Source organism: Apteryx mantelli, chromosome 1, assembly GCF_036417845.1.
Source record: "Apteryx mantelli isolate bAptMan1 chromosome 1, bAptMan1.hap1, whole genome shotgun sequence".
NCBI classification, from domain to species: domain Eukaryota; kingdom Metazoa; phylum Chordata; class Aves; order Apterygiformes; family Apterygidae; genus Apteryx; species Apteryx mantelli.
This window is the reverse complement of record NC_089978.1, coordinates 74,948,409-75,174,838: the sequence shown is the minus strand read 5'-3', so window position 1 is coordinate 75,174,838 and position 226,430 is coordinate 74,948,409. Positions and strand designations below refer to the sequence as shown.

Genomic DNA, 226,430 nt, shown 5'->3' with positions numbered 1-226,430 from the left:
CAGATTATGTTTTAAAAAATTCTGGTAGGTTTGGTGCAAATGGTCATAAACCACCTCAGGAGGCTTAGACCACCCCTGCGTCAAGTAGCCTAGTCACCTTACAGTCTAGCATGTCTGAAAAGCACAATAAAATGCTGTTTCTCAAGGCTGCAGGGAAGAAGAGCAAAAGCTTTCCCAATCTACCTATGGATTTCAGAAGCAAGAGAAAAGCAAACAGACTAAGGCCAACCTATATATTCATATGTTGAGAAGCTAGTATGTGGAGGCAGGCAATTAAAGGTCAGCAAGAATCGGAAGGCAAATCCCTGAGCATGGAAGTCGCATGAGGCATGAAGTCCATAGGAGAGAAGTTGTCCAGGCGAGCTAAATGAACGTAGTTCTGCAGTCCATCATTGCCTCAATTACTGATGGTACAACGCACAACAGATTTCCTTATTTAAAAAAAGGGGAGATACTGAAATATATAACAGCAAATGAAAACTCAGGAAGGAGCTATAAGGGCAGCAGAAGTCAGCTCAGAGGAAAAGTTGAGGTATTCGGTTTTCCTGCACAGGTAGGGGCCTAGCTCTCAAAGGAAATTGCCAAGCTCAGAACCAAAAAAGGAAGCAGTGAGTTATCCTAAGGAACTGCCTGATTTACTGTGTTCTCACTGTCTGCGCAGCCAAGTGACATCTATCATTTGATAAAAATATTTGTATAGCACAGGACTCTGAATTGATTTTATAAAGCAATCACAGGCTTCCATTTACCAGCATCCACAACATAAATCCCTCCTCCTCACTGCAATAAGTCCAATGTCCTGTTACCCTCTATTACATTATCCCAGCTCTCCCTGCCATCTATAGTCTCCATAATGCTTCCAGCTCACTGCAATACTTCAGCTCCTCCACCCACAGGTCCTTTGCATCCTCCATGATGCCTTCAGTTCTCCCTCTACTAATAACCTTTAACATTCTCCCACCATATCCCCATTTCATTTATCACAATACTTCTAACTCTCCTATTTTTGTCTTGTCTTTCAGCTGGAGAAGAGGCAACATATGCAAGAGCCTAGACAAGAGCTACAAGAACGTTGATCAGACAGCTCACAGTTAAAGAAGTCCATTGTCTCAGACTGACTAGCCTGTCGTTGCCTCTCAGATGCTGGATGGGACAAACAAAGTTTTGGAGAACACCTGTTTTACAGGCCTGTTTTAACACTCTGTACATTTTCACAGATAAAGAGGAATATACAACAGCTGTTGCTTTTGCTCCTTCACCACACACACACACACCTTGAACATATTTGCACAAAATAAACACAGGCCCAGAGTCACCCCTTTGAAGAGGAATGGCAAACAACTGTTATGCAGGATGCTGTACACAGGCAGAAACAGGCTTTTGGCTATAAGTGGACAAACTTTTCCTGTTGTCAGGATTCCTGTAAGTTGACCCCAAACAAGTTCACAAGTTGAGCTAACAGATCTGTTAAATATATATCTATATCTATATATCTTTGTACCTGTTGCGATTCAGTAACCAGAGAAATAACTTCTACATGCTGATAATGGGAACTCTGGGAAGTTCCCCACCAAGATCGAGGGAGGAACCTGTTTCCTTGCTGTGAATGTTTACAGACATCTCACATAAAATGTTTTACCTCTCACTTTGTCTTCCGTATTTGCCATTGGTACATAAACACTTCAGTTGGCTTCATTTCCTAGTCTGAAGCTTCTCACCTGCACGGTGTTCACCCCAAAACAGAGTCATTTAAAAAAATAAACATCAATTCTCTTCCCAGCCTTTGCTGCTGAAAGGGTTACTCTCAGCAGATACTCAGCAGACTACCCTTCCCAATTTGCAGCTCTTTTCAGACAGTAAGGCACTCCCATCTCCTTTACATCCAGTAAGGAAAAAGAAAAAGCTACCTACCTATACCCAGCTCATAAAAAAGACTATATATAAATGTCCCACCCCTTTTTTTTTGCACCCAAATTTGGAGTCAGATCCCACCACTCTTAATAAAATCCAGCATAAATCCACCCTGTTACCTAAGGTTGCCCTCCCACCACTGTCCTCAGACATTCCTTGCCACCTCTGTCTGTGTTAGCACTAATGCTCATGAGGATGTGTGCTGTACCACATTCGCTGGTAAAAACTGTCATGAATGCCATTTGTATATTATGAAATACAAGAGACCCATAAGCCATGGCACTCTGAAATGATTTGTCCATGATCATAAGCAACCTGACGACAGAGCATCCCAATCAAAAGGTGTGACTGGGGCACCGTGGCTTGCTGGGCATCTTTAGGAGAGTGTGCTTACCCAAAGCTACACTTCCAAGCTCGCAGCGAGGATACTACCCGTTTTCAGAATGGCCGAACTTTACTAAGAGCATGGACATGTCCAGGAAGGCTGTGGCAAAATTAGAAAACAAACAAACAAACAGACTTTCCTTTAAATCTTAGTCAAGCACCACCAACTTCCAAACCTAAGCATAAAAGAAACTAACAGGATGCCTACAGAATCAATTAGCAACACTGAGACCAGCCCAACGATAAAAACAAAATGCCAAAAAAACCCTAGTTATTAAAAATAAACTTGGAGCAAGTAAAAACAGGCTGGCACCTTCACTATGGAATAAATCAAGCTTCTTCACATCAGAATCCACAAATTGTTGTCACTTGTGGCTTGCTGTGCTGGCCAGCTACTCTTCTGGTTTCCTACCAGCCCTTTTCTGCTGAAACCCTTTGACAATGCTTCTGTGTATCAATGTGAAAGTCTCTTTTCTGTTATCTTTCTCTCTTTTCTTGACATAAGGCTAAAAGCTCTTTGCTTTTCCAGTAACAAACATCTGTTTCCAAACCTGCATGCCAAATAGCCCAACAATGTAAATGAGAGCTATGTCAAAACTCATATGAATATATATGTTTAAAGATGTTAAATGCATTATAAGAAACAGTCAAAGAATGCGCATTGCTTTTTCTATATCCCCACTGCTGAAATGAAAGCTCACCAGCAGCATCACATGCATGTGTGCATATTACGGATAACATGTGCATGCAACATGAGGTTTGCAGCTGCTAGCAGTCTGATCAAAAAATCTAGGCAAAGCAAAATGCTGTTTTTTAAAGATGTGGATGAGTCTGTTAATGACAATATCTTTTCCAACTTCTCTTCATCCAAGCCATATGTGTTTATATTATCAGCTCTTCAGAGGATTCTTGGGTCTAAATTAGACTACAAAGAAGGTCATTTTCTGTGACTCATTTGTGCCAGGCAAGGAAATCATTTCCTCTCTTGATCTACATGATAGCTTTCTCTTGGGAGGAAACAGAATATATGAAGCTTTCTAATCTCCTTTTCTATTATGCAAGAAACTAACAAAATATGAATCTACTATTCCCAGGGTACCACAAACTTGCTACCTCTATTTATGCGGTATTACTGCTTCTTTACATTCTTGTAGGTTCCTCTCATTATGATCACCAGAAAACAAGAGGCTCTTACCAAATCAGTCCATAGCACAGGCATTATCAAACTTCTGTTCAGAACAAGACAAGACAAAATAAAACAAAAAAGGAATGCGGGGGGGGGGGGGGGGGGACAGGAACATTTTGATTCTTTTAAGGGAAAAGAATAAAGTGTTCTGGAAATAGAAAATAAAGTGCACAGTTAATAGACTGATGGAAACATCATGAATCTACTCTAAATTATGCCACTGATTTGCTAAACAATCTTAGGGAAATGTATGTGTAATTCATTCTCACCATAAATGAAATGGCAACAGTAGCAACTCCCTTGCTTTTGTGAGGTGTTTTATGTTGTACATCTGCATTGTGCAATAGAACTACTAATCATTTTAATTTAAGAAATAAGTGTCTTTTAAACACTTAAATATTGCCAACATGACAACCATCTTTTAACTGGGGAAACCATGGAAATTCTGAGCTGTACTGACCAGAGTGCTCCACTTTGTCAGATGGCTGACAACAGACGATCAACTTGTTGGGGCAAGGACCACTTCATAAGAGCAGCAGTACCAGGGGATCTTTGCCTAGTCCAGTATCCACACTCTTTAAGTGTGCATTAGCAGATACTTCGAAACACAGTGTAAGAACTGGAGAAGTAATGTTTTTCAACATACTTTCCCAGCTTTCAGTAATCTACAGTTTAGCTGCTGCTTGATCTAAAGGCCGTTTTTGTACAGATCTTAGCAAGATCCTTGGCAGTTCTTGAGAGACATTTTCTCCTGAACGTATGTAATCATTTTTCAAATCCATTTATATTTTAGCCATGCCAATATGAGTTCCACAATTTAATTATAAACTGCAAGACAACATACTTCTTCTGTGTGTTTAAGTCTGTTGCCCAATAACCAAAAACCACTTACATTTGCCTCCTCCAATCACGATCTAATAGACCATTTTCATATGTCCCTTTCTCAACTCCCAAACTCCTCTTCTCTGAGCTGAAAGTATAGGTGTTTTTTTTCTTGTACAAAGGCCTCTGATCATTTTCTGTACTTCTTTCACTTTAGTTACTTTTAAGGTGCAGCAAACAAAAAGTGCAAGCAGTATTCAGATATGGGAACACCTGCAACGGATGTGGTGGCATGATGGGGTTTTTTGATTTGCTCTTTTTCCCATTCTTAATAATTCCTAACATGCTGCTAGCAATTTAGCTGACACTGAACATTCAGCTGATTTTTCCATAGAACATGCTTTTGCTGACATACTACTGCACTAATTCCAGCATCTTCTGAATGTTACCAAAAAAGAAAAAACACCAAAAATAACCAAAGTCTAAACAGCGGATCACCTGGAAGCATTTATAAATTGGCAGTGGCAAAAAGGGTGTCTTCTATCGCAGATATTCATTGTTTATGGTTTTAAACCTGATTATGTTGGACTTTCACTATATCAATGTAATCTGGTAGCAATGCATTAGAACTGATTTTTTAATTTTTTTGCTAAGACCTCTCAATAATAAGATACTACTAAGATAAATGTTACTGTGATACTATGTCTTCAGAAAAGTATAATCAAGCAGTCTAAAAACAACACAGACCATCGGGAATTCCCAATTTTCACTCCTCGTCTTCCACAAATGTTTTTTTCAGTAAATTGCTAAAATTCTCCACCTCATATCCTTATCTGCTAGGGAGAAATAAAAACAGTACATATATACTTTATAGTTTGACTGTAGTGATTAATTAGATGGCTATAAAAAAAAATCAAAAAAAAAAAAAAGGATTTAAGAACCCAACTTTAGTACCTACATTTGCAAAATCTGGCAAAAGCAGCATTAACAGTGAAACGCTCCCTTTTAGTCTTCATCAACCTGCAGTTACTAGGTCATGACAACCAAATATCCTCTTCCAGAACTGCCTCTGAACGCCACTTCATAGATCTCTGCAGTTCAATCTGCTAATGCAGGGGCTCTTCAGCTCTTGAATGCTGAGCATCACTTCAGAAGAGTAGAAACTATTATGGCAGATATTGTGGAACACACTGCCAAGAATAGCCTACATTTTTCATATATGCTGTTGGGGATCTGATGTAAGTAAAATACATAAAGGGCTTGATTTTGGTAACATTATGCAACTGCTTAATTTTACACATGCCTCGCTGACTTCACTACAACTAATCAAATGTGTACTGAGAAGGTAGCACGTAAATACTTAGCATCATACTGCTCAGCACAGCAAAAAACCCTCATTAGTGAAAAGATCTCTACAAATTACAGGAAACTAACAGTGGCTGCTTTCATTAAAACAGATATAAAACTGCAGCCCATATGATAATTTTGTAGCAAACAGGAGCATATTTTCTCTGGGAGTGCATGACTTGGCCTACAGCTGCCTGGCTTCAAAAGAAAAGGAGAAAACCCAGAAAGGTCTTGTGCAGGACAAGATAAATCGATAACTATATGAGGCAAATGTTGTATGTAATGAGAATTCACACTGATTTGCTTGGAAAGAGATAACCTGATTGAAGTGGTTGAAATGATGAAGAGTGATGGGAAAACCAATCACCCCCCAATGGTGCCATACCCCAATAACGTGGTAGCAGAGGAGACAGGGATTTCAAAGGAACAATATATCTAAAAGAAATCTAAAGAAATATGACTTTAATGAGAATTAAGACTATGATCTGATAACTGAGCAAGATATTGTGACTGGATTTTGGGAATAGTTTTAAGAGCAGTAACAATATCTAAACCAGGGCTAAGGGCAGCTATTATCCATATTGAGGGGCTGCATGACTACTCCAACTTGTGTGATCCAAGAAACATTTACCCCTGACAGACTGCGTGGGGCAGTGAAGATGTCTCTGGTAGTGCCTTTGACTCATACTGACTGACTGGCTAGTAAATCCACCCCTGAAGTAATACCTTTCACAGTTAGATAGTGAGAGTAGTCACAGCTTTTGCTCCAGAAGTCCTAGAACTAACCAGTCCTGTGAATCAGGAAAGTGCTCCAGTCCTTTCTCTGTCTTCATACAGAGTGAAGTACAGCAGAAACATAATGAACCTATATAAGTAGGAAATTAAGAATCAGCCTGTGATTATCTGTCTCCAAAGGTTAGAAGTTTGCATCTGACATAGTTACAGAGGAATGAAGAAATAGCAAAGAAATAGCTTGTATGATTACAATCTGACAAAGAGAAATGCTTTGGACCATTATGCTAAATGGAAGAAGAAAAGGAAGAGGATGATGATGAGAAGGTTATAATTAACAAAATGTGGACAAGAGAGTCAGCCACAGTGACAATGAGAAAAAACAGGTTTCATGAAAATACAGAAGTGAAGAAGCTTAACTGAAGAAAAAATATGGGAAAGACTGGAGGCTAGTGAGGTGGCTGTTACTGAACTCTATATATGTATTTTTTTTAAATATATCTATTTTTACATACATACACACACACAGGATAAAAGTAGATCTATGCATTAGAAGCAGGAAAACTGGGGACTGCACTGCAGTCACTATTCTTGGGGAAAAAGATCTCTACTAGGGCCTCTGAGTACAGAAAGAAAAGCCTGTCTACCTGTTGATCTTACTGCTTGCTTTTTAAAAAATTCTCACATTTTTGCTGGATGTCACTGGAACACTGGGCCAGGAAGAGGCCAGAAGGGGGAAAGAAAATGGCTTTAATTACAGGAAAAAGGGGCCACTGAGAACTGGTTGTTACAATAGCCGAGACAATACAACTCATTTTCATGTTATATGGTTTTTTACATCTATGTTTTTTAAAAAAAGAAAGCTTTGCTCTTTTAATCCTTATTCACCACTTCTAAAAATTTGTCAACCTCATGTCATTCTAAAAATGTAACCATGATAAAATCCCAGGCGTTACAGTTGGCTAGCACAGAACGTTCAGGATTCCAAATGACGTTTAACAACATGAAATACCTTCTAGTTAAACTTGTAAAATTGCTGTGTTCTGGGTCATATCTGCTTTATTTGAGTCTATAAACTTTGCTTTCCTATTAAGGAAAAAATCTCTCTATCTTACATAAAAGATTGTGATGTAATAAAATCACATTATGATCTTACAGGAAAAAAACAGTGATTAGGTGCAAGAATGAAATGTGGTGAATTTTACTGCAGTTTAGTAAGGATACATCCATTCTCATCTCGCCCACATTAGCCTTTTGTGTAACTGCTGTAATTAAGTGAAAACAGCAAATGATCGTGAGAAAAAAAAAAACTGAGCAGCAATGGGAGTTTTTACTTTTTTAAAAAAAAAATACATGATACTGCTGTTTATAATAAACATGTGATTGTGCAGACAGTTATATAACTGCTGTATTTCACAATTAATTGCATATTGGCAGCCACCGTCATCACTTTCATATCTTCTTTGCTTATATGTCACCAGCTAATCTGCAGTCCCCCCTGTTCTTTATTAGAACTAATTTGACAACAGATCCATCCTTATTCTCCCTCTCCAAGGCAAAACTTCAAATCCTCTTAATTTAGCAGCAACAATAGTATCTCTTTTGGGGGTACTGTTAGGAGAGCTCCTTCTGCAGCATCATGCCAGCCCCAGGGTGTTGTACGGTCCCCAGAGTGAAGCCAGCTGGATTTTACTACCAGCATCTTCCTGAAAACACCCATAAAACAAATACTTCTCTGCCTCCCTGATATGTTCCAGTTTTGTGGCATAAGCAAGATATATGACAGATGCTATAAAGTTTACACTGACTTTCATTGAGAAGCTTTGCATAACTCATCCACAGCCAGCACTGTGAGTAACACAGCTTTCCCACGTGCAGTCTAAACCTTTTATAGAATTTTCCATGTAGTCACACACTTACTATGGGTCAGATCCTGTTGTCTTCAATGGGATTTTTGACCAAATGGAAGTCAAGGCTGGTGGGTCAGCTTGCGAATGCCATGCTCTCCTCCGTGAATAGCTCCCATTGAACTCACTGCGATTACTCATGGGAGTGAGTAACTTCTCACTAACAAGAGTAAAAGGAGCAAAATCTGGTCCTCATTAGGGACTGCTAATCTGAAAAATACTTCACTTGGTGAGTAGTACCACTGAGGCATAACAACTCCCTTGGTGAGGTGCCACCTAAGAAAATAAATGTGGCACAATTTGATACTGTATTTTTAGCATGTAATTCCTTAAAGCAGTGGCTAATTATCTAGGCATGACTGCATGGAGAAGCTCTCTCCCATCACAGTACATGAGCAAGGATAATCTTATACCAAGAAACACAATTAGCCAGATGGTTATTTGGAGTTTTTTGGAATAGAAGCAATTTCTCTGATCTGAGAGATTAAAAATCAAAGCTGGGGAAAAAAAAAGTCACACCACACTTGATTTCCAAGTAGTTAATTACATATTATCATGGCTAACTACTAATCCACTCCAATTATGCAATCTTATTTTATCACTGTTGGAAACACATTTATAGCTACTATATAATGTGTATATTTAAGTCAATATCTGAGTAAACAGTCTGGAAAACACATCATTTGTACCCAGATTTGGTTACTAGCGTGATTATCATCTGCCACCTGCTGGAAATAGCTATGATATCTCAACTTAGTTTCAATGCGGAACGTCTGGTCACTCACCAAATAAGCACAAATGCCAAGGAGCAAAATACGCTCCTTGTACCCAGGAGCATACTCATCTTGCACCCAGGGAGAAAGTTTCATTTGCACGTGAGGGGATTTATGTGCATTCACATAGAACCCATGACACACCATTGCTTAAACTAACAGAAAAGTAATTGGCAGGGAATAACACTATTTGCCTTTATCTGACCAGAAAGCAGGATGTATAATCTGAAACTAATGTATCCAGCTAATATCTCAGCACTAGCATAGCACTATAATAGATCTAAGAAACAGATCAGAAGCTCTTGCCGCCATGTTATCAACAGCATAATTACACGTCCACCTGCACCATTCTTATAAAGGATTTCTTCCCCTACTCCAGTTCAAATCTTGAGGTTAAAGAATGAGAGAACCTTGAAGAGTATTGAAATTTGGAGGCCCAGCAATGATAACAAAATTCAGCGGTCCACATGTTTTGGAGTGTTTCGTTTCACACTCAGTCCAGGTGCTACAATTAGCATTGGCTTTCAGCTTGATTTGCAGAGGTTGGCCATTCTGCCCCATAAAACCCTTAAGGAGAACAAAACCTGCCTGCCCGACACATCTTCTCTCACTTAAGAAAAGGACAGTCGGAGAAAGAGGGTTTGGATGAGATATTTTCTAAGGGCCAGAACTGTGTAACTTGCTGCCTCTGTGCCAGTAAGCCAAAGTAATCCAAGTAAGCCGGAGGGTAAATCCAAAGGAAGCATTGCAAGACTCGCTTTCCTCACTCGTTTGGGTGGAATAGGCTGAATAGCAGCAGGACACACAGGTAAGACAAGCAGTTCTTGTCAGTGTGCGGGCTTATTGCATCTAACTGTGGCCAAGGATGGGACTAATTGTACTGGCGTAATTCTACAGTCGTCAGGTCTCCCCAAACCAGTGGGGAGAGACAGACTATAGCAGGTACAACTATATTTGTTTCAGGGTTTTTTTTTTGTTGTTTTCCAAAAAATCATACCCAGGCCCTTAAGCAGATGACTTTTATGTGCCTAACAGGTTTGGAAGAGCAGTCTAGAGTTCACATTTAGCTAATGGTTGCATTCAGGGAAACACAGTGTCCTTCTGGGTATTTTTCATTTATTTCTGAGGTGAAACAAGGAGAATCAAAAATGAAGACTGGGAAACAAATGACTTTTGAAGACTATCCAGGTCTGCAGGATGGAGTGGAGAAAGAGAAAAAGCAAAGACAGTTCCAGGGACCTGATAAAATTCTAATTAATTCCTAGCTTTCTCCACTAAATTGTTTTAATCTTTATAAAGCTGTCACATGTTTAGAGCAGGAAGAAGCAGCGTTGAGCCCTGCAAGCAATATCACAGATCTAAAATACAGAGCAATACATTAGCAACAATTAGGAGCAGTCTGCGCTTTCGCACACCTCCTGTGGAGCAGAAGGGCCAGGCCGGCCCGAGGCGCGCGCCACCAGGCTGTACACCCCATTGCAGCATGTCGCCTCACAGCTGTAGCATTCACACCGTGAGTATTAACCACAACCCACTTCTGTAACACGTGCGTACCACTGTACACCCACCTACAAACACACAGAACAATGCTTCTGTTGGGATTTGGTTTTAGCCACAAGCCTTTGCAGCGTCAGAGTGCTTCTCTGTTCTTGCACGAGGTCCGGGCTAGCTACGCTTCAGGCCCCTGCAAGTTTCCTCTCTCCTCTGTGCTCCTCAGGAGACAATCACCTCTCTTCCAGCAACGTGGGCCTTGCCTGTGCTGGCAATTTGCCCTCATTCCAGCCACAAATTTAGCTGTGCCTCAGGCTGATGAGTGGGCTGAGGTTTGCTCTGGTAAAGCCTGGCAAGGTTTTGATGCAAACAAACAAACAAAAAAACCCCCCACAATTTAGAAAATTGACAGACAAAGCAATCAGCAACACCCCCATGCGGCACACGCAGAAATCTTCCTAACTTTGCTGCAGTGACATCGACATCCAGAAAAACGATAAATTCCCAGTGCGGACAGGGCACTTGGCTGAATACAGGTGCTCAGCTTAGAGCAGCTGGCCCTGCCCAGCCGAGTCGTCTAACCCACAGGAGCCCTCCCTGCGGACCGTAGGCCAGCTTTGTGGCTCTGCAGCAGTAACAGCCGCCCCCAGGTACCTTCCCCAGCAGCTGCCACTGCTGGGGCAGAGGCAGCTCAGCCCCCAGTACCTCTTTCCCAGGAGAGGCTGCAGAGACAGTGTGGTGGCAATGGCCTGCTTCCAGCCATGCTCCCTCCAGGTAAGGATGGAGGACAGAGCCAGGGCCCTACCTCTGTGCAAGTACTCAGTAGCACCCACCCAGTAAGATCAGTCTTCCCGAGAACGCTAAGGACTCCTGCACAAGCAAATTAACCTTAATGCACAAGCTCAGTCAACTGTCAGACAGTCCTCTCCGCCCCCTTTCTGTGCCCCCCCCGCCATGAAAACCACTAAGAAAAGTTAGTTATAACAACTCTTCTACTTGGCATTTTTGCCGTAGATCAAGGAAATCCTGGATCTTACCAAACATTGTCTAAAAGATTTAAAATTGTGTGTGTGTGTGTGTGTGTGTGTGTGTGTAAACATATATATAACTCCATATAATTACAGCAGTGTTTTTCCCTTCCTCTTCCTCTCTTCCCACCCCTTTTCCCCTCTCTCAATTTCTCAAACAATAAGTGGGAGACAAACTTTTTTTTCCCAGCCAAAAATTAATTCCTGCTCAAACCTTCCAAAAAGGGTCAAGTATAAAGGAAGCATCTGGTAAATCTGCTTTTGTATTGCAACGGGAGCCATAGCCCTCCCATCCCCCTCCCTTTGCGCCACTCAGTACGGCGTGCACTCGTGCCACGCTGGAAAGGGTTTACTCTGCTGCACACATGCTCACGGACACACATGCTGCGTGACTGCAGTCAGCCCTTAGATGGAAGTCACTAGGTGTGCTGCCTGCACAGGCAGAGAGGGTCTCACTCACACCAGTAGTTTTTCAAGTTGCTTTTTTTATCCCCCAACTACAGATGGACTCTTCAGCTACTCTGTCGGGTGGTTTGCTTATGAGTTATATGATAAGTGTGTGTGTTTGCAGGGTCAAAGTCACAACTTTGGATCCTATCATATAACATACTGAACTGACCAAAAAAAAAAAGAAAAAAAAAGGCTTCTTTCAACATCTCTAAAAGCCCTCATCCAGGGAAATGCAATGAATGAAAGGAGACTGGGCCTCATCCTGAAGCACACCCACAAGTGACTTCAGTTGTGCAGTTCGGTCTGTGCACGTGTTCAAAATCAGGAGGCTTAGACACTTTGCAGAATAAAGGCAGGAATTATCATGACTTTAAAATAACTGGTAAAGCTGTCAACAAAAAACAGGACTTACTTTCCTCTTCACATCTATAGAAAACTTTTAAAGCTTTAAAAATTGTGTACTCAGCCTCTTGTTTTTTCTATATATATGTATACATTACACAGCAAAAACAAACTGGAGAAAATGCACTTCTGGTCAAGGTAAACAACAGTATCTCCAAAGACATGATCTATATTGGGGGTGCAGTGGGGGAAGGAGCATCTTTTTCTTTAACTCATTCCATAATGACTGGGCCATTAGCACTAGCAGCTGCTGTAGTTAGCAGCTCCTGAGCCAGCATCATCTCTTCTGGCAAAAACACCAGGAGAGGAAGGAGCAGCAATCCACTAACCTCACCACAGAATTCAAGGGGGAAGTAACTCAAGATTCAAATTCCTAGCATCTAATTCATCTCACAGAGCTTAGGGCCCTATATGCTATAGGAACAGGTTTGCCCCAAAATCAGACCAAAACAGAAGGAAGACTAAAAACCAGGCAAAACCAGAAATCTATGAGAACTGTAAGGTGCTGAGATCTCACAAAAGGAGCTCAGCATGTTGCAAGATTGCCCCGTTAAAGAAGTAGACTAGTATTGTCTACCTTGCTTTTACGCTGCAGAAAATACAACTTTGCTTTGTATGGAAGCTCTAAGTATACAGGTCTTGATATATACCGAAAAATGCTTTTTGGGCAAAAATCTTCTTACCTTCATTATCTACTTATTTATCCACCCTTTATTCTTCTTCAGCAAGTATCTTTTGCTATCAAGAGATCACATACAAGTCCTTCTGCACATAACATGGAAATTCTCATGACTGTTATTTAATAAAATTGTATAATCTACAGAATAAATGTTTCAAAAATATCTGCATTATTCTGTAGAGAGGGTAGGTCCAGTCCTCTGGTTTGTAAAGGATACTTCATGACTTAGCTTTGACTAACCAGTGGAATATCACTCTAAAGAATCCCCCCTTGCTTGGTTGTAGCTCTTAGTTTGAAGCATGAAATCAGAAACAGAAATAGGCACCTGCTGTGCCTGCCTTCCAGCACCACCTTCCGATAGAAAGGACTTGCTGGACCTTAGGTAGCTCAACATTAAGATAGCCAATTTCAAAACCGTTTTCCTCGAGTTTTGCTTTCCTTACCCAAAACCAAACCAAAACAACAACAAAAAACAAGTCAGAGCAAATGCATATATGGTGCACAGTTTTTGAGGGTAGAGAGAGAAGAGGCGACCACAAAGGAAGTTTAAAGCCACTTCCCTTCTCTCACAAACTTTTTAATTCAGAAGCAGCAAGGAAACTGTTCCAGAGATTTCACATTCTTGATGGGCCATGTTTCCATCAGCATGAGAGGCTGTTTTCCTCACATTTCAAGGGCTTCATCAAAATCAATGAAAAGATTCCTTTGATAATGGTGCCCTTTGGATCTGTCCCTAATGGATCATTACACATGCAGCATTTAAAGACAGAGGCCATGACCCTGCTGAACAAATGAGGGCCTAAGCATTTCTACTTGTTCAAGAGCAAAATACAGTATTATATTACTGTGCACAGTTAGATGTTCCATATATTTGAAGAGAAAGATGTATTTCAACTCTGTACTCTCTATTAATTCTACTGACATTCTCCATATCTTCCTATTACATTATCAGGAAAATACATGATCCCCAGCAACTGAAAAAAAACCCACCCCACTTTTCAATTCCTTCCATCACTTTTCTAAAAATGAAAGTGTTTGCTCTATAAACTAAAATTAGTATGTACCAAGGTTTTAACTTTATGTCTGCTTCAATTGTTTAAGCATTTCACACCAGCTGCCACTAAAAAATCACAAAACCCAATATCCAACCTAACTTTGCTAAAGAAATGCAAAAGTTAATCAAGATAGAGAGTAAAGAGAGCACTGGCCCTAATTCTGCAATGATAGTTGTGTTGGACAGTGGTGCAATACATGTGTTGCTATTCCCCTGTACACAGATGAAACACTATGTGCATGAATAATTGACACTAAGAGCCTTGTGCTGTACTGGAACATCCCCTGGGTCATTCTGGTACAGACCAATTGTGGCTAGTAAACTCTGGTATTGTCTGCCTTAATAAGTTCCCTCCTTATTTGCCAGTGCTTTTGTATAATGTGTGTTATCCTACCTGTTTTAACATCACAGCTATACGGTTTAATTCAGGTCTTCTCTTTAGCAGGTATGGGCCTCACCAAGAGACTGCACGAGCCAAAAGCAATGTCCCTGGGCAGCCTGCTGGACCGAGCCTCAAGGTGCTCCACACCTTGCGGATGGAAACCTCAGGTAAACAACGTTGGCTCAGGCCCACCTTTGGAGGGGGCCAAGCAGAGCTTGAACAAGCAGAGGCAGCTTTGGCATTTTTGGGTGGGCCTGAGAAAACTTGTCTTTTCCCTTTCACCTCCCTGCCAAATGTAACCAAGAAGGAATGAAAGTGAAGATGGCCCTGCGTGAGAAACGGTGGCCAACTTTGTAGACAACTGGCTTTTGCAAGCCTGTGTGAGCTTTCCGTACCTCATTAGCAATCAGATGGCAATGAAGATAAAGGAAGGTGAAAAGGCTATTAAAAAACAGAAATATTTTGCTATAAACACATTTGCTGTGGCTTTTGAAAAGTGCACACTTATCAATGAAGAAATGTTTTAAACAAGTTATTGCAGTGCAAAACACCACACCTCACGCTGTGGGCTTGCTCTGTGCTGTACTGAGGCATGCCTTTCAATTAAGAGCTCAGCAAATTTAGCCTATTATAAAGTCTTTTGCATATTTATAGGACTGTATGAAGCATTATTAATAGCTTACACCACTGTCTTTCCTTAATCAGTGGGAGGTAGGTCTGACCAGTGAAGTATAACTGGTAATCTATTTTATATATGAATACAATATCCTCTGGAATGTTATAACGTTCAGTTCTTGTTTGCTATTCGTTAAATGTATTGTTCGAAACGCTACCACCAGCTATTCATTCTTTTTCTTAGCAGCGATACCATGACAACCACCATGTGACCTGCTACAAACATACCACAAGTCTCTAGGGCTTTGCTTAAAAAGGCTCAGACTGATATTACTCATACTTCAAAAGCCCAAATTCAGAGATGCTTTATTTTGTGTAAGATGCATCGAGCCTACCAGCCAGTTTTACCATGTGGCAACAAATATCTTCAGCTAAAATGGGACAAAGCAAAGTATGAAGAGCACAAGAAAAAGGTAGGTACCACTGTTTGATAAAGAGCAGAGGCCTTCACGAATGGCTAAGCTTACCCACAAGGTTAAAGCAATTCTCTATTCATTCTTAATACTGTTATGAGAGTTAACAATCAGGAATAAGTTACGAGAGATGCATTTTAAGAATAGCCTGCAAATATAGGTACTATCTTTTGCGACCATTTAAAATTATCATAACAATGTTCACAGATTTAGAAGTGAAAAAGATTCAGTCAGTCATCTGCTCCAAATCAGTAATAACGCAGGACTGCTCCCTTATGAAAATCCGTAAGTAGCGAATACCATCAGTGATGATTCAACTGTATTGCTATCTTAGGAAGACTGTGTCACAATATAATTAGCTTTAATACGAAGAAATAGTTCTTCATTATTTCCAGACTGGCTCTGTTTCATTAACCATATAAAAATATCTTCCTTCCTTCCTTCCATTGTTCCCATAATTTGACTTGCAGGTGGAAAAAAAGTTAAACATGAAGTAGAGAATTGAATTTGACATATTTTTCTAATCAAATTGACAATGTTTAAATAAATAAATTTCCTTCTAAGTGAATTAACCTCTTGAGAGGCTTGCTATTGTATATGAGCATGGCTATTTAAACAGTGGCTCTTTTAAAGCAGGGAACTGATGTTAGAGTAGTTGAAATACTCTACATACCCGTTGTGCATACAGAACTCCACTTTATTCAGTGTGCAGAGCATTTCATATATATGTGTGTGTGTGTGTGCATGCATGTGTGTGTGTATATACACAGACACACACTCTAAGGCATTCAGAGACCAAGAATAAAGACTAGTTAGATATCATAATGATATATAGTGAAGAAATTTATAGAGAATAAAACATTTACCAAGACTACTGCCCTATGATTAAACATGAGTGATAATTTCTGAGCTCAAGAAAAAAAAAAATAACTGTAATGTTGGGCAACAGATGGCTCAGAAGGGAGAGAACTTTGTTCCTTATCACAGGATTCCCACACAGATCAAGTGGTGACTGACAAGGTCTCCAGTGGCCAAAGAGTGGACTTTTCAGGAAAGTGTCTGTATTGTCATGCTGGCACACTCCTCACTTCCCACACTGGTTGCCCTGGTACCCTGCCTACTGCTGACATGAATTCAGGCTTGCTCTGGTGAAGGGCAGCTACCAGAGCAGTGGTACCTGTGTGGTGGGGTAGCTGAAGTCAGCAGGACTACTAAGCAAGTTGTCCTGAACCATACAACTCCCTGCGGCACCGGCTCTCGCTCTCCAAGAGTGATAGGGGCTTCCTGTAAGAAAATGTAAGGGCCTCTGCTTGGTGATGTCCAGACTTTGCATTAAAGGAGCTCACAAGTAAACCAGAGCAAGAGAGAAAGGTGAAAAATAAGGAGTGAGGAAGAAAAAAAGTAACATGTAGGTATACTTCATTGGAGATGGCAAAATCTAGGGATAAGTTATAATTCTCTCCATGATGCAGAAGTGCAAAAATGTGCCAGCATGTTTCTACGTACACAAGGGTGAATATCTGCAGTCTGAATAACTGTGTTGCTTTCTTAATGGAAGAAAAGAGTGGAAAAATACAGAGTTATGTCTCTTCTCTGCAATACTCTGCACAAAATTAAATATAAAACGGTTGTCCAAAAACACCATGGCTCCAAAAAGTGCCTCAATAGAGATCAGGATGGGCTTAAAAATATCAAGATTTACTTTTTACAGTTGTGCATATAAGAACAGGAGAGAAATTAGTCATATTACTTTCCAGAAAAATGAAGTTACTTTGATACAAATTTCACTCAAAAAAATTTGTTTCTAAAACTGCCTTTTGCTGTTCAAGTTTGAAACAATTCTATAAATTTGATATCTATAAATTAAAATCACAGCTTGCATAATTATCAAATTTGATTCTTCTTACTGGTTATTTCCACTGACTGATACAATAACAACCCTCTTTTAAAAATTGTATGTCTTCTTAAAGTTACTTTTATTTTAAAATAGTTTAATAGTATAGTAACCTAGAACACCTGAAGTGGAAGAGATAGCAGCAGAAGAAGCAAAAAACAATAAAATCCTCAGACATTTAGCACATTTAGTTCTGCTATCCAATAAAATCAACTGCTTAATGCTTTACAGACCCAATCCTGTTAAGATGAGCACTCTCCTATTGAAATCAGTGGGAGCTGAGAACAGTCAGCACCTTCCAGGATCACACCTTTTTAGAGAGACTGCCCCAAAAAAGCAGCTGCATGTTTTCACAAAAACTTGAGCAGTTAAAATGAATTTTAGAAAAATTTAGGAACTGCTAAACGTTGTCCCAATCAATTCTATAAATAATTTGCTGTGTTAGAAAAGTAATGAGATTGTCTTGGTAGAACATATAACAAATCTGCCATCAGGGATTCAGGCTTGGTCCTTGACTCAAAACAAAGCTGCTACAGAAAGAGATGTGAAAAGCTTCAGCTGGACTCAGGCTCTGCTTTGTTTGTGTCCTGCTCCATGGGTCTGTGTTATTGCTGTACATACTGCTCTTAATTGACCAACTCTTTTCTCATAGCAAGTGTTTCTCTTCTTGTTCTACATCACAGGGCAAATGATTCTAAAAGTCTGAGTCAGCCTGAGATGGAATAGTTCAAATATTAGGTATGACAGAGGGGGAATGTTTACCACATGCATTTCATGATAGAAATCATGGTATTGTTGTTTTAACCAACAGTCTCACTCCCTGCAGGACCCCAGTCAGAAAGAGTGGTCTCTGCTGTGTCTCCCCTCCACACCCCATTACCAGCTTCTCTCTGACAGGGTTTCTTCAGTCCAAGGCAACTCATAGATCATTCTTCTTCCTCATGTATTGCATGACTATTTAGGTCAGGCTGGAGATAAAGATTATTGTGCCACTGAACTACCAATTCTACTAAAATAATTAGATCCATTATTTGCTTTTCATGATCATTTAAAAAGTATTGCTAATATGAAGATGTCTGGGAATACTTTCAACACAAGAAGTCCTTTCCCAGTACTGCTTACCTCTTTCTGGCAACATCCCAAATTTGCATCCCCCTGGAAGACCTAATACAGTTTAGGAATACCTAGGGCTTTCTTGCATTAGCCACCTTTTTCTGCTGGGTCTAATAAGACCTGGCTGCCTTCTCTTAAGACCATACTTCTTTTATCATAGCATCAACACTGTGATAATTGGCTTTATGTATTTCTACATTTCTCCAGCATAAAGAGCATTTTGCATCGCCAGCAGGCTTCAGAACATTTGCCTTTAACATTTTCATTTCCCGCTACTCTTCTTTGGGCAAGCCTGGCTTTGCTGATATAATGAATCATATGATTAATAGTGTTACTGCTGGCTAACAGAGCAGAACATGGAAATTAAGAGATTTCCCATAATGATATGCAAGGGTATTTCCAACAAAAATGGATAAACGTTTCTCTTCTGTTGCAGATCCAGGCAGCCAAACCATTAGTGGACACAAGTACCCCTGCAACATATGGCCATCTTCATCTGAAGTTAGGGAAGCTTAAGGTATTACACTGGTTTCTTTCCTTAGCACTAGCATGCTTTCCTTCATATCTCCTCTCAAAGAAGATAAAGAGAAAATCCTCAGCGTATACTACCAGATGGTCAAAATTTCAAGCCCATTTTTATCTTGCTGCAGTGATTTTTGCAACAGGACTATCAGAATCCCTGGATAGCACACTCCCAGCCCTATTAAACAAGTTACTTTTTTCTTTATGATTATTGATACAATCAGACTGCTTCAGATTACCAAATACCAAGTGTTCATGTATCCTCCTAAAAGATAATTCTGCACACCATGTAAAAAACATCCCAAGTAACAGAAATAACACAGTCATCAAGATACAGAGCAATGAACTGAATAAAAGGATGTTAACATATCTGAAGCACAAGAAACAATGGGTAGCCTTGACTGACAGTTATCCTTCAAAATCTTATTGCTCTCAAGAGGCAAATTTTTATAAAAGATGACAGTGGAAAATAAATTGTTAACTAATTAACTCTGCTTACTAAAAGGAAACAACAACACCCCCCCCCCAAACCTGAGACAATAAAAAATTACATGCAGCTAAACTTTATCAATGACTTAATTTACAACAGAGTGCCCTTTAGGCAATGGGATCAGAGCCCATGTAAGGACCTCAGATTCATTCACTTAAAAATGTTTATCATCTCACTGCATGACATAATAATCCCCAGGCAACTTAAAATTATTTCACTATCAAAACAATTAATTTCTCCCCCATGCATAAAATCATATGCTATATTAGGACTTGGATTCTGTTGTTAATTTTTTCGTATTACTGTAAAAATAACACAGAAACAGTTCCTCTGAAAATGGAAGTTGAATATATACACAGCAACCCCACAGGTTAACAACAACAACCACCAAAACTCACTAATCTCAGGCATGTCCATCTGAAATACAGGTCCTGATACCTGGAAGTGAGACTGTGGTCCTAATCTCTTTCTCATCCTGCTTCTTTCCAATACGTTACAGAAAGAAAGAAAGAACAAAAAACAAACTGTAACATTGCAAGTAAGCTTATCTTCCAGAACCAGTTCTCTTCTTCATAGTCATTCTCATCAGGGTTGTTTAGAGCCTGATGGGATTACTTAATGCACTGTTTTTAGGTACATTTATACTAAAATGTGACCAGTATCTGACCTGCTTTAGTTATACAGCCTAGCAAACAAGGCAGATGCACTAGATTCCCTACAGCAACCTGCTACTATAATATGAGCCATTCAAAACAATCAGAGCAGGATGAGCAGGATTTCCTGCTCATTTTATATAGGACATGCAATATCTTTAGATTGCTTAGAATCAAATACATTAAAAAAAAAAAAAGAAAGAAAGAAAAGAAAGGAGAAGAATAAGAAGTAAGTATGCTCAGAACAGTACTATCCCTTCAGTAATTCTCTTTTGGGAGGCTTGTGAGAGCATGATGTTGAAGTCCAGCTATGAAAAGAGTAATTTCCCTGCCTTCCCCCATCCACCTTTTCTCTGGTTACCTCCAACTCAGCCATGCTGGAGATGGCATTCTTGGGACACAGATAACTGAAGTTTCTTCCCTGCACCTCTCTCCTGTTCCTCTTCAATCCTCACAAACACACTTTTAGCATGGATTTGTGTTCTTCAAACACCAGTATGGTGGGGTTTTTTGTTTTTTGTTTTGTTTTGTTTTACAAATTAGGCAATGCCCCAGGATATACAACAGGATTCTCCCTCTCCTCTGGATTCCTTCAATTCTTGTCCCACTTTTGACACTAAGGTATTTTGCCCATTACACAGTTTAATTTCAGACACACTGAGATTATTGAGATCATTAATACCTTCCATCTTAAAATTGAAATTAAAAAGGCTTAAAATCATGCTAACAATGCATAGAACTAGCATACACTGCCTCACACATCTTTCCCCATTTGTTCATTACACCCAGTTGTTGCTTCTCCTCTTACATGAGCCTGAAACTCCTCCAGGACAAGAATGGCCTGCAACTGGACCTAATCCAAATCCCACTGAAGTCAATGGAAAAATTTCCATTTGATCCAAAGCCCACTGAAGTCAATGGAAAGGCTCCCATTGACTTCAGAGGAGTTTGGACGAGTCCCATCATGTATCTGAACAGTGTCCATTACAATCCTTGATTTTGACTTTAGTCTATGAATGCTGCTATAAACACAAATGATAATGATGATTCTGGAAAATACTTTGACAAATATTTATAGAAATTTTGCTTGCACTAAGGAAATACATTTGCTAATCATGCAGGTTGCTTCTGTGGTTACAGGAGAGTGTTTGAAGGTCAAATTCACAGCATTTCAAAGGGACTTTTGCCATCAGGCCTCCACTAAAATGAGTCTGAAGTGATACAAAGGGCTCTCTCAACACCAGAGTGAAACTTTACCTGAACAGTGTTTGTCACACTCTGTGTAGAGGAAGAAACAGCAACTGTGAACACCCAGTTAGGTAATCATAACATCACTGCTGTTTGCTATAGCCTTGTAAAAACAGAAGCATTTCTTTATCCCTTCTGTACACAAAGTTGGAGGAAGATCGACTTTCAGGCATCGAAAGAGACAACCGTTTGCTGCTGAAGAAGATGTCCTGCATCATGAGGACAAAAGGACAAATTGACAATAAAAATGACTATAAGGCCAAAAGGTAACATCATCAGCACTATTTGCATTTAGTTATCAAGTTACTTTCTCAGTGACAAACATAGCTAAGGATAAACTGCTCTGCAAGGACATGTATCTAAAGGCAGCCTAAGGTACAATCAGCATTTCAGGAAGCCATTTGCTTGCCCTATCACAGGAAATCCAACACCAAGTCTTTTTCCTCCTACCCTCTGTTGAAGAGAAGATGGCTTTAAATTAGTTTTTCTGCTTAATAACTGAGGGAATGCAAAAAGAGAACATTGCCCTACTTTAAGGGAAATAAATGAAGCAAACCTATTATGTCTCAGCAAAGCTGTTGTTGCTGCTGAGTGAGTCATTGCTGCTGACTTTGCCAGTTGTTTCTTCAGACACCACTGGAAAGAGGGAGATCCAAAGCTTAGTGATGAAATAAAAACAGAGCAAATATAGAATTAAGAAGAAAAAAAATGGAGCAGGAAGGAGGCAGAAATCAAGATATAATTTGTTGCTCAAGGGAGATGAAGCAAAGTATGCCTTGAAGATTTATCAGTAGAGGGAACAACCTTATATTCTTTTGATTCACGAGGAAATACGCACCCCCAGTACAGCAAACCAGTCAACAGCAGAGACAGCCTTTGGAAGCAAAGGAAAAATTCCATGTTGTACAGCAGAGAATGGTTTGTGTAACTCAGGTGGCAGTTGTTATCTCTTGTGACTCATTTACAGACAGACTAGTTCATGAGAAACTGATTGCTCATTAGACTCTAACATGTCTCCAGAGAGCAAACTGCTGCTCAGGTTCAAGTGACCTAGGTAGAACTTGCTACATTTCATGGTCAGAAATATCCAGACACTTGCACAATCCCTTGGGAAGACAGAAATTATTTGAAATACAGTTTTTCATGTCCACATCATGCAAATCCACATTATAGCACTTATGTGTTGTCACTGATAAATAATACCCAAATCTGCGCAGGTATCAGTGAGCATCAGTTAACTACATTGCTGAAGATATGACCCCACAAGTGTAAGAGGAGAAGAGTAACCTCCCTCCTTCTATTCCCTCTCTCCCTTCTTGATCCAAGCAGCAACCTCCTGTTGCTTCCCTTGGATCAACTCTGGTTTTCATCTCCATTAGGTACTTAAACTCAAGAAAACAGCAGAAAACTAACCCAACAAAAACAAACAAACCTGGATAGTTTTTCTGCCATTTTTTGCAAGGCCCTGACAAATTCCAGGGCTGGTGCAAGGGATGAAGGAGACCACACAGCTGGAAGCAGGGGGGAGAGAAGCAGGAAAAGAAAGGAAAAGAGCAAGGCCTTCCTTTTTTGGTGGCAGCAAACTGCTATGAGATCAACTTAGCTGCCTGTGAAACTGTAGTCTAAGAAATCACGAAAAATTTGCAAAGAGCTTGAGGTCATATGCTTATCTCAGTTGTCTTCATATTTCTCAACTCAGTTCATGAGGTTTCTACAAAAAACAGAGGTCAAAACCCAAGTGACTAAAAATATTAAGTACCACAGACACCGGTCATGCCCTCACCTTCAGTATAGCACTAAAGCAATTTCAAGACTGGAGGACTGGCTTAATACAAGATGAAAGATTAAATATAGCATTTTTCCTCTTGTCAAATGTACCAAGCTTCCATATAGTCAGGAATCAATTTAGAAGACACTTCTTATCATCTTTAGAAGGACAAACAGATTGAATTGTGAAGGCTGGTTAACGCAGATTCAAGGAGGAGGAAGTCCTTGTAGAAGAGGTATAAAGCCTTAAGAGAATTTTCCTCTAACACAAGATTGACAGCTGTTTCATATTCTGGGTTCCCAGGCTTGGGAACAGTAATAACTGTGAAGAAGTTTGATTCTGTTTGTATGTTTTCCCCTTTAGTTTAAATAGGGAAAAACGAAAGAAGGAGCTGCTGAGAGTGAGCCAAGAAAACCGTGCCATTCTGGATAGAATTACAAAGTCCGAGCCTCAGTATCAAGTTCAGAGATGGTATGAGGATTGGCAACAAGCTGAAAAATACATGGCCAACATTGCGAGATATCCTCGTGGGCAGTGTAAAGCACAAAGCCAAAAGGTAGCCCTGAACTTCTGTTCTTTCCTTCCCAGTTCTTTCTAGATGGGAACTGTCTCTATAGTGCATTTTGCTGTGCTTTTGTGCTAGAGATTAACTGCAATTGGCAGCCAGTTGCACAGTTAACAACTTTCCATTTATACAGCCACTTTCACCAAATGAATCCCAGAGCGCTTTTCAGACTTTATTAGGCTATTCATAAGTGCTTTAGTTTCTACAATCAGATTGTCCACCACAGAAACACAGCACTCTCAAAAATAAAAAATAAATTAAAAAAAAAGGAGCAGTGGCTTAACAGTTCCCTGAGAGACAGAGCCAAACACTGTAGCAATATTTAAAGTGACCAAATGGCAATATGCATCGAGGACTCCAAAATCTATCCTGACCACTCTGTGAAAAGTAATGAGCTTCTTATTTTCATTAGTAATACAGGTGAGTTATAAAATCAGCTAGGTGAGGTATTAGCAAGCTTTCCCAGAGAAAGAAAACAGAGGGACTTTAACCTTTCCATGTCCAAAATCCCTGGCTCAGAGCCAGGGACTCAGCAACTCAGCAACTCCCAGCTTTCATTCAAAGTCGCAGGGAAGCTGCAGCACTGCCCAGCAGGCGGGAATGAGCCGGTATCAGCTCTACCCTCACCCGTCCCTCACCATCACCTCGGGCTGCTGGGCCTCCGTGGTCGTAGGTCTTGATTTGGGAGGTTTGTCCTCTGTCATGTGAGTATGATTCAATGTCTATGGGTGTGGCACAGCCCCTGCATTCACTACCCCACCCACTACGTCTAGCCTGAGGTCACCGAATTAAATGTTTTTGAAGCCTGTAGTTTCTCAACATATGTAAAAAGGAGATTTTTCAAAGGCGCAGCTCATCCAAATTTGGCTGAGTCTTCCAGAGGACAGTAAGTGGTATTTCTTTTATCCCAGGACTATCCCTTTGCCAGGTCTTTGGTTCTCATTTTAATTCCAGAGGATTTGCTCAGGAGAAGCAAAGCACTTGAAAGACAGAGCAAGAAAAATCGCTTAGCATTGCAAGCAAGAAACAGACCCCCCCCTTACCAACTTCTTCCTGTCCTAAGACCATTCCTGAATACAGCTGTATCACTTTTGCTAAAGCTTCCCAAAACTATTCAGTCTGATGCAGCAAGCAAGTATAGAAAGCTTCAACCTAAACAGTTAAGACTTGACAAAGAAATAAGCAACTAAAAGAGAAGCTTCTATAATGGAAAAATAGGCAGCTTTAATTACTGTGGGTGCATCTTACAAACCAAAGAATTATATTAAAAATAAAGGTTGTAAAGTTAGGTACTCCATAGTTAGGAAATACCAAAATTATGGTTGTAAGATATTTTTCAGAGATTTCTCTCTTGGCCAAATATTGACTTTGGCAGATTTTAGTAAATGCATAAGCAAATTGTCATACAGAAGTAAACACATCATACAACCCTCCCCACATCATCTGTAAGTCTCTGCTCCATAATTAATAGGTACTAAAACATCTCTAAGAAGTAGCCACTAGAAAGTATTTTCTCCAGTCTCCAGTTCAGAAATGGTTGAGCCATTTTGAAGGACACCTGAAAGGTAAATAAGGAAGCATGATGCAGACAGCTGCAGCAGACTTCTTCAACCAAACAGAGGAAATCCAGCAAAGGTACAGCTGAAAATGGGATTATGGGGAATAGTTGGCAAGATTTGCAATAAATGGTGCTACAGGTTGATCTCTCTATGCTTATACAGTTAACTTGAAACCAGTTCAGGCTTAATTTTTAATAAATGACAAGTCATGCTTCTTCCCATCAACCATTCCTCTTCTCTCTGTTGCAATTTAAAGCTTTTTATTGGCCATAGGTATGCCATTATAGCAGGAGCAAGTGGGAGTATTTATATAAGACCATTCTTTATCAATCCCAACTGAAAACTGAGGAAATATGTTACCTGAATCAAGCTACCCACTGGGCTGCCTAATGGAATTTGCTCCATCTCTAATGGCCCAGGCAGTTCTAATGAACAAAAGGAAGAATTCCCTTCCTTCGCCCTGGAAGAGGACAACAGCAATATCACCAACAAGCACACTTGTCACCTTTCTTTGCTAACTGAGCTTTGGTGCCAAGAGAACATCCCTGAAAATATCACAGAGTGTTAGCAAATCAAGGCATTGCCAGGGTCTTTATTTTACATGCATTTATATTGATTTCTCTCTTTTCTGACAGGAAGAACCATTTAAAAAGCAAGTATCTAAACAAGACAGAAAAAGAGAGAAGCAACTGAAGGAAAAAAGCATGAGAAGGAAGATGAAGGGTGTCCACCATGGAAAGGGAAGAGATCAACTAGAACAAGACAGCACTCCAGAAATGGCACACTTCCCCCAGTCCCCTGTGAAGGTAATTTGGAAAGTAGCAAAGGTCTTTTAATTCATACTCTCTCTTGGATTACTTAGATTAACAAATGCTGTAGCATTTGGAAATTTTACTGCCCTCAGCCTTCTGCCTTGCCCTTCTGCTGAAAGTCACTCCTTCCCTGGCAGAGCAGACCAGCAGAACAGGGAGCTGTGAGTCCACTCTGTGATTGCAACCCTGTGCATCAGCATACTTGGATTTCAGTGGTTTTAAGTTAAATACTCCTGTTCTTATGCATGTGATAACTTCCAGCAACAGAGAAGAGTGGACTTATGAGAGCAGTAACCTCTTCAATTGCACAGCTAAACTCAGCAGGAATTGTAAACAGAGCTCCTGTATGAGATGGGGTGCCTGGGAGAAACACATGGAAGAGCTCACAGAATAGTTTAGGATACTGTGATTTTAAGCATTCTGCAGGAGTGTAGATTTTAGACACACCATACCTTCAGTATAGGTTAAGAAAAGCATAAAGCAGAATGGCATAAAAACCATTTCCTTCATAATTACCAGTGAAACTACTTAGAACATACAAAAACTAATGAAGAAGGAGCTTAACCAGGAAAAGGACTGTAACTGAGCAACTGCAGCATAATTGATTAATTCATCTCATTAAGATTAGGGAGGGTTTCATGTGACAATTTTCAGCTCAGTATCCAAAGATTTCCCAGTGAAAACCAAGTTGGTGGACAGTAAATAGCTTAGTGTGAGGGTTTTAGAGTGTACTCAGAGGCTAATCACTTTCTAGCAGGGAGAGCGCTTGGTGGACAAACCCCCTCCCACCACAGCTACAGAGACCACTTCCTTCTTTATTCATCATTAAATGCAATCTGTGTGTCAATCACAGTAATTGCATTCACAGAGAGAAAATACTAAAACTACATGAAATATGTTTCTAACTTCCGTTTTAATGGGATTTAGCAGCTTGAAGCAAGGGGAAAGAGCACCCCGTGACCCATCAGCTCTCTGCATGTTACCATCTAGCACTTTTTAGACCATAGACCTAGATTTATAGTCCAGGGCACAGATATTTATGTTCTGAAACAAATATTCAGTATTACTTATTTTTAATTGCAGTTCTTTAAGAGAAAATATGTATTAAAAATCACAGATTGATCTCAGCAGAGCCAAGCAAGGTAGCACCAGTTCTCTGAGAAGACAAAGCAACAAGTAGGAAGGCATAAATACTAGGTTTTGTTTCATTTGAAGTAGAGTTGCATCTGTAATCATTTCGGAGGCTGCCAACTTTTTAAACAGACACCCCAGCAACAACTGTTTACTTCCTGGAACTTGGAAATGCTTTCTAAGGCATTTTCTCTTTTTTCATTAGCAATACAGTTCAGTGAATAGTTTGAAGTGCTAATAGATGAAAACTTATTTTCTGAAGCATATAAACTCTAAAATGCAAGACTATCTTTATTGTACTGAACTGAGACATAGCAGATACCATGGCCACCAGCTCTCCAGTACTAAGGGAATCTGCCATGTAACTTGAAACTCGTGACTGCACCAAAGCCCCAGGTTCCCACAGTGGGATCCAAAACCCACCAGGCTACAAGCAAAAGCTTCATTGCACCCAAGTGCCTGAGCCAAGAAGGAAAGATGATTCTTGTTTGCCCTAAGCAACAGTGGGACTTGCCCTATGTGCTGTGGCAATACCTCTCCTAGACTGTAGTGAGTATGCCCAGACCCAGCGCAGATGGGATGATGCCCACACACCAGTCAACTGCAGGGCTCCACAGCTGGATAGAGTTCATCTCAGGCCACCAGCCATCATGGGAGAGGGCCAGGCCAGAAGAACTCATTATTTGTTGTGCACATCTGTTACAACCATCACATCCAACAAGGACAAGTTAACTGTTCCATCCAACAGTATTTTCTTTCTAAAAGAAAGGGTAATGCCCCTTTGAACAAGTGCCAAAAGACTGTAATTTAGTGAATCCAAATTCCCCTCGATATCAGAAGGAATATACTAGTTTGCATTAAGAGAAATTCTATTTTTTTTTAATAAAAATGTCTTATATCCTTGTGGCTGAAGTCAAACACTCATAAGGCCCCTGCTTTGCACGGTCCCAGGTTGGCTCACCAGGGCATTCTATAGGAGGCTGGCTATCCTTCGCAAGTTGTGTTATTGAACCAAACAAAATTGTTTCCTTTTGTTTTTTAAAAGCTTCAAATTAGGATGATGATAGCCTAAAATATTTGGCTGAGTTCCACTGCGTTATAATTGAGTAGCAAAGTTTTTGTCTTCAAACCCCTGGCCCCAAAGGTAGAACACTTTGCTATTGAAACAGTGGTACAATTATAAGCCAATGAAAACAAGAGTTCACTCTCCTCATCATCCTTGTACCACTCTTCCACTATGGTTATCTTGCTTGAGCTAATTCAACTCATTAATCCAGCATAAAGGTAACTAAGGAAAGCTTTTTTTTTTTTTTTTCCCCCTGAAAGGGGAATAGTTTTCCACTAGGTTAGCGTGTTCAATCAGCTCACTGAAGATGAATGTAAAATTAAGGCCACAGCTGATGCAAGGATGAATTAAAGCCACATATTCCTTCGGTAAAGTGGAAAAATGGTTACTCACTGCCTGGCAGTATTTAACACCAAAATAGCTCTACTAAGGTTCAGTAGAAACACATGGAGCAGAGCAAAAACTGTCTCAACTCCATAATCCATCTTGGTTACCATGGAAAAGTTATGAATATAGACAAAGTCAGGGTCTGTCCAAGTTAGAAATGAGTAATCTGGTATCCACTACTCCCTACGTATCCACTACGAACACCAAATATGGGCCTATTCTTTTTATTATTTCTTTAAATTTATAACAATATAGGAACAGAATATTATTTGAATATTCTCAAATTATTAGTTTTTTAGACACAAGCTTTTTATTATTTCAGCATAGAAAATTCCAGGCCCTGGATTTCCTGGCCCTGAATTTGAGCAAGAATAATGAGTTGAATCCACATTGCTTGTAGTTTAAAAATAAAGTAATTAAAAAAAAAAAAAGTAATCAGGCCTTCCAAAAAGTGTTGAGCTTCTATTATTGTATTAGAATTTCTGATATTGAAAACAGTATGTCTGAACTATTTTTTTTGCCGTGTAGTTACAGAACACATAGGTTTCAAACTTTCAAGTTTTCCTTTGCCCTTATAAACTTAAGAAATTTTCTTTTGAAGGGTTTTCACTTGATGCCACCAGCAGAAACTTAAAGAAAAAAAAATGAAATACCACAGAAGTCAAAATAAAACCATAATAATGAAGAGCTTTGTTCCTTCCCAACACTCACGTTTGAATCTCATTGCTAACCTCACTGAAGTCAGCTTAATTTCCCTATGTTTTAAATGTGTTTCTAAAATAAACCGTGGGGTTTAGTTAGAAGAGGCACAGCATCTATTAATATACTTTAACTTATATGCATTTAAAAAACAAAGCAGCACAAAGGAAGTATAAAATAAAAAAACAGTAGTCATGCAGCAACAACTAGGGGTTTCCAAGGCAGAGTACAACATGGTAGTTTGTTTAAATCTGCAGTTTAAACTCTTAATATGTCCCCCCACTATTAAAATGTGTTTATCCTTCCATACTATGAAGGAGGGAAATGCTGCCATCTCCACTGTAGATATGAGCAACTCTGGCATAGGGATTACTGTCACATTAGTCTGAGGGGTCACATTTGCACCTGACCAAACTCACCATTCATACATGCTTCTCAGGGATCGGTTTACATTTCGGAACAAGCCAGCTAGTTTGCCAAGCAAAGAAGTTCAGGTATAGAGGAATTCCAACTCTACTCTTACAGACAACACAGATTCAGCTGGCTCCAGCCACTTGATTCTGCAAATTCAAGCGCATTTACGTGAGGCTGTATACAGATGACCACAGAGCTCAAGGTCCAGATTCACAAGTCAGTGAGAGTTCAGTGCTCAAATACTATTTTTGGATGTCACTTCCTTGTCAACAAGAAGTCTAATTATTCTTTTGTTTTTCTATAGGTGAACAATCAGTATCTGAACAAACATGTGAACCATGTGTTAGAGTTTGTTAGGCTGCAGGAAGATACTACATAACTTGTCATCCTAAAGTACAAAAGTAAAACCTACAGCTCTCCAATTTACAAGCTAACTTTTGCTGGGACTTATCAAACAGTATCTATAAAACCATACTGATTTTATTCCCCTGTGACCTGTAGCATTTTCTTTCCCACGAGCAGAGAGTGGACTTGGTAGAGCAACAACGGGCCTACGTTAATGGAACGATACATAGCTGTGCACACAGCACAGCAGGCAGGACCAGGGGTGTATTAGGTGCAGATGACGCAATACATGGGGACAGTGGCACACTTGAGATTGAGTCCCTAAGGAAAGGCAGGAGTAGAAGATTGGCTAGGTAGGGGAAGGTACCAGACATCAGGAGAAAAAATATCCCTGGAATGGGAAAGAAGGACCTGACAGGAAGGAAAAGCAAGTATCTGACTGCCGTGTTACCATGTCAGAGGAGCAGGTAATGAGAAAACTCCATGCCTGCTGTTGTTCCAGCCCACACACATTATTTCTAGCTAAAAAAGCCAAAGAAAAGTTAAATGAGGAAGGAAAACTGGAATGGAAAGTCCTAGTCACTTCTATATCCTGCATCATCCTTTGTTTCCTTACTAGCTGAATATAACCCAGACTTGTTTCTCTGTGGTATTTTCTTTTGAATCAGCTTTTTTTTTTTTTTTAATTAAAGCAAATCTTGCCAAATTTGTAGGTAACTGTACAAGCTCAAACACAAGGGTTATTCTCCCACTCCCTGCATATGGTTACTGCCATTATAGGATATTACGTATATTTATATATATACATACATTCCCACCTCCAAGCAGTTTACCTGTCTGAAGAAAGGGGGAATACTACAGAAACTGTAGGGAAGTATTTAAATAAAAAAAATACTGAAATCTTTCCTCCACTTAGACATCTGACATATACATAATTGTTAAAGGAACAGAACCACAACATTCTTCAGTAAAAATAGAGATGCAGCTTGTGAATTACAGCTATATTTCTGCAGTGCTTTGCTATAACATTTTTTGAAGCCCTTTAAGAATCTGTTGAAAGAGGTATCCCAAGAACTGGCAAGAAGGATTTTTTTTCTTTCTTATCTATTTCTTTGATGCCTACAACCAACACAAAATTAATATTACATTCTCCATCAACCAGCAAATTTTGAGAGATTCATTTCAATTTTAAAATTCATAGTTTTCTTCATGAATTAAGTATAGCACCTAGTAATACAATCACCACAGTAAGGCTGGATTTTAGTTTCAATAATACATTGATTAAACTCTGCCCTCAAGAGTTTCAGTTTTCAATATGACAAAGATTGCTTTGATTATTGCACGACTGCATTATCTGTGTATTAGGGTTTAAGTACAATGGCATAATTTGGAAGGCTTCTGGAATTGTGCCTGTCATACAAAATCTATACACATACGCACAAATTAAAGCCCATTGAGCTGAATTCCCTGGTGCCTTACTGGAGCTCAGCTGGCATAGCTGCCCTGAAAATTGGCCAGACGATCACGTCTTCCCACTGCCCTTCCCTCCCCCTACCATTGTCCTTTTCAGGTCTGCTTGCTAAACCTTTTGCGGACTGCCAGTGCTTTGTTGCAGGGAGTGCATCCTTTGAATTGATCCTGGCGATTTGCTAACGCTGTCAGAAACAGAAGTTGGGATTTGCTGAACAGGACATCATTGACAATTAGTTTAATTTGGTTCCCCATCTCTGCTGGGCCTCCATGCAACAGAAGTGTGCACAGCAAACCTGGCTGCACTCTTCTAACGGTCCATGTAACACAAGCTTCGCCTCATGTCTACACTCCTTCCTATGTTTTAACATTAAGCTTAGTGCAAGTTAGAATATACACTAACAGGCTACAGTGCAAAAGAGCATTCTCTTAACTGAGCATAGGTCAGATGTCCCTGAGAACACCGGATTTTGGGCCAGCAGGTAGGGATATCTACATAGCAAACTGGGTGCAGCTGTAGCTTGGATACATTAACATAAACACCTGCAAAAACCCACTAGGAAAGACAAGCAAACAGGGTATAAGCCCTCAGGAAATGCTGGTTACCCGCTAGTCAGAGTCCCTGCAGCTTTGCTAGTTTATGTCTTTTGCAACTGCTCCACCTCCTTTTTGCTAAGCGTATTCTTACAGTCTTGAAAGCAAGCTTCCATGTCAAGTTAAAGTTCAAATTACTTCATCTGTGCTGTTACTTTGAGTTAGTTAGTTTTGGTTAACTGATTTGAGTTAAAGCTCAGCCTCCTTAAGAGTACACAAGTTGGCGGACTTCTTAACTGGTTCAACTTCCTTGTCAGTGCAGGTACACATGGAGTCATCTGTCTGTCCATCTGATTGTTTGTGTTAGTCAGGAAACATCCACTGAAGTGAGCCTTACCACAGCTGTGAAAAATCAACGTGATTTTTGCAAACCCTTGAAGGCATCAGGTAAAATAGAATAAAACACAGATCAAATTATAATGCTGGTCACGAAAATCTGTGAAAGTCTGTACATCCTTGGATATGGCTAAGAAAACCTCTTCTGGAAAAAAATCTTTGCTGGAAAACATCAGACAAACAAAATTCCAGCAAATGAGTCCAAGTGCACGGAGCCAGTCTGGACTTGAACCAAGACTGTTTTCAAGTACATTAGAGATCTTAATTGAATATTTTGCACAACTCATTTCAGGCTTGGATTTTGTGAGCTGAAGGCAAGAGCCTATTTCTTTTATGCTGAGTACAACTAATAACAGCTGTAAAATGGTGCTGGCTGCCTGACAGGGCATAATACTTTTATCCTCTGACCTTTCTGAGAAAAGGAGCAAGGTTGGCATAGATGCACACTTGCACATTTTTTCCATAGTATAAGATATTAATCCTGATGCAGCTAATTATTACACTGTAAACACAATCTTATTTTGATGACCATCCTTTCTCAGAATGATAAACACCTTCTGCTACTGATTTTGTAAACATATACACTTAAAAAAAAAAAACCTTGCTCGTAATTGGGTCTTTTTATAAGAATTTTACTTTGTATCCTAAGTTACCTCCAATATTGGAGGTAGACATTACAGTTAGAAATGTTTGGTCTGTAAATCCTGTGCAGTGAATGTTCTCACTACAATACACAGGGCCCACATGCCAAACCCGCATGGGAGTCAGGAAAAGAAATCTCAAATTTGAGAGATTAAAATACAATAAAATACCTCACAATAAAATACCCTGTTTTCAAAAGCCCCCAGCACTTTTTGAGGGAAAGCAAAACAAACAAACAAACAAAAAATCAAGCCTTCTTTTCTTGGCTGTCTAAATATGGCTCTGTATGTTAATTAGATAATCAAATTTGAATTAAGACGTTTGCCTCCATTTTAAGAACATTCTTTTCCATTGTTCACCTGACCACACAGTAATGGCAAGAAGTTCAAGCCACTGAAATCAAAGGGTAGGCTAATTGCATTAGGTTAAAGCACATAAAAGGCTCGACTTTACAAGCCCTTCATATAGAAAACCCCCCTTGACTGCAGGATCAGGGCCTTCGGGGGAAGAGGCAGTCACGTGGAGGCCCAAGACCCTCCTGGTTCTTTCAGTTCTTTTCTTTATGTTCCAAGAGCGAGGTTGCCATCTGGCATCAGCTTGCTTGCAGCAGCTGCACAAAATAAACTCCAGCAAACATATGGGGACAGGTGCGATTAACAGTTAGGTTGGGGGGGGGGGGAGTACTGCATTTTAATTTATCTAACAAAAGCTCATGGGGATTGTACACCTCAGAGCGCATGTCATGTCCCACCTTTTCAGCCTTAGAATCGACTCTTCAACCTTAGTGGTCTGCAGAAATTCTCATCCAAATCACTGCTTCCAAGCATATTTTGGGTTAAACTTTAAAGCTAAAATGAAACTACTTCCCTTAAAGTAAGAGTATTCTGGTCAACAGAAGGAAAAGAAAAACACACACACACACAGTGTGTGTGTATATATATATATAAAAATGAACTAAAAAATCTCCTTTGATAACTTCAGTGAAGTGTTTTGGATTTTTCCAATTTACTTCAACTTATTAGTACTTTAAAAGTCATTCCCTACTCCCCCTCCCCAACTACACACACAAATAAGCACTTTGTTTGACTGGAAATACAATTTGGCTCAATCATGAAACTGAAAAAATAAATTTGCACAGAGGAAAGCAACAAGCAGTTCACAAATTGGAATAGGTATTTTAATGGTCTTAGAAAGACTGGGAAATCACTAAATACAGTCATATTGTCCACAGAAGTGACTGGGATCTTTGTAGAACTCCATGTTTCTTAGAATAGGTATGGAGCCAGTCTCATGAACAGTAGAGGAAAAAGTACTTTTCTCTTTATACCACAGAAATATGCTCTTTCTAGTTTTCAGATGAGGAATTTCTACCCCACAGAAGTGAAATGCAAGTCTTTTAAAGCCCTGCTACTGTGACTCACTTGCACAGTCTGACCCTGTTAATTTGACTGTGGCAAAATGTGTGAAGTTCTAGGAAGTGGTTTTCAAATCCTCCACTCCTGCAAAGCTAAACAATTGCACTTAGTTGAGTCTGTTAAGGCTGAGAGCCCAGAAACCAGAATGAGTTCATTCAGAAGAGAGTACAGGGCTGTTTAGATTCTAGAGATCAGGATAAGAAGATAAAAAACCTGCCCTATGTGCATGGTTTTGTGTTTAAATAAGCCTACCAACTCTATCCCTTTGGACTGAAGAGCACCATTTTTAGTTGTAATCTATCACCCTACTGCTTTTAGGGTTAGACCACCACAACAGCACAGACACAGAAATCAGATAATGGTCACTGCATGTGCAGAACAACCTCGCTCCATGTGCGCAATGAAACCACAGTCCCTGGCACATCAGACCGTCTTCACATGTGGTAGGTCTGACACATTTTGGACACTCAAGAGTTACTGTGCTTACTCAAAACAAATGTACATCCTTGAGCAGTAAGTGTGGAGAAGCCCGAACACATCAGACCTAAGGCCCATCTACAATCAACATCACAAGTGCAGTAAGTCTCCCTGCCAGACTCCTACCAAGACTGTTGAACAGAACATAAGCAGGTATGTTAGCTGGGTCTGTGTCCTGGGTGAGTAATTTAAGCTGCCCAAACAAAATGCAGCCAAGGGTGCTGTAGGTCAGGTTTTCCCTCATGGCAATGAATACAAGAAAATCAGGCATCTCTGATCAAGTCCTGCTTCCCAGATCTTTGGGCCAGGTTGTGATGATCCCAATGCAGGAAAGAGTAACTTACAGTTTGGTTTTATGAGCCACTTAAAGCTCAGCAAGATCTCCTTTTCCCACCCCCAGTCCTATCCTATCACCTGCTGCCAGGCCAGAGGAGTGAAAAGGCAAGAACAGCATGCAGAAACTGGCTCAATGGCAGCAGGGAGTTTTCCTCCTCCAGGGGAATTCCTCACCGGCCATTTACAGGCACAGTCCAATCCCCTGCATCAACTAAATAATGAAATCTGATAAACTAGAGAAAGTTGGTGATGAAAAACAGAACACACATGCTTCACCTGGGACCTCTCTGCAAGTCTCTCCTCAACTGCACAGGCCCTCCCCTCCAGCCATAGCCTCCTGGTTAACATCTCCAAGTAGGTTTTGAACAAGGTCCAGAGAGAAATGAACATTTGTACATGCCATGAGATCTGTTGAATGAAATCCAGTCAAGAAGTTAACAGGTGTTGGCTTTGTCAGAACCAGCGGGAGGTAGAAGGCATGCTAAAAGTAGATCAGTTAACAAAGATCACAAACTGTATAACAGTAACACACGACAAGGCTGGTTTGCTGTGCTACCAAAAGAATGCTTTAATCTAGAGGATAGAACAATCCATCCAGCAGTTATAAAAAACGGACCTCTCAAGACCCATGCCAAGCCAACAGAAATGCCACCTATATTCCTACTATTAGCACCCAGATAACTGATCACATTTCATCACAAAGAAACATGTTGCTATAGCTTGAAGCAGACAGACTCTACTAAGGAACCAAATAGGAACAAATGAGATATTAAATCTGAACTTGATGAATGACATTCCAGTTCCTGCCATATTTTTTGGAGAGGCGTGCATTAGGAAGATGGATTATTCTATGAAATTTGTTTTCCTGTGAATTTTACTGTAGCACAGTGCAACCTAATAATATATCACAAATACATCAGGAAGGGAAGTTCACTGAGTATTTACAGTGTGTCACAAAATGTGTAACCCCTGGCACTTTCTTTTGGAAGCTGGTCTCCCAGTGACAGAAGAGATTCACAAGACCAGAAAGAGGATTTATATCTCTGGCCTTTCAAGAACAGCTAAGGTGGTCTAGGTTAATCTACTGGGGAAAACATCTCAGAGTCTCTCTGACTCATATTTATTTATTTTGGGAGAAAGGGACAAGCAGAGATGTATATTCACGCACATATCTCCTTGCAAGTACTGGGAACAAGAATAAGTTGAGAAATACCACAGACAGAAGTGAAATGAACATTACTGAAAGTGTACTAGTATAAGGCTTATGAGACTTACTTTGAGAGAAAAAGTTGTATAAGTACATGTTACGTAGTCTCAGCCCAGGTAAAATTTCATCTGTAGTACAAATTGTTTTGTTATCAATACAAACAGTGAAGTGTGCTGATATTTTCTTCACCAGCTCACAGCTAGATCTGAATAAAACAACCTAAGTCATTCCTACAATAAAGGCAGCCAGTCATCATAGCTACAATACCATCATCACTTTGCTGTTTTCTAAAAAGCAGTGAAAAAATATCCTCACCCTCTCCGAATGCAGTAAATTAAATTGCTAAGGGATTACACACCAGTAGCATTTCTAGGGCCAAACTCATTACACATACCTTCATTTGCTTTACAAGGGCCCTGAGAAACACTCTTCCACCTCTTCCCTATCCATGTAGAAAGCTGAGTATATTTCTCCCTCCTCCTTCTAATATTTATTTCTCTCACCAATACTACTTTTTTCCTGTCTGAAGATAAATTACTCATAATGTCACCAGGCAAAATTTTGAGTACAGATGAGTTAGGGTCCTATAAACTGTTGATCAACCAGATTTTTCCTCTACAGACATTTGTGAATGTGCTTGAAGCTGTGACTGTCTCTCACTTCCGGTATCTAATGCCCAATGATTACAGTTCTGCCCACTGATGCTAAAAACATTCTCCAAGATTATTTGCATTAATTGGACATAGCGTATAAAAAAATAATACATCCAAGCTGATAGACAAATACTATTAACTGTGTGGCCGCACAACCTTGACCAGCAAACAAAATAAAGGCATCACAGCAAAGTCTTGCTACAACTGGCTTGCAACAGTTCCAGCTTTCCTCACAACAGTCATAGACCACAAACACTTTGGGACAGGGCTCCATTTTTTCCTGTTTATTTCCTTTTCAGTATCAGTTTAAAAACCTCTAAAAAAAAAAAAAAAGTCAGTTCTTCAGTACTCAGGGTTGCAAGACACCAGGATTACTTGAAGCTTCCCATACCAGCAAGAACCCACTGCTGTTCTGTCATCCTCCTCAATGCTGAACAGGAACAGAGCAGAAAGGACAAAAAACATCACTTAGCAGCCACTTGTCTGACATGTGCAGCAAGCATGTATTCTTGTACTTTGTATGCAGACCTGTCAAGTCTCATGCTTCATGCATGAAAATCAAGTCATTTGACCTCTGCCTCAGTCTCTCACAGCAGTACCAGCAGCTCACCTACTCCAGACCAGCGGTCCTGGCTCAGAAGAGAGGTGCTCATACTGCAAAGCAGCAAAGGCTGTGCCTCCCAAGAGCTCTCTTCCCTCCCATCCCCCCGATACACAAACAAAAAGGACCCATGCTGGAACAGACACTTTCTAGGGTTGCAGCCTTCCCCTGCAGAACATCTTGATCACATAATTTGATATTGCTGAAGAAAGACATATGACCCAAAGAGGTGTGCCCTCACAGTACAAGTCAGTGCCTGCAGCTTCACACACTGAACAAGATGAAAATATTAAAGGTCGTAGAAAGCTTTTATTTCCCATGCAGCTCGAGACAAAGACTTGAGGCTGATGCAACTCTCATTTCTCATTTATGTAAAAACCAGCAGAGACTAATGAATTCTTCACAGATATTTTCAGTTTGAAAATAATCTCTGGTAAAAAGCAAAATACCCAAGGAACGGGGCTCTGTCTACTTGGCCATGCTGAACAGGAGCTAAGGGTACCAGTTTTGTGAGAGGCTGAACCTTCTCAGACCCTGCTTACTAATGTGATTTTGTGGCACTCCACATATGGTGGGGTGGGTCTGGTTTGGTTCCATGAACCTAGACCGAGACAGGGTATTTATCTAGTTTGTTCATAATAAAAAGACCAAAACCATGTGTAAGATCATTGAACGTTGTGACAAATGAGCATGAAAGACTGCAAACAGAAGTTATGCCTCCGTAAAGATGGCTCACAAATCAGAAGATATATTTTTTCCTTGTTAAATCTTTGTATCTATTTTTTTAATCTTCCTTCCAGATAAAATAAAATAGCCAGAAAAATAAAATACAGCCAGGTCTCAGAATAGTCAATATATCAATACAAGGAATGTAGGTTTAGTGTGCAAATATGCTCTGTTCCAAGATTCATTTTAATCATGCTTTACAGTGACCCCTAGTGTCGTTTAGCAGCTTCTTTGCTTTCTGTTAGAAGGGAGTTAAGTGTGAATATCAGCTAAGCCAGACTGAAATGAATCTTCTTCTATATTGAAAAGTAGCTGTAGGGATCCAGAGGAAGGCCACAAAAGCCCAGCTGAGAGAGCCCCACTGTTCTGGTCCACCTCGGTTAGCCACTTTGGTCTTGGGTCTATTGTAAAGGTCCAGTTTCCATCGTCTGGCTGAGGACTGAAGCTATAGCTATCATTATCTCACAGCTCAACAAAAACCCAAGCCAAAAAAATCCCATCCACAACAACTTCCATTGGCATATATTATGAAAATCTAGACAACAAATTTGTTGATGGCCTTTCATTTTATCAACGTCTTGGTATAGAATCTGTTTTTGCAGATGGACCTACTGTTATAAATGTGATTCATATTTGATCTTATTATTCATGTGTTTATATGCAAAATGTTATGGCATAATACCTATTTCAGGAATAGTCTGAGTCTACATTTGGGGATTTCAAAGAGTATTAAATTCTGGCTAGCTATTTCTGATGAGAACCATTAAGGGCTATCAAAAAGGAAGAGCCTGAGCCATATCTAAAGAGTGGAGCAGGTGAGTGAAAGGCAAGGAGAGGGGAATGTGGGAATCAAGTACAGAGTGAAGGAGAAACTTCTAGATCCTAGGCAGGCTCACTGTTTTTAAAATATGCTTTTAATATAGTAAGTCGTGTCCCAATTCTGAAATTCTAACCTAGCCTTTATTGCAACAAAATCTTACTAGAAAAATCTTACTAGATTTCATGTGTACAGTAATTTTAATCAGCATTTGTAGACAATACTTACTTAACATTTCTAACAACCCTCATTTCTGGCTTCTGCCATTCAATCCTCATTGGGGGAAATGCACTGAATGTATCAAAACATAGCAGATGTACACAATAGGTTACTGTAGGAAGTCTGAAGTACTTCCCCATTGCTTCACCCTCCTCTTTCACTTTTGCCTGTTTCAACAGTTACTTTAAAGGTATTTGGTCAACATGGCATCTCACAATCATCAACTTGACACAGTTGTTACAGAACATATAAACTGGCTGTGTAAGTAAATGTACATAGAGAGAAAAATGAAGTTAGAAAAGACCATGAACTTTACAACAACATTTTTTTGGGGGGGTAGAAACGTTAATGAGGGAATGGGTACAGCTCTCCAATCTACAATAACCTTTGCAAAGCCAGATTAAACCTGATGTAGCCATGACCTAATGTAAAGTGACTGGTTTGACTTGTACATAACCAGGTGCTTCCATCTCCCACAAAAATGAATGAAAACAGCAAAACAAGTGAAACAAGTGGCTAATTAAGAGCCTGAACCTGTAAAGGGTGGAGCATAGCAGTGACTAATGACTCCAGGGCAAGCAGATAAGGCCATATTTTACAGACACCAATGGTTATATTTGCCTCGTCTTTGTCAGCCCAGTTTGAGTTCACTTGAGCTGAACTCTTAAAAACTGAGCACACATTTGAGTATTTAATGCATTAAAAATAAGTAGCTCTCATTTTTATGGATTCTTCATTTGAAGAAAAGGACACAAGATCATGAATACTTTAAAAGTTAAGTCACTCCCTAAAAACAGAAGGTAAAACTTCTAGAAGTAGTGTTAAAAGAACTGCAAGAAAATGGACAAACAAAACAACCAAGCTGAACCTGATTTGCCAGGGAAAAGAAAAGCATTTTCATCATTAGAGCACTGCTGTGAAATCTTGGCCCATTAACTTCAGTAGGATCCGAATTTCATTATTGGTTCTTGCTTTTTCAGAAGATATTCTGTGCACATAGCTAAAATAGAAGGCTTCTTCCAGTTAGTGGTCTTTGCTCAGAAATCCTCTACAAATGGTTTTATTACTGATGCTGCCATCAGTCAAGTTCCCAAGTTTCTCTCTATGCTACAATGGCAAGTTTAGTCAATGTGGATAAATAACACATTAACTTTTTTTTTTTTTTTGCAACAGAGCACTAAAATTCATTCTTTTATTTCTATATAGAAGTTTTAAAAATAGACCAATTTTACTGTGTATTTTACTTATGTTCTTATATATCAATTTGGATCAATAGAAATGTTAATGATATGAAGCATGTGAAAAAAATGACTACCCAACACATATCCTTTAATAATACAGGTATTAGACAGTGGAAAATATACTACAAATGTCATCCTGCTTAAAGGAAAAACAAAAAACAAAAAACCTACATACGAAAAATAGTATGCAGTAATGGTTGTGAAATAAAAAAGCATTCTAACTCTGCAGGTCACTACTGAAAGCTCAAATCACATACTAACTTTCCAGGGTCATTTTCCAATTACACTAAGGATCAATTTGCAAGTTTTCAGTGTTCCGAAAGACAGCAGATATTGGCAAAATATCAATTAGCTGACCTAATCAGCTGAGACACAAATACTGTACAGTAACCAGAACATACTTTAACACTAGAGGGCAGGAGAACATCTTTTAAATCAAAGTTTTGCAATTTCAACAGTTAATCTTCATCTGGCTAAAGGTGTTCTACAAAACGCCTCTTTGATCAGATAATGAAATAGAGGCAAGATCTTTCTATTCTTATGGACTACTTACATTTGGTAAAAGTATCATTATTTTTATTCCCAAGAACTAGCACAAACAAAACAGCACAGATTGGAGCTGAAGATATTAACTTGCAATGAAACTTCCTTTCACTAACCTCCTTATTTTCAGTCATAAACCACCACCCCTCAAGCCACCTATTTAACCTACGTAATCTTGACTGGGAGATTTAGTTGATGTTTGGCTAGGCTTCTGCTCCTCCTGATCAGGGATTTTATATATTGTTCAGTATCAAAATAAATTGTAAAGAGTTATTCAGATTCACTGGACTTTCTCATATATCAGCTGAAGATCATCAGGTTCCGCTCTCAAGATTAATTTCCTTGTTACTTATAGTCAGGACTACTTGCCTCTCGTTAATCAAAAGCTTCCCTGACTGGACTGCAATGAAGATGTGATCTTACTTAGCCTCAGTGAGAATTAGCATCTTTGACAGAACCTGGTAGTATTTATCTATTCATAAGAAGCAGAGATGTGCCTAAGTATTTGTCGCATCACAGCATTTTTAAATTGGCAGGTTTGCACTAAAACAAAGAAACCAAATAGAGTCTGGAGCTTCATTTTAACTACTGCAGTAGTCTGCACTGTCTTGAAGAGGGAGTCCACAGGGCCCCAGCTGAATGAACCAGAGAGTCGATAGTCAGTCACAAGAAAATGCACATTCAGTTCTCACTCCCTCACAAAACACGCATCTAGGGATGCAAAATGAAGAGGGGATTCACACTATGAGCACAAATATGTCAAAATGCAAATGTGATTATGCAAAATGCCAAATGCACCTGCAAGAACAGCCATCGCAATGTATCTGATGCCTAGACAACACGTGAGTTTTTGTCTACTTATCGTGGGAACTCACTGGGTTTCTTACTAAAAAAATTTCCACAAAGCAGTGAAGTGCTTCTCTGACATGCATGCTGATTGATGCAAGGTTCTGTAAAAGGACTGCAAAGTGATTAAAGCAGCTCTTTATTTTGTAGGGCAGGGAGGGAAAATCAAGCCCAAGGCAAGCGACTCAAGGGATGAAGTTTATCATTTCAGTAAAAGAGTTGATGATTAGTCAAAAATACTGTTTTCATCCTCTGAAATGAGACTGTCATCCATTTCAGCAGAATAACAAAACTTTACAAGAAAAAGTAACCTACATATGTTGTTTTCATCATGTATTTGAAAACTTATAAGCTTCATGGCAACTGCAAGAAAATTAGTTAAAAGACAACCTTCAGAGGGTAATGATAGTGACAACAATAAACATGTGCAAAACAAAAAAGTAACTCACTCCAGAGATGTTACAAAACTGCTTTACAAGGAAACCAGAAGTTGAAGCATACGTACTTACATTCATTTTAGATGTTTTCTTTTTTTGCATGCATGGAGTCTCACTTAGCCATTGATTCAATTTCTTCATGAAAATAAAGTATACAAGTGCCAAAGAATAATATTGTGGTGTAAGAAGGCTGCATCCATCTGGCACAGTGACCTGAAAAAAAGTAGTTGTTTCTGCATAGGATTGTTTTAAACATTACGTCTCAATAACAGAATAATCAAAATCCATATTTCTTTAAAATAAAATGCCATGTGATAAAGTCATGAGATAAAGTTTCCAGATTACTCACTACTTCACTGTCCCAAAATCTAGGGAGCAAACTTCCTAAATTAGACAAACCAACACAGTGCTGTAAAACAGAGCATGCACATTTCAGATAAATGTCAGTGATTTGACTTAAAATGAAGCATTAGACTGAAAACAACCAGAGAAACATCTCCAATCAAAACTATGCCCCAAGATTCCAAAGTTCTTAAAATACCACAGCACATATATGTTACCTTATATATGGTTTGCAGGTGTATTCTGGTTTGCTTTCTCCATTCTCTCTGCATCCTATAACCTGACTGTTTTCTATTCTGGTACCTGTGCTGTATGGAATAGTAGCAGCTACCATTATGGTATGGGGAATAACATTTTGTTCTACAAATTGATCTGCTGCAGCCCTGAGTGTAAGAAACATATATACATGATCTGTCCTTCTATATGTTTCAGTTCTTGGTAATGGAGGGGTAGAGGGGAATATATTTTAAAAAGGCCAGGCAGCTAAGTCCCATTGTAGATCTCCACAGACTATAATGGCAATTAGATACCTAGCCAACATGTAGATACCTACTTTGTAGACATGCAGGGCAGGATTCAACCCCTTAACATAAGCATCCAGTGTCAATTTAGGCATTACTGTGAATCTACCTGGCCTCCCATCCCCAGTCCAGAAGGGCAAAACTAGTCCCAAGCGGTGTCACAGATATTCTACAGCAACTCAGAGACTACTCAGATGAGGTACACTCCTCCATTTAGAGAACTGAATCAAGCCCCCAGGGTAGAATCTGCTAGCTATTAAGACACACACATTTGGGTATCTTCGACATAGGTGTTTAGACTTTCATTCTAGGGAGTTGAAATCTAATTAACCCAACTAATGGAGTCCAGAGAGACAGTCTGCTCCCCGAACACAGACACCTATATTTGGTCAGCTGAATTATTTTTAGTGCTCCACTGACAGCTGAATACCTCCAGGAAAAAGGCACAAACCTAGACTGATGGCAAAGCAAGCCAAGACCATCTCATCTGCCTTCCCAGTACATCTAGTTTGGCTCATCACCTTTACTATTTTTGGACTAAGCCTCCTCTCCTGTAGCCTCTTCCATGTTACTTTGCATAGTGGCCAACATAACCCATTCAGGTACTTCTCAGAAGAAATCTAAGGGATACAAGTTTTAAAAGAAAATCTTAATGAATCAGAAACTAGGGCTAAGTCTTACTACCACACATACCTGTATGATCTTTTTAAACCTAAATAAAGAGAAGGCTAATTGTAGCCAGTAGTGCAGCTTTATATTAAAAGTTGCCTTTTGCAGTGCAAATATTTAGTTTCCAGTGTTAAAATTTATTCTCAAGACTTTATAATTTTCTTTCATTTCTTCATGCCTCTCACAATAAAATGTATCTTCTTCATTTCCTTAGAACAGGTTCCTTTCTGGTGGCTTCTGGGCAAGAAAGATTAAACACCTTTAAATTCATTCTTGACACGCGATAACCATGCTGGACTAATACTACATGCATGAAAGAGAGAACTCAGCTTGAGAGAGGACCCTCTTATAAAATTAAAGTCTTGGAAAAGCTGAAACAAAATCTGATTCTGGTTATTCTGATACAATCAACAGGAATCACCAGAATCACTTTGCACTCATATCACTGCAAAAAATCAAAACCTGCCTCTGAGAACAAGTATAAATCCCAATTCTTCAATTTAGAAAAAAAAAAGAGCAATAGGTTTGTATCATCTAGATAATAATAGGAAGCAAAGTGTTCTACAAGCAGCAGACCCAGCAAAGCCTGATTTCCTAAGGACTGCATGCAACTGCACAGACTAATTGCCAAGCCCCAACTTCCCTTCCTCCACAATACCTTCAGTCCCTGTCCTCCCACATCCTTCAACCCCCTGTCACATCCTCTGATCATGTTCCCAACCCATACACGTGCTCACTGGACTGCTAGCAAGCCAAACAGAGCAGACAGATATTTAGCTCAGGCTGCAGCCTCCCGTGGAAGAAAGGAACATTCATCTAGGTCTCTCTAATCATGCCACTGACTTTCAGGAAACTTGTAAGAACCGATTTTGCTATTGGAGACCCCTGTCAAATTTGCTTGACAACGACCAACAGGATCAAAAGATGTCATGGAAGAAGAGGCAGGACTGACAGACAATGCAGTCTGTATAAACTCAAATAAAAAGAGAGAAAAAAATTAAATACACTCAGTAGACTGCTCTCTTGACAGCTTATGTAGTTCATGGTGGGCAATCAAATAATAGTTACAAGATCCAGATATAGAAAGTAATATCATGCTATTCAGACTAGAAGTAAAACAGATTATATCATTTCTACGTGAAAAGACATGAGTTTTGTAAGATAGTTGAAGAATGCTGTTAGGATACATGACAAAAGGCAATTGCTTCACTTCTCATCCCTTTTCCATCTATGTGTATGCCATGGATGCTCCCAACCTGATCAAGACTATAGTATATTATATGGTGTCAAACAGCTGAGCAAGGAGCAGTCTCTGAAACCTTTCCCAGAAGAAACAACACCTGCTGTTGGAGCATTTCAGGCAACCTCTACAATATATTTCTCTATTCTGAAGGCCTAACATATCGTCTTGCTCCAAATACAATACTTCAAGACAGAAACAAGGAAACCTTTCCAAGTAAAAGGAAAACCTTTTGGCATACAAACCCCAAATGAATATAAACACTTAAACTGGATCAAGTTCACATGCACAAACACCAAACTGATTCAGAAACAAAAAATCTAAAAGCAGCAACAGGAAGCTATGTACTACTACCAGAATACTGTACGTAGAGATATATTTAGAACAAAAGAGAGAGAGAGAAAAAAAAAAAGGTTTTCAATGCAGTTAAAATGCAATACAAAATTCCACAAAGTAGGAAAGTTTTAATATGTGGAGTCCTACCCTTCCTTGCAAGATTTAAGATGTTAGTGTGCAGTATCTTGTAAAGCAGTTTGTTCTAAGTGACTCTGCGTACCTTCACATCTATTAGAAGTACTATTAGCAAAACACTAGGTGTATCAACACCTCTTAACCATTAAAAGAGTTTAGCACTTTACTGCTACTGAATTTGAAAGAGAAACCTATGTATCATTAGGAACTACTTAAAATACAATTTTCTCCATGTTTACACCTAAAATAATTTTTTAAGGTTCAACCAGTTCACAGCCACGCATGTGAGTCCTATTTGCCCACACACCTACAGCATTCCCAGTGGAGGAGCAAAGCTTTGGAGTCGTTCTCTAAGGTCACTCTCTTTGAATGGCAAACTCCTTAATGAGCAGCAAGGTAAGAGCAGCTTCCCTTTGCAGAAATGGGACTGGCAGCCCACCGGAGCAGGGCCCTCCGGAGCAGCACTGACATAGCCTCCCAGCCCAGCTTTAGCAACCATTTCTCAGAGCTCCAAGCCCACAAGCAACTCACTCGGACAAGCTAACTTTTCAGGGGAACGTGAGAGAACAGCATATAGCACACACATGTTACAGAGTATCATGAGATCATTTACCCTTTACTTTGACAGCATTTGAACTGTACAGATGTTAACAAAATAATATGTTCTACATGCATGTCTGTACCTTGGTTTCCTCACCTTCATAGAGCATTCCTTGGGCCTGGCCAAGATCCTGCAGATCACAGATCCTCTGTGTGTTTCAGACCAGCTCCCTTTGACTATGGCTGCTCTTACTGTTAACCATCCTCAATAAAAGCATGTTCTTCTCTTCCTACCCCCACACTTCCTGTGTATCTTTTTTTTCTTACCCAACCCAGACTTTTACGTTAAAGGTTAGCATAAACTCCTGGGTCTTTTTGTTCTGCATTTGATAAATTTCTATCCTCCAAACTCATCCTCTATCAAGATATTTAAATGTATCTTGTTCTTTTATAGGATTCTGCAATCCACTGCCACAGTATCTCACATTTAATAGAAAACACTGAATTTCGATAAGTTACCATTGCACCTGGTTTAAGAGGGAAATATACCACTTATTAGCAAATTGTGGGCTCCATCACTCAGTAGTTTCTAAATAGTATCAAACTTCTTTTATTGTACATAAAGTGATCTGCAAACTGACAAACACATATACCATTAGCTACTGTACTATTTTCAAAGAGATTTTAAACCAACAAATACAACCAGCAGAACGGTAGTACTCGTAACAAACTACAAGTTTCACTGAACAAAAGGTACAAAAAAGTTTGATTGCATCATCTCTTATGCTGAAGTATTCACAGAATGATAGAAAGGTCATAGAAGATATTTAGATAGCTAAAGATTTCTTCAGGCAAGCTAAATATGATGTTAAATCTCTTCAGAGCTGTTGGATCTACAGAAACAACTAATAAAAGGATTAGTCTCTTCATTACATGAGCTAATGGAAAGACAAACAAGGATTTTGCTTTCCCGAAGACCTCTGTTACTGAAACATAAAAAAAGCAGACTTATAAAAGCAGCTGAGTAAAAAAGCAAAATTATTCCTACACTGCACAGTCATCAAAATCACTATCTACCCTCTACAATAAAGCCACACTTAGTGAAAAATACCAACCCCCAAAGAGTGACATACTGTGAGGTGAAAATCTGACCTAATTCATAAAAAGAGTAAATCACTGAAGTCAAACAGTTTTACATCAAAGTGGAACTAGTGCAAATAGATCACGAGAGGGCAGATGGCTCCCATTTTTCTCAGATGAATATTTTTTGTTTGTGACTATGTGCCTGCCATCTTTGCAGCCTCCTGTACACTGAAACTTTAAGACAATTGTTCCTCACCAAAAAATATAATTGACTGCTCTTCTTGAGCAAGCCATACACTTCACATTTTCAAAGATGTATTTGTCAGGATCTTAATTAGTTCAAACCTGTAAGACTGACAGTAAGGTATTTTAACAGTTCACTTATCTGTTCTTCAGCAGTAAAAGCCAACATCTTTCTGCAATATCCTAGTGGATAATGATTCTCTAATCTATGTAATACCAAAAATAGTTAAACCATGGAGGACTTCTAGAAAACCTCCTGATACGCAGTCTATGATCTCTGCAAGCATCCATAACATTTACATCACATACTGAATTGTACATTTAAAAACTTCTAGATATATTACATTTGGTCGACCTGCATATATTATGTAAAAATGAACTAATAACATCCAAAAGCAAACAAATAAACATGGTGTTATTCGATTCCATTGGCATTTTACGTCCTGGACATAAAATGAGCTTTGTTTTATGGTTCTGTGCCTTTTTGGTTGGCATGGTACAACACACCAATAAACAGTGCTCTGCTTCAGCACCCCATTTGAAAGATGCTCTTCCCTTACCTCTAAACCACACCTGCAATCATACAAACACTCTTGGTACATAAGCTTATGGCAAGCCCTTCAGAAATTGTTTTTCCAGCCACCCTGAGGTCCTGGTCACCAAAGGGGAGTCTCTTCCATGTGTGTGGCCTCAACTACGTTTCCATAGCTGATCGCTCGAGAGCTCCGCTCCGTGTCTCCAGAACCATTAAAACCTGCAGTCCCCAGGTTAGATGATTAAGCCCTAGCTGATTCAAGCTGGGGCCTTTTCGGGTCACTGCAGGTCTCCCTCTCCGGGGGAAGCAGCGTCAGCCCTGCTCCAGGCACAGCCGCCTGCCCTGAAGCCAGGCCTGCGCGAACGCCTGGGGGACGGGCCTCTGCACAGACCCAGGCCCCGGCCCCGGCCCCGGCCCCGGCCTCAGCCTCGCAACCGGGGAGAAAAGGCCTCGGAATGAATTCAAGGGAAAAACAGGCGTCGTGCCGCGCTGGGGCGCCCCCTGCCGGGGGCGGGCCGCGGCGCTCCCGGAACCAGGCGGGCGGGGTGCTGCTTCCAGCCGGGCGGGAGGGGGGAGGGACGGGACAGGAAGGGGAGGGGGGCGGCTTTGAGCGTGGCACCGGCCGGCGGGGCGCGTTAGCGGGAAGGCGGCGGAGAGGCGAGCGGTGGCAGCGCGGCGGCTTGGCGCCTGGGCCGCTACCCGGGGCCGGGCGCCGCGTCCCTCCCTCCGCCTTCCCGTAGCCTCCAGCCCCCCTCTCCCCGCGCAGGAGGATGAATCTGGAGCGGCTGAGGAAGCGGGTGCGGCAGTACATCGACCAGGTGAGGGGCGGCGGGGGGGGAGGGAGGGCGACCGTTGGTGCGCCGCTACCCGCTATCTTCCCCTCCCCGCCCCAGCCCGCCGCCTGCCTCGCTGCCCCGGGAGGGAAACGACTGCAGGGGACCGGGAGGGCTCCGCCGGAGCCCTGCAGGAAAGGGCCCGCTGTCCCGCTGCCCGTCCCTGCGGCAAAGCCGCTCTCGGCCCCGCTGCCGGGGGCGGCGGGGGGCAGGTGCCGGTCTCTGCAGTCCGGCAGCCCCTGTGGGGTTTAAGTTTTAAATAATGCCCTGTTTCCTCCCGGGAAGGAAGGAGCGTTGGGGGGAGAGAGAGGAGTGCGGTGGGCCGGAAATGCTGCCTGTGCAGTCTGTGTTTGAGGCAGTTGCGTGGGGTGGCATGTGGCCTTTTAGCGAGGGAACTGGGGCACTGCTGCAGGTTTTTCTCCCCCTTTGGAGCACGGGGTGTGTGGGGAAGGAGGGCACTGTCTACAGGATCCCTCCCGCACTTATGGGCTGTACCAGTTGGACTATGCTTACCTAAGGATTATCAATGCCCGTCATACTAACCTAATTCACTGCGAGCTATTAGAAGAAAGGCAGGCGTGTTTTCTTTTGTTAATGAATTCTGCAGTTACAGTGCTGTGGTGCAAACTTACTACCAAAAAGAAAAAGAGGAAAAATGTGTTAATCAACTAGATTAACTATAATATGAAACAGCACTGCTATGTTCTAGTTCAAAGACTTTGTACTGGCTTCACCACTGCAAGAAACCTGTCTCTTCTGTTAGCACAAATACTGGTATGCATGGCCAGCAAATCTGCCTAGGAGGTTGATTGGGGAGCTAAATTAATTTGGCTGATTTTATTGTTCTGTTTTGCTGAGCTTGTTTTGGTTAACCTGATTCACCAAGCTACTTTGCCTTATAGCTGTATAGACAATTGTGCAGTTCTGAGGAAGGGGATTCCTTCTTTGAGCAATATAGGCAGTTTATAGTATTGTAGAACTGCTGCCAAAAGTTGTATAATTGTCTGTAGGCCTGAATTACACCCTTCTTTCATGATGCTGAGAGAGTTATTTAAACCTTAGTTCTCATAGACAGCTGTTTATATATCTGGGTTTTTTGGAAAAAAAAATTTGGGGGGGGGGTATACAATTTGAAACCCAACTGTCATCTTGGCAGGGTTGCTGAGCATTCATAATCCCCCCCAAGAGGGGAGTGTGGAACAGGATACACAGGATAAAAAGGACCACTTAGTTCATGAAGCATAGTGCTTCGTGATGACTAGAAAACATACCATCAATGTCTGTTTCAGAAGAGTCTGCAAAACCTCTTCTCCAAAGTCATAATACAGTTTTCATTTAAGATTCATTTAACATAAACCCCAACTGTAACGTTATGGAAAAGAGCAAGAGTGATCAGGGCTTTTCTAGTGTTGCAAGTCCTTGCAACAATAAGCAGCTATCTGTTAAATAAAATGCTAAGCAGAACCTGGGAAGCATACTGTGTGTGGTAGCATAGAGAAGGACAAAAAGAAAAAGTAGTAGCCCCTGCTGATCTTCTCAGAGAATAATCCCAGCCAACTTTATGAGGTTTTCCCTGGCTCCCAAATCTGATAGTAAGCTTAGCTGCCCAAATTAGTGGGACATATCTGCAAACCCTGTTTCCATCCATTCTCCAGTTGCCCCCAGTCATCCCTGCTTCACCCTGTCCTCCTGAACAATGGACCTGACAGTCAGAGTGTGTATCAAGAGTAAGGAGAAATTCCTTCTTGGTCCCCATGAGGACTATGGATTATGTGAAATTAGAGCATCTTGACTGTGAAAATTTCTTAATCATAGATAGTGCTGTTAGACTTTCCTGAAGCAACTTATGTCCTTTTTTACGCAGTACTCTATTTCTTCTAAAATGCAATGTTTATGTTAACTGGAGGGGGAAATTCATGCTACTTTGCGGTGGTAGCAAACCAACGAATGACATTGTCATAATTATGTAGCACATACCTTTTGGTCAGTGATATCTACTTTTTATTGAAAATAAACAACCTCACCTCAAATTACTTGACCTTTTGCTGGTCTTGCAGGGGTTATGGGACTGGGCCTTTTAAACTATTTGGTTTTTTGAACTTATGAAGAACTCAAATGTGAATTGCCATTCATCAGAGAAGACATATATAATAAAACATTCAATGAGAATAGTGTGAACTATATTTCAAAATAAGCTGGGAAAACTAACCCCAAATTGATACTAATTCTTTATAGCGTTCTTTTACAGCAACAGTATCAAAGTGCCCTATTTTGGGCAGACAAAGTAGCTTCACTATCTCACGGTAAGTAATTGCTTTTTCCATTGTATTTTGTTAATGGAGCTGAAATGTCTTTCTGTTACTCTCATTATGTTTTTTAAAGCTTCTTGACTATTGTTGAAGTTTTGGGTGTTTTTGTGTAAATCCTTTTCTGTGATCTCTGGAATGCCACCCGTCCAATTAGCACAGGGCCAACCTTCCTTCCCTTTTGAACTTTGTATTAAAATTACTGGATGGCCCAGCCCATAAAGTGCATGCCTTGAGAGGCAAGGGATGAAAGAGTTGCAGGAGACAAGGGTAGCTCCTTACCAGATTTGCTGTTGCTCTGTGTGATGGATATAACCCAGGTTTGCAGAGTGACTTGATGTTGTTAGCCTGTTTCTGCCTACAGCCATGGTCCATTCCCATCTCTTAAAATGATTTCAATGGCTTGATCCCACAAAAACTGTGGTTACTAATAATGTAAGGCAGTACTAAGCTCTGCTCCTGCAACACTTATAACTTCAAGCTGCAAAAGTCTAATGCTTTCACTTTCACTATTAGGTTTTCATAGATTTTTTTTTTTTTCTAGAGACAGTTATGGGTTGTTGGGGTTTTTTTTCCTGCCCTGAGTATGTCCAAGGGCTGGATACCTACAACTGTTCTACACTGTTTTCATCTATGTTGCTCCTGTCTCCGTCTGTCTCATGACACACCTGCTAGTATGAGATTCTTTGTATTCACTGTCCATTGTGTTATCTGATATATTTATAGTTCAAATCTGACTCTTTTTCTTTTTAATCTCTGACAGATATATATATATATATTTTTTAAAACTTTGTAACTTAATAGGAGACTAGAGCAGGGAAGATCAGTACTTACTTTCCAGTGAAACAAAAGTAAATATTCTGCATAAAAGTGTTTAAAGATATAGTATAAATTAATGGTTTATAATTTGCTGTTAATTTTTTTAAGAGGAACCTCAAGATATCTATTGGTTGGCCCAGTGTCTTTACCTAACAGCTCAGTATCATAGGGCAGCACATGCCCTTCGATCGCGGAAATTGGATAAGGTAAGTCATTTTGGACAAAGACTTACTGCTGTTGATCCATTTCTTAAACTCTATTACTAACCACAGTGACTTCTTCAACATCAAAGAATCTTCTTAGGGAAGATTGATTATAAAACCTGCATAATGCAGTTTATTTAAACCAAATATAGCTACATGTTCACTCAGCCAGAATGAAACTACTGATCCCGGGCAGAGTCACAGAGAAGAGAAGGGGTCCAAGTATGGAACTACAGCAGGCCAACAGGTATGGGATGGTGGGGGCATCACTTAAGGTGTAGTTGTTTTAGTTGTCCTTCAACTCTGCTAATGAGAGGTGAAGGCAAGAGTGAAGAAAGTGTCCTTTGAATAAAGAGTTTAACGGTTAAGAGTGTTACAGGCTGAATTATACGATCCTTAGTTATTTTGTCAAGGAAAGCTGTTTTCACATGAAAGGGATGAAGAAAAAGCTACAACCGATAAAGGAAAGAACAGATGGGAGAATAGCAGTGTGAGTGAACAACATGCTGTCTCTTAATAACTAACATATATATATGAAACTTCTCTTTTAGTTGTATGAAGCATGTCGATACCTTGCAGCTAGATGTCATGTGAGTATGTGGTTTAGTCTCTACTGGAAACAAACCAAACTAAATAAAAGATACGCATCTGAGAAGACTAGGTAGCTGAGAGGCAGTGTAGATGTCTGAGGATCTATGTTCATTGGAATAACAGGTTTAAATTTTGTCATGGTTGACTTCATCCTTTAGCCTTCAGTATGGTTGCTGGAGTATTCACCATGGTACTATTCTGAAGAAGTTCAATTGTCATTTTGCCAGGAAACAAAATACTCCTGTAATATTTTGTGGGACAAGAATATGAATGATTTTTTTTTCTCTCATATCTACATATTTACATTTTTAATTGGTTGGTTGTGGTCCATCCAGAGGTCATGTGCTTTACATGTAAATATAGTTAGTAGCTTTATCCTTCAGTATAAGATGTCATATATAAATACAAAAATGCAGTGCTTCCACAGACAAATAGAATCAACTGATAGATTGAGTCAGGTAGTGTGTAAAATAGAAAAATGTGTTTATTCTATAATAATTTTAAGAATTTTATTAAAACCTGTATTAATTATTTTAGAAGCATATGTATTTCCATGTTTGCATAACGCCAAATAATAGATTTTTCTGTTGGTGTTAATTTAGTAAGTTTTAGTTATGTATTACAGATAACTAATGAAATAGCTGATTGTGATGGTAAATAGATATATACCCGAATAAGAACCTGCATGAATGAAAATACTGCTGTTAGGCACTAGTTGCTATAATCCTTGCCTTTGATTTATGACACTATATTTATTGGTGCTTTATGTACAGATGTTTCAACCCCCAACCTTGTTTTTTACATGCACGTGTTTGTGGCTAGTATGCTGCAAAAGAACATCAACAGGCCCTGGATATTCTTGACATGGAAGAACCAATCAATAAAAGACTTTTCGAAAAGTACTTGAAAGATGAAAGTGGATTGAAAGACTCTGCCACAGACTGGGAGATGTCACAATCCTCTGTAAGTGACAATTTCTAACCAGATGTTTTTATAACTGAGAAAAAATATTTGTGATGTCAGAAAGTGATTTTTGGAGTTATTTGAATTTGAAACTCTGTACATGTTTAAGCTTTCTTCTTTAGATAACGTAAATTTCAAAAATGCAGTCAGAAGTTAGATGTTAGCCTGCCTGAACAAAAATAACTTGGTTTGGAAATATGAAGAGCACTTTGCAACAACTTCCCATAAATTACTTACAGATGCTTTGCCTGAAGTTTTTGATCTAGCATTGTTTTTTAGAATGCTAGGTCTGCTGTAATTGAGTCTTGATAATGTAAACTCTCATCTCTTTCAATTGGGCTGCAGGTCCTGAGATCATAAAGTAACCTTTCCTCCCCATCAAACATTTTAATAAGAGATTTCCTTAATCGCTCAAGGGGTGTTTTCAGTGGGACATTGCTTGATCACACTTGAAAATTATGTAGGGCTAAGGTGAAATTTTTGAAGCTCAGTGGAAAAATTCTCTGTATGGGCATGTGGTTGTGAGTGATCATTGCCATGTTTAAGCTGAGCCATATGAACTGATTCTATGAAGAGTCTTTGCTTGCCAAGTTGTGAAATGAAGTTCACTAGCTGAAATTGCAGTGAAGGTGATTGACAAACAGAATTTTCCTGTAAAAGTGGGATAGCAAAATGGGCTAGATCATCAACGTGAACTTATTTTCTAATGCTGGTATTAATGGGCTTAAGGCAGAAGTTGATTAGACTGAGTTATTGCAGTGCACCTTAATAGCTGTCAATAATATATTTAAGGTGGCACTTCTAGCAAATAAAATAGTACTCAGCTTTTGTCTGTTCATTCTTGCTCCTTCACTGTCTTCTCCCTATTCCATGGTGTGCTGGTCCAAGTGTTTGTGTGGCTGGTCATTGAGCTAACTGGGAAACTGTTTTGACTGAAAAATAACCCAGCCAAAAAATTCAACTTCATCAGTTCTGATCTTCAGAAATGCTTGTGATAACGTAGTTTGCTAATGCAAGGAGGATGGGTTTGGTTTGCCAAAGCGGGGAACTGCTGAAGGTGGCACTGCTACAAGAAATTGTTAATCAAAATGCTGTCTTCGAGTGTAGCTTCAAAAGCCAATAAATTACTAAGACTCTTTGTGTGGATACTTCTTTCAGAGTAAGAGTGACTGGTAATAGCATTACTGCTTTACCAGCCTGTAGGATATATTAGTTGTTAATGCAGCTATGCTGTTTCTAGTATGTGCACTCTTGAGTGAGAGTTAGCCTGTTTAAAATATGTTGTTCTGCTTGAATTAGTTGAGTCCATTGGTTTGATCTTTTTCATCTCTGTTGTGGTATTTCTTGTCTTGCATGAAATGTGTTTTAATTAAAATCTAGAGGGTAAAACCACAATTCTATTATTTGTGGATTTTTATTGTGAAATGGTATTTATATTTAGTAGTAGTCTTACTATTTAACAGCTTGTTTGAAATGCTGACTGTTAGGATGGCGCTCATCTGATTTAATTTAAGATTTTTGAAAATTAGATTCCAATGCCGCGCTGTCTTTAACAGTCAACAGAGAAGTGCATTGCCCTCTGGAAGTGCCCATTTCCCTCTGCTTATGAAGGGAACCTAGTTTAAATAGCTTAGAACTCTGTATCAGAAAGTTGGATACATGAATTAGGAAAGATAAATTCTGTTCTTTCCTCTAATTATTTCTGGCATGTTTGGCAGTAAATAACCTGAGACAGTATTCACTTGATTTTTAAGTTATTAGGAAAAGATATTTTATTTCAAGACAGCACTAGAAAATCAGGTTTCATCATACATGAAATGCTTTTTACTTTTCAGGGAGCCCTTTTGATTTGTGCTCAAAACCAAATTACAAACATTGATTCAGTCTTTGACCTCCAGCCCTGCTTTTCCACCAGATCAAGAGCTCTATATGCCTTTTGCGAGGGAAGATCTATGATGCTTTGGATAATAGAACCCTAGCAACATACAGCTACAAAGAGGCCTTGAAGCTTGACGTTTACTGCTTTGAAGCATTTGATCTTTTAACATCGCACCATATGCTGACAGCGCAAGAAGGTCTGGCAAGCAGTGTTTGCTTCTCTAATACAAGTAACATTTAGCTGCTTTCTCCTTTTCTACCTTTTTCTGGGTAAAAATTAAAGCAATACCACAAGTAACAGACTTCAAAGTGTTATGAAAGAATAGGTTGCACCCAGGTATCAGTGAAGTACTAGGTGATGGGTGTATTAAAAGGGTAAATATAAAGTTATGAAATGAGTGAAAATTATATTCCACTCAAATCTACATTGAAACTTTCGATTTTAATCTTGCAATGCTAAGAATTAAAAGAATTCAATCATTAATTTCTGAAATTAGTAGTATTATCTGTTTTAGTGTATTTGTACTGTTATCTTCCTTGTAGTTTTGGGATGAGCATATCTAAGTTCTATAAATGTTTGATCTTACCATTTCTTCTCTAATATGACTATTTCAAATTATTTTTTTATTCACACAGAAAAAGAACTTCTTGAATCTCTACCTCTTAGTAAACAATGTACAGAAGAAGAACAAGAATTGCTGCACTTCTTATTTGAGAATAAGTTGAAAAAGGTAAAAACAAACTGACTAAAAAGCTGAAGAGCTGCATGGAAGTCTTGACTTTAGATGTAAATTTTCTGTGCTTCCCTTACTTTGAAAAAACAGAAGGACGTTACAGTTTTGGTTATTTTAAAATTTATGATGTAGTAGATGTCACTTTATAGGTGGTAGAAAAATAGCTTCATGTAAATTCATTTTCTGGAGTTTTATAGTTTTGGCTGGTGGCAACTTGAAATTGATTTTTTTTTTTTTCAGCTTTATTTCACGAGAAACTTATAGGTGGGAAAAGAGAACAGAGAACAGTATTATTAATGCAAATAAAATGTCAGTTTTCTGGCACTAATGGTCTATAACAAGATTATTCCAAAATTCTTTTTCTGAAGATAATGTGATGGCATTGAAAGCCAACTGTGTCACTCAAGCGTTCATTTCTAGAGCCTGCACTTCAATTATTAACAGTCAAGTATTTTTCACACTGTAAAATGAGTTTTTAAAGTATATTATAAAGAACCTTTTTACCAAATACAGGGTTTATGGGCTTCCCGTTTAAAACTAAGGATTTTAAGAAGCTTAATGCAGTTAGTCTTTTAGAACTGAAAATAAATACTAATATTTGTATCTTCTCATTTTAAGTAGGATTCACTTGTTTTGAGTGTAATTTTTTTTTTGTCTTTCAGTATAATAAACCCAGTGAAACAGTAATTCCTGAATCTGTAGATGGTCTCCAGGAAAATCTGGATGTAGTAGTATCCTTAGCTGAAAGGCATTATTATAACTGTGACTTCAAAATGTGCTACAAGCTTACTTCGGTGTAAGTATGCAAAGCAACTTTGAGGTTGGTTGGTTGGCTTTTTTTGTTCTTGTACCATGTAGAATAAGAATTATGTCTGGACTTATGAATTTCATTGCTCAGCGCATTGACGTGCATAATAACTTGACAACCAAAGCAAAACTCCATTTAATCAACACTGTGCTGCACATCTGTCCATCCTCTTCCTTCCTCTGCTACCTTCAGTTTCTCATGTTCTCTACCTACTTCTGATCTGGCCTGCAGAATGAACAGGTTTGGATCTGTTGGCTGTTTGGGAAGTATGATTGCCCTGACTTGCTAAGTATGATTCCCATGGCTGTGGAGCTGTTTTGTGCTGCCCTGATATACTTATATCTTTTTAGGAAAACTATATTTTTGTGTGTGTACTGCATAGTCTCAAAATACTATAGTGCAAAATAAACATTTCAGTTTTATTGTTTGTAATACAACTTTTTCTTAGCTCAAGGAAGCCATCACCATGTAGAATATTCTTTGGAGCCCAATACAGGCAAGAGTTTGGGAATGCTGTAGAGAATACTTGCTGCTGGTGAAAATGTAAATATCTGAGTAAAATCATGATCCCATTGGAGTAAATGACTCCACTGAAGTCAATAAAATTATATTATCACATCTTTTATCTGAAGTTTCTTAATTGCCACACCTTCTGCAGCAGAAAGTGGGAGAAGTGTATATATCTTCTGAGAAGCAGAATGCCGCAGATTCCAGAGCTTGGAAATGGGGGTCTTAGAAGTCCAGATAACTTCAAATTTTTAGATTTCCTTCAAGAGAGCATTTTGTATACTTTATTTTCTTTTGGCATTTCAAATACTTAGTTTACACTTTCAAATTGTTCAAAGCTTTAACTGTCTCAAAGTGTATCTCTTCTCAGAGAATGATGTTGTAACATTGTACTTCTGATTTAAGAGTTTGCAAACATATTTCAAAAAATCTTTTTTCCCCCCTCTGTTTATCAAATGCCAATCCTTATGGAATGGGCGATTGCCTGTAAGCCATGTCCTGTATGCAGCTTGTTGTCTGTGAGACTTTCTTCCATTTTTAGCAGCCACAGGAAATATAAAAGTTTAAAATTCAACTAAGTATGTTTCCTGTGGCATACTGCTTAGTGTTGTAGCTCTTGTTCCCTTAAGCTCAGGAAGTTGAGGACTAATACTTTAAAGTTGCTGTTAAGCCTATGGAGCTTATGAGTCATATGAATAGAAATGTTGCTTGCTGTCTGCTGGTTCATATTCTGTTTTTCTAATTGTATATTCAGCCTGCCAGAATTTTGTTATCCTTGTCTGTTAAGCTAAATTTAATATTTATGTTAATATTTAATTTAATATTTAATGTCAGTATTTTTCTGTTCTTAAAATTAGCTTTTATGCTGTGAATAGTTCTCTTTTAGTCACAAATGCTTGTCTTAAAGTGGTAATTAACCTGAACATTACATACTATAAAAGCAGCTTGTTCCTAATACATTGAAGGTTTTGAAATGTGTATTGCACATTATTCTTCTTATTTTTAGAGTGATGGAAAAAGATCCCTTCCATGCAAACTGTTTACCTGTGCATATAGGGACACTTGTGGAGCTAAATAAAGCAAATGGTAAGAAACATAACGTTTGATTAGAATCACAAGATAGTTTTTTTTAAATGATGTGTATATAGGGGGGTTGCTCAGTGTTTTTAATTCTTATTTCAGTTAAAAAATGGACAATCACTCCAAAAATTTGATCCAAAAATCTACAGATATTTTTTCTTCTACCTGTTGTTGCAAGAGGACAATGGGAAAGAAGGGAGTCTTTGAAAGGGAGCTTCAGAACTGGAAAAAAAAATAGTTGTGCAAATGATCTTTACTATTATGAATGTGAGAGCCGCTGTCTTTTAACCAGCGACTATGTAGTCGGAAAGGTAGTGACCTACATTGTTTCATTTCTGTTGTTTGAGCTCTGTTTTAAGGTGATCTTCCTAGAGAATCTAGATGTACTTCTTCCCCTTAACAACATAAGAAAATATATTCATTTATATTAGAAGGAAGTCTTCAGCAGTGTGTATGCTCAGGTGGACAGTCTTTTTCCATAATGGACAATTTTCTGGGCTCTCTCTCCTTTCATTTGCTATTGTGAGGATCTCCTCCTAGTTCAAATCTGTTTATAATCACGCAGTATCTTTGCTGAAATTACAAGAATAGCTGACTTTGATCTGGGATGGCTTTTTCTCATTTCAGACTGTATATATAAACATCCAAATCAAGTGAATAGCATAGATGTCTTTAAAACCAATTGGAAAATAGAATCAAGGAGCTAATAAGATTTGCAGTCTGTCAAAGGATGGTGTATTATCTGTAAAAAAAAAAAATAGGTCATTAAATGAACTGGTACTAGTACTTTCTTATAAATCTGCCTTGAGAATCATTTTGTAAATCATTATTTTATAAACAGATTTGTATATCTGATTTTCCTGAAACCAAGAACTGATGCAAAGGACTCCAGGACAAAATTCATCAATCTAAGAACACTGTACCCCAGGGAAATAGAAATCTTATGTACTGTAAAAGTGTTTCTTTTGAAAATGCATAGGCATTAGAATAATTAACCTGTATCTAATCACTTCCATTTCTTATTAGAATCTAGTATAGATTTTTCTTAAAAATAAAATAAAATAATTATTATTCTAAATAATTAGAATTATTAGAATAATGAGTTTTTATTTTGTTCAATTTTCAGCATATTGAAGCACCAGACTTTTCTTTTGAAATTAATCTAGCCAATATGTTATATTTTTTAGAGGTAGGAAGCTGAACTTTGGCCTTTTAAAACCTTTACAAGATGCATTCAAGTGTAATACTACAGACATTTATTTTAATGGCTGTTAATGACCTTCTAAGTTGTTGCATAATTATTAGTGGGGTGTGTAGCTGCTTGTTTGCATGCTCTCAATATTTAACTTTTTTAGTTAACTGAAAAATTGAATCTCTTTCCAGGCAGTTAGAAACATCATAGCTAAACAGAAAATGTCTTTGCTAGTTTGTGCGTTTGTACCCCTAGATGTTCTGCATATTTCACGTGGAAAGTTAAAGGGCTTGAAACATCTTAATGTGTTAGCATGTTTTAATTTTCTTTTGTTTCTTCTCCTATCCAGAGCTCTTCTATCTCTCTCATAAACTGGTGGACTTGTACCCAAATAATCCTGTAAGTTTTTCCAAGTCTTTATTAGCAGGTAGTTTTTTCTAGGTGACCTCAAATAGAAGTTGTAATTTAATAGTTTGAGCAACCAGAATTCAAAATCTGTTTCTGGATGGAGCTAATGAAAATAGTTTGCATCTTTTATTTTCCCTACATTGTAACTTTCTTATATTAAGGTTCTTTTAAAATAAAGTACCTGTAAAATTTATTCAACATAAGGAATTCATTGTCAATAAAAACTTAAAAGATACCAGTGATTGCCTCTCTGGGCAATCTGTTTCAATTTTGATCACCTTCATGGTGAAAATTGTTTTGTTCTTATTCAATCTGAATTTCCCATGTTGCAACTTGTGCCCATTGCTTCCCATCCTGTTACTGGGCACCTCTGAAGTGTCTAGCTCTGTCTTCTCTATTCCCCACCATTGGGTAGTTGAAGACGGCAATAAGATTTGTTCTTAGCCTTCTGTTCTTGAGATTGAACAAACCCAGTTAATGGCATGCATATTTCTAGTACATGCCAGCAGGTCTAGCTTATCTGTAAGATGCCAATAAAATTATTTTAAAAACTGAAAGTGATTTTAATGAAAATGTTCATAACTTCTCTATCACCTGTTCCTCTGTCACATATCACTTGTTTGTGTTTTACTAAAATTAGTGTAATATGGCTAATACTATTCTATTTTGAACTTAATATGTAGGTGTCATGGTTTGCAGTAGGATGCTACTATCTCATGGTTGGCCACAAAAATGAACATGCCAGAAGATACCTCAGGTAAAACTTTTGTCCGGTTTCAGTTAGTGAATCTGTTGCACTTGCTAAATAAATATTTAATGTTCACTGTTTTTCTTAGGCTCATATAGCATACAGAAGCCTAGGTCAACTAGTTGCTTCTAAAATATTCTTTTAATATACACCTTCCTCTGGTATGGCAATTAGACCTCAACGTTCTCAATGCCTTAAAAATATTTTACAGACTTAATCTGGAACCTCTTTATGCAGTCACCTTCCTGTTATGGGTGGATATAGTGACTGCATTCACTCATGGTGCCAAGCTAATTACAGTTAGGTAATCAAGCCTCAGACCTTAGCTTAAGGGCACATAGGTATTCTGCCAGGTTCAGGTTTCATATCTCTAAGGGAAGAGTTAGATAGAAAATCCTGCCATTTGACTGCTTAAAACTTTCTTTGCCCAGGCAGCCTTGGACTTCTAGGCTGTTTGTTCTGAAGTAGGGCATTTGTTTTGGTGCTGTAAGCCTAAACTGAGAAGCTTTAAACCAACTTGTAAGGCTCACATTTTTTCCTTTGGAACCCATTGTAGATTGACAATACATGAAAAGATGAATTAATAATTTAGACTATTTAAATTTCTGGCACAGTAAAATTCTTCAAGGAGTTGTCTTGAGAGACTTAGGTGGTTTGGGGGGTGAAATAAATATCTTTAATAAATCTGCAAGCTACCTGGAAGGGTCTATAAACATGTTGGAAAACTCGACTAGAATTTAGAGTGGTCTTGGCAAAGAGGAAAATGGGTCTGAAAAAAATAGAATGATTAAAAAGATGCCTGAATTACTTGGGGAAGATGATATAGTATACAACTGCAAGGCTAGGGGTAGCTGTGGGCTAGGCAGCAGTTTGTTAGAAAAGGATCTGGAGACACTGTGGATAAAAACGTAAGTCCCCTATATCACCCATCTTGTGTAAGAATAAGAAAGCTCTGTTATAATGTGTAACTATTGTCAAGTCAAAGTGAGTAGAGAACTCAAGAAAGATGTGAGACATTTGAATTGAATTCAAGAGAAGGCAGTAAACAAGCATTCTGGGAAACTTGACCTATGAGGGAAGTTTTTGAAGTAATTGAAACTGTCTAGGATGTAGGGCGGGAAGATGCAAATGTTCAAATGTGTAAAGTTCTGTGCCAGGAGACAGAGATCAAACTGCTTTCCATGATCTTGACAAGAAGTAATGAGTTTCACTGTGACAAGTTATAGATTAAATGTTAGGAAAAACTGAAGTGGTAGTAAAGATAGTTAAGCAATGGAGTAGGTTACTTATGGAAGATGCGGGATCTCCATGTAAGAAGCTTTTAAGAAGAGGTTGGACGCATCTGTCATAAAGCTTTTAGTTAGGAGTGCTTCTGTCTCAAGACTTGGAAAAGAATCTATATAACTTCATGATGTTCCTGTCAACTCCATTTTTCTGTGGAAACTCCAGGTTGCAGCCTTGATGTCTTTTCAGACTTCAGTGATGTTTTGTATACTTCTGTGATGCAAGGCAAATGTCTGAAATGCAACAAATAAATACTCTTGCCTTCACTAAAACTAGTACAGTCACATGGCAAAATTTCTACATGCAGTTCAACATGAGTTCATAATTTGGTATTTTTGTATCCTGCTTGTGATGCTTACATTTGCTTGAATTATATTTATTTTTAAATGTATGGCTAGAACTTTGTAATGTGTTAAAAGTCACTACTACTTTTTCTATACCTTGCTCAATTCACCTATTATATCATTGCTTATATTCAGTAATATCAAATAATTTCTGACCTCCATGAACAGCAACAGGAATAACACAGTAAATTCTTGAAAATGTCAAATATTAAGTGTTAAATAGTTTGGCGGTGAACTTTTAAAATGGACTTAGCTTACACTGATCATTACAAAAGATATGTTAATAGATGCTTAACTACATGGCATAGCATTGCTGTGTAAATAGATGAAATGGATGAAATTTATTTTCAGATATTTACTGTGTTGATCTGCTCTTGCTTTTAGCAAAGCTACTACACTTGAGAGAACTTATGGACCTGCATGGATAGCATACGGACATTCATTTGCAGTTGAGAGTGAGCATGACCAAGCAATGGCTGCATACTTCACAGCTGCACAGCTCATGAAAGGGTATGTCAAAAACCTCCAACTTTGAAAAGTTAAAATAATTCCTATAGTTTATAATATGACATATATCCCTTTAAAGAGTAGGAATACATTTGCAACAATTATCTGATAGAGAACAAGAGAGGAGAGAACAAAGTATAGCTTCATGATCTGTTGACTTTATTATTTTGATACTTGATTATTGTTACAATTTCAGAACGTTAGAATTTTTGAAGTGTTAACCAGTGTTAAGAAACACATAGTGTCACTGCTGGCTTATTTGAGTAAGGCGCGATTAAGTGGTACGCAGCACTTAAAACATTTTCTTTAAACTGTTAGTACTCATTTTAGTTGCTCGTAGGATTAGAGGCAAGATTTGCCTTTGTTTAATCTACCTTTTTCTTAAACTATGTTCCCACAGATTACTTGGGATGGGGAAGGAGATAAGCATTAGTAATGTTTCTATACGCAACTATTTAATAAACCTACATTGAGGATTAAAGTTATTAGATGTTGCTAACTAATGCCTGTGTATTTTTCTATACTTGGACTACATAATATTTTCTAGTAAACGGAAAAAGTCATTACAGATCATTTTGTAGAATGTACTTGATGGGCATCCTTGCAACATTGACTGTGCCCACTTTTATATTGCCTTTGATGCTGTCTTTCCCTAGAGGACCCCTTGCTTCATTCAGCATCAATGTATGGGGGAGGGACCAAAGGATTATGTCTGCTTGAGCAATTTATTGTTTTCTGATCAAGTTTCTATTTAGGTAATTTATTTTCTGTCTGAAAGTTCTCTGAAACTTGTGTTAGCCACTTCATGTCATAAACTGCTGTGTAGTAATATCTTGAACAGCTGCTTCATACTGTGGAGAGAGCTGTAAAACAAGTAGTGGACTAATCATGTCATATTGCATATAATAGTATCGTATTTGGGTGTAATTATTGATACAATCCTACTATGTCATCCGTATTCCATTTGTATATGGAATGTAGGAAAGAAACTGGAAAAAAACCTCAGAACTAGCTTAGACACTGAGAAAATATATACAAACCTATACATGTAGTTCCAGATTAAATTACTGTTTCATGTCAGAGTTCAAATTCTTGTCAATAACAAATATAAAATCTTTTAAATTGACCCTTAGGTTGGTACTCTATTTAAAATCAACTTCTTACTTGTGTGTACATAAACACATGCAAACACGCTTGGTATTTCTTTATTGTTTGTGACATGAATAATAAGTACATGCTCTTTTTTTGTAGGTGCCATTTGCCGATGCTCTATATTGGGCTGGAATATGGTTTGACCAACAACTCAAAGTTAGCTGAAAGGTTTTTCAGCCAAGCTTTAAGCATTGCACCTGAGGATCCTTTTGTCATGCATGAAGTTGGAGTGGTTGCATTTCAAAATGGAGAGTAAGCAAAATGAGATTAAATTAAATTTTTATCATGGATTTTTTTTCCCAAATGTAATGTACTGAAATATCTACTAAAATACTTATTTTGAGCTGTAGAATGCAAAGTTTCTTTTGGTTCTAGTTTAGATAGTGTTCACCCTGAACCCTTGCTTTTTAAATCATTCTTGGTTGTTAAAGATTAAATGAGAAAAGAATTAATGTTTGGGGAACATGCAGAGATAAATTATTATCTTGCGTGTGCCCATCATTGGGTAGTTGCATGCCTTGAAAAGGGGTCAGTCAGCACACCTGTTTTAAAACTTTGTACAGCAATGTATTTTGTCAAGTTAGGAAATTCCAAATTTATTCTTAAAGGACATAAATATAAGAACTGTTCAGTGAATGTTCTTGAGCTGCTTCTGTTTTCTTAACTTTGTCTTGTCAGCTCTTGGGATCACATGGCCAAGTGTGCAAAATATAGTAAATTTGAATTACTATTTTTACAGATAACTTCATTTATGACCAAATAATGTCAAAGAATTGTTCCCTGTAATACAGTTTTTCTCATATTGCTAATGAAAGCTTGCTAATTTACTTTTCCCCCCCCCCCAATATTTAGCTGGAAAACTGCAGAAAAATGGTTTCTTGATGCACTGGAAAAAATCAAAGCTATTGGAAATGAGGTATTTTTCCTATTAACGTCCATGATCATCAATTTGTAGAACTCTAGCAAATTCTGTAATGTTTTGTGAGAAGACACATTTACTTTAAGATACAAACAATATAATATAAATTTGACTTTAAAACTTTGCTGATCTACTTGCAATTGAGTGTGTTGGTGTTTTAGATGAGACTCATCACTGCTTTTTGCCTTTCCATGGCACTGAAGAGACATTTCTATATGAAATTAAAAAAAATAATAATTGTAAGTGTTGAGTGGGCAGTGTAATCCAGGTCTGATATTCAGTCTTGGGTCTTAGTAGACCAATGGCTTTTGGCCTGGCGGTGGAACTGGGCATGTGTGAGGATGGTTCCTGCCACCTTAAGTGTTAGCCCTTTTCTTGAATGACTTCCATTTTGTTTTGAACATAATCCTGCAGGTGTGGATTGCAGTCCATCTACCAGATAGAGCCACTGTGTGGGAATGGGCTCGGGGATAATTAATTGTGAATTTGAATGGATTTAGATATGGGGGGCTTTGAAGCGTGTTGTCAATTTGGTGACTCTTCTGGGTTTGCTCAGTAGCAAAAACTAACTTCCTGAAAATAATCACTGACAAGTTTGACAACAGATGTGCTTGTGGTTTGGGTTCTTCTGTGAATCAAAATTCAACCATTATGACCCTGATTCTCCAAACACTTGAACGTACAAAGTTTTTTTTGTGTGTTCACACAAACTGCAAATTCGTAATGCATCAAATTCAAATGATTTTTCTAATTTCAGTAAAAGTATTTAAGGATTTTGGTGGCTTACATATAATCTTCTGCATGCTTTGTAAATGAGCTAATATATTTAGAACAGATAAAGTTAGACTATGGAGGCGAGATGCAGCATAAAAAGACCCTCAGTAGTTGTGAATATTCCATAAAGATCTAATTTTGAGGGTCTTCAGTACTCCTAAGTTGAGAGGCTTTAAATGTGACTTTTAGTTAAGTAGAAAACAAGTTTTGTTTGTTTTGTATCCATGTTTAATATCATTGACCCTTTAAAGAAATTTAGTTGGTTTGGGGGGAATGGAAGAATTGGAAAACTTAATTAGTTATTGCAAAATTTTACCGAGTTAATGTTTTGAGCTTAAGTATGTATTTAGAAAGGAATTGAAAATGCTTGTGAAGTTTTTCTTGGTTATGAATGAATTGTCTTGCTCATTTGTATGGCTTTTGAAAAGTAATTGAACAAGTAATTCCTACAATCTAGGAGATTGTATTTGAATTATTTGAATTATTATTGTGCTATTTTGTAGGTAACAGTTTGAATTATTGTGCTATTTTGCAGGTAACAGTTGATAAATGGGAACCTTTACTGAACAACTTGGGACATGTCTGCAGAAAACTCAAGTAAGCAGAGAGCGATAGAGCTACATCTATCTAGAATACTGCACAAATGTGTTTTCTCTAGGCCTACTTGTTTACATTAAGGTATACTTATTTACATTAAGTACCTCATAAGAGCAATGTAGAAGCACCTGATAAGAACAAAATCCCCTAAATCAGCTTGTGAATATTAACAAATGAATCATTCCTTATATCCTGTTTTTTCACACGCAAGTTAAAGTACTTATTGCAAAAGCCTTTTCTTAACTATTGATTCTTATTTGATAGAAACTTTGTCATAAGCTGTTAGATCCTTAGAAGGATCTGACTCCTAACTGGCTACTGTCCAAATCCTGACATCCTTGCCCATGTCCAGTGATTTAAGCATAAAGGTAGTTTTGTGCTGGTTAGTTGCTTGGATTAATGCTTCTGTTTTTACTTGAGTAAAATTGTCAGTGACCTTAACAGAGCAATAAAACATTACTTTATTGTTTTTGCAGACAGAATTATTTCGCATCTCATTCATATTTCCATTTCAGGAAAAGAAAAAGATGCACTGCAAAATACATATGCAAGTTCTAACATTGAGAAATATTTTCTTGTTATTTACTTTAATCTGTTTTTAACCAGTATTGTCTTTAGTTTAATCAGTACCATATCTTTTTTTTTTTTAATGTTTTTTTTTTAATGGTTTTAATTGGCCAAATGATGTGTGCTGTAATTTCTGTTTCAAAGCTGCTAATGAGAAAGTGATTATGGTAGATATAAGATGTACTTCTGCTCTGGCTTTGGGAGTAATTGCTTTGTGCTAGATTGCCAATTAGCCTTCATTTTCAGTAGGAAATAGGATGTGTAATAGTTGCCCCTTCTGCCAAGGTCAAACGAAAGCCACTGCTTCTGGAATCTATTCATTAGAATAATTGCAGGGGTTTTTTTCAAATCCTTTTTTCAGTTATAATTCCTTTTGTCTTTTTTTAATTTCTTGCAATAAGTTAGTAACTGCTTGCCTCACATTTAGGACAGCTTGCACTATGTTATTTGTTCAAGTTGAAATGCATTAGGTTGGCTTTCCAAACAACATTGTAAACTATCTTTCATGCTAAAGACATACAACTGCCTAAATTCTTAACTTGATTTTATGTTTTGGACAACTTTAAATGTCTATAATATCTGAATTTACTCATATTAATAATATACATTATTGCTGTTATGAAAACTTATTGAATGGATGTCCACTCACTAACTTTTATGTGGGCTGACGTTTGAAAGAAGCATGTTAAAATACAATGGTAGCTAATTCAAAAGTAAAATACTATGACTGGAAATAAATGTCAAACCATGTGAAAGTTTTGTGCAGTAAGCAAACAGTAGCAGAAATTTTTTGCCTTAATTGTTACCTCATGCCTTCTAACAGCTTTATATTTTGTTATTTGATGCATAAATTTGTTAAAAATGTTAGCAGTAAAATTTCTTCTGAACGGACAAGTAATATTACCTTCATTTAACACTATCGTACCATGTTGTTAAAAATGTGACAATTTAATTTCTCAGAGTAATGCCAAATTCTTAGTTTGTAAAATAACAAATGCAATAAACAGTCTAATTAATGAATAATTCTCAATTCAAAGAATGGGTGCGAAATGCACATAACAAAAATACCAATGCATGCAGCACTTAAGCATTGTGAAATTTCTGCCCAGAGTGCTTTTCTCATTTTAAACAATGAGCGATTTAGTTCTTACATTTCTCCTTTCCTCCCCTGAGGAGACAAATGAAAGCTACAGAAAGCAAGCTACTGTTACAATGAGGATCATTAAACATCTAAAGCCATTTACCATATCAAATTGTTAAGATCCCCTCCAAATGGGGTCTAGCTGTAGACAGCCGTTGGGCTACATAAAGGGAACAATGATTTCTCAATTATGTTGAAGAAGAAAATTGTCAATATCCATGATTCTTTTGTGCATTTTTTTTTTGTCAAAAATAAGAAGCAATAATTTGGAAGTTCTTGGCTGGATTGTATGTCACTGTGCTAAGGAAAATATCAACATAGTAGAATAAAAGCACCTTTCACCCTAAAGCATACTAACAGATATTCTGTATTTAATCCTAACAGGAAATATGAAGAGGCACTCGAATACCATCGCCAGGCTCTAGTACTAATTCCTCAAAATGCTTCTACTTACTCTGCCATTGGCTACATACATAGTCTAATGGGCAATTTTGAAAGTGCAATTGACTATTTTCATACGGTATGTAACTTGCTTAAATTAAAACAGTGCTGGCCACAGATTCTATATTTACTGTTGCATGCTGTTTTGCTTTTAGAAAAAAGAACCAACAGTTTATCCAGTCCAAATTAGTGTTTACTTTATCATGCAAATTTTTTGAAAGTTTTCCAAGTTTTCTGTTGATTTAAAAATGGCCACTTTGTAAAACTTAGTAGTTGGGTTATTCTTTGTTATTAAATAATTGGATTTCATAATTGTTGCATAAGTTTCATATACATAAACTTCACATGGAGCTGAAATGATCTGAAATACTTCCCACCTATGTCTTGAAATAGAAATTCTACAGTAAGTGTAACTTTTTAAAATAGATTGACTTTTGTTGTGTCAGATTGATCTCCAGTATGTGATACTGGTATACTATAATTTTAGGACAGCTTTGGTGATTTCATGTTTTCATAATGTAACACTGAATTTTGAAGCATGCTGAACCTCCAGCGTTTGGGTTGATTGACTTGAGAATTTTTGTGCAGTTCTGCTTACCTCAAAGCTTGTGTTACATACACTTAGTTGTAACTATGTTTGCATGTCTCAATCTATTTTATTGTAAACTGTAGCTTAGCTATACAAAATTGATTTCCTTACAGTTTTTATAATCATTATTTTAGTAGTGTATTTTATTTCATGCCTTGTGAATGAGTCTCTGCCTGGATACATGTCCTTTTTTGTTTTTGTTCTTGTGCTTTGTTTTCTTTCTTCAGCCAGTTCAAATGACAATATTATATTGGCTGCACAAGAATTCACTTTTACAGTGAAGGCTATGCTCTGATAGTGTTTTCAAGTAAAAAAAAAAAAAAAAAAAACTCAGAACCATACTGGATTTATTCATATATAAATGTTTTATCTGCTGCTGACTATTTTACTACTTTTTTGACAGGCCCTTGGTCTTAGGAGAGATGACACATTTTCAGTCACAATGCTTGGACATTGCATAGAAATGTATATTGGCGATTCTGAAGCTTACATTGGTAAGTCTGTCACTTCTGCTGCCTCATAAAGTCATCAAATCCTTTGAGAGGAGTCTTATTCTGGCATCAGGAAAAAATATTGGCTGCCATTACCTAGTCTACTTACAAAGCAGAGTGGGGTTTCTATTGTTTGTTTTTGAGACAAGATAAATGAGTTGGAATTGATCAGTGTGGGGAAAAAAGTGACTGCTGATTTTGGAAGCCTCTTGGCAGTGAATAATTTACCAGTGTAAAGAAAGGAAATATTCTGTCTTTGGAAGGAGGTGATCATTTCTTTTATATAAAAGATTGTGGCAGCTTAGAAAGCAAAGGGGATGGGGGAAAAACTGAAGTTGAAGTACAAAGTAAAAAAAAAAAATCGGAGGACTTGATTTCGGCTAGTGTATCTGTAGAGAGGTATAGGCAAGGTATTTTCATAATAACAAAACTGCTCTATGGAAATAGTTGGGATAAATCCTTCTGCCTTCAAAAATAGAGCTTTACAAATGGTAAAATCAGTGCTCCATTACCATAATACATTATTTTACCACAGTTTGAAATATTTATATTCTATGAAATAGGTTTTTCACAGAAAACTTCATTGCAACATATTTCCGCTTCATTGGACTTACTAACTTACCTGTAATGAGTGTTACACAGTTGGTGCCCTTTCAAGCATGTTAATGAGGCTGAAGCCATTAAGTCCTCTATGTACTCTCTTGCTTTTCCAGCAGACTTTTCTGCACAATTGAAGCAGGTGTTTCTTCTCAATATTGTCTTGCTCCTTATGTAGTCAGCTAACACATCTGGAAGAACCATGCAACTGTGTGATACACGCTGATGCACATTATACTATATATAACTTAAAACAACAACAAAAGCCTGTTTAGGAATTGGAAAGAGAATTGGAAATTACTAATTTCTTAACCAAGGTCTTTCAATAACAGACTTTGAATCTGAATTGTACTTAGTAATTTTATTTTTTAAGAAACATAGGCTGCTGGATTGTGCTGGACCAACTCTATTAAACTTAGGTCATTAAGCAGTGACAGCTTCATGTTGGTCTGAAAACACAGAACCATAAAATTTACTGGATGATAGTGGTTTGAGATGCACATTCTGGAGTGTTCACTTGGAATAAACTAATGGTTTGTCTGTTTCCTTAGGAACAGAAATCAAAGACAAATTAAGATGTTACGATTTTGATGTACACACAATGAAGACATTAAAGAACATTATTTCACCTCCCTGGGATTTCAGAGAATTTGATATAGAAAGGCAAACTCTAGATGAAAGTGGCATAGTAACATTAGAAACATCACATCAAAGGAAAAGTACAGATACTAGTCGTCAACTGGAAGAAACCTTTGAGATTGAAATGAATGAAAGTGATATGATGCTAGAAACATCAATGTCAGACCATAGTACATGACTGTAAATGCTGGTAGAGGGCTAATTTTGTCTAGGTATGTTATCTTTGTTTTAGCATTTTTGTTACAGTGTTATACTTTCTGGAATTTGCTATTTTTATATGAATTCAAACTACTTCTCTGTACTTAACATCGGAGAAATAATGCTTGCCTTAAGGATGATAAAAATATACATAAGACTATTTCCAATCTTATTATTTCTACAAAATTAACCATACAAAATGGAATAAAAAATAAATTCACATAATGTTTTTTAAATTGTTTACTTATCCCTGTGACTGCCATCAGTAAGACTGTGGAGGTTTAAAAGTAATACTTAAAATGGAATTGTTTACAATGTTGTTAAATTGAGTAGCTGGGGCCTAATATATTGTGGCTTCTGAGTTTTCATCCTGTCTGTGAGGAATGCTTTGTAGTAAATAGGCCAAAAACTTCTTGAAGTTCAATGCTTATTACTCCTTAAAGGAATATATATTTATAAAGTAATTCCGATGATTTTCATCAGTTGACTCTAATTGGGCATATGTTAAATTCATGACAAAGCATGTTAGTTTGTTATACTTTGTCCTAATTATTAACTCCAGTTCTTCACCATTATTCTGTGTTGTATTACTGAAAGATAACTTAAGAACTGTTTTTGGTAAGTTGACTAGACAACAAATGTGAATGGCCTAAGTATTAAGATAAATCAATGTTTCCTGGAATTAGTGACATCTGAGCTACTTTTTCAGAAGTTAGTGTAATAATAAACTTGCAAGCCAGTCTACTGCTTCCGTAGGGGCTGCAGTCATTCTCTTTGCACATAGTTGTTTTGTCAAGGCAAAGGATTAACTGAATAATATCCATATACAGTTTTTACGAGTCTCTAAACTGTGTTATTTTAAAGTGTTATTTGTTCTCTGAAAATTATGAAGCAAAGCTTGTGTCTCTTAAGCAGAAGCAGTGATTTGTTCATCCACTAAACAGAACAAGGCTGTTCTGTTCTCCTGCTTAGCATGAATGTTGACCATATTTTGCATAAACTTCTCCCTTCCCTTCTTGGCTGTTCCACATGTCTTACTGTGAGGGGCTAAAATTAAAAACTTAATGCTACAAGCTGTCATAATGTTTCCTTCTGTGGCTTCCAGCTAAGTTCTGACATTTAATGTTTAGAATAGATTTCCTGAAGTTCTCAGCTTTTGAGAACCAGCAATTTTTCTGTGCACAGAGATTTTCATCAAAAATGAAAGTGGCTAATTACTTGATTTTGATGACTAAAACATGAGTAGGTCTAAAATATAACTTCTACACTGTATGCCTGTACACTTGTGTTAACAAGATTTAAAGATGTATTTTTGATACTTTTAAAACAAGATTTACATATTCTGTTATCTTGTAGTAATTTTCATCCACTTTATGGGAGCAAGGTATAAAAGAAACTGACACATACTAGTGGTGCAATTATTAAGTATTTGCTATACACTTTTTTTTTTTTGGTGCTTTGCATAAATAAGTGCAGATGGGGGATGAATGATGAATCCAAGTACCTATATTGAATTCTTGCTGTCATCCTCTCCCTCCAGCAGCAGATCTTTCTTTGCTAACAATCCTCTTAGGGCGGACTTTAAGACAGGCAATGCTGAGCTTACTTCTAATTTTGTTAATGATTGAATATTGAATCACTGATTGTTACTGTGATCTCTTCTGGATTTCATTTTTTATGCATATGGCTCTGCATGAACTGGAGTATAAGCTGCCTCTTATCATCCAATTACTTCTGTCTCCTGGCTCATTGAGTTCTCAGTGATCAGGTTCTGTATCCTAAGGACTATGCAGTTGCTGGAGACCCTTTCATTCCTTCATTTATCCTAGCACCCCCATTAGTTGATATGATACTAATTTTCTTTACCTTACTTGCTAGCTCCTGCTGCTCTTCTCAGCCAGACTGTTGGCTGTGCCTGGTTACATCTTTGTTCTTCAGCTCTTTTCCTGGTGTGTGTCTCATGAATCCTCATCTGAGTCAGGGAGACCTTGTTGCATCAATGCAGGCTGCACACATGGTTTGAATCCAGGATGGTGGCTGCTTCCCTCATGTCCCTGCATTACTGAACATGATTATAAGTTCTATATACACTTGCATTTTAAAATTCAAGGGTATGGGGTGAGAAAGAATTAAGGAAAGAGTTTGTTTTGGCCAAAATTCCACAAACTCTCACAAATGATACTCAAATGAAATCTAGCTGGGACCACGAGATCCCCTTGCTTTCCTATGAATGCCACCATAGGATCTCCTGAAAAAGAAGAGATATGGCCTATGCTCCCTAGGAGTCTAAGTGAAAAGGTGCTTTGCCCCCACAAGGTATGGGGGAAGAGAATCATTCAGGAAGTGTCTGCGTCTTCTGGCCAGCGTCCAGTCTGTTTCCTTCAATGTGGCTGGATAAAAAGCTCATAAAGAGCTGCTTTTGTTTTGGTATCTGATAGTTTATGTGTAGTTCAGATGGCTTCTGATGTGCGAGGTAAACTGGAAGTTTTTCCTGGGCACATCAGAATATTCTGGCCTATTAAGACTCTGTAAGTGTGCCTCAACAGCCGTTGTATCAAGCAAGTTTCGTCCTTTACAGGATCTCTCAGTAGGGATTTTTTTTTGGCTTCCGTGCTTATGTATGCTGAATGATTGTAACCAAGATCATGTTGTGAATAAAGAGATAGCAAAGGTTTATTGCTGCATGCAGAGCAGCCTGAAGACTATCACCAGCAGATCCTCAGACAAAGAACTGAACTGCTTTTTTTCCTCTAGAAGATTCTCTATTTTTTTAATGCTAATTTGGGTAAGTCTAGTTTACTACTAAGGCACTGTGACAAGCAATTTCTATATGCCAGTTGCCTAAAAAGCCTTCTAGCAAATTCGGCCTTTTGTCTTATGTCAGGCATGGATGCAAGTCCTATGTTGTTTACTTGTTCCCATAATGCTACTATTATCATTGATAAAATAAATTAAAACACTGATAAGATTTTGTATTTCTTGTACTCTCCTGTCACGATTCGATGATATATTGGCTCTGATGGCAACACTGCTTTAGAGTATTTCCACCCTGCCCGTAAGAATCTACTTTTCCCTGTGCCACTACCTCAGCTATGGTAATTCAAGTGTTTGTGTGGTTATGTTATGAATCAAATCAGAGAACTTGATCTAGCATTTAAAAATCTTTTCTTCTCAGTTTTCAGGTTCAAAGATAGTAAGCCACTGTTTTAGTGTCATCAGTGGGGAAGAGTGGTAGGAGTGGGAAGGAATAGTTGGAATACCTTAAATGGGGATTGCTGAAAAGGCAATGTATCATTACACTATGTCTTCGCAGATATCTGCTGAAGTATTTTGGCTGGCTGTTGCTGGCCTTCATTTATTGGCATTAAAAGTTACCTAGAAAGAGATGTATGCAAAGTGTCCTAGATTGCCAATGATTTTTCCTGGACAGCATCAGAGGAATTCTTGGTATGACTTGTCCTGCCTTCCTACCCTTTAAACAGCTGCAATTAGGTTAGAGCTTGCAAGATGGTGGTTGAGGTGTGTCTTTCAGGCAGGCTTTAGGGCATTCCCTCATTTCTCTTCTGTTCAGGATGTTGATCTGCACTTGTTCTATCCAAATCCTCATTTCTATATCTGCAGCTCCTGCTGTGCTCTACTCTTCTACACTTCCCAGCACCTGTCCTGCCCTTGCTTTTACACTGTGTAATGGATAGTGCTTATTGTCTTTCCAGATTATTCTGGTATTCTGATTTTTCAGCCTGGCTCTAGTTAAATTGGGTATTTTCCTTGTCCTTATGCGGTCTTTGGTTATTAATTTTGGCCTCACTTGACCTCAGGTTCTTGACTCTTGCTCTTGGTCATTTCCTTGGTTAGCTTGGGCAAGTGGGTACAAGGATCCAGGTCTTGATCAGGTTGAGTAGCCTATCAGTGTGTCCCTAAAAGAGGCATCTGTCTCCTGCAAGGATCAATCTTTTCCCAGTTTTGGGGGGACCTGGCTGTTGCCTGCAAGGTTTTCAGAATAGGTCTGAAAACCCACAAGAGATTTCTGCAAATGGTCCCAGCTGTTCCTCATGCTCTTCTCAAGCACTATTGCCTAAAAGATTTGAAGGCTAATGACATGTTAGAGTTTCCTTGGCCAATGCCACCTGCTTTTATTTTTAGAGCTGCAACTGGCCTTTTAGGATCAAAGGTGAGACCAATGGGATGATTGGAATATCCTGTCTTAGGGATAGTGTGGTCAGGTTTCTTATTCATGAAGCCTGACAGGCAAGTGGTAGGTTGGTATTTGACAAATCGAACTTCACCAAACATCAGAAAATGTCCTCCAGGCACAGGTATCACCTGGTTTCCAATTATGATGATGAATTGTAGCCACTGGTAGTGGACACAGAAGGAGGTTAAGATGGAGTGGGAATTCTGTTTTCAGCGGCTTCAGCACTGAGTTATTCCACATCAAATCATCTACTATTTGTTGTCATGCTGTGGACATCTGTTTGAGGACTGACAATGCAGCATCAGCATCTGAAGATCAGTATTGACCCTGTGTATTCTGCATAAATTGCAGGCATTTTTGCTCATTCTGTCTATTTTCAGTAACTTCAGAGGAGTCCAGTGGTACATCTATAACCTATGTGTGACCCACAGCCATTCTTCACTTTGCTGTACCTCTGTCACCAAGCCTAGGAGAAGTAGTTCAAGACATCCCAAATAATCCAGTACTTTCAAGAAACTTTTTAGAACTAGACATCACAAAATTGCACTATGCTGATCCAGGACTGAGTAATCCTTGGTCTGATGGATGGGTCACTACTTCTAGACCAGCCACATGGAAGACCAGCTTTGTGCTCTCAATTCAGGGACACCTTGCAGGTGAGAGATTAATCTGAAGGTAAATTACTATATACTTTCCCTGTTCTTCTCCTCATTCTGCTCATTATGGGTGACCTCCCCAGTAACTTGCCACTGTCAGAGACAGGATAGGGGCATTGTCTGAATCAGTGTGTCCTCATGTCAGGGAGGAGGAGGAGCATGGGCATGAGGGTGAGGATGATGAAGGTGCAGATGAAGACAGGGATGGAGGTGATGGGGATGAAGATGATGAGGTTGGGGGGAATGGGAATGGGGATAGCGCTGCCCCCACGGCGGCGACCGTTGAGAACCCTGCGTCCCCCGCCCGCGAAGTCTCGCGAGATTGCGCTCGGCGAGCGGCCAGTTCTCGCGAGGTTTGCGCCTGCTGCGGCGGCAGCGGTTCCATGAGGTCGGAGCGGGAGGCCGCGCCGGGGCCGGCGCGGGGCGGCGGCGGCGGGGAGAAGTGGCCCATGGAGGTGCCGCCGAGGCGGGAGTCGCCGCGCCGCGAACCGGAGGCTCCGCTAACCCCCCCTCCCCCGCTGGGGCCGCCGCCGCCGCCTCCCCCGCCTCTTCACCCGGCGCCGGGTAAACAGCGAGAGGAGAAAAAAACGGCGCTGAGCAAAGTGAGGGGCCGTGCGGGGCCGGGGGGCCGCGGGGCGAGCCCGGGGGCTGGGCCGTGCCCGGGGCTGAGCGGGGGAGCTGGGCTGAGCCTGGGGGTGTGTCTAGGGGCTGGGGTGAGCCTGGGGAGTGTGCTGTGGGTCTGGGGGTGCGCCTGGGGTCTGGGGGTGTCCCTGGGGGTGCGCCTGGGGAGTGTGCTGTGGGTCTGGGGGTGCGCCTGGGGTCTGGGGGTGTCCCTGGGGGTGCGCCTGGGGAGTGTGCTGTGGGTCTGGGGGTGAGCCTGGGGTCTGGGGGTGTCCCTGGGGGTGCGCCTGGGGAGTGTGCTGTGGGTCTGGGGGTGTGCCTGGGGTCTGGGGAGTGTGCTGTGGGTCTGGGGGTGTGCCTGGGGTTGCACCTGGGGAGTGTGCTGTGGGTCTGGGGGTGTGCCTGAGGGTGCGCCTGGGGAGTGTGCTGTGGGTCTGGGGGTGTGCCTGGGGTTTGGGGCTGTCCCTGAGGGTGAGCCTGGGGAGTGTGCTTAGGGGCTAGGGGTGTGCCCGAGGGTTGTGCTGTGGGGCTGGGGGTGTGCTCCGGGGCTGGGAGTGTGTCTGGGAGGCCAACCTGGGGCCTGGGGGCAAGCTGAGGGGCAGGCCTGGGGGCTGAGGGTGGGGCTGGAGGTGTGCCTGGGGGCTGGGGATGTGACTAGGGATGTGCATGGGGGTGTGTCTGGGGGCAAGCCTGGGGGCAGGGTGTGAGCCTGGCGGCAAAGGCATGCTGGGGGTAAGCCTGGGGGTGCGCCTGGGGGCTGGGGATATGCCTGGTGGCGAGCCTGTTGTCTGGGGGGGTGAGCCTGGGGGACAGATGTGCAGGGAGTTGTGTGCCTGGGGGTTGAGTGCTGAGTGGGGGGGGCAGCAGAAGAGACACAGAAGAGGTATGTAGGGGAGTTGAGGAATATGTGTGGAGGTGGAGGTTGTTTGGGAAGGAGCCTGGGAACAGGAATAGGGGGGCAAAAGGGGATGTGTGTGTGATTGAGAGAATGGGGCCAACCCCTGGGAAAGGTGAGCAGGTGGGGATATTTGCAGGGAAGGTGACATGAAGATGGAGAAGGGCAGAGGAAGGCAAGGGCAGGGGTGCATGGAAGGGTTTAGTAAGAAGTGTTGGGTGATGTCGAAGGATCAGAGGAAGTTTATAATGAGGAGCATGGCCCTGAGGCTAGTTTCAAGAGAATATAGCATTTAAACATGGTCTTTGTTTCATCATTAGCAAAATGAGGGTGTTCACTTTCTTAAGTATTTTGAGGACCTCAGCAACAGTGCTGCAAATTTGCTTGTCATTTCATCTTTTGTTCTTTAAAAATTAAGATTGACTAATGCTGTGACAAAGCAGTTCTTGCAAGAACAAGAGCAATTCTCACTCCATGTTTTTTTTTGAGTATTTTTCAAAGAATACTCATATAGAGTACTGTGAGATTTGTTTTATTCCCATTTTCTAAACATGGAAATGAAAGCACTGAAGGTCACCGTGACTTAAAGTTAAGTCAAGTTCAGATATTGTCGAGAAATGGAAATACATTATCTGAATCTTTATGACCATTTTGCTGTTTTCTATACTGGCACCATTCTGTCGTAATGGTTTTCATGCAGTCTCAGAGACTTTATTGTGAAGTGAAGACATTGGACAATGTACATAAAATGCTTTTGTAGTAAAGCACTTCAAAGTTAGTTGAAACAAAATAATTTTGTAAAGAGAGAATGAAAACATTTTGTGTAATCGATATCTGTTTTTTTTGCCATTTGTTAGTATTTTGTGTTCTCAGCCAGATTACAGTGTCTTTTACGCTCTTCATCAGACTATTTCAGTTATGCTACAATTTTACAATGTTAGCTGTTGTTCTCTATATTTTATGTAGCAGAAACTGAGATAGGTCAACTGTTCCTTGTGCCAGCAAATGCGAGAAAGTAAGTCACTAGGAGGCTAGTGTTCCAATTGAAACTTCCAATTCAAGGAAGAGCTTTTAAAGAGTAATAATATATGATTTGCTTAGTCCTTTTCCACAGTATTTAGATCAAAGATATTTGTCCATTTTATTTTATATGTGCAGGTAGTTATTCGCCGGCTTCCTCCTTGTCTAACTAAGGAGCAACTGGAGGAACAGCTACATCCTTTACCTGCCCATGATTATTTTGAGTTTTGCACTGCTGATCCCAGGTGAGGATGAGCTGTTGGTCAGTACTAAATAGAAAATGTTTTTACAGGTTTTCAGGTGCTTAAAACCTAATTAAAGTATTTTGGATATAGTCATGTACCAGATTACATATTTTGTCCCTGGAGCCTTTATTTTTTGTTGTGTTTCTTAGTTATGTAAAATGCTTTTGAAAGCATAGATGCACATGCAGAGACAGTACATTCCTGCCTTTTTCTTTTACACTGGTGATTTTAAAACAGAAAATTGTTCTGTTAATAGGGCATAATTTTGTTCAAATTCCTCATGTTTCTTTTAACCTTTATTGGTGAAATGGAACACATTTCCTCTGAGCAACTTATATTCCTTCTATGACTGTTTATCACCTGTGAGGAAGAGACAACCTAGGGCAAATATTAAAAAAAACAAAAAACAAAAAAACATGAGTGCCATTTGAGCTTAGCTTCTTGGTTTGCTTACATGTTTTTGTGTTTATTTTATACAAATTCTCAAGGAATCCAATTTTATTCATTTTTGTCTCGTTCAAAACTAAAAAAAAAGAAACAAAGAGTGGTTGATTTAAAATAAATCAGAATTGCTAATACATTTATTTAATATGCTCAGTATCACAGTGTTAAAATACCATTCCCTTCTAACAAAGCAATTTCCAGAGGAGAAGGAACTTAACAGTTAAAACAACCAAAACATCCTTTTTGAGAATGTAGTACATCTACATGTGTTCTGAAAAAATGAAGGATGAGATTTATCTTACTAGACTGCAGCCTGTCTTAACCTGTCTTAGTGTGTGATGAGTCACCCTCCGCAGGCACCAGATTCTTTCCATTGACTCCAGAGAGATCCTGGATGATTACTGTAGACTAACTATCAAAGGTAAACTAAAATTCTTATAAAAGCATGTCTCTGTCCTCAATGTATGTGGCTGCCTAAATGCCAGGAAACAGTTCAAAAGTTATCATTTGAATAGTCCAGAACTATTGTTGGCACAGGACTCTAATACGTTTAAAGTTTAATCTTTCTCTCTGTCTTTATATGATGAAATTTGGAGTATTCACAAGTCTTACTGCTTACTCATTTAACTGCATCCGTGTTAGGTCTCTGATGAAAGATTTTGCAGGCTCTTTCTCCTACTATATTATATATATATTATATATAGAGAGAGAGTATATAGGGGGTGTGTGTGTGTATATACTATATATATACTCTATAGTATATACTCTGGTATATACTATATATATAGTATGAGTACTTTCTCATACTGTATTAATCATTATCTACTTTCGTATAGTCAGTGACAGAACATATGTATATATAAAAAGTCTGTTAAATGGCAAATATGACCCAGTAGCTCATTTGGGTAGAGAGATGAGGAGATGCTTAAAATAATTCAGAAATTCCTTTGCCTTGAAGAGTAGCTCTTGGTGATCAGAAGTAACAAAAAGCTTGAAGAAAATAAAGCTGCATTTCTGATACTGTTTTGCTACTATACTTCAAGATGTAGCAAGCAAAGAATATATATATATTTTTTAACAGTAAAATCTCTGATATCTGTTATTTGGATTTTCAGATTCCTTGAGTCCTTTGAGCCTTGTAATAAAATAGTGATCTTGGGGGGAAATGTTATCTTACTCTTGAATTTTGATTCCTGTTCTCTTCTGTCTCCAGAAATTTAGGATCTCTCTAGAGGAAAAGTATTTTTATATAATTTTGGATTTTTCATCGTGAAGTGTTTCATATTCCTTATTTTTTTGCTTCATCTTGCTTCCTAAAAAATTATGCTTTCATACAAAAGCTGTATTTTTTCTAAAGGGATTTGTCACTGTAAGGTTTGTATGGCTACACTCCTTTCATCAAACTACACTATTTAAGTGGTCTTTCAGCTGCAGTCCTGCAAACTATTGGCTTGTCTATTTATTTGTTCTTTCACTGCCCCAGAATCATCCTGATTGGTTTCCCCCTTTTGTTTCAATGCTGACACATACCTATGCATGTCTGTTTAACTTATGACAAGTTCACACACTCTATAAATTACTTATAATACTCATGCTTTCTTGTGATTGTGACAAGGAATTGAGAACTTGGCCTTTTCGGGGGGAGGGGGGAAGAGTTAAGTATCTTCCCCCCCCCCCCCCTTTTTTTTCTGGTCTTTGGAAAGCAAGGGTCTACAAGCCACTGGTAATATAAATGGAGGGAAAGGAACAGCCCTCACTGTGTTGTCCCAAGGATTTATAGCAGAATTACAAAAAACACAGATGACAAAATTAACATTTTTGGTATTGGTCTCCATGCAAGTGCAAATTAGAATACTGTGAACTAGCTTTCTACTTAAGAGTTTAACACCTCTCAAGTATCCCAGTGTAGACTGAAAAGTTTGGCCAGAATATACGGTAAAGTTTCAGAAATTTCATGGTGGAAACAAGATCAGCTAAGAGCCTTAGTGACACTGACCCAGAGAAGAATTCTTTTGTAAGTATTAAGCATTATATTGCAATAATCTGTCGTGTTACAGACAGCTTACAAGATTTTGGAAAACTCTTTGTGGAAATGTCTTCATGCTATTCTAGCTAGCAGGTATTGCTACAGAACAAGGTGGACATGTTTTCTCTGTGGTGCCATTTGTCTTTTACTGGTTAGCTTTTTTTTTTCTGGCTCCTGTGCTGTGCTCATAATGGAAACCAATCCAGAAAATTCAGTGATTAAGCACATGGGAAGAGATTATAAACAATTTCATACTACCTAACAAGAGAATAATTCTGAGAAGCTGTTCAGCAGGGAGGAACTGTTTGTTGGAAAGAGAAAGGGGCATACAAGTGTGCAAGTTCTGATGCAGAACCAGACAGATATGCCCTGAGAGCTGTAACATCTCAGTTTAACCCTGTTCTGTAATCTCTAGAAGACATAAGTTTCTGAAAGCTCATTCAGATTTCTCCAACTGCAGAATGCAGGCATAATTCTTTTTCACATAACACTGTTAAACTGTGGAACTGTTTTTCAAGAAATGATGTCAGAAATGATGTAGGCCAAAAGATAAAATGGTTTAAAAAGCAGTTAGACAAATATTTATAACAAATTCATGAAAACCCATTAAACACAAGGTTGCAAGTTCTGTATTATGAAATCCTCAGGCAGCAATTAGCTGAAAGGCTATACTAGGGAAAGTATCGGTGTATAGTTGCCCTTTTAAAATATACTTTTTATAAGCATCCTCTACTAGTTGCTTTCAGAAAGAGAACTAGAGAAATCTAACTATAACCATTCCTACATTTTTATTTCTAAGGTCATCTCACCCTGGGGGGCAAAACAAATAATTGCAGTCCCACCTGTATGCTTTTGCAAGATCTGCACACATGTATCAACTCCACAGTTTCACTGCTTTTACACTCTAAAGGTTATTTCCACATTTACAATGTCTTGTTGTATATGAAAACTATAAAACTTTTTAAAATTTCACTTGATTGAAAAATTTCATTGATGTACAGCACTTTTTCAGTTACATCCATTTCAATAAAATCATTTCACAAAATATGACTGTTGCATTGTATTTCATTCATTCTTTCAGATTCATTTAATTCACTACATTACATTTATTTTTCTCTCTTGTACCTTGATATCAAAATACAAGCAGAACACACAGTTTCTGTGGCTGATTCTGTGGCATTTAGGGATGTTTGGTAGATGCACTATCTATAACTGATAACATTGACTCTGCCTACTCAACAGTCTGTCTTGTTCTCAGACTCCAAATGCTATCTTAACTGCTTCTTCCAGGTGCTCTTTTATGTCTTCATGTAAATATTTCTGAGTCTTCTAAAACTTGAGTACAGTGATTGAGATCTGGCCCTCCGGGATTTGACTCATTCCTCAGGACTGGCACCAAATGCAGTGTGCTAGAACTCCTTAATAGTATTGTGAGGTTATAAAAGTCAAGAGATCTGAAAAGAAGCTTTGGTTACATGAAAGTCAGTCAAATAGCCGATGCCGTACCATTTGTCATAAACAGTGATTAAGCATCTTGCAAAAAGCCCTCCTCCTTTGCCCTTCATAACTGCTTCCCAGCCATGTTGCTCAGGATTATCATAGGTAAATGGCTTTAATGCTGGAGGATGGCACAATGCACCCAGGAACTGCAGCTTTGAAGGAGCAACACCTTGTCGAGCCTGCAGAGAACCACAGCTACAGTGTTCTGGATGGAATGAGCATCAGTTAGTCATCACAACTGCATGGTGCTTCTGCTTCTCCACGTCCAGGCAAATTGTGTTCATTTATATCTGTAAAAAGGGAAGGCTGGTGTAATTTAAAATGAAGCCAGTTTCATCTACTGTTGCACTATATAAATGACCGCAGAAAGTGAGAGATCAGATGAAGAAGGCCGGTGGATTTTAGCTTGACCTGACAATGTAGATGATGAGTTAGCAATTTGATCAGAAATTATTTAGCATTTCAAAATTCAGATGTTGAGCTATGTGTATAATTTGAATGTATATACACAGGTATATATATATTTATATTTTTTATGTGTGTTTGTATATATATACACACGCACTATGTTTGATAAGTTGGTAAGTATTTTTACTAAAGTGAGATGCCTGTTTTTATACTTTACCTGTTATTATTTTTATTTATATTTTAGATAATTCTAACAACTTAAAATTGCTTTCCTGAATAACACTCTTTTTATGCAATTGTGTCAAAAAATACTTAGTGGAATAAGCAAACTATTAGAATGTACTCATGTTATTAAAGTTGTCATAAAAGTAAGGGCTTAACAAGGAGATAATAGATTAAGTATTATAGAAATAAATGTTGCCTGAAAGATTGAATAACCTTGAATACTCATCAGAAAACAAGGAAACTCTATAGAAATACAGAAATGTATATAGTCAGGCTTGTCTGGTTACTTCCGTAGCGATTGCTCTAATTGATATCTGAGAAAAGCCAGCATCACGTGCAGTGCATCTGTCCAAAACAATACGGATGGAAAGCAATATTATAGACAGAAACATAGAGCAAAATAGAACCAGCTGTCTGACTCTAAAACTAACAATACAACCTCAAAACTGAATCTCAAATCCTGATTGAAATCTGTGCAGCTAGACACTTGAAAAAAGGAGGAGGCATAGAGTGCAGTGGCCCTTTTGTGGAGCAGTGGTTGGGGGACTCAGCTGGAGGGCAAAGTCCTGAAGAGCAAAAGCTGTGTTGTATCCAATGATTGCTGAACGTAAAGTACAAAACTGGAGTAAGACTGCTGCTTCTTTGGAGAGGATGCTAGCCACAAAGTCCCTTCTGGCCTTGTGAAGTGTGCATGCTTTGCTGCACAGTAACACTGATTAGTTCTTTGTGGATAGGTTAAAAGAGAATCCAAAGTGGTTAGAGATGTGGGGAGCTGCAATCAAAGTCAGGTATCTGGAACCCAGAGTAAGAGACAGTATTTCATACTTAGGCCATTGCTAAGCGTTTTCTATTTCCTAGTTTTAGTTGGCTTCTTGTTCAGAATGTGAATTTTACACAGTGTTTTTAGACACCTTGCCTACTCTTTTGTAGGTAAGAAGCATAGGACAAGGGTCTGAATTCCCTTCTGGGTTCAGGTATCAATATGTTAAATCCTCTGACATCTAACTTGCAGGCATCTAAGAACCAGCTCTTTGTAGTAGTGACTGCATTAAAGAAAGAATTTGTAATCACTAAGCATTGTCATAGCCATATCACTATAATCTTCTACCATGATATATATGAATAGTAATACACAGTCCTACTTCATTGTGATACCATGAACATCAGTATCCTACTGTGCACAGGCATGCTTTTATGTTTTTGTATGCTTCTGCTAATGTGAATGAAGTTCTTAAAGATGTTAATAATGTATAGTAACTATACTGGAACTCTAATATTTTCAAGATGAATTTTAAGTCCATACTTTCCAGACTTCTATTTACACATTCCAGACTCTCATTTTTCTCTTACTAATATCAGTAATAAATGCTTAGTAACCATATCAAATGTTCCTCTGTTTTGTAAGGTAGTCATTCTGATAAATCTAAGCTGAAAATGGTAGAAAAATACCATGTCGTGTACCAGGAAAAGATTATGCTGCCAAAGCAGAAAGGAAACAGATGGCGTTGCTATAAAAACTAAAGGAAACAAGGAAAGAATAAGTCTTTATTTTCAATTCTGTTTTATGATGTTTATGTGCCCAACCACAAGGTTTTAAGTTACTGCAGGAAAAAAAAATTCCAGTTATCTGATGAAGCTGTTCTACTGCGCACTGAGACAGAGTGCTACAATAGTGCAGCGGTTAGGACACTTGTCTGAGTCCCAGTCTTTGATCTGAAGAGAGTTTTAGCATTTTACAAAAACCAAAGATGAATAAGACACTGAAATAGTTGTCAGATTGGGAAGTGAAACTCAGGACTTCTCCATCTCAGATAATTATCTTGATGACTGGGCTAAAAAATAATGTTCCTTCAAGATTTCTCTTTATGCCCTGTGGATCTTAAGCACTTCAAGTATGCAATCATATTAATCTCTAATAAGTACCTGGCCTCATTTCATTTAAACATCAAAGAATGTATAAAACATATAACGACTATAAGAATAGTCCTGCTAAAGTGATAGAGAAGGAAGTTCCCTTGTTTCTGAGAACTGCCAGTTATCAAGGGGACTTATTCATTCTGCCAACCAATTGGCAGCACGGAGACATTTCTTTCAGCAAACCTATAGTTTGCCACAATAAAGTTTATGTACACTTGTAAGCCTTTTTGTTTTTTTAAAGAAAAAGAATTAACTCTATATGGTATTGAAAAGTGTCAAATACCATCTTTTTTTTGCTTTGAAATCAGTGGGAAGGAAGCTGGCTTGTTTTGTCTGCATTGCATCTTGATGGTCACTCCACGGCCACCTCAAGACCCACTGCGTTGCTTGCTCAGACAGGAGGTTTGCAAACTGAACCCTGCAGAGCCCCATGGTCAAGCACATCCATATGCCAAAGTGCTCATTTGGTTAGGCTGTCTGGAGACTGCTTGCAAAGAGCTCATATACTGCCATAAGGAATCTGTGTAGTTTGTGACAGATGTGGGAGCACACCATGCCTGTAGCCTCTTTCAACACTGCTTCCTATCGGCAGCGTGGTCCTAGCTATGTCTAAGCAGGCATTTCTGTGGTTACATGCTTACAGTTCACTCAATGCTATTCATTTCCTAGAATATCAAAATTGTGTATGTGAATGAAATAACTCTTCCTTAAACTATAAGCTGCATCCTCTGTATACTTTATGAACATCCCCTAGCTGGCGCAGGATCTAAATGAGCAAATCTCAGTAGTTTTTTTGTTAAACTTTTCTGCTGGCTACAGATTTGGTGGTGTTGCAATCATTGGTTAGTTATCAACGGTCTTCTTGCACCCAAAGTGAAATCTGTCTGGATGCATACTTGAAGAAGAAAAAATGATTGCTCGGTTTGCGGTAACTATGGTTACACATGTGAATCCTGTGCTCCCACCCATATCTTTGCTCTTTCTGAATCCTTGGCAAATGTGATTCTCAATTAGCTATGACATTTAAATATAGTTGCAACTATTTGTGTTGTTTCCTGCAGCTGCTGGTGAGTTTGAGAAAATGTCAGGTGTGGGGATATTATTATGAACGTAGGTATTTAAGAGTTACGGGCTTACGTTCAAATATGTTCAAAAAAGTGGTTTAATACATAAACATCCATTGACTGAGCCACTTCATCTTAGTCTCATTGAAGGAGGTTTAAGCTAAACTTTTACATCATAACTGTGGGGAGGATTAAGGTACATGCATGACATGGCTCACAGTAACTTAGCTAATGGGTGGTAGTTCATTAAATTGCCACAACTTCGCTGTGGTTGGTGGTGTGCCATCCTGGGGTTCTGATCAGGCACATTTAAGACAAATTACACACCCAGAGTGGGATCTATGCCGACAAATTCTTGAAGAATCAGAATTATTTTAGGTAAGTACCTGTTCTTTCCTTTGCTAGAAATGTTTTGTTTTTTCACAGTAATTATTATCCAGAACTAGATATTGCATATATATTCATACACATATATGTCAAGCGGAGATTATTTTATACAATTAACTGTATTATCTTGCCAATTATTAAGTTATTTAATCTTTCTTAAAGGTGGAAATCTCTTTAAATACAGTGACAGCTTAGCAACTGCCTGTTCACTGGGAGCTTTTACTTTCCTTCTACTGTTTCAGCAACAGAAGACTTCCTTAGCATGCTCAAGAAGTTACCCAAAAGCACTGCAGTTAGTCATATCTCTTAAATCATGAAAAATTAGACTTAAAGCTCTGATCTGGCAGAATGGAAACATATGCTCTGCAGTTTGGGAAGACAAAAACTAGAAATATTTGTCTCAGTTCAGAATAAATTTCACAATTAGATCCAGGAATGTAGTAGTTCAGTTGTTTTTTGTCATCTATATAATTTTTATATGTGTATGTAAAGACTTTGATATGTGTATTTAAGGTAGCCATTTCCCAAAGATGACAATTATGGTGCAATCCTAGTTTTACTTTTTTTGGTTCTGAACAGAATAGTAAGTAACAGAAAAAAAAATGTTTCTTGTTGCAGCCTTTATCCTCATCTCTACTCAAGAGCATACATTAACTTTAGAAATCCTGAGGACATCCTTCTTTTTAGAGATCGCTTTGATGGCTATGTCTTCATTGATAATAAAGGTTGGACTATTTTAAAGATTTTAAATGTATATATATTTATCACTTCAGAACATGGATTTGTTTCATTTTTGCTCATATACGTAGGTTTTTTGCTCAACATACAGTTAATTACATAAAAATGTACTACTAGAAAACCTAACACTTAAAGATAATGAAGTACAAAATATATTTGTCCATGCAGTCTTACTCAGGTCTGTGTGGTATGCACACTTTCTGTTACTTTTGACTGCATGATAATATAGTAGTTCTGCCATAAGGCCTGTGCCTCACTCAAAGCACAGAGGCAGTAGTCACAGGATGGGCAGTTCAGTGCTTTCTTTTATCAGCATTCTTGTACCTTAAGCAATACACTATCAAGATCCTATTAATTACCTTATGTACGCTTCTGTGGCATTTATCACAACAGCAACTGAATACATTACCGGCATGAATGGCTTTATCTTCAGTGTGTTTCTGTGAGCTTAAGTGGTACTGCTTATTCACATTTTATACGTGAGAAAACAAGGCCCAAACTGTTGTCCTTGTCAGTTTGTTTGCCCAATTTGAGATACGCATGGCTTGACTTCTTCGAGCATTTATGTATTATAGAACTTCACATGTTCAGAGTTTGATTTCCATAGCTGTGAGTGCTCACCTGCATTTGTAGGCAGGACTGCAAACTTCTTGAGTTGCATTCCAGGAAAAGGAGTGACAAAATGGATTGCCATCTTGAAAAAGTTTTGTCTGCAAAAGATAGCCCGGCAGTGAAGAAAAGCTCTGTAATGTTTGTGTACAATAGCATTAAACTGCTATAGCAGAGAAGTCGTGCTTTCTCTTTCAGCAGTTCTTTGCCTTGCTCACTCCTGGCTTCTGTAAAAAACTGAATGAGTCATATAAACAGATTTAGATTTTTGTTTTTAAAGCTGTCTGTTCTGTATACTAAATGTTGTATTGGTTCTGTAAAAAGTAGTCCTGTCCACTCTTACTGGAGAGTAAGAGATCTTTAAAGAAACTAGCTGCCAAAGTAAAAAATTTCTACTCAATATTTCTTACCTAAGATATCTTTAGAGGCTTCTAATTTTGTTAGATTTGGATGAATTTTACTGAAGATGGAGAAGAACATACTCCTCACAGTGTGTGATTTCCAGGTTTCAAACTCTGTTCTAAAGTAGGAGGCAGGATAGCTCCTCATTAACAGATCCCCCCTTTTTTTTTTAACGTACATATTTTTTCTTGCCTTATTCTCAAAAAGAGCTGGGTTGTTTTAGCTGAAATTCAGTTTGAGGTGGATATCCCTTATATAGAATCTCAACCCTGGATGGTAAAAAGAGTAGTAAAATTAGAATAAACTGAAAACAGGATCTTACGAGAAGTGTTGGGCAGTATTAGTGTCTGCTTTGCCTAAACATGAGGTTGTCACAACAGAAGAACTAGGATTAAACTATTTTTATGATTCAGCAAGGACTTCACTTTGTCTATATTAAGCTTTTTCTTCAGTGTTATGCTGGACTGAAGCCAGAATATTCTGTACTTTACAAAACTGAGCTTGGACACAGCTATAGTCACTGTGGCATGATGCTTGTTCAAATAACGAGCACAAGTTTTGATCCAGGATGCCCTCTGGTGAGTCTGGTGTTAGCATTGCATTTACCAGGCTAAAATTAAAACAAGGATTGCCGGGGGAAACTTTGCAAGCATTTTAGCAGATATAAGCCAAGTATTCAGTGGACTTGCACAAACTTTGAGCGATCGTGAACCTGCTTCATAGCTGTAAGTGGAAACCAGGCAAGATTCAAAAGCTACACATAGCTCTGACTCCAGTCCAAAGAAGAATCCTGCATTTAAGGCAGAATTCAGAAACAAAGAATCCGTGCCAATAAACACGGGCAAGAAGTTGTACCATCCATCATAAATAGGAAAGAGGAGCTTCACACAGTTCTACATGCTGAGTTTTAGAACTTTGGTTCTAAAAGAAGGTGGCATTTCTTTTGATTGCATATTATCCAGCATTGCTTTTTTAGCTTTTTGGCAGCACAACTTTATAGAAGCAACTCAGTTGTTTCAGGTTCGTTTCCCAGGAGTAGTTATTCATTTGTCAGGCTGAGATTTTATGTCAATTTGTCTACTCAATGACAATCTTTGAAGAATGAAAAGAGAATTATAAATGATAATGTAAGAATGTTATTGTGCAACAGCACTCATCTTCATTTTGACAGTCTTTGTTGGCATGTCAAAATAATGTTTAAGTATGTAATTCAAATATAAAAGTATTTTATTTTGAATCTAAAATACTGATGTGTTTTATTTGCCACTAGGAGCAGACTCATTAGAAATTTAGGATGGAATTTAAAAAAAAATTACCTTTGATTTCAACTAAGGCTGCCTGACACCAATCTGAAGAGTTTTGAAAATCTTACTTGAATATTAGAAATGTTTCCCAAAATGAAAATTAAGCATTTGATCTTTTTTAAGGTTTGGAGTATCCTGCAGTAGTTGAATTTGCTCCATTTCAGAAGATTTCAAAAAAGAAATTAAAGAAAAAAGATGCAAAAGCCGGGAGCATTGAAGATGGTAAACATGTTTTCCTGATGTCGCAGTGAAAATCAGATTCCATTTCTGTCATGCATTACAAACTATTAACACATTTCAAAAATTTTTCTTCACAGATCCAGAATATAGGAAATTTTTAGAGAGTTACTGTGCTGATGAAGAGAAAATCTGTGCCAATCCTGAGACACTTTTGGGAGAGATTGAGGCCAAAACAAGGGAACTCATTGGTCTGTTTTCTTGAATTTTCTTATTATAGAGAATATTAAATATATATATTTTTAATATCTTTATGATATTACCTGCAAGGTCTGACCCATTCAGTCTGACAGAGATTAAGAAAATTGCAGTTTTGATTTTTGTTCTCCTGCTAAGTAGTGACTGGAAACACTTCACCTCACCTATTCTTGAGTTTCTATGCATGGAACTCACTTGACTTCACTGCCAGTTTTGTATGCACAGTGACTTCAGAAATGGGTCCTTAGTGCTTCCAAATACTTACACATTTATTATAAAAAGATGGAAGATTTATTATTAAAAGATAGAACAGCTGAATACTTAACAATTCATCCCTGATATTAGCTGCTTGCATTTTGAAGGATGAAATACTCTGTTCTCATGGTCAAGAGGCTACAAAAGCTTTGAAAGTTAGGCAACACGTTCTTTTCTATATGCATGCAGCATGACTTTCACAGTCTCTAGGGAAATCTGTAATAAGATTAAGATTGAAATCTTCTTGATTAAATTATATCAGCTTTCAGTTATAGGTTTCATCAGTATGGATATTACTAGTTACAAGTACATTTATATAAATCATAAGTGTATTACCAAAAAAAAAAGCAAATTGTGTTTAAGCTGTGTTATCCATATTGTACTATATAAAAAGCAGCATAATATTTTTTCTTCTTTTCAATTCAGTCTTTCAAAGAATACCATTGTTGGACTGACTGTAGTGACTATAACACTCCACAGTAATGCCGTGTTGTAGACAATTATTTGACTGTCAGCAAATGTGTAACAGAAGACTGTTATTAAGAAATGCACAAGACAGACCTTGAAATTATAAGATAGAAGAAAAAAGAGTGGGAATCAAATTTAGTGTTCAGCACAGCCATGCAGACTGCTACCGTCTCATTTCTGAGGTTAGCTTAATAGTTTTAATTTTTAAAAGATGGAACTTTAAAACATAAAGCTGTTCATAAAGTTTAAAGGAGCAGAAAAAAGCATAAACATGACTGTCCAGTAGCGGTAAATGCTGCAGATGGTGGCCACGTGATTAGGCCTTTGTATTGACAAACTGAAATGGAAGCAGTCCATATCAGTTCTTGTTTAGAGGAGTCCTTTACTCAGTAAAATGTGAAAGCTCCTTTCAGGATTCTTTCAGTATTGAAGGAAGAATTTTCCTGGGACAAGAAAGATCTGGTTTTCATTTAAAATTTACAGATGTGATGTGATTTATATTCTCAAAACCTCTAAATAATATTGTCATTTTTCACTGGGAAACATATATAACTCTATCCAGAATACTTTTACTTTGCAGCTGCCAGAATGCAGCTTTCACGATGACGTGAAATACTGGTGTGCTGTATCTACAAGTGACAACATGCAGAACACTTATTCTTTCCCTTGGTGTGACAATTGACTTGGAAAAAAGAATGATCTTTGTTATTATTTCCTTATACTAGAAAAGTAGCCATCTGTTTTGACTAATGCTATTTCCTAGTCTGTCCCTGCCTGTAATAAGCATTTATACAGGGTGGCATTAATTATTCTTCATATGCATAAATTAATAGTTGACTAGAGCGATTTAGAGCTTAAACAATTTAGAGGAAATGGACATTATAGAATCATGGACATTTAGATAATTCTATTATCATTAAAACTTTTTCGTCACTTTTCTAGATATACAGGTTTCCCAATAATTTTTATTTGCCCGAAATCTTCCCTAGCAGAGTGAAAGCAGTCAAAATTTTCTAAGAAGTTATAATCTCAGGAAACATTTATTAACTTAAATGTATTCTAGTTATCAGTGAAAAGGTTTAGTCTGGGAGTTGCAGGTTTCAGATAAACAGTGTTGGCTGAAGAGAGCTTTTCATTAGGAGTTTTGCTTCTGTTAAATCACAGAAAGTCAAATTATTTGCTTTATTTTTTCTCCTATTCAAAACTTCAACCATTGCTATCAATATCAAAACAAAGGTCACTTCAGTGGATAGGATGCCTATAGTAACATTATGTAAGGATTTAGTTGCATGTCCAGTTTCAAAGGTGTTATTTCTATTGAGGTCAATGTAAGATGTGCCCAGGACTTTGTTGGCAGAATCGGGTTTCACATTCTCAGCATTTCTCCAGATGGTGTTACCTCAAACCAACATGTTTTGTGTATCATGTCAGATGCTTTAGCTCATCTGTTTCAGTGTGACAGAGATATATAAAACAGAATTTCTCTGTAACGAGATTAAGGTAAGCTCATTCTTCTGGCTTGTTTTTAGAAAGCAAGATAAAATATAAAAGCTGTTGCTGACATAGTTCTTCATTTTGTAGTTTATTTCCTTTTAAAATTTCCTAAATGCTTTCAGATAGTTCTCCTAGATTTTCGTTTACAGCAAAACCCATAAATAAGATGGATAGATTCAATTTTAATTGATAACCGTTCTTTTTTTGGCCTCCCCCTTTCATAGTAATCATCATGCTGCCTCTCTTCTTTGAACTTCAAATTATAATTTCCGATCAAACCTCTTGCACCACAGCTTGGTTGTAACTAGGCTCCAGTCATGGAGTCCTGGTGTGGCTTATCCTTTCCCTGGACCCTCCAATTACACTTCATGGTCGCTTTCAGCTTGTAAAAGCTGACACTGCTCACATGGGGGAACTGGTGAGTGCAGGAGGGAAAAGCAGAGCTGCAGGTGTGAGAGTGTGAAAGGGAAGGTGATGAGGACCTAAAATTGATCAAAAATTATGGGCAGGAGAGAAAAAGAGAGGGACAGCATGGGAAATCTGGGGATAGAGGGAGGAGAATCTCAAATCAACAACCTTTTTTGGTTGTTGCTTTTGACTGTCAATATTTGCTAAAAATAAATACTGAATCCTATCAAACCATTCCATTCATAACTGCATAACAAGATTTTATCAATAATGACTAGGTTACTAGGAGGAAATTTAGGCCTTCAAAACAAAACATTCAAATGTTTTGGGGATATGAATTGTATCTAGGCTATGACATTCTAAATTTGATTAAGACTTCTTTTCTTATCTTTTATTTCTCTGATTTTTTAATTTCCCTTTTTTAATTCTTTCTTCCAAATCCTATCATGGATTCCAGTAGTGACATTTTCTCCTTGTTTTTGTCCATCTGCCTTCCACTGGGTTCAGAAAGGGTCCTATAAATAACTGTAGAACAATTTCTAGTAGTAAATGTTTTTTATAACTCTGTTCTGGGACATCTAAGACGGACAAAATTTTATATGACTAACTCGCAGCTATGGGTGCATAATTTCAAATGTGCACTCAGTATTGACAGTGAAGTGAATCCTGATATTTAAAATCATAGATGCCGTACATGATATAGAATGTGATGATGTCTCCAAGTTTCTGTAGAATTTGGGTTGGTTCAGGCAGGAGGCTTAGGCTAGATTTCTGAGTGTGGAAGTATCTCTGTATCATAAGAATGACTGAGTGATCCAGTAGACGAGGCATTTTATTTGCTACTTGGGAAACCAAAGTTGTATTGAATCTGCTGATACCATGCAGTGTAACCTGGGACAAACCACTTATCTTCTGTTTATCCCATTTTCCTATGGAATGGTGAATGCTAAATAAGGAGTTAAATGGAAATGTTAAATGAGAATAAAAGTGTTTCCTACATGGAATATTTTGAAATCTGGGACTGAAAAGTGCTAAGTGAGACTATAGTAATGCTGGCAGTATATGAACAGCAGTATAGCTAAGTTTTGATGTACAGAAGTTAAAATGTAGGAATAGATACTGAATTTCTTTCCTTTTTGGATAATAACCATTTGATGAGCAAGAGAAAGATGTCATTCTCTGCGCTGAAAATATATGATTTTGAATTAAGCATTAGATAATCATGCAGAATATCTCTCTTTCTTCTAACCCTAACAGCAAAACCAGAGAGGTGTTTCTAAAATGAAGCAATGGGAATGGTGTCAAAACATACAAAGTAAATAGGATCATTAATTATTTAGCTCCCATGCAGATAAAGCTGGAAAAAAAAAGAAGTTAGTACTGAAGTAAAGAAATGAGTACATATTTTAGGAGATGAACACTATATCACAAATTTTTTGTGTTTTAGCTAGAAGAACAACACCCCTTTTGGAATATATTAAAAATAGAAAATTAGAAAAGCAGGTACGTTCAGACTTTTGCCTGAAGTTCAACTTTTATGTTTCATATATGGTTTTCCTTTGAACAATTTACAATTAATCATTTTGAACTCTTCAGAGAATACGAGAAGAGAAAAGAGAAGAACGAAGGCGGAGAGAATTGGAAAAGAAACGTCTGCGAGAAGAGGAGAAAAGGAAGCGCAGAGAAGAAGAAAGACGTAAAAGAAAAGAAGCGGAGAAGCAAAAGAAAATTTCTGAAAAAGAAATAAGAATTAAGGTACCTAACTGAAAAACTTCAGTCGAAGTTACTCAGAAGTTCTTCTGTTTTCTCACTAATATTGTTTACAGAGTGTACTACAATGCAGCAAGGAGATATGAAGCCAGTTTTTACTGGAAGCAAAAATAAAGTAAGGGTTAGGCTAATTAGCTTTGCTGAGAAGTGTGGCTACTTAGCTTAGGTACAAGGATGTGCTAATGACAAGTAACTCAGGTATCTTTATACAGCACTGCCACGTTCTGTGCAGACATAACCTGGCAGAACCGAATTGTTCTGTTCTAACACATGTCAAAAGATTATTGCAAATAAGACTTTAGCATTTTCTTCCATGTTGATCTTCATCTAGCCATATGTGCTGATATTTTCCATGTTTATGCTCAGAACTGATCGATTTTAATAGTATGCTTTAACCAAGTTATAACAAAGTCTTGCTAATTTCAGGCTGTGCTGCAATTCAGATTGCAAAACCATCTGAATGGGTGTGTTTACAATGACTTTACTTAATCATGAAGTATTTTGTGCTAATAAGACTTGACATTTAAAACCTTATTTATATAAGGCAACATAGATAAATACTATTCAGATAAACTAGATTTTGTGGGTTTAGAAAGGTTTTGTAGGCTGATTTGAAGATGTATATTGATATAAAAGTCTATGGCTTATTGGGAGGACACACAGACTCACTCCAGATTTTTGGTGGGGAGAAGCCACAGAGTTATGTAGCTCCTTTCCCTTTCTTTTCTTCCTGGACAGCAGTTGCCTTCGCCTGGATGTATAAAAATAGTAAGTTCTGAAGCAGAATTACAATTTTTTCATATTCGGGCATAAAGAAAAACATTCTAGAACTTCAGAAGAAAAAGATGATGTTTTTTGAAATGTGTTGTCCCAAAAAGCCAGTATTTATGACATATATGTGACAATGAGACCTTGAAAGCTAGTTCTCTCTGAAAGAAAAGTAAAATATTATAGAAGTTAAATGCTGGAGAAGAACAACCTGTGCTCATTTCAGAAAAACTGATGGAATGAAAAGAGAGGTGAAATGTTCTACTTGTACATGAGATGTTAGAAAAATAGTTTGAGACTGATTGGTCCTTTGGTGAAGATTATTCCTGTAATGCTACACACAGCTCAAGCTGTGTGTGAATTATTTGTTGTGAAAATAATGGACTTCTTGGAAATCTTAGTTTCCAAAAGTGAAAAATTATGGGATGTTTTCTGCTAACATTATCATTTTTCCCTCAGTCTATATTTCTGTTAGGGTGTATTTATGCCAAGCACCTACTTTTATATGCAAGCCTATCCCAAGCAGTTTGTGTGTCACAATTTTTCATATAATATTTCAAGACATGAAGGATTAATCCTGCTCCTTCTGTAGTATTGCAGAGGTGCCGCTTTTTATTTTATTGGCAGTAAACCTGGGCTCTCTTGTTACATAATTTCTAAAATATCATAGACCGTAATAATGCCTTTATATATAAAACCCAGGAGAGAAGAGTAGGTGAGTGCACTCTCCAGTTTTCTTAGTGTATTTAAAGTGTGCTGCTGAATGCCTGTTACTGACTCCATCTCTCCTTAGCAAAAGTAAACTGCACTTCTAAAATAACCTTTTAATTCTTATACATTGCAAAATATATTCATAGCATTTAAATAAGATATAACCATGGTCTTCAGTCTTAATATGACATTAATATATTTAAGACGTTGTTAAAATGTCTATTACAACAGAGGAGAATCATTTTACATGACAATATGAACAAATATTTCTTAGCTTCTTAAGAAGCCTGAAAAAGGAGATGAGCAGGCCAGTGAAAAGCACAAAGAAAAGGGTGAAGAAGCTGACATTGAAGAAAACAAATGGGAAAAATCATCTGGATCTGGGAGTATAAAATCCAAGTCATTGGAGGGTTCACTAAAAGAACTTAAGGAAAAGTAAGTAGTATTTATCTTTCAGGCGCCAAGTTACATCCTAAATGTTTTGATTTGAAGGCTTAAACATGATGTAACTGGTGCATTGGCCTGCTGTTTGTCAGCACAGAACTGATTTCATTCCACGTTTGAACAAATCTCTCACTGTCCTTTTTTGTAAAAGGTGTTTGGTAACAACTTACTGACCTGATGGCAGTATTAGTGGATGCAATTTGTTATTTGTGAAATGCTTTGAAATCCCAGATTGGAAAGATTTCTGTGTGAAAAGTCATTCAGAGTTTCATTGTTATTTTACCTGTTCCCCATCAAGAACTCAGGTAAGGCTGTCCTTCCATTACTGATGTCAAAGTCTAACTAAATTGCCTAGGATGTCTTACTCTGCCATCACATTTTCTTCATTTTTCCAGAAATAAACAGATAAATGGGTTTGATAAATGGGAATGGCAGAATAATAAAGGTGTGACTCCTAGCCTTATAGTAGATGTGTAGAAGGCTCTCTCTGTCTCCCACTGCCTTCCGTGTTGCATATGTAATAGCAGGAACAGATGAATAGCTCAGTTCTATAGCATACCATAGCCTGGAAATGTCTTACAAATGTTTTCCGCAGCTGGTTCTCTCTGTTGTCCTTTGGCATGTATGTCTCATCACAAGCAGGACACTGGGCAGGATTCAGCCATATGATATGTAAGATATATGACTAAGAATTATATGGTGCTGAGGTAAATAATATTTTGTAATTCAGTAGAGGTTTTCAGTCAAGCTCTCAAAGTATTTTGCAGAGTGAAAGAGCTGAATCTGATATGTCATCTATATGCGTAACTTGTACATATTGACAAACTGAGTGTTTAAATAATTTACCTAAGGTATTATAATGTATTAGAGAAATTTGGGGATTGTTTTCTAGGAGACTTGCAGGCTACCTGCCTGCTCTGAGTAGTTTAAACATTACCCTTTTCCACATAGGGTCATGATTCTTACAAAGAGTATGCAGGAGCTGCAAATGTAACTCTACCATTTGGGTTTTTAGGCTATGTATTCTTTGGAGATGCAGAGCAAGATTTGTTCTCATAATGGCAAATAGAAAAGTAAAGAAAATTTGAACTCTGACTGGAATATAAAAACACTGAATATACTAATGGAGAAAGGGTTCACCAATAATATACCACATTTCTTATTCATCTTTTCTTTCTTTGACTAAAGATTTCAAACATGGGCTCAATGTTCCAGTGTGCTGAGTATGTCCTGAAAGGTGCTGAAAACTTCCATTTCCTATTCTCTGATGGAAATTGAAAATATTCAGCAACTCTTTTGTTGATGTTCTTCAACAAAAGAAACCCAGAACATTTTGCAGGGACAAGTTAGTTGTTTGCTAATAAGGCTTTTTATGTATTAATCCTTTGGTGGTGCCGTGTGACGTTTTCAGTATTGATCCTGTAAGTTTCATAAGGCATTAATGTAGATTTTCCAGGTGTAAAAGAGAATCCTTTTGGCTGTACAGGTACAGTAAATGTTACCTTGTCTTTCCAAGTGCTCATTTCATCATAATTGTTGGGGGGGGTTGTGATTAGATAGCAAGCTATGAGCTATTTCAGCTTAACTGAGAATCAGAGTTATAACTATTTTGTCACTGACTCAAAAATCAGTAATAAATTGTAACTTCCAGCTCTACATGTAGGGGCCTGGGTTGCCTGTTTGAAAACGTGTTTTAAAGCTCAGTAGCCATAGCTTTCTACCACGAATGAAAACCTCAGTACATGCATGAGTGTACATGGCCACATATGGATTTGAAATGATACCAAACACAAGTATGCTTCCATTTCCTTTCACTCCATTCATTTTCTGCTTTCTCTTTTCCTGTGTAACTTCCTTCTCTACTACTGATTTGTAACTATGTTTCTGCTTATCCCACCATTTTCATCTTTGCCTGCTTGTTCCCTAACACTGAATTTTAGAAAGCTGCTTCAACCACTCTTGAACTGGAGTTCATATCCCTCTGGCCTGCCTAACTCCAGGCACGTTCATTCCTGCATTCCTCACAGTAACAGGCAGAGCAGGAGATAGGCACCAGGCAGTGCTACAGCAGCAAATCTGGTTGTGTCTTTCTGGCTTTTTGAAAGGTCCTGCACATCTTGTGTGCTCCAGAGCCTTGCTAGGACTGGGAGTCTGTGTCTAGAATAGCATTTTAAATTTGACACAAAAAAACTTAAAGCCACTAACCCTTTAGGGGCTAACATAATTTTTTTTTATATATGTATATGTATATAAATATATGTGTGTGTGCATATGTATATATATGCCACAGGTATAATTGTGAGTGGTTCAGGTGCTGACTGCGGGGACTTTGCTTCCACTTGGGGAGTGTGTTATGCTGACACAGGCCCAGTCTTCCAAAATGCTGGACAATGTTATCTGCCATGCTGGTTTTTTTGCAGACCCCCAGCTTCTCCTGAGATGCAGCCCTTGTTTTGGCAGCCCTGCCAATCCCCAAGTTCACAGCAGAGGCTGGCAATTTTCATAATTTTATTATTTACAAGAAAAAAAGTGGTGTAGAAAGATATTTAAGTATTCATATTAAACCAGTGTAAATAACAAGCACATATTACTACTTGATTACTACACCATTAGAAAATCTCCAGCCTCTCCGATTTTGTCTGCTGATTCCCAAAATGTGAGCAGACTGTCAAAACCAACTTTCCTGTTTCAATTTTAACTAAGCCTATATACGCAATAAATAAAAAGAAACACACTGTATTTGCTCCTTTTAAAATTTAATCTGTTCTGTTATCTTTTTTCATTTGCAGTTTTTCTTTATGAGAGAAGCACCTGTTTCTTGAACAGGAACAATGAAGTGAATAGGAGAGCTGAGAATTTTATCAGCCTAGCAGCAAAGTGTTGCAAACTAATAGCCTAATTTATAATATAAACCCATTGCAGCATAACATAAATTAAGTACTGTGTTGTGATAAGGTAATGGTCTTTTAACTAAGTAAAATATGCAAAGATAGGCTACATTATATCGAGACATAATAATAAATAAAAGCCTGGAACAGAAATACTCATTTTCACAAATGCCTTCCACAGGTTGCAATGGCTGTGAATAATTTTTGTTAAATCAAGACCTAAGGCTTTACAAATTGAAACATGACACCTGCACAATTATTTTGAGCTCTGAATGTTCCCGTTCCCGGACTCATATACATGAGTCTGCTCAAGAACAGGTCATAAAGGTCTGGTCTTACAGCACGTGTTTAAGTGAGGAGCGTTCAGGAACTATTTATACGATTGCAGATAGGGATGAAAGTTGAAGAACAGGCCTTCCACAATAGTTGCCCAAAAAGCAAGTGCAAGATTTTGCTTGCACAGCTTTATTTGTTACTTTTTGAGCTGAATGCATAATCAAGAGCTGGATGTATATGGATGAGACATTCAACAAAATTGCACATAACCCCCTTTTAATGAAAAAAATAGCCTTATCATAGAATTGGTCTAAAGACTGTTGAAGTCAAAGGAAGGCTTTGTATTGTGTCCTTCAGGGTTTTGTTTTATGTTAATTGCTTGGATTTTCTTTCTTTTTATACATACTCATAGGTCACAGAATGATAGTGACAAGGAGCAAAGAGATTTGGAGAGAAGATTTCGAGAAAAAGAACCTGAAAGACAAAGGTATCGATTGGATGATGGCAGAAAGCATAGAGCTCACTATGAGTTTGACAAGTTTATGAGAAGGAATGAAGAAGAGCTGAAATGGGGGAAAGGATACAACCAAGACAGAGGAAAGAAAGGGAACCACAACTACAGCTTCACTGTGGAGACAGTAGACAAACTGGGTAAAGAGGACAAGTGTGATGACATGGCATCCAAAAAGGAGCGCATAAGAAATAAGGTTCTTTTATTCATTTAGGATAATCTTTCATTAGTAAAATATGCTTCAAGATCACAGGTTTTACTTTTGCAATCTCAGCGTAAAGATGCTTTTTCAAAGAAAGCTTTCTTTATTTGATTTTCAGTAAAACCCAGGCTTCTATTTATTGTTGTCAGAGGACAACAGCAGTTAAAATAAGGTCACAGGTCCCTGTTCGTTTATATTTACAAAATAGCATAATTTCTGCATAGCTTTCAATCCTAGCATTATTAGAACACTATTCTTGGAAGCCTTGTATTTTTTGAGTGTATTAAAATTGTTACACCTTGATCTGTAATGAAATTTAAAAACTGTGGCATGCTAGTCTTTTAAAAATGAATTTCCACTACCCAGCACATAAAGTAATTAGATTAAGAATTGGCCAGGCTTGCTCAACAGAGGAACTATAAAGACTTAAATAAATAGCTAATTCAGAAACCATTGTATTCAGAGGGTGTGAATGTGCAAGTTCTTCAGTATTGTACACTGTACCAGTTAGAAAAGGCTGTCATCTGTTTAGAACAAATTATCCTCAGAGTCAGTGTCAGGGAGAGTCAGGTGCAAAAACAGTGCAAGTGGGATAGCCTGTAGCAGGGTATGTAGACAGAGCCATCACTTATTGTCTCCCAGAAACATGGGCATCATTTTTCTCAGACTCTCTGTTTTCGTGGATGCACCAGTCTTTTCAGGAGATGGCTATTCTTGTCACCCTCATTCTCTCCATTCTCTTCCTAGATTTCCCACAAAAGATGACTGAAACACTGTTTTGTGTAGAAATTTATTCTGCATGTGAAACTTTTCTTTCAAACCAAGTTCCTGATCTGTGATGGGGGCTGAAGCTGACAATGAGTGAACTGGTCATGTGCGAAGTGACTCTATATGGAGTGTACACTGAGCAAGTCCAGGTGGACTCGCAGTGCATGTCATGTAAGTCACCTTGCACAAACACAGAAAGCCTGGCATGCCCAGCTTGCTGTTTATGCATAGATCAGCAGGGCTGTATGGGTGAGATTTATCTGCATATACACAATAGCTGCTCTCCACATACGCCAGCAGCTCAAGCTGTCAAACAATCAGAAAAATGGCTAGTTCAAAAACAGGAATATGGGAAAAGGAGTTTTTCTCATGCTTGTCATGCTGCACATGAGATCTGATAAAACATCTGCAACGTTGGAACTGGATGGTGTCTCTTAGGGCCTTTTTAAACTTAAGGTCATGCCTTAAGAAGCCTCCTCCTTTTATTTCCTCCCACCTCACTTCCAGTAGCTGGCTGAGCCTCTGCATTAGTCCACACTTTAAGTTCTAGATCTGTTCCCTAAACAAAATAAGCAATAGCAGTAAAGATTTTTGCAGTTTTGTGACTGTTTTTCTTAAAATATTTATCACATAGCTATGAGTTAGGGACTTAGTTTTCCAACTTGCCTATAGAATTAACAGTGTCAGCAGAAGTTTCTGGATGAAACAAGCTTCTTTCTGAACTATGCATGAATTAATTAGAAAATGGGAAATTTCCAGTGGAAGTAACAGTTATGCTGCCTTTCATGTGAGGTACAGTCTGTGATATAAAAAAAAATGATGGACTCTTTATCGTAGTGTTTCCAGTGGGCACTATTCATTAGAGGATCTAGGTTTATGTGGCTAGCATTCACTGGCTGTTTGTGATGAAGAAAGATGTATGTTATGCTGATGCATCTCCTACAACACTACAAAGCACTAACTAGAATGATTTAGTTGTATGGCCTGTTAGTGAATCTTGATATCTGGTCTAAAGAAATGGAGAATCAAGTGGGGCAAAAAAGACAAACTAAGATGAAGCAAGAAAGAAAGAGAGAAAAGGCCTGTTGGGGATAAAAAAAAAATGAAAGAATAAAAGATCAGATTAACTTCAAATTATGAAGACAGCCAGAAATTTTGTAGTTTGATATAGAACAATTTCAGTGCTGTGCCATTGACTTAAAATAGGCCATTAATTTTGTTTTCTAAACTTAACCTTTGATCAAAAAGCTTTGATTTTGGTGAATGAGTTGCTTCATGCTTTAAAAACTGATATTCATGAGAGTAAAAATAAATAGTCTGACTAGGAAAAGACTTCTTAGGCAGAATTTCTAAATAATATTTTTCATTCTCAAAATTTCAAGAATAAAAAGTGCACTCTAGAGATCATCTAGAGATCTAGAGATCATGAAACATCTCCATTTGCAAGTTCTAGGTGTCTTTTCCTTGTAAACTGGCTCTTTCTTCCATTATCTAATGATGAGATCAGCAAGTGTATGACTGGATCGCTCACAAGGCCTGTGTATGTTAAAATCGTACCTTGTTTATTATCAGTGTGTGAATCTCCTGCATTCATACACGATAGGAATATGGAAGACATGATGAAGCTGAGCTATAACTGCAATTTTATTTTGATATGTATAATTAAAATGTGTCTTCCATGTTTAAATTGTGTGAATCATTCATCACTTGAAGTAGCACATACTTGAAGTAGCACACATATCAATAAACAAAGTTCAGTTGAGGATAATTTTCTAGCTATTATCTGCTAAACTGTTCTCTGGCTTGTGTTTTCTTTTTATGCTTGTATTTATTGTTTGTCATTCATCTGCAGAGTTGCAAGTGCACAGGATGTTGTTCTTCCCAGTTGATGTTAGTGAAGGTAGCAACACTGTTCAGGGTTTTACCTGGGCGTGCACATAATATTGTGTTTGATAATTGTCTCTAATATTTCTCCTTCTTCGGATTAAATGTATCATGAAATCTTTAATGTTTACAGCTTTCTTAATTTATTTAAAATGCCTGGCTCCCAAGAATAGAGTTACAAACAAGACAAATATTAAGTACTCGGTCAATTTTCATTACACTTCATTTTTTCCCAGGTCTTATGAAAAGTAAAGCAATGTAACACAAAATCTACTTTCTTCAGAAACTCACATTAATGGCTTTAAAATCCCATGTATGTATCCCACACAGGTTTCTTAGAGGGTTAACCATATCTGCTTCCTTGTAGGATCGTCCAGCCATGCAGTTATACCAGCCAGGAGCTCGCATTCGAACGCATACGGGATCTACAAGTAAAACTTATGACTGCAGTGGGAAGTCCTTTGAAGATGCTCTTGATAAGAAGTATGAGGCAGATAATTCAGCTGGAGGTGGTTCTGAGAAGAGTGAAGATGCAGAATAAAACAAACTGGAGGAAAGACTTATGAATAGGGATGAACTTAAGATTTAACTTTGCCACAAAAATCCATAAACTGTTTCAGAACTCCACAGATTGCACCAATGAAATTATAATAACTGTCTCTTACTTTCTGTAAAATAAAGGAAACAGAGACTGGAGACATAAAGTATCTTACAGCAAAGGAACACAGTTGCTTTTTTACAAAAAGCAGAACAAACACTATTTACCTAATTTAAAAGCAGTCCAATATTTTGTTAGACTTACCTTGAAATAGAAAACTTAACAGTTTTAAAGGAGTACTTATAGAAGACTTTTCAGAAGCTATTTCACCTTTTCAAGTCTATTAAACTGAGAAGAGAAACGAAATGTAGATTTGTGTCAGTTTGAAATCTGAGGCACTTTACCTGTGTTCTGTGCATGACACGAACAACGCAGGACCCCTCCTGCAAACAGCAGCAGGCAGAGCCACCACAGGGAGTCGCAGCTGGACTTGGGGCGACTGGCCCTGGAGGAAGCTGCGGAGCCAGCGGTGTTTGCAGGATCAGGCCCACAGTTTGCACATTTGTGAGAAATGTCTGTTGGTATCTGTACTTCATTGTGTTTACGTTGTTTTTCAATTAACTATAGCATCAGATAAATGTGATTAAAGCTACAAGTATGTTTTTACAGTTTGTCATTTTCGGAGCCACTTTTGCCTTTTATGTTATAATAGATTCTTGTGCGTAAAACAGAAGAAAGCTAACGCAAACGTCAGCATTTAAACACTATATCCGGTTTTATTAAATTAGCTGATTTTTATGTTTTTGACACTGACTTTTAAAAAAAGCGGTTGTACAGTAATGACTTTTTGTATGTTAATGTTTCATATAAGTTGCAGTTGCAGGATTTGGAAAATGTATGATATGTGAAAGTTCTGGAATATAATTTGTTAAAAAAAATAAACATGCACCAATGGCAACTCCAACCTACCATTTTGTAGATCTAGGCCAAATTCTGCCCTCTGATGCAGAGATATATGTATATAGTTACCACTGGTTTCAAGGATAGCTGCGTATTTACTGAAGGGCAAAACATATTCATTTGTCTTTGATAGCTGAGAATTTCTCAGTTGCCTGAAACAGATCTGCTTTGTCAATGAAACTAAATAGTAAGATATTAATTTATTTTTTACATCCTCTTTGAACATTTTATTATTAAACATAACATCTACTTGTTCTAGACTGAAAAAATATTTATTGTATTTTCCCAGATATTAAACATTAAATGGAATAAAAGTAAAAAGATTTTGACTATGATTTTGAGATGTGATCTTCAGCAATTTTTTTATCTAGTACTCTAGAAAAATTAAGTAAGATGCTATGCTACTTGGTATTTTGCAGAGGCAGATAAAAATACAATTGACCGAAGATTTTAATGTCAAGCTATTTAAGAGAGAAGCCAACTAAAATTACTTCAAAGCAGAAAGATCCTTAGCTTAAATAAAACAGAATCATTTGGGTTTAGCTCCATCTATGTCAAGTTTATCCTGACTGCAAATAATGGATTTTGGGTTGGCTTATCTTTTGAGTCAGGGGACAGAGGTTGTGTAGTGGTAGTATGGGGTGGGTTTCTTGTAAATGAAAGGGACCTGCTTGGTTTGAGAGGAAGAAGACTTACCAGGAAAGTTCTCCTGCAGTACAGTCAGGCTGGGCAGAAATCTTTGCCAGATCAGGGTCTGCATAAGAGCAAATATTTCCAACCTATTCTATTGCCCAGGGAAAATTGGCAAAGCCTGGCAGACTGGAGGAGGCTTCTTGCTCATGAGAAAGACATGGAAAGCAAGTGATTCTGCACATGTTCACAGACTTTGTACCCTTGAGAGACAGTGAGGCAGGGCTTTGATTTACATATTCCCATTCAATGAGTACGCAGGACATATTCGTATTCAAACATGGGCCTCTACGTGAAGTGCTCTAATCAATGTCTGCACCATGGCCTCTGGCACTGAACCAAAACCCAAGGAGCAGGACGCAGTTACTCCTGCACTAAAGTCCTCCTGTGAGCTGTGAGGACAACGCTGCCATTCTAAGGAGCTAAAGACAAGGCCAGAGCTGTGGTAGCTGTTAAAGAGAGGCGGCCCGGATCTCCTCGTACATCCTTTCACACAGGAAGTGCAAAGCTTGGCCTCGGTCCATTTGATCCGTAACAATTCTGTGTTGCACATTCCCTGCACTTAGGGGGTTACAGGACATGCAAGGTGTCTCCCAGGATAGCAGGGGTTTTGAAGATTCCAACTGAACCTACGCAGAAACCTTCTTCTATCCTACTGGACATTTTGACCATGTCTCTGCCTAATGGCTTGGCTATGCCACTGAATGAGGAACTCTTAGAACAATCATCTTTGTTATTCAGCAGGTGTTGGCATCTATTCCGCCCTCATCCGAAAGAGCTGTCTGAAGGTCTCTAGACACCACCAGCAGGACTGGGGCATTTCTGTAGGCATGAAACAACTGTAACTACAGCAAGGCAGCAGCTGGAGCACTAGCATCCAGCCTTTTCTGGAAAACAGCTGCTATCACATCTGCATCTGCATTTGAGAAAGTTAAGCACCCCCTGAAAAAACACATCTCCGCAGCTTGCCATACAAATTACACCCACAGGCATATTGCCATGAAAATCAGTGAGGAGCCAAGATCTCAGGGTCTGTTCAGCAAGCAGACCAGAGGCAACAGCAGTGACCCAAGAGGAGAGTGCCATGCCTAGAAAAAAAGCAGGTTCAACAATTCCCTCCAAGGCAATGGCTTTCTACAAGCTGAAGAACTGATTACTGCAAGTTAACATCTAACAAAACTTGTAACAAAAGCGTTTCCATGGCCAGGGGAGTGCAGGATAAATGTTTAATAGCATGTACAGGCTGAAGACGCTGTGCTGAGAGCAGCAGGCTCCCTGCTGCGCCAGCCAGGAGCCTGGAAAGTGGTGACTGCTGCCCACAGCCTCGTTGCTAAACGCATCAACCCAAGAAGACATGAAATGCCTCCTGCTTTCGGAGAAAACACCCCTTGCACAGTTCAACATCAAAATCAGCACCCCTCCCTGAGTAACTGAGGAAGGTGTTGCCAGCTCTGTTACCAGCCGGGAGCAAGTAATGTAATGCAAGGGGAAGGAGCAGCTGCCTTCCTGGTGCCCCCGGTCTCAAACGAGAATGAAACTGCCTCAGAAAGTTCAGAAGAGGTTTCTTCAGCTCACTGTCCGCCTCTTTCAAATAATGCAGATTCAGTATGATCTGACACCAAGAATATACTCCATTTTATGTGTGTGTGTGTGTGTGTTGTTTGCAAGTTGCTGATAAATGTAACTTTTTGATTAAAGATCCAAGAAACAACTTTTTACAGCAAAAGAGGCAGAATACATTTCCAAGGCCATGTCCATATTTCTTCTGTGCATGGGCTCCCTTGAGGGCCTCCTTTCCTACAAGCGCTTCATGTGCTAGCCCCTTACTAGAACCATGAGAGCGCTGCCTTGCACACTGCTGTGGGGATGCAGAAGGGCCTGAGCCTGCCCCCTTCGCCAGGGGGGGCCAGGTGCAGGAGCCCCCATGCACTTCCACCAGATGACTTGAAGAGCGCAAGTATTTTTCCACACTTCTCTTTCTGATGACACAAACTCAATCAGACATGCAGCCCGTCCTTGTGCAAATTTGGCATGGCGTGAGAGCTTCATTTCCACAATAGTAACTTTGTTTTGCAAATTCAGCTTGGCTGTAAGTTGACACAGCTTCCCTGAGAAATGGGAATTGTGTCTAGTCACATCACAGCTGACTTTGTTGCCATCTGTTTTCTTGCTTTTAAAATATAATGCTCTAAATTTAATAAAAATCTTCACCAGCTTGAAAGCTTCATGCCACTTCTGCTGGCATGTTTCTTGACTTACTGAGACCTGAGGTCATCACCATTTTGGGGTATGGATGTCATCTTGTCTGTCAAACTGGGAGCAGGATCTAGTCTGCCATGAACTGTTGTTTTAGGGGAAACTGAAGTGGAACTTAAATATTCAGTAAATAATCTGCATTTGTGTGTGCAGCAGTTTTAATGAGAAGCTTACTCAGTTCCAAAACATCATTTCGATAAATTCAAATTCAGTTTTTAAATACATCCTGCTGCTTATTTCCATTTAAAAACAAATGTCTGTAAGTGTTTTCAGAGCCTCTTTGTGGGTCTATGAATTATGTCACTAAATCACAGAATGGTAGGTATAAATATGGTAGGGCAACATTCCTCTTCATTCTACATGTAATTTCTCTGTGAGCCTTTTCATCTGCAGTTAGACCTGACGGACCCACACAAAGATGTGACTTGTCAACAGGACAGAAAACACTGACTATGCACAAAATTATATTCATCACCAAAATCAAACATGCTTAAAAAAGGATAAAAATCTAAACCCACCTACATTTTCTTTTTCCATTAACCTGATATAACACAGACTGCTAAAAACCAGCTGGGTATATGACTTGCAAGTTGGTGGTGCTGTTTGAGTTGTAAATGATGAGAGGAAAAACTTCAGATTCTCGAGTAGTTGTTATTTATTTATAATTCTGGTTCCTTTTAAAAAAAAGAAAGTATGAAAAAAATGGGAAACCTACTGAGCTTTATCTAATAATTCCAAGCAACTTAAAAAAATGTGCTCTGTCTTCTCTGCATCTGCTAGGGTTTTTGATTGAAGTTCATTAAATTCTTGAAAACTGAGAATGTCATCATCGTCTTATCAAGAGCTTATTTATCTTTGAACAGTTTAACTCTCTCCCAAACATCTTCACTGCTGCATAACTAAAAAGTAAATATTTTCAAGACATACTTCATGATTTACAATTCATTAGGCCCTGTTCTGATCTCACTGAACACGTTCCATTTACATAACTCATTTACAACTATGTAAATACCATCAGAGATTCATTACTGTTACATAAACAAATATTGTAATATTCTGGTTAAAATTGACAAAAGCATAGGAGATATCTGACTGTAATTGTCAGGGCAGTGCTCTTTCTCTGTCGAATTCCAACATGCTTCCAGCTAGCAGACTCGATTAGGAAAATGAAATGCTCTTTGAAAGGGCAAGGACTAACTTCAGAGATAATAAATGCTGGTTCAAAGATGACCTTTTGTCTCATGCTCAAGTCAGGATCTGCAACTGCCCCCCAGCACGTGAGGGGAGCAGGGGATATAAAAAGATGCAATCCTGGGAAACTCTTTTTGCCTTTTAAAAATGTTTAGATATTTTAATTTCAAATATGAATGTTCTGAAAAACTTCTGTAGGAATTTTCTTCTTGGTTATTAGGACCTCACTTGTCAGCTCTTGTGAACAGAGAAATAAATGTAACACTAGAAAGATTCAACTGGACAAGCAGAGGGCTTGGATTACCCAAAGCATGAATGACCTGATCTGTTACTGCTGATCTGTAATCCAGGTCTCTGTTTTGTACTAGTTTCTATCTCTGGTTACTACTGAAGTATTGGTGGCTCTACTAAATAAGATGGAAAAGTTCCACCTCACATTGTTTCTTACAGTGAACTTGAAGGAAGATAGGTATTGATACCTGAGCAGTATTTATGACATTACCTGCTGGAACTTCTTGCATGTTTTTGACAGCTGTCGAAAGTCATCAGCATCTAGAAATGACAGTATGTGTATAATCACATTCTCAGGCATTCGGACTAGGAAATCATAACGCCCCTGACATAAGTTAACTGTGTACTCCAGCATGTTGTTGCCAAAGATATTCTGCACTTGCTCTGTGGAATAAGAAAAGAAAAAGGGAGAGAAAAATAAATACAAAAAAATCCACACATAATCTGATTATTTTAAAGCATGATTATGAAAGTAATAACATTGGGCTAGGAATATGCGAATACTTTGATGTCAGGAGGAAAAAGGGTGGGAGACAAAATTAAGATGAGATAATAGATTGGGCAATTTCTACATACATTGATGAGGAAGAAGCAGCATGATTTGGTGTTAGTCTAGATGCTGGCTGTAACTAGAATTGCAGAGAGTTTGGGAATGACTGTGATACAAACTGCATATGTAGCTTTGACACACAGGCTGGAAGGAGAGCAACTGTCTGGACTGGTTATGCTGGGGACCCTACAGTTCCCACACACATCCTTCAAGTAGCCCTAAGACAGCCTTGCAAAAAGGACCTGCAACCACAAAAGCCTTTGAATATAGGAGACATATAATTTCATTTCTTTTTATAACTTGCACATTGTTTGAGAAAGAACATGGGTTAATGAATAACCTGACTATTGTGGAATTCTGAAATAAATGCAATATTGGGGGGCTGGTGGGAGGAAAGAGCTCAAAGTCCCCGTTCTGCCACATTCCCAGCTGATGATGGGGCAATTTTCAGAGGGCAATGCAGGAGCAAACATAAAGCTGAAGGCTCAAAGAGAGAGTTCAAAAGAACCATGAGCAGCAGCCCAGCAGCAAGCGCCAGGGCTGGTTTCAGTGATGCTGGGAAGGCTCTCCTGAGTCCTGGGTGAAATCCTGCTGTGAATTAGGGAGAGATGGTATTAGGGATTAAATGTCTTAACAGCATCTAACTGCCTCCTGTATGAATTGAAGGAGGACAATAAAGTTTACAGCAATAAAATGCAGCCAGCATGCTCAATATTGATGATTTATAGACACAAATGACAATGTTAAAATCAGCCTTGACACTGAGCCTATTTTGATGTGGAAGATCTTATAGTTTCTCACTTGCTGTTATTTGGAATAGCTTGGCCATCTTCTGGCTACACTTTTTGTAGGTAACATATCCAAACATGTGCTACAGAGGATAGGGCAGGAACTGGCTTATCAAACTGATCTTCCAAACCAATTCAAGATGTCCAGTTTGAAACCTGAGTGAAGACAGGAACTTAGTCATCGGGAACAGATGTGGGAGCCAAAACTGCCTTAACCAAACCAACACTTCCCAAGTGGCTTTGTCTAGACTTATTTTTCTAGAAATGACTGCATTATGGGATAAACTAGGGAACTGAATAAGTATCACCTTGAGCTGAAACTTAGGACTCTCACCGCCATAAAGCAAAATCTCTGACATCTCTTATTCACTGTTAAACAGACACAGGCACTGCTAACAGGTAATCTGTTATACTGATAGGTAATCTGATAGATGTGGTGCACCAGACTCTTTAATTCTGTAAACTTTGTTTGCTAATGTAAATACAGCTTTGTATGCTTTGTGTGCTGCTCCAGCCTCTGGTAAGTTGTTGACAATGGAGCGGCACTCACAGAGCACAAGCCCTCCATCCCATTTCGCTTTTGCAGGGACTTCCAAAGGCCCTGAGGGGTATGTGGGCAGCTATCATTTTCTGTGGTGTAAGGGGAGAGAAGGGAATTGCAATGCAAATACTTCCCCCCCCCCAACTTGTCACAGCATCCTGGGAGGGATAAGTGTACTTGAGGGATCTGTTGTCTCAAGACTGCACTTTCCTAAGGTACAACCTGTTCTCAGCTGTGCTCATGGTCACCCTCCTGGCAGTATCACATAAATTCTTGCTGTGATATTGCCCAGGAGATCCAGGCAAGATTTCGCTTTTGATTTGAAGCTCATTGTTCAAAGCAGAACAGAACAGAACAGAAAATCTAAGGTGCACTCAGTGCTGCATTGCCTTGTGTCGCAGACGTGCGGAGTACCACAGTGTGGGCTCGCTTGCTCTCATCCACGTGGGTGATCAGGGAGATCTCAACTCCCAGTTCTGGCTCTGGACCCAGTGCACAGGTTCCTTGACCCTCTGCAGTGTAAAGATATGAATGTGTTGTCCTTGGTCAATCCATTTGCACAGCCCAAATTGTATTTTTCTTGCCCTTTTACTGCATAATAACTACATGATAAACATTCCACTGTTGTTAGGAGAAGAGCGAGGTCGTAAGAAAGAGCTGGAGGACAGGGAGACGTGAGAAGCTCATCGGGGGCCTTTGCCCTTTGGTTTGGGAGCTGCTCTCAAGAGCAGGCCCGTGCCAGGGTCCTTGCCCAAGCTGTGCCTTGCGCAGGCTGTGCACCTCCCCGAGCCAGACCCGCTGGCTTGACCTCCTCGCCTGACCTGGGACCTGCTCGTCACGACAGACCTGCTGGCACCCACGGCTCCTGGCTCCCCTTCCCTCGAGAAGCAGCCAGCTCCTGCTGCTCCTGCAATTGCTAATAAAGATAGAGAACTCACTTTCCTGACAGTAATTTTAGTTTAATTAAGAGTTGGGCATTCTACCTCCCCTCCACTGAAAAGTTACAATTCAAGATGATCTATCAAAATGAAATTAAATACTAAAGAGAGATAATGTAGTCCTCAATGGAGGGCAAACTTCCAAAATAATTAAAAAAGGAATATAAAATGTGACTGGCTTAGGAATGTCAGATGAAAAATACAAATACTTCTCTAGCTAAATAAACTCAGTGTTGGTTCCTTAATTTATAACACTATCCCACAATGCAAACATTAAAGATGACAGTGTATTGAAAACTTTTAAGGTCCTTATTCAAATGTCAAACACCTAAGAAGAAAACACTTTGAAATGTATTACATAGGGTACAAACGCTTTCAATGGGTATTTAAGACATACTTTAAACGACTCATGATTTATCCATAGCTACAGTATTGTATTGGGTAACAGGTTTACTGCTCTATTCATTACCACCACTACCGTATAAAAAGAACAAAAAAGCAATTCTACAAAGTAACTTAGACGCCTAAAAGAAGGAATGAAATGAAATAAAATAGCTTCCTTGTATTATACTCCATGTCTTCTAATTGATCTCTGTTGTCGAGATTTTCACCAAAAGAGAAAATTCACAGGCGAATATGCATAATTTTAATATTTTTCTTAGACAAGAAGAATAATCTGGAACTGCAAACTATATGCAAGCATCTCTCACACTAATATTAACTGATGAGGGAGACTCACAAAAGTTTAGCATGATTTCAGAAATGAGCTATGGATTTAGGGAACAAACTTCCTTAACAAGTTAGAAAAAAAAGCTTGACTGTTCAATACAAAAGTAAGAGGGTTCATAGGACTTATTTAATAGGGCTGACACAACTTCTCTCACATTATTTATCTTCTGTTTGCTAATGCAATACTTGCTCTGTAACTGCTCATCCAGGAAAAATTTCTTATGGGATTTCTTCACCTCATTTGGGGAAACCTTTTCTTGATCACGTCAAAAGGAAATCTTTCAAGTCCTCCAGATCACCTGCAGAAATCAACAGCAAGCAGAAAGAATATGAAATAAGTTAACTTAGTTTGGCCAAGAACAAATGTGGTAAATGGGGTACACCTAATTTACTGGGAGTTTTAAAACATTTGATTCAGTGCTAAATGGAAATTATTAGATAAACTATAGATGCTGAAGATTAAAACAAGAACTGTGATGCAGTAAAAGAACTGGCAAATGGGAGAAAGACAAAAAACTTAGGATGAAAGGAGAAACACCATGGAGACAGGTTATTAGCTGATTTTGGATTGATAGAATGACTGAGGCAGGAGTCAGCTAACGACACTTGGAGTAATAAACCCAGCATAAAATGGAAGTACCATGCTTAGAGACAACTAGCAAGAGGGCTCTTAACCGAAGTCTTAGATGGAAAAGGCAGACTGGTTTTTACGTTAGCCAGGGGAAAATTACAAGACTCAACATGATGTGGTTCTGGAGAAGCTGGACACCATTCTGGAGTGTGTCAGGCATGGCAGGTCCTGGAGACCCAAGGGAAGCCTTCCCTTGTAAGAAGGAGAGAGAGAGAGGTTTTTTGTGGGGGTATTGTTCAATGATGCACTGTTGTTCAAACTAGAAAAGCAAAGGTGCAAAAAGGACCTTTAAACAACAGCAGAACAGAGGTATCATAAAACTTCATTCTCAAAAAAGAAACGTAAATTTATGCTTTCTCTGAAGAATTGTTTCACCTTCAGAATCTTGCTCAGCATGCAGTAAAAAGCAATCAATATAAATTACAGGATTTAAATTATTCTACTTTTCAAAATATCTTTTGGCATTCCTATGAAGTCAAAGCTGTTTGACAGCTTTCCAGGCTGTTGTGCAGAGTTTCAACACCAACAGAGATTTTAATTTCCAGAAGCATAGCAATGCAATATAGTATTTTAGCTTGCTGATGCCAGCATCAGTGAATGCTAGAGAATACATCCATGTCTGGGCTTATCCTGCGTCCTTACCTCTGAGCTGCTGACAGTGAAGTGGTGGAAGTCCTTGCTGGGGGCAGGAGACTGGCAGTGGAGTTCGTGAAGGGTCTCATGCAGAAGGGACACCATGATGCTTGTTCCTCCTAACCTGTGAACAGCAAAACTAGCCCCCATTTACCAAGACTGTTTGTATGGACTCCGTGCTCCAACTCAGCTTATTCCCCATGGTCTTATAACAATGACAATGTCTATGTACCTGTGCCAACCTGCTTAACGGGAAGGATTAAGTGTCAAAACCTTCTTGCAGGTGCACAATGCTTTCAGAAGAGTTGTGGCTAGGCTACAGTCACAGCTATAACCTCAGTGTAGCACAGTTATACCCAAGGTAAATTTTGTGGTTATCCTACAGTGACTTCTGGGCTAATATGGCTAGATGGCTCCCTGTGCCAGCCTGCCGGTTAACACCATAGTGACTGCTGCAAAGACCTGCTCCAAAGTGCTCTGCTGAAGATAAAGATGGAAATTGTCCACAAAGTTACTTTATTTTGTATAGCATGGTTGGCTTGTGTTTTTGTCAGATTTCTCTAGTTGTTGAGGGTCGTCAGAAATAAAATCCTCTAGACTAATATCAAGATTTTGAAAGCGGGGGAAGGGAGAAAAATGAAAACCAGGAATGCTTCTTAATATGACAAAATGATCTGATTTTTATGCAGATGAATAAGGCCTTGATCCTCCAGCCAGGTGAACTTAAGTACCAGTGTCTGCTCATCCCAGGCCTCTAGTTTACAGAGCTTAGTCAGGGCCTGCTTATTCAAGCAGAGGTTTCTGCCTACAGAATGCTTTTAGAGAAAGGGAATGTCATTCAGTTAATTCAATTTCTAATAGCTAACAAAAAAAGAAGGTACAGTGTGTCTAGTACTGGGAGCTCAAGGGTCTGAACTGAGAGGCGCAGCCAGACAAGGCCTGTGGAGTCTCCTTCATTCAAAGTTCACTGCCCAGGTGGGAAATCCTGATGCTTGAAGGTGACTGAGCTCCCTACTCTGGTGCTGCTTCCCCTTTGACCTTCCAGTCCTGGCACGACGTGCTTTCTTGTATAGCAAGTAGGTGTATACTATTTTATATTGGTTGTATGCCAAAAGATCCCTTTTTTAGAGATGGATTGCTGCTGGGAATATACAAAGGAGATTTATGAGAGGAAAAAAGCTTGCTCCAAAATGCCACGTGGGGGAAAGATACACATAAGAAGTTTTAAACAGGTATTTCCAAATTCACAGGAGTTTTTGCGTGCTAGCTTATTTTATTTTTATAGCTCATTTTCTAAATTTTCTGTAATGTAGTCTAAAGAGTGACAAAAATATCGTTACTCAAATTAAGAATTATGTTTGTTTATTATGGAAACTTATTCTGATCCAGGTATTTAAGGAGATGGCTGTAAGTTGCAGTATTTTCTTGACTGAAGGCATTGTACGAAGCTCCATGTGACAAATGACTTCTCTGAATTTTACTGACGGAAAACATGATGGTTTAAATATGTTTCTAAGAGATCAATATGAAACTGAGTTCTACTGAACTCCTTTCCAAGGCTAAGGCAGCTCTGCGTAGCGCTCTGCATGGTTTATGGTATCCAGGGGTGAATCAAAACTCCCTTAGAAACCTTTCATAAAAGACAAATTTCTGAATGTTTGTATTAAATATGCTTTCCAAAGCTGATTGAGAATTCACCAGAACAATCATTCTTAGAAGAATTATTTTTACACTCAGCTATAGTGCAATGAGGTTAATTTAATGGGCAAAAAGTCTTTTACTTCTCTTATACATTAATTTTGATCTCAGAGGTTTCAGCTATTATAAAATGGCATAACTCGAATGAAATGCAATTTGTCACTGTACTAACAGAACCAGTCATTTGCAAAAATGACTTAACAGTTGGGAACATGGCCAGCAGGCAAACATATTTGCATAGCAACATAAAATAGCCAGACAACTATATAAAGCAGGAAGCATGGTCAAAATTATTCTAAATAGTCCTAGAAAGGTTAGGTTTGTGCACGTGTCAGTGAAGGAGAAATGAATAAAGTGAGATACCTTTACTTCCTTGACTATTGGTTTGGGGTTTGGGCAAAACTAATAAGAATAAAAAAGGAATAAGCATTATTTTGAGAGTCCTTTGCTTACCGAATTAATCCAGGTCAGATACTGAATTGAATTTTTAATATGCTCTCTCTAAAATATATTGGTCTTGAAGATTTTCACCATTTCCATGCTGTGAATTTGGATGTCAGATATGATTTTGCTTTCTTTATTGTCTATTATTAATGAGACCTATTAGTCAGGTAAACACTTTGCAAAGACACAGCAGCCTAGTTTAAAGTATTCATAACTTTCTTTCAAGATAACCTGAACCACAAAAATAGCTTAACTCTGCTGTCTATAGCCTGTCTAGAGAATGTAACACCAGTAGTTTCTGTAAAAAGCAGCAAAAGAGAAATGAATGAACTAAACATGGATCTCGGCTCCACCAGGCACGCACTAACCTGCTGTTCTATTCCTATGACAGAAAAGGACTCAGCAAACCCTGCACAGCCTGAATTTAAGGAACAGGGGGCATCCAGCACCTGGCGTTGGTGGTATGAGTTCAACAGGCATCGTGCTGAGAATAATGCTGAGGATCTTTAAAACACAGAAATCAGCTTGTGCCAGGGCTGTAGAAGTACTGATGACAGCTGACATACAGCATTTCTGACAATCTTCCTTCCTCACCATGCGAAGAGTTAGCCACTGAGGTTTTGTGCCAGGCTGGTGTGAATTTCCAAAGCTGTTTTTGACAGTCAAGCACTAGAGGGCGGCGATTACTAGCATTTTAGCAACTAAGGACAGAAAATGGCAATAGGAGATCAGACCAGGGTGCATCTAATCTCCTCTCTGACAAGCGACATCAGATGGCTAAGGCTGAGCAGGACAAGCATAAGGCAAAATTTCCCATTCTTTTAGATTACAGCAATTTCCGGTTCAGAGACTTCCTGAAACAAGGTAGTATATTTGTATTTAATAGCACCTTGATTCATTATTTTGCATGAATTAACATAATCACTTTTAGTATTTGAAGAAAATTCTAGCAATTGTAACATCCTGTTGCAAAGGGTCTTCTTAAATGGTGTGTGAAAATAGCCACCCTCTTTTGTTTTGACCAGTTAGCCTCCTGCTCATTCACTTGATGTCCCCTTGTTCTTACACTGGAAGAAAGAGTAGTCACTGTGTCTTCTTCCCTGTTACCAGTTACCAGTGTGCCAGTTACTCCATGTCTCAGTCAACTGTTTTCCAAACTGAAGAGTTCAGGCCTGCCAATTTATTCCTTGTATGGAAACTGTATCTGTATCTCTGACCACCCTTGCTGCCCTTCTCTGCGCAACTTTCTCACTACTACTGCTATTAAATCCTGTCTCAGATGGGGGAGCTGGAGTCACATATGATATTACATGGCTTACCACACATTTACAAGAAACATAATGACAGTCTCTATTTTGTTCCCTACTCCTTCCCTAAAATGTACACACATCCAATTTGCTTTTTGACTAATTCTGAGCACTCAGCTGACATTTTCATAGAAGCATCCACTAAAATTCTAAGTTATTATTCCTGAAGAGGATCACTGTATCAAAACCCAATGTTAAAGCTAGGACTAATTTTTCCTATCTACACTGGACTTCATCTGTGATTTTATCATTCGCTCAGTATCATGATGCCATCCTACAACTCTTCAAACTGGCTTTCATTTGTACTGCCCTGAATAATTTAATGCTGTCAACAAACTTTGTCATCTCACTATCCATCCCCTGTTCCAAATCATTTAGGAACATAGTGCATTCAGAAATAGTCCATTGAATAGTCCATTGAATAGTCCATTTCAGAAAACTGGCCATTTATTCCTCATTAAACTCTTTTTTTTAGGTATCTTTGTGAGGACTTTCCCTATTATCTTATACCAACTTAGCTTCTTTAATAAGCCTTTGATGAGAGACCTTATTCAATATAATTTGTAAACCTAAGTGGACTATCTAACTGAATCTCTCTTTTTCATCTGCTTTCTGATTCCTTCACAGATATCTATCTTCCTTTTACAAAAGATATATTGACTCTTTCCTGTTATCCCACTCATGCCTGTACTTTTATTCTCCATTATAGTTTTTTATTAATCTGCTTGGTAGATGTCCACATCAGATTATTGTTCTGAAATCTCCTAGACCCCAGTGGAATTCTTTCTCAAAATTGGTGTCAGACAATCTAGCTGGCATTTTCCTGATTCCAGATTAACTTTTAACTTACAGATCACACCACCCAGTTAATATTTCAGCTATTTCAGTCTTTTTTTAAAGTTCTTGAGTGAGTATGATCTGGTTCTGGCAATTTGTTGCTTTTTGTTGATACATTCCACAGCCTTTTCTATTGACACTTGAACTGGAAACCGATCTTTCAAAGACGGTCCTTCAAAAGTGCTTCCTTAAGCTCCTCATGGGAATAAAGATGCAAAAAATATATATATATTTTTGACTATGACCTTACTTTTTCTAGTTGCTTCCAAACTATTTATTGGCCATACTCTGTGACAGGCTTCCTACTACTGATGATATTAGAAAAGGATTTTCTTTCTTTTTTTTTTTATGTTGTTTCTCAGAAACCTTTTTTGGCTTAATCTTTCTATCCAAAATAAATTTGTGCCATATTACATTAGCATGTACACACTTAGTAGTTGATATGCTGAATATTGTTTATATTATCTGTATACATTGCCCATATGGAAGCCTATAAACAGATGTGTCATCAGAATGTTACATTTGTATTTATGAAAGCTATGACAAAATTAGTTCAAAACTGCTCAAAACAAGTTATAGTAAGAACCAGAAAACAGTTGAAATTTCTTGAAAAGACAATATCTTTGATGCTGAACCACAAATCAGTGGAGGCTAGGGGAGTATTTTGGATAAGTATCACAATATTCTTACTCTGTTCATTTACTTCCCTGTAACCATTCACTATTTGCCACTGTTGCAGAGTTCTTATGATAGGTTTTTGTAAAATGAAATCTATCTAAGAAGAATGGAGAAAAGGAATCATCAAAAAATTATGAAAGAAAAAGGACATGAGTTGTGACAGTAACAACTACTGTTCTGTGGAGATTCTTTTGAAATGGTAATATTTTTGTAGCATATGAGAGTATTGAATGAATCAATGAAAGGCAGCTACAGCCTGCCCTTGATTTTATTACGTTTCAGAAGGACTTCAACAGTATTAACAGAAATACTACAAATTTACAGAACCCTTCTGAAAACACCCAGAACCTTTAGATATGCTAAACGTACTGCAATCTCCAGTCAGGAGTTAACTGACCAGCCTGATGTTCCTCTGTCATGCTGTTTACCCCACTACTGATTTTGTTATGCAATGAACCTTCATTCAGTTCCTCAAATTACAGTTTAAGCCCAGAGATCTGACCTTGCTGATGATATCTGCCCCCAAGATACATTGGCCAAAATATACAGCAAAAGACTGATTATTTATTTAGAAGTGCCAAACAAAGGTCTCATAGTCAGGAGATAAAAAACAAAGGCAGTAAAAATGAATACAGCCTTAGATAATCCTACTGTTTTAGGACCACTGAGACCTGCAGATAAGTTTAATTTCTGGCAGGATCTTTCTTGCCTCATCTGGTACCTACCTGCACCTATGATATAATAACTTGAGCAGGCTGGGGAAGTGATTTTTTTAGAATATGTAAGCCTAACGATAACAGCATCAATGCCAAATTGAATCTATAGTAACAATGCACTAAATTATTCCTGATGGGAGTCATGGGAGTATAAGATTATCTAACAGGAGTTTTAGCTGTGGCTACCTGAACTAAGGATTTACGTTAAAATGTCAGCCAAAATAAATAACACTGAGGTCTTGGAAAAGGCAGACCTGAACACAGCTACACAACTAATACAAAGGAGAAAGCTGACTTGTCTTGGCCAGGTTTTGAGAGGGCCAACCATCTACCTCTGCTTTAGTAACGTCGTAACGAATGAAAGTTCGACACAAAAGGACCCTTCCTATCATTATAATGACTGCAGTAAAAACCATAGACACTGAACACGCACAGCGAACAGGTCCAGCATAGTCCACCATGGTCCAGTACTGGTGGTAAACATTTACCTGATGGTCTGAAAAGTGTATTGTATTGCATTGTACAAATTGTATTTGTATTGACAAAGGATTCATGACCTTTCTGGATAAAACACAAGTAATTTTTCAAGTGACCCTGAAAATGGTTAATAGGGATTGACAACTAGAAGCAACCATTTATAATCTAGGAAGAAATCTCTTGGGAGATGTTGGATCAGAGAAAGCCCATAAAGACATGTTAGTATATTAAAAGAAGTCATATCAAACACACATTAAGCAAGTTAATTTAGAAAAAGCCTCTTCTGTTGTAAGCTGTAAATTAGTTTACCTGATTTTACATCTTTAGCCTATATAAAGGAAAGGACTGGGGTTGCACTGGGGTTTCTGCCTGACCTCCAGTGACCAACCCAGAAGGAGCAGGTCTCCCGTGCCATATTCACGTGCCCTGTGGAGAGGTCTCAGATACCCACGGGCACTTCAAACAGCACTCAGTGTCTATGTTTAGGCAACTGAACTGAGCCCGTCATCCATATGGTCAGTAAAGCCTAGAAGCTATGCAGATCACCCTGAAGTAGGTACCTGCACTCAATCAGCTGAATAGCTTGCTAGATCTCCACTGATGATCATGGGACTTTAGACAATGTAAACACCTAGATAAGGTATCTTAATCTAAAGCTGAACCCTATCCCAGGACGCGGTTCAGAGGAACAGCCGCGTTAGTTATGCTTGGAGAAAGGGCGATTCTTGTGTTTTGTCTCTTCTCCTTTCACACAGTGTTTCCCACTCTGGGTGTCTCCCCGCCTCCCCCTCCTTGAGTGCGACAAAGACACCAAGTTTTTGACGTTGGTCTGTGGTGCCCAGCGGGGCTTTCTCGCACAGACTGCCTTGATGGCAAAGCTGGTACCTTCCCGAGCCGCTCTCTCGTGAAGCAATGAACTGTGCGGAGAGCGCACGGATCTGCATGCCCGAAGGGAAACCGCTTAAAACACGCCTAAAATAGAGCGGTGCTTTCCACAGAGCTGGGGACTCGCGGCTTCGCCTCTCGCAAGAAAGCAGCCTGTTACGTCCCAGGCGCCAGGGGCCCGGTCCCGACGCAGAAACCCCTTCGCTGAGCGTTAACGGACGACTCCGCTCTTCCGCGGGCATCCGCCGGTGCCCGTGGAGATGAAGGGGGCAAAGCCAGCCTCGGAGGCACCCCTGGACTGCCAGCCCGGCGCAACCACCGGGATTTACCCCGAAAACGGGAGCCAGGCGTGCCGCCGCGCCCCGAGGGGGTGCTTACTTCCCTCCCTCCCTCACCCCTAGGGACAGCCCGTCCCCAAATCCGCCGCCCCGCTCCCGGGCGCCGCGGGGCCTAACGATGCGCCGCCGCAGGAAGCCGCCGCCGCCTCCTCCCTCCCCAGCCGCCTCCCAACGGCCGAGGCGGCGGCGCTCCCCACCCCCGCAGCGCCCCCTGCCAGCGGGGCGGCGCCGTGGGGGGCGGGGGGGAGGGGGAGCTGCCGCCGCGCCCCTCCTCCACCTCCTCCTCCTCCCCGTCGCGCGTAGCGGCAGCCACACGTGACCAGCCCCGCGCGCCGCGCTCTCAACGGGCTTGGCGGGGGCGCGCGCCGCCGCGCGCGCACCCCCGATCCCCTCCCGCAGCGCGCGTGCTCCCGGCAGGGAGAGGGAGGGGCGGGGCGGGGCCGCGCCGAGCGGCGGCGCTTCCGGTTGGGCAGCGGGAGAGCGGGCGGGCCTGAGGGAGCGATAAAGCGGCCGCTATTTGGTGGCGCGCCTCCCCTCGGAGCCCCCCCTTTCCCTTTCCCCTCCCCCTCCCCTCCCTTCCCCCTTCTCCCTTCTCCTCGCCTCCCCCCCTCCCCCCCCTCCTCCTCCCCGCCCCGCCGCGCGGCCCGAGTCCGCCAGCGCTCCCAGCCCGGCCTGCCGCCGTCACCGCCATTGGAGGGGGAGCGCCGAGGGGGTGCGCCGAGCCCCTCCCCCGGCCCGGCGCCCGGCGGCCATCGAGGAGGTGCCTCAACGGTGAGTGCGGGCCGGGGCGGAGGGGGGGGGGTCCCCTCTCCCCACCGCCCCCGCCACAAGCGTACGCATACACCGGCCGGCCGGGGCCTGGCGAACCCTGCTCCCCTCCCCCTGGGCACCGGGCCTGGGCCTTCCCCTCGTCCGGCCCCCGCCGGGGCGGGCGCGGGGGCGTCGCGGGGGGTGGGCTGGGGGAGCGGGCGGCCGGGGCGGCCGTTGCGCGGGGGGCGCGCGAGGGGGCTGCGCTTGCGGGCGGCGGTTGGTGCCGGCGCTGGGTGTGTGGCGCGGGGGAACAAAACAGGCGAGGCGTAAGTGGCGGCTCCGTGCGTGGGGAGGGAGGGAAGGAGGGAGCGGAGGTGGCTGGGGAAAATACCTGGAGCTCGGCGGTACGGGAATGAATGGGCGAGTTGCGTGACTCCCTGCCGGTAAGAGCTGCCCGGGCGAGGGAATCGGTAGCCTCTGAAGCCGCAAGCGGCAGCGCCGGGAGGGCCGGGGAGGAGGGAGAAGCTGACTTCTCCGGGAAATGCTCTCCCCAAGCCCCCCGAGAGGAAAGTTAAAGAAGCGGAAAGAGCGGAAAGAAAGGTGAAGCACGTTGTGAACTCTGCTTTCCTCACGGTGAAATGTTGCAAGAAGCCTTGGGGGGAAAAAAAATAGTTTTTTACGGGACATTGCTGTTACCGGACTGTCCATTTCATTCGTGACAGAAGTAACTGCGGGAGATTGTATCATCCCGTGAGATCAGTGAGAGGGATGCAAACTAAACGGTCAAAAAATGTCACTCGATTGCATCCTTACATTATTAGGGAGGGCTGAAGCAAGTCTAACGGTGGTGGCGTTTTAGAGCTGATTTCTGAAATAAAGGAGGCTCATTTGCATTATGTGCACTTTTTGTAGCCCAGGGAAGGGCTGGCAGCAGTAGCCTGTAGTAGCTGGTGCAGGTGTTATGAGGATTTGATACTTGAGACTGTGCAGAGTGGAGTTGCATTAGTTGATGAGATAAGATAACAATTCAGCACTCTTAAAGTAAGAGGGGTAGCTGGAAGCTTGACTTATAGTGAGGTTTTTTTTAAGTTGAGAATATCTAAACTTTGGATTCCATTTTTCTTTTCAATAAGCTATCTTTGAACCTAATTTGCTTGAAGCTGGTTTGCTTTCAGAATAATTTAAATAGAGTTCTTAGCCTGATGTCACCAATAAAATTAATTGATATAGTATTAACTCATAGTTCATGACTAGATTGTGTACTATGGTTGGTCCAGTAGCTTTTTATTAGCTCAAGTTCAACACTGCAGAAATATGGTTTCCAGAGCCATTTTGGGAAGCTGTCTATGTACTATTGTGAAGTTAGAAAGCCCCATCAGAAGTACATAGACATAATTTTTCTACCCTGAACCTGACATAGATATGTTGACATTACTTCGTAGTGTAAACCATTGTTATATCTTGTATTAAAAACTGATCTTGCTGTGTGGATTTGTCATTCTCTTAGCGAAGATGGAAATCTTGCAGGATAGCTGAACTGCTGTGTCCTTCATGTTTCTAAGTCATCTACATCTGGGCCAAGTATTGTCACTGTTCAACTTTCCTCTGACTTGAATCTTTCCTGGAAACATGGAAATGCATAAAACAGCTGTCTCATGCCTGAATCTAGTGCCCAACATTTCCTCATAGTACATCTTGCAGTCTCAGTTACTGGTTAGGTCAAAGGTTTTGTAGCTTTTTTAGGCATGTAATTTTAAAGACATGGTTCAACAGTCCCTGCTGATGGAAGTTTGCACATATAGGCTGGCTGGCAGTTGTCAGTTCAGCTGTGAGTACACAGTCAGATTCCTGTGGACACTGCTGGATTAGCAAGAGCAGAGTAATGTCATTCTTGTCTGCAGTGGGTTCACAATGCATTGCAACTCACCCTCTCTCTGCTGTTTGCACTGTGAAGTGCCAGCTCTACTGCATTGTGGGGATGTTTATGTGCAGCTTCTTTTGGGAGCTAAACTTCTGTTTCTTTTGTCAGCCACAACACAAGGATGTAGCTTCAAGAGAAGCATCATGTTGCCACCAGGCTGCCATTTACTTTTTGGCACTGCAAGAACAACATGTCATTTTCCCTTTTGCTTAAATACAGCAATAGTCTGGATCTATTCCTGCTAGTAGTCATAAAAGCAACGGTGCAGCTGTATCCAGCTTTCTTGTGCTAAGAACAAACTTTACTGTTTACCATGGACCATGTTCAGTGACAAGGGGTATGGCTGAATTGTTTGCCTACAAGAAACTTTCAGGGCTAATGAAAATGAACAGCCATCTGTCCTGTGCAGTGACTGTACTTGTGAGAGAAGAGTTGTGATGCATGGCACTCTGTACAGGTGGAAGGATTATTGTTGGAAGGAGAACATTCCTAGAAGTACATGCTGACATCATCCCTCACTTGATGAAGATAATGGCCAATAGAGTGATGTCATGAACACAGTAGGAGGTTGCTGGAAACCTCTGCTTCCTATTGGTATGTTGCCTGTCATTGCAAGGTTGGACAGATGGCAGCACAGCTTAGGAGAGCCATCACTTTTAAGCCTCAGCTCACATTACCTGTGGACATAGGGAATCACAGGAAATAAAGGAGTTCCTACTTGAGGGCTTTACCAGCTGTGCTGGCATCACTGATGTGTTACATATCCTCATTCTCTGCTTATGTCTCACCAGACTTGATTCTGTATCAAGAGGAAAAGGGAGATTATAGGTCCTTCTGCCAGGGAGAACCAGGACAGTCAGATTTCGAAAGATGATATGACAGACTACTTGTTGCTGAATTCTGAAATTGTACATGTCATATTAAAAACAACCTGTATTTTCCTGTGGTCACAGGCAATCTAGATCTGTAACTTAGAGTCCTTTGCTTCCCTCTGGCACTGCCTCAGAGGTCCCAGAAATGACAACCACACCTTATCCTCTGTAGAGGGAAACTGCAAAAATTTATTAAACATTGCAAAACTGAGTATAGAATGTGTGTATTAAAAATAATCTGAAATGATTAATAGATGTGTAGCTAAGAAATTGGAATGGGATTGAAAAGTGGAGGTATCATGTTATGTGCCAGAGTCATTTTGTTGTGCCATCCGATACCTGGATTCTTGCTGATATACAATACCTCCTGCATTTTTTTTTATGCCACTGGGAGGTGTTTTCGAGGGGCTGTAGAAAGTGTGGCTAGTTCTTCAAGGGGACCCTCATGGATGATGGGATGCAGAAGCTAGGAACTGTCTCTGAAAAGAGACATAATTACTGATTGGGTAGATATCAGAAGGTCTGTCTGCTGTGTGCATTAGCTCAGGCAACTTCTATTGCTCAATCTAACTTGAGCTCAACAGAGATTGCTGATACTGTTTTACTGCACTCTGTGGTTGCTCTGTGATATATGTAGCCAACTTCAGAACTGCATATGTTCCATTTGAACTCTCTCATTGCTTCTGACTTGTTGGGTACTTTTCTTTCCCCCAAGTCATGGCCTCAGCCTCACGGATGCTGAACCCAAGCAAGAAAAGTAGTGATTATTGTTCTTTCCTCAGATAGATATGGGTCCTCATTACCAATCCTTTTCATTGCCATTTTTCTGTTCTTCCTTTGGTGGAGAAGGTTATGGTCAAAACTACAGCATAGGAGATAGGATCTGGTAAGGATCTTTGACGTGCCTGTGGAGAGAGATGAAGGTGGTAGGAATCGTTGCAAGCTCTAGAAGTGTGAAAGAAGGGGAATGGGGAGAGGTGAGTGATGGAGCACCAGCTGAGACTGGTGGTACTGCTGCTGAGATCTCTCCAAGCAGTTCTTACATTGAGGGATGGACACTGATCCATATCACTTGAAGTCAGCAAAAATCTTTAGTCAAGCTAAGAGATGAGTTTGTGCTGAGGCTGTTACTGTACTTGATACTTGTGGGTACAGTGAGCTTATAGACAAAAGCACTTAACTGTTCAGGTTCAATAGAAATCCTCATGTCTCAGGAAAAGCTTGAATGAGTCTTGGCTGCTGTACTTGAAAGTTTAATATTGCAAACTCCAGAATCTTAGTGGAGGTTTCCTATGTGATAAGTACTTAGTCTGGAAGAGGAGACAGGATACAGACATTAATGCTGGGCTTCAAGCTGCTGCTTCAATTATGCTGTATTCTCAGAATAGGTGGTTGGTTCTGTTTGGGTGTATCTGTGTTTGTTTTCTCAGTATTGCAGCCATGAAGAGCTAGGAAAGTTGGAGGGGATGCAGAAATACTGATTAAGGAATCAAGTACACGTATGTAGTCTAAATGTGGCCTGAAACAGCTACAGTCACTGGGACAGGACAAGTCCTGTAACTAAGGGTTTTGATGGGGACAATACTAAATCGCCCTGTTACAAAACAGGTAGGCCCTGGCAGAATGTCCGAAACAAGCAAAGCGGCCTGGGGCTTATGAAACAGTTGTCTGTATCTAGACTGCTGGCAGCATGTTTGTCAATTCTAGGAGTCTTCAGCAGGTTTAAAAGATGTTCTAGTTTGTCTGCCTTCCCCTGTGTTTCACAGGGGACCTGTCTCCCATGATAACTTGATCTTCATCCTGAAAATCCTATTTTTCCTTGGAAAAGGTTAATTGCCCTCAGAAAGGGTGCCCATAAAATCAGAACTATGTTTGGGTTTAGTATTCAGTCAAGTTCTTAGTTTGCAAAGGGACACCCTTACCCATTTTATAGCACCGGTTATTGTCCTTATCCTTTATATGGGTCTGACTTGGACCAGTACAGGGATAAGTCCCTTTGGTGTCTACAAGGAAGAAGGAACATGGTTGATCCTGTTGAGCTTTTCCAAAAAGGAGCTGCTTAGCACAGATTACATCACAATTCGTGGAGGTCCGAAGTCATGGGAACCCAGTTAGCATAATTTTCTAGCCTAGCTGGCTGTGCTGGCTTGGGCATGTCTAGAAAACAATAACATGCTGTTCTTCAAACTTCCGCTCAACTAGGCAAGGCAGGAGCTGAGAAAGGATACAGTGCAAGGCAAGTTCTGATGCAAGAGTTCAAGGTAAAGAGAAATATGAATCAAGCAGTTACCTGTGCGATAAGCCTGAGTAGAGAGGAGGAGAGTAATGAGAAGTATGTAGAGACAATGGCATTTGAATACAAAGTGAGAAGGTAACATGAGGGATTGACAAGAAAATCTTACAGACTAGCTGTTCAGATACCTGTCAAGTGAATAAGCAAAATTTAAAGTTTATTCCTTCAAAAGTGTTTCAAAAAAATTTAAATCAGCAGCATGAATTAAGAGTGGTTCAGCACTGTGTGGCTTCATTATTGTTCTTGCAATGAATACGCTAGAATAGATTTACTGTTCCAGAGAGTCATGGCCTAAAGTGCTACAGTACTTAAAAGATGTCATGATTTGTGGTATGCTTAAATTTAGTAGTGATTTCAGCAGAAGGGGCAGTTTCTTCAGTGACAGCCAGCTTCAGTGTGCTGAAGTTACAAAATCAAAAGTGGTGAGTGATGGCAGTATAAGGGAAAGTACCCAAAACTCTTGAATGTTATTTCTTATGCCAAAGGTTTGAATGTCAGCCTTTGAACATCTTCTGGAGATGAAAATGCAGAAGTGTCTAACTTTTGCATTTCCAGAAACACCTTCTGGTGACAAAGCCTAGCAGCAATTTTGACAATTTGTAGAAGGGAGTTAAGGACCTGATTTTCTCCCTTTTCCATTTGGAAAGAAAATGGAAATTTCCATTGTAAAATAGGATAGGACTAAACAAAAGGAGAGAATGGGAGATTGGGTCAAGTGTAGGGAGAGGAGTGAATAACAGAAAACTGAAAGAGTAAGAGCTAGGTGTTGTGTAAAGAAGAGGAAAACAATAAAAAGAGTGGGAGAGATTTTTGTCTAGTGAATTTTGTAGTAAGCTGTGATAAATTCAGTTTGTAAAAGCCTTTTTTTGGTTCTCTAGGGGAAAGAAAGACTAGAGTAGAGAATTCAGGATTGCAACCAATTTTGAAAGTGACAAAATCCCTTCTGGTTCTGAAAAGGTGATTAGTGCAGTCTGCCCTTATCATCCTAATTGTGTTGTGCTGTGATTTGGTTAAAATGGATTCTTTATCTCTTATCATCAGTTCAAGTTCTTGGTTTTCAAATTCAAATCTGTCCCCTGCCTGCCTCCAAATACCCAACCAAAACCCAAATTTTAATTCTAAGGGCTTTTATGTCTTCTGGAGTGTAGGGCATCTACAAAGGCTTGCTTTGGGTTTTCAGTTGAATTTCTTTGCTCTTGCAGAAATGTAGGCCACTGAGGTCTCCTGTTGCCTTGTTTTGATCCTTTCCTGTGATATAAAGTTTGTTATAAGATGTTGAGAAGCGTTTTGTGGTCCGCGCTGAGCATGGTATGGACTACATTTGGTGAATCTTTTGCAAGTAAATGTCTTTTGTACAGTTGCTGATAGAGCTGGGAGACTGATGTAGGACCAAAAGATCCCTCCAGTTGTGTATTTGTAGAACAGTACAATTTCTTCTCAAATATCAATACATGTATAGATAGTATGCAGTTGGATATTGTTCTTTTTTTACCTATATGTAAAGGAGGATTTTTCAAGCTCTGTCCGTGGTTCCATCATGCTTCCTGATTGGAGCTGCACCCATTTCTTTGAAAATCTACCTATTCCTGTGGCTTAATGTAAAATGCCTATGTATGGTGTGTGCAAAGAAGTTGTTCCATGAGCAACTGAACTAATGAACCTTAATTTCTTATGGATTTGTGCTCTGTACTGCTCAGCCCATTTCCCTTTCCTGTTTCTTCTTGTATCCACATCACCCTTTAGCAGCATTGCTAGTCTACTTTCATTCTCTTGCTGCTCTGATCCAAAAGCAACTTGCTTCTGTTCCTGATTTTCATGAAACTTGCAGAAATTCAACTTGAGACTGTATGCTTAGTCCAATTTGATTGGCATTCATGGTAGGGCAATGTGTTTGTGTAAGCCTCAATTTCATAAGAAACCAGGGAAAAATACTTTTGGAATAGATTCAGAAAACTTGTTTTGGATGCATATTTTTAGATTAGCTATTAGTCTAATATATTTTTAGACAGGAAAAATAACATTACATTGACACAAAAACATTGACTGTAAGTTTGTTTTGAAAGTGTCCTAAGAGAACCCCAAAATTAGGTTGGTATCTTAAGAGTGACAGTCATATAACAACTGTTTAATTTGAATCTACAAGGGAAAAAAAGTCAGCATTTTACATAAATATTGAGAAATGTCCAAATATTCCTTTTTAGCATAGAGATACCTCCCACATGTAGATGAAAATGACTTACAGAATATGGTTAGACTTGGTGTTCTGTTTATTGTATCAGTTAATGTGAGTAACTCATATTGGAATTAATGGAATCTAGCCAGAGTATTAAAAATTGTTTGCATTTCAGATGCAATGCCTTTTTGAGGTTTTATTATAAAAATTTTATTTTGAAAAAGCTTTCATCCCTCTGGGGTGAGACAAAAGAAAATTTGCTTTGTATGCAGAGGGCTGTCAACTACACAAAAACTGGATAAAGTCACTGCTGTTTTTTGAAATAGTATTTTTGGTGTTCTTAGAGCAGCAGATAAAATGATGTAAGGGAAAATGTTTTCATAATGGATAGTCTTCATGAGCAGCAGCTTTTGTTTTCATGTACAGTAATTAGTGCAAGGAAAATAGTGTTTAACAGAGGAAAACAGAGCCTAGCTTTCAGGATGCTGTATTCTCCTTAGAAAAATTTTACGTGGCTTTGTCAAAAATAGCTAATTTGTTTTGAAATTTTATGATGAAGTTTTATTTCAGTGGCAGTGTTTCTAAGTACTTTTTGATTTCAGTTTAAATGCATAATGTAAGTAAAAACTTCAAATTTGGGAAGAAAGAACAACTGAGAAAGCAAGTCATGTTTATCAAATGGAGCGTAAATTTAGCTCTTCATTGCCTAAGTTCTTTTCTTATGGTTTGTTTGCAGATTTTTGCATTGCTATAAAGGCCTACTGTTACATACAAGCTTTGTTTTTCAGGCTGTACTGATGTAAAATAACTTGGAAAATTTGGAGGCGCCTATATTTGGATTTCTTTATGAATGAGTTAGTACCCATACAAAAGTTATGTTTTCTAAAATGGAGGGGAAAAAAAAAAGCACATGAAGTTGTTTAAGAATGATGGAAGAGTTAAAATTAACATTGAGAGCTAACTATACAGATTTTTTTTGTCCTTTATTGCAGGAACTCTGAGGCTTGCTCTTTAAAAGGTGCAGTGCTGTGAAAACTGTTATACACCATAGAAAAATGGACATGTTGCAGATACTGCGTAAAACCACAGAGCGCTTAGAATGTGATCACTGCAGTTTCAGAGGAACAGACTATGAAAACATACAGATTCATATGGGTACCATACACCCAGAGTATTGTGATGAAATGGATGCTGCTGGTTTAGGTAAACTCATATTTTATCAAAAAAGTGCAAAATTGTTTCACTGCCACAAATGTTTCTTTACCAGCAAGATGTATTGCAATGTGTATTATCACATCACAGCACAACATGCAGCACCTGAGAAATGGAATGAGGAGCAGAAGGAACAGGTAGAGAGAGGGTCAGATTCCTCCAAAAAAAGTGTCAATTTGGAGCCACAGAAACCTACCCTTTCCCCTGAGTTAGTCAAACCTGCCCTTTCTCCTGAGCTCCCCAAATCTGAACCTGTTGTTTCCCCCAAGCTTCAGAAATCATCCATGTCCCCAGAGCCACAGAAGTCAGCCCAGGCCGTGTCCTCAGACCCAGAGAAGTCAGCCCAGGCCATGTCCCCAGACCCAGAAAAGTCAGCCCAGGCCATGTCTGCAGATCCAGAGAAGTTAGTATCTGCTGTGTCCCCAGACTCAGAGAAATCTGCCCAGGTTGTGTCCCCGGACTCACAGAAGTCATCCCCTTCTGTGTCCCCAGACCCACAGAAGTCATCCCCTTCTGTGTCCCCAGACCCTCAGAAACCGGCCCCTGCTGTATCACCAGAGCCCCGTCGGCATTCCCCTGCTGTATCCCCAGAGCCTTGTTGGCATTCCCCTGCTGTGTCTCCGGAGCCCCGCAGATATTCCCCAGCTGTGTCTCCAGAGCCAAAGAAACCTACTCCAGCTGTATCTCCTGAACCACGAAGGTATGCCCCACCTGTGTCTCCTGAGCCCCGGAGGCATCCTCCTCAGATGCGTAGGCCTGCTCCTGCTTCTTCTCCTGAAACCCGGAGGCCTGCTCCTGCAGTTTCACCAGAATCGTGGAGACCAGGTCCTACAGTTTCCCCTGAGCCTTGGAGATCTACACCTCATGAGATCCAGAAATCTTCCACTGCTTCTCCCTGGGCTTCAAAATCTGGCATGTCGGTGTCCATAGAACCCCGGAGGTCTGCCCCTGAGCCCCGAAGGCCTGGCCCGGTTGTGTCGCCAGAGTCTAGGAGGCTTGTTGCTGACTCATGGAAATCTACTTCCTTTTCTGAATCCCAGAAGTCTACTCTTGTTTCTTCTGAGCCATGGAAACCCATCTCATCTGTTTACCCTGAAGGCTGGAAACCTGTTCTTTCCCCTGATACATGGAAGCATTCTCCCCCTGTTTCTCCTGAGCTTCGAAAGTCTAGTCACACTGTTTCCTCTGACACTTGGAAGCCTTCTTTCTTTCCTGAGGTCCGTAAACCTGCTGCTTCAATATCTCCTGAATCGTGGAAACTCTCTGAGTCCCGGAAATCTATGTTTTTTTCTGAAACTCAGAAAGCCACCCCTGCTGCTTCCTCTGAGGTTCAGAAACGGGCCCACTTCCCTGAACCTCGGAAAAGAGCTCTGTTTCCAGAGTCACGTAAATCTAATCCTACTGTTTCTGCTGATGTCCAAAAACGTGCTGTCTTTTCTGAGCCCCAGAATCAGGTGTCTACTTCTGCTGTTTCTACTGAAGTCCAAAAACATGCCCAATTTTCTGAAGCCCAGAAGTCAGCTCCTGTTTCTCCTGAAGTCCAGAAGCATGCCCTATTTTCTGAAGCCCAAAAACTTGGTCCTGTTTCCCCTGAAGTTCAGGAACATAGTTCCTTTCCAGAATCCCAGAAATCTGCTTCTCCTGAGATCCAGAAACATGCCCTCTTCACCGAGTCCCAGAAACCTACTCCTATTTCTCCTGAGTCCCCAAAACAAGCTCTTTTTACTGACTCCCAGAAATCTGCTGTTTCTCCTGATGTTCAAAAACATGCTGTATTTTCTGAGATGCAGAAATCTGCTGCTTCGTTATCTGCTGATGTCCAGAGACATACTGAACCTACTGTACCTGCTGAAATCCAGAAAAGCATCCTATTTTCTGAGTCTCACAAATCTGTTCCAGGTTTTTCCTCTGAGCCCCAGACACCTAGTGAGTCTGGTGAGAGTGACTTTCTTTCTCACAGTTTAGATGATCAAAAACCACTGGATGATTTATTTTCACAGGAGGAACAATCAATATTAGCCAAAGATTCACCAGAAGACATGTTATATTCATGCCCCAAAAAGAAGCCCAAGAAGGAAAACCAGGAGAACTCAGATTCTGAACTAAATAGCAGTGAGTATGGAAAAAGAGAGATGGACTCAATGGAGATAAAGGAGCAAGAATCCAACAGTGACCAAGAGCAATATGATATGGAGTCATCTGATTACAGCAAAGAGAGTAAAATGGATGCCACTACTCCCATTCAGCCACAGTGTGTGTTGCAGTTTACTGAAGAGAAAGAGGCTTTTATCTCGGAGGAAGAAATAGCAAAATATATGAAGCGCGGCAAGGGAAAGTATTATTGCAAAATTTGTTGCTGTCGTGCAATGAAAAAAGGTGCTGTCTTGCATCATTTGGTTAACAAGCATAATGTTCAAAGCCCATACAAATGTAAAATATGCGGCAAAGCTTTTCTCTTGGAATCTCTTCTTAAAAACCATGTTGCTGCTCATGGTCAAAGTTTGTTGAAGTGTCCACGTTGTAATTTTGAATCAAATTTTCCCCGAGGCTTTAAGAAACATTTAACCCATTGCCAAAGCCGTCATAGTGATGATACAACTAAAAAACATTTGGACAGTCTTGAACCACTTGAAGAACAAATTTAATCTGTTTTTCCCTTATGCTAGAAAATCTTAATTTACGGAAGTGTTCAAAAGTGTTGCTGTATGTTAACCAAGTAGTTTAGCTGATCTGACAAGTCAGAAGATGCATGGTTTATTGTACTATGTTTAACTTGTCTTATAGCTGTATTAATGAAATGATTTACTTTTCAAAAGTAATTTTAAATACATGTTCATGTCTCTGTATTACCCATCAGTAAAGTCATATTTTATTTTTCAGATATACTATGTTTCTGAAACCAAAATGGATAAAAATTAGTTTTGTAAAGATTTGTAAAACATACAGGCAATTAAGGACCAGAGTGGCAAGCAATCCATATATTCCTGTGAAGACTGAACTTGATTTGTTAAATATCTTATTTTTCAAAATGTTTTTATCAAACTCTCAAAATTGAAATTCTCATCAAATTGGATGTGAATGAGCCAGGCTTGAGAAACTGCCAATCTTTCTGAAATAATTCTGCCCTAAGGTTGTAACTGAGTGTATAGCCATTTATTGGAAATTTATTGCACTCAATTCTTTGGCTTACTTGTCTCAGATTTAGGAGCATCAAGGTACTTATTTTGTGATTCTGTATTTTGGCCATGTTTTAAGCATGTACTAATATACATTAAATTGATGGATTAACATCAGACTATGTATAGCTTAACATTTTCTCTCGATAATTCGGATGTTTGTTATGTCAGAAAAAAACCTAAATTTATTGTATCTGGTGAAATGTTATGCTTTAGTCTTTTAACAATAAAACACCAAACCTGGGCATCGGCCATTGTTCTTTTCTTCCAAATTGAGAACAAAACCTTTAATGTTCCATTAAGTCATAGTCTTTCAAATATTGCTGGATAGCAAAATGCAATGCAAAATAACTGTGGAGTTCTGCTGTAAATACTACAACTTAGTCATCAGCATATGAAAGCAAGGTTAGTCTAAATTCTGTCTATTTCAGAAAAGCATATTAGACATAAATAGGGGGAAACATGGAAAACTGGAATGTGTACATTGTTATTTAGCTTTTTTGTTATTTAAGTATTAGCTGTTCAAAAAAATTGTTTCATAATTCAACAAGAGCATGGATTATATGTGGAGGTAGTACAAGGGAAGTTTCATTCTCCTCAGGGCTAAATTAAGTGTAGACTTAAGCTGTTGTAAATATTGGCTTTGAGTATGAATGTGATAATGTACAAAAGCTCCTTCAAACTGGGAAATTTTCAGACTTAAAATCCTACCTAAGAGCCTCAGATTGATTTGATTGAAGCCTGGATCTAATATCTTTTGTGGTTTTAAGAGGAATTCTGGAATGAAGGGAGAAAACTTTTAAAGCACTTGCCTGCCTTCTCAATGTTGCCTACTAAGACCAAGCTTTCTTGCATGGTCCTCTTAGACAGGACCAAAACCACTCTGTGCTGTTCTAACTCCAGTGCCATTTCCTTTTGTGTACTCAAGACTAGAATTTGCTTGTGTGCATTTTTTTTAAACTAGGACTGACTAGATAAATCTAAAGTGAGAGTTTTTTGGTCTGGTGCTTGACTATTAAGCCCCGCCAGTGTCATCTTGCTTAGTATAAAAGCTGCTTTTTTCCTCTACTGTTATTTTATCAGTCTTGGTGCAGCCGTTTGATTACAAGGATGCCTGATACTATTTGAAAAAAAGGAAGAAATCAAGGAAGAACTTTTTTGTCTTGGAAGTAGTGTCACCTTTACAGTCTGATTTCTCATTATTGACAGATTCTGGTTTCTCACTTCTTTGCACCTGCTAATGCCTTTGATTTCTGGGAGTTCATTGTCAAGGCTTCATGCTGCTCCTCTACATTTTTTTTGCCAGCTGACTCCACTTGTACCTGATTTAATCCACTGGTACCTTTAATCTTAATTAACAGCTGTCAAAGTGTACTTTATAACTCTCAGAGATAAACTTTGCAAGTCCCCTTGATGTTGGGACATTGAATCTCTTTAAATACAGGTATGATGGGCTCTCTTCAGTTTCTCCTAGTACAGAACTTTGCAAAAGCCTTATGGAAATTGAAGGGCACTTCTGGCATATATTTTGTTGTCCAAACTAAGTATTCTTTCACCATGCCTTATGCAATAATAATACTAGTTTGAGATCCTTAAGAGGTGTAGGAAGGATCTGCTGGAATTTCAACTTAACTCATTTCTCTAAGCAGCTGTAGGGCATCACTAGACAGATCAGATTGGGGGCTTTATTGTTTCCCTTTCAGACAACCTCTAGTTATAGATGCAGAAGAGATGATGAATGCTCTGAGTACAAACAATAATCATTCTTTTCTGTGACAGGAAAGAAATGCAAGTGAATTACTTCAAGATTTACCAGTGAAAGAATTTGTTTAAAATATGCCTATTGCTATATTTCAGTCCTTCAGGATATACTCTGTGAAATAATGGCAGCTGAAATTGTTATAGTAAACAGATACAATTTCTGTAAACTGCAGGCCTCTGTATTAAGTTGCTGGGGCATTTTATCAAAGCTCTCAGTGTAGAGTGCTGCTATCTTTACTCATGCCTGTTCTTTAGCATAAGGACCCTTTGTGGTCAATGCTGCTTTCATAGTTCTGAGTTCAGTTTTGTTTTGGAGGTGGAGGTTGGTTGACAAACAACATCAGCAGCATGGGAGATAGTAACTGGGACAAACACAAAGAAAGATTATGTATGGTAAAAATACTACAGATGCAGTTCCTTCCCTTTTTTTCTGAACCCTGGGGGCTGCTCCTGCCTAAGAGAAATACAATTACATACCTTAGATATAAAGAAAATAACTTTTTTCCAAAAGGCTATTTATAATCTATGTTGAGAAATGTGGTAGACAAAATTTTAAATACACTGCTACATATGCACTGTATACAGTCATTCATAGGTGACATACAGCTGCAAAGCCATTACCTTAGTAGAAATAAGATGAGAAGCCTCTTTGGAACCAGTGGGTTAGGGCTAGGGTTTAGAGACAGAAAAGTGTGCAGCTCCAGTTGAAGTGGGGTTGATAGGGATCTGGTTTAAGCTTTCTGTAAGAGAGAAGAGTAAAATTAAACTTGATTTTTTTATGAATTTTCATAAATATCACTCATTGGGTTTTGTATGATGCTTAATGTTAATTTTGGGATTGGATATAGCAGTTCATATGTTTTTAAAATTCATTTCCTTCTCTTTGTATATCAGTATAATACTTCATCTCAATTTTAGAAACAAAATCTTGTAGAAAAAGTAATTGTCAAAGGTCTGCCACTGGATTCGTAGTTTTGTACCTTGGAGTTCTGTATCACATCAGGACTGTTCTGTGAGGTTGAATAGCTTACCGTAACATCTTACTGACATGAGTACACTGAGGTCACCACAACCATTGCTGTGCTCATATTTATGTAGTTTTAAAAGAGAAAGGGGAGGGGAAGGAGTTGAATTGTTTCCTACCATACAGAACCTGCTGTTATGACCTGTCCTGTTCCCATTAGGTAAACTGTGATCAAATAATTGCCTTTTTGAAGTATAAGCATATAAAAACATTTTTATTGTTCACTGTCCATGGGGAATGAGAAAGGTCTTTCAAGAAAAAACTGTCAGAGCTAAATAAATCCATTTAAATCTTTGAGAATGCAAAATTTAAGAAACTGAGTATCTGAACAGCATGTACGTGAAGGTGCAGGATGTCACCTGAATTCTAACCTTTCTGTATAAGCTTTGTAATAGACTTTAAAAACATGATTATAGACTTCTTAAAAATAGATTTTATATATATATAAACCTTTTGCAGTGCATGTATAATACCTTGCATTTTCCTTTCCATGTAGGTTTATGTGAAGTAGGGTGTTTTTTTTTAATGCCAGTTTCTAAGGTCAAGAGAGAAGTAAAAAATTTCTTTAATAGCACAAATTGCTTTAGCTGCCACTTGGAGGTTGTATCAGTCATCTCTAAAGGTCACAAATATACGATATATAAATAACACCGAAAAATTATATATAAAATAGATATCTGTAATTCCTCAATGTTATTTTGTAAAACTTCTAGAATTTTAGAATGAGTTGCTACATACTGTTTGTATAAACTTCAATGCATTCTGTGGCTTACTACTCTATATATGTATTGAGAAAGAGTCAAGTTAGTTAAAAGCCAACGGGAGTAATCTATCCATGACAGCACAGAAATTTGTGAAAATTAGTTTTCTCTGCTACCTAAGTATTAGTAAACATTTTTTCTTGTAATGACAAATAATATATGTTAATGAAAGACAGCATTGTGAAATTATTTCCTGACTTTGAAGTATATAGTCAGTATATACTTGGATAAAAGACTACTAATAATCAACTTTAAGATTCTTTGTATTTTTAATAGTGTTATTTTTTATAGATTATATGTATGAGTGAGAAAATTCTCTTGTAAGTAACTTTTTGGCAAAATGTCAGTGAAAACAGTGGTTCTTTTTATACCATCTCAGTCTTTGGGGAGGAATCTGTTTTGTGTATGCTTGGAAGAACACAGAATGGAATCCTTTTCATGCAAAATGCTTTATGGAAAGTACAAAATGGAAAGTAAGAATAAAGAAACTTCAGAGAATGGCATTATTCTTTCTTTGTTGTTTTTCAGCTAAATTAGCTGTGAGCATATGTGCAATATAACCTTATCTTCATTTTTTGTATTGCAAAAAGGGTTAAATAACTGTATTGAATGTCCGGTCGTGTTTTTAAAGTGCATTTTCGCAAGCTTTTAATAAAAAACAGTATTCTATAGAGAACTCAGGTATTTTTTAGCAAAGGACATTTCTGTTGCAGATTACAACTTTTCCTTTGATATCTGTGAAGAAATTTTTGCAAGAATTGTTACTTCAGTAATAAACATTCCTTCTCTAATCATGCTCCAGAGTATCTAAATGGATGTCTAGATATATCTCTACATTGTTGAAGCTCTAAAACAAAGAAATCATCTGGAATGTAACCACTTGAGTGTGAACATTTATGAAATGTTAATGGTACTGGATGAGCAAATTAAACTGTGGAAAAAATAGCTGTTTATCAAAAACTGGAGACCCTTTAAGAGTCGATAGTAATGTTTTAAGGCAAGAATTGCGTGTAGTTCACAATATTCTGTTCTGAGAAAGAGCCTCTAAAAGAATTAAAGAATCTAATTTTAGTTCATTTAGGAGAAGCCAGATCAAAGTAACTCTGCCTTATTTTTATTGTCTGATACACTTAACAAGATCTTTTTTTTTTTTGAGCTGTACAATCAAAAAACATTAGGTCTTGTTTCTAGTCTTTCTACACCAGAGAAGTATTGCTATCCCCACTTCATAACAGACTGATCTTTCCATTTCATGATCAGATCAGGGCAATGTACCTGCAGGCTTTCTCTGAAAAGGATACTCCTGGACTGTCCTTCGCCCTGGCTATACGTTCTCACCACTTCTCCTGTGTCCACTTAGCTGTCATGCAGCCTTTTGGTGACTCAGATCAGCTTGCTGATTCTGCTGGAAATTTACTGTTTTTTTCCTTGCATTGCAGAGTTAGTTTCACAGCAATCAGTTGATCTGATTTGTCTGGCAGCTGCAAGTGCTGATGTGAAAGAAATGAGGGTTGGGGGGGGGGACGACGACGACATTTCCTCTGAAGGTATAGGGCCAAGGCCACAAGGGAGGGTGAGCTGATGGGCTTGAGGTAAGTTTTAAAGTGCACCCCGAGTCACAGACATATTGGCAAACTTGCTCAGCAGGTATGTCCCAGTGTCCTAACTCAGTCACAATGTTTTCTCATGTCTGCTTCTTACCTGTCAGTTGTCATACTCAGTGTCTGTTGACTTGGTCTTTTTTTTCAGTGCCTCTCACCTTTTTTAGTCTATATCTCACTGAATGCTCCAGGCAAGATTCTTTTTATCCCTCGTGAAAGAGTAATGAAACCATAAATGGTTCCCTAAGAAAAATGGATCAAATGTGTATTGTGTGCTTAGTGTCTCATTAGTTGAGCCTGAAGCCTTGCTTCAGTGGCTGGGACTTGCTGTTTTGTTTAACCTGCAGAGTAAATCTAACTGTACCTAGACAATCCTTGACAGCAATTGAGATTTGTATAGGTATTAGAAACTGATTTTTTGATGCCCTGTCTCAGATACGTGTACCAGTATTGACTCTTCACAGTGCACAACCTTCTGAAACCCAAAACCTCGAAGTTCAGAGTTTAAGCGAAACTCAGTGGAAAAGCAGGCATGATTCCCAATGGCTTCCTCCAGTGCTGCAAGAGAAAACTTAGGAATAGTTGTTCTTTTCTTTGTATGATGAGAGGAATGAACATTCAGCATTTAAATTTATTCCTTATTTTCCCTCCATGCACAGTGGTAGAATTTGATGCATACTGAAAAAAAGCAACCATTCTGAGTCATCTCCAAACCTAAATGAAGCCTCCTGTCTTTTGAAAGTAAAAAGAAAAATAAATACTTAAAACCTAATGGAGAAAATGAAATCCAAGCATTTAGAACAAAAATACCTGTCATAGGTACCTGTCGTTGTGACTTTGTAGCAGGCTAGGAGTTTATCAGTTACAGTGTGTATGGTATGTACTTCTAGTTAGTAGCCATCAGTGCTCACAGTAACAAAAGCATTCTGATAACAAATGAAAACTCCTTAAACCTAGATCTTATATATCATTTCTTATTGTCTGTAAAACAGTAAAGATTGGAAATCTTATTTTTTATTATCACTTAACTTCTGTTCCTAAGATAATTACAGATAATGGAAAACAGGGGGTCCAGGTGGTGGTCTTCTCAATCCTGCCACTGAAGTGGAAAGGCTTGCAGAGAAATGCATGGATCATGTTGGTTGACACCTGGTTGCAAATTTGGTGGTGTGGACAAGGATTTGGCTTTTACAACCCTAGGATCCTGTTTGAGGATCAAGGACTGCTAGGGAGATGGAATGGGTATTTGGCTTTTCTGAGTCTGTGACCCTGCGTGAAGAATGAGAGCTACTGGGGAGAGGTGGAATCCACCTGACAAAGTAGGGCAAGAGCATCTTTGCCCAGTAGGCTGGCTGACCTGGTGAGGAGAGCTTTGAACTAGAAACAACATGGGAGGGAGATTACAACCTGCAGTTAAATGAGGAAAACACTGGACAGGAGTGGAAAGTGAAGGTGCAGGGTTGTGGGATCAAGAGACCCCTCAGGAAGAATAAAATGGTGAAAGGAGGCCCACTTCAAGTGTTTGTGCACAAATGCATGCAGTTTGGCAAATAAGCAGGAGGAACTAGAGCTGTGTGCGTGGAATAATTGAGTTGTGGTGGGACAGCTCATACAACTGGAGTGCTGCAATGAATGTCTACAGGCTATCCAGGAAAGATAGGCAAGGGAAGATGAAGGAAGAGGAGGTTGCCCTCTATGTGAAAAAGCAGCTCAGATGTATGGTACTTCTATAGGATGGATGACAGGCTGGTTGAGAGCCTGCAGGTCAGTGTGAGAGGACATGCCAGTTAGGGTGACATGGTGAGAGTTTGTTACAGACCACGTGATCAGGGTGAGAAAGTGTATGAAGCCTTCTCTAAGCCACTTGAGAAAGTCTCTGTATCACAGACCTTGATTCTTCCGGGGGACTTCAATCTCCCTGACAACTGCTAGAAGGGCAACACAGCAGGTTTAAGGTAATCCGGGAGGTTTCTGATGGGTGTCAGGGATAGCTTCCTGATGCAGGTAGTGGATGGGCCAGCCAGGGGTGACCCACAGCTGGGTCCACTGATTGGAGATTTGATAATCAATGGTAGCCTTAGCTGTAGTAATCATGAAATAATGAGGTTCAAGATCCTGAGGGGAGTGAGGAAGGCAAATATCAGAGTACAGGCCTTAGATTCCAAGAGACCAGACTTTGGCTTATTCAGGGAACTTGTAGGTGGGATCCCATGGGGCAGTTCTGAAAGATAAAGAAGCTGAGGAAAGCTGGCAAGTCTTTAAGGACAACCTGCCAAGAATGGTCTAACCTGATAGGAAGACAAGCAGATGTATCAGGAGACTGGCTTGGCTCAATGGAGCATCCATGACAGAGCTCCAGTGCCAAAAGGCAGTATGCAAGAGATGAAAGAAGGGACAAGCTACATAGGAGGGATTTAGAAACATTGCCCAGACACGTAGGGATGGGGTCAGGAAAGCCAAAGCTCACCTAGAGCTGACACTTGCAAGGGACATCAGCGCAATAGGAAGAACTTCTACTGTCACATTAGTAGAAAAAAGGCTGAACAAGGAAAATATGGGACTTGATGAACAGAATCGGTGAAAGGGTTCAAGGAGTAGAAGGACTACCAGGAGTGGGTGAGGGTCAGGTCAGGAATTACTTGAGAGAACTCAACTCATACAAGCCCATGGGATGCTATGGGTGGCATCCAAGGGTGCTGCATGAATTGGCTGATATTCTCGCAAGGCTATTCTCTATAATCTTTAAAAGGTCATGGAGACCGGAGAGGTCCTCAATGACTGGAGAAAGGAAAATGTTGCACCAGTCTTCAAGAAAGGCCAGAAGCATGATCTGGGGAACTACAGGCTTCTCAGCCTCACTTTAATCTCTGAGAGAAAATCATGGAGTGAGTCCTCTTGGAGAACCTTTCTGGGCACGTGAAGGAAAAGCAAGTGGAACAGTCAGCATGGATTTACCAAGGGTAAATGGTGCCTGACCGACCTGGTTGATTGCCTTCTTTGATAAAATGACTGGATTTGTGAATGAGGTGCAGAGTAGTGGATGTCATTCACTTTGACATTAGAAATGCTTTTGACACTGTTTCCCACAAAATTCTTGTACCAAAGTTAGGATATTATTGTTTGGATGGGTGGACAACTAGATGTGTAAAAAAAATGGTTGGAAGACTGAGCTCAGAGGGTTGGTTAATTGGTTGTACTCTACCTGGAGGCTGATAACAAGTGGGATAACACAGGGGTCCATCCCTGGACCTGTCCCATTTAACATCTTCATAATAACCTGGAGGAGGTGATGGAGTGCATGCTCATCAAGTTCACAGATTATACAAAACCGGGGGAACCAGTCAATATGCTCCAGGGCAGGACTGCCATTCACACAGACGTGGACAGCTGGGAAGAATGGGCCGACAGGAACCTCATGAAATTCAACAAGGACAAATGGAAAGCCCTGCAAGAGGGAAGGAAGATCTCCTTGCAGTGATACTGGCTGGAGACCGACTGGCTAGGGAGCAACTCTGCGGAAAAGGGCCTGGGGGTTCTGGTGGGCAGCGAGTTGAGGATGAGCCAGCAGTGTGCCCTGGCAGCAAAGACAGCCAACAGCATCCTGGGCTGTAAGAACAGAAGCATCACCAGTAGATGGAGGGAAGTGATCATCCCCCTCTGCTCAGCACTTATTAGACCACATCTAGATACTGTGTCCAGTTTTGGGCCCCTCAATCCAAGAAAGATGTCAATAAGCAGGCGTGAGTTCAGTGGAGGGCCCCTGAGAAGGTCAGGGGGCTGGATCACTTGCCCTGTGAGGAGAGCCTGAGGGAATGGGCCTTATTCAGTCAGGGTAAGAGATGGCCTTGGAGGACCTCACAGCTGCCTGCCAGCAGTTACGAGAAGGTTATCAGAAGACAAAGCCAGGCTCTTCACAGTGGTGCATGGCAGGAAAACAAGAAACAGCAGGCATAAATTGAAACAAAAGAGGTTCAGACTGGATTTAAGGCCAAACTTTCTCAGCAGTCAGGCAGTGGGACAGGCTGCCAGTGAGGTTGTGCAGGCCCCGACTTTGGAGGTTTTCGAGACCTGACTGGACAAAGCCCTGAGCAGCCTGGTCTGGCCTTGCTGGTGGCCCCGCTTTGAGCAGGAGGTTGAACCTGAGACCTCCAGAAGCCACTTCCAGTCTGATTTATTCTGTGATTCTGTGAAAACTTTTCTCCCATTCCAGCTCTCTAAACATGGTAAAGGGCTCAACAACCTCACAGGCATTGCTGCAACTTCACTGGCTGCAACAAGCACATTTTATAATAGCTGCCTAGAGAAGATGATGTAACATCACCCTAAAAGGTGTAGAGATCTGTCTATCACCAGCTGACATCACAGGTTTAGTTTAGATGTGAAACTGAATCAGTACAAGAGAGTTGCTTGTGAAGGATTTTCCAGATGGGCAATGGTAAAATAATTAATATCTTCATTGTCTACTGCTGTCATCATGTCTTTACTAGTAAGAATAATAAGTTAAAATGTGAAATCAGAATTTCTCTGGTCCTGATAAACAAACTTAATTGTTATGGCTCTGGTAAGAATGATAAAAACAGATGTTAGTTGAAGATAGGTACTTAATTTGTCCCTGGCATTCTATAAACATTGATACTTTTGGAAAACTAAAATGTGGGGGAATGTACATAAAAGAAAGTGTAAAGCTTATTTACTTCTTTTTCCTTCCACAGAGTTGTCAAATATGTAACATGAAATGCTCAGCAATGCAGCTCTGAGTTAGCCCAGTGACATCCTGTGCTATTTTGTTAAGGAGAGCAAGCAAATTGATAATCACCAAACGGAGTTTAGATGAATCAGCTCTGTAGTGGAAGCGGTGTCTCAACATGTCAATAACACACATATTGATACTATAGCCTCACAGATGCAACAGAAAGTTATACCTAAAAAGCATATGCACACCGAAGAGACCAATGAAATGACCTCTCTGCTGTAGGTTTGGCTTACGGGGTTACTGCTCTTAGCTGCCTGACTCCCCTCTTGCCTGTGTGGTTCCCTAAATTCTTCTTGTTGCGTAGTCCACTTGTTTGATTTCTAAGGCAGAAACTGCTCTGTAAAAAAGCCTTTACTGTAAATCATTTCTCTTAAACTAAAATCATTTTCAGGTGTCTGGGTTTATGGTTAAATAAAGCATCCCATTATGGTGCAGAGGGGGTGTTAACATCCAGAGGAGGCAGAAGTCAAGTAGAACTCAATGAAAGGTGTTAATTATACACTTCTTAACTAAAGACTATGCACACCCCTATGTGTAGCTGATATGGACCAAAATATTCCTGCCTGAGTTCCCAAGTTCCTTTTAAGCCTGTGCCATGGAACAGTCTGGGGCTTGTATCAATTGAGCTACTGGCCTGCATCTTAAACAATGCTTTTAATATCGCTATAAGGCGGATCAACACACATTAGGATGTTAAATGTTAATACTTAAAGTTCAAATATTTCACTGCATAAATTCACTGCTACAAAATTATTGTGATGAAATACAGTATTAAAAGGGGAGGGTATAAAACCCCCTTGTTTTCAGACTTTGTTCTGCTCTGTACCCTGGTACACTGTCCGTTCTTCTTCTTTCTCCATGTCTAGAGCAGCATCTTGATTTTGAAGTCAGCATTAGAAATAATTGACAATATGCAGCATTACATTCTTAAAAAAAAATCATTGCAGCTAACTGCAGTTTGGGGTGGACACAAATAAGCCCTTAAACAAACTTTCTGGTGTGCATTAGAACATGAGATAGATATGTGTGGGATAGAAATAGTTATGTGTTTGTAAATAAAATGTGGCATTTACTATTATCATTTATTCAGAGGTAAGAGATTGTTTTGTTATAGCTTTCTTTCATGTTTGACTTCCTGAAGATCTCAGCGCTAAAACAATTTTCAGAAGTGGAATTCAAATAGACTTTACTGTGTAATTTTGTTTGTGCTAATCTCTGTGGTGTTAGCTGCAACTGTAGGTGTGCAAAGTCTTAGAAAAGAATAGTGTGAAAATGCAAACTCATATATTACTAGCTTTGGTGTACATTTTAATGCACACAAGGAATTTTGACTCCCAGTTGAATTGTACTGAACAGATTTTTATAATTAATTGTTTAATTCAAATTCAGTGTGGATGCAGCCACATTTAAAATGAACCTACTGTCCGACATTGCTCTTTGTGTGTTGCTGTATGGTGTGATTCATTTTTTAATTCCTTTATTATAAGCTCCTTTTTGTTTGCTTTGCATCCAGCAACACATTTCTTGGGTAGCTTCACTTTAGTTGCACAGAAGTTTGGCTGAAGGTTAAGTTCATCATCCTGCTCACACAAACGCCAAGTGCGTGACCTGATATTGGGAAGCATGGCAGGGAGTAGGAAGGGGGCAAGCTACCTTCTGGACCGCAAGTGCAATGAAGGAACCTTGCTAGAGCTCATGCTTTAGCCTTATCATGAAGAAAGGCTTATAAACCGTGAATATGCTCCCTGGATCGCCAGGAAGCTGTGTAGTTGTGGTTCTAATGGCTATACACTGGGCCTTGCGTCTTTGCTTCGATGGCCTGGTGAGTGGTGTGCCCTAAGGAGAGCACCCGTGGGTGAGCACTGCCCAGCCCTGGCCAGGCAGCCTCCGCCGGAGGGGCTGGATGCAGCATGACCGCTGCCATGGGGCCTTCTTTTAATTCAGTTCAGTATTCTTTTTAGTTGAGTTTGGTGACCTCTTTCAAGAAGCGCCGCAGTATTTACTGAGATACAAGTAGAAAGACAGATGGATGGGGAATGATGGCTGCTTTGTCTTTTTGCACACATGGCGACTATTCTGCCACACAAATCTTGATTTTCTGCTAAACTAAGTGCAGTTTTGTCTCATTCTCGCTCACTGCTATCCTGAACCCTTATCGGTAAAATTATCCATTAGAGGGAGCTACAGAGCAATTTATTACTGGTAGATCAGCTTTAGTGTATGGCTTTTAAACATACTAAATGCACAATTGGAATAATAATACATCAATCATAGATGCAAAAATGGGCTCTGAGCTTTTTTCCTCATTATGGTGAATTTGTAGGGCTTGTAGGGCTTTGGCCCTACTAAGACTGATTTCCTCACCACTGTATTGAAACTGCTCAGTTTAAAGGACTTATTTTCTTTGACACTCCTCCCTGTTGTATGGCTAACCCTCTTCCATAACAAGTGTGTTATTTAAAAGGATATTTCAAATATTTATGTAATCTCCAGAAAATAATCACTCTCCTGTTTCCTAGGTCACAACTTGCCTCATCTTCATAAGACAAAAAGCTAAGGAATTATGGAGAAAGCCTGCCCTTCCCAAGCTAGTATTGAAGAGCCAGACTGCAGTGGAAACCAGCTAACACCAGTCTGCTGTGCAGGGGAGCAGTGGCGGGGATAAGCTCTGTAAGTGCAAAGAGGATTTAGGTACTGTGCACAGTAGTTAGGGAGCACAGCAGAGGGGAGGGTATAAAATCTCAGAGCTGTCGCCCACCAGGAACTGAGAGGATAAAGCAGGGCAACCATCACTCCGTACCCATCCTGCAGCGCATTTCTCAAGCGTTTGCAATTGGCCCCTGCTGAGGCAGGACAGCAGCTTCACAGGACCTTTGGTCTCACTCAACCCCTTGGTATCAGTCCCCACTCCATCACCAGGAGGTGCAGTTTCCCCCCTCCACATCCCCCTCCCTGCTGCTTTTGTGAAAGACCCCAGAACTGCTGATAGTCCAAAGTGTACAGCCCATCACGAGGCAGCTCGTGTCCAGCGAAAGGTAGTGAGCCGTCCACGCTCACGCAGAAATGCACTGGAGGAAATTAGTGGGATGGAAGAGAGGAGCACAAAAGCTAAATTTTCACCCAAACTGCCCCAAACATGAGCAGAGAGGGGGAGCCTCCAAGGACAGGTTCTAATTTGAAAACACAAATCAAGGCCTGGCTGGTGCTGCCCGAGGCACTCTGTGTGCGAGGCAGTGGTAACATAGCCCTTGCTTGCTCCAGTTTAGGATGTTTCCACTTTCAGCGCTTAGCAGTGTTTTCTTGGCTCTTGATCAACAGCAAAATAGTGACTGTGCTCTAAGACGCTGCTGGTGCTGTCAGTGTCTTTAGATGAAACACGCTCATCTACAGTCAGATTTTCCATTGAGATCCTCAGGAATTTTGCCTGAATAAGGCCATGCACAATTTGACTTACCAAACAAAAGCTATTTACAGATCTAAAATACAAATAAACACTGAAACTTCTGTCTTTCATTATTTTATATCGACTAGCTGTCGTTTGGGCCTGCTCCAGCATTTTTTCTCTTTGCACTCATTACTTGAGGCAATGATGAATCTGGATAAGCCAGATGACCCACTTGGCCTTGACGTGGTTATAATGCAGTTGAAAGTGGGAGGAAACACAAATGTACTGCCTTGGCCATGGGACTATGAAACCTTCCTTCTTTGTTTACGGTAAAAAACCAAACAGCAGTCCATAACTTCCTTGCTTCCAGGTTTCTCCAGTATATATTCCAGTATATATTATGCAGAACATCAGAAGAAAGAAATCAGAAGATTTTCATATTTTGATCTTTTAAAGATGTTCATGAGAAATCCTTTGAAATTTAGCTTTCCATTGAGGAAGCCCAGGTGAAGCTGTAGGGATGTTTTAATGAGATTAAAGACAATAAAGTACAAAAAAAGTCACATTATTTGGAAGCAAATACTACCTTTGGTAACGATCCCCTTCTGCAAGGTAAACTGACAAAATATTTGTGACAAATGATCTTAAGAGGGAGCACTGAAATGGCCTTCATTGTATTGTTGAAGAAGAAAGAAAAAAAATTGAATATATATGCATTCACAACAGAATTGGGATAATTTATCCACTGTGTTTTACGTCAGTACCTTTATGTCCAAATAGCTAAAGTAAAGATTCCAGTTTTGCTGATAAGTAACACAGAAAATTAGATCACTGCCTTTGGCTTGGAGAGCATAGTTTACATTGCTGCGCAGCAGCTGCATGATGCATTCTTTAAACTGAATATAAACAAACAGATATAATGCCGGCATAAGGGAATGCTTGGTTAGTGCCAAGGGAAGCCAGTTCCTTCAGCACAATTCCTTGGACTCTCCAAAACCCTCCTCTTCCCTTCAGAGCATCACAGGGCAAAGCAATAGAAGTGGCCCTGGGATGCTGCGGGCATTACTCAGCTCTGAGCAGCTCCTTAATCCCATACTGGTACAGGGGCTCAAGGATTGAGAAATCTGGAAAGACAACACGCACCTTACACTCAAGGAAAAATTTCTGGCCTCTCTACTCATAGCCAGAACTAGGCTGCAGTGCTAGCCCCAAGGGGGACTCTGGGGGCGTAAGATCAGCTCAGCACCCACAGACCCACAGCCCTGCTGAGGGGCTGTGTGTACAGGTGTCCCATGCGCTCAGTCGACCGGCCGACTGCCAAACAGAAAGCAAGTACCAGAGCTTTTGGTCACTTTTGGCTTGGATTGTATCCTAGTCAGATTTCTTGAAACTGGCTATTTTATTGTTTGGATGTAAACTGGTTGCTGATTAGGGGCAAGCAGGTTTATTTAGTTTTTATAAAAAAGATTTTTTTTTGCCAGCTAATTGAACTAAAACTATGTGGTTATGGGATAAAATGCCAAAGTTAGAGTTACCATCTGTCTCATCAAACCACTCTGTTTCTCTTTAAATACCTTTATTGCCAGTGCTGTTTTTAATATCTTTCTGAAATTTATTCCAGTGAGGAGGTACTCTAAAATTAAATGACTTTGTTTCCTATAATCTATAGCAGACAACAATGTGGTGGTGTCTGCAGTGACCTTACGCTGCTATTTCTTTTAAAGCAAATATTGCTGTGGCTTTAATCACTGCAAGCTTAGCTCTGTGCAGAACGGTTGGATGATTTTTCCAGGGATTTACTCAAGGAGGTCTTTGTGTATGTGTTTCTGTAAGAAGAAAATTACAAACATGAATGGCATTCTTTTTCCAGTATCTCCTTTCTGCTACCTGACCACGATTTAATTCCTGCAATATTAATTCTCAGAAAACCTACAAAGAATTCATCTCTCCCCACTACACTTATACACACATACACATGTATGTGCATGCCTTGCTTTTAAGAGCTGTGCCAGGAAATATAAGATAGATACCTGGAGAGTCTCACAGTGCACTGGTAGATGCAACCAGGAGAAACTGCGTGTCTGGACATAGCACAAGCTTTTACCCCATTAATTTGCAACACGGGGCCATTTATCTAAGGCTCCTTCTATGCTTTCAGACATCCTACATGCATTAGGGGATGCTAGCATGAATACTAATTCTTGACTAGTTTGCAGGAGGGTGGTGAGTTAATAGAAATTAATGTTATGTATTGCTATTGGCAAATAGATGAGGTCAGGCAAGCAGTAGGATGAGAAAGGCAAGATGGCTGTGAAACTGGCAACAGGAAAACAAAAAAACAGAATAACCTCTCTTAAAAGCCTGTAGTTTTATTATATATACATTTTCTATATACATTATATACATTATTATACACACTATATACATTATTATAGACATATTATTATATACATTGTATACATTATTATATACATATTATATACATTATTATATATACATTTGTTTGGCTACACATGAGAAGGTACCACTGATTGAATGTTTGCAGTTTTCAAGGCTCAAAGGAACAAAGGAATTCATGTGTATTCAATCATATGAATTCCAGGAAAATTCAAAGGAGATTTAATCTGCTTCTGGAAGAAAAAGTACTTCTTAGCTCTGCATGCTTCAGCTTGGAACAAAACCATCCTTTATTATTCTTAATAAAGAGAACTGCACTGGTACTACTCAACATAGTGAAATGACAACTCCTGGAAAATCTTGCTGCTCTTAGAGCTCAGATAAATACTAGCCTAATGGGAGCGATAAAGAATTAGGCAATAAGATTAGAAAGAGAGATTGTTCCTGAATCAGTCCATTAGGATTAACCAGGCTTTGTTCCATGGCAACTTAGCTAAGAATAATCATGACTGCAAATAGTGCTGTTCCAGTTTCTTGGGAGGAGCCCAGAGTTAAATCTCCGGTCTCCAAACACAATTGTTAATGTATTTGGTTGTTCTTAAATGTCGCTGTTGCTGTACTGTGGGAATTCATTTAGAGTTGTTATTTTTGCAGTTATATATGATGCACAAGGAGTTCAAAACCCATCAGGCAAGCTGAATTTGTAAGGTCATTACATTTTCAGATTATCCTACCATTTTTGGTGGCACGTGATTTCTGACATGAACAATTCAGGCCTGAGTTACTTGTGGCGTATGAGGCAGGTTTGGAACTCGTGAGAGATATGGTAGGTCCTCACGAAAAAATGTTCTCAGGAATGTGGATCTCTACTGGAAGAGACATTCAAAACACCTTCTCTTTTCATTCATGCTGCAGTACGCATATATACAGGTCCATTTCTGAGTGCACCTGAGCTGAACCTGAGGGAAGAAAGAATTGTGACTGAGCAGTTTGATTACACTGGTTGTGTCAAGAAAGAATCTTAAGAATCTTTTAAGAATCTCAATCATACATCTTTTTATATTACTTTTTTCCTACTGTACATTCCCCCTACCTTGCATTGCAATATATTTTTATTTAAAATACATCCACCTATTTAATCTGTGCTTGGAAACTACTGTGCTTTCAAAATACACCAATCTAAGTTATTTTACGCATTTAATTACAGTGGCATAGTCATTTAAACAATGATGACAAGCATGAATTTAGCAACTTCACTGCAGGCAACATCAAACTTACCCAGGTTCAGGTAGCATTTCTGTCTGTACGCAAAACAACAGGAAAAAAATCTGGTAGGAGAAAAAAGCATATTTACTGGCTTGTGATTTAATTATTTCCAAACTGTCACTTATTTCTCCTAGTACGAGCCAAGGCCCTTGAAGGTAGGTGCTTGTCAGGATGTCATACTTCTTCACAGGTGCCTCTCTTTGTGGGTAGGGTTCTCAACCATCCTCCCTGGAGGACAGAGCAGTGTATTTGGGCCACATTTCTGCCTCTCCTCCCCAGGCACTTGCCGGGGGGAAGGGTGGGGGGTGTCAGTCTCACAAGCCCAGCTGTTCTGAACAGGGAGCCTCAGTCCTTGGGGAGCCTGAAAGTAGGCTACATCTCATTTATCTTTAGCTGCCTGGTCTCAGCTAGCTGCCCAGGTTCCTTCATCTGTTGGCGGAGAATGGCTGGTCCCACCAGGGCCCATTTGGCCCCTCTTGGGGCAGTGTCAGAGGTGGGCGGGCTGCCTCCTCCCTCAAAATTCGGCCCTCCCTCCCTGGCTGTGAAGGGGACGCAGGCATTTAGCCAAGACTGGAACCGAACATGTAAGTGACTAAAAGCTGGGAAATGAATCCCAACCAAAGCGATCTAAAAGCAGTTTTGTCAAAACGAGGCACTGTTTATTCATCCAAAGGGTTGTGGAGTGCCCAACGGGGTGAATGAAGTGAAGCCTGTGCACGTATTTCCCACTAACTTTAGCCTTTTCTATTAAGTTTTGACAAGATACTTCTGATTCAGTGGCTCTCGTTCTTGACTTCAGAGTCACCCTATTTGTTCTGCTTTAGGGGTATTATTTCTCCCAGGGAGGCAGCACCTGGTGTTGTTGATAATTCCCCTTTCACATACACACAAACCTTCTACCTTGCTTCTTTTGCAGGCCAGCATTGTTCAGGTTTTAGTATCCTCTTTTGTCTTAGCTCCAGATTTGAGTTCTCACTAGCTGGAGCCAGGCACGGGGCATTCACCAGCTCATCGCTTCCCTGCTGTTTCCCAAAGGACTCATGGTATTAGCCAAACTCCACCTTTCCTTGCCTTCATTTCCTTTCCCATTTTATTTCCTTCCAGTAACTGTCCTCTGATTTTACTCCATACAGCCAGACCGGATAATGGCACACTTATAAATAAATACAGGATCTTCACAAAATAATATACATACCATCCACATTTACCACATGGTACTCAAACTCTCCAAACATATTTTCATTGGAGGTAATTCTGGAGAGTCTCTTTACTTCTAAAATAGCTGAAGAAAATAGCATGATTTGTGCTTATGGCTGACCATAAGCACAAGACCTTGACACAGTATACATTCAGGAATGCAGGAGTCTACCTTTGAAGACTATGGCTTGGTAGCAAACAACTGTAAATCTTGTGGAGACATGACAGATAGTCTTTCTGGGGTGTGTCTTTTTGAAACTCAAATGCAAGGGTGCTGACACTCACTGATTGCAGTCTTCAGGCTATAGTGGATTATTCATGCAAATTATACCTGCTGCACACGCATACAGTGCATTGGGCACAGGTGTAGCCTATGACAAAGGGCCGATCCCATCTGAGAATTTCCACAGGCAGTTTAGTTAGCTAAAAGGGTGATACATGTACAGTCATGATATTGTAATTTCCACTTGCCATTGAATCTTCTTGTTCTGGTAGAATCGTAATTATATGGCATATTTTTTTCTGTGAGGGCTAGTATACATTGCCTGCCATCTGTGTTTTGATTCTATCCCTTGCCCTGACAATGTGTCCTCATGCATCCACATCCCTCAGGATGCCTGCACAATGAAGTAGTTGAGGCTGAAATGATCCATTTCAAAAGCCCGCTTTAGGAAATATTCATACAGGTAAAGGAGAAAAATGCAGCCTCTCTAGTGTCCTTTGGCTGCAAGCTAAAATGGAGTTCTTTAGAGGGAGAGAAGAACGCATGTTCTGCAGGCCAGTGCTGGTGCATGAAGCAGTGCACTGGGACCGACTGCATGCCCCAAGGGACAGTGTCGCATGCTTCAAACACACAAACCCTAGGTATCTCATGCTCACAGCACCATGCTAAAACAGCGGCATCTGTAACTAAGTACTCTCTGTACCTACCGACTGCTGACTGTGCTTATTCTACTTACCAAGAGCATTTGTTGTTCTTCAGCTTCAAATTTCTTTTATTTTTAAACAAAAATAATCCGCACATCTCCCCAAGTTACAAGAATTTATTCGGTGTTTAATGCTCTTGCCACACTCATAAAAAAACCCTCCTCTTTATGCTTTGCAGGAGAGTGCTGATATTTTTTTCCAGGACTGATTTAATCTGTATACATCGAAGTTTGATATCCTGCAGATGTTTGACTAGTTTCTAATAAAGCAGCCATAGTGAGCACCATGGGAATTTAATCATAATCCTCCTGAGGAAAAAATGTTCATCCCAGAGGATATGTCATAGGTCAAATGAAAACTGTCATATCTCCTCCTTGTTTTGAAAACACCTATCATCTCTACTTTTATTTACAGCAAATATATAAAGGCTTTTGTCAGCAATTTGTCCTTTTATTTATATGCTGGTATGGTAACTAATTATTACAAGTTCCACACGCTGCTAATCTTGCCATAATGGAATTTCCAGTATGACAGCTTTCGTCTGTGGACAGAGCAAGCAGAGTCTTGCCTTTTCTCAGCATGGCCTTGAGACAAAATCAAATTACTGGAATTTGAGAGTCTTAGGGTTCATCTGCACACAGTTTTTGCATCAGTGAAATTAGACAAGTTTAAGTAGAAGCAGTGAGGCCCCCAGCATGGAGGAAACTGCACTCATATGAAAGTGTTTATATCAGCACAGCTTATTTGAATAAATTCAGTGTGCTAAGCCATCCATGTTAGAATAGCTGCACTGGAGTATACTGACCAGCTGCCCTGGACCGACCAGGGCAGTCCCACAGTTTAAACCCCTGTACCAATGTTCCCAGGACAGTTTTTCTGACAATCTTTGTCCCACATTTTAGAAACAGCTTGTGGGGACAAAAATTGGACAGTATGCCTTTCATTGAGGACTTGAGAGTTTCCCTCTACCTCCTTTCAAACCTGGGAATCACAGGCCTGAATTCTGATCCTACAGCTGATTCATAGGGAACAATACAACAGCAAATGTCCCCCTTTCATGTAACCTCATGCCAAACAGCCGGATGCAGAAAACCTGCTCTTTGCCACATATCCCAGAGCAGCAAATATGTGTCTGTGACAGAACCTCATGCGGGAGCTCATCTAGCAGAAACCCCACCACAGGACCAGGCTTAGGGTAGTTGTCCTCTATCACATGTTCTAGTGCATATGACGCGTCTCCTGTATCATGGGATTTTTTTGTTTGTTTGTTCTTTTGTTGTTTTTTTACAGAGCCTGGTCACCACGCACGGATGGTGTAGGTACACAACATGTTAGCATTGGCAATGAAAACAGTTGAAGAACTTCCCACTTCATCCCCCAGGCCAGCTGCTTACCCTTTCCCTCTCGGTAGTGCTGATGCAACTGTTTGCATAGCGGTAGTATAAGCAAGGTCAGAGAAATAATTTGTGTTAAAAAAATAACTTGCAGTCCCCCCACCCCCCAACACACACATACATAATTGCAAAGTGGACACTGACCTGTGATTTTGGGGCAGGGATGCACTGCAGAGGGCAAGACATTTTTTAATATATCATTGCAAAAACAGTTCATAGAGGACTCTGGAAAAAAAAAAGAAGTATGAAAGAGCTTCTGTTCAAAAGGGGCAAGGGGGTTAAAACCACAAAAATGTGAAAAACAAGTGTTGAAATAAATAGAGCAAACAACTAAGATGACATTTGAAATTACACAAACCTGTTGTCTTCCACTGCGAGTATAAAGTGTACTTCTTCAATCTGTCCAATCTAATATAAACAGAGAGCAGCATGTACATCTAAAACAAACCCTTCCAAAACATTACAGATACCTATCTCTCCCCCAGGGAGGCGATAAGGAAGAGAGCAAACCAGATATGACAGCTCTTAGAGGCATCATTAAACACATGGTTAGAGGCATTCACATTCCACTCTAATGAGTGTGGTAAAAGCATATGAAGGAGAGGGGAGGAGAGGAGAAGAGAGTATGGAGGAGGAGAGTATAGGTGAGGAGAGTATAGGGGAGGAGAGGAGAGGTTGCAGTTAACATGTAATGCACATTTACAGTGAAAGTTAGCTTCTAAAAGTACTTTCTCCATTTTCTTCATTCAAAAGAGAGAACTTGTGCATTTAACATGAAAAAAAACCACAGAGGCAGATTAAAGCTTCATTCTGGATGCTAAATTTAGTGGAACAAATGTGAATTCTTTTATTGTCACTAATATATTTAAAATCAAGTCTTCCTTCAACCTGTTTTTTCTTTCATAACAAGATGTTATGGTTAAAAACCCCACCTCTTTCCAAACATATACAGCAATAAGCCAAAAGACTCCCTGCATGAATTCTTGTTTGAACAAGTCACTTTGGCTTGAACTGAAACTCTTTCAGGGAAATTCTAGAGCCTGTGTTTTGCAGAAGTTTAGACTAACTGATCACATACATTTTCTTCTTGACTGATAATTGGTGAATCCACATGCTCTTTTTCTTTCTACCCTAAAGTGCTTTATTTGTATCCTATTGGCAAGAAAACTGAGGGATCAAGGTTTGATCCGACTGCTAGTGAAGACAGGAACCAAACTGCTTTCTGATTTTAATGGTATACGTTTAGGCCCTGGTTTGCCCACAGATAACCCCCACTCCAAAAGAGGAGCAAGAACTTCAGGTTCCTGAAAATGAGCAAGCTTCTCTCTGTGACTGGAAACAACATGGACTGTTCTGTGATGCTTGAGTATCTTTTCATTTTGATGTTAAATTAAGCTAACAGATACATAATAGAGCTTCTGCATATTTTAAATACCATTTGGATATGGTCTATGCAATAACAGCTTCTAAAATTACTTTGTTCTAAACAGGAGACGATTTAACATGCATTTGTATTTCATAGCAAGAAAAGATTTCTGAGTAGGATTAGCTAACTAGACAGTGTTTGCATTTGAATTCATTTTCTGCCTTGAGTTTAAATCCTGTTTTAAAAGTGCTGGCTTTTCAAACAACCTTTTTTTGCGTCATTTTCCCTGTAAATGTTGGGAATCTCATGAAATCACCAGTGATTGTGATATTTCCTATGTTTGAGGGTGAAATCTTGAAGGAACAGCTCTTCCTGAGAGATTTTGACTGTGCATAGAAAGACACTGGGAAGCTGTCCCTTCTTTCTTTGGCTTTGCCATGGAGAGCCTCTTCCCTCAATTTCCCTCAAATTCCCTCAAATACATGCTTTGCCCCTGCCTGTCCTCCTCGGGCAGGGACACCTGCGCCAAGGCCAGCGTTTCCTTCCCTGCCTGCTTTTATTTTTCACTCGCTAGCACATGCGCACGGAGTGCCTCTCCCGCCGGCTGAGCTGGGCTGGTAATACCTTACATTCAGCATGCCGTTTTCTTAATATGTGCTTCAGTCTATCTTGGCAACTTTCGTCTGCGGCCTGGAGGGAGATAATTAAAAACACAACAAACAACAGACCTCAGCATTGACCACAGCAGTTCTTAGGAGCTACATCATTTCCCCGATACTTGTAGCCCGGTAACCAGAGAGGCACAAGTCAGCTGGCTTTCAGCCAGTGAGCTGGTTCTTCTGCACCTCACTGTAATCATTTCAGGCCATTGCCACAAGTGCCGCTGGTAGATTAAAAAAACAAAGACATGATGAAAATGCTTCGGTCTCTAACTGTATACAGAAGAAAAGCAAACAGCCTATTGCCACTTCGGGGAGTTAAGAAGTTACAGTTCTTGGAGGTGAATGAGACCATTTTCTGGTATTCGTTTCTGCACAGGCACTGCTGAAAACACTGGTGAAGTGCTGTTGATTTCCTTGGGCTCCAGATCAAACCAATATCCCCAAGAGGGCTTCATGCTTGTCTCGGCCAGGCATGCTGGCACTTACTCATGTGAGCTAATGGCCATAAAGTGAGTGGATGAAAATTCTGATAGAATGAAATACCAGATTACCCTGGGGACTAGACACATGCTCCAGTGGGAAGGTGAATGGATGGGTGGATGTACTTGTGTAGATCCTGTCCTCTTCTTCTTCTTGTGTGTTTACTCACACAACAAGCTTGGTGGAATTCAAGTGCATTAATAAAACAGAAAGCTTTCTTGTCAACTTGATATTTAAAAAAATCAGGCACAATTATGTCATTACAAAAATGTATTACATGTCATCAGAATAGCAGTGGGCTGACATTCGTAATGGAGGTGAAGAAAACAATGTATTTATTCTTATTTCAACCACATATAGTGTTGACAACTTTATTTTAAAAGGCACTGCCTGGTAGATTTCAGAAAGTATCTTTATGTTACATTCCAGCCATCACGTACTGTGTATGCAGCACTGTTATTACTGAATAGCTAGTGCTGTTACTTTGATAGTTTTCATGTTTTGGACAAGTGCTTGTATCTCTTCACTCAAAAATTTAGGCTCCTTAACTGCTGCACTGGTAGGCAGTGGAGTCAGTGGAGGTTCACTATTAGACACGAATATGTCAGAGGATGAGTTTCATCTGTGTAAGGCACCTGGTTCTCTTTTAACCAGCAGTCCCACGGGTCTCCAACAGGACAGTCATGGCAACTCCAGTTGCAGAGATGGCTCCAGAGAGAAACAGTTCAGGGATCACACTGGAACACCTTTGCAAATGAAGCTGACTCTCTCTAAGGCTTTAACCTAAAGCTACCAAAGCCAATGGGACTTCTGTCCTTTAGGAAATTTTATCATGAATTCCCAGTACAATATTTCAGATATTAGGCCAAAATCCAGCTGAGTTCATTCCTTTGGGAAATTTGGATTTCTTTCTTTCTGAAAGGCAAAGCATTCCAGTCTTTAGCTGTGCAGAGTAGCAGGCCAAGGATCAAACTTGTCTGTTTCTGACCAGGGTAGTTTGGTGGAGAAGGAAAATGTGATCAGGACTTAACGTTTTGCACATAACACTCTTTTCTGCAGGACTCCTTCTCCCTTCAGTGCAGGTGGATAGAGGGCAGTCCCTGCATGGATACCACTCAAGATCAACTATGCAATAGTTTCTTTTTCCCTTATAGGGCCTCAGGCCCTATTTGTTGCACATCCATCAAGCCTTGTTTTGAGGAGAGAATTATTTTCTCAGACTTTCTACATGACATATATCAACAACTATCCAAAGGCTCCACAAACTTTCACAAAGGTTTCACAATCTTTACAACCTTTAGGTGAGACAAGAGAGTGGAGTCATCTCCAGTTTATACACAGGAAATGAGACCCATGTCAGAAATGTTTGTGTTGTGTGTGTTAATTGTTTTGGATGTCCAGCTTGAGATACTAAGGACTGAGTATTTGGGAGCATGCAGCATTATTTAGGACTTCTCTAACCACAGCAAGGTAATGCTGACTTCAGTTGCATGTGTTGAAACTTTTCATTTACACAAAGTCAACACCGGTCTCTCAAGATGGGCACCCAGTAATTTGCCTTGCATGGTATAAGAGCCTTGTGGGAAAAATTTCTTTCTCAGATTCTGCGGGGCTGAAAATACAGGAGGGAGAGACTTCCTAGTCTTGGTTCCTCTGCCTGTACTCACAATGGCCAAGAGATGGAAGGAACTGCATTTATCGAGAAGGGCCTACTCAGCCAACCAAGTTCCCAGAGAATAAAGATAAAAGACCCTACCTAATCTTTACTGAGCATGTGCAATATATATATGTTTTCAGACATTTGTAACTTGCATATAGCCAAAGGCACATCTCCTGCCAAACTTTAAATCCTTCCTCCAGAGGATGGTGACATTGCAACCTTTACATATTTTTGAACATGAAAAACAACATTTTGTCCCTTAGTGTTATTCTGCAGTGCCTGACCTCTCAGAGCTGACATAAAAGGAACAAAAATCCCCCCCTTAAGCCCTTGATGCAATCAAATTGAAGTCAGAGAATGGAAAATTTCAGCCCATCTGTTTAAAGTTATAAACATTGAAACTGAGGTATTTTTCTGGCCACAGCTATCAGCCATGCCTACAATAATCAAATGCTCTGGAGAGGAAAAAAACAAAAGAACAAGCAAACAAACTTAAAACCCCTACCTGTAAAGAGGAACACGAAGAAAATATTTTTCCAGAATCAGAAACAAAGGAACTGCTCGCAGCTAAGACTCAAACCTATATAGGTGCATATACTTAGGCAGATGGCTTACACTCAGATGGCATGTGGGTTTGCTGTCACCCTTGGCAAAAGATTACTTTCATCCCCAGTCCATAGCTGTTTGATATGAGCATCTGTGGCTTCATTATGGGCTTAGAGGAGTTAACAGCACAGAGCCTTCAAACCCTCACAAAGGGAAAAAAAGGGCTGGATTTTTTATCATCTATTGCATTTTTTACATTTTTTTTACATTTTTTGCATAGTTGTGGCTACTGCTGCATGACAGGTGATGTGCAGGGGAGTATGCACATTTAAATGCTTTTGTGGCTATCTACTCAGCAGCTTCACCCTAGCAGCCAGCAAACCTCAAAACTCATTTTCATTTGAGAAAGTCTGCCAGAGTGAGCATGATTCTCTAATTAACCACATCCTCAGTGTATCACCATTAGATAACACAACAAAATGTGTTCACAGCTTGCTGCTTCATCACACTACTGTAGTGATTCATTCCTTATCGAGTAGCACTGGGAAAGCACAAAAGCCAGGGCTGAGAGCAGAGATGTGAAGGAGAGCACCGTAAGTGTTTCCATATGAGTCTTTTTTGTGGTGGCTCTCACATCATTTTTACACAGAGCAAGGTTTGCTCTGTGCTGTCCCAAGAAGTCTGCTCTCTGTTTACCTCCCAGGGTATGTGATGTTTGCACTTGGGTCAGCTGCTCAAAGCGTGAGGCAAAATGTGTATTTCTTGAGCTCAGTGGCAGCTGGGAGCTGCCACCTCACATGGTGATTAGTTGGATGCCTGTCTGTGTCTGGAGCAATAATCCCCAGCTCCCACTAAGTCCTGCTCCTGGAGACGGGAGAGCTCAGGATGAGTTTCTGCAACCACTTTGATTCAGAATATGACTATTTGTCTAAAAGATGAGAACCTGGGGCATAGTGCCCCACTCTGAGCACTGCACATGACACAAACAATTGCTCTTTGTGGGATGCCCCATCTGACTATGGCCACCTGAATGTTAAGTGTGTCATCCCAACCTGGGGCCTAGGCTCCTCCATAGTCAGGGACAGTTGTAGGTATCTCCAGAAGACATACCATCTGTCTTGTTTTAGACATCCACCTCCACACAGGAAGCCTAAGCAACCATTCTTGAATCAGATTATCTAGTTCTCAGAAGGCTCTACTTGGGCAAGAGGCATCCACTCCTCTATATTAAAAATAAACCTGGAAAAATAACAGCTTTGCTTCTTCCAAGTGGGAGTTTGTTTGGAAATGTTTTATTACTGGAAAGGCATTACTATTAGTATAACATCTCTTTGTTAACATAAAGAAATAGAAGAGGGGCAAAAGTTGAGCAATATCTTTTAAAATGGCTCAGTCAGAACTTGTATTCCTCTGGACATGTGAAGGAAAATTCGTGGTTTGAAGCGTCGCTGAGTTTTTATTTGGTTGTTTTTTTCCCCAACATCTTCCTCCTTCACCCACATATATGCCTGTCTGCGCTCATCCCATCATGAACGATGGAAGAACGCCTGCACATACTTTCAGGGTCTAACTGTTATCTCTGCCTGTTAATAAATGTGATGGGTGTGTAAATTACTGTCTTTGAGTTATTTCAGGGACTCAGAGTTATTTTTGTTAGAAGCACCATATTTCATATTACAAGTTTGCAACACTGTTTCTTATCACTGTAATACATCATTAGTTTTTCTTCCAAAGAGTGTCCTCTTCTAGGTGGCTTCACTGAAGCTGTCTTTTGCTGCGAGCATGCTCCCTAAAGGGCAAACTGCCACTCAAATGTGCCATGTATTTGACTCCTCTCCCAGGAGGTACGCAGATATTAAGGATTAGACTCAGTGTGCGGAAAGGTGCTGTGAGTTTCCCTCAGGAACTAAAAAAGTTTATTTTCTTCTGCCAGTGAGGGTTAGCATTCATTCCAGCAACAAATACAGTTTTTAAGATTTAGCTCTAATAGCAGGATGCCAGTTAAGCCCATATTAAAACATGGCTCAGCTGTTCTTTGTCAGTATTAAGGGCCAGATGGCAAGGCCTTATGTTGACCTGCATCAATGGAAATACTACACTTTGATCTTCAGTACTGGTTAGTCAAGCTCCAGCCCAACGCCTCACCCCCCCAAACTCTTTAACTACCACTGAGCAGGCTGATAAGCTGTGCATTTGAATTCTCAGCCCTGCTTTGTCTCTCTTTATTCCCTTTGCTGAAAGGCTCCTTTTCGCTCCAAAGAATGCCTTTTGGCAAACATGGGCATTTGCAGTCCAATCTGCCCCAGAAACATTTCTGAAGATGGCTGTTTTGTGTTGTACCCAAGTGAACAAAATGCTTAATATCTTGTACCTAAGTGAACAAAATGCTTAATATGTTGTTCTAAGTCCCTCTGATATTAACCATGTGTATAATTTAGGGGAAGTAGGGTTTGGTTGTAATTCTTGCCTCACCAAAAAATTTCTGAGTACTTGTTCCACTAATAATGACCATGATACACACTCTGTCTTCCTGTAGCATTTATTATATTCATTTAGACTGTGCTGAAGACACAGACAAGGATCAGAAACTAAGAGGTGCAGAGCTGACAAGAAACATGGAAGATAGATAGATAGTCTCTAAGCCACAGAATTGACTATACAGGGTCAGACAGGTAGACAAAGCAGACACTTGGCCTGCTTGCTGGTTGGGAGGATGGCATTACACTAAAATGAACAGTGTTGTTTAAAAGCAATTAGAAGTTACAGATTAAAGTGCCTTTGATAATGGCATGGTAGCTGCAAGTGCCTGCAAGGAAGCCCTACCCTTAGAAAGACAATTGTCAGCTGTGCTCTCCAGCAAAGGGGAAGAGATCTATCAATTCTCTTCAAAGATCTTCACCTTCATTGAAAGTGGCAGATTTTTGCTTTAGTCAGTGTTGGAATCTCTAAGAAGTCCAAGCATCTTGAAAAGGGAGAGAGAATATTTTCTCTTTGGGTCTGTACAGCAAAATTAATACATACAAATAGTATTGCAGCTTTGAAATGTTGTGAGAGTTTCTTTCTTCACATTAACTTCACAAGCAGGGCATTTGTCTAGTGCTTAAGTAGTCTGGCATGCCAGTTTAACTTTCAAGAAAACAATATCCTTAGTACTAGCTGTATCTCTCTCAGGATGTGCTTTTTTTTTTTTTTCTTAAGTATAAGGAAAGCCCATCAAATGTTTGCTCATTATCAAACTTCCTTAAACTTTCTTAAGAAAGGAAGATTTTTTTCCTCCTCTAAAATGTTTGTTCTACTTCTGAGTGTTACTCATTTCTAGCATACTGGCAGGAAATATAGGTAGCAGAGTTTAGTTACAGATTTTCTAAATCTGAGTCACAGGAGGTCTTATGGAAAGAATATAATGTTCTTTAGAAGGAAAGAATATGTTCAGTTTAGGACATTATGCAATGTAAAAATTAGCAAACTAAAAAAGTGGCAGCATATCACCATATTCTTCACACACAAACTCTGGCCAAAAATGCATCAATCTTCTATGAAAACATAGGAAACCTCTAAAGTGTTTCATTATCTTTCCTTTTGCACTGAGCATGACTTATTTTGAATATAGTTCCTCTTAACTTTGGTAACTTTAATCCCATTCTTTCTTATAAAAAGCAGTAAATAACCTGATATGTAGTTGTCTGCTGCACAGTCACACTGAGCTGAACCCTACTGTGAGGGGGAACTGGTTTGAAGATCACTGCATACATACTTTTCTATGTGAAAAGTCTCTCTCTTCTGCAGGTACTTCAGTCTTGGCCTGTTGCCATAACACTTGCTTGTGGCTGTGTCTAGCCATCAGCTGTAGTTCAGTTAAGCAGAGCTAAACAGAGCGCATCATCTTTCCACGAGGGCTCCTCACTGTCTTCTTGCTCTGTCACTGTGGTCTACCAGCTACTCAGGCCCTTTTCTGGGTAGCATCTAAATCAGTGTTTTAAGTACAGTTGATCCCACTCACAGGAACAGTGATAGGTCAGATCAGTGTTGCCCAGTCTGTGATCTGCTCCACAAAACATGAGAAGGTGATCCAGGGAATGACAGCAAAATATATTTTTTAAAATTCTGCATGCAGAATATGAGCAAACAAGAAAAAAACAGACGTAAAGTTAAGAGACAAGCCTTCAGACTTTGGCCCTTTTTTGTGGTTGTTAATGCAAATCTTTGTGGCACTGTGGCCCAAACAGTCTGCTGTGATCCTTTGATTAAAAGTGTTGAGTTATACTGGAAATAGAAGACTCTCAAGATAGCTCTAAGTTTCTATGATTTTTTTCTATGTGCAGAGTAGTTAAACAGCATCTCACAAACCACGTGCATCTCTTCTGTATTGCAAATGTGACCCTTTGCAGCAGCTCCAATGTGATTAGCAACCCAGGGTGGCTGTAGCCCCTGCCTGAGCAATCCTGGGCATGCCATGAAGCAAATGGAAGAGATCGACTGAGACTTTTCCCTCTTTCCCCCTTGAGACTTTTCACTTAGAAAGACATTCCCCACAGACATCTTTAAAGTGACCTCCTGATCCCCCTTACAACCTCTCTTTAAAATCTTTCTTTTGCTATGCCAGCTTGCAGACACCTAGCAGCCGTTACTGTAGGCCAATTACGCTATTACCAGTGACAGTGATGAGTATTGTCTCAGGGTTTGGTCATTATTTCTTGTCTCTTGTCCTGCATTTAGACTGTAAAGGCTTTGGGCAGTCTCCTCCTTTTCTGTGTGTCACTTAGCCCAATAGAGTCTAGTTCACAATGAGGATATTGAGGAGCCAATACAATAGAAATTAAAAGAAAACCCTCTGCAAAGAATTAAAATAATGAAGAGTCAAATAACTGAAATAATAAATACCCATATTTAGCATATTATATATATATTTTAAGCAGTTAGTAACGGAAAAGATTTCTATAGGAATAATTGTTACTATTTTGCCCTTGTGTAGATCTTTTCATTCATAAATCTCTGAGCAGACTAATTAAAGACTTAGAGACTAACCAAGGACAAATAATTCCCATCTGGAAGGGGTGGGATGCTGAGAGTGAAGCAATCTAATGCCAACAATATCCTCGTCTGACATTATCACTGCAGATCTGGAGTTAAGTTTCCATTTTCAATTGGTTAGCAATCCTGGTATGATGCAGCTGGATTAAATAGATCCTCATCTGCTGCTTAGTACGTGGGCCTGTAGTCACCACCAGATCCTTCTCTGAGTGTTTGCTATGGGCATGTATCAGCAAATCACTGACTTCTGAAATGACTCAGTCACTGGCTAGAAATGCATGTGTGCTGGTCTGTTTAGTTTCAGCAGTAAAGCTGGGATTCAACTTCAGAGCTGAAGTTGGTAATTTTCTCATTTTACCACTCATCAGGTATGGTAAAATAATTCCTTCTTCTAATTTCTTATTGACGGTATTAAGATTTCAGCTTTCCTTTGTGGGATGGCAATCGCCTCTTCCCTGCTCTCTGCAGTAAGCAGCAGAGCAATCAGCGATGGTACTAACCACACACCTTTGGCTTGGAGTCAGGCAGCCAGAGTCCCAGAAGACAGTCTTTTCAGTAGAAAGCAGCAAGCTTTTAAATTTTCACTGCACATTGTTTTATTAAAACTTCTGCAGCTGGTTAAATGACTTTTCAGAGGAAACTTGTCCCATTGCCGTGAACCAAAGGGGAGGGATGAAGGTAATTACGTTCTCCCCGTTCGACAGCAAGTGGTTCCCTGTACCTATTTCAGGGGCCAGCTACCCATGAGCAAACCTCCTGAGCTCTGACTGCTCTTCCCTTTTTACAGCAACCTGAGCTACCTCAGGGCAGCTCTGAGGCAGCCTTGGGTATGTGCCATACACCCACCACAAAGAAGCCAGCCAGCCAAATGGACCAAAGGTGCCACAGGTGTGTTCAGCTGTATTCTTTGGTAGCTGTTTCAGTTGTAATTCCCCTTTTGTTCACCCCGGAGCAGATCATGGCTCAGAGCCTTCTTCCCCTTTTAGGATGGGTGGAAAATCTCCCAGCAGCAAAGTCTGAAGTCATGTTTGGTGCTTCAGGTGAAGGCTAATCGGCTTTGCTCAGCTCCCTGCATGAGAGCCCACGCTGGACTGCACTGTCCTCTCCTCCGACCCTGCTGTGCTGGGTCCCAGCCCATGGCAGGCCCAGGTGGTTGTGGGCTCCCATGGCTGGAGACAGAGAAAAGGGTCAAGGAGGAGAAGTGACAGATGGCAGCTGAAGTCTGATCAAGCTGGGAGGCCTTACCTCAGTGGGATGAACACTGCTAGAAGCTGGCTTTTTTCCTGGCTGTGTTTTTTCTGGCGGTGTTTTAAAACCACCCCTGTGCACAAAAGCAACTAAGGAAATGTGCATAGGGGGACTTCGAGCTTTTCGCTTGAAAAGGTCCACAGCTCTCTGCAATGTTTTCCCCATCTTGTCCCAGCTGTGGGTGTAAAGGGTCAGCTCTGGACCTGAGTAAGGATATTTATGAACGTGAAGCTCGGTGACAGGGCCCCTTGATGCTGCTCTCTTGACTGCCTATAATGCTTTAGCTGAGGGGAATTGCTTCCAGGGGTGATAAATCTTTCTCACCGTGTTTGCTGTGTGAACTTGTCCATGCGGGAAACATAGTGAAACCAAAACGGCTTTTTCTGTGGCCCTCCTGTGTTGACAGAAAGCTGACAAAGCTGTTCTTGCCTTTCCCAGGCTCTCTTCTTTTGATGAAGCCAACATGTTTTGCAAACACTGAATTGGTCAAGATAGATGCTTTCATGAACACTAAAATTCATCCATATAAAGTGCTGGGAGTGGATGAGTAAAAGATGGGTAAGCAGGCCTGTGCGGACTAGTCTATCCCCACATGGTGCTGTTCTTCATGCAGCTCAGAATACAATACTTCTCTTGTCCAAATCTGGGGCAATTTAGCAGAGATGTTTGGTACCTATTGCCAGTAATTATCTTTTCCTTTCTTTTCACTTCTCCTGGTCTGACAAAAAAAGAAAAAAAAAGAAAAGAGATTGACTGGGCTTGAAGGCAGATATCAAGTCCTTTGACAAAGCAACTAGGAACCAGATTTTTGTCATTTCATTCTGAAGTCTCAGTATAAGACGGGGGAAAAGCTAAAGATGAAAAAGCTGAAGAAAAGCTGAAGATTATATTCTTACCACAGGACAGAAGTATCCCAGCTGTTCTGCAGTGAGATTCCTGCAGAAAAGCAAATCCAGCTGTGAAGTTTTTCTTGCCAGCTGGGGGGACTGGAAGTCAAGCTGCTCTGAGTCAAACTTCTCTTTGATTGTCTTAATAGTAGACAGGGGACAAGCTGTTTCTCCTGGCTTTCGTCCTGCTGATTAGCACTGTTCCAAGCATTTCCCATCTTTTCAAGCTATTTTTATCAGGAGGAGGTTTCACAGAGCACACAGTATCTTGGAGGGAACAACACTTCACGCCGTGTGCCTTGTTCCAAGCAGGAAGCAGTTACGACAGGTTTTCTTAGTTCCGTTTTGATAGCTTTAAAAACCAGTTTGCAGAAGTGGGAACCACCTAGCTCCTTGACTGACAGAAGGTGCATTCGTGCAGGTCAGTGGCCCGCTGGGAGTAGGTGTGCCTGGGCAACCTGCAGCTTTCCACATTTGTGTAGATGGTTATCATCTTCAGAGACTCGCGCTCTCGTAGAAATAAAAACTGGAGGCAACGTTTAGCTCTCAAACTATTAACAAGGTTTTCCTGGGATATCTAGCACAGTATATAGTACACATGGGGAATGAGGGGGTCTTTTCGTTTGGGCTGGGACTCCAGCCTCTGGCCCCTGGGAGACGGCAGAAGTTGTAAGCAGCTCAAAATCTGGTTGCACGGGGCATGGCCTCTTTTAGCGGAGGTATCTCCACGCTGGGGGCAGGTGCTCTCTGTAACAGAGTCAGGCAGGAGTACTTTGTCTTCTTTAATGTCTGCACTAACTGCTTTGCAATCTCGTGGCTGTGCAGATGCATTTTTGCGTGCCGCCCGAGGCGGTAAGGTGTAGGCATGGTTGTAACTGAAGAGGGAAACCCCTGAGTGACGCAGGGACAGTTTTGCAGGAAGGACATTAGGGGCCTGCCAAAGGATTGCTAAAATGGGAGTCAAATATTAACTCATCTTACAGCAAAAAAAAAAAAAAAAAAAGCTATGCTATTTCCTTAAACACGCAGTTTTTGGTGCTTGTTGAGGAGGCTGCCCGTAGCGCGGGAGGGCAGCGAGGCTTTCCGGCTGGGGTCCTCTCTGCGGGGCGGGAGGGGAGGGCCGCAGCGCCTTTTGTGCAAGGGGAGCCCGTTGCCATTCAGGAGGAGCGCCACCGACAGCCAAAAGGGAGGCCTGGGGCTCCTGGGCCTTTGCGGCAGGCAGCGTTCAGCTGCTTAAATAAGCAGGGGAGCTCAGCGAGGCAGCTGGGAGCCGCCTGGAGCGCGGCCCCACACCAGCGTTTGCCCGCCCCTCCTGTGTTTTGCCGTTTTAATCCGGCAAATCCAGCAGTCCCTGCTGACACTCTGGCTGCCTGCGGAGTGGAGGAATTTATCTGGGAACTAAGCCTATGCCCGCAGGGCCTGCGAGCCGGAGGCCTGCCGGGCCAGGCCGGGCTGGGCCAGGCCGGTGCTGCCATGGTGACGCCGGAGACCTTGCCGCCATGTCGCACTCGCTTGGGAGGGGCGCAGCCCCGGCCCCCGCTGCCCCCCAGCACGGCGGTGCGCCTCGCTGGGCCGAGCTGGAGGCGCTTTAGAGAGCGATAAAGAAACTGCGCCCCTGCTCTGAGGGGTGTCCCTCGGCGAGGAGGAGGTCCCGAGCGGGACACCGTGGCTGCACAGTCACTTTTCGTCTTGTCTTTGTGTCACCACGTATTTATGTGCCACTGTCAGTACAGAGGGTGTTTCACAGGCAAAAAGGTGACAGACCCCTGTGTAAAGACCGTCTTTAAGTTACATATAACAACAGCGCTAAGCGCCAATAAACACAATAGGGGAGCTCAGGGAAGGACGAGCGATGAAAACCCGGGGAACAGCTTTACTGTTATGTCCCTCTTTTGGCAGCCACTCTGAAATGTGTGCGGAGGAGACCAGTACATGAAATCAGGGCCAGAGGAGAGGAAGCGCCGTCGGCCCGAGGGAGCAGGTCCCCGCTGATCCCCGGTAAGCCCCAGCCAGGGCGAGCGCGCCCCGGTGCTGGTGATGCCTCCACAGGCTGCATGGCTTCCTCCTTCTTTCTGCGTCCCCATCTCAGTGGTGTTTGCCCATCCCCTGTCTTTTTACAGCTAGAAAATACAGGGCCCTCCGGTTGTGTAGGAGCCACCGTAAAGCTTTGACAGCTGAGGAATGCTTCTTAATGAAAGGGATTTTGTTGCTTTCCTTTTCCTAGCTTCTCTCCTCAGAGGAGCTGTGCAGTTAACTTGATTAGCCTTTGAATGTGAAAAGAAGCTGTCAGCTCAGTTGTTTGCTCATGTAGAAAAAGTTCCTGTGCTTATTCGGAGTAAAGCGACAGCATGACGGATAAAGCTCTTCCAGTCTGACTCAGGATTTAGGAGCTTTCTGTAGAGGACGTTTGTGTGGTTTTCCTCTTCATTGTACTATTAAAATTGCTGCCAGATTCTCCAGCGTGTTTGTAGAGTGGTGGGAAATTGAAGAGCCATAAATAATCCTCCAAGAAGCTGTCTCCCAGCATGTGGCTGCAAATCTATAGTATGGCTTCTTGTATTGCCATGGAAATTAAGAAAGCACTACCAGCTTAAATGCCACCGAGAAGGAAACAATGTAAGGAATGTCAAAACATAGCAGGACAAAAACTTTCCTTTCTGAATTTCCAGTGAGAGAGCCGGGTTCTGACAAGAGTTAAATAGACCAACAGATATGCAATCTGCATGTCTCTGAAGGCCCCACTGGTACAGAGAAGTAATATCTTTAGCTCCTGCAGTGCATTGAAACTTTCTAACCTGACCCTTGCAAAAGAAGTTTCCCACAGAAATGCTAGTTAAACATTAATGCAGTACCTTTGTTTGTGGCATGGGTATAGTATTCCCCAGGAGAGGGACAAGCACAGCTGAATGATCATGAACTTGTGTTTCTCTCACCTTTCACAGATCCAGTGTTAAATTCTGGCTTAAGGTTTCTTTATTTACCAGACTGTGTGAGAGAGTCTCTGATACTGCTTACATAGTGATTTTAGCAACTGGTGTAGCTGACTGTGTAATTCACTGGTGAAAGGTGTGGTTAGACAACAAAGGCTAAGCCTATTTAGGAGAGCGTTAATGCTAAAAGTAGCAGTCCCACCTCTCCCTCCTTTCCCTGTCTCTCAAGTATTTGCTATGGCCAATTACTTTGTCCTGACACTGGTGTTTCTCTGATCCCCTGTGAGCTGAGTCACTTCATTAAGATAGTGGGAAACTACCCCACAAAGAAAAAGTGATCCACCTTCTGCTGGATCTGTAGTAGAGAACTGGGTCTGTTCACTGAAGGGTGCTCTGATGATCTGGCATGAGGAAAAGGGTGAGACCATATGTTGGGGAACAGCAGGGATTGGGAAAGAAGGGGGCAGGTCTTCTCTCTCCTTTGGCAACAGTGAGCTCTTGGAGCCGGTAAGCTGCCTTGTCTAACTGCACCCTCATTGCTCATGGCCTGCTACAGCTGCCAAACCCTGGCAGTAAGGGCAAGCCTCAATGCTAGCTCCATCCTTCAGCAGGGCAGAGCAGCTGAGCCAGAACAGGTGGTGGGAGCTACTGCGAGGTGGGTTTTATTCAGCCTCTGGCTTAGGTGAAGCTAAGTGGAAACTAGGACAGAAGAGAAGAAAAGGGAGGGGGAGGGAAAATAGAAATATTTTCTCTAACTCCACAGTTACATTAGCCCCACATCCTGCTTCAGTTGCTAAATCCCCTTCTCTGTGCAGTTGCAATTAACTAATTTGTTCTAAGACACTTCCTGGGAAGTGAAATGAAAAAAACAGAACAAAACACTTGTTACTTTAAGACACTCAGTGTTAAGGTATATATATGCAGGAGAAAACATGGTTTCATATACTGGCTTTGTACATGACAGATCCCAGGCCAGATGTCATGTTGATCAGGCAAGGGCACATGGTCCCAGTTCCACTGGGTTAGAAAAGTGCATGACATGAGATTTATGCTGTTTCCAAGCTGGCTGTAAGAGATGACAGGTCTGAGCATAAAGCTAGAGTGGCACAAACAGATGATACCAGATCTCGTATAAAAATGTGCCAGTACAACACTAACCAAATCAAAATTATCTGTGGAAACTTGACTCAGCAGCAAAAGCTTAGCCCAAATCAGCACTTGTTGCAGCACTGTAGCTGCAACATTTTTGACCTAGAAGCCCTCAGGCTGGATTTACTACACTGAGAAATCATGGGCACAGGAAAGAGGAGGCAAATGACTAAGAAAGGCCAGAGCACTCAACACCTCAAAAAAAGTGGCTGATAGGACTAAGCCTGCTGAAAACTACAAAGCCTGCTGAAAACTACAAAGCCTGCTGAAAACTACAAATTCTGATGGGTCTGGCAGTCTTAAGAACAACCAGGCTCAGTTGTAAGCACTCATCAGAAAACGAGATTAACAGCTTGCCAAGTCCAGTGTCTACATGAAAAGCTGGGAGGAGGGAATATGATAAATTATTTTTCCATATTCTGATTGCATCTAGTTTGGTGACTGACCATCTGTCTACTTTGTTTAGCTTCTTTTTAAGTCTGTGGCATATGTGCTGGCTTTCAAAATCACTTCCAGATGTAAAATCCTTTTAGATAACAATCCACTTTTTCTTCTTTCACATTAGATATTTAGGTGTGATGGTTATCAACAAAGTAATATTTTTACCATTGCCGTTCCCATCATCTGTTTTTTTTTTTTTCAGACGAGGGTGCTGTACTCCAGGATAAGCGACCTGTGCCATTCCTCACAAGTAAGGAGCCCCAGTATGCACACTGATGTTCAAAGCTTATTTCCCACATGCTCCTCTGCACAAAATAACGCCACCTTCAAAATAGTAGTGAACGAGCCTGTTCCTGGGGTAGTGTTCTAGACGTGGGATCCATAGTGGGGAAAGTTATAGGAGAAGACGACCATGTGAGGAAAATAAGTGTTGTCCTTGATAACCAGACTTTTGTAAATAGTTGCCCCAGAGTGCCAGACTTACACAGTCACAGGGACTGTGTTCACTGGAAGATTTAAATAAGCAAAACACTAAATCCACATGGAATGCCATGACTTTGAATGTCTAAAATTCCTCTCTTGAGGATTTCTGGACAACAAATACGCAGTGCTCTTTAACTGACAATGAAAATGCTTTGAATCCAGCTCTGAAATGAATGCATTTCTAAAGACGCTTCATCTCCTCTCATGTCCCTTTACTTTCTGGCTCAGAGTTTTACAACATGCTGTAACCATCCTTTCTGCAGACCTCATCATAAGCAGTATCTTCTGCCTGCTGGCATTCAAGTCATTACTGAGATGAAGGATCACAAATATTTCCATTTCTTTCAAAAGAAAGTTAAGAATCCCTGCATAAAATTACCAGTAATGAAAAATCTTCCCTGAAAACAGGTCCCGTTGATTCAAGTTACCTGGAAGTAGGATATTTTGAATCACAGTTCGGAAAAAAAGAAAGGAAAAGAATAATTTTGAATTGTACTGAAACAGAAACATTTCAGAACTGGCTGGTGAAATCAAAGGGTTTGAGAAAAATAACTTCAGGATAAATGAAACATAGTTTGACCTAAAATATAATGTTTTTCTACTTTGAGCATTTTTATTCATATTTAATTTACTAGAAAGTAAATCTGAAGGAATTATCAAAACAGCTGAAATGTATTTCATTTTGAAAAAAGCAGAAGTGAAACAATTCATTTCCTTGAAAAAGCTTTTTATTTTTTTCTGAATAGACAATTCAAACTCAGCATCAATTCACAAAATGTTTCAGTATTACTGTAGCTACATGAGTTAGTAAAAGAAGTTTCTGCCAGAAATAATTCTCTTGGCTGTTCATGTAAATTGCTTTCCAGGTGGGAAGAAGAGGAGAGAGGGTAGAAGGGGGATGCAGATAGTCCAAAAGTAGATAGTACTGGCAGGCCCTGTTATCCACCTTCTCTGGTGAGGGTCCTTAGGGGCCCAGGCCTTGGTTTTGGCAGGACTCTTAGGGAAAATGAATCTGCCTGGGGCTCCCAGCCTGTATGGTGCACAGATGGAGGTGTCCTGAGCCGATGCAAGAAAGTCAAAACCTCTTGTTCTGAAAAGTCTTTAATCTGGTGGGAAAGAGACCTCCATATGGATACTGAAGTAAGCAGAAATTCTTACTTAAAGTATAACCAATTTAGATGTCTTGTATCTATTGATTTAAGGAATAGCAATCAGAACACTGATTTTTTCTGTGATCCACCTGCTGTTTATCAGTGGCACCTGAGATGCAGCCCTGACTCAGGACAAACTCCAGAGAGCAGAACCTCCCCTCCTGTTTCTTCTCGGTCAGCTCCTGATGCACCAGCCTCTCTCCACTGACAGTGGAGGGACTGAGGGTCTTGAGTCAGTGCTCTGCACGATTCTGCTAGGACAATGTAACTACTGCCTTGGTACTGCACCCAAAGTACAGCTCTGATGAAACCCTTCAACTTCACCCCAAATTTCCAGACCACTTTGCATTTGATTTTCAATCCATGCTTTAGCCTGTTTCTGCCTCTTATGTTTTTGATTTTCCTAAAAGTCATATTTGCTCTCTTTGCAAGGCCATTGCCAAAGAGCTATTTGATGCTGCTAATACAGGGAGGCAAAAACATTCCTCCCCCCCAAAAAAAAAGAGATTCCCCCATTCTTAAGGGCAGAATATCTCATCTCTAAAACCTTATCTGCCCATGAACTGAATAGCCTTGAAGAGTGTTAACCATCTTAATGTGGAAATGCTTATTTCTGGAAAGAAGAACTTGTCTTCAGAGGCACCTTCATGCTAATATGATGGAAACCATAAGGGTGTGTGTGGTATAAATGAACCAGTAATAATAAAGCCTTACCTCCCTACATGATTCAGCGGAACCCTTCCAGTCTGAGTGTTTTGGCACTGTGTCATTATTTAAAAGGGCATATTACTGCTTGTTTGCTTGCTCTCCAGATATACTGTGTATTCTGTGGATTAAAAGAAAGAACTATTTTGGCATAGGACAAAGCAAAGAGACAACAACTTTAAAGCACAGATATTAAGCACAGAAATCCTTCTGGTGGCAATGACACCAAGCAGTAGGAGGCTAGTGTTCAGCTAAACTAGTCTTCTGGTACATCAGGTTCTGGCTAGCGAGGTTCCATTGTAGTCATTTAAAAGTAAACATATTTAAGCAGTTAGGATGTTTTCATTCTGTTTTGTTCTGATTTGGCTGCTGTCCTTGTGCTTATTGCTGTCTGAGCACATTTAGGGGACTGACCCTTTCGATTACATGTACTGTAACACAATTATTGTTTCATCAGGTCATTCTTCTGTGAGTTGCTTTTTGCTGAGTATGGCATTGGAAGCATTTGCCAGTCTCAGGAGAGGCAAAGCTTCACTTGTGTTGGGGAGAAGACAGAAGTCCTCAAAGGCAGGAAAGGTTGGGCTAGATGGAAAATGTGTTAGCATTAACATAAGCAAGATGCAAATTTAAGGCACAGAAATTGTACTTGCAAAACATGTCTGTGTGAATTTCAGCATTAAGGTAACTTTGGAAGCTACATAGAAAGTAACTGCCATTAGCCTGGGAATGACAGTAAAAGAGATTAAATTAAATTATATAACATGCTGTTTGGGATGCATCAAAAGCATGCATTAACATAGGGGTATAGTTACACAGTACATCTGAGGATTACTAGTGGCTTGCCACTTCCAAAAAGTACGGTCTACCCATTCTCTACCAGTCCTAATCTAATCCCTCTCTCTCTGCTTGCAGCCACGTAGCTTTGACCCTTCTTTTGAATCAACTCCGGCTCTCAGCCTACATGGTGAACCAATTCTAACTTGGCAGAATCTGCTCATCTTTTTTGGCAGGGTTACTTTTGGGTCAGCACAGCAATTTCAGTTGGTTCCTCTTTCCACCAGATGAGCACCAGACCCGGTGCTGGAAGAGGGCTTTCACCTTGTGTGAGGGATGAGGGAGGCTGGTGGAAGATTGGTGCCTCCTCATTTGCTGGCAGCGAGCCCAAAGATTGTCAGAGCTCTATCATATTTCTGCACCTGGAAGCTAAGATACATTAATTGTGCTGTATAGTTGTGTAATTCAAAGGAGTGTCTGCTACCTGGCTGTAAGAGAACTTAACTCTTCCATGGGCTTCACAATGCTGCTTCATCTTTTTCTCCAAGTAGAGCTTCTTGAGATAGAGACAAAAACAGTTGGTTTGGGGGCACAGAGTTTACACCTCTCACACTGTGGTGTGGAGGCCTCGAGTAGTCAGCAGGAATGTTCTAGAAAAAGTAGGCCTGTGGCTCTTCCTCTAAAGCCTGTCTGAGGGAATCCATCTGGATAGAGAATTATTCATAGTTAGGTGTTCTTTTTTCCTCCTTCCTAATTCCTATGAATTTACAGCATTACTGCCTCTCATCATGTGAACAAACCAGTGTCAAATATGCAAGGTCTGTCTGTCCTGTGAAAGCTCAAGATGATAGAGAAATAATACAAAGAAGCTTGAAAATCTCATTAAAATGCAACCACGCGAGTATGTGTCACTGCTGGCTCAATACACTTTTCCTGCAGAAGTGTCACTCTTTTTCTCAGTTGATGCAGGTATGCAGCCTATTCCTTAAAACACAGCAATACCTGTCGCAGTTACTGCCACTTGTGCTGCTGTACCAACTGAACACGCACTGCTGCTAAACTATGCTATAACTGAAACTGAGCTATTCACATGGGAAGTGACTTTCTGGAGTCTAAACAAGGCTTGTAAAGAGAACAGCTTAAAACTGCAAATTTATTATTTTGGGGAAGTCTAGATTCTGTAGAAAAGATTAATTTTGGACTTTTAGAACAGTGAAGGAGACAGCTATATATCTTTCATTAAAAAGTACGAGAAAATCCCCATGTTCACCTTGGAAAACTTGAATATAAACTATTAAATTGTAGGTGACAAGAATTTTTCTTGAGCAGTACTAGCTCCGGCCCTGATCCTTTTCAAATATACTTTTAATTAGTAAAGAATGAATGAAAAAAAAATACAGAAAAACTGCTACACAGACAAAATTGCTCAAAATGGAATGCTTTCCATGGTGATTTCTTTTACAAAGAAGAAATCAAGTACTTAAATTCAAAGCTGCTTTTATGTGTTACAACAATTTCGAGACCATGGCAGGATAAGGAGCTCTGATTGAAGATTATTGTTATTATTCGTATTCTGGTAAAGCAGGAGCCCATTGTGCTAGGGTTGTTTAAAATAATTTAAAGGGAACTTTTAAAATACATTTACTTAGTTCTTTTACTGTTCTCTTAAACATTTGCCCACTTCTGGTTTCATTATTTGTCAAAACCACAAAATTAAAGAAACCACAGGATTAGAAACAAAAAAATTACTTTTGTTTAGCCAGTCATATAGAATCTGTGGCCCTGTCCCCCAAAAGAAAAGACTCCATATCCTCATGTGTGAGCTCCACATAACAGGTTCTTGAGAAAACAAGTAAGAACCCAGTCCCTTTGTGGCTTTCAGTGCCTAAATACTTCCCATTGTCTAAGTCAAAAGGTGCTTTCATAAAATCCCTGTTCAGCTACTCTCAACCCTGAAGTGGACATATCTCCCCAAACACCGAAGTCCTCTGTCTGACCAGTATTCATCTTGAATGCAGTGGCAGCTTCCTTTTCAGCTGGGTTAGCAGGCTAAAGAGCCTCATCCTGCACAGTCAGTAGGTGCTGTGTAAGAGGATGCAGGTGCCCACAGTCAGGAGTAGGAAGGGGACTGGGCACGGGGAATCTGTGTCTCACCTGTAGAGGCCCGGGTAGACCTGCATAGGTGTAATGTGAGACCACAATCCCAGTGTCAAACAGGAGGTTTGCATGAAACCACCTCACTCCTCCTGGTGCTGTTTTGAGTCAGGAGCTTTGCTTATGGCCAGGGTCCCAACACATGGAGCTTTCTCTCAAGTATTGTAGCATTTCCAAATGTAAGATACTTTTTGTCCTGAACCGCAGTTCTTTAAGCTTTGAGTCATGGAGTATTTGTGGCAGTTCATGAAGAGGCGGCTGGTATTAACATGGAGGTACAGTGCTTATAATATGCGTCCTTTGAAGCTATGTCTGGCTCAATGTGCAATTATCAGAACATAATGAAAGAAACAAAAGTTGCATTGAGTACCTTCTTGAAGTTATTCTTTAATCTGTGGACTAGCAACTGGTCTGCTATGCCATAATTTGCTGTGATATAGTTTGTGCTGTAAAAAAGATGGAGAACTCTCTCTCCCTATTGAGCACTTATCTTAAAAATTTATGTTGAGTTAAAATTAATTATCCTGAGAAAGTCCCTGTTCCCTCCTTTGACTATAAAAAAGATTAAAAAGAGTAACTGATACAGGCATTTAACTTCTTGATGACTGTATTAGTCCTGTAGATCCTGCTCAGTCGAGATTTTAATACTGCTGCTAATAAAATATGAGTTGGCAAACACATGCCAGCACAAATGCATTCCTGCACTTGACACAAAGAAAGTGTGGCTAAGGTTAATCATAAGGAAGTTTTAGTTAATCATAGCTCCAGAGTGAACTAGAGGCAATGTACATAAATTAGAGTAATATAGGGCAATTTTCAGCCCCCAAACCCTAAAATTTTATTATTATCTTCCTGTAAGACTGCAATTTGTAATTTGCACTGTAATTCCATCAGCTGTCTTTTCTGCTACTGTGCACAATCAGACACAGCATCAGTGTGTCATTAAAGAAACAATTATTCAAACAGCAGAACTAATAAATGCCTTCTGCTAGATGCAGAATTTAGCCAGCAAACACAAATAGACCTTTTACATCAATTCTGGCTAGAATTAACTGTGACATTTAATGTCACCCACGCATTCATGAATTGCCACATTGTCACTGTAAGCCACAGGATGGAGAAGAGAAAAAAAAAAAAGAGACAAGTGTAGCAAACGCAAAATTGTCATTCACGGGAGTGAAGAAACTGCGACTATTTAAAGATGTTTCGCAAAAGCTCTAAAATTGGCAAATATTTGAATCCCACATGAATCCCATATTTAAGTTGGTAGGATTGAATATGAAATGAGAATTTGGCTGGACAAATTGTTGGGGTTTTTTTAGGTACAGTACAAGTTCATATTTCCTACTTATTCACACCCTTCCTGTGCTCACTTGGACAGCTCATACAGTTTTTGTGTGCTTCATCTTTCCTCAGGCTTATAATATTTTACAGTAATATTTACCATTCTCATATGTGGATTGGAGGCAAGCTAATAGAGTGTGTAGAGAATCTGGAGATGCTCTGGATGGATAGGATATCACCACTGTTAAGATGAAACACAGGAACTTGTGTAACAAGAATAGCCATTTTTTCTCACATTCCCCAAATCAAAAAGCAGATCATTGTGAGCAGCAGGGCTAGTGAGATTCTTAACTGGTGTACAGTTAAGATTATGGTACAAAAATAGACTGAATTTCAGCAGTATATAGTAAGTAAAGCAAAAATCAAAACATCCAGCACTTCTATCCTCACCTCACACTGTATCTAAGTTCTTCCCTAGGGAGAGAGTGAGATAAAATTAGATGTGTGTGACAGATAGTAATTACATTGCTTTCCTTAATGCACTGTGGAAGATGCTCAGCTGTGGCCAGCTCTACTGATCTGTAAGAATATGCAGGAAAGAGATGAGGAAAAAACATGATGAATTATCTTCAGATTGGGCCAAAAGCTTCCTTCTGTGTTGCAGCAGTTGCAGTGGCAATGTTAGTGACAGGACGCCGGTGCCCGTTCCTTCCCTCCTGCACTGCTGTCCTTCTCAGTGTTTCCTCCTTCTCCCTGCTGGCTTGTCAGAGGATTACTGAGATGATCTTGCAGCAAGTATGGGATCTTGGTGTAACTGAACATATCAGGAAGGTATAAAGTGATGAGCTGACTGTTCATACAGGCAAATAACAGGTAGACCATCTGGTGGAAACTCCTCTATGCTTCCTGAGACCTCTGAACTGGCCTGAAATACAGGTATTCCCCCCATGCCTCTTTTTATCAAAGTTATCAAAGTATCCTTTTCTTCACCTTAGCTCAGAAGCATTATGCTCCATCATATTTCAGTACTTTTAATTCCAGTCTTAGTTCTAGGCTAGAACTGAGGTGCAGTAACAATGGAAAAACTTTGGAAAAAATGGAAGAAATTTAAAAATAATTAAATCTATCCAAATGTAAGTAAGACAGGCAACCCAAACAATTATGGTGAGCTGCCATAAAATCTCCATCAGATATAGTGATATAAAATATTAATGATAATAAAATTAATGCGGAACATGCAGGGCGTGTCTTTTAAAAGGTAATTGTAAAAGGGAAAGACAGGGATTATGCCTTTTTTCATAATTCATAGTTTGTCTCTTTGTACCTCTATTGTGTACTTTGGCAACAGGAGGAACAGTCTCCTTTCTTTTCTTTCACAGAAGAAACAAGATGTCAAATTTTTAACAGAGGTCTTTTTTCTGAAATTGTTTTTTAAACATTACTATAGGAAGACCCAAAGTAAAAGGTTTATGATAGCAGGCATCACTGGGGTTGCTAAGTTTCAAACCTAGGATTTAAATGCAAGTTGTCAGCTAAGGCCCTGTAGGGAGCCTTGCAGTCATATGCTGAAAATGTACTGGAGGCTGATTTTAACATATATTGATAGACCAAGTTGGACCTAGGTTCCTTCCCAGGAATATTAAATCAGTTTAGCCTGAATTCAATTGTTTTGTTTCAAGTAGGTTTTAAGAATGTTACTTTGAAGATTTTAGGTAACCCCTCAATGCTGTTTGAAATTTCATGAAGTCCAAATGTTTTAAAAGGTGGATACTTTTGGACCAGCTTCTAATTGATCTTTTCCCAGCTCTACTTGTGGAGTGACCAACAGAGAGGAAGTTATTTTAAATGAGTAGACTGGCTGGCTCCCAGGAGAGTCATAGTGAGGTGTCAGGGAAAAAGTGGAAAAACATCTAGCCAAAAGTCATATGCCTTTTTTTGTGTGTGTGTATACATATTTTAAAATCTATTTTGCATATGCAATCACTATCTAACTGTCACTGTTTGCACAGGCTGCACAAATTCTAGGGACAATGGGGCAGGAACTACATATTTTCTTGTATTTGGCCAACATCTGATACTATAGGATACCAACTGTGATTTGGTCATACCAGCCTATAACCAGTATCAGCAGCAATGTTATCAACAATAACATTGAATAATAACAAAATTCTTGACAGCCAAATACATTTCCTCCACTGCCAGTCAATCAAACTCCACTTCCTCAGTTTTACTTCCTCGTTGTTTCACTTAACCTGTAGTACTCAAGAGGTGAGTAGGTGAAACCTTCTCAAGGCCATAAAGGACCATAAAAAGTCAGGCTAACAGCAGCTTTTCTGTAGTCTATGGTGAAAATGCCTTTCTAAAAAGATCACTGGGGAAGTCACATCCCATCTCCAGAGTTCTCCTGTCATGTATTTCAGCCAGTAAGGTGATATACTTAAAAAAAAAAAAAGTAACAGCAATATTGTCTGAGCAGATAATTTCTAACAATGGTGGAGAGCAAAGTGGACAGCAAGAGCAGGGCAAGGTAACCATTCAGGTAACCCTCCATTACCAAGCCACTGAAGTAATGGGGGTTTTCTACAGAGGTTAATGGGATTTATACCAGACACAGGAAAAGGACCTGTAATGACCGCTCTGGTGGAATGCGGAACACCAAAATCATTCAGTGATTCTAAAAGGACGTCTTGCCCTATACTGCTTCGTCACTGTGTGTGCTGGCATGTTTGAAATGGGTAACGTTTTTTTTTCCTCCGTCTCTGTGCCTCACAAATTTAGTTTGAAGGGCATGTAGGGAAGTGAACTTCAAAAATGATTAGTCATCTTTAAAGTCACCATCTTCTATTTTTAATAGGACTTGAGCCAATGTTTTCCAGAATTTGGAGTAATCTACACAGGTATCAGAAGGAGCTCAACTGTAAACGAGGATAAGGTGGGCATTCAGGTTGATCAGAACTCCCATTTAGGACCCATGTTAAAAGATTAGTTTTGACATGCCTAATAGAATAAGCAATGGAAATACTGTGAACCATGGTTAGTGTTTCTTATACAAAATAGTCTATTGCTTACAGTTTTGCCTTTATAGTACAAAATACTGAAATCACTGAGGTGAAAGTGATTATTCCCCATCAATTTTAATTTACCTCCTTAATTTTAACCATTTTCTAGTCTGTATTATAATCAGAATGGTATATATGGAGAACTTTCTCATCAAAACAATTTTTGTGCTTTCCACTCTTGAAGTTTAAAGTAGAAGACAAAGCTTATGTTTAGCTTTTCCATTTAATTTTTAATGATCTCTTTATTTAAAGAGTCCCAAATTTCTGAACTTTATAGCTTTAACATTTAATATTTGTGCAATTCAAACTACCAAAAAAATTGCAAAAAACTAGGGGGTAGTCAAGAAAGGAGAGGGTAGTGGGTGCAGAAAGGATGAATGAAGATGCACAACACTACCAAAGTGATGCTCTTTACCAAAGCAGCATCAGTGAGATGTTTTCATAACAGGTCTTCACTACCTAGTGGAAAACTAGTTGCTTTGTTTTCAGGCAGGGAGTTCAAATCCAGAAGGAGTCACATTTTAATTATGAATTCTGTTAATCTGCTCTGAGAGGTTAAATCTTAAATTTGTTAAAGTGTAAAAAAATAGTCACTGCTATGCCATACTACTCGTCTATTGGAGAGAAAAAACACAGCCCCTGGGTGCAGCTGAAGCCTCAGTTTATCTGTACTCCCCAGCGCACAAACACTGCTTCAGATGAATTTACCCCAGATCAGGCAAAAGGTTTAGGATTTTACCTTGCTTAAGCCCCACAAATGTAAACACTGGGGAAAGGCCAATAGTACATTTTTTTTGCATATAAAAGTTTGAGAAAACCTGAGCATCTTACAGATGTGAGCAATGTGAGGTGATGCTGTTGCTGAAGGTACACATATTCCAAGTTGGCTTGCATTTTCCTAATGGATTTAAAGAATAATCTTGTTTTAAAATATGGTAACCTCTATACATTTGTGGCCATAAGCATCTACATTTGCAGTTGTGCTCTGTTATTTTTTCCTGTTTTCTTCAAGGAAGGCAGATCTCTTCTGAGGATGACTTTGGTTATCCCAGAGACAAAAACTTTGCTAAAAGGAAGTTGAATTTGCTGCCAGAAGATGCAGCAAATTTTGGAAGCTGAGAAAATTCCCAGTTAAAGAAGAGAAGTGTAATACTTCCTACCACCCAGACAGCTGTCAGTGAGCTACTGTACAGCTCTTCAGAGATGTACTTGGGATATCCTACTGCAAGCTAGTACCCACTATGCAACTAGCTCTTTTTGAGCAACTCCTATGCAATGGAAAACCATCTTCAACAAGTGATTTTAAGAGGAGACATGGCAATTTTGCAGCATCCTCTCTGTAGTAGTTTCCTGTAGCAGCTGTTCAGTGTTGATTCAACTGAGTTCTATCAGTGGCTGAAGATGAATAACATACTCTAATTAGCCATATTTGCAGCACAAAGCATTTGGCAACACTTAAATATAAAAGCCTCTTAAACACTTCGATTCCATCTATAGTTCAGTTCATGCCATTTATTTGTATGTGAAAGTGTAATACCTGTATAAATGATACAAGCAGATGAAATGAAATACTACCTCTGCTTCCATCCCCTTCGAGGGAAGTTATTCTATCAGCTTCGAAAGGCTCGAGATTTACTGATGCTACAGCCTACTCTGTGCAGCCAAAGAAGGCACGCAGTGGCAGCTATGACACTTGCAGTCTATTCCAGGCAGCCCCATCAACGAAGGAAGGGGAGGCTTCAATAGGCAGAGACATGCAAGAATGGTAGCTAACGGTCATGTTGTAGGAGGCAGTTGAAGCAGCAGGAGCCAGTTGGATCCCTGTAATTACACACTCCTAAAGTAACACTTACAGAGTTAGTTGCATAACCTATACCTTTGATAAGATGGTATGTGATAGGTAGCAAAGGAAAGAAACACCAAATATAAGTTTTATTTGTTCAAAGGCTACAAACAGAGATGTTTTCTGGGACTTTGAGGCTTTAATATTTCATATAAAGTTAAGTGTACAGAAGACATCTTTTTAGCCTGCATAGTTTGTCTTTCTGTACTCAAAGTAATAATGGGGACAGTGCCTCCTTGTATGAACTGTCCCATGGGTTTTTTGTGCCCCAACAAATATTGCAGACATCCTTTATCTTTTTTCAAAAAAAAAGTTTCTAAAAGAGATCTCTTTTTTTGTGCCCGCTATCTACCACCAGTTTCTCAGGTACTCTAGGGAACTTCAAAGTGAAATGGCTAGTAGAGCTCAACAGCCAGCTAGTGAAAGTGAAAGACCCCTAGCTTCAGGGGAAAAACGCTGAGGAAATTCCCACTCTTTCAACTAAAGTTAGGGCTAGCTCTAGATACAGCCTGAACAGTTGAATTATTTTGGTGGCTAGATACATGTAAAATTAAGTTTCCAAAGCCTCTCTTCAATGGACAAGGATTGGTAGGTACGTCTATGATATAGGTTGTCTGCTTTAGACTGGCAGCAATAAGCTTCTACGATTTATTTGCATTAATTTGTGCAGGCACATGCACAAACACAGATCTGCTGTCTAGTACTGTTCTTGCCTGTTGACATTCCTACCACGGATTGGCAAAATGCCCGTTAGTGATACAGGGCATGTTAAAATAGATTGATGTGACTTGTTAGTTTCTCTTCATGCTTCCAAGTAATTTAGGGGAGGACAGTGTAGAGCTTTCTATACAAAATGGCAGAAACATTTAACTACAATAGCTCACAATTTTAGTAATCTAGTTGAAAGAACACAGAATGCATTTGCACTTTGACCGTATTACCTGCTTTTAAGGTAACTTTTCCACATGGCACTAGCAGCTTAAAGCCTTGTAAACTTCAAAATACCATTTCTTCAGCTTTTATCACACAAGATGAAACATTTCTATATATAAACACAGTAACACAGCTGTACAAAATAAACCAAAAATAAAATAAACCAAATAAATAAAACCTGGTAGCTTTGCTTGGTGCTTCCAACAGTGTGCATATTAGTACCAACTTTGGCTAAACCAGAAAATCGTTTAAGATAAATTATAACAAAATTAGAAAATCAAAACGGCATGTTCCAATTTTTCCCCAAAGCTGTTCACAATTTAACCCAAATTGAACAGTCAGTCCCTCTTCCAAGCCCTAATATTAATATAAAGCCTTCTTCCTCCTTCCCTCCACCTCAGTTGAAGACATAAAAAAAATGCCACAATGTGTTTTTTGTTTTGCAACTCCAACAAAAAAGCAAAATGCATGGCTCAACTTCCTTTTTTCTGGAAGAAGTCACCAAGTTATAACCTTCTAACATCTTCAAATTCGGGTGTATTCCATATAGCTTTGTACACTCAAGGCACATTAAGCCAGGGCTGTAGTCCCAGCACCCTTCTTTCTAGACAATGGGAAAATAAGTAAACTGAATGCAGTTCTGAAGGGTTTATTTCCCAATGAGAAGCCTAAAGTTAAGTGGGACCAATCCGATGTACAGACTGTACTGCAACAGCTGTAGCTATACTCAACTCAGAAGAGTTGTTTATACTTCTGCAAACCCCAAGAAATGTTGGTAAGAATGCCAGTTAAAATGCTTAACATGAGACATTGTTACATTTGAGTTTTCAGCAAGTCATAACTCTCAACCATTATTCTGTAGAAGAATTTATGTTTGGATACAACTTTCTGAACCGCTAGCCAAGTCGCTTACATGACCAGCAGGGCTCGTGTAGACTGTTGTCGTACTGATTTGAGTCCTTCCCCAGGCCCATAACCTCAGCTGCTTGCCCCAGTGCTCCACTCTCCTCTGAGCCTCCAAGAATACTTTCCCCTCCCTCCTCCTCTCACTTGAGTCCTTAAACTACTGATTTGAGGTTGCTTGGCTTGGAGCTGCATGCATCCTGATCAACTAGAAGATCAAGCAGCACAATAACAGCCAAGCCTTTTTTTTCCGGTGTAAGAATGAATCTGGACGTCTCTCAGAGGAGTTACTGGCAGCACGACGTTCTCTAGTTTTACCCTGTATTTTGGTAAGGCAACAAATTCAAAAAACATTTAGATATACCAAATCCCAGTCTCACATGGAAATGAAATGAATCTTCCCTTTAGAGAAGCTGCTGGCTATAGATACAGCACGTTACAAAAAAGCCTTAATCGTAAACCTTTTTAATTAGGTATTGACCTTCACATAGCGACCAAAACTAGTATTAGTCTTTCCAAAGTCAGATTTCTAGCTGCATAGAAACAAGGTCAGGGCAATATTTTAAGTTTAGCAACTCCACTCTCCCAAGCCCTTATTTAGACTTACTTCACCATTAAAAATCAGCTCTGTCTTGATTTACTTTAAAGTGAACTATTTGAGAGTGTGTAACTGCCAAAGAAAAATGTTACTGTCCTAAGAACAGCTCCACTGTATTTTTTCCAGTCTCTTACTCTTCTAATGTTACACAGTATCAGCCATCTTCATGATAAAACAAAACAAAACAAAACATTCTTCTGCAGGCCAATATGCAAGTGGCCGCTAGGTATGTGCTATACAGAAGTACATTCAAGCAAGAACAATTCATGGGCACTTTTTATTTCAGTAAAACTAAAGTTTACAGATTCTTAACTCAACCGTTCAGAAAGACACCCATAAAAACTTGTATTAATAAAAACTGTCGGGCTTCCAGGCCTCTAATATTTCAGGCATAAGATACAATAAAAGATATCAAATGTTTACATTACAGTCTTGCTGCATTACACACTACCATAGAAAGTGAATAAACACATTCAGTAACTTCAAGTGTACTATTAAAAAGACACTAGTAAGTGCTCCATTTTTTTTTTTTGTACCAAACAACTTTATTTCAAATTCACATCTTTCTAGGCAATGTATCCAAAATATCTGACTCAATAGTACCTTCAGACTGTAAATATTCTGAAACAGGGCATCAAGCTTTTCCTGTCCCCAAACAAAACTTAAGTTTTAGCTCATGTTATAAAAAAGTAACAGTGTGGAATGTGATGAGTCAAAATGTGAAATCAAAGTGCTTTAGTACCATAGCGCAAAGAGACATTAATGGTTACCTAGCTATTTGTAAATATTTTGCAAATAACAGTAGAATTTGTTACGGTTTGGACTTGGTGTCACTGCACCCCACCTTGCAAAGACCTTTGAACGGCGATGGTGAAGTCTCATTACTTGATAGTTAAAGACGAAACAGTATTAGAACGGAGCAAGAGTTTCACTTTGATAGTTCAAATAATGAGTTATAGTGATGCACCTTTTTACCAGTTTTCAAATTCTATTAGTAATTACCAAAGTCCTACTGTATTATGCAAGACAAAACTGTGTTTCAGTTAGTCTTTTAAAATGTAAAGTGTGCTATATTCCAACATCCCAAAGCATCAAACTGTCAAATTATTTCCCTAAGCCCCAACAGCTATATAAGACTTAGTATTTTTGTGCAATTCTTTGCTATTTGCATGTGAAGAGATCAACACATGACAGTTAATATGAAAAAGCTATAAACTCTCAAAGCAGAAAGTTACTTTAATAGGGTCTGGAAGTAGGTAGTTGCATGGAATTTGTGCTTAACTAAGAAGCGCCACGCTGAAGAGGGCTCAAGCTGCAAATGTCTTTATAGAACCTTAAAAAGCTATTTATTTTCTGCAGTGAAGAGAGTTTAAGACATCTAATTCTCTTCTCTGTCACAAAAGAATTAGCTCTGCAGTACAACATATATGATTTTTCCCCTTTCAGACACCCGGGTGTAGTACCAGTTTACAGCTTAAACGGGAAGGGCTGGGGGAAGATTTCTGGTCCTGCCCCACAGACATAAAGACAAAGTGCTTTGCAAGACTGTATCCATCACATTTGTAGCAATCAATCCAAAATGAAGGCACATGAAATTTATATTATAGCTTATAAACTATAAACTAAAGCTGAACCCCTGCGTAATTTCTAATCTTTTGCACAAAAGCAATGACCAGCACTTATGCAGAAATTCAGTTTTTTTTCTTGCAACTTTCTCCAAAAATAGGTAAGTGTTGCTTGCATGCCTGTACAAACACTGTCACTTCTTAGAATTTGATACAAAGTGCAGAAATTGGAAATTTACCTGCATGGGAAATCTGAAACCAGTGAATCACCAACAGTCCCTTCCTCTGTCACTGAAAGACATGTAAGTCAATGGCAACAGCTACCGACAGCTGTTACTTTGAAAGTGCACAACTCCCAGAAGCAGTTTCCCTGTGAAGTGCTCTAGAGCTTGTGGCATAAATGTAATCAGTGTCTCAAATTTCGATTTTTACCTATCGAAGTCCACCTACTTTTGGTTAGTTACCTGACAGACATGCACACACACTTTGAGGAAGCGCAACTCGAAACATGCTTTGACAAATGTTGCATTGAAATTGGCAGTACCTTGACATCTAAGCATCTATCTTGAGCAGCATTTGGGATACAGGGTCAGCTCAATACCTCCTTTGTAAGGAGAGGTGAGTTTGGATACCAGTCTGCCTCCTAGGTTTCACTGGAATTGCTACCTTTAAAGCAGAGAAGCAAGATTCAAGTGTTCGGAAAGCTTTAGTGGACAGACAGGCTCATCAATCAGATTAAGATTTACTAGGCTGTTAAACAGCAGTTCAAAGCCCTGGTGATTACTTCTCTAGAAATACCTGTTTAAAAGAACTCAAACACCACTGCCATCATTAACTAGAACGTATCTTATACTGCTTTTACTCAGTAAGCTAAACAAACAGGGATAGAGTTTCAGAGTGCTAGTTATGTACCTTGCACCTCCTGGTCCCCCTCTTTTTGTTTTTTCTGCACAAAGTAAGCTGAAGGAATTGGAACACAAGTCACTAGTGAACACAGACCTGTACTATTGCATTACAGGACCTCATTAGAGCTTCATGAAGGTTTCATGCAATGGCTTCTGTGCTCTTCTCTAAAACAGAATGACTTTCACATGTAACACATACAATGCGGTCTTCTGGTTTTAAATGCAGTGAGTTATACAAACAACATTAACAAGAACTGACCAGACTTCAGTAACTCAAACTGTGCTAGGTCTGGCACTTGAGAATTCACAGTGATTAAAATAAAATTGCTTTGCCTACGACAAAACATAAGATACCAAATACATAAAAAGACTCTGCTTACATTGTCTTGTATTAGTATTCCAACAGTGATAAGCAAGTTCAGTAGTACCTCAGACAGCAGAGACTTCTGCATGTTTAACTCTATTCATTGTCTGCAGTGCCTTTTTTTAAAATATACGTGATGTCAAATTAGGCAATTTTCAATGCATAAAGTCAATACAGGTTCAAGTCTTTGCTGGACTGGAACTAGGATTCCTACAGGAAACCATTTATCCACAGTCTCCTTTTGGGTACCCAACTCCACACTATGCCAGGTGGTATTGCTGTTAGAAAGAGACTTAAAGTATACTTGCATACTACTGAGGTGTTCTTAAATAGCCAGCTGTTCACAAGCAGTTTATAGTACCAGTTGATAGTATAAGAGCAGAGCATTTGCATTTTTCTTTCCTCCACTCAACTCGCTAATCCTAGATTTACTAACACAGGTTTCTGATGCAGAAGTCTGCTGTTAGAGAGAAAGCAGCACAGCTTTTAAACACTCCAGCATTTCTCAATGCACCCACTGCCCCTCGCTTCAGCACCAAGGGCATAATCAAAGCAGCTGCTTTCTTGGGAGTTGTGAGCCACCACAGCCCTGCCGGCCTGTTGAACTCACAGACACCCCAGAGTTAAAGCAAGATACTCAGGATCCATCTCCCAACAGCACATGAGTCTAGAGGAGCACCCGCTCGTACGTGCCCCACCTCCCGCACTGCACCCTAGGGCGCTCTGGCCCCTGAGCCCACCTCCCGGACCTCCTGCTCCCCCACCTTATCCAAAGACGTTGGACTTGGGCCTGAGTTTGAACGACCCTTTCAAGGACTTCTCCTCCTGCTCTTCCTCCTCGGTGTCACCACGGAAGGAGGGCGTGTTGTGGATGATCTGAGTCCTGAAGCGGATCTTATTAAGTCGAGGCTTCATCCGCCCGCTGCCGGAGGCTTTCCTGGTCATCTCCTTGCTCTTGCCTGGCACTGCTGCCCCTTCGGTGCCCTCAGTCTCCTCCCCCGTGCTGTGGTGGTGGTGGTGGTGGTGGTGGTGGTGGTGGTGGTGGGAGAGCCGGTAGCTCATGAGGTTGGAGGCGAGGTTGGAGAGCCTCCAGCGCCCGCTCCCGTTGCCAGCAGCCCCTTCCTCCTCTTCCTCATCCTCCTCATCCAGGGCCCCCACGAGGCTCCGCATGTCCCCCGGGGTGCCCTGGCGCAGGTACTGGGCAGCCTTGCGCCCGCTGTAGTCGCGGATGTCCACGTCAGCGTCGTAGGCACCCACCAGGAGCTTCACCACCTCAGTGCGGCCGTGCATGGCGGCGAGGTGCAGCGCCGTGTACCCGCCGCTGGTGCGGGCGTTGATGTCCACAGGCAGCCGGTGTCGCTGGGCGAAGCTGACCAGCATGGCCAGCAGCTCTTGCCGCCCGTGCTTGGCGGCCCAGTGCAGCACCGTGAAGCCGGTGACGAAGTCCCGCTTGCAGAGCAGCGCCGGCTCGCAGCTCAGGAGCCCCTCCAGGCTCTCCCACCGCCCGTCCGAGGCCGACAGCATCCAGGCGTGCTCCAGCGGGTCCAGCGCCACCGCGCCCGCCGCCTCCTCCTCGGCGGACGACGACGCCACCGAGGCGCTGTCCGACTCGCCGCCGCCGGGGCCGCCGCCGCGGGCCCCCCGCGGCCCGCCGGGGCCGCCGCCGCGCTTCAGCTGGGGCGAGCCGCCCCGCGCCAGCTCCCGCAGGCTCCTGCGCCCGCCCCGCGGCGTCGCCGCGCCGGGGCACCCCCCTGCCGCCGCCGCCGGCTCCTCCGCCTCGGCCGCCGCCGCTACCGCCGCCTCCTCGCCGCCGCGCCCCGCCGGCGGCCCCCGCCGCGCTCCCCTTCGCCGCCCGCCGCCCGCCGCCGCGCCCGGCCGGGGCGGCTGCAGGCGGCTGCCGGCATCCCGGCCCGGCGGCGGCGGCTCCTCGGCGCCCGGCGGCGGGGAGGGCGGCGGGCTCGGCCGCTCCGCGCTGCCCGCCGCCGCCGCCGCCTCCGCGGGGGTCACGGCGGCGGCGGGCTCGGCGGGGCAGTAGCGGCGGCGGAGCTGCACGTACTTGGCGCCGGTGCCGGGCTCCTGGCGCACGGTGGCCACGGCGTTGACGAGCTCCTTGAAGCGGTGACGGGCGGCGGCGCGGCGGCCGGGCTCCGGGGGGCTGAGCCAGCCCCGGAAATGCTCCACCAGCTCCGCGTTGGGCGCCCGCCCGCCCCGCGCCGCCAGGAACTGCACCACCGACTCCTGGCGCAGCTCCGCCGGCTCCGCCATCACCGCCCCATCGCGCCGCCGCCAGTGCTCAGGGCGCGGCGCCGCGCTGCCGCCGCGCGGGCTCCTCCCCGCCGCCTCCTCACGGCGGCGGCGACATGCCCCGTCCCCGCTGCGCTGGGTCAATCACGGCCGCGACGGCGGCAGCCGGGCGCGCCCCGCCCCGCCCCGCCCGTTCGGCGGGGGCCCGGCGCCCCCGTCCGGCGAGGGGGGATCCGGCCGCGCGCCCCACCCCGCCCCCTCGCGGCGGGAGAACGGTCGGGTCAGGCGGCGCCGGCCCCGCCCCTCCTCCTTCCCCGCGCGAGGCCGCAGCCGCCCCGCCCGTTAGGGAGCCGTCCGCCCGTTCCGCTAGCCCCGCCCCCTCCTCCTCTTGGCCCCGCCCCGGGAGCCCCGGCCGCTGCCGTTGCCGCGCTCGGAGGGGAGCTGGGACAGCTGCGGCGCCTCCGCCGGGGAGCGCCCCGCTCGGTGCCACCTCGTACCGGGCCTCCCCGCCCGCCCCCTCCCGGCGCTATGGCCGCCTCCCACGGCGCTGGGCAGCCGGTAAGTTGCCTCGGCGGTATGAAAGCGCTGAGAGGGGGTGAGCGGAGAACTGTCTTGGCCGTTAACCGTCGCCCCCTCACCGGCTCCCCTGCCCCCCCTTCACGGTGCGCGACGCCGCGAGACCTCACCGCCCGCGGCCCGGGCTCCCGCTGCTTGCCCCTGCCCAGCGTCCCAAGTCCCTTGCAGGAAGAAGTGGGGGACGGGGGCAAAAAAGGGTGTCTAAGGGTAACGCCACCCGCGCCAGCTTCGAAAAGCTGGTGCAGTGAAGTAGGTGCAGGTAGGTAAGGGCTTCGGGCCTGGGCAGGGTCGCTCGTTCTGGGTTTTCTCCATGCTGATAGCGCTGCTCAGCTGTGGTGGAGTGCAACTTGTAGCTGCCTACTTTCACGCTTTGAAGACTCGGGACCAGTCAGCGCACTAGCTCAAATCACTCTTTTTTTGAATGTAAAAAACACTCATCAGTTTATGACTTAAGTGCTGTGCCATGCTTTCCACCTTGCCAGTGCAAAGAACAGAAAGGCTCTAGGAATAACCCGGGGTGGGGGGAATTGGTTTTGTTCAGGTGAAAAATCTCCACTCTGGCTGCATAGTTAGCTACTTTTGCGTTTTCTGGTAATGGGAAGATAGACAAAGTACCTGTCTCTGGTGGTTCTTGGGTTATTCCTGCCCCTGTGCCGCCCCCTCAGTTATGCCAGTACGGCCATGTGTGGAGGTGGCCAGTGAGCTGCCGATGTGGAAAACAACAATCACTCTTTTAAAAAAAGTTTTCTGTCATGGAAGTAATTTTCTTCTGGGTCAGTTCCGTGCTCTGGTTCAGTATGGCACTACTTGGGGAGCGGTGTGGGACTGGGAGCAAAAAGATGGGAACAGGGGTTGCTTTTAGTTCTGTAGCTGAAAGAAATACTTGTTCAATTATTGTTAGAGCCTTCATAGGACTGAACTATGTTCCGGCTAACCTTAGGCAGAAAAATGAAAGGACTTCATTCATGTTCTCCCACTTGCTCAAACTTCACTGTTGAGCAGAGATTGTTTTCCGTCAGAGCTCCATTTTGCAGCCTCTCTCTTTATGAAGCCTTTGTAGTAGCAATATGATGTAGTGTAATGCATTGACTTCATACAAGCTTTCTCCCTCCATTCACATGTATAGATAGCAAGGTGGAGAGTCAGTATATCACAGGCTAGCTCTCACAGGAGGCAGGAGAAATGTGGAAAGAAAAAATCTAAGAGCTGAAGTGTAAGAAATATCACAGAATGTTTTTGCTGATTTATGTTTGCATGAAGAGAGTGGAAGAGATGCAGTAAATCAGCAAAAGTGAGTGAGAGTGGAACTGAGGGTCTACTACACTAACAGATTTGGGAAGGGAGAGAAGCATGTAAATGGAGAGCTTTACAGAGGACAATACTATAAAAATACAGGTATAATTTGGTTCTGTAATGGAGGAGGCTGGTTTTGTAATAGGTTTATAAATAATGAAGAGTGACATCAAATAATATTTCCTAGTTTAAGAAATGCTGTATAATTGTTAAAGTGTTTCTTTACTGTATTCTGGGAAGGATTTTCTTTTTAGTTGTTTCAAAAAAGAAATGTGAAATTACTATCGGAATGCAGTCTGAACTTATTTTATAAATCTGTTCACAATTGGACCACACAAAGTCTGAGATGCAAGCATTTAGTGCTTCTAATTTTTAAGTTTTCTATTCCCTTTCTTCTGTGTTATTTTGCCAAGGTTTCCTTTCTGTTCCCTGTACTCTTCCCATTTGTTCTCTGTCTCTCTTTCATACATATATCTATATAGATAGATCTCAGTGGGACCCATCCATCTACATTCAATAGTTTGACCACCCAAAAATGGAAAATATTTTCCTATTCACTTCCAGAACTTGTTTAGTTTCCTACTTTGCTCATGTGTTAATGGTAACATTTTACATTTACCGGATTAAATGCCACCTTGGTTATCTGGAAAGTAATTGATTGTAGCAGGAGAAATGCAGAATATTGCAATTTGGTGTTGGAAGATTAAAATAGATTTTCTGTTTTAACGAATGTCTATACCTGTTCATTATAGACGAAAAGTCAGTGCTCTGAAAGAGTCCCCTTTGGAGTGCTCATAGGTATGTTGCACATTGTCTTCTGTCTTCATGGCTCCTTCTCAAACACCCTTCAAAGAGCCTGTGTGCAGCCTACCTAGCATTCTAGGCCTGGTGGGACCCTCACCAGCTGGGTATGCACAGGAACACCTAGGTTTTTCTTTTCCTCAAGCTCCAGAGGGCACATTTCAGGCATCTCTACAAGCAGACTTGCAAACTAATCTGCCTGGACTGCAAGTCTAGTTCTGCAGGAGGCTTAAGTAGAGAGACTTGTGTAGTCTGAGGCCTGGCTTTTGCTGTGGAATGGCCCAATATTGTGCAATTTTTGTCTGAAATGTGTGGCAAATTTGAGAGATAATTCTTTGTTTTGTTTTTGAAGGAAAAAAACAATTTTTAAATGTTACTGGTGTCTCAAGCAAAGATTTTTCTTTGCGTATTGCATTCTTAATGGGCAAGACCGTTTCATATAACCAATATATTCTTGATTAACTGAACTTGCTAGAAATCCAAATGGAGCTCTATGAAAGCTATGCTACAAACCCTTTAAAAAATGGGGAGGGAAGGAATGAGATCTGATTTGAGCCATCTCAAGCTATCCAAATTTTGTGCTATTTTGATGAGATCATTAATTCTAAAAAAGAAATGAGAAACAGGAAGTATTTAGAGACTTAAATCCTAATAGGGTTCAGATTACAAGCCTTGAGTTGTTCACTGAATAAAGTTGGATGATAAGCTGTCTTCGGGCATAATTTAGCTGCTCCACCCAAGCAATACCAATGTGAAAAGGCTAGCCAGTATGGTGGTGACTTAATTGCTTTTAGCACATTTCACATTTGTTAATTTTTGAGTGGTCACCATTTTTCTGAAGTAGTGATATAATAGTAACTTGTTTTTTCAACCAGATGTTGTATTATTTCTTTGAAAAGTAATAAGTATGCAGGCATCATATAATCGTTTTTATGGATTTAATGTCTCTGCATATTTGCTAAACTATTAAAAATTAAGCACAGTGAATGCTTTATGAGGTGCTGATACTGAGGGAGAGATGCACAATGTCCTTTGAAAATTTCAGAAGGAAAAATGTAGGCTATTGTTTTTATATGAAGAGTGCTCCAATTTATCTCAAATTTAAGAGGTTTATGGATTAGTTCTTTTGTAAGGAACTTGGAGGGATTTGGAGGAAGGCAAGCCTCCACATCAGAACAGTTTGTCTCAATCTTGTAACGTTTGTCAACGTGGACAGCAAAAGTATAAATGCACAACAATATATTCTTCAAGATTAGTTTAGCTAAAAACTTTGTCTTTAGTTGAACTACGTAATTTCTAGAAAGATTTCCAGTCTAAATTAAGAGTTTTTGCTGGAACTCTTTTGCTGAAAATGATTCCTGAGGAATTAGTTGTCTTAGGACAACTATTTGGACGATTTAGTACCAGTTAAAAACCTTAAAAATAGATAATTTTAAAAGTAGAATTAAATAAACTTCTGTATCTTTCTGTTTCTGTCTTTTCTTCAAATTTTACTATTTGTGTAGTGTGTGTGTGTGTGTGTGTTTGTGTGTGTGTGTTTGTGTGTGTGTGTTTGTGTGTGTGTGTTTGTGTGTGTGTGTTTGTGTGTGTGTGGTTTTTTTTGTGTGTTTTTTTTTGTGTTTTTTTTTTTGTGTTTTTTTTTGTGGTTTTGTTTTTTGCTACCAGAAATCTCATTGTAGGTCCTGTGATCAGGTCAACTCTGGCCCTTTTCTTGAAAGAATTTAAATAACATAAGCTTCTTTCATGTTTGTAAAACTGATTTTCAAGACTCTGAATTATCCTTTTCTGATCATCCTTCAGTTTGGCAATCTTCTGTTTAAGAGAAGACAGGGACACAACATTGCCATTAAAGCATGTTCTCGTGACTGATATAAATAATAATATTCTCTTCTGGTTGAAATTCCTGTTCTTACATATCCAGTGGTTATATATGTTTTCTTGCTGACATTCCCATTGTCAGTTTGTATTAAGCTGATGAGTGTGTGAGGCTTTTTGGGGGAGGGTGTTAGTTTTTTGTTTTGCTATGTCATTAATTTTTCCATCTGAACATGAGGAAAAACTTTTTCACTGTGAGGGTGACAGAGCACTGGCACAGGTTGCCCCGAGAGGTGGTGGAGTCTCCTTCTCTGGAGATATTCAAAACGCGCCTGGATGCAATCCTGTGCAATGTGCTCTAGGTGACCCTGCTTGAGCAGGGGGGTTGGACTAGATGATCTCCAGAGGTCCCTTCCAACCTCAGCCATTCTGTGATTCTGTGATTCTGTAACTCTTGGCAGGAAGAAGGAGAAAGAGTGATCTGGTGATTAAGATGCTAGACCACAGGTTGGGTGAAAGAGATTCATGTTCTTACTCTTTTAGTCTTTCCCTTTATCATTTCAACTAACAGCTTTGTGTCATCTCTGCATGCACAAAGTGAAGATTATACGTCTGTCTCTCCTCCTCTCCCTCCCTCTCCTGTGACAGTGCTGAAGAAAGCTGTGCATACAAACACAATTGCTATGTTGGGGAAGTATTTCTAAGTATTGAATTCTGTAATCTGTTTTTACAACGTGCCACAACTTCTCTGCCTTGTGTCTGAAATGACATAGTGATTGCCATGTACTTTTATATGTTTACATTTCCAGAAAAATGGTTTTAGTTTTCACTTGTAACTATGTAGTGTCATTAAATTAACTTTCATGTACTGAAGAAAGAGGAAACGCACTATTTTAAAATAGCAGCAAATTTGAGATGTCTCTGAATACCTTGACAACTGCATAAATACCTATTGCAGAAACTGACACTCTGTTTCCTGACTGAAATATGCGTCCATAAGCTTCTTTACCATAAATTCAGAAATGCAAACAAATTAAACATCTCAGACTTCTGATATGAAGTTTTCAGTAGTGTTATAGCTAGATGTCTCTTGTGTTATAAACGAAACCATATTTTCCTAAACTAGGCACAAAGAAGGCAGCTTGTTGTTTTGCAAGTTATTTATTATTCCTTAGTGTCTGTTTCACAAAGTAATTTGTCAAATTTTCAGTGATAAACAGTCAGTATAACTGTGGAAGAGCTAGTTATTGTTTTCATTTCCAAAAACAGTAAACCTCTAAGAGGAGAACTAATTACAATTTAGCTTCTTTTTGAAAATGAAAGTTAAAACTAATTACAGTTTAGCTTCTTTTTGAAAATGAAAGTTACTGAGTTAGTGGCTATGAAGACTCCAATCTACTCATTTTCCACTGAGCTAGTACAGTAAATGCGGCTGTAGTACTAGCTTTCTCAGTACCCCTTGCTAAAGGATGTTTAATCCTGTTATAGTCTCCTGTGGATGACATGGTAGTTATTATATTGGCCTCGGAAAATTGTCAGTAAGGTTGTGGGTTATAAGTAATTATAAGTATTAAATAAAAATGTTTCTACTGTTGACAAATATATATTTCAAGGAATCAGTAATGGCATGTGGATTGGAAACATAAGGGGAAAAAATAGCATGAACATGTGACTGATTATATTTTTGATGTCAGCTGTTTGTTTAAAAACACAGTACATTTATATGAAACAAAATATTTCTGTGTAATCGTAAACATTTTTAGTGTGCTCATTCCCTTGATGTCTTGATGCTGGATTACTAGAAATATTTTTAAAGGTATATGCACCTCTAGACATTTCTAATATATTTATAAAATTATCTCTTAAAGTTGTCATATAGAAAATGTATTACTTTGTATAAAAAATGATTTCAATTCTACCTACTCAGAATGAGTTCTGATTGATAGTATATACCTTCCTATGATTATGGTCCCTGTTTTGAATTCTGTCTCTTAGAAGTTCTTTGTAAATATTTTTTCTTCATTTATAAGAGCAAATCAATTGTGATATGTTGTTCTGTCTAAAGTTCTCATTTTCCATTTCAGTTAAACTGGTCTGCTTTATCTCATTCATATGTCTTTCTTTGCAAAACGTGGATGTCATTTTGAGCCTTCAAATAGTCCTGCACAATAAATTAGAATATTTTTGTCAAATAATGGGATAAAGTTGGTTTGACAGGTTTTTTTTTTTCCCCATACTTTTGCTCTTCCTAATTTCATTTAAATCGTAAGGAATGAGTTATAGTTTACAGTAGAACTGCTTAGTTATCATTGTTAATTGCTTTACAACTCTGTTAATTGCTTTGCAACTCACTTCACTAAAATATTTTTAATGATGTTTCTGTAGCAAAATGATGGTTGTCGATCCTTATCCCTGTCTGGTCATGTTGGTGTTGATAGTTTACCAGAACAACTGGTTAACAAATCCATCAAACAGGGTTTCTGCTTCAACATTCTTTGTATTGGTAAGTAGTATCTGGGGGGTTTAAGGTTTTGATTGTAAACTGTATCTCTTCTTAGGAAGTGACTGACATTTAAATCCAGTTGCAATCTTAAATTCTTTCTTTCATGTTAAGCATGAACTATGATTCCACCCCTTCCTCCAGCTTTGTTTTCCACACACCCACCCTTTGCTTTTATATTTAGCATTTTCATAAATAGTGTGAAGATCAAAAATGTTGAAGATGGATGCTATGTGTTTATTGATTTATGGGCAACTTCTTGGAATCTTTTGAGTAAAATGGGGTATACCCGATTTTTACTGTACTGTTCCAGATCAAAAAATCCGAAAACCCAAGATGATGATAAAATATTTCTATGTTTATTGATTATTTGCTCTGGTATTTTGTTCTTATTTTTAACAAGCTGTGTGTTGAACCTTGTGGTTTCACAGCTAGTTACATAGCTTTTTAAAATCTATAGAAAATTTGTTTGCACTTTTAAAGTAACCAAAATGTCAAGAGACCGTTCTGCTTATTGCTTATAAGTAAGTAACTCTTATCTGTGGAATAAGAATTTAACAAAGTGTATTTAGTGCTCATTGTAAAAAAGCAAGGCAGGCAACTGTTCTGTTCAGAGAAATCAGTTCACAACTTTTTTTGCAAATTTGATCAGTTGCTGTGATAACACTTTTCTATGTTTTGCAGGTATTTATTTAATGTGCAAAATCTCTCCCCACCCACCCCTCTGCCTTTTTTTTTTTTTTTTAATTTTAGGGGAAACTGGAATTGGGAAATCAACCTTGATAGACAGTTTGTTTAACACCAGTTTTGATGATCCTGTGTCAACACATTTTCAACCGAATGTAAGACTGAGAGCCCAGACATATGAACTCCAGGAAAGTAATGTTCGTTTGAAGCTGACCATTGTAAGCACAGTGGGATTTGGTGACCAGATAAAAAAAGAAGAGAGGTAATTGGTGTCTTATTGCTGTGATTTTAGAAGGTTTTGGTCCTCAATTGCAATTCAATTGCAAGTTTGGTTTTTTTTTCTTCCCCTTTGGATTTTGTAGTAAATTTTTTAATATGGTCCAAATTGGCCTTGTGTTTTTTCTGTGTACCAAACTGGACATGTTTTTCTTATTTTGGAAATGACTTGAGAAATCAGCTTCAACTCTGCCCCTTTATTTATGTTATGATCTTTTACAAGTATATGTCAATAAAATATAAAATCATCACTGGAATTTCTTTTGATGGGGAGTGGGGAGGGATAGGGAGAAGGTCAATGAGGGACTTTTTTAACAGCCAAACAGGTCATAAGCTACAATACATTGCGTAGAGTAGATCTACAGAGTTTTTAAAAATTTCATTGGAACATATTAAAGACCTTAAGCTGGAAGAAAGATTATATGTATTTCTGAAGACCTTTGCATTTTAAACAGCTTCATTAAAAGATGTAGAAGTATAAAGCTGGTGTAATTCAGAGTGTCTTTTGAGTCTCTGTTTTTATGAATCATGTATTTTAAGATACTGAACTGTTTTTCACTGAATTTTGTTTCTTCCACCTTAATTCTGAAGAAGTTTTGTAATCCTTTGTGTTATACGAATGCCTAAGCAATGGTAGTTATAAATGAAGGTTAGACAGTCATTTTAAGATTATCATGAGAGCTTGTGACACAATTGGAAAATAGTTATTGTTAGTGACTCAGATAAGTGAGATGTTAGTAAATATTAATACAGACATCAGAGACTTTAATGTGTGGTAAAACTCTTTATATTGCAAGGAGCTGTCTTTTAATACTTTCGTATTAGTTTTGTATCTAACAACTACATTTATATTTTGATTGCATTTGATCTCATTTATAAGCTTTGTGCAACAGCAGAACTGTAAGGGCCTGCTGTTAATACATCCAGCAACACTTTCTTTTGAGAACAGATTACAATCTGTTTTTAAGCAGGATAAAGAATACTTAAACTGCACTTATATTGCAAATCAGATTTTCATTCTTCTCTTGTGTTCTTCCTTTTCAATGTGTTTATTGGTTAAGAGCTCTCTCATGTACAGTACTTCATCTTCAGAAGATACAAGAAGTCCTATTTCTTGGCAGTGGTAATTGCATGTTATTTCTTTTCTTGTATTTCTAAGAGTTCTTTAGTTGCACAGCTTGATTGCAAAAGTTTATAAAACATTGCTTGGGAAGATTCAGTAACAAGCATAAGTAATTATACATAGCTTTTTCACTAATAGTAGCTAGGGAATATTTTAATGACTACACAGTTGCCGTTCTTCAAGTAGCATCTCAGAAACTAAGATTATTCAGTACACTTAATTTTCTTTTCTACTATGTAGATAGTTGAGCATCCTGTTGGAATGTAAAGCAAAAATCCACAAAACAGTAAGGCAGGAATTTCCTTTTAAGTCTTGCTCTGCTTAGGAGTAGCTAGTCTCTGGTTGTTGAAATTTATTTTATTTCTTCCAGCTATCAGCCAATAGTGGATTATATAGATGCACAATTTGAAGCCTATCTCCAGGAAGAACTGAAAATTAAACGTTCTTTACATAGCTACCATGATACTCGCATCCATGTCTGCCTCTATTTCATTTCACCTACAGGCCATTCCCTTAAAAGTCTAGATTTGTTAACCATGAAAAGTCTTGACAGCAAGGTAAGACTTTGAAACAGAGTTATAAGAATTTGTCTTATTTTCTGAAGCCTCTTGCAGCTTCTAGATCCTCTAGCACCTTTCAGTTCTATAACTGTGTGGGGGTTTTGTTTGTTTTAGTACTGGTGCAGTTCAGAATAGGTTGGCTCAGCAAGTAGCTTCCAGTTTGTCAGCTATTTATTTACAAATTAAAAGGATAGAGACACACATCCCCTTTAAGACAAGGTTAAAAAAAGAAGCACAGCAAGTTTTAAAAAAAGTGCATTTTTCTTTTCTTTTTGTAACAAACCATTTTAAATCTTATCATGATTGGATAGAGTAACCTCCACGTGTGCTGTAACCTTTCTAATAAAGCTTATTTCTAGTTCATTATCAAATGTTTGGGGCTGCTGGAAATCAGGAGGATTTGCTGGCATGTGAAACAGTTTTGTAGCACTATGAAGAAGTTTATTGTAGTAACTGAAGAGGCAAGTGCCGTGAAGAAAAAAATTCTCCCAGTGTGGCTTTCTCTAAGATAGGCTGAATTAGTGTTCTATACTTCACATCTTGATTTGTTTTGAAAGCTTTAAAATAGTAGTTTTCAGTGTAATTACCTGCACTTTCCAAATTCTTAGCTTTCTTCCTAAAACAAGGTTATGTGAAGTGAATGAAGCTAAATGTTTAACCCATTTTAAGGACTCCTATGTCATTTGTTTTTTATTTGTTAAAATTTTGAGAAATTTGAAAACTTCAACGTATCTCTTTCCTGTAAATATGTTGCCATTCCCTTTGTGCTTTAATGGAGCCTCTTCTGCTAAGTTTTCCTCTCTGCCTTTCCTTGTTCATGAGATTTTTCTTCAAGAGGAGGGTCAAATCAGCCATTTATTCCAGCTTTGTGATTGATAAACAAAATTACAAAAATACTGAATGTGCTCGTTGATGAATTTGTGCAGGGTGGCACAACTTTAACCAGTTCCATATTCTGATCTTTCCCAATAGCACAGAGTGGGGGCAAGAGGAGGAGGCAGGTAGGGGAGAGTAGGATTGTTTCTTTCAGCTGTGATGCTGGTTTATGCCAGCCTAAAACATTTGTGAAACTACTGTGCAATATGCACTGACAGCTGAAGAACACTGATATTAGAGCATGGGCCAGTCTCTTGGAGCGTATTGTTCTACTCCAATTGAGCTGTGAAGCTGGAGGTTGCATTAAACCACAAAACTGGTTTCTTGGTTGTGCTATCCTTTTAGTGAAGACTGAACTCCCTTAAGAGCAGCGTGTCTCTTCCAAAAGAGGAATAAATAGGTCTGTGAGTCCCAGCATCCTGAGAAATGTCTTTTCATCAGGATAAAAATAATTCTGCTTTGTGGAATTTTAGGTTCTAGCCACCTACTGTAAATATTTTGGGCTTTGCTTTGGCTCAGAAAGAACATAAATGGCATATAACTTTGCCGTGGTATCCATTGGCAGTGGATTCTACTTTCTGATCTTACTACAGAAAGATATATGTATACAAAAAATGTGTGTATATATATTTGCTCTAATTTGGTTTCTGTCTCATTATGGAATGTGTCTGTGATGCTTTAAGTACTGTGTTCTCCTAGTGGCAGTTCCCAGGATGTGAAAGTTCCTTGGCTAATTCACTGAGTGGAGGTGATACAGCAATAAGCTTATATCGAGTGTATAAATCTACATCAGAAGCTGTCCTCAGTTCCTACTTCCTAAGTCAGCTGCAGTATATACTGTTAGGCATTTGTTATGTCTATTTGCTACAAAACAAGGCCAGATTACACAGATCAGAGGTGAAGAGGATGCTTGGAATAGGATGGGTTCATCCTATATTCTGTTTTTAATTGTTGGAGAAAAACAGACATATCTGAGGGCAGCTCTTTTTTTTTTTTCCATTGCTTATAAATTTAATGACTAGCTAAAAACTTGGTGTCTAACTTTCAGACATTGGAAAGTCCTGTAGTTTTGCTTAGGACTAGATCAGTAGAGATCAGGCAGTTTTCAGAGATTAAGGGAATCTGCTTCTGTGTGCTTTCTTGCTGTGAACTAGTAACTATTCAAGTAACATACCTGTATTTTTGAGTCACTGTTGCAGAATTATGTAGAGATGACTATGAAGTCAGGAAATTACGTGAGTGTATCTTGTGGGGTTTTGGATTTTCTTCTTCATGGATAGTCTTTGGAAATTCTTGTCCTGATCTGTACAGACTTACTGCATGGAAATGGGGAATTTGGAGGGAATCATGCCACCAAAACATTAGTCAACCAGAAGATTATGTATGTTAGAGTTCAGTGCAAATCTTAACACACAGATGCCTACAAATATACTTAAATCAGCCTACAAGATATGAACCAGGAATAATTCCAAGTATATATATTTTTCCTTCTCTAATGCTAAAACATCTGCTGCCTTCTTATGCTGTACTGTAAGGTGTTACATGAAAACCTTAATTTAGAGTAATAATATGGTTTATAATCATGGGAAAAAATAATGATATGTTACATTTCAGACAGAAGGATGATCAGAGGGCTTTATTTGGGTAAATCACTTGATGCTGCAAACAGTGAAATAATGTGCATGGATAAAGTTTAAGGTTTATCTTGGTGATTTTTATATGGTCATTTTAATGAAACATGATTCTGCATTGCTACTGAATGAGGCAGTCTCAGCTGCTTCTTCCTTTTGTGCGTGTTTAAGTGTTTTGGGCAACCAGTTCCCTCAATATGGGAACTGTTTTAAACTGAAACCTTAAGATTTTTGCTTGGTTAGGGAACTGATCAAATAATCTGTCTCCCTATGCTGCTGCGCAGATTCAGTTCTACCTGGAAAAGAGCAGCTGTGGGGAAGGAGAAAGAGAAGGACAGGGCTGTTGCTTTTGTTGCAAGAGTAGATTTTTTTATTTATTTTTTAATGGGGTTTAAATGATTATGTAATCATGGCCTGTAGTTTTGTAGCAAAATTCAGTTTTGTAGTAGTGAAAATCAGTAGCTGGGGATGAGGCTGGGAAGAGTTGGCCGCTTTCCGCGGCCAAGGAGTGAGCACTGGGCCCTGGGGCACAGGGAGGGGCTGGGTGTGTGGACACCTGACCTGGAATCCTGCAGAAAGGTTCCTGGGCCTCTCTTGCAGTGTTGCTGCATCTCCATGTGATCCAAAGCAGGTTGAAGTCTCTTGTTGATACAAATGTATGCTTACAATTAATGTTGCTCTTGGATGGAAGTACTGAGATACTAGTTTTCAAGAAAACCTTAGATGTTGCAAGCAGAAATAAATGTTGTTTAAAAGATTAAGCAAAGATATAACTTTTGCTTCTAAAGCCAGAGGAGTATTGCTTTTAGATTTTAATACAACAGTTGTGGTTTAACATCAGTCTTGACAGCTATAATCACAGCTTGTGGTGATTTTGCTTCTCTTTTGTTACTTGTCTGTTGTACCTCAGCTAATTTGAATGAAGCTGTGAATTTTTCATAGTTATATTAGGTTGGTGTTATAGTCCTAAATTAACTCAGTCATCAAAAGAAATTCTAGCATTTTATCTGATTTTCTGTATTTTACCACATATGTACTTAGGCTGCATATGCTGCATAATTAAGGACTGTAATCAGGTAGTCTTAGAAGTCATTTTTTAGGGTTGGTATGCTTCTCTTCTTTTGGACGTTTTGTTTAATACAGATGGAAAGCATACTTTAAAAACTTGCTAAATCTTATAATCCAGTTGTCTGGATTGGGTTTTTTAATTGTATGTAAGGTATTTGCACTGGAGGAAATTAGAGAGGAAAAAGCCATAGGAGTGGGTAAAATAAAGGGAATGTGAGGATGAGATGCTTCTAATCAAAAAAAAAAAAAAAAAAAGAAAGAAAGAAAAAGTTGTTTCATTTTAATGTTACTGAATTTGAGAGAATTTTTCTGCAACCATAGGCTATGATCTTCCTTGCAAATATTTGTCAGCATAAGTAGTTACCTTTCCAAGAAGTTTGTTTCTTTGAGTGACTTAGTGTCTATTGTTACTATTTTCTTTTTTCTCTTGTGACATGGTTTAGTGTTTTGAGAAGACTTTTCATGTTGCATTTGCTTAAAAAAAAAAAAATCAGTTAATGAGATTCCATGATCAGGATTTTATGTTTAGACAGAATATTCAGAAGAATAAACAGAATGTGCATGTGGTGGGTTTTGTTTTGTTTTTTTTCCCCTTTTTGCATTTATCATCAAGGAACTCTGGAAAAACTGTCTCCTGAAATCTGGAAGAATTGTTTGTGGTGTTCAAGCTGCTAAAATATTTGGACATTAATTCTTTGTATCATGTTATGAAAAATGTGTATTTTGGAGTGATGATAGGAAGGTAGTAGATGCCAAAGTATTATTAAAAACATCAGGTTATTGTCATAACTGTTGGCAACTTACGTTAGTAGGATTGAATTTGAATTCTGAATAATTAGTGTAAAAACTGGTAAGGAAGATTCTTGAGTCTTCATCATCCCTCTGTTGCCAGCAGATACTTGTGAAACACACTGCTGCATTAGTGTCTAGGAAGAAGAGCTGTGGGTAAGAGTGGTGAGATGAACAAGATGTTGTTATAGCTGAAAGGAACCCAAGAAAGAGGTACTGGGGTTGGCCGAGTTTGGTACTGTCAGCTTCCTTTTGTTTGTGTATTTAAATGGTTGATTTTCATTTAAGGCCTGAACTACATCCCCCAACTCTATGAAGTAAATATTTATAAACCTGTTAAAAATAGCCTTTTTTGGCATTTAGTTAGCAAATAGGTGCTGCTGCTCTTTTCTTTGAGTACGCGCTGTGTGAGACCTCCTTCCTTATTCTTTTCTCCAAATCAATTAATTTTGAGCGAGTTCATTAAATAGTGTGGTGTTGCTTTGTTAAATGATGCCAGTGAATAGATCTTGCATGGTGTGTGAAGCTTTCTTTGGTTGCTTATGAAACCAATCAGTTATCAATTGATGGGGAAGTTTTAAAGAGCTTATTACCAAAAATTTTAATGTATAAAAGCTGTTATCTCAAAATTGAAGCCTTACACATTTCATATATTTCCATCATTAATAGGTGAACATTATACCAATTATAGGCAAAGCAGACAGCGTTTCTAAAACTGAGCTACAGAAGTTCAAGGTCAAACTCATGAGTGAATTGGTTAGTAATGGTGTCCAGATATACCAGTTTCCAACTGATGATGAAACCGTTTCTGAAATTAATGCCATCATGAATGTAAGTAAATGGCTATAGCATTAATATTTTTGTTCTAAAGCACCATCCCTATTGCTGTGTTTCATGTCTGCTCTTTCACGATTATTTTGAGGCTTATGGTTTTGTATTTGTAACAAGCTACATGTTTATTTTTATCTCTCCTTATGCTTGAGGAAAAACTCATTTTTTCTTGTGTTTTCTCCTTCACAAATCTTCCTATCCCTCTGCTGTTGATCCCACTTGTTGTAGGAAGCTTTTCTTTTTTTCCCTGCCTAACAACAGAAAAGTAAAAAGGATCCCACTCAGGATTCCTAACACAGACAGACAGATTGGCTTTGCTCTTTTTGTCAGTGAATACTACCTTACATCTGTTAGGGAAGATACTCAAGTCCCTCATTTCTCTGTTTTTCTGTTTTTTTTTTGTTTTTTTTTTTAATGATGGCAAGTCTTTTTTCCATCCGCTGTTTCCTTTTTATTTATTACTTTCCTTCCAAATTTTCTTTGGGGATAAAAAGTCAGATAGAATTCTGACTTTTTTTTTAAACTGTTGTGCTTCCAGATTCTCTCAGCAGTTATCTGTCAGCTGAAACTAGACTTGTGAAGCTAGTCTCCTTTGTTTTGAGCACTCTGTTTGAATTTGCTGTTCATGTGCATGTGTTCTTATCTTAAGTTTCAAAGTAGGGAGAAGGAACTGGTATGCCGAGGTGCATGGATCTGCAATTCCAACGTCTGTCACTTGTGCCAGGGATCAGAATGGGTAGTCTGTCATTCAGTAGCAGATCCTTTTACTGTGAGGAAATGTTGGGGTTTTTTTTCTTTTTTCCCCTGCAACTTGGCCAATTTCATGTTATTCTAATAATTTCTTTTCCAGTTAATAGTGTGTGTGTGTGTGTGTATATATATTTTTTTTGGGGGGGGGGGGGGCAGCAGTTGTGGGTCAGACAGTCAATACCCAGGCTGTATTTCTGGCCACTTGGCAGTGCCCATAACAGTAACAATATCTGGGGTTCAAGCCTGTGATTGTGTCATGACTATTACTGGTAACGTAAGCTTTGGTTACATGTAAATTAGAGGGATGTGTTCTAGAGAGACTTTATTTACTGGCCTTTTCCATTTAGAGCATGATGAGCACCCTTTTCAAACTCTGTTTCCTGATGCGCTCAGTGATAATTGTACTAAGCTTTGAAAAGCAGGAGTATGTTTCTGATCTTCTGCTTAAGCCTCAGAATTTCCTTAGTGTCTTGACAGGCTGGGACTTCACAGAGTCACGGAATAGTTGAGGTTGGAAGCACCTCTGGAGATCATCTAGTTCAAGCCCCCTGCTCAAGCAGGGCCAACTAGAGCAGGTTGCCCAGGACCATGTCCAGTCAGGTTTTGAACATCTCCAAGGATGGAGACTCAGCAGCCTCTCTGGGCAACCTGTTCCAGTGTTTGATCACCCTCACAGTAAAAAGTTCTTCTTATGTTTAAATGGAATTTCCTGTATTTCAATTTGTGCCTGTTGCCTCTTGTTGTCACTGGGCACCACTGAGAACAGTCTGGCTCTGTGTTTTTTACTCCCCCCATCAGGTATTTATACACAGATACCTTCCCCCCACACACACACACCCTCCCAAGCCTTCTGTTCTCCAGGCTAAACAGCCCCAGACCTCTCAGCCTCTTCTCATATTTCAGATATTCCAATTCCTTAATTATCTTGTGGCCCTTTGCTGGGTTTGCTCCAGTGTGACCATGTGTCTTCTGTACTGGGGAGCCCAGAACTGGACCCAGCACTCTAGATGTGGCCTCACCAGGGCTGAGTAGAGGGGAAGGATCACCTCCCTCCACCTGCTGATGACACTCTTCCTAATGCAGCCCTGGATGCTGTTGGCTGCCTTTGCCACAATGGCACAGTGCTGGCTCTTGTTCAACCTGTTGTCTACCAGGACAGCCAGGGCCTTTTCTGCAAAGCTGATTTCCAGCTGGTTGGCCCCCAGCCTGTACTGGAGCACGGGATTATTCCTCCCAGGGTGCAGGACTTGGCATTTCCCTTTGCTGAACTTCGTGAGGTTCCTGTCAGCCCATTTCTCCAGCCTGTCAAGGTCCCTCTGAATGGCAGCACAACCATTTGCTGTATCAACCACTCCTCCCAATTTTGTATTGTAGTTTGACTTCTGTATCAGTAGCTTGATTAGCTACTGATCTATTTAGATTAACCCCCCCCCCCCCAGTTTGAAACTGTTTTATGGCTACAACCTTTTGGATTTTCCTGAAAAGATATTTTTCTTTTCCCCCAGTTTTTCAACCGTTTGCTTTGCCATTCTTACGTAAAAATGCTAAGAGATAAAACTGTATGGGTGTGACTCTTACAGGGACATTTACCATTTGCTGTAGTAGGAAGTACAGAAGAGGTGAAAGTTGAAAACAAAATGGTGAAAGCTCGTCAGTACCCTTGGGGCATTGTGCAAGGTAAATGAATTCTCAAAGGTATTTTTGTGAGAATGAACTTTTTTGTTAAAATATAAAATTCACCAAAACTGAAAAGGATGGCTTATATTAGCCACTCATGCCATATTGATTGTATTTTGCATCAACAGTTGAAAGAATTTAACAATTAGTATTTGAGGTATGCAGTAACTGCTAGCTTCATCAACACATCCTTGGAATCAAGCTGTGAGATGGTATATGTAATATTTGGGTGGGTTAATATTGTAGAAGTAGCTCTAGCAGTAGTAAATTTTAAAGATTTTTCATTGTCAGAATGCAAAAGTGGAAAAAAAAAAAGTTTATCGTTCAACTCAGACAGGAAATCATGAAGTACTGGGTCATGCTCACCAGTACTTCCAGTTAGTGCTTGGATGTGTACATTAGAAATTGTGATGAAATATGATTAAAAAATAAACAAAGGAATAGCTTATGCGGGAAGTATAATCAGTTAACAAAATAAAAGAAACCCAGTGCTGTTTAAAATACATTTCGACAATTTTGCTACTTGTATATAATAATCAAATCTGCTTTTAACTGATTAGTGGAAGATGAGAACCACTGTGACTTTGTAAAGCTTCGTGAGATGCTTATTTGCACAAATATGGAAGACTTAAGAGAACAGACTCATGCACAACATTATGAGCTGTACAGACGCTGCAGACTGGAGGAGATGGGCTTCAGAGACACTGGCCCTGAGAACAAACCAGTCAGGTAAGGGACTTCCATGTGCAGTGCTGGCTGTCAGTATCCATTCAATTCATGTTTGCCTATATCAACACAGAGTAAAGTTCATACGTAGAACAGGGGAGAAGGAATTGTTTTTGTATCAGAGTAAGTATATTCCTACTCATTCACTTATCTTGATGGACCAGTATATGGGGTATAAGAGCATTGCTTTTAAAGGTTATACAAACTAGTTATATTTCTGAAATATTACTGTTTTATAATAAAGCTAAGGATTTTAATTTTCATCACAGAGAATATCTATTTTCTTCAGAAACATACACTTTATGCCTTTTAAATAACTTTCATTGCATATTAACTTGCTGTTTTTACTTTTTCTCTTACTAATATCTGATTCTGAACAATGGAATGATTGGAGTCAAAGTTCAGAAGGATCTGAAGCAAACCCTTTTACAAAATCATTGATTACACTGTTAACTTGCCACCTTGTCTACCGTGATAACAAATGTCTAGCTAGACTTTTCAGATCAAGAAGTGTCTTTTTAGACTGTAGAGAAAGTTAATAGAGGATTGCAAAGGCAAGTTAAGGAAAGGCATAGAGACACTTGATTGTTTCAGGTAATAAAGCTGCTTTCTGCAAGAGATATTTACTGTTTGTGTCTGGTTTCTTTACTCTTTTATTTCCAATTCTGTAATCTCCTTCCCCCTCTTCCAACTACCTTTGCGGCTGTTTTACCTGTTAGAACAGGACAGTCAATATGTATCAACTGTCAGCAAATCCATACCTCTGAATGAAGCAAGTACTGTCTCTTAACACTTGGGAGCTTGGGGGTATTGCAGTAGGGTGAGAGGGTCATGAATGACTTGGAAGGACCTAAGGCTACTGCGCTTGGGAGGTCCATGAGGATACTCCCCAATAGTTAGGAATATTTAGGAAGTAGGGAGGGACACTAATTGTACAGTTAGAAAGGTGTAAAGATATAGGCAGGACTTTGGGTATTACGTTCTTTGAGAGAAGACTACCAGAACGTAAAATGTCATCCACAGGAATTTAGGCTATTAATTCTGTTGCTTCCAGGACACCTTGTTTATATTGGGATTTTATCAGACAACTATATAGTTAAATTGGATAATGGAATAATAATAAGCATAATTTAAATTCACGGGCAGTTATGAACATAATGAATCTCATTCATACACCTTGCAAAAACGATATACAAACCTTTTTCTGTGAAAAGAAGTCATGTTATGTCATGTAGTGGGGTATTCCAGAAGGTATTAAGGATTGCATGTGACCAAATGCCATATCAGATTAAAAAATTATATGTGATAAGCCCTTTTAAAAATTAAGAATCTGTCATTTGGTGCTTAAGGGGATAAATGGAATACTGTCTAAGGCTAAACTTAGTCATGTAGTTATAATTTGGGTTTCAAGCAGCCAATCAGCAATAGGTTTGGAAAGCATGTTACTGCAGATTTTACAAAATGAAGTTAGTGGATAGCAGAATATTTCGGAGGATGGTTTGTGCGTTTTATGCAGTATGTTACAGTGCAGAGGTAGACCTCTTTTTTGTGGATGGTCTAGTCCTGGATTATTAATGGTTCAATTAGGTCTATTAGGAGTCTTGGATGGAGAGGTTGTAAAATTCCTAGATTCAAGCCAATCTCAGCAAGAGATGATTGCTGAGATGTTCAGAATGGGAAAATTTGGGGCGTAGATGAAAACAAAAATCTAGGCATCAGGAGGGCATCAAGCCAAACAAACTTCTCTCTGTGTGTGTGTGTGTGTGTGTGTGTATGCCTAGTAAGTTTAGATGTTTGCAAGGGAGGAGAGGATTATTACTGCTTTGCAGTAGGACATTTTGAAAGTCCTTTTTTTTTGGGTTAGATGAGTGGACAGTGAGGTGGATTGAGAACTGGCTGAATGGCAGAGCTCAGAGAGTTGTGATCAGTGGCACAGAGTCTAGTTGGAGGCCTGTAGCTAGCGGTGTCCCCCAGGGGTCAGTACTGGGTCCAGTCTTGTTCAACTTCTTCATCAATGACCTGGATGAAGGCACAGAGTGCACCCTCAGCAAGTTTGCTGACGATACAAAACTGGGAGGAGTGGCTGATACACCAGAGGGCTGTGCTGCCGTTCAAAGAGACTTGGACAGGCTGGAGAGGTGGGCAGAGAGGAACCTCATGAAGTTCAGCAAAGGCAAGTGCAGGGTCCTGCACCTGGGGAGGAATAACCCCATGCACCAGTAGAGGTTGGGGGTTGACCTGCTGGAAAGCAGCTCTGCGGAGAAGGACCTGGGAGTGCTGGTGGACACCAAGTTAAGCATGAGGCAGCAATGTGCCCTTGTGGCCAAGAAGGCCAATGGTATCCTGGGGTGCATCAGGAAGAGTGTTGCCAGCAGGTCGAGGGAGGTGATTCTCCCCCTCTCCTCAGCCCTGGTGAGGCCACATCTGGAGTACTGTGTCCAGTTCTGGGCTCCCCAGTACAAGAGGGATGTGGCGCTACTGGAGTGAGTCCAGTGAAGGGCTACAAAGATGATTAGGGGACTGGAGCATCTCTCTTCTGAGGAAAGGCTGAGAGAGCTTGGCCTGTTTAGCTTGGAGAAGAGAAGGCTGAGAGGAGATCTTATCAACGTGTACAAGTATCTGAAGGGAGGGTGTCGAGAGGATGGGACCAGACTCTTTTCAGTGGTGCCGAGCGACAGGACGCGAGGCAACGGGCACAAACTGAAACACAGACACTTCCATCTTAACATGAGGAAAAACTTTTTCACTGTGAGGGTGACAGAGCACTGGAATAGGTTGCCCAGAGAGGTGGTGGAGTCTCCTTCTCTGGAGATATTCAAAACGCACCCGGATGCAATCCTGTGCAATGTGCTCTAGGTGACCCTGCTGAGCAGGGGGGTTGGACTAGATGATCTCCAGAGGTCCCTTCCAACCTCAGTGATTCTGTGATTCTGTGATTCTGTGAATCTAAGCTCTGTTACTGAAGGGATTGTCCTTCCTTTGGAAGAAGAAAACTGAAGGACCAGGGTCTGTTGAAAATAGACAAAGATTAATATTTATGTGTATACTTGTTCATTCGGATTCTCTGATGTTAATCATTCTCTAGTTATTTTTCTGTATTCGCAATTATGATTTGCTCATCATAAACTTCTCAATTACTTGAAATGGTACAGAATGCACCAAACTGGAGCAATCACTCTATGCTTTAGTTCTCCCTGAAACTGGGGTATTCAGACCTTATAGTTCTCTGGAAAAAACATACTTATTTTTCAGTCTGTATACAGGATGATGAGGGAAAAACAGGAAGGATTCAGGAACATCAGTAAGCTCGCATGTAGAGGAAGGTTGATATAACTGTAGCTGCCCTTTCTGAGAAAGGAAACTACTATATCTAAGAGTATTAGACTTTTCCTTAACAAGTTGCTTTAGGAATGGAGTTCATTTGACCAAGTGTTGACCTTTGCATTTGAGCTAAATATTTTAACTTCCTTATGGTAAGACTGAACCCCATCCAGAATGCCTCTTTTCCAAGTCTTTACTGGGAAAATGGTAACTATTTGGATCTGCCGCATCCTAAGCGTTGCTATATAGCAACTTTGGAAGGCCACTGAGTCAAGGAACTGTGAACTGTGCTAAAAATACTTGTCACTGGTTAACTTATACTTTTTTTTTTTTAAATCTGATATACCTTAAGTAATGTTGAAACGTTATGCAAAAAGTTCTATGTGTAATTTTCAGATTTTTTTATTTAAGTGAACAGACTGTAAAATGTTGTTCAAATATCTGTCTTGTCAAATTCTAATGGTGCAAACCAAATTGCACAAAATATGCAACATTGTCTTCCTCTGCGAGTTGAATTCACTTAAACCAGGGTTTTTATTTATGAACAGAACTTGTTTGATTTGCATCTTTGTTTTTAGGCTTCCATGTCCTAAGTCTTACACAGATAGAAAAACTGTATGTCACAGCTATGCTTCTGTAGAAAGTAGGTGATAGTGCTGTTATGAGGTATGTAATAGATTAGTAAGGTGTACGCTTTCTTCAGAATCCCTTCCCTCCTTTACTTCAGAACCTCTGTAAGAGTAAATTTATTTAAATAACCATCTTTCAACTTTTTAATTTTGCAAATGGAGTTGTGTGGAGTATAAAATTCTAGGGGTCCAATGCAGAAGAGTGAGAGTACCTGTAAACTTGTTTTTTGTAATGTACTGTATGAAGAGCAGTAAAACCAGTCTTGGGTAAAGTAAGAAGCCTTTTACTGTTTGCAGTTATGTTGAAAGGATAGTGTCGGCGTAAATTCTCATGAACTATTAACTATTAACTCCCCCCTCCCCCCTTTAAAATGGAAGATTCTTCAGATCATTATGTTGCTGATATGCAAACATAAAAGGGGAAATTTTGTCCTCCTGATTTTCAAAACATTTCAGTGCTGGGGAGGGGAGATTAAAAAAACCACCATTTTTCTTTATACATGTAGTCCGATTACTTTGTAAATCCAGTGTCTGAAAGGTTAATCTGATATTAATTTCAAAACAGCCCCTTTGTTACTTTACCTGATAAACTAGCTTAGTTTGAGTCTGAAGGTGTCCACATAATGAAATGAAGCGTGAATGATTGCAGTATGTTAGCTTAGTCTAGCATTGGCTTTAGCAGCTTTATTGTCCCTGAGTCAGCATGTTAGCAGACACAGGGTCTGAAAGTGTGTATAGTTGAGATTACTAGTACTTGAAAAGCCTGTGCTACAGTTTTGCTGTTATACATATGCTGTCTAAACTTAAAGATAGTGTGAATTACCATACCTGTGTGAAAACCATACCCTCGTTTCACTTGGTAGCTATAATTTCAGGCTTGACCTAAGTTAGTTCACAGCTGATAGAAAGATGTATTGCTCAAATAAGATAGGGTAGGAAAGGGGCTCTGACCTTGAAATCTTGCAAATTTTTAAGTTTGCACATGAAATTTTAAGATGATTCTTCTCTCTCTCTCTTTAGATTTTATTTTGAATAAAAATAAGTAACTTTAGGGTTGGGAAACTTTCTAGTCTTAAATACAAAAGAGAGAGAGAAGTTTCAGCTTACTGTTTACCTAAATCATTAAGTTTTTAGATACCCTGTTCCATAACTTTTTCCATTTATAAACTTACTTTTAATAGAAACAGTTAAAGATGAGACTTTAAAAATTGCTACAAAAGTATATGTGTAGAGGGGTGTGTGTGTGTGTATGTATGTATGTATGTTCATAAGATATTTAAACTTCCATTTTAAATTATTTGACTATATTTAAAATACAAAACAATTTTAAATATTTGATACATATTTTTTACATCAGAGTGGAAGGCACGAGGTAGCTGAGAAGGGGTGATAGCTGAGAGAGGATGGCTAGTCAGCATCCAGGAAATGGTAAAGAGAAGAATGGGACCTGGAAATAGCCCCAGAATAGAGGGTGAACACTACCTTTATCTTGATCCTTTTGTAAGCCTTATTTCCTGCAAGATATTGGATGGATTCCTATGTTTTTCTAAATTATAACTATTGGAGTAGCTCTGATCCACCAATTCTGTTCTTGTGGAAGCTTCTGACTTAAAAAAAAAAAAAAAAAAAAAAAAAAAAAGCTGTATGGTAAATGTTTTGTTGGAAAAACTCGTCTCTCTGAGGGGTATGCTTTCTAAAGGTAATGTGTTCTTTGGTGTATGAGGTACATCTGTGTGCAACCTGCATTCCTTTTTCTGTGAAGAGAGAAATGACTAGTAAGAAAGAGAAGCAGAGCTTTTTCTGCCAGCACTGTGGTGGTAGTGGTAGCAGCAATAATAAGTATTTGAATAAATTACCAATATCTTTCCATTTGCTAGGTAGCTTTGATATGAAAGAAGTTCTTCAATTTCCAGTATCTGTTTTTTGGAGGAAAACAATTGCCTTGCATATTGGAATGTATAGTAGAGTAACTTTTTAAAAAAGAAATGTGAACAGAGGCATAGACTTAAAAGAAAAGAAATTTTTTAATTACTTGCTGTTCTGTTCTGTTGTCAGATGTTGGCTCAATGACCTAAACTAATTTACATCTATATAGTTTCAAATATAAATATGGTAAGTATAGAGTACATTAGCTTTTGTGAGAGGGGATTCAGAAAGAAACAAGCAGTCTTGAGGTTTTTGATGCATGTTGGAAAGTAACCCTATCTTTTGGATATTAGAATATTTAGGAAATTGTATTTATTATATATTTATGCAGCTCTGCCATGTTTAGGTTCTGACATTATGTAAGGAGTTGTGTATATATTTTAAAGGTCTCGTTATTTTCTTTCCTTTTTCATAGAGAAATAATCAATTTGTTAGTTGTGTTAATGCTCCAGATACTTTGTTTTTTTAGCATCCTATTTTAAGTTCGGGGGTTTCGCAATGTGGAAATTCATGGGGATTTTTCTGGCAATTTGAGTGTCTTGTTAACAAGTAACTTAAAGGAAAAAGTTATGCATATTGGAGGCAGAAAGTTATAACTCCATATTTTAGAAGCTGAGATTCCTAAAATGCTGTAGTTTGAAATGTAGATTGCCTAGGAGCTGATAGCTTAAATAATTTTACTCAGGGTTGTTTACTTAAACCAGAATTTACAAAGGTAAGACCCTTGCTTCTATTTAGGTTTGTTTATGACTTTTTATGTAGGGAGCTGTAGATGTGCATATTTCAGATGAATATAAATTGTTTAATGAATGTCCCAGATTGGCTTTTCCACACTGAGCAAAGCAGTATGCTGGAGACTTGTTTACATTTTCGGACTTCAGTCTACAGGAGGCCTATGAGGCGAAGAGGCATGAGTTCTACATTGAGATGCAGAGGAAGGAGGAGGAGATGAGACAAGTGTTTGTGCAGAGAGTGAAGGAAAAAGAAGCAATATTGAAAGAAGCAGAGCAAGAAGTAAGCATTCCTGTCTGTCTTGAGTTTGTGCGCTGAGAGCTGGAACACTTAAGTTGAGCACTTAGCAGAATCACAGCTAGTTGATATTTATGATTTCCTAATATTTACATGGCAGTAGTGCTTAGAGTCAAAAGGAGGTTGATTATGCAGTGCTAGATGCAAGCAAATAAATAGTAGTCTCCTCTGGAGGGAGGGAGCTTGTGGTCCAAAGGGTTGGTGGATAGGTGGGACAAGGTGGTAGATGGGATGAAAGATGAAGTAGCAGGAGAGTGATAAATGTAACGGTTGTGTTTTTCTTAGTCTTCCTTTCTCAGTAGGCTGAGAACATTGGTATGGCGTGTCAGCACAGTAGGTGCTTTTCAGAGGTAGGCTGCTGGAAGAATAGACTATGTACTGGGGCTTCTAAAAATCACATTTTTGCAATTGATTGCAGCTAACCATGGCCTAGTCATTTTAAGATTATAAAGTTGCAATTTTTTTTGTGCACTTAGGTAGAGAGAAACTCTGTGGCAAGGGTTAAAAAAAAAAAAAAAAAAAAAGCACTGTAATAGCTGTTGTCCGAGATTTCCCCCCCTTCACACTCCATCCCAAAAGAGATTGACGCTATTCTCACTTGCAGAGTGAAGAAGGGATTCAGTCTTGAAAGACAAGAGTGGATATGATAGTGGGGCATGTACCTTTCTGTGACCTCCAGCTTCAGTTACTTTATATTAAGTGCAGCCTTTGTGTTGAGAGGTTAAACTTTTTTAATCTTATCTCTTTCCAAATAACTAAGAGTTTTAGTAGCCAGTGAAAAATCTCAATATATTGTACTTTTTAAATCCATGTTTAATAAGAAATATGTCAAATACCTGGAATATTTCGAGATGTGCAACATCTCCTGAATATGTTGTTAAAGACTTAGTCCTATCAAGCTGGACTGGCAAAACAGGATCTTCACATCTACTTTCTGCCAGACTTTATCATGGTCATGCATATTTATGTTCAAGCACTGGTTTAATTAAAATTGGAAACCTGTATATATTTATTAACATTCATTTCTGTACCTCAGTCTCCCGGCAAAGCTGTAACAGTTCTGTGAGGTGAGTTCGGATGCATGTTTTAATTATGAAGAAGGCTTAATGCTTGGTTTTCTAAATCTGTTAAGTTTCCTCTGCTGTTTGTGGAGAATAACATCAGTCCTTGTCACTGTGAGGCTATCTAATAGGAAGAATACTTGGCCACGTTCAGAGTAGGTTCAGCTGAGTTTTATGCAGTGTCTATGATACTCTTTGGTATCTTCCTTCGGTGATTTATACCAGGTGATTTCTTTGAGCTCTGCATGTTCCAGCTGATTTACAGATATTAGCCTGATTTCCTCCTCCCCCCCCTTCCTTCCCCCGATACCTGATATGGGAAAGTGATCATGCAGTCACTTCTAAAGAACGTTTGTCATGTACTGTCTTGCTGTTTCTTCTCCCAGATGTACGTGTACGTACATGGAGACTAAAGAAAAACGGGAGTTTCTGTAGTATCCAAGATTGATTTTGCTCCCTTCATTTAAAGGAAACTTGTGGGTACAATGTACAGCCTTACCGCTCCTGAATGGTGCAGTTGTTTACCCTGCTTGTTTCTACTCTTAATATTTTTATTGGTATACCTGTTTTTGCAATGCATCTGATTAATTGTTGCCATGAAATAATACACACACGTGCACACACACACGCTCTTACGCTTAAAATCTCAGACAGCTCTTCTGTGTAGAGCAGACGTACTGCTATGTTTATAATTTTAGTTATTTCTTAGTTTCTTCTCTGCAAAAGAAGGAAATATCTCTGATTTTTGTACCGCTATAGCTTAGCAGTGTGGCTTGTGTAGTTAGGTGGGTCAGAGATATGACGTGGTTGAAACCCAGGGATATTTTGATAGGGTTACAGTTTTTTCAGCCTGATCAGCCCCTTGATTCATCTGGTGACACAGGTGCAGAAGCAAGATGCTAGGAGAGTATGTGGGGGCGGGAGATGGGAGGTGAGGAAGGGTGCAAGGGAATACCTGTTGGTTATCGTGCACAACTTGATCAGTTTTAGCATACTATGCAAATACAGCTTGGGAGTAAAATCTATTAATATGTCAAAAGAACAGACAAAGAACAATTCTTGCAGAAAAGCAGTTAGCTTCTGGGAGCTCAAGAATAATTCCCTAAACCAGGCTTGTTGTATATATACATATTAATATATACATGTAATTAATAAGCATATTAAAATAAATACCTGTGTAACTAAAAAATGGATGGTTCCTTGCCCATCTGGTTTTAGGGAAGCAACTTCTGCCTGACAGGTCCTAATTTAATCATTTTGTTGGTAACTGTTTCTTTTCCAGAGGACTGTTTATTTTTGATCTAATGAAGATATATCCTGTAGTAAATCTAATACTCACTTAGTGCTTTCCATGGTTTCCAACCTTACTTTATGTGAAGTAGCCTGTCATCCAAAATGAGAATGATCTGATATAAATGATCATTTTTCTGAATTGCTCTTTTTTAGTCATCTTAAAAGAACTGCCATTTCATGTAACTTTTAACACAAGTTCAGTAGCTGCTACTATTTTTAATTTTAGTGTTTTTATATTGTGGTATCACCACCTTGTGTAACTAGTTGGAAATGCAGTTTCTGTGCTTTCTCTCAACAGATACAGGCTAAATTTGAACATCTTAAGCGATTACATCAAGAAGAGAGACTGAAACTAGAGAAAAACAGAAGAGTTCTAGAAGATGAAATGGCTATGTTTATTAAGAAGAAAGCTGCTGCTGAATTACTCCAAACACAAGCATTAGTTTCTACACCTGTTAATTTCAAGAAAGACAAAGACCGCAAAAAGTAAGTGCTCATGCTAGTCATCAGGGTAGCAATAAAAAGAATTCACGTTTCACTTTTAAAACACAAGTTTTAGTAGCTTTTAAGAAAAGATATAAATGTGCTCATATTCCGTTAAGTGATAAGAGGATAGAAGAATGTAAAAAAATACCATCATGCTTGAATCACTGGCTCTAAAATTTGCTTTTGGAGAAATTGTTATATGTTCTATGAGCATTTTTTTCTTTTTCCATGAAGGGACCAAGGTTTTCGACTTGAACTCCTGTGCTTTGATGTCAGAGATGAACAAACTGTGAATGTGCACGGACAAAGTGAGAGGGAGAAGTTAGAGGGGGAGAGAAACTCACCCAGGGAATTCCAGATATAGTATTTGAATGCAGTACTCAACTTCTGAATGTAGGATATATTAGTTTTATGAAGCAATCTGCTGCTGTCCCATAACCATAGTTATATCTTCCTATTACAGATTTTTGAGAAGAGGGATTGGTAAAATTGGCTGTAAAATTGCACTGAGTAGTGAACATAACATACATTTCACTTTCAGAAAATACTAATGTTTCTCCCCCACACACCCTTTTTTCCTCTTTCCCCACAAAAGAAAAGCTTTAGTTAATTGTGAAACTTTAGAAATACATTCAAAGGTAGTCTCCAGAATAAAATGCCCATTTTCTTCCTATATAGTTATTGAGTTGAATGACAAAAACAAGAAAAGTCAAAAAAGTAAAGAAAACAAGAAAAGAAGCAAAAAAATTATTTTCCCTTCTTGGTAGATTACAGCTTTACTGCAGATAACAACATTTTGTTGATTAATATCTTACTGCAATTGAAAGCAGATTTTTGATGCATAAATTATGCATAACTGCTAGATAAGAAAAAATTTAGAAGCTACACAGGTGCACATATTTCACAAAAGTCAGGAAGTCAGATTTGACTTTTTCTGGGTGTATACTAGCAGCCTGTTTTGTGGCTTTGCCAAAACTTGTTGCATTTCAAGTAATGCTGCTAAGTTCCTTTTTCCTAGACTCCTTTTTCAAGGTTCACATGTGAAAGTGGAATTCTTGGTAATGAGAGTCATAGTACAATGACCTTCAAGTTCAGCAGATTTTTAGATTTGTTTCCTCTGATTTAGCTTTATTTCTTCAGAGTATATTATAGTTCATATGTTTGTTTTTCACTTGCAGCTTTACGTAATACTGATGATAGAAGAAGCAAACGTTGATAATTTCTCTCAAGGAAGCTATGATTCAGAGTGTGCTTTTGAAGGCAAAGGAGTTGCTGGTTTTTACTGAAAGAATTTGGAAAATGTCTCTTATCACTGCAGGCTACAAGAGAAGAATTTTTAAGTATGATCTGTATGCATATGGTGCTGTGATTACTGTCACGGTAATATGTCTTCATGGACTTTCTATTGTGCAGATGCCTTGTTATGCACTTGCTTTACATACATGTGACCAAGTTGCATTCAATTTTTATGCATTGTATGAAAGAAAATGTCCATGCCATAAACTGTTTCACTCATAATATGAATGCTGTAGTACAGAAATATTCAGTGAATATATCTAATATAACCTTTCTAAAGAGTTATTTTTATATGATATGGTATGTTAATCTACTAAATAATATTTAATACAACTGTTGACATAATTCAGCGACTTACTGATTTTTGCTGACAAGTATTTATTTATAAGCTTATAAAAAAGCACTGTCCTAATTTTTGGATATAATCTTTCTAATCAAAAGTTATCAGATGTTTTTGCAGTGCTGCTGTGTTACATGCTAGTTTATCTGACATTACTAACTTAGTTTGGAAAGTATCTGTAACTTAATGCTTGTGACTTTGCAGTCACAGCAAGAGGCTAAACTTTACAAAAAGTATTAACTTCAAGAGCTTCAGGTTAAAGCAAGTTTAAAGTAGTCTCTATATTTCTAGTAATTATAATAACTAATTGGAAACATTCTATAAAATTCTGCAATTCTCTGAATTTGTTTTGTATGACTACTTTTAAATAGAATATTAACTCGGGAGAAATAAAACACATTGGTTTTGCTTAAGTGTTTCTGTTGTTCTTCCTCCTTTCCTTCCCTTACTATTAAAAACAGAGCAAGCATTCACGTTAAACTAGAAAACATAAATGTCTGTTATCTGTTTAAAACCTCTTAAGTGTTTTGATGATTTAAAAAAAATAGATGATAGTGCATACTGTGCCAGAAAGGCAATATGACTTGTCATGTCACTGTAATTATTACCAGGATTTTTCAATTTTATTCACACAGGGATGCATATAAATACAAGATTGTTATTCTTCCATTCCGTTGCAATGAGAAGGAATATACAATAAGATATACAAACCCTTCACTGACCAGGAAAGGATTATAAACTGCCAATTCAGTCAGTTCAACAACTGACTTGAGGATGGTTGACAGAGGAGGGAAAGGTTAAGTGTGGACACCCATTTAGTCGGTGTATGCAGCCAGCATTTGGCTGACATTTTCTTCTTTCGCGAGAAGAATATTGGCCAGGTTCAGGCTCAGTGGTTGTTGTCTGATTGCTCCTTTCTGAGTGAAACGTTGCTTAACGCAAGACTGGATTTTTGGTTTGGCTTTGTACCACTGACTTGGCCATTTGCATTTGTTTGATTGGAAACAAGCATGTGTGCTGTCAGCACTCGGTTATCCACAGGTAGGTTACCCCAGCCCTTGACACTAGCTCAAGCACAGCTTTTCATGATCGTTACTAAACCACATCAAGAGACAGACTTAGCTGGATATAGTGGGGCCACTTTGCCAGGGAAAAAGCTTGAGATGGTTACAGCTCTGCACCTGGTCAGCACTGGAGGGTGTGCTGTGCTTTCACAGCTGGAGCAGTGAATAGTATGGTATAAATACCACATGGCTTGGTCAGAACTGGCTTATGTCCAGCTGTATGTTTTAGCCTGGGGTCCACACTGGCCCTGCAGAACGCAGCAGCAGAACAAAGCTGATGCAGGTAGCTGTGTAGGGCTTTTGGAACAGGTAATGATTAAAGGGAGTTTGTTAGTTCAGTTGTAGCACAGAATGACTTGGGAGAGACAGCGGGTTTTTCTTTTTATCCTGATACTCATTCAAGCAGTGGAGAGTTGTCTGTAGCTATGAGAATTTCTGTAATTATTTTGTAAAATTATTCCCCCCCCCAATACTAGCTGAGCGTGCAAGTGCACATCACAACCCAGCTGTAAGATGGAGTTCCAAGAATTACGAAGGAACAATTAACAATATCTCCTGAAGACTAAGAATTAATAGTGGTTTTAAATCAAAGTTTGTATGCCTCACTGTAGTTTCTTAGCTATGTGCTTTTTAGCTGAACATTTCTGAGAGATTTATTCTGCAGATAAAATGGTTTCAAGACAATTTATGAACATCTTATTTTTGTTCTTATGTTACCTTCTGCAGTGGCTACCATGCAGGTTATTACTCTGGGCCTTTAAAAGTCTGAAGCAATTGCCTTTTAGATTCTTTCCTTAGGATACTTTCCATATTATATTTTGTATATTCATTGTGACTGTGCCTTTAAATAATGTTGCCATGAGAAGGCACAGCCAGGGTGCATTAATATTTTTATCTTAATCTCCTACTGTTGACAGTATTGTATTTTTTTGCCCATACGTTTGGCAACAGAACCGTATTTACAGTTGCATTGTGAAATTGGGTAGAGAACGTACCAGACTTTAAAAATGAAATATGTTCTGGTCTTAAGTGGTTCATTGCTCCTTAATGGAAACAAGAACCGTTTCCAATACAGTAGCAACATCTCTATGCAGAAAAGAAAGTACTCAATAGAAAAATGACTGATTTTCAAGACCTTTTAGAAGACTTACGTAATTCACATTCAGTGAATCACTTCAAAAAGTAATGTAATTCAAAGACAAGTAAACTATCTAAACAGGATTTTGTTTCTTTAGTAATTCTTTTTTTTTATTTTAATCTGGACCTTAGCACCAAAGCAGCAAAACAGCGATAGATATGTATAGACACTTTCAGGGTTTTAAACCAAAAAGGACTTCAACAATGTTTTCACTAGGGTGCGCTCAAAAGACGTTGCTTTCACTTTTGTCAGCTATGACTAGCAAATTATGTGAGTAAGAATGTGCTTAACTAGAGAGGGATAAGGTAGTAAAAGTAACCATTTTCTAGTCTGTTTTTTAATCCTGTAACTGTTCTTTTTTGATACTGTGCTTTTTTATGACCTCTATTTTATCTAACTAGAGAAGTAAGTAAGCACTGAACTAAGGGCTGGGGTGGTTGAGTTCTGCTCCTTGATCTCCAGTGCAGTTCTTTTGGGACCCAGTCAGTAAAAGTCATTCACACCAGTAATAGAACACAAACTTAACAATGCTAGTGCTGAGAACCATAATCTAATTATATATCTTGAAAAACAAATATATTAATTTGCTACTTTAAAACTGTGACCTGGTAATTTCAGTGGCTGTTTGAATGCTCTTCCTTTGAGGAATAGTGATCAACTGTTCCCTATTTGCTTTATCCCCCTGCTTGTGCCTCTACACCCCCTCAATTTTTACCAGGAGTTAAGGAAAAAAACAAAAACAAACCACCCTGAGAACTGCTGCTTTACGATGAAGATGATAAAGATGGTAGGAGGCCTACATGGATGGACATGGAGCTCCTGACAAAACTTGGACATAAAAAGGAAGTGTACAAGAGGTAGAAGCAGGGACAGGTGCCCAGGGAGGAATAGGGAGACACTGTACAAGAGTGTGGGGGTGGGATTAGAAAAGCCAAAGCCCATCTGGAATTGAATCTGTGAGGGCTGTGAAGGGCAAAAAGAAAGGTTTCTACAGGTGTAGCAGCAGCAAAAGGAAAGCTAGGAAAAATAAGGACTCGTGCCTGAATGGGATGGAGAGCATGGTGACAAAGGACACAGAAAAGGCTGAGGTGCTTAAAGCATTCACTTTGGTCTTCACTGGTAAGATTTGCCTTCAGGAATTCCAGGTCCCTGAGACCAGTGAGATAGTCTGGAGCAAGGAATATTTATGTTTGGTAGAGGAGGGTTGGGTTAGGGAACGCTTAAACTGGACATACACAAGTCCGTGGGACCTGATGGGATGCACCCACAAGTGCTGAGAGATAGATGGTGGCCAATGTCACCGTGAAGCCACTGCCAGTTATCTTTGAAAGGTTATGGTGATCAAGGGAGGTTCCTGAGGACTGGAAGAAAGCCAATATCATTTCAATCCTCAAGAAGGGCGAGAGGGAAGATCTGGGTAACTCTATGAAGGTCAGCCTCACCTCAGTCCCCGGGAAGGTGATGGAGTCAATAATCCTGGAAGCCATTTCCAAACACATGAAAGACAAGAAGGTGCTGAGGGTAGTCAGTGTGGATTTACACAGGGGAAATCATGCTTGACCAACCTGATAGCTCTCTATGACAAAATAACTAGCCTGATGGATGAGGGGAGAGCAGTGGATGTTGTTTATTTTGACTTTGGCAAGGCAGTGCTCTTGTGTGGCTGCAAGAATTTCAACTTATATTGTTGGGGGTGAGAGGGAACTCCAAATTTCTTGCTTCTCAGATAAAACTCTGGCAGGGTGATACAAGACTATCGAGATGGCTCAGAAACAGGTATGTATTTTAAAATAGAAATATTATTAAGGCAGTCTTCAGCTCTTAAGGAATTGGGTCTGTGATCTTTGGGTTTTGGCAGTGTGAAGGTACTTGGTCCTTTTACTTATGTGGGGAAGTATGATGATGGTAGTGCATTTTGGCAGAACCAAATGGGGTGTGCAAGCAGCCCAGAGAGATGAGACATGCAGAACTCATCATAAGCTTTTCTGTAATATTTGGTAGCCTACCTGTTGTTCTATTAAAGACTCATATGACTTACAAACTCCAGTGAAAAATTCTTATTCCCTGCCACCTAGGAACACGAGAAATACAAAATAGAGATGCTGTTTTATGGCTGTGTTCACAATAGATGAATGACACCTAAGCTCTGCCCAAAGCTCAAATCATACTCTACCCCTGAAAATATAAGAATTACAAATGCACACAATGCAAATACATATATGTGAGAAATAATTTCATTGCCATCTCCTGATGATATTTGAGATCTGAGTATTTGTTTTGTCTTTGGAGTTTATAGTAGGTTTTTTTTGCTCACATTAGCTTTTTATAGAAAAAAATCTCTTAGGCCTGTTACTGTATTTTCTGACTGCTTCTCAATCTTCAATATATTTATTCTCACAAAATATATTAAAAAATGGGAAGATGTTATTAGTATTTACAGATGAAAGATGAGACCATGGATAGGACTCAGATTTTTAAACATAATTAGCTTTTTTTATTTGCACCCACTCAATGAGAATGAGACACCCAAGTAAATCCATCATGACTTTTAAAATGTAGTTATGATCACACAGAAAATCTGCAGTGGAAGGCATACTTGGGCTGACATCCTTTGCTGGTACTAAGCACTGGCTTGTTGTCCCCCAAACTTGTACATAATTCCCAAACCTGCTGTTGTTTTGATTGATTGCTTCTAATAAAACAGAGAAGCTTTTGTGGGAGGTGATCTATTTTGTATAAAGTATGCAGTGATCTGTAAAGAAAAAAACTAACAATTTTGAGTAAATGTCAAATTTTACTCATTGCTCCAGTATGGATGCAATTGCTTACACTAAATGAAAGGATTTAGCAGGAGATGAGGAAGACCTACCTCAAAAATTCCCTAGTCTTGTGGACAGGACCATTGGCTGAAAGGTGAGAGCTAAATTCAAATCTCTGCTCCAAATCAGGTGGAATGGGGAGCTGGGCTTAAAATTCCTTGCACACTGAAACTGTTCAGGAAAGCGAGAAGTATATATTTCCTATGGTTTCTCACAGAGCAGGATTTCCTTAGGTTGCCGAATGGAGCTGCTGTTTGGGAGAGCAGGTGTTTACATGTGACTGCTGGGAGCCTCTGGAGTCAGCAGGACAAAAAAACAAAAAAAGAGGAAAACCCTTTCATTGGACTCCATCCCAAGCTTCCCTTCCCAGGAAGCCGGCGTGTCCTTGCAGCCTGGCTCTGGGGCTGGCGCTGGCTTGCGCAGCCCTGGCCGGCTCCCAGCCTTCCTCTAACCTCAGGCTCAGCCCTGACCCCACTGGCCCCGCTTTGGCAGAGGCTGAGCTGCTGTCCAGCTGAATGGATGGTATCTAGACACAAACTCTTTTTGTTTTCCTTTTTGTTTTCGTTTTCCTTTTCGTCTTCCTTTCCCTTTTCCTTTTCTTTCCTTTCTTTTCCTTTTTCTTACCATGAGCATGCAGACAAGAAAGACAAAATTCATATACACATTGCAGAAGAGAAGACTCCGAGTCTGGTGCCTGACTGCATCCCACAGTGGCATGGCCATCCTGGGGGCACCGTAGGCAGGGGGAGGAAAGGCTACAAAAGGAAAGACATTCGTCTCCCTCCTTAATCTGTGCCAGGCAGAGCTGTGTGTAGCCTCCATTCGCTACCTGAAAAAACCCTTAGGACAAATGTGAGATGCACCTTTGCTCTTTGGGACGCTGCAACTCAGGGAGCCATGTTTTAAAGATTACCAGCAACATCAATGTTTTTCAGTTATCTTTGAAGAAAAGAGGAAAATCTTAATTAAAAGACTGCACAGTACTTATCTTGGCATACAAAGAAATATTATCCTAATATTCAGATGGGGTTGGAAAAGACTCGGTTTATAAATCCAGTCATTCAAAATATGGTCATGGAAACTACAGATCATAAAATCCTGAGGGCACTGCTGATAGTATTCCTGGAAAGTGAAATGTAATTATGGTAGATGAAACAGCAGATTTCCCCAGTAAGTGCTATTATGCCAGTAATATGTTTCGAATAAGTGGTACTTTTTCTGTGAGGTCAGGAGCATTCCTGAAGAGTTTTAGTGGATGATATAATGCAGTTTGTATATTGGCAGCGATTATTGTATCAATAAAGAAAGATACTGCATACAAGCTGTAAATTAGCAATTGCTGCAAACAGTTGGCTGAGACTGCTGCCAGTATAAGTATGCAAATAAAAGAATTATAGGCTAGTGTGCTCATTGCTAGAAGCCATGTTTTGAAATTTGCTGGACAGGGTGTTAAAAAAACCTTACAATCCTATGTGTTTCTTTAAACGATTTACAGCTTTTAAAATATTATAAAAAAACTCTAAGACAAATACCCTATCTCAGGATGTAACAGCTGAAGCAGTGGATTCACTGCCCTCTGACAGAAAAACAAAACATCCATGCAGAAGTATTAACTTCATTTTTTGAGAACAGCCTGGTGTCCTATGTGGCTTGGGACACTGCAGGTGCATCAGTGAGGCTGATGTGTTGGGAAAAAGAAATATTTCCTGTTTGGTATGAAATTAAGGTCAGAAGTACTAAAAATGGCAAGCAGCCTGTCTGAAAGTCTGCTGTGGTCAGACCTGTCACTAACAGAAAGCCACTCTGGTGGAAGCGGTGTCTGGTTTGTGTTAGCACCGCTGACTGAATGAGAACTGCAACATGCTCCTAGAGCTCTCCAAAAGTCTTAAAACTGTAGGTTTGAGGGATGCCTGGCCTTTCAAGAAAATGTAGATGAGGAGAGGTGAACTGT

The 226,430-nt window shown here is 39.8% G+C and overlaps 6 protein-coding genes and 4 long non-coding RNA genes across 20 annotated transcripts; 7 read left to right on the top strand and 3 right to left on the bottom strand.

The window, feature by feature from the left end:
* Window positions 1-15,518: 15,518 nt before the first annotated feature.
* On the top strand, window positions 15,519-44,649 carry CFAP97D2 (CFAP97 domain containing 2). Its single transcript, XM_067312770.1, has 5 exons — window positions 15,519-15,636; window positions 19,080-19,160; window positions 26,084-26,254; window positions 32,624-32,753; window positions 44,609-44,649. Exons 1-5 carry the CDS (start codon window positions 15,544-15,546, stop codon window positions 44,647-44,649), a joined length of 516 nt encoding a protein of 171 aa, XP_067168871.1. The 5' UTR covers window positions 15,519-15,543.
* A 4,485-nt stretch (window positions 44,650-49,134) lies between these two features.
* Window positions 49,135-73,222, top strand: CDC16 (cell division cycle 16). Of its 6 annotated transcripts, none has more exons than XM_067295441.1 (18): window positions 49,135-49,324; window positions 51,588-51,642; window positions 52,573-52,670; window positions 53,219-53,257; window positions 54,081-54,221; window positions 56,137-56,296; window positions 56,736-56,830; window positions 57,496-57,629; window positions 59,155-59,234; window positions 60,770-60,819; window positions 61,512-61,585; window positions 63,589-63,714; window positions 64,963-65,115; window positions 65,716-65,779; window positions 67,092-67,153; window positions 69,246-69,381; window positions 70,295-70,385; window positions 71,531-73,222. In XM_067295441.1, exons 1-18 carry the CDS (start codon window positions 49,277-49,279, stop codon window positions 71,794-71,796), a joined length of 1,872 nt encoding a protein of 623 aa, XP_067151542.1. In that variant the 5' UTR covers window positions 49,135-49,276; the 3' UTR covers window positions 71,797-73,222. The 6 variants fall into 6 exon arrangements, with proteins under 6 accessions (XP_067151542.1, XP_067151535.1, XP_067151527.1 ...); XM_067295434.1 differs by having other exon boundaries at window positions 56,137-56,329; XM_067295426.1 differs by lacking the exon at window positions 53,219-53,257 and adding an exon at window positions 53,068-53,157.
* A 3,829-nt stretch (window positions 73,223-77,051) lies between these two features.
* On the top strand, window positions 77,052-105,250 carry UPF3A (UPF3A regulator of nonsense mediated mRNA decay). Of its 3 annotated transcripts, none has more exons than XM_067295401.1 (10): window positions 77,052-77,269; window positions 79,342-79,448; window positions 88,038-88,144; window positions 90,596-90,694; window positions 90,790-90,900; window positions 94,980-95,035; window positions 95,129-95,287; window positions 97,056-97,216; window positions 100,802-100,876; window positions 104,122-105,250. In XM_067295401.1, exons 1-10 carry the CDS (start codon window positions 77,117-77,119, stop codon window positions 104,318-104,320), a joined length of 1,227 nt encoding a protein of 408 aa, XP_067151502.1. In that variant the 5' UTR covers window positions 77,052-77,116; the 3' UTR covers window positions 104,321-105,250. The 3 variants fall into 3 exon arrangements, with proteins under 3 accessions (XP_067151502.1, XP_067151487.1, XP_067151494.1); XM_067295386.1 differs by having other exon boundaries at window positions 100,802-101,096; XM_067295393.1 differs by having other exon boundaries at window positions 100,802-101,040; window positions 104,122-104,311.
* On the top strand, window positions 79,950-82,890 carry LOC106494054 (uncharacterized). The gene is made up of 2 exons (XR_010883991.1): window positions 79,950-80,313; window positions 81,106-82,890. It is a non-coding gene; the product is annotated as an uncharacterized lncRNA (long non-coding RNA).
* A 3,489-nt stretch (window positions 105,251-108,739) lies between the features above and the next one.
* On the bottom strand, window positions 108,740-113,517 carry LOC106493990 (uncharacterized). The gene is made up of 3 exons (XR_010883986.1): window positions 113,417-113,517; window positions 109,892-110,064; window positions 108,740-108,872 (listed from the first exon to the last, which is right to left on the bottom strand). It is a non-coding gene; the product is annotated as an uncharacterized lncRNA (long non-coding RNA).
* Window positions 113,518-113,976: 459 nt separating this feature from the next.
* LOC136991883 (uncharacterized) lies at window positions 113,977-123,168 on the bottom strand. Its single transcript, XR_010883989.1, has 3 exons — window positions 123,012-123,168; window positions 114,500-114,614; window positions 113,977-114,049 (listed from the first exon to the last, which is right to left on the bottom strand). It is a non-coding gene; the product is annotated as an uncharacterized lncRNA (long non-coding RNA).
* Window positions 122,507-171,441, top strand: LOC136991879 (uncharacterized). The gene is made up of 3 exons (XR_010883988.1): window positions 122,507-122,641; window positions 168,513-168,611; window positions 171,336-171,441. It is a non-coding gene; the product is annotated as an uncharacterized lncRNA (long non-coding RNA).
* On the top strand, window positions 130,904-134,511 carry CHAMP1 (chromosome alignment maintaining phosphoprotein 1). Of its 3 annotated transcripts, none has more exons than XM_013954250.1 (2): window positions 130,904-131,082; window positions 131,683-134,511. In XM_013954250.1, exons 1-2 carry the CDS (start codon window positions 130,935-130,937, stop codon window positions 133,734-133,736), a joined length of 2,202 nt encoding a protein of 733 aa, XP_013809704.1. In that variant the 5' UTR covers window positions 130,904-130,934; the 3' UTR covers window positions 133,737-134,511. The 3 variants fall into 3 exon arrangements, with proteins under 3 accessions (XP_013809704.1, XP_013809703.1, XP_067151449.1); XM_013954249.1 differs by having other exon boundaries at window positions 131,617-134,511; XM_067295348.1 differs by having other exon boundaries at window positions 130,904-134,511.
* A 1,339-nt stretch (window positions 171,442-172,780) lies between the features above and the next one.
* Window positions 172,781-190,119, bottom strand: SOWAHC (sosondowah ankyrin repeat domain family member C). The gene is made up of 2 exons (XM_067295295.1): window positions 188,619-190,119; window positions 172,781-173,593 (listed from the first exon to the last, which is right to left on the bottom strand). The coding sequence occupies exon 1, from the start codon at window positions 190,117-190,119 to the stop codon at window positions 188,620-188,622; it is 1,500 nt and encodes a 499-aa protein (XP_067151396.1). The 3' UTR covers window positions 172,781-173,593; window position 188,619.
* Window positions 190,120-190,597: 478 nt separating this feature from the next.
* Window positions 190,598-220,010, top strand: SEPTIN10 (septin 10). Of its 2 annotated transcripts, XM_067295306.1 has the most exons (11): window positions 190,598-190,656; window positions 196,969-197,086; window positions 197,837-198,032; window positions 199,540-199,726; window positions 204,763-204,924; window positions 207,255-207,351; window positions 207,912-208,080; window positions 214,835-214,967; window positions 217,635-217,822; window positions 218,057-218,130; window positions 219,001-220,010. In XM_067295306.1, exons 1-11 carry the CDS (start codon window positions 190,627-190,629, stop codon window positions 219,036-219,038), a joined length of 1,392 nt encoding a protein of 463 aa, XP_067151407.1. In that variant the 5' UTR covers window positions 190,598-190,626; the 3' UTR covers window positions 219,039-220,010. The 2 variants fall into 2 exon arrangements, with proteins under 2 accessions (XP_067151407.1, XP_067151415.1); XM_067295314.1 differs by lacking the exon at window positions 218,057-218,130.
* Window positions 220,011-226,430: the final 6,420 nt, after the last annotated feature.

Coding starts and splice junctions, on each gene's coding strand:
- CFAP97D2 (XM_067312770.1), top strand. CDS start 15,544: ATGCATCGAGCCTACCAGCCAGTTTTACCATGTGGCAACAAATATCTT. Junction 15,637..19,079: donor ATGAAGAGCACAAGAAAAAG/GTAGGTACCACT, acceptor CTTCTGTTGCAG/ATCCAGGCAGCCAAACCATT. Junction 26,255..32,623: donor TCCCCCAGTCCCCTGTGAAG/GTAATTTGGAAA, acceptor CTTCCTTGTCAG/TGCAGGTACACATGGAGTCA.
- SOWAHC (XM_067295295.1), bottom strand. CDS start 190,119: ATGGCGGAGCCGGCGGAGCTGCGCCAGGAGTCGGTGGTGCAGTTCCTG.
- UPF3A (XM_067295386.1), top strand. CDS start 77,117: ATGGAGGTGCCGCCGAGGCGGGAGTCGCCGCGCCGCGAACCGGAGGCT. Junction 88,145..90,595: donor TGTCTTCATTGATAATAAAG/GTTGGACTATTT, acceptor ATCTTTTTTAAG/GTTTGGAGTATCCTGCAGTA. Junction 90,901..94,979: donor CAAAACAAGGGAACTCATTG/GTCTGTTTTCTT, acceptor TTTGTGTTTTAG/CTAGAAGAACAACACCCCTT.
- SEPTIN10 (XM_067295306.1), top strand. CDS start 190,627: ATGGCCGCCTCCCACGGCGCTGGGCAGCCG. Junction 204,925..207,254: donor AAATTAATGCCATCATGAAT/GTAAGTAAATGG, acceptor TGACTCTTACAG/GGACATTTACCATTTGCTGT. Junction 218,131..219,000: donor TGTGAATGTGCACGGACAAA/GTGAGAGGGAGA, acceptor TTTCACTTGCAG/CTTTACGTAATACTGATGAT.
- CHAMP1 (XM_067295348.1), top strand. CDS start 130,935: ATGGACATGTTGCAGATACTGCGTAAAACCACAGAGCGCTTAGAATGT.
- CDC16 (XM_067295419.1), top strand. CDS start 49,277: ATGAATCTGGAGCGGCTGAGGAAGCGGGTGCGGCAGTACATCGACCAG. Junction 61,586..63,588: donor CATGCCAGAAGATACCTCAG/GTAAAACTTTTG, acceptor TCTTGCTTTTAG/CAAAGCTACTACACTTGAGA. Junction 70,386..71,530: donor CGATTCTGAAGCTTACATTG/GTAAGTCTGTCA, acceptor CTGTTTCCTTAG/GAACAGAAATCAAAGACAAA.